We start from the raw sequence: 288,358 nt of genomic DNA on the forward strand, positions 1-288,358 counted from the left end.
CAATAACATACAACACAATCCATCTCAACGGCGTTCAATCTGCTAATGTTACGGTAGAGACGTAATGCCGTTGCCAGAGGAATTTTAAGAATTCTCTTAAAAGAAATACGTGAAGTAGTTTCAGCAGCCCTGTTTTGATGCTGCAGAAAAAATCTTTAATGACTAAAACCCATTTCAGGGTGTCCTCCCTATTTCTTATCTTCTATATTGCTTCGCATTTTATGGAAGATCCACTATAGTATCTTGGCCGAGAGAGTTATCTGGGAAAGTTATCTGTTAAGAGATAATTGAATGAAATTAAAAAAAATGATTGTAAAAAATGTGTGGAATTGAACCGTGATCATAATAAAAGACTAAAACTCTTCTTTTACATAATTCCGGTCGTATTTCTCAGCTAGATCCTAACCGATGGTCATTCTTGAACGAACAAACTCATAACTAACATTGATCTTTAAATCCCAATTTATACACACAATTACCTTATTGCGATATAGCCCGTGTTTTATCACAGTTTGTGAAGCCTGACCGATTGACATTTTTCACACGTTCTTGTCGCACGTGATCAACTTTTAATTATCAATCAAACTCTGCAAAAGGGACTGCTTTCATTGCGTTCCTATGAATAATAACATAGAAGAGTATGGTTCGTTAGGTTTCTTCCAACGAGCTGGCGTGGTACCTAAATGTCGAGCTTTTTATGTAGGCAGCTTTTATCAAATTGGTTTTCGGTTATGTTGTAACTAATGATATGCTGACCTTGTACTACTTTCGCAAAAATGGCTCCCATTTTATCTGTAAATACTAGGTACATCTTTGACCACAATATTCCTGGATTGAAAATTGAAAACGTTTAAGTAAACTTTGAACTCCCTTAAACGATATTGCATCAGGGCCATAAATGTCCTGAATTATTGGCGGTATTTATATACTTCTCTCAGGTACAAAAACAATCCATTTAATTATATAGTTTCATTTGTTGACGGTGAAAAAATAAAATTACCCAAAAATTTTATACATTTTTTATTTTAGTGAATAATAATCATTATTTTAAATAATAAATAAATAACTTTAATTTTGTAAATAACAACTTATTATAGATACATTTAAATAAACAACGACCAGAATTCGAAAATCTTGTGAACTGAATTCAAGGCCATTGCAGCTTATTAAAAGAGAAATGACAGGTAACTGGCCATCGATCTAAAACGCTCAGTTAAATGGAACTTTCGAAAAAAGAATCTTTGAGAATTGACCAAAACAGATGGATCTCTTGGTTGGTATATAAGCGCTTAAAATACGGAGAACTGCCTGCGGCTATCAGTCATAAATATGTCTCTTTCTAAGTTGGTTACTTTCATCATTGACCAAAGATCGCTTGGACATGCCACTGGAACATCTTATACTGTATAGTGTGGAGATACGACTTAAATTTAAATACAATACTGAATTATAACTTAAAATGTAAATTTGTTTATTTATACTCGCTTCATAGGGTAATCATACCGATGCTGCGTTCCACTTTTCACGGTCAAGATTAAAAGTGTTGCCAGTGTAACTGTTTTACCATATAATCGGCTAAAAATTATAAAAACTACAACAATATTATTATTTCATAGAGATAGTGTCAATAACAAACAAATATTTTTTGATAATAATAATAATTTTTTTTATTAATTTTTTTTTATAATCTTAAGTTAAAGTAACTTAAGGTTATAAAAAAATAATCAATAACATTTAAATTAAAATTTTTGGTGCTAATGTTAAATTACTCTGCGTATTTTATAAACATAAATTAAGGCATGATAATACATTGGATTAGTGGAATAGATATATTCAATCGAATTCGTTGTTAATTAAATGACCTAATTGATTAAGCCTAAACTGCCAGTTTTAATAAAAAAATGTGTTTACCACTGTATGTATTGATGTGTATAGTATAGTAAAAAGTTGCCAACTATCCAAAAAATAACGGGACAATCAACAATTGTTACCTTAGAAGGCATTACTTTAATATTTTAAGAATTTTAAATATTTTACCTCAAATTATGTCAAACCAGTTGACAACACTAAATTTTACCGGCACATTTAACTGCTCACTACACGCACAGCCGACCGTTTCTCAGCCATAGTCAATAGAAGGAAATAAAGTGCTATGGCTGTCTCCTACACCGTGTCCCGCGTTTTAAAACGGGCGTCTTCGTTCTTTTTTCAAAAAAGATACGAATCGACGATGGCCAGTTTAACGAAGGACGAAATTTTAATTTTACTACGACCACCTTTTACCAACTGGAGCAATATAATACGTGAAGCGGAGAAAGTGGTCGGATATTCCACTTCGTTTATGAATTTAAGATGTTTACTTAGCGATGAATTTGCTAATTTAGCGCTATATTTGCGGAAATTGGTAAGTTTTCTTTAATATCACATTTCTGTGCACCACACAAATATTTTAATCACTGCTTTATATTTGATATTTATTTGTTTATTTTTTATTAAAAATATTGAGTTTTCCGTGTCTACTGTCATAAGATAGAGTATAATTAGAAGGAGTGATAACTTTGTGATCAAAGATAATTTATTATTCCGCGAGATAATTTAAAATGAAATAAACCGCATTGGGTTTAGAAAAGTGACGAGGCAATCAAAGTGTGGTGATAAAAAAACGATGATACGGACACTTCTTTTTATAGATATTTGTTGCCGGAGACTCGTAATACCTATTTTATAAATTTTTAAGACACTAACATTTAATATGAAAATACTGTTTTTTGTTTTAATTACACAAATTTCGAAGCAGTCGTTGTTTCGAAATTTGTGTAATTAAATAACTGGTTACTCTAACTTTCCCTAATTTGGATTAGTTTGGTTGAAATTAAGTGAAAGAAACGAATCTGTTAACTCGAAATCTACATGGTACTAGTATGTCGCGCACTAGAGTGTTCAATTCCGGAGACAAATAGAGCATATAGTTAGGCATGCATATAGCAATAGTTAAGGCATGTCAAACTTCATTGATTACCACGTATTCTAAACTGGATCATAGTTAATTGAGAGAAATAAACAGTGTAATCGCATCTGTCTTTGCGCCCTAATTCTAGTCCTAGACAATAGACTACTTACCGAAACTTGTAGTTTTGGCATTTATAAACGCAAACGAAACACAGCGTAGAAAATTTTATTTCGTAACCTTCAGTAGCAACCTGTGCTATATGAGAAAGCTCTTTGTTTCGTCAATTTATGTTCTAATTAACTTATATTCGTTAGTGGCATATGTAGGTTATTAACAAACATATGCCACAGTCGAAGAATGTCCTGTGCTCTGTTGGGCATCTCCATAGATTTCCAATAGGACCAGTAGGAAGCGACCTTCACCCAGAGTCTTTCAACGATCTTAACAAGGTCGTTTGTTGATCTTGCCGGTGGACGTTCTAGGTCGAGTGCTGGTGCTTACTCTTTTCTTCAAAACTTTTAATCCCCAATGGTCATCCATTTTGTGCGTTGTATTGCCTGCCAATTTCAACTGGGCGATTGGAAGGGACACGGTTCGCTTGTGTTTGTCTATGAATCTATTCATATCTGATTACATTTCGTAGAGAGACACCGAACATAGCCCTCTCTATTGCTCCTTGAGCAACTGTGAGTTTGCCAATAAGGCCTGAATTGAAAGACCACGTATGAATATAAAATATTATTATTTTATTTTTTGGTCTACAAAACTTATGACCTAGTTAGCATAAAAGTAATGTTCGATAAATTATCACTGTTTATTGTTCATAACCTGGATATGTAAATTATGAATAAAGCGTAACATTTTCAATATGATTGGCCTAATTGTTTTTTATGGCTTATCTTCTACGGTATTTTGGAATGCAAAAAGGTTCTTAAGATTTTAATGTAATATTTAAAAAATATATGGATAAATATTATCCAAAAATATTTTACCAACAATAAATTTTCCATTTTCTCCCCCTATAAAAACAAAATCTAAAGAATTGCTTGTGTATAATTAGAGTTATTTATTATTTAATGTCATGAACTGAAAATGAAAATAGAAAGTTTTGTCTTAGTATCGACTGAAAACATATGCTTAAACATACTTTCACGCCATTTGTACCAGTCAGAGCGTTAACGGTGACATCGATATTGAACATAGAAACGGTGTTTATAAAGATAAAAAATATTATTTATATCCGACATAATATACGGCCCGCCGTGACTGTAGGCTTTCAAATGTATTTTTCTATTCTTATAGCTGCATCCTAAATACACACATAAATCAATTATTAACATTCAGGGTTTCTATTTACGTGTAAGAAAGTATTATTTGTGTATTGGATTTTTTTTATAATATACCGCATTTATTTAAATTTGTCATGCATTTCGTTGTACATACTTTTTTCTGACAAATTTTATTTTAACATGTATCTTTATTAAATATCATAAGGTGTAGTATTAGAGTCGTAAAAATATCTAGCACAACATTGATTTGGTGTATAAAAATAGATTTTCCATGAAAAGTTTGTAATAGAAATAAGTAAAGAGTAATATTTATGATGAATTGAGTCGTCCTACGTCTCAACCTTTACGATGAGATTTTGCGTGGGAGAGCTGTCGTGTTATAAGATTCTTATTAGCATTAGAAAGTGTCAAGATACAGGGCGTTTAGTAAATGTTTAGAGGACCCGAGAATCACAGTATACAGAATTTTATAATACTAAATGTTATCTAATATATACCTGAGCACTTTACATAAAAAGGTATGTAATATTAGCCTGGTGTTTTTCTTATACAAACTTTTTAGCATCCGTTTTAAGTCTTGCTGTGGGTACAACCTATAAAGACGGACTAGTGATCCACTGATATACAAAGAAATTGCTGCATACATAATCCATTATTTTTTTTCTGGTTTTAGAACAAGGTTACAGTACCTAGCTCACCTGTTATATCTAATGCTTAAAAAGTTATAATAACTTTATTCAATGCATGTAGCATATTATAGCTTAAAATAAGTTACTTATATTTTTCATTTAATCACTTAATTGCTACATATTTGCAGTATATAATTAACATATCTACACATTTTTCATAGCTTTTTAGTTTGTGTATGTTTGTCTCATTTATACCTACCTTTAATCCTGTTTGTAAATCATTTCTTATTCTACTATCAATAAGATATTCGGTCATTATGTAGATTATACTTTGACTTGTTGCCGAGTCACAGGGATGCGCAGGAGAATGACATTTATATTCATATAAATACTCAGAAAATCCGCCGCGAACCACGAGCACCTCAGTAAACACTGTTTCTTACTCTAGTTTTAAAAGTGTAAAGCGACCGTAGATGACAAAATAAAATATTTTTTTGTCAATGTCAAACTTAAAAGTCATTATGACAAAGAACCAGCAAATATGACAGGCAAAACATTTTTTTTGTAACAATACCAACATGTACAATATTGTACACTTGTAGAAAAATCGGACGCAATCGTAGATTATAGGCGACTTATTGCAAAAAAAATTGCTACTATAAAAAAATTAAATCAAGATAACTTACTTGAATGCAACCAACATTTACATGTTGATTGGTAGTAGATGTAAAAGCTTTAAAGGCGTGAATATTTAGCTCATGAGCTTTCAACTAATGTACAGTACCCTATCCAAATAAATATAATTTAATATCTGTACCTACAAGCTGAACCGCCTTAAATAATTTGTCTGTCGCATTACAATGGAAAAAAAAAATGTTACATATTTAAGAGTTCTATATATCAGACTTTGTACACGGTATAAACCGTGCTATAAAGCAGTATGTACAGTTCATTTGTCAGCAAATGAGCGTTACATTGACTTCAATCCTAAATGACTATAACGATTTTATATAATAATGCTATTTCTGCTTTGACTTTGACATTTGTTTCTTAAAACATATTACTACTTATTTACAATCATTCTGTGTATGTGTGGAAAATCATAATAAAATCCTCGTATATAAAATGCAATATGTGAAAATTATAAGTAAATTATTGCTGCATTTTAGTAAAAAAGATACCGAAACAACAATTAACTGAAAGTTTCTATTAAATTCAATGGAATGTTTTAGTTGGCAACAAATCTTAATATTACCTTAATGAATTTTGGTCTCATTATAAATATTGGAACAATCATATTATAAATCGTTTTATTTCAGGTCGGCAGCAATCACCTGGTCATGCAGACTGCAAAAAATGTACTATACGGGGATTCCAAGAATTTGCAACCGTGGGGTCTAATTATACTACTCTTATCAAAATCTGTCAAAACCTATGGCCCTCCTACACAAATCAAAGCGATAGATGAACATCAAAGGGTTTTAGCTGAGCTAATTGAATTAATGAGAACAGGACATTTGATTCATCGCGGTATCGTTAACGTCCCATTCGCGAAACGTTCAAAGAGCACGGAATCTACGATTTTTGGTAACAAAATTGCTATTCTTCTTGGAGACTACCTTTTGGTTACAGCTAATACAATGCTAGCAGGACTTAAGAACGCTGAAGTTCTTTATACTGTATCCTCGGGATTGAAAGATTTATCACAAGGAGAATTTTTCGGAGATAGAGACGAACAAAATATGCCTTTACCTGGAAAGCCCAAAGTTGCTAATGATGACTTTATTACTTTTGATACTACAACAATAGCTGCAGACGATGTACTAGGAAAATCGAGAAAAGAATGGACCGCCAGAACTATTTTCAATGGCGTGAGTTTGCTAGGAAGAGCTTGTCAATCAGCGATGCTCCTAGCTAATCAGACACGTGAGACTCAGACTTACGCTTATCATTTTGGATGCCACGTTGGTTTGGCGTGGCAAGCGGCCACTGAGTTACAAACATTGATGTCCGATAGTAAAGACCGATTTTGTCTAGCCAGTGCTCCTGTGCTCTTTGGTTTAGAAGACAATCCAGATTTGTACAAAGTAATAGATCAGGCAAAAAATGATGTCAACGATGTGGATTATGAAGACTTGAAGTTTAATATATTAAAAACGGACGCAGTCAACAAAACTAAAGTTTTGTACCAGGATCATGCAAAGAAAGCTACAGGTTATATTGAAAGTATTGGACAAAATGATTCTGTTGAAATGATAAAGAAATTGATAAACACGTTTTAAAATTTTTATATTTACAAATCAGTAAATTTTTGGGACGTACGTATATAATAAATTACACTATTTTTGACTTTGAATACATTATAATAAGGAATGTAGTTAAACAATATCTTAAATATTTAAGATATCTTTATACTTTTGTTTTAAGGAATCGTATGTACGCGTCGTGTTTATAATACTATATGTAACAATGTTATTTTAAGTAGCTCTAGTTTCTTATCATAACTGAAAAAAAATATTATAAGACTGAGATGTGAGCTTTGCATTGAAAGAATAAATACGCAGAATTTATTTATTAACGTTATAGTTTTATAATTTTAATTGAATAATTATTGTTCAATAAACATTTATTTAATGACTAATAGTTTTATTGATAAAGCTATTAGTAAATTTACTACATAAATTGAATGAGTACATATTATTATCATTAAATCCTCATAGACCTCACCCAAACATCGCAACGAAAACCGCTACCTAAACTCGCCACAATAATAATCCACGCCACCTCTATCAGTCTGTGGCCGCCACTTGAGAACCTTCCTGTTCCAACGTCAATCAGTTGCACGTGCGATGTACCACGCCCACTGCACACGAAGAATTCTTCGAGCTACGTTGGTGACCATAGTTTTTCTACGGATCTACTTATTTCTGATTCGATCTCGCAGCGAAGCTCCGAGAATAGTATACATCTCATAATATCCCTGAAATATTAAATTTGATAAAATTATACACAGTAGTTTTATTTGCAAGAATATATATTCGAACAAAAATGTTATTAGGAATCACAAAAATTCCTTGCGTTTGCGGCTAATACGGTTTCGTGTTTTTCGACTACTTTTCCTGATACAAAACCAGTTAAAACTGTTATTAATAAAATGTGCAATATTATATACTAATGACGTAAACATACAGACATCTATTTAAAAAAAAGAATCGAAACATACACAGTGTGGCATATCTAAGCGGTGATAGCAATTGAAATAAATATACCTACAGGTTCCAAAGAAAATATCGCTTCTATCAATGAACAGCAATCGTGTTGATGTGCAAGTAAAATAAGATGTGGTGTAACCTTTTGCAGCGCATATGCACTCTCTTTTATTTTATTTTACCTGCTCTTTCATATGCAATACTTAGCATTATATCTTTAAAATAAAATTACATTTACTATTAGCCTATTAGGAATTTCTTAAATAATAAATCGAATAAGCGCCATCTAGTATAAAGTAACAAAACGTTATGAACAAAAATAAATATACACATAGATGTCGCAAAAAATTATTAGAAATATTTTATCTAGTTAATATTTTTAGTCACTTCTCAGATAGTTAAAAAAAATTAAAAAAATAATGTTTTTCATAATAATTTTTAATTAACCTTCATAGAGTTTATTGCTACTTTTGCCACTCATCATAATCCTAATTTCAGCCGTAGGATGCCCACCGCTGGACATAGTTCTCCCCCGTAGATTTCCAATAGGACCGGCTGGAATCGGCATCCTGCCTCTTCCAACGATCTTAACAAGCCCATCTGGCCATCTAGTGGTTGGACGTCCTACGCTACGCTTACCGGTTCCTCGACTCTTTGCCATTTGCTTTCTGAAATTCCTGGAAGACAATTGTTGATCACACGAGCTCAAATTGAATTATTCTCGTTAATTTGTTTATTATTAAGTAGGTTTTTTTATAAAGGTTAAGTAATTTACATATCGCCTAAAGTTTGTAGTCCTAATTACAATAGATAGATGATACAATAGATGATAGATTACATATTATTTAATAGGAACGGATATTTAACATTTGGTTCAAAACTTACTCCTATTTTTTCTGATCTTTATGGCCAAAACGGCCAATAAGTTGAAATAATAATCTGTATTAGAAGCTGATTAATAATAATTATAAGCATTGAAATAATAAGTAAGTAATATTTTTTCTAAGTATCTAAAAATGAAATAAAATTTTAATTAATAAGTTATTAATAATTATTATAGTTATGCAATTTTAAATAAATAAAGAAGTATAAAATAAAAATCATCACCATTAATTCTACGAGCATTTTAATTTAAGCTTATGGAAATTAAGAATTTACTATTTTGCTCAATATTTTATACTATGTTATTATTTTCTACTTCGTGTAGTATATAAAATAAAATATTTTGGTCTTAAATTAATAATATTGTTTTATTTATATTAACCATTATTTGCTTCCGGTTTATTATTGTAGTGAGAACTTGTTAAAAAAACAACGATTAGGCAAATGATTTTAAATAAATTATGTTAAAAATAATTAAAAAGGCAGTAAATTTATTTATGTTATTTATAGCAGCTGACCGCTATTCGATGATTTTTTCAAATTTTATGAGTTTTTGGTTTTTATTTCCATGATACGATCATGGAAAATTATTTAAAAAACCATTAGTAGTGTAACCTTTGTATTTTTCAATCTATCTCGAATTTTTCCTTAAAATCGTAATATAGATATATTACGATTTTTATGACTCACATGAATATTCAGGAAAATTTCATTGAAATGTGCTTAATCGGCGTAGCAGTTTTCATGTTATGACTTATTAATAAAAATCGATAGTCTATTTATAAGACGTGTAATCGATATCTGAGAAGGGTGATAATAAAATAATATTAAAATTATTTGAATTAAATTGTTTTTATTTCAGGAAGCTTCACATTTTTGTGATATAATTGTCATCCATATTATTATCTAAATTATTATCAGAATTATAATTATTATTAAAATAAAAAAGATCTACGTCTACTTAAAACTAAATATAACAAAATATGATACGTCATTGAATAAATAAATAACATAAATAGGCGTGGTTATTTACCATTCACACTCTTGTGTAGGTGTATCCAGTGAAGATTACACTTTCATACAGATCACGCGCGACCACCTAGGCAATATTTAAATGCTTATTCTCCTATCATCATTTTATTATCCGCTAGACGTCCACTGGTGCACTATAGATTCCCAATATAACCAGATATAGTATAATGTAGTCTACATGGTCGACTTGCTTCTGTCCACTTTGTCCATGTCTCCAATGCATGCCCACAGAACTTAAGGCCTCTGCGGCTATTTGTTCTGCACTCTATGTGGTCTCATCATTCTTGCCGTAGAACATTCACAACTGGGTTTAGGCGTCACGTTTGTATTTCCAATAAGATCGATTAGAACCGATTCGAAACGGTTATCTGTACGTCTTATGGTTAGAGATCCTATATAGCGTTCTCCTGTCAGTAGTCTCTACTTCAGAATCTCAAAGATCTAGCTGATCTGTTCTGCGCGATATGTGCCTGCCCACTGATACATCAACTTGTCAATTCGCTGGGTTCGGCCGGTTACTTTCGTTTGTTTACGGATCTTTACAATTCCCGAATTGATTATAACGTATAATTGTAATTATTTTAATGTAGTGTTTGTAAATTCTGTTATTGAATTTATATTAAACAAACTTTAAGTAATTTTCCAAAAATAAATATATCAAATTATCATGGTCAAAACTAGACACGTATACAATATGAGTATGCTCGTGATCTGTATTTGTCAACACATATTAAATCTCCTAAAATATTTCAAAACAATTTCAAAATAGACACATTAATATTAAGAATGACACGACACTGTGTGTTGGTAGAAACTCTGTAATCTAAACATCTGTTATGTTATCTATACATAATCTACATCGTTTGAAAATCTGTGTCAAATAATCAAAGAGAATATTTTAATTAATATGTTTATTCACTAATTAATTTATAAATTATTAAAACTTAGTCGTAATCTAAACAGGCATCTATGTACTACGGTATAAATGTTTTGTTTAAAATATCAACAATATTTGATTTTATAAATGATATTATGTATTATTATGCAATAGAACGTAACAGGCCCCTCTCACAGATTTACAATAGGAACGCTTTAAAGCGGCCTGAGTGCAGCATCCTCCGATGACCTTAACATATTTTAAAGTTTAGTCCACCTTGAAGGGACATTTTATGCTGCGTTTGTCAGTCCGGGGTCTCTACTTCATAACCTTACGCGCTGCTTAGCCCGCCCACTGGTTCTTCAACAAGTCAATTCAGGCTTCGTCGGATAGTTTCATTTGCCAACGAATCTCTGGATACCTTTTGTCCTCGTAGGAAAATCCCGAGCACAGCGATCAACACGGTTCTACGAGTAACCGTGAGCCAATGAGATCCTGTACAGAGAAAACTTATGATCGTTGAAATATATTATTCCTTATAAATTGATTCACCAATAAAATTGTCCGATGCAAATGTATATAAAATGATTTTAATGTATTCATCAGGTTTATCCGCTTAGCGAGAAAGTAAAGTAGGGTTATAGTATGAAGATCAGTATATCAATATTTTTAAGGCTTCATCTTTCTTGGAAATGTAACTGTTTTATTTGTCACGGGATTTATTTTATTAAATGTAAATAAGGTAACCATTAGAAATATTTTTATTGAATATCTGTTATATAATAGACACGATAAAATTAACTAAATGATACTCGTGTGTTAAATAGTATAAAAAAATATTATTTTGGACTAACTGCGCGTTTTCTTTTACTAATGATTTTTTGAAGATTTTATCTTGAAATCGACCGGTAATCATCAGGTTTTAAACCTTAAAATATTTACGGAGAGTAATGTTTGGATAGCGACTTCGTGTTAAAATAAAAGAAACATTGTATAGAATTTAGTAATAGTGATATATATAAAAATATGTTAAAAATAAAAAATTGTCTCCAATAAAGGGCTGTCGCGTGACTCGCCGCTAGAAGAAAAGAATGAAGATCCGTATCAAAAATCGTCAATCCCTGTTCGCTTGGAACCTGCCTGAACACAGTAAACGCAAGAAAAATATCTGGTGGAACAGAAGTTCTTAACAATTTTATGTTGCTCGCTGTAATAAAAGTGAATAAAAAAGCGCGATTAAAATTAAAGACAGAAATGGCTCTGCCTTAGTATGTTCATAATGATTAGTCAATAAAGATGCTTTAAAGATTATTAAAAGCTAGTTTTTTTTTAAATTATTTTATCATTGTCATGGAAAATTATACCTGATCTTATTCTATATTTTCGTATGAATATTACGATAGTTTACGTCCATTTTACGTATATTTTCGTAAGTTTTTTGCTTTTTCATATCCCATCTAAAAATAGTTTTAACGGGTTACTTACCATTTAGCTGAAAAAAGAGAATATTCACTAAAATAAGTAATATTAATTATCGTCTTTTGTTATTAAATTTGTGGTGATTTTTTTAGTAATGCAGTCTTGTTTTATTTTTTTAATGTTTAAAATATGTTTCATTGATCGAAAATGCTTTTTAATAATCATTACGTAAAGTTGGCAAAAACATATCGTTAATTTCTTTGTATACAAGTTAACTTGCGCGGATCAATGGGAAGAATTGTTTAGATAGAAGCATTGATATACGCTACCTTAAAAATAAAAATAGATAAGAACTTGCGTAATAGTTCATTCAAATAAAAATATTACAAAATAGATACCAAATAGATAAAAAATTAAATAAACATTACGTTGTTTTAATATGTGTTATCAAATATGTGAGATAATGATCTACAATCTTTTGAAGTTCACCCGGAAAATCTATTAAAAGTATTTACGGCGAACATTTTTCTAGTTTGGTGTCCTCCAGCGATTTGTTTGCGCTTAGTACATAAGCGGAGCGGGTGCGGTACTTTGTTATATCGACTCTATATTTGGAATATAGGTTGGTCTTATTATCTTCCTCGGCTACTTTTTCTATTTCCTTTACTCTCTTTGTGGTAAGGGTCATACACAATGCTGCATATACAAACATTAATTGTATTTGGTTACAGAAATGCGTTACATCACCCAGTACAGCTTTTTTATTTAATATTTATAATCAGATTTGTTAATAAAACGTTGTTAATTCTGGAGCCACTGATTTTAGATAGGGTGTACAATATCTTAATTGACAGAAAACGATGTTTACATTCACCTTTTAAAGCTTTTATGCCTATAACCAATCACCCTTTATAGGTTTTTGTTAAAAGTTGGTGCCTTTAAGTGTTTCATACTTCAAGTAGATATTGTTCCAACAAACTTAACTTACATTACATGATATCCATTAAAATAAGCGAGGTAAAGTAATAATTTCTTTTTTGCTCATGTAAAATGTGAGGATTAGTATAATTCTTCTGGTTAATTTATTTACAAATCTATATTTATAATATGATAATTCATTTGTCATTGGGTAAATTTACGCTATACCCGCTTCAGCGCAGCAATGGAACCGAGGCCTGCTTGGTCCAACGACTAGTCTATTTATCTGTCGCGCACCAGCAACCCCTATATAAGCGTTACTCTACGCAACCGACTTCCAGTGTTAACCGAACGTCCTATATCTAAAGAATATATAAATCGAATATATAACTTCGAAAAATACCTCTTAATTATTTTTCCGCGAGTTTTGAAGATATTGAAGTACAGTAAGTTATTTTTTACTTAACCAACTTAATTTTTTTTCTTAACATACTTTGAATATTGCACAAGAAGAAAAAGAAATGAAAATCATTTTATATTTACTACTACAATCTAAAATTTAATTGTAAGAACAAATATTTTTTATTGTAAAATGAACTTAGTATGCGATTTCAATGTATTTACTTTTTTATTTGTATTAGCAAGTTTAAATAGGTACGATCTTCTTAAAAAAAAAACAAAAAATAAATTTAAAAAACTCAAGTTTTATTGACACACGGGAAATGTTTTATATATTAGCTAGTATAAATGTTTCAAATAACTGGGTACTAAAAATAAAACCTTCTTTTGGAATAATTAGGACTGCTTGATTCAAATTTTTAGACATTAAGCAAATTAGTTAACTTCACACTATGTAACACAATTTATTAACCTTTTTGCTAATAATTTATCGATGCTTTGTTAAAATGCATAAAGGGTAAATGGACGAACAGCCGAATAAATAGTTTGTCACTTAAAACAAAAAAAAATATTACTTTTTACTTTAGTGGTGTGAACGCCCTACTTGTGTTGATAGTTAGAAGAGTTGAAAGAATAAAAACTGAGCTTCGAAAAATCTTGACCTATATAACTGAATAAATACGGAAATGTTTTTTATATATTTATTGATAAAAAACATTGTTTTAATATTTATTTAAATAGATTTACATTTGTGCTACCTGGGAATATCATTAATAAATCACTATTATTTTATTAGTTTGGTGTTATATATGTAATAGTAAAGCAATAAAATAAATAATACATGTTAACTGTAGAAAAATTCCTAAACCAACTTACGTAAAGTCAACCTGAAGGACGATAAATCACAATATGTCAACGCACGGAACAAATTCAATTTATTTTTACAGATTAATCTGAAAGATTTGTCATTTTCTTTGATTTCTTATTGCTTCAATCAAAGATTATCTTCATTTACTTAATGTATTGAAGTATTTTTCACCTAATGTTTAAATTGCAATTATTAAATATAATTAATTTTTCTTTTACTTTGGATTGCTCAAGAAAGGATTTTGAATACTTTTTAAATTACACTTGAAGAAATACTTATATACGTTTGGAAATAGGGAAAAAAGCTTTGAAGCGGTGAACATATAAGTCATTTGCTGTCAATTAATATGAGGTAAACATTATATTTCAGAAATAGTAACTATCGTAATAATATAGTAAGAAAAATCTATTTTAAAATTCGGACATGCATATTAAAATTATTTAATGTTTACTATCCGTCCGCGCAAACTGTACAGCTGCAAGATCTTGACCAGTCGTGTTACAATAGAATAAATAAATTAATTTAATTTTTAGAGTCACTGCATCTTCATACATGGTGATTGGAAATAGGTGTAAAGTAGGTTTTTGTTAACAAATGAGGTACACATTTAACGCTTTTACATCTGTTTTTCTATTACCATGTATAGTACAATACTTGTTAAACAACCGCCTAATGTAAAAAAAAGAATATTTAGAAATTAAAACGTTAAAGATAGATTCCTCTACGTATTAATAATTATTTTACAGTACAGTGATTTTCGCGTATTTTAGGCGATATAGGGATATCAACTGTAAGTTTTTTTTTAACATATTGTGTGAATCATAGACAAAGTAAATGAATTTTAACGCAATTTTTGTTTATTTTTCATTCTATTTTACTCTTGTTTTTTGTTATATGTTTTAAGTTCGGTAAGCTTTTTTAAACTATTGAAGCCTCACAAAAACGTTTTTGTTTGTTAAATCGGTTACTGTATTTAATTAAAAATTTTCAAAAGACTACTTATCAAAAAATCTTGTCAGTGTCGCTTTATTTCGAATATTGATAGATGAAAACATAATTATGTTAACAAAGTTTTCTGTAATGTTATAATATTTCTTTAAGAAATATCATACTTTTTAACAATAGATGCGATAGACGCAAGTTTAATTAGTCATTGTAGATGAAATTAAATTAATTAATTTAAATACATATTAGTTAAAAGTTAAGCGTAAAACGGATCATAAATTTTGGTACGTTAAATATATTTAATAAATTGGGTCCAACTTGATACTCTAGTAGCACATACTACTCTAATCTATTGTAACTACGCAGCGTAAAGGAAGCCATAGAAGGTATGTCGATATGACTTAAGCATCGTTGTGTGAAATGTATTTGTATACGCACCACATTTCTAATAGTCGAAACACAGTCCACGGTAGCGGTTATCCAGGCTTAATATTTGATTAAGTTAAGATTTAGAATTGTTTTAGAGCGGCAGAGTAAAGTTTATCAATAAATGGTGTTAAAGGTCAGTATAGTAGTTAAAATATTTCGTAATGTGAACTAAATTAAAAACTTCATTCTATTTTATTATATTTTACTTGATAGTATAATCATTGCATAAAAATTGTTTCTAACTTAATTTGAATTAGTTATTTGCTTAAGTATATCGTTATAATTTTAATACGTTATTGACGAAAGATAATTCTTTCTTCTATAATCAATCGTTCTTCTTTCTTAATAAGTTTCTTCTATCAAGTTGCGATAAATTTGAAAGGCTATAAGATTATCAATTTTGAAAACCCGCTGAAAATATTAATTTGATTCTACCTGGAAAAAAGTAGGTTAAAATAATTTATTTGAAATTGGTATTTGTAATACTTTTCATTACACATCAGAAAATCCCTGTATTTTTCCTCAGTTAATTAGAAAGAATCACAAACAATGTTAGAAACGCATTTCTTATATATGTCAGTTAACATTTGCGCGTAAGAAAAATAATTAATAAAATATCTAATTTAACATGTTCTGTTTGGTTTTAGATAAACTAGTCGTTATCATCAGATAGTATGGATCACAAGGAGTTTCGTGTCAAAGGTAAGTACGATTAGTTCAGATAATAGTAGCTTTGTCATTTCATCATCATTTCAGCCGTAAGACATCCATTACTAGATATAGATAATAGATTTGCAATCGTACCGGTAAGAAGCGCCCAGCATTCAGTGTCTTCAGATAATTAAAAAAAGGCCGCTTGCTGGTAGACGTTTTGCACTATGCTTATCGATCTGTTCTTCCACCCCTGAATCTTAAGGCTACAACGGCTATCCGTTCTGCGCGCTATGTGGCCTGCACACTTTAACATGCCAAGCTGCTGGATTATATGAACCACCATCCTTTAACCCAGAGTATTTCTTATCACTTTTTTGTGGGGAAATCACGAGCAACCCGCTACATGGTTCGTAGAGCAACTATGAGCTTGCCAATGAGGCCCAAAGATTGAAACCATGCTTCAGTGTTGTAAGAGATAACTCGTATTTCACCATTTTTAAATCTAGAAAGCTAATAACATGATTATAACTAAATGAAATATCATCATCTTCGGCGCCTCCTGTAGACCGTCCACTGCAGGGCATTGGTCTACCCAAAAGATCGTTACGATGAACTGTACCTTGTGCTGCACGTATTCAGCGACTTTTAGCGACCTTGACTAAGTCATTGGGTCACCTAGCGGGAGGCCTAGCCACGCCGCATCCACATGCGTATGGTCGCTCATCTAGACACTTTCGTCCCCGACGGTCGTCATTTACACGAGCGATGTATTTCGTCCACTCCCACTCCAGACGACCAATTCTTCAAGCTAAGTCAGTGACTTTGGTTCTTTTGCGGATATCCCCAGTTATAACTCGATTTCGCTGCGAAATTTCGAGCATAGCCCTGTCCATTTCTTTAATTATTACAAAGTACACTATTCAATCTCTGTCGCATTTTCATGTATTCATTTCATTTTAGTTTATTTATCTGTATCAAGTTGAACAGTAACTGATATGATTATAAGTCTAAGTTTATTATATCGTTAGGTAGGGTAAATTCAATGTTGAGAATAATACACTTCAGAACAGTGCAATCAGTTATTCCTGGAGCTTCAACAAATATAGAAAACTATATTATTTAAGTTTTAAAACAACAATCAGCAATAGGCAAGCATTACAGTGACCGTGACAACTCTGTGACATAAAAACAAATAATTATAAGAAATTGTCGCCTCGTGTTCTATAATTTGATTATCTAAAGCTGTCATTATATGAATGATTAGTAAGAATCGAAGCACCAGTAGTATTGGCCTAATTACTGTTGATACGTTGATAGAATATTTAATGAATATGAAGTTGTTGCTATTGATATGTTGCAGATGGCTGATAAAAAATCAAAAGAGCTGAAAAAAATCTTTATGCATTACAAAATTATTCAAATTATTGATAAAAAATGTAGTACAAGAGAAAAGTAAACGCCTGTTTTATTTATTTAGTGAATTGAAAATCGTAAACGATTCTGTATTACAATTTCTGTTGGGCACGGTGACCTATAGCGATTGGTTCTTGTACGAAGTTGTCGAAAGATGGATTAGATTTTTGTGTGCTGTGCGTTCGAAGGAGGATTTAAAATTTTATTCTCTCTTTAGAATTTCAAAAACTGTTCTGGAAACAACTACCAACTTTAAGAAATTATTTCCAAAGATCAATGCACTTCTAACTTTGAGCTAGTAAGCCAGTTTTTGCCCCAGTGTGAGATTTTCACAATGCACCTGAAGTTTATTCATCGGCGTCTGTACCATGTCGGACGCTATTACAAGCACAAGTATCCGCAGGCTACTTTAATCTTTTTCTAAAAGGCAGGTTGTCAGTGTGTATAAAAATGATTTTTTATGTGTTCATGTCTGAAAAAGAAAATTAACTAAAAAGGTTTCTACTAAGAAAGTGATGGTTCTTGCGGATTTGAAACTAATTCTCAGTTTGTTTATCGAAATTAAAATTATTTATTTTCTATGTTAGACAAAAATGTGATACGTATGATATGATATGTTTGACGGCAAGGTATTAAAAAAAAAACAACTACGTCAAATAAGAAATATATTAGATACAGATTTCTTCATTTAACAGACAGTAAATTACGTATTGGTATATCTAACACAAACTTGTTGGAAATAGAACTGATACGACAGTCAATATACTACATAATAAAATGAAACGGCGTTCGATTGATCCCCGCACATTCGCTCCCGGTTAAAATGTTCACTTATTGAGCAGTTTGTCAGTTAACGCTAAACCTCCTTTATGGGTAAAAGGTTCAGACTGTTTTCATTTGAACAGATTTAAGACGACATGATACTAAATTTTCTTAGACTTTTTTTTATTAAAATAGTGTTTGTTACACTCAAACATCACTGTAGATTTATCGAATTAGATAGTTTTAACAAAATTTTGTAGAAAAATAATTTACGAAATAACTATTATAAATATTTCTTAAAGTAAAAGTCTGACAATCATTTCTTGAATATATGGGTATCAAGGGGAAAGTTCACTGAATTAACGTAGACTTGAAGAGTGGTACGCCTCTTTTGCGTTAAATAAGGAAGTTCTGTTTTAGGTAGGTACGGCTTATTCCAGCCGTTTAACATTGGTGCATAAGCATTTGAGTTCCAAATTTAAATGTAACGGCTAAGAGAAAGATTAAAAACTCTTTTTATTAAAAATGCTTAATTACTTTATTTAAGACTTTTACCTAATTTTATGTTAAAATACCACATTAAGTTGTGATTGTCCGAAAACGGCCAGCCATTAGTATCTTATATCCGTTTATTTTATTACTTATATGCAGGGTTATTTTTAATTATACATATATTCATAAGTTTAGTGTACTTGAATAAGTAAAAGAAAGTCATTAATACTGTCCTTAATTAGCGCTGTGTGCTCTGGATCCGGTTATTGCCGCGTATCGCTAAAATTTGCTTTGTAGTTGGGGTTAGGCTTTACTGATGTACGTAGCCGAGAAAAAGCTCTCATTGTTAATGCGCTAATAATATCTTTTACTTTTTTTTATCAGCTATGCTGCATATAGAATTTTAGGTTTAGGACAGTTCTAAGATAGGTGATATAATTTTTAATTATATCCGAGTGAACTAAAATAACTCTAATTAATGATTTACTTCGTCGTTGTGTACTACTAGATAACTATATATAATTTATATAACGATCTTTTCAAGTAAGATAATACGTATAATTAATTACTGGAGATGTTTCAATTATTTACTTTCAAAGGACAGTGCAAATAAAGTTTGAAAAAGAAGTATATACGATTGAAAACAATAAAATATTTTACTTGTACAAGGGCGTGGAATCCAATTTACAATCGTATTTTTCCTAGATTGTGCGGTCCTACAAGATACGTGAGTGTAAAAAAGTTCAACAAAGCTCTGTACAACTGAGTCAGTGAAGCAGTTTCTTTGTGTTTGACGATCATTGGATGCCATTTGTGTACAGTCCATTCGATTATTTTTCATTCATTTTATTTCTTTGTTCTTTATGGATTGTTAATTAGGTTAGACAAAATGCATTTGAGAATGTGTGCGGTACATTTTGAAAATACACTTCATGATTTCCGAATCGTATCTATATTCACAAATTCAGTTAAAAATGTTCATTCGGGCTTTCCAATATCTTATACGTCTTATCATACATGACGTCTTGCTTTCGGTATATTTATAACCGTTTTATCGAGTTGTTAATGCTATATTTTTGTTAACGATGTCAATATTACCCACAAGTAACCCATCAACAATAATAACATAGTTCTATCTCTACTCTTAAATGCAAAATTTTTAATAAATCTTATTTGTTAAAATTAGCCAAGGAGATGGTGGACTACATTGCGGACTATTTAGAGAACATCAGAGATCGTCGCGTATACCCCAGCGTTCAACCAGGATATCTGCACAAGCGTCTACCTAACGAAGCCCCACATCTACCCGAGAAATGGGATGACATTTTCCGCGATGTAGAAGATCATATTATGCCCGGGGTATATACAAACTTATACAATAGATTGTAAACATTTACACCTATTAAAAGTTATTTATACAAAGTGAAAATTGATCAATATAAATATATTTCCTTTGCAGATTGTTCACTGGCAGAGCCCGCATATGCATGCTTACTTTCCAGCACTAACTTGTTATCCTTCTATAATGGGAGAAATGTTATCGAGCGCTCTGAATGTACTCTGCTTTACCTGGGTAAGTGAAAATTTTAATAAGAATATTTTTTTAAACATTTTATTCTATTTTATTAAAAAAAAAGTTTTGTTTGTATTGTTTTACTAAATATTTACACGCACGTGTAACACTATGTTAGGGATTTTCCTACGTGATCACTTCAGGAATGAAGATATTCGTAGATGAACGAAAGAAAACGACATAGCACAACGAAGTAGCACTAAGCAGGTCACAGAACATATGACCGCGGGGGTATTAAGGTTATAGAGTGGAGACCATGGGCATGGTTATGGAGAGACAGGTTACCTTGTTAACGTGGTGGAAAAACGCTTACAGCAGGCCGCTTTCTACATGTTATATTGATAGAAGAGCAATAAAAGTAACAGAATAAGTTAATAAAGTAAAAATGTAAATAAAAACATTGAAATAAAGTAAATCAAAGAACCATTAACTATGATAAATATACATCTAAAATACAAATAAATAACTTAAGGTCTAATAAAATAAGAATAGTCTGTGAAACATTGTTATGGATAGACCTAGACTGTTATAATTGAGGAGAGGGTGAAAGGCAATACAAAGACGGGAATTTAGAATGAATGGGAATACTAGATTAGAAAAAGAGAGCGAAAATAACAGACAGGTGAAAAATTTATTATATATGTAAAAGTCCCTTTTCCACAATAAGCTAGGGGTTTATGAGAGGCCTACAAAAACGTGTTTGCGATCTACGAGGAGGTCTTTTTCCAGCAGTTTTAGAATTATAACAATTATGACGATGACATTAAACCCGGTTAAAAAATCATATAACCTTTTCACTGGCTCATGTACTTAATGAAGACGAGAAAAATAAGTTCTTTTCTAAGGAAACGCAGCTAATCCAAATTTGAATAATGTTCCAGCAGCCAAAAAGCTAGAAATTTAGTTTCAAAAGAAAAAAATGTTTTGAATATTTTGACTTAAAAGCAAATTATCGTGACAACAGTACAAAGCTTCAACAATGTGGGAATTAATTGATCTGTTTGTGGAAACAAAAACGTACTTTTTATATATTATTACATATATTGTTGCTTTGAAAACATCAAATTGCACGACTTGTAACTATGTTACCTTGTGCATCGTTACTCGGAAATCGAACCCATGAACCACGAAAATATGTCTACTAAGCTAATACTATACCTGGGTTTTGATATTATCGTGGTTATTTATTATATAATACTTATGTGTTGTATTCGATTTTTAAAAAATATCAACTTTATTTCTCGTCACCAAAGGCTTCATCTCCTGCTGGGACCGAGCTCGAGACCATTGCTATGAACTGGCTGGGGAAGGTGATCGGGCTTCCTGAATCTTTTCTTAATGAGAAAAACGATAGTCCTGGAGGCGGTGTTATTCAGGTATTGTTTATTAAATGTTACTTTATACGTACATTCATATCGCCAATATAATGTAGAATACTATGTAAAAATAATGTAGAGAATGTCTCTAGGAATGACATCTGTCCTAGTAAAGTCTTTAGGCAAGAACTTTAAAAAAGTTAACACTTAATGTATTTTTTAAAAATAATAATTTCCTATTTTACATAGACTACAGCAAGTGAAGCTACACTTGTAAGCCTTCTGGCAGCCCGGACCAGAGCTTTGATGGAGCTCTCTAAATTGAACCCGGATCTTCAATCATCGGAGTTGCTTGGGCATCTGATCTGTTATTGTTCTGATCAAGCTCACTCATCGGTTGAGAAAGCTGGATTAATTGGTATGTTTCTGAAGTCTGTTATAAAAATTGTTAAAAATCATACATTTTTCCTTATTACAAATATGTAATAAGAAACATCTTCATGAAAATTTACTGGAAATATTTCTGAATAAATAGATTATTTTTCGAAGGAAATAGATTACAAATGATTTGTTAAAAGTGCAATAATAGACAAAAGTCGGTGCGGGACAGTCTAAGTGAACACTTAGATTGTCCCGCACCGACTTTTGTGTAAGTAATTTAAAAAAAAATCCATTTTGGTAATTTATCTCGGTCCAAAAATATTAAGTTGTATTATAAGACCTATACTTTGAAAATATGGATTTGTTAAAGCAAATGAACATATTTCATGTCTCTATAGTTATCGTGATGAGTTTTTTTCGAGACGAGAGATTTCCACCTGTGTCAGTACACAATACTAATGTATAAATACATCAAACATTAGACATAACAACCGAATTTTTTTTTCATATTATGTTGCATAGAAAAACTCAGTTTGTGATTGTACCATGAAGATCAGTTTTACTTGTGACTCATTCGATTTGAAAATAAACAAAAGAAAGTAAATAATAGTCTTACTCATTAATAAATGTAGATCTGATCTGTCGTGAAATTTAAGATAAATGCATTATATTTAACGAAAACATTCTTAGGTCTAGTACGGATGCGGTACATAGAGTCGGATGAAAATCAAAGCATGCGCGGAGACAAGCTCGAAGAAGCTATTCAGAATGACAAGAGCAAGGGGCTTGTGCCTTTTTGGGTAAGCGCTATTCATATTTGGTCGGTCGGTAACATTTGTTATTCTGGTATATATATTAATTATAAGTGTTAGCATTCCTTAATATTACGCGGAAAAATATTCTAAACGGTAGTCTATATAACGAGTATAAGGTGTTAGACGTGTGGGTTTTCTTAGAAATGATTGTAAGAAATTAATGGGAATCTTGGAAAGTAGTATTGGAGACATCACATATTAAAAGCGAGTATTTGTGTCAGATACATGTCGATTAATAAGGTTGTGAGGCGCGCTACTTTATATTAATATTATTATTAAGAACATGTACAATGAGTTTGTTTTAATAATATCTTCATCTCATTCTACGCTTCATAGCTGATGGTTTTACCCTTTCTCCAGGTCGAGGATTATCAGTTTGTCGTTACCATTTTATTGCCTCTATGCTATGTAGTCTAATCTCTGAATTCTTTTTTAGTAGATGTTGGAAAATCTAGTCTTTAGACGGAATTGATCGAGACCAGATTTGTTAGCATCAAATAGTTTATTTCATAAATAAAGGAGCGGCAAATATTTGTGGAAACCCTAGAACTTTAAATAAATAATAAGTAAAATATTAAAAGAAAACTTAAGAATACGGCATTACTACGACTAATTTAGATTTTCCTGTATAAATCGTAATAAAAACTATTAGAGTATTATTAGGTAGTATTATTATTAGCTTAAATTTATACACAAATGCAGTCTAACTGTGGCCTTATTAGCAAGTTTAGTCGTTTAATGAGCTATGGGAAGGACTATACTCTGGATTTCTCTGCGATATCGAACCAGGAAAGAGGAGACCCGTAGATAAAAGAAAGTATCCAACCCAGCAAATTGCCAACTAGAAGTAGTAGTGGGCAAGCCAGAAAATGAGTGGAATAGATGGCTGCTGGTGCTTTGAGTCTTTGGAGTATAGATCACTGACGAGCAAGCACAGCGTAAAATGTCTAGATTACCTCGTTAAGGTCTTTGAAATACTTTGTACATAGGCCGCTTCTAATCGGTCTTCATAGAGAAAGCCTATATCCAATAGTGGATGTCCTGCCGCTGAAATGATGAAAACCATTATTTTATTCCATCAATAGCAGAACAGAGTAATATTTTTCTCCGAAATAATTGACGTAAAATAAATTTGTTTCTATTTATAAAAATGAATGAAACCTCTCAGGAGGCAACTACTGTAAAATTCTCATCTTAGGCTCGCAAATGAAAGCTACCATTATAGGGAGATTAAGTGTTTTCATTTTAATATAACTCGAACTAGAAGCAGTGTTCCCATTGGGGCCAATTTATATTGCAGAGATTATGGTAGGAAGTTATTAGCGAGACGAGTAATAAGTGAACAGTGGAAATATGACTAAGGGGATTTGCTTGAAGCTTTCATTATATCTGCTTAGAATAAATGTTGACTACAACAAATTTAAATGAAAAATTAAAAAGAAAAAGATTTGATAAAAATATATATGGGTAACCTAGTAGCGTCGAAATGTAAACTAATAGTAATGGTATCAAAGAATAAAATATAATTAAAAAAATAAAATAATGACTGTCGTGATGATCGTCATCTGTGCAATTTTCATACACTTGCCAGTTGCCAAATGCCACATGCCAGTTGCCAGTTGCAAAATATACACGTCCAAATAAAAAATTGTTAATACTGCTTAATAGCAGTGTTAACAATACGTAATTTGGACGAATTTGAAAAAAAAAGTATTTAAATATATTATATATATCCAATATATTATATATATCCCTTTGATGAAATTTTCATATATAATTACATATAACGATATATGCTTCGCTACGAAGAACCACTTCGTTCCACTTTGCTATAATTTTGAAATGAGTATTTATACAACGCAGAAGATTTAAGTTCGTTACTGTCACGTGCTAATAGCGACGCGATGACATTATTTAAGATTTCCTGCTCATTTTGTTAAGCGTATATCGTTATTACCTTCCTTATTAAAGGGCGTCGCGAATAATAAGCTCTAACAGCGATAAATCTATACACAGGTGAAGAATAACGAAAGACAATATAAATTTTTGACATTATATTTTTTTAATTTTATCTAAAATTTCTTTATAAATAGATTTGTTAGCTTAGTGAACCCTAAATAAGTGAAGGTTTTCTGATAAATAATATTACGAATTAAATAATAATTTTATTAAGTTTTTGTATACAGATAGAAAAGAATTATTTCGTCACCCTCAAATATCTCGAAGTTTTAGTTAACTTCTCTTTCGGTGTAAATTCAAATTAACGTTAAAAAATTTCTGTTGAGATGTCATTTGATTAAACATTACGTTTCTAGGTGTGTGCTACGTTGGGTACCACTGGTTCCGTAGCTTTCGACAACCTTCGCGAAGTTGGACAGGTCTGCGAAAAACACTCTGCTTGGCTTCACGTCGACGCCGCATATGCGGGGAGCGCTTTTGTATGCCCTGAGTACAGGTGAATTTTTGTATTAAAACATATGCCTTTATAACACAAAAATTAATAAAATTTAAATCACTTTCAGTAGTCAGTATTAAAAGATTAAGGTGTTTTAATCTATTGTTAATTCATAGCTCCATTGATTCATTACGTTGTATTAGTTTGATTTACGTTTTTTTTACTCTTATATCTATCTGTACATTAACTATCTTTTTTTGTACAGGCATTGGCTTGACGGCATAGAGTTAGCAGATTCCTTCGCCTTTAATCCTTCTAAATGGTTGATGGTGAATTTTGATTGTACTGCGATGTGGTAAGAACGAACATAAAAGTTATAATAAAATAGTACTATAGTTTAGATTTACATATAAAATCTATTTATTACTTATATACTTATTTAAAGTTAATGAAAAATATATTTATTTGTCAATCTATTAGTACGCAGCAGTTGATAATAGTTTTAAATAATTTCATTTTGATCGCGTACAAAATTCTTAACACTAATAATAATAAACATATTAGAGACATTATACTTATTGTTACAATACTTTTTAATTATTACAATGTTTAAAATAAAATTTGCTACTATACATTGAATTAGAGACTGAACTTAAATTCCATAAAACTAGATATATTAAAAACTTTTTTGTATCTACTTTAGGGTCAAAGACAGTACGGCACTGCATAAAACTTTCAACGTTAACCCCATCTACTTACGTCACGAGAATTCTGGTGAGTTGTCGCTCAAAAATAAACAATTTCAAATAATGCATTAATGCATTTTAATTAATTAACCAAAAACAAATTAACGGGTTGGATTTCTTGTTACAGGAAAAGCTATTGATTATATGGTAAGTTGTTAAATTTGTCACGGTCTTTTTAAAACGTCTATGAATAATAACATCAATGGAATGTCTTGACATACAAGCACAGCTAAGTTCAAGACTTATAGAATGATGTCAACGTTGTCTATCATACGTGGTATCATCGTAATGTGTTTAGGTTCTTGTTAATATTATTATGTTTAAATTTATAAAAATGTAATAATAATATATTAATAATTTGAGTATTTTTTTAGTTATTTTTAAAAAGAGAACGATTTTTTATACTAACTCGAATTTCACTATTTCCTTATTATAAATACGAGGAGAACAATTTTTTTTAACTAAAAACTGATACGGAGATATTTCAAGGTTTTTATTACACTAATAGGTTGGAACACAAAAGTCGAATACAAGGAAAAAGCTAATAGGGATTCAGACAAAAGATACACAAACAAATGGCGATGTACATCGTGTCAATGGTGATAATAACGTTAACGGTGACAATATACTCGATGAAGATGTTGACGAGTCAAGGAATCTCCACGGCTATAATAAAATATCGCCAGGATGCGGTGCCAATATCCAACTTGAGAATCCGGATAAGAAAGAACCACTCGTACGATTTTATCTTTAAATTATTTGGTGGTGGTGTTGGTGGTGGTATTGGTGGTGGATTACAGTTTTGGAGATGGTTATTTTGTTTTAAAATGTAAATTCACACGATTTATACGGTATACTTATGATAAGTCGAATATTTTGATATGTTTTTTAAACTGTAGGTGAAAAGAAATCTACTGGGAAATGACAAATATCTTAATATAATTTCCAACCTTTTTGAACTATCGTATTACGAATATTTATTACCTATGCTTTAATATATATAGTTTAACCTTTTTCCCAGAATATATTAATACACATTCCGGCAGAAATGCTTGTGGATAACTTCAATTTATATATACAATTCTTATACATCTTGTTGACAGCATTGGCAGATACCATTGAGTCGCCGTTTCAGAGCTTTGAAACTTTGGTTCGTGCTGCGAAATTATGGAGTTATTGGACTGCAAAAACATATACGCGAGGTGAAAAGTTTTTTTTTTGGATTCAATTAAGTCTTCTTGCAGTTGTTACAATTTAATGCGATATTAAGCGTACATGTCAATTTATACAAAAGCCGTCAGTAAAACACAAATAAGAAACAGGATAAACATAGATAATGCAAAAATTATGGTATTCCAAAGGGTTACTATGTATTGGTATATGGAGAAAATTTACTCAGGTAGACTATTTATAACATTGCTACGAAAACGAAAATATCTTAGTGTTACTAGCATTCGCTCCATAATTTGTACATTCGAAGTATTGGAGAATAAGAGCCAAACAAGGATTTTCTGCGAGGAGGCAAAAACAAGTAATAGGGGCACATTTATATCTAGCTAACCCTAATCCTTTATAATAATTTACGACAATATATATTTCCACTAAGAACATATTTAAAATTACTCCAAGAACAGTCTGATGCTAAGTGAATGAATTTTGAAAAACGAATGTCCAAAACGATAAGATTTAATTTCTTAATTAAACCATCTGAATATAAGTGCAATATAAATCTTTATCCAGTCATGAATTAATAATGCGTGTAGGTATGAACTAATAATAAACTATTTGAAACTTAACAATGTATCGATGTTTTTGGGACTTCATTGTTGAGACAATAATCCACAAAGAAATGACGTTTTCGATCTTGGGATGCGGACTTTACTAATCAACAGAACATATTTAGTTGTTTATCCTGGTCGTAGATATAGGTGCCAAACAATTGTCTAAATTTGTATTCCAGTTTGTAGGTTATTTAATCGCCTCATATTGTTCTCGTCGTTTTGTTGTTTCTAGACTTAAACGCTCACTGCAAGGCATAGACCACCCCCAAAGATATTTATAGGGAGATGTACTATAATCGCCACACTTGGCAGGTAGGTTGGCGGTCACAGTGTGCTATTATGATACGCAGAGAATGCTGCTATTTATCACTAGCTAGAAACTTGTTAGTAATGGCAATCACATATAATTAAGGCACAAATGGTGAATTAAAGTATCGCGGAAATTGAATCCGCAATCTACGAGCACGAGTTTCCGTCTTCTACTGCTGGGTTACCACTGCTCATTTCATATAACATAAAAAAAAATCTTGGATTTTTGTTCATAGACCAAACCAGTGCCTTATTCTCGTATACTGTAGAGTATAAAGATACATTAAACAAACTTTATATTCATTAAATAGATTTAATTGATTGTAGATGACAGTGTTAAATTGTGTTCCTCCAATTTAATAATTTTATTTATATCTTTAATTTTCGCATAAAAACGAAAAAATACCTCTTAAAATAGTTTGTTAGTGTGTCTAGAAACTATAGGTTTGTATATAAAACAATAGTGTTAAATATCTAAATACATTAACAGATCCGTTGACTAAAATTTAAAATATACAGATAAAAATTCTCATTATCATTCTTTAACATACAGATAAAATTATATCGGCTACATAAATATTTATATAAGTAAACTTTTTTCCAGAGTGTGCGTTTAGCGCAGAAATTTGAGGCTCTCGTGCTGGCTGATCAACGTTTTGAGATACCGCAAGCTAGAAACCTTGGTGAGTTTTTTTATTAGTTATTAATTTAATTTGTTATATATTGTTAATATTATTATAATTTTTTTTTTACACAGGTATGGTTGCATTTCGTCTCAAAGGGGATAATGCTTTAACAGAACGCCTTTTAAAGCGTTTGAACGCTCGTGGCTACATTCACGCCGTTCCTGCTTGCTTCAAAAGCGTCTATGTAATTCGTTTCACAGTGACTTCACAGCGAACCACGAATCAAGATATTCTTGGTAAGTAATACGTATTTTTTTTTCTAATTTATTTAAGTGAAATACATTGCAACAAAGTGACTGCGTAAAATATATCGGTTTATGCTAAAAACTACATAAAAGCGAATTAAATACAAATTCAGAACCTACTATTTGCTAATCGCTAGAAGCTCATTACTTACTGTGGACGACTAGCTCCTAATATATAAGCCATTATGAAGCCTATAAAGCTTTTATCCCAAATCTGGATGTCATAGGTTTGTTAAGTCGCCAGCGCAAGCAATGTTGCGTATTTGCAAAGGTTCATACTATCATCCTCAGGCACATTGCAAACGCTACATGGTATACGAAGAGCAACTAAATACTTAAGAACTTGAATATAACAGCAGTGACCGAATTAAACTCTATAAACAAAAGCAAATCAAGTGTCGCGCATCATTCTAATCTTTTTTAACTTACACTTGAGTGTAATTCTATGATTACATTGTACTATAGGGACACTATTTACTAAATTAAAAAAAAACTATTCTATTCAGTTGTTATTAATTTTTTATTATTTATCTAGAAGTTTATTTATATTTGATTTAATTACAGATGATTGGAATGAGATAAAGACAGTTGCTGCAGAAATTTTAACGGATGTGTTTGGGTCCGAATATGGTAATGTCGTTGTGCCAAAAAAGCCAAGAATCTCCCTTAAAGGTAACTTAAATTCTTTTTTTAAATATATGTAAAGTATTTTTTAACATTTTTTACTTCCGTAATAAATACTTTTGCATATATTAACCAAGCTCTTATTATTCCTTATTATATCCCCCTACATTATATCTGTATCATTGTTATATCAATATGTAATAATTTTTTTCATCAAATTAATGTAATACTTTTTTTAATTTAAACTTTTGATGATATTAGAAACACGCGAACTGAATGCTACCTTCGGAACCAGTCTACTTCTTGCCAATAGTCCTATGAGTCCAAAAATTGTTAATGGAACTCATGTCGCTATATGCGACTATGAACAAGTCCTGAATTCGTGTGCGCAGACTTTTGCTCAGCTAAAAATGGAACCTAAAGATAGCCCTGGTGAGTTTTCAGGTATTTTAAAATGTTTTAAGAGAATTAATTAAACTGAAAGATATATTTGAAATCGCAGATTTTCTTTAAAAAAAAAGTTATTTAACTAAAACGGTTTTTGTTGTTTTAAAAAAATATATATATGTATATATATATATAAAGTACATGTATCCATTGCAATTCCTTGAACAATAAGTTATGTACTAAAACGGCAAAAAAAGAATGAAATAATGCAGCTATAAAAATAATTGTTTGAGAAAATATTTCATAATTATCTAATAATGTCAGAGATGCGTCGTCGCATCCGCGGTATCAAGATGTGCGGTAAGAAATTTTCGCTGGACTCTTGCATGGATATGGTGCAGGGTCTCATGATGGAGCAATCGCTTCCTCAATGTTCCGAAGAAGAAAGAGAAGAGGCTTCGGCCGGTACGTCCAGCTTTAAATGCGTGTTGTAGACGTGATCATTTTAAATATTTTATAATGAAAGCTAGTAATGTTGGATGTATTCACGTAATATATAACTTAGTTTCGGTAGTAAATTATTGTCGCTCGAAAACTTCAAAACATTCTCTAAATTATTCTTAGATAGTGACGTTATAATTTGCTCATTTTTAAGCTTCCTTAACGTACTTTTGACCGTTTTAAAAATTATAATTATTTTGCTGCTTAATGATCTCATGTTTAATTTATTTTTTGTATACTTTGCTTTTATTAATTTATACTATGTGCAAGTAGAAGTTTGCTGAGAAACGTTGTACTGTTACTTTTTGTATTTAAATCTATTATTTAATAGCAAAGTTTGTAAATAATTATGCTCTATTTTAGGATCAGTAAGTGAGCCAATTGGAGCGAATTTTTAAGGTAATAGATACATTTTAAAGGTGGCGGGTTATTATGTTAATACTATAGAATCTTTATAATTAAATAATTTATTGACATTTCTATTATTATTGTCAAATAGATTGTGGTTGTATTTTTAAAACACACCTACCACGTTAACTCCTTCTTGATTTCTGTACTGAATTTTTTCCTTTTTTTTTAAAGAACGATGTCCGTGTCAACATTATAAATAGATTATTTAATAATGAGGTAATTTTTAATTACATTGAGTAAATATTCTTTTCTTTTTACAAAGATCATTAAAAATTCAGGATCAAGTCCCGGTGAAAAGTCATCATCTCCAGTCACATCTAGCGGTACAAAGCCCGATGTAGTTTTAGATATGAACCAACTGCAAGTACCGCTTGCACCAAAACCACATAGATCTAAATCTATGGATGTCTCACTCATGGGCCTGAGTCTTGATGACGCTAAAATAACTATAGATATGAAAAACAGCGAAATCACAATAACTCCAACTGGATCTAAAAGCTTTGATGATGATCAAAAGGATAATATATCTCGCAAGTCTGTTCATTTTGATGCTATTCAAGAAAAACTTAACATTGGAGATCGGATCACACAGGCCTTTGAAAATTTTCAAGATGGATTAGAAATGTTAAGCGAATTACATCAACGAGATCCAAATAATAAAGTAGAAAATAAAACTGATGAGTGCAGTTCTAAACTTACGATTAAAGGTCCTGGTAATTACATAAGGAAACTAATTCAACAATTTAGCGAAGGGCCCTTTGAAGCAGAAGATTTAAAAGCAGAACCGGAAAAAGCAACATCGACACCTTCAATAAGAGATAGGGCGGACGCTATTTGTAAAAAATGCCTTCATTATAAAGGTAAAATTGGGAAGTAAACGAAAAATTAACATGAGATAACTAGCTTTACCTAATATCTTAATTTTCTTTTCTAAAATGTATTATATTGTGTATTGTGTTTTGTTAAACGTATTTTAAGAATCGTAGCTTGAATTAGATTTAAGATATTTTATTTGCACAATTATTTTACTTTAATTTTATAAGCAGTATTCATATGAACGCATTCATTATTTTTAAAACTGTTCTTGAACGTTGTCTCTTTTCTCGATTGTTTCAAGTAAACAAATTTCTTTAATTGTTTTATTCCATTAATTATTAATTCTTTAAATATATAAACCTATTCATGCCTACATTATTAAATGAGTATTAATTGTAGTATGTCATACATAAAACTTATATTTAATCAACAATTAGGTAGTGTTAGATTAGATGGTTAAAATATAGAATGAATTCAAATTATACTGCTGTGCAATATCAATAAATACTCTACGATGTTCATACAAATGGTTTGTCTAGATTTTATTGTTACCTTTATTAATCACATGTAATCATAATATATAAAATGTTTAAAAAATGTTGTATTGACGACTCAAATTTAATGTTACACTTTAGCTGTTTTAAAAGTGTAAATTGATTGAAATTAGTAAAGCTGTTTATATTCATAGATATTCGTATATCTGCAATACTATATTGGAATAAATGTTTATGAAGCAAGAAATCACGTTTATGTCTTTATTTCCCATTGTACTATAAACTGACATATTTTTAGACTTCAATTACCAGTAATAAATGCATGTACTCGTATATATAAATATTATACATCTTTGATAGATATGCCTCTGTTGTATATTTAGAAAAAAGATTACTAAGAAGTATTAAAAAGAATCCCAGTAATTGATAAATATTATAACAACCTAAAAAACACAAATAACAATATAAAACACAAATACAAATAATTGTTATATGAAATCTAAAATTAAAAAACAATTTATTAACTACTTAAATATTTATTAAATGCATAACAGTCATTTTAAAAATTAACATTTCCTATTTACATCAATTGTGCCATTATAAAATTCACAATATTAACGTCTATATTGCTAAAGTACATTTACATTCGTTAATTTTTTTATAAACTGACTATCAAAACCGTCGTTGTTAAAAACTTTAACAACATTTTGTATTAATCTTACATATTTTATCAATATATTTCATATGAATATTCGTCTTCATATAGCGGTCATCAAAACTATTTTTATAAAAAGTTACTACCGAAAGATAGCACTATATGAAAGCGTTCAATATTAAGTAATATGAACATACTTCTTATTTAAATAAATTATACTGTCATCTGGTAGCTTTTGGTTATGCCAGTAACAGTGTAATTCTTAATTTTAAACCACGGATATTATTACTTTTATAGCAGATGAAAAATTGCATTAAGTAAGTAACAATTTCGATTGTTAATTACTAATGATGAAGAACATAGTTATTGTCACATTTACTAACCCAAATCTTAAACTCTTTATACGCTATAATTAGTACTAAATAAATAAATATTATTAATGTACAAACTTTTATACTAGAGGGAATTATTGTAATTTTAATTGTGTAATGTTATGTCAATATTGAACAGCTAATATTTGTTATCGAAATAAATTTTTATTTCAATAAATATTAAGTAGAGAGCTTTACATAACTGTAATTTAAGATATTTTTAAAACATTATTTTAGGAAATCATGACATAAAAATTATTTATTCTAAAAAAATAAACTTTTTTTGAACCTTATGTTCAAAAGGGTGAAATTTCGTTTTAGGTAGGAATGTGTTATAAATGTAGGTTATTTTTAATGTTATACTTATGATGTTTATTTCGTAATTTTGAGCAAAACATCTACCACTGATATTTTTAGATGAAATATTTCTTATGTCAGTGGCATAATTTTTTTGAAGGTCATTAAAGCAAAAGGCCTTGGTTATGCCAAATTTGACTCATTTCACTCCCGTAATGCTTCTGAACCATGGTTTATAATACGTAGTCCTCATATAAACGCCAGGCAGAAAGCGCGCAGCACATTTGATACCGTGAGATACTGTTCCCACAAGCACCCATCGGCCTTCTTCGTTTCTCACCACTAACGGACCTCCACTGTCACCCTGGAAATTAAATTAATATCGACTATTTATAAAATAATTTGTAAGTTTAGAAAGCTTTATATTATTTTGGATTACGTTACACGTTACTGCGGTATAGTCTTGAACGGAAATATAATAAGAAAATTTTTAGTAGATTGTTTTCAAAAGTTGGCTACAATGTGCCTTTCGTAGCCAATTGCCGCCCACTATAAGGCATTGGTCCCCCCAGAGTTTGCTATGATGACCCGTCTATCGGCGCCCGCTTCCAGCGACATTCGTCGTCCTGAACTATGTCGTCGGTTCATCTAGTGGGGACCCATCAGTTGCAAGAGAGATGCGCACAATGCCACTGCAGACGAACAATACTTCGAGTTACGCTGGTGACCTCCTCATTTCTGATGCGAACTTCGAGCATAGCCCTCTCCATTGCTCTCTCTCTCTCTCTCTTTCTCTCAATGTGCCTTTATTAAACGAATATGTTCAAGAATACGCACAAATTTGAAAGTATTACGTGCTCTAAATATCATTATGATTAAATTTATAAAAATCGGATTTTTACTATTATCTGAGAAATTTGTGCCTACTTTTTGTTTTTGTATTATGTAATAGATATTAAAATGGTACAGTTTTATATTATAATCAAAACATTGTTAGGATCATCGAGACGGTGGATGCAGGTTGCTATCAAAGTTTTTTTGAAAAGCTATAGGGGTGGCCTGTGTCCTATATATGTAGATGTGCTACGGCTGAAATTATGATGATAATCATAATTAAAACATAATGTTATAAAATAATAATCCTCGAGTTACTCGATTACCTCACAAGAATCCTTTTTCCCGTTGGAATAGCCTGCACATATAAAAGAATCAAGAATTTTCTTTGCATGTCCAGCTGTTTGGAACATGTATTGACAATGACTGTTTTCCATAACTGGAACCTGAAAAGAACGAATATACTCTTAAAAATGATTTCTTCCCATTTTTCACTATTAATCAATCTTAAGTTCAATATGTTAGATTATTTATTCAAAATAATTTTATGTTCTTTTAAGTGTATACTGATGCCCTCATAACGTGGCCATAATGGCAGATTTAAATGAATAGCCAGATGTATGTAAAAATCTTGCGATGGGGTAAGAGTTAATATACACCCATTTTATACTAACGAGTGAGAAGTGCCGTTGAAACTATGTTATTGTGAGAAAACAAGTATGATTTCGACATTAAGCGGCAAATAAGACCATCGGCGTATCTGATAGAAGTCCGGTATAACTAGTAGTTTGTATCTTTGTAATAGTTTTTGGTACCATCGTGTCTTTTTTTATATTGTTCCTATGATATGTATTGCTGCCTTTGAAGCGATGTTCTTGCGTTGCAAATTATTTCGAACTAGCTTTTAACTATATTTCCTTGCAGAACTAGGTATAGAACCAATTGCAACTATTATATCCATCACAGTGCTACCTACAAAGGCTGCGAGCGTAAATGGCAGTTTGACAAAACGGTAGTGGGTACTCCGCTTCATCTTCCAGTAAACGCATACCTTCAACGCGGTTTAACAGCTTCAACAGCATTATACTTAAAAAAATCAAAGCTTTCTGTTCTATCCTTTGCATGAACCATCTACATAATGTTATTACCCTTGTTTCTCTTATGTGGATATTCGAGACATTCCTTCATACACAAACTGTTGTTGAATTAAATTTCTTTGCAGAACTAGCTTAAAATATTACTTGGAATGAACATCATATTGATAAGAGTAATATATTACTTTTTTAAAATAAATCATGTGACAATTAACACAATATTTATTACAGATTGGCAGTCTAAGGGTAGCAGTGGTTCTTGACCCGTATATTGAAAGACACATCATAAATACTACGAATTCGATGTAGTTGACAGCGAAATAAAGTTGTCTCGACATTTTATAAAAAATAACTATGCTTGAGATAAATTGAAAATTTTATACGTATAATAAATTATTAAGTTTATGTTCGTTTGTAGAGTTTAACGCGTAATATTTAAGACCAAATTTACCTGTACTTCTTGTAGTATGGCGGGAACGCCCCCTCCGTATTTTAGTCTTCCCCAACCTGTTACGGTTGCCATGCGATTTGTGAAATCGGCATCATCGGGTGGCATACATATTGGCACTGAAATTAAGTCACATAAATATTTTTAAATTATTCACGAATTACGGACGAGTGTAAAAAAATATACATATACTTATTTTCTCCTTTACTATTAGTATTACTCTCTTATACAACTACATTTGACAAACGGTGATTAGGTATACGTGTAAAAGCTTTAAACGTAAACGTACAGCATAAGCTAATAATAAATAATTGTAAAAAAAAATATTTAATGATCACTTATTTAGGCTCATTATGTATAAAGTGATCACTTTGAAATATGTTTAATTTTTTTCCTATTGGAAAGCAACTTCTGGCAGTACAATCCTGCAAGTACACATAGTAATCAATAACTCATTTTTAAAATGTAGTTAATTTAAATTATTTTTTTTAAGCTCTGTTTCTTTTAATATTATTATTACGTTATTTTTTATTTCTGAAACTATTGATTTTTGATCGGTACTATAAATTTATTGTCAGCAAATAAGTTTTACATTTAACTGTTCAAAAATTTTACACGTATATATTACCAATCAACATGTATATACGTAAGTGTGTCGCTTACCAATATGAGGCTCGTATTTAATCGGTGATTCCAGTTCAAGTAAAGCCAAGTCGTTTTCGAACGTCGCAGCGTCGTATTTTGGATGCGGTATGACTCTTCTTACATTCTTTGCCACCGGTCGTCTCGGCTCCAAGTTAGTCGATATATCGTTTTCACCAAATACAGCTACCAATGAACCCATGAAGCTGCTAAATGAAATTTGGTTTTAGTGATGTTAACGCAGTTGTTAACGGTATAATTGTTTTTTTTTATTTATTTATTTAAACTTTAATTAATTTAATCATCATCTCAAAAAGCAGACGCTGTTCCCAAATAATTCAATACGACAGGTTGGAAGCGACAAGTACCCAGCTTTTTTTGATAACCTTGACAAGGTCGTCAGTCCACCTTGTAGGTGGACTCCAGAACCTTGTGGTCCCGGTAGCTTAATTTACTACTTTAAATAAATACCTTTATTAGGTTTACATATTTATGTACATCGTAGTGTTTAAAATTTTCTACAATGTATAGTATTTTGACCTTAAAAAAATAATGCCGCGTTTTAGTCAATCAGCAATAACCAATACACAAGTAATTAATTATTAAAATCGACTAAAGAGGACATCCGTGTTCCTGTTTTTCAAAGGGCTTACTTGAATTATAAAGTGAACAGTAAGGAATACAGCGTTCTTATTTCCTGTAATCTAATTGATCAAAATACGTAGCTATGCTGAATAGTGGTGTATATAGGGCCTATCTATCCCACTAGGAGGACCGACGACATAGAGGTTGCGAAAAGTCGCTGCATGTGGGCAGCGCAAGACTGGCCTTCGTCGGTTACTTTCGTTCTACTACGGATCTCCTCATTACAGATTCTATATCGTAAATTCCGAGCATAGACCTCTCCATGGTTCGTTGACTGTCTGTCAGCTTGCCAATGAGTCCCGATGTGTGAGACCACGTTTCGCAATTTTTAGATGTAATATATCGAATTAATTTTTATATTCATTTTGAATGTTAAAAAAGAATTTGAAAAGGAAAAAAATTGGAAAACCAGGAATTAATACTACAACTTACCCTGGTTGGCAATGGGCTGCTGTGGTAACAAAGCGATTAGTAATTAGAACGCCACCGCATTTGTTCTTGGTGAAAAGACCTAACCAAGAGGATTCTCTAATGAGCACTTGCCATGGCCAGTCGCCAAAGGAAGCGTTCTTCCCGCCCACGATGCGACCAGACTTTACGAGCGGCCGTACGCCGCACACTAGAATTTACAAACATTTTCGCATAATTTCTTAATATAAACAGTTCTAATAACAATTACAAACATACTTATAACTTTAATTTTGACTAAGCAAAACTACTAAAAGTTTGTAATTAATCGGCTTAAAAATTTTGAACATTAATGAAATTTTAAATTTATTGATGTTCTTATAAAGAAAGTATTAAAATTTTTAAAGAAGTACAAATATTTATATTACATCATTAATATGGTAAATGCATATAGAATGGCTTACATTTTCTATCTTCATAGTTGATGACTTGTTCCACGAAATTTTCCGTTGTTATTTCATCATACAGTTCAGTCGTTGTACTGGGAGTTACCGTCGTTGTTGTCGCCTTTTTAGTTGGTCTGGGCTTTTTGGTAGTTGTTACCTAAAAAAACATTTATCACAGGCCCAGTGCAAGCCCACGTTGTATTGACCAAATACTTTGTAGTAATAAGACATAATAATTTAATCTGGCTTTAGATCAAGCTGTTATAATAGAAAAATCGGTGCAAATGTTCTTACATTCACTTAATTTAAAATTCACTTATATTAATCATTAGTATTAAGTTTTTGTTTTATCCACCATTAACTTATAACTGAATAATGTTTTTACTATCCTACTTAATAACAGAGATATTGTTATCTGTATATTGAATGATTGTATGTATATCCTCACAAGATTGGCTTGTAAGTTTTTCTTACCGATTTTTTCGTAGTAGTTGGAACAGTGGGAGTTGTTGTGGGTCTTCTAACAACTGTTGTTAGTTTTGTAGGTTTTTTTGTGGTCTTTATCGGAGTTCTTCTGGTAGTTGTAATTCGGGAAGGTTTTTTAGTTGTAGTTACTGGTTTTCGTGTTGTTGCTGGCGTTTTACGTGTCGGTTTCAATGTAGTTGTTTTAGTATCTTTGATTATTGTTGCGTTAGGTTTTTTATCTAGTATTACAATATCATGCAACTCTTGGAATGTTCCTTGAAGACTTCCCACAATCTTATTGACAAATAGGTTCATTTTCTCATTCAATTTATCATCTTCATGCCAGGATGGTGTGGTAAATTCTAGTTCTTGCAACGTATCTAGCTCGCTATCTGCTAGGCTTGTATTATATATAACAATATTTGATCCAGTAACATTGAGCATAGGATTCCTCACTGGAGGAAAGTTTATTGAATCATCCGGAGACGTTTGAAGTTCCGGTTTATATGTAGAAGGAGAGTAAATTTCTGTATAAGTGTCGAAACTTGATACGTCAGGTATTGAAATGGGAACCGGTTTTGTAGAAGATTTTATCGGATATGGGGTAGTACTTGGTGATGGCTTAGGTGTTATAACAACAGTAGGTGATGCCGGTCGCTCAAATGTCTGTGGCGGTTTTCCAACAAAAATATTATTTGTAGATTCTATATGATTATTAACCGTTATTTGATTCACTGGTTTCTTGAAAGGTTCTTGTGATATTTCAACAAATTCCGGTTCTTTGTTTCCAGGTTCTGGTTTGCTTGTTTGTAAATTATTTAATACAATAACGGTTGGCGTTGCACTTGAAAAAGTATCAGGAGCTATACCAACATCATACTCAGAAACTATATTTGAAGAAGCTGTAACAGGTTTTCTGGCAGGCTTGGAACCAGTTACATAACTCGTTGATGGTGGCCGTCGAGTTGTAGGTGTTGCATTGATTGTAGTTGAACTTACATAACTAAAAGTAGTCACAGTTTGACCAAATTCACTTGGATCAGTAGGATATCTATTAAATGCCTCAATCGCTTGACTAGTGGACTGACTAGGTTTAGGGGAAGATAAAAAGGGCTGTACAGATGCAGGTTTCTTATCAAATGATATAATATTTGGAGTAGTGTAAGTGCCGTGAGAGGGTTTACTGCTTGTCAAAGTCGGGGGCCTCTTTGTCATACTTGCACTTGATATATACCCATTACTGGGGTATGTCGATGGTTTCATCGTAACGTAATGACCTGTAGTAATATGATGTGTAGAATACATGTCATTATATGCAGAAGTTGATGAAGGTACTGGCGAGGATTTGGTTTCTAACGTGTCGAAAGTTGCAGAAGAGCTCAAATCTTCTTTCATACTCGGCGTGCTCTCATTTAACATTTGAATTATACTGTCTATTGACGAAAGTTCAGTTATTTTTTGGCTTTCCTTTGTTACCGTTGGTACCATTACGTAATTTTCTGTAGAAGGATTTGCTGTTGTAATTTTAGTACTTGTTGGTTTCGGCCTAAATGCAGGTTTAAATATCGGTCGATGTGTTGATAAAGTTAATGATGGAGATGACTGCGAAGTCGTAGATGGTGATACAGTGGGTTTTGTTTGTATTGAAGAAATTTGTATATTAAAATCTGAAGGCCTTGCAATATCTTTCACTGCAGATCCGTTTTGATGTATGAGTATCGTATCAGCACCACCATGATCTATCGTACTATGAGTATAGATGCTATCTGGTTTTGCCGGCTTAACATAGGCAAAGGTATTGTCTTTAGGCGGAGTGTTTAATAACGTATTAGTAATATGGCTTAGTCCTTCAGACAGTATCTCACTTTCAGTGCTGAAATTTGGTTCAGTTGCAGGTGTCGTTGGTCGATAGCCCGGTGTTACCACAGGTTTAAAGCTGTTGTGCCATGTATCAAGTTGATCCAAGTTGTCATAATCCTCACCTCCATTTTCCATCTCAGAATAATCCGTATAACCAGGTACAACTACCCCAGGGCCTTTAGGAATGTGTGACTGGCTATCGGATTTAAGTTGACAACAAGCTCCGAAAAGAAAACCATCCATACAAGCACCAACAACTTCGCCATCTCTTTGAGCACATTCGTGATTAAACATGCAAATTGTGTTCCCTCTATTATACCTGGCGGCTCTTGATGCTTTGCAATACGTTGGTGTTATTCTATAACCTCCAAATAGTCTCCTTGCATCTGAAAATAAATAATAGTACTATTTAGAGAGATACATGTAAATATAAAGTTGTTTATTTTAATGAATAATATACGTTGTTTATAAAATAGTTATTAAATATAAAGATAAATTCATTTATTCAACATCAGAACTAATAACAGGAATTATTGAATTATTGACTTTTTTAATTTTTGACTGCACTTTGCAATGTTATAGTATAATGAAAAGACAGAAAGAAATTCCACAAAGAAAAGTATTTTAAAAAAGTTTCACAATACCGATTTATGTACATAAATCTGGTACATATAGCCTAAATGAAATCAAAATAATCAAGCGACATCATTGCCAATTCTTATCATTTACCTATTCATTTATTGAACAGTATGCCTTTTCTCTCAATCTACTTTTACTTTGCGTTTTGAATTTTAAAAATTGCATACTCCATTAACTTCTATTATTTTTATTCGCAAATATCAATAAAATAAAAAAATAATTTTCATTAAAAGATTTACTTTACATAGTCTTAGTGAAATATATAAGCCGCTAAAAATTATTTTACGTCATTTTTGGTTAAAACGTTAATTTTATCAACAACAATTTAACTAAAACTGAGTTTTTTAAGAGTCAAAGAAATTTAATAATATGTTTAATTAGAACCTATGAATAAACTGGTTATTGACGGATGTGAAAGCTCTATCGATGACAAATGTACGGTTTTGTAGTAATTGAGGAAATTTAGACCTCAATTCTTCCTAATAGATTTCTAAACAGCATTTCTACTTTGTGCATAACCATGAAACCGCCGCATATTTATTCTGGTCCATTATTTTTGATTGTCTATGTGCCGGATGTAGCAATCCGAATATCGATGCAGTTTCTTGTATCGTTTTTTTTTAGATCTAATATTTATAAAATACGACTTAAAAAGGTATAGCAGTATCGTATTAATTTATTGTTTAATTAAAAATTGATGCCTGAAAAATAGCGTAAATTCAATAAGATAACACCGTTCATACCGCATCATAAATATAGTGTTAATACATTTTTTTAAAACTTAAGAACACATTGCTATCACATATACGATTGAATAACATTTTTTCAATAATGAAATAGGTATTTGTTTTCTGACATGTGTGCACCGAATCTTTCTGCGCATTCGAATTTTTCACTATTCCCACACATTAGTTAACTATTAAAATCGTGAGGTAAAAAAATTACAAGAATGTACATAATTTAGAGCCAATTCAGTTCAATCGCGTAATGAAGAAGTGTGCTTTCTTTTGCAGCCGATAGACGATCACTGTCTCCCCCAAATATCCTGCATCCAGCGCCTTTCTGCAACCCTAACCCCTTCCCTACATATGTGGTCGGATCTTCTAGTGTGGGGCATACGTCGCATCTTCCGAAAATATTCGTGCTACGTCGGTTACTTTGCTTCTTTTGCGGATGTTATTATTTCTGATTCGATCTCGCAACGAAACTCTAAGGGGTCTCTCCATTGCTCTCTGGGTGACCTTATGCCTTCTTATAAGGCTCGACGTAAGCAACCATGTCTCGGTTCCGTAAATTAACACCGGCATAGTGATGTAAAATTCACAAGAAAATATAAGTTACTGCATAATTTCAATGTTGTTCAATATAATAATTTTGGTTAGCAAAATACAAGCATATTATTGCTTCTAATTCATAATTAAAGTTTTCTACAGAATAAATCAATTTCAAAGATCGAAATTAAAACGAAATTATAAAATCTATCAAAATAAACTTTCGATTATTTTTAAACAATGTTTATTCTTGTAGAGTGATTGCATACATTCTGTAATATACTATTTATTACTATGAATACAAATCTTTACTATCAACTCATGTTACCGAGAGTAGTCACTCTGAAAACAACAAACTAAGAATATTACTGCAATGCCACGATTTAAAAAAAATTGTACTGTCTGTGAAACCCTGTTCAAGAAAAAAAATAATTCCGTTTTATTTTAACCAAATTGTTATAGAAAAATGATTAGTATAAACTTTTTAATTAATTTACTAATACATTTCGTTTTCGGTTTATGGTTAATAAATTTTTATTTTGTATTTCGGATGTAATTTCTAGATGAACACACCTTGTAATGAGAGTTATTAGCCTACAAACTCGACAAAACGATGCTACCGGAAGAAGTTTACTATTGGTAAACAGGATGCGAACTTCACCTACATAGTAGCGATGCGTACCGAATAATGAATAAACCATATGTGAATTGATTCGAAAACATTAAATCGTGATCAACTTTCTTTTTGAAATTAAGTGTTCCATTTAAAAAGTGAATTTTGTCACGACATAAAGTTAGCAGAAAAGTTATTTTCTACTTTGTTATAAATACATACATATTATAAATAAGTAACATCACTTATTTTAAACATAAATAATTAATTTATCTATTTTTATTATTTTTACATTGATCAAAGCAATTTTTATAATGTAAATAGATAAGTAACTTGAAAACTATAGGTATATTTAAAATATAGTGTTGGAAAGTTGAATTGGCAATGGTCAGACCTCATAATACGTAGAAAAGTTGGCTGTTGGCGCTTTATGGTTCTGAAGTGGACACCGACAAACGCGGTCTACCGTTAACCCACAACGCAAGAAGACGACCTTGTTAAGGTTGTCTTTCCACCTTGATGGATGAAGGCCGCTTCCAAATAATTTTATTGAAAATGTATGGAGGGAGCATGATAAATATAATTATGATTTTTCAAGTTTTTATGATATATGAAGGGAGACATTGTTTCAAGAATAACCAAATCAATTGTGGACTTCGCACAAATTTGTCCTACAGAGAAGCTTAGTCGGATACTTATGGTCTAAATAGAACAAAGGCGATAAATTCAAATTTTTATCAGCCTATGCCTTCATTCATTTTATTTTGATTAAATCCTCAATTGCGATATGATTAAATCTCAATTTTAATTATATTCCTATCATTTTTATATATATTTCTATTGAATTATGTATATAATATTTATTTAAAAAGATATAGTTTATTACTGTTTGCGGAGATATTTTTCCTAATTTCCTTGAATTTTAGTTTTAAAATCTAACGATATTATTTATATTAACGAAGTAAAAAAAGGAATGAAAAAATATATCTAAGTGCTTATTTATACATACATTAATGCGGTAAGGTTGTCAGATGTCACCGAAACATTAATGAGTGAAAGGATTTTGCTTAAACAAATATATAATGCAACATGAATGTGCTACCATTCACTTTCTCGGGTTGACGTTAAATTTTATCGTTTAAAAAAAAATTCTGAAAATTCCTGACAAATGACGACTGCCGCGTAATCGGTTAGAAATGTTGCACGGATGTTATGATGTCATACATTTCTCTGCTGGATAGTGAAAGTTACTTTTGTTTCATTTTTATTGAAAACAATTTGCGATACCTTTTACTCGGCGGCGTGATGGAAAGTTATGCGAAGTGACTACGACACGAACGTCGATGCTTTAGAGCACATAGTAACCAGGTTCAATATCCAATACGTGATCGTAATACAATTTACGATTAAATTTTTAATGAAAATCTTCAATTCTTTTTATCACATGTTATATATTTTTCAAAAAAAAATCTTTAAGCACTTATTTCCAATCAACACATATTAAGTACTCTGAAATAGGTTACAATAAATGATTCTTTGTATGTTTATTACTTCGGAAGCCTTTGATTTTTGAGAGGTATTTCAATTTCAATTAATAATAAATTAATTGAAAGCCAATAAGCTATACATATACTCCATTGAAGCTCTAAAACCTATAACCAGTAATTTTGTATAACTCTTGCATTTTTGATAAATTGTAAATTTAATATAATTATATAGATGAAATATTACTAAGTAATAGTTGTATATACATTAAAAAGACTATTAAGATATATTGTCGTCAGAGACCTAGACCCGTTATCGCTATATTGTTACGCACATTTTTATCACCACAGTTCCCACATAACGTTCACCGATATCGACAATGTCTTTAATTCGATGTTTCACTTTATGTTTTATGCAAACCTTCCATTGAACACAATGTGTCTAGAAGATCATTAAGCTTTTCTAGAGATTTATGAGAATTACAAATCAATAGCGCCATAAATAATTATATTCCCATCATGACAACAAAGAAGTGAATGTTATCGCCATTTATGAACACGTTTACGATTTTTGGTCTTGAGAAAGTAACCGCCTGTCTGATTTTATTATGGACTCTTTAAAGAGGCTCTTCAGGATACGCTCGGAACCTTCATAGCTTTAAGTTCAAGAGGCCATTAGAGAGAAGCAATCTGATTCTAGTTTCTATCAAAATGGGCTCCCCTGGTGTTCTTCTTATGACGTAAATAAATGGTAAGTAGCATATATTACCTCATGTAAGTCATATTAAGAATAAATTAATTAAAGATATATAATAAAAAGTAAATAGCTTTGCTAGCCGCATTATTAATTCACAACTTTATTCACGTCATGAATAACTTTTGTAGCCTATGAATAACTTTGTTAGTACAGACTGACAACTTGATTAAGATTCTTAACATATCAAAAATGTTATAAAGTTATTTATAATATTTTGTTCCATAGCATGTAACTGAGATAAATAAACTAGAAATTAACTAGAAAACTTCTAATTTACACGTAAGATAAAGAAGTAAGATTTGTAGTGATAGCATCACTTTAATGCTGACATGAAGTTTTAATGAAAACACATACAGTCATTAAACTAACATAAGCATATTAATCGTTATACAATTATATTATAAACAGTGCATCTATTCACCCGCAATAGTCACGGAAGCTCACCTAGTTGGCAAACAGAGCATGATAGAAACGCATACCGGTCGCTAACAGCTCACGCTTACTGTCTCACGCTGTGCTGTGCTTGAGATTACCGACTAGAAAGACGTGGCAGTGAAAACGGGATCTTTTCCTATTACTTATTGTTAATGGCAATTAGTAATAGAAAAACGATCGATCTATTTTTAAATGTTAATTTAGAAGATATTGTCTATCCTTGTATTTCGTAAATATGCTCCTATTGATATGGCTGCATTGGGTTTTATGTTCTTGAATATTTGAAATTCTAAGTATTTGAATGCTAAGGTGCTTAGCTCAAACATGTTTACATCAAATAAGCCCGAGAACCTTAAGGAGCTCCGTTTTTTTAAAAAAATTGCTGCCTAATCGGGATTTGTGATATCCGCGGATTCGAGGGAGTGGGGCGCAGATGGCATTTAGTTTTAATCACTGTTAAAGGAAGTAAAACTTGAGAACTCCTTTGGAAATCTCGACTAGAAGCACCACATTCTACTGTTTTACAAGATTGGGAGGCAGCCAAGCGATCTAAGCGCTTAACTGGGCTCCGTGGAGCAATCAAACGTAAGGATATTCGCGAGAGCCGTACTTCGGTTTGGTCGGATGGTATTACTTAGCTAACGTTACAACCACTTCGAAAGGTGTTAGCGCAAAGAGAAGTGGCGAAAGAAACTCCAGGAACGGCTCTGTATGCGAACAATATGATCCCGTGTTGGCGACCCCTTTAAAATACAAGCCGATTTGTTTCCGACGAGGTCGGTTTGGTTTGAAGCCGTTTGACATGCTCTCAGGCTACAGAGAGTGACGTCAAGGTTTACAATAAATGGTTCATCTGAGTTAATTTATGGACAATCGCCCCAAAATCGTCTCCTTAAATATACCATGGATATTATTAAAAACCATTTTCTACATATTGCGTTTTTTAATTAAAATTTAAAGTGGAAAATATAACTTTGTTCATATTTTTGACACAAAAGAACCAATTTTAATTCAATTAACTTGGTTCTTAATATAAGAAAATATCACATTTTAGTTAATAAATGATATACATATATAATTCGGACAAAGGATCAAAATAATTTTAATCGAATAACGTAATATGTTTAAATGAATTCTTTGCAATTTGATTTTTTTATATAAAAGCGCGTCCTGGTTTTCGTTTACTAAAACAGATGGAATTTTGTTAGTTTCATATTCATCATAAAGGATATTACGTAAAATTCTTTAAAAAAACGATCAATTTTAAACCGTATAAGCATTTTCTAAAGTTGCTTACGGTCTACTTCCTGCTGTCAAGAAAATATTATTCAATAAAAACAATGAAAACGATCATATCAACGTATAAACATCTTCATAATACTTGTCCACAAATTTAAATTGCAGTAAATATTTACTTTTACTAAAACTTTATTGAGGAGAATGAAAATATTTATAAATATTTTATTACTTAATTATTATAAATATTAACTAAACTTTGTCATAGTTAAGCTAATAGTAAACTCTCAATAATATCAGTTTGTACTAAGTTGCATTGTTTAATAATGAAAGTGGTTGCAATGTCTGATCTCTCGAGTCGTAACAGCGTAAACACAAATCGAGTCTATTTACTAGAAATTTATCGTAATAGTGAGAAAACAACGAGAAAGTTGTTGTGACGAATGGACATTAGACCGCTTAGAATAGATTTCGCATTCAACTTAAAGCTAAACCTCATAGAAATTTCTAGACTCAAACTGTAGCTTAGATCAAGGAGAATCACGACGGGAAAAGACAGCACAACATTTTATTTCATCAACTGTATAAATTACGTTACTAAACACTGGTAGCTCAGTGGTAGAGAAGAAGTAGTAAGTCACAAATTCGATTCCTGGGATACGATCTTATATAATTCACACGCTTTAATTATATAGGATTGCCACTGCACACAAACAATTATAATATAACTAATATTATAGAATAATTCCTAGAATCCTCCAAAAAAGGAGCATATTGTACAATTATATTAACAAAGATTCAAAATTACGTGAAAAAGGGTCGAACAAGATCCCAAGCTAGTCATGAATAAAGCAATATAGGTTTATAAATAAGAGATAGTAAAACTGCTTAATTGATCGTGATAGTGAATTTGCATAAAGATCGTATTGTTAACGGCAGATGAGGTTAAAAAGGCCTAGACAGCAAGCCTCTTTCGACATGGGCAATGCTGTTTGTGCCTTTGGAATTTACAACTACATCGGGTTGTCATGCCATAGCACCAGATGCACTTAACTTGATAATCTTTACATTAACCGAGCTGGCGCGCTCACTCAGCAACTAAAGGGGTTATGTTATTTATTTTACTGAACGAGAAGGCCAACGAGCTCTTGTGTTTATAAGCAGGTGCTCCATAGAATAACAGGATACAAGAGCCCTCGAAAAGAAATTGGTGGTTTAAAGGAAGAGGAGTTATGAGACGCTCTCCAACATTTTCGACGAACGGCGATCTCAACCGGTCTTAACAGTAAGTGATTTATTTGGTTTGAAAGGTTCTCGAGTAGAGACTACAAGTCAGTAAAGTGGGTAAGCCCTCCACTGGGAAACCGACGACATATTTAAGGCGATAAAATGCGACCAGCGCAGGAACGGTCATCGTGGCCATCTTTGGGGAGGTATATGCCTTACAGTGAGTGTATATCAGCTGAAAAGAAGAAGTGCAATACCATATGATCCAATTAAAATTAAAAATGCCAGTGAACTATTTGACCGCTTCACTCTAGTTCTTAACACTGAAATATCTATTCGTGCGTGAGCAGTACGGTATTATGTGTGCAGAGTGATCATTAACATTTCTTTGCGCCGTTATTTAGACCATAAATAATATGTATGTAATACGGTGATTAAATTTATGCGGTTTTCTCCCACTCTTTTGAAGTTTCTAAATAATATGAATGCTGTAAATTGGCAGTCGCGAAGAGATATATTTGCCATAATATTATTATAAATTTCACAAAAAAATCACTACGTAAAATGATGTCCTATAGTACTTAGTCGTATTAATTTATTATGGCCCTAAAACATGGTTTTACCGTCCACATGTATTACCAGTGATGAACTTCGTTACTGGAACGTGGTCTCTCACTTCGAACCTCATTGGCAAGCTTACATACGCCCTACGATTTGTATGCAGGATTAGGGTCGGCATTTCTCTACGAGACCGAATAGAGAATGATGAAAGTAAATTACATAGTACCATATGACGCAAGCTGAAGAAGCAGTAACAAATACGTGCAGATCAAATGACTATTGGCTTAATTTTCCAGAGTAGAGACAAAAGACTGACCAGCGAAATAAAGGATGTCTGCCCACAAGAAATACAGACGATCTTGTTAAGGTTGTTAGAAGACTGAATGCAAGCAACTTCCAACAGGTCTTGTTAAAACATATGAGGGAGACCTATTTCCGGCAGTGGGCATCTCACGCATGAAATAGTGATTAAGGCACGCTATATAAATAAATACTGTCCTATTCAATAAATCCTTAACCAAAATATTAAGTGAATCATTAAAATAATAAAAAAATATTTTTTTACCTAATATAACAATAATTGTTCTTTGTTAAAGCCAAACTGATAATGGTAAATATATTTTAATGAAATAATAATATCTCTTTTTAAATTACTTATATATACGAATTTGCACAATAGCCCTAATCATAGGAGTAATCGTAAAAAGAATGTTCTGAACAAAAGAAAAGCATTTGATCTTGACAAAGACCTGCCATTGAAACTTCTAATCCAAGCGCTCGAATCAAAATACTGTATACAATGCTTCTTCGATTACACTTCTAATGCAATTTCAATTGTAGTATCAATTCGTCCGGCCAATGTACGACGCACGATTCGGAAAAGTCGTTGTTCGCTGGGCGTTTAATAAGGCACGATAGAAAGTAAACGTAGAGTCTAGTATGAGTCGGGTCAAAGAAAGTGAAAATTATGTTACAATAGAAAAGAGGTTATGCAGCGGTATGCCAACCTTTAGGTTCTTTGTATAGGAGACAGATGATGGCGTAACTTTGCACTGTCATCTTATTTTAGTATGAATGTTCGTTTTATACATCGTCATATGAATTTAAAAAAATCAACCTGACATTTTTAACAGTTATTTAGGTAACGGTATTTAAAATTCATTCAGAAAAATTTAATAATCTCACCTAAATTTTTTTTAAAGTTTATAGGGAATTTATTTTTACGACTTGATTCTACATATTTTTAAAAAGATTTGAAAATGGCATCCTATTTAAACTCTTTTTGTTCTTTATTAATTTTCAGGCTTATATATGTAACTGAGATTACATGATATGACTGGACGATCCTACAGCGTTGGTAGTCCATTCCTTTAAATTTAAAAACAGCACTTAAAAGCGAACAAAAGCTTCGCATCTTTAAAATCGCACGGAAACGAGTTCAGTGGTTGAGAGAAAAAAAAACACCGGTTCATAAATTTTTATATCTTTAAAATAATATTAACTTATTGTGTAATTTATTTACACGAAAATAGTCACAAATATAAAAGAAATAGACTGGTGATCGAAGGTAGCAATCATGCGAAATCATTGCCATAAACTTTCGCTCCGAATGTCTGCCAAAACCATGGAAACATCCAATATGCACAATTCGTGCACGTGTACAGTTTCATTCTTTTATAAGATTTTTACGAACTAGTCGCCGGAGCCTAATTTTAAGCATAAAAAACTCCACTAGAAAACTCGCTCTTCTAAAAGTAAGACTTATTTTTAGATTCTGTTTTAAACATTAAATATTAATAAATTGATAATTCATTTATATATATTAACAGTTATTAACAATATATTTCAGGAAATGGAAACAATTTAAAAAAGAGAACAATTTGTATAATAAAAGTTTTTATTTTTATTTTTACACGTAATAACGCAAATTCAGTATTAAGTATAACTTTATGGTAAATATAAAACCATCATAAATACACAATTATATATTCATAATGAATTCGTTGTATCTTAAAGATGTATAAAAAATATCTTTAGAAAATCCTCGCGCCTTATAATGACTTACTTAAATTTACTTAGTTTAAATAAAATTAATTTTTATAATATTTTATATAATATCTATCCACCAAAGTTATTTTTATAGTTTTCGCTCTGAATGTGGTTTAGGTATTAGTGCTTATATTGCCTTTATGTATAGAATTTAGTTTTGTTGCAAAATCTTTTTTTATATTTTATCATTAATATTATTGTTGTGCATTTCTATTGTTCCATTCCTTGTATGCTTCAACTTATTAAAAGAAGTATCTTTGTTAATATATTTAATACGTCATTAAGGTAAAAGAAATTAAAGATTCTTGAAGAGTCTGTTTACCTAATTGCAAGTACGCAGACTGAATTTACCTAAATGCAAGAACTGCAAGGCGTAGGCCTTCCCCCAAAAAATATCTATGGAGGGATATACCATAATCGCCACGCTTGGCAGGTTGGCTATCGCACTGAGGTATTATGGTACTTAGAGGATGCTGCCAATCCGCTGAAAACTTATTTGCAGTGGCAACCATATATAATCAATGGACAAAGTGTGAATTGTAAATATTCCGATCGCAACGCTGAGCTACGACTGCTCAATTGGTCTGTGCTTTGTTAAAGTAAAATGACTAAAATTAAATATTATTGTTCATGTAATATATTGAAAAAATACCAAATATGTAATAAACAACGTTGTCCATATTTTAAAGAAAATTACATTATTTAGGACAATATTATAAGTTTTAAGATACGCCTGGCCACAAAAGTAGAGTTAATTGTAAATTCACATTAATTAGACAAAGGAAGTAAAAACAGATTTTTAACTAAAATTCATAAAGAAAATATACATGGTTTAGTGGTAATCGGGCAAATATGTCGAAACCAAAAGAAATTTTGTCGAAAGCGTTAACAACATCCTTACAATCGTGAATTCCTCAGTTGGGCGCACGTAAAAAATATCTTAACCCCATTAGCGAGACGCCCGAGACCGGTCCGTCTACCAAACGATACGAGGTCCCGCCCTGGAACTGTGGCCCCGTTCAAAGCATTTGGAACGTCTGAACTGACTATTACCGTAATTATTTAATTTTAATGTGCTGGCCAGTAACAACTGTTTCAAGTGTTGGCAAGAATTTATAAAAAAAAGATTTTATGTGTAAGTATTATGTAAGTTTTTTTTCAATTTATATTTTTCCAGGGGTTATTTTATCGGACTTTATCATAAAATAAACAATCCGGTATCTTTGCTTTAGACATAAAAATACGTACGTAAAGTTCGGAGGAGTTGTTGGATTTTTAATTGAATTATTCAAAATTTAATGAAAATATACAAAAAGATTTACTAGACAATTAAAATACATTTCGGCAATTACAATCCCGGCAACTTATTACAAAAGAATAGATTTTAGGAAAGACAATTAAATGGACAACTTCTACTAACTGTCGTAACAATATCATGATACGGGATTGTTAAGCCTAAAAAATTACCTTATGTAATATGTATATAGCTTTTCTTTGTAAAATTTAACCTGTTTCATAATTAATACCTCATATCTAAGACTTTAGGTAAATAACTCTTTTTTCTGGTTCAGCAACATTGGTACGATGTTCCAAATCGATTGACATTTTACTTAACCGTTACTTACGGAGTTAGTTACTTGGCACGAATCGAATTAAAGAGAATTCATCTCATTGATCTATGAATAATTTTATATATTTTATCACTCGGAATCCTTAATTTGTGTGTAAACTTCATCGGTGCGTTTTATGTTAACAAGTTTTTTTTTTTTATAAAAACTATAAAAAAGATTTCAAGAAATAAAAATATCTTTCGAAATTGTATTTGAAGAATATTTGATGATTTGTTAAAATTTATACTTAATATAAAGCGAACATTTGACTTACATTTTGTGCCCTTTTCTGAAACTTTTATTACTATTCATGTATATAACCATGCTAATATAACTGTATTATGTTAAAGCTTCGTTAACATCGTAAACATATTTATTGGTTTTTATACTTGTTTTTATTATTGTTTTGTAACTTGTTCATTTCTTCAAACTGGGAGAATATTGTTTATAAGACTTAAGCAAAAGTCTTTAACGAATGTCATTGATAAAAGAAAATTTTAATTTAGAAAGTCATAAATTAATATAAATTAAACGGATTATGGAGCTAAGTTAAAACTATAGGATATAAATTAAGAGATTATTTAAAATGTTACCTCTGTCAAATTCTTGTCCTTTACAACTTAGGGGGTAATAGTCCAAAAAAGCTAATAACACTACAATAAATAACATTTGTTTCACTTCACTGCGACATAATTTTCCAAACTGACACCTGTGGTCAGTCATTTTAAAGTATTTCTTCCCGCGCAAATTAAAATTCTTAAATAAAAAAATAATAAATATGTTTATTGCATTAAGCGCATTTCACATTTTATTTTATTTTAATTTTGTTAAATTTTTTATCAATTATTGGCGGCACCGAAACGGTTTTCTCGACATTTTATTTAATGGTTTAAATTTTCGAACTGACTTTTTATTCAGACAGCTCCGTGTTATAGAAGCGTGCGTCTTGTATAACGTTGAAGAACCCACTAGCCGACTGACCAACTTAACATTGTAAAATAAGAAACACACATATCACCCCCGCTCTCTTACTTTGATAAAGTTTCATAATAAATAAGCTTTCAAACAGAACTAGTCTTTATACGTTTAAACATAAAGCCTTCAAACTAAATATTTGATTGGAGTTGGAACTCGGTCACTGTTAATAACAACTTGCTAAACAAGTGAACGGTGAAATGAGAAATTGTGAGAGATGGACATATACTAGAAAGAGAGGGATCAATATTACTAAGACCTAAGACTTAAAGATAGCGTTATCATAAATTATGACAATTATTATAAATATTTTCTATTTTATATAAAATGGTCGTGTATCGTTTGATTCTTTTTGAAAATAAAAATTTAGGCCTTTAATAATTTTGAATTTAGAATATTTCTTTTTTTATTTAGTTTGGAATTTTATTATTTTTCAAAAATCGTTTCATATCTAATACATGTATTTCTTTTTATAATAGTAACTAATAGCAGTAGGTTAATGAAGTCAAGTAGGCCGAATAGACTCACGCGCACGCCGTCAGTTGAATATTGAGAATTAATTAACTTAGTGTTATAACAACGGTAAATTAATCTAGGGTTATTGAAGTATCAATTTACACTTTATGTAGTTTATTTAAATAAATATTATACTTTTCAGATATTTATTGAATATATAGCTTATTAGTTTACAACATTGCACAGTAATATGCGTAAACTACACAATTTTGCTACACATTCAGTAATCTAAATTGTTTAAATTAAAACGGTAACAAAAAAAATAACCCTCAAAAAGACGATAATGCTAATCTTTTGGTATTCAAAAGAAAGGTAGAAAAAATATGGCCCGATTCATGATAAAAGGTCATCGTAGATTCCAGTCGCGTGCAATAATAAAGCTGTTTTATAAGCCGATTTTACTATTATAAAGCATTGTAATATTATATGAACAGAAAAGTGTGAGCCATCAGTAACGAACTTTGCTCATCTTCGTGTAGTGACTTTCCCTTAGGTGCATCAAAGACTAGTGACGTGACAACGCGTTACAATATCGATACTCGTTGATAAAACTTTAATTTTTTTTTTAATTTTCTGAAACTAATAATACAAATTGTTTGGAAATAATGAATATTTTCTATTCACTAGAAACGCGATTATATTACAACACCACTTATAAATATAGTGGTTAGTTTTGATATAAAATTATTAATTTTCATTATCTAAACACACAAAAGCTATTCTTTTTGTGCTTTTCAGATGATGACGCCAACTACGAGACCTCCTCCATAAATCGCCATGATCTCTCATCGCCTTGCGCTGCTCGTATCCAGCGACCTCTCACGAATTCATCTTCTATGTCGTTGGTCTACCTAGTGGGGAACTACCCACGCCGCAAACTACAGCAACTTTTAATTAAATGCTTTCAAAAAACTTCGATTTTGATAATCTAGTGTCAAAGCTTTAAAATTTATTTTTATTATACGTTGGAAAAAATCATTTCTCTTCGAATAGGTGACATTAAAAAAAATAACAGAAAACTTTTTACAAAAAAAAATTGTCAAAATATATCATCACTAAAAGACGTAATATTTTGGATCGTACTGCAATTAAATCAAGAATTATTGATGATTTTAGATTAATATATTTTTTTAAATGTTAAACTATGTAAATTTGAAGAAAACGCAAGATCAATTTGAAGAAAAAATCTTTATAATGTTGTGTGCAAAATATAAAAAAAGATAAATGTTTTTTTATGGTATTCAGCTTTATTAGCTAAGAAATTATGGAGGCCCATTTAACGAGTTATTGGTATATATTTTTTAATTACAATTATAACAAAAACATATATTCTCAAAGTCTACTGAGATATAGATAGTCATTTCACTTGCACAAACATGTATAGATCTATCCCTCTGGCTCAATTGGCGATAATTTAGGGTACAAAAGTGCTTTTCATGATAAGATAACACAACTTTTTACAAATAGTTAAAAGATATTACATGTACGTGAAGATATATTAAATATAGTCAGAAAGTTTCACTCAAAACAAACGAGTCGTAAATAATGTCCATCGATATTTATAAATGATAGACACTAAGCTGTAGTTATTGTCCCACGGTCCATTATTGATAAAGTATTCCGACAAGACACAATAGAAAGTTTATTTGAACTGCTGACTTGTAACGTTAGCAAAGAAATCATCTTTTTCTAATTTAGATAGTGTGTATTTATAATTTACAAACATAACGTAATCACGGTTTAACTATTTTGTTTATGTAGCACATTTAAATGTATCAGTTAATTATTTCGCTATTTAAGGAGAATCAGAAAAACAGCTGTGACAATGTTTGTAACTAGGCTGCGGCCAACGACCTACTAGATTTAAATAATCTGTAATTTCAAAAGAATAAATAAAATTTGTAAATATTTTTAGGAGTAATTATGCCATAATTAAATAATAATAGCTGTCAAATTTAAATTATACAAATTTTGTGAAATAATCTTTGTTAAAACTATAAAAAATATATACAAATAAATATTAAAAACTCCGTTATATTCATTTTACTACTACTATGTTTGTTATATAACTAGAAAATAAATATTAAACACGAACTTCATTTGATAATTAGAAATAAATAAATCCACAAAAATTGCAAATGTTTTGCTGATAGTACTATTGTATAAATACAAGTGAACAGGTATCAGAGGTCGTACTCAAAATTACCAGCACAAGTGCAAAAAAATTAAGATGCTAATACTAAGATAGTTAAAATGTGATTCGGTTAAATGATTATATAATCTGTAGTTGTTTTTTTTATAATATATTTCATAAATTTGACTTTTAAAAAGTTGTTAATGTAATTAAGTTTTACAATAATTTACATTATAACTGTACTGTTCTTGATTTTGATATTATATTATTAATAAATATAATTTCTATGTTATATTAAGAAACTTAAATAAAAGTCACTGAAAAGAACGTACGGAAAACCCACCGCATTTTACGGCGTCCAACTAAGAATTGCATAAAAAAACAAAAATTCGATTAAGCAGCAATAATGCACATTTGAACAAGATTTTAAAACAACCACACCGTCTTCATAGAATCTTAGAAGTACGTATATGCGAATTTCTTCCCTTATACATGATGGGTTTACAGTGTTAGGTTAGTCCATATAGGAGACCTTAAGATTTAAGAATGAAGACCAGATATTCGAAGCAACAAATAACTTAGTTAAAGTCATTGGAGGACACAGGGTACAGGTCGCTTCGAACCGGCCTTATTTGAAAATTTATACGAAGACCTGTATCCGGTAATGTCTGTCGTACTACTCAAATAATAATCATTACAACCTGATTTATAACACAGACTTTCAAGTGATGTACTCATTTATACTTGCCTAATAATTCGTAGAACAAAACTCATAGCTTTATAAAGAGATTTATTTACTTTGTCCTTTCGATAATCTTATAATAGACCGGTCGACCTGAGGTCCTCTCATAGGCCTTTATCCCCAGTGTCCTGGAACCGTTGGTGTAATAAGGCGCTGTTACCCGCCGGTTCCGGCGGAAAATTTTGATATTTAAATTACTGATCACGCGGAAAAGAAAAAGTATTACAGTTAAGTACGATGAAAATACGTCTATCTACAAAAAATAACCTTTTTTCCTTAGATCATGTAAAAATTTCAGAACAACATTATGCAGTTTATCACAATTTATTATTTATTTCCTAATAATAATTTATTTTATAAAAGGTTCTTATGGAGCAAAAACATAGAAAATTGCGCAGAAATTTGAAAGAATCTGCAATGATTACTAGGTACATGGAACCTACACAGATGCCATAGTCGAATGAGATAAAAGAAAATAATCAAATGACATGCAAAACAGTGCTTCTTTTCGAACATATTTCATTTTTAATTTAATTCAACATAAAAAATATGATTATGACCAATATTTGATATACATCCGAGCTGTTTAAAAACTATTGCAAGAAAAACTTTATATATATCCGCAACCTAACCTCACACATACTGAAAAAATTTCAAGAACCATCACCGAGAACAGAAAAACAAGATCCAAGTTCTGTAACCAAATGTTAATAATGCTGTGTTTGTGTTGAAAAACCATGACTTCACTATATATTGTGCCATCATATTTATTCAACTCAGACGACCGCGACGCATCCTTCTGTATGAGTTTTACGTTAAAAAGGTTGCTCTTTCTTTTATTAATTTTTTTTTGAATAAAAAGCCGGAAAATTTGTGTGTCCCAGGGGAAAAAATTTACTTCAAGAAATTGCAGTAAGAGTCTTGCAATAGCGTTCTCAAAAGCTATAAGCTCCAACGTGGTAATTGCGAGGTATTCGAATTTGAAAAACTGCATTTTTTTCAGGCTTTCCTTGGGGGCCCCAGAAGGGTGCTTTCGGAGGAACGAAAAATATCAATAAAGGTAGGTAAAGTTTTGAATATTTGAGAAAATAAAAAGCTAATATTTGCTAGTATTTTACAATACCGACGTCGCCCAACCGCGACGCAAACACTCGACTACTACTATTCTCAAGTATATTAATAAGTTAATAATAAAATAAAAAAATGTTAATACATAATATATATTTTTAATACTTATTTAGACTAAACTAAAATATATAGTACTTTAATTAAAACAGTCTATGTGAGTTTATGATAATTACATTGTCTACAACTTATCTTGCATACTTCTTTCTACCAACCGACGTCATCTTATTCGTACGTGTAAATTATGATGCCCTCTGATTAAAATTTCATATTTTATTATATTTCACTATATTTATTGTAGGTAAACATTGAGCCAAAAAGACCAGAAGTAAAGCCGTCTCCAAGTAAACATCCGTATAATCCGTAGAAAACTCATTCATTGTGTCGATAAATTTGCAACGATTGCAAAATGAGGGTTATTTCTTCATTAAAAGAAGTTTGTAGTTGCGTTTCGTACGGGAATAAGGCGATTTCACATGTTTTAATAATGCATTAAACGCAAAGAGAAATTGCCAAGAGTCTCGCATAGTTTGACCCCGAAGTGTCGCCTTACACATTCACGATGCGTATATATTGTAAGGAAATAGGTACTTAACTTGGACAGCAACGAAGTGTCTAACATAATATTTATGCTTGACAAAGATTTATATGATTCAATAACGTTTAATGCTAATTTAAACGCATATAAAACAACAGCATGGTGTGAGCACTTCAAGCTTAGATATTAAGAGGAATATTTTTTTTTATATTAAGCATAGGTTCATCGTGCAATGCAATGCATTGCCTAAATCTGTATAAATATTGGAATTGTCTAAATACAAAAGTATGAAAACGTAAGGAGAACATGCCCTACATTCGCAAGACTAGTTTTTGAATATGATTCATCTACATAAAGAACCAGGCCTCTTATACTTGATTAACAACAATCAAAAGCACAGTTATAACCTACCTAGAGAAAAACTAACGTCGCCATGAAGTTGCATACAACCACTTATTAACCTAAAAGTAAGTTAATAAAATAATAAAAATGAAAATAATTTTGTATATAGATTTTTATTTAAATAACTTCGATTAGATATGCTATTATAACAAGGAAATTAATAATGTTTTAACATTAATTGTCACGCCTTATGTAATACTAATATTATTTTCATTTGGGATATTGTTTAAAAACGTTCTTCTCCAGAATTTGCCACTTTTTGTTTCTTCAATTTCGGTGTTAACAAAAAAATATAATGTTTATTATTAGACAAGTGAAGACTGAAATGGACATTATCGAATAGAAATGCAATAATAATGTGCAGAAAATTTTCTTTTAGTTAATGTTACGTAACTCTATGAAAAATTGACGTCTATTTAAAAAAAATACGCAAGATGGACTAAAAATAAAAATCAGCTTTAGTGAAAGATATTAGAGATGTATAAATAGAAACGAACTTATAACAAATTTCGACACTTAAATAAACTTGGGTTTTAGTGCTATAGAAACTCATCGTTATTTAAACTAATTTCTTCTAACAATTTTACGATGTTGCTAAGTTTACCAATTTGAAAATAGCTATAATAAAACAAGCCAAAACGGTAACGACAAGGCCTTTATGCTTCCGACATGAGAGTCAAGTGCAAAGTTCATTGAACTCATCGAAGAAAGTGCCACGAAGTTTGTAATAACATCTATAAGATTGTTCAAATAACACTTTTACCCGACGGATTACAAGTGAAAGCAAACTTTCGCCAGGGTCAACGCTGTCTGTAGTTTTGACTCAGCTTTTTTAAGACCTCTGTTGATATGAATGGAAACGGTAATGAAATCAGATTGTTACGTATGTTACGTTCGAACAACATCATTGCTAATGAATAAACAATAAAATTAAAATGTGATATTTATAAATCGATTACACAAGGAATTTGTAATTATCATGTTTTTCATGTTGTTTGATCTTTGGCATTTGCAGCTTCTTCGAGACAACAACTAAAGTAGACCCTCGGGAATCTCGTCTCGCAATTACCGATATATTACCAGTTTCGGAGGTCTTATAATCTTAATGTCTATGTATGAACGGGCCTCAGACAAGGCTTCGGTTTTAGGTATTACTCGAAGCGCGTTTAACAGTTTATTGTTTTCCAAAGGCTCGGTACTTGGGGGTGATGACAAAAGTAAATGTAAAAGTAAAAAAAAAATACTCATAACCAACTGATCATAATATTATAAAAATGAATCCATGCATCGCTTATGACGATCATACGTTAGATATCATGCTATAACAATGAGTATCAATCGTTAAACACATGGTGATTAGTTATAGGTGTAAAAGCTATAAAGCGGTTGTATAACTTAATATTCAGCAAAAAGCTATTTCCAATCACTATGTATTAAGTGAACTTTCTGAAATATGTTATGATAATTTATTTTTTCTATTGAAATTCGTTTTTTTCTATTGAAAATCACTTCTGGCTGTACAAAGTCTGCAAAAATAGAGAGTTAAGAATAACTGATTTTAATACGTCCTAATCGGAATTTTTAAAAACGCTTTTACTTAATATCATTACGTTAATTGACAGCGAATAAGTTGTATTTTCCTTTTTAAACCTCTTACACCTATAATCAATCAGCCTGTATAATTTTAAGTCATGATAATCTACGTTGCCTTTTATTCACAAATTAAAAATAAATATATAATATATAACTACTCAGCTTATAGAGAACATCATATAATTTATATACGTATGATATTTGTCTTATTAGATTTAATTTAACGCGTGTAAACGAAAATTAGGAAAAAATGTGCCAATATGGAAAAAAAACCAGTTTACTTCGACCTAGATCATGACTGTGTCAAGAATGCGTGTGAGTGTTACGATAATGATTATAGAGACGTTTTGACGATGATTACGACAGAGAGGATGTGTAGGTAGTTAAAAAAGGTTTAACATTTCCGCGCCGTGTAAACTTATATTTTCTAACGGAATTTCATAAAAAAAGTCAAGAAAAATTCTTACTTATATGTGATACTTACAACTTCCTAGATATTCGTAATTTCATTTATTTTTATATTGTGCAATAAATAAAAAAAAATTGATTATATTTCAATGTTATTTCGTCAGTGTAATATTTATTTGGATTCATAAGAATGGAATCAATGTCCAGAAAACAGTTCCAATAACTCACAAGAATTAATGAAAATTATGAAGAGATTGGCAGAAAAATTAAGGTCACCGACGTCAAAAGACAGCAGTCTGGTGTTTGACCAAATTACAATCATAAATATTTATTGCAAATTTGTCAAAAAGAAAAACTCGTATTTTACTATACCGCTTCCCGAAAAGTGTCGATACCTATTTCTATTACGTGAGAAGAGACAACTGGTTGGCTTATTGGCATTTAGAGTTTAAGAGTAATCCTCTTACGTACTCTTAGCAACAACATCAAGTTTCCTCTCGGGAACTTCGGCTTAGGCTTTGACTTAGTTACAACACGGGATATAACACCGACCTTCCACCGCCGAAATACATGGGTGGATGATTCAGGGGGTGACCTCGCATAATAGCCTCTGAAAATGAACGATGAAGTGTCCGTGATTGATGAACCTTCGTTATTCCCCGAGTTCTTAAGATCTCTAAACTTTCTTAGGCGTCTTTAAGACGCTGTATTTGCTATTGTGCCAAATAATTTAGAATTACATATAAAACAGTCGGTTTGCAACAAATATACTTGTGATCGTACAAGTGAAATAATTCCAGAGAGATACCAATTCTAATAGCGACAAGTGGAACAGCCGTCTACAAATACTCGAACAAAATTTTCACGTTAAAAATTCTTAATTTAATCGATTAAACGTAGAGAGTTTTTGTATACCTCGTCATGTCAAACGTAGACTAGGCAGGATCTAAAAGAAAAGAGTTAAACGCTTAAATTGTCTAAACCGATAGCTGTTTGATTAAGATGATCGTGAAAGTCATTAAAGTTACCCAGTAACTATATCTGCTATAAAAATAATGCATAAATTTAATTTTTAAATCAACATATCAATTTCGAAAACTGAACGGTTAACTTTTTAATACTGCTATCATTGTTATTTACTTTCTCTTATTAAAAAATAAACAACATAAATTACATAAAATTATCTTGTTTACAAATGCACTCGGTGGAAAGGAATTATACGGCAAATTAAATCAACATTGTAAACAACGCTCACTCGTATTTATCTGAAATATTAAAATAATTTATTACTATTTTATAGTTTCACCTTATACCATATGTATTTTTTCTATGAAATTTTATCATTGGAATATTAAAGCAACGTTCTCTGTTTTGAGTTTGATTATTTTCCTTTCCAATAGGTTTTGCTAAGTATTTTCATATCGTTACAACATACGCTTAGTTCAGTATCTTGATTCAATGTAACACTCGTGAAAGAAAAATCTGATAAAAAGTTTTTCTTGGTTACACCGTAGACTTATTGAAAGACATATTATTATATCACAAGTACGTCTTTAATTCGGTATTGTATCTAAAATAGTGTTCGTAGTTACACGTGTTGTTATAATTCTAATATATTTAACTAGAAACCGTTATTGTAAATTTATAGAAAAAAACATTTTGCTATAATTAGGCTATTTGTAATGTTAACGCTTATGTACAAATTTAAATTTTAAATGCTCTATAAAACTTTTTTTTTCTATTAAAAACAACTATTAAATAATTTATTAAAAGTATTAATTATTATTTCAGCCGTAAGACATTTATAGTTGGACACAGGCCTCTCTCGCAATTTCCAATTCGACCGGTTGGAAGCGGCCTGCATCCAGTGGTTTTCTGACGACCTATAAAGGATATCATATTAAATTCATAGCAGTAGAACAAAACAGAGGTCAACCCCCTTGACCGTTATCACTAAAACATCTGCAAAGGTTCTGAACACGAAAATCAAGACACATAGTAATGTCTCCGCATGTCACGTCTCGGATATTGGTTGAATGCACTTTCACAAGTGAAATGTGTTAACTGCACATAACATGCGAGTGCTTGCCACCAGTCCTACGGCGTGCGTAAGTTGCAAGCTGAGTCATTGCATCGTTTACTTTCTATTGTATTTAAATTATAATGTTACACTGTTTTAAAATATTTGTTCAAACTTTACACGCGATGTTTTTAAGAAAATTTGTTCCGGTTATCTTCTGGCACTCCGAGGTTCAACTAGGAATATGTTGTCGCTTCGCAATGGGGAAATAAAACTTCATTGTATGTTGCATGCATTCATTTATCATTTCTTATTCTAACGAAACAACTCATGTGAAATTTATTTAACATGATAAGACTAAGATTCTTTTGTTTAATAGATTCTTTGTACGAGTCAATAAACATTACGTTTTGAGTTATCATTATATTTTATTTATTTTATTACGAAATGTAATTTTAGTATGTCGATGGAAGCTATGGCAGTTGTTAACTAAAGTTGTTACCAGCCGTCAGCGGCCTTCTCCTTAAGTATCTAAGTAGTTAAATAATTCAAATGTACTTAACAACTAAAAATTTAAACTTAAGTTTCAAATTGTATTATAACATTGCATAAGTTTTGCGTATGTTTTGGAACTATTATTTATTTATTCGTTAATGTGTTTTTGTCCATGTGTGACGTTTGTTTGTCTGTGAGTGTGCTTAAAGGTATAAGGAATTTGATCAGTGTCATCATAATTCTTTTCAAGAGCTAGTTATACATTTTTTACTTACACTTATTTACGATATGTAAATATTGATTTCATTATTTGTATCTTTAGATATTAATTTTTCAATAATGTAATATTGGCTATATTTAATTGGTACTGGACGCTGTTAGCTTTTCTGACATGTCGGCGGGCCCGAGATGAAAAAGGCAAGGATTGGTTGAAAAACTTTTATTCTTGTTACGCTTTACTAGAAGTTTAAACTCGATGTTTTTGTCTTTACGAAGTATAATATTATAAGATAAACAATTCCCCTTTCGAGAAGTAAATATCGTTTAGACATAGTAAAAGTGGTTTTTCATGGTAAACGTGATTTAGTTTCGTAATTTTAAAAGGTTTAAATAGATTATATGAGAAGAAAAATTAATTAGTACAAAAAAATATTTTCTACAATATAGTTCACGACAAATCTAAACACTTAAAAATATTTTTTTTAAAATTGATAACTATTGATTTATTTTATGAATAAAAAAATATTATTCAAGATTGTAAAGCGAAACTACATCACTCTTATTCGATTTCATTGCTCAGTATAACCACTCGCGTAGCATAAATAAGTGGCCACGACCGGGAAAGACAACCGTCGCTTTCACGGAATACCACCGTAAAATCGCAGCTCTCCGGTCTCGTATAATTTAAAACAACTTTCGCACTAGTATCAAATCCAAAATTTAAGAAATCTTAAATATTAAGATAAAAATTTGTTTTTTTGAAGTCAAGTCCACGACACTGGACGCGAAGATAAAATGATAACTTAAATACTAAACTTCAGTATAAAAAGATTATTACCAGTACCGAAAGCCCAAATTTTTAAACCAAGCGTTTCTACTAACAAACAAACACGAAGCAAAGCAGATGCACTCACTTTATTATTCGAATACAATAGAATAATCATACATTATGAAACTAAATTAATAACATCGTCAATTCAACTCACAAAATAGTATTATTTGAGTCAAACTGACAATTATAAGCACCATATCATAATTCGATAATATCTAACAAATTTTAAAACCTCTTAATTTAAATCTTAATTAGACATTACACCGAAGCATTATTTATTATGAAATTAAGCATTATCTATTGGTCATACTGTATAAGAATTATATAGAAAAAAATTAAGAAACGAAGATGTTAAAAAAATTTAAATATTTAATTTCCTTAGTTTAATGGTAACCGCAAAAATATTCAATCTCAATTATAACCTACTGCTTTAAATAATTTTCATAAATATTATTAATCAAGTATTATGTTGTAGACTGCTTTAATGCTTTTTCTCTATCTAACAGTCTCTTTCTTACTTCTTCTGGGTTAAATTTTTTCCTGTATACTCTTCTAACTCTTCTAATTGGATTTGTGTTTCTCGGCTGAAGTGATCTTCTTTTACTGTTAGTACTATTAGAAATTACTGACGGACCTCTAGATTCTTCTAATTTGAGACTTTTAGATTTCCTAGTGATATTAGAGAAAAGGTCCCTTTGTTCTCTTAGTGTTGCATCATAAAACACTTTTCCGTTAACAATTGCCCTGCGTATGTTTTCGGTTGTACTAAGAATTCTAGGTGGTGGTCGTATATACGTTGTTTCACTTACCTCTAAGCTTTTGTCATTAGCATGTCTTTCTTTTTCTATATCCTCTTTACTAACTCTTTGAACAAAGCCCCTTCTACCCACTGTTGGAAATTTGTTACCGAAATTTAACTGCAAGAAATCTTTATCGACCGCAATGTTTTTGGTTTCCAAATCTTTTTGAGAACGCTTCTCAAGAATAAGTTTTCCTCCACGCCTCGATGCTACAAGTCTTCCGATCGCTTCTATTTGTTTTTCTTCCGCCTCCAAAGTTTTTAAATCGGTATTTTTGTCACATTTACTTTTTTCTTCTAATTCAAAAACTTCTAACGATTTCGAAAAATCTTCTAATTTTCCATCTATACCTTTAATACCATCAAATTCTTCTGTGAGAATATTTTCGGGTTTACCTAATTCACCTTCTGTTGTATTGGCCATTGTCTGATTGGTAACAACTTCACTTGGATTCAAAACTTCATGAACTACAGTTTTCGGAGTTGTATTCGTTGACGTTGTAGTGGTTGTTGTTGTTATTGGTGTAGTAGCAGTTGTAGTACTAGTAGTTGTATCAGTATCAAGTTTTAAATCATTACTTTCAATGTCAGTTTTGTTATTTATAGCTTGATCTTTTATTTTTCTTCCTTCGATTTCAGTTACTTTAGGTTTGATAACCTCTCCCCTTTTAGATTCATTGTTTAGTTGTTCTGGAAGTAGATCTAAAAAATCATCATTTTTTCGTGCTTGTGCTCTACTATGCAATGAATTATCAGTTTCGTTATATTTGAAGTATGTCATATTCGGAGGAGGTCCCTTATGAAGATAAGCCACCGGCCAATACCTAAAAAAGTGGAATAATTATAGAAAAAAGTATTTGCTTTAAATTAACTGCATTCTGCATAGCATCATATAATATTATTGCATTACAAACACACAGATCAATGGCAATGAAGACTGAATAATACTTAAAAATATATCAAAATCTCAAAAGTATGAAAAATGAAAGCTTTTATTTTTAACATAATTATCCTTTAATAACACAAAAAATTATAAATACTGACTTTATTACTGATTTCATCTTTTTAAACATCGATTCAATCTTTTTCCGCATTAAACTGAAATATATATATATCAGTTAAAAAAGTTCTCATCGATCTCTATTTATTTAAAGTTCTGATACCATGGCAAAAAGATTTATTTACATATGGAAGCAAATCTTTAGATTTTATTACCTGGGAGCTCCAAGCGGTTCAGGAACAATGTGGTCAAAATCATAGCCGTTTAATTCGGATACTGGTACCCATGTGCCACTGCCTGGTTGAGGAGGGTTATGTTGATATTTAACTCTGGGTCTCTCCTCCGTTTGCACGCGGATGTACCCTAGAAAAGTAAATATTAATAAAGCTTACTTAGCAATTTAGAAAATAATTCCTAATTACAAAAAAATTAATGTTTAAAAATCGAATTACTAATAGTTTTCCATTGATTAATAAATTAAAACACATGACAATCTTTTAGTCTAGATTTACTGTAAAATATTCCTTAACAATTTTACTATTGTAAAACTGAAGCCTAGATAAATACCTGGCAAAGGATTTCCATGCTTATCGTAATAATTTTGTGGTCCATTTTTGTACAATTCATCCCAATATTTTCTATCAGCGTGTGCTAGGTAAGATCCAGGAGTTTTTTCTTCTTTTGTATGTACATTTCCTAATTTGTCGCGCCATTGTCCGGTGGGTCGCGTAGGGCTAGGTTCTGAAATAAATTTATGTACTTATTAGGAACATGATACTTAAATACAATTATTTAAAAAAAAAGTTTGGTGAAAATTTATTCAAAAAATGATTTTACCTCTGTGTCCTTGTGAAGGATGCGGCACTTTGTGTTTATAGTAAGGATAATATTTCTCACTGCATGGACGCCATTGCTCGTGACTTGGACCGACGTAGCACCTTTTAAAAGATAATGAATAAGTAAGTTAATGAATATTTAATTACGTCATCATTCCATCCATAGGACGTCCACGGCTGGACATAGGTCTTCCTGTTTGCAATAGGAGCGGTTTGAAGTGAGCTGCGTCAACGTGTACCGACGCCCTTAACATAATTATCTTTCAATTTGTGGTGGATGTTTTAGCTGTTCTTGCTTTTCCGTGGTCCTCAACATCGAAGGTCTAGCAGCGTTATATTATGCGCGCCATTAGGCATACCCACAGCCGCTTCAACTTGCCAGTTCGGTGGACTGCGTCAATTAATTTCGTTGGTCTTTCGTGGATCTCCAAATTCCTAAATCCACTTCGTAGAAGAGTTCTTAGAAAATCCTCCCAAGCGACTCTGAGCTTGCCAATGAGGCCGTTCAAAAACTTATAGTAAAAAATATAACGCGAAAATTAACATGATAGCAAAATTATTTTTGAGTTCCCTTTAAATTATTTTAAGATGTTCAGTTTTATATTTTATTATTTACTAACCAAGGCTTCCGGAATCCTTCACTGTATCCACATCGGTGCGTAGGAGCACAACAATAGTCCCAAGAACCTGAAAATAAAAAAAAATGTTTGTATTTTAATATAGTTCTTCGTGTGAAAGATTACAAGTCTCTTACGCTATCTTTAGAAATTAATAGGTTTTTTATAAGCCTATTAAACAACAACAAAAATTGTAAATGTTAATTAAACTTGCTAATCATTTGCTTGAATTTTTTTTTTCCTACCAATTTCACCGCCTTCGGGTTCACAAGCCCAGTGTCCGGCGACGTGGTTTTGAGCGCATGTTGTACCTCTACGACAGGGGAATCCCGACACTGTGTAGTGACTCCATGACATCATTACTGAAAAAAAAAAGTTTAGTAAATTTTGAGCTTGTACAATTTTTTAATAATTGTTTTTCTTATGGATTATAACCATTTGTAAGAAGAATGGCGTTCCTCTGCCTGAAACGGGCCGTCGGAGTCGCGAGGCTTAAGCTCCCACTAGCTTCTGCGGCTCTGAGGTGGACGATGGATTGATGTGGTCTCGAACCATTGAAATATCATCATGAGGGTTGGTAGGGTAGTGTGGACTATGCACAACTCGGGACAGGCCATATATAAAGATCTAATGAAAGATCTTGTGTTGATGTCGGACCGGGGGATACCGCAGTCCTTCACATCGCGCAGGGGGCGATCACCGGGGGGATTTTAACGGATAGGAATCCCACATAACCCAGCCCTCTCCCCAGAGACAGGGTATCTTGAACACCCGAAATGTTCCCCCAAAACCAAAAAAAAAGTTATTTCAACGTATGAAGAGGCCACCAAGATTTAAAGTCGCTCAGGCTGCAAACCCATATGAATCCACAGGATCTCCGGAACCTTGGTATTCATTTAATACATAAAATTTAGATTCTAGAGTGCCCTAAAAATTCGGGAAACGGCTTGATCAGTAATTATTATTATATTACGACTAATTTAAAAGTAATCGTAAATAATGATGACATAAGATAAACAAGATGATAAAATTCATCATTAGCATTTCAGTCGTAGAATGCCCACAGGTAGACATAGACTTTCCAACAGGTGATCCAAAAGGAAGCGGCCTCCAACCCAGTCGACGTCATCCGTCCACTTTGTGCGTGGACGTCCTGAGCGTCATTAGCTGATCCGTAATCCAGACCGTAGCCCCTGCAGTCGTCTGTTTTACGCGTTGTATGACGTATCTACTGCCACTTCAAGATACTAATCCGTATAAAAAAATTAAATTAATGGATATTTGTTTCAATCAATTATACATACATGATCCATTGTCATCTTGATAACCTGGTCTATAAACTGGTTTTTGTGGTAATGGAGGGTACGAATGGCTTGGTTCGATCGGTGGATATCCAGGTTTATAGCTGTGGCTGCTTGACGATAAAGATGCATACCCGGAAGAGTAATCAAATTCGCTTGAAGTAGAGAATGTATACCCTGGTTTGTGAGGCGGCAAAGGTATAACAGGTTGATATGAATGAGGTAAATTACTCGGTTTGTAAGTAGGGGCAGGGTTATCAGGTTTAATGTAACCAGTGCCAGTAGGACTGTATTCTGGTTTATAACCGGAGCTACCCAGTCCTGAAGGAGCAGTGTCGGGTACATATTCTGGTGGGTAGTCAGGTTTGAATTCAGGACCGGACACTACTGTATACGGAGGTTTGTTTAGCGATACTTCGGGTGCAGAAGGGTATCCAAGTCCGCTCGGACCTGAAGGCACTGGATAAATTGCGTCTGGAAAGGAAAAAAAATCAACATCAAAGGATATCATTGGTGACTTTCAATTCCTTTTAACATAATAATTGTAATAATGTGAAAAAAATTAGATATACTACCACTTCTTTGCCTTTTATGGGTATAGTTTCAATTAAAACATGTTTCGTTATTTGAAAAGTATTTTACAAATTTTTATGAGAGCTATATTTTTAAAATTTCCTGTTTTTCACTCTCTCTCACTTGTGGGTGAAATTTCGAAAGCCCTATTTTTAGCTGTAATCTACTCAGCGTATGCAATATTCTAATCTAATTGCATGTCGTTGTGCCTATTACTTAAAATAATAATATTTTTTTTTTAAAACAAATTTGTTTACAAGAACCTTGTAAAATATAATCATGAATCAGTATATACTACGAGTATGTAGGTAAAAATCGCGTGTAGGTATGTATGTTCAAAATTCGTACATTTATTTATCTTTAAGAGTATTTTTTTCTAGATATATTAAGCCATTATAATAAATTTTGACCCAGCTTTAAGGTTGCAGTGCTGAAAACTCTGAATCATCTACAGAAATTCTGGCTAGAAACATTACATGTGATCCGAATCAGGGATTATCTCAAACGTAGTAAACAAAGTTAATGATATCGCAGTATTAATATTACCTGATGGAGCGGTGTGATCTAGACCACTTGGACCGGACGCTGGATACTCTATTACTGACGGAGGAAAAGGATGAGGTACTTCATAACTAGGAAAGCTGAAAGTTATTACATAAATTATTACAATTTTTTACAGCTAAAATTCTTGGAGAAAGATTACATATAATGGTTTGAAAATTTAGGATCATCATCGTATAAGCCCATAGACGCCCACTGCAAGGCATACGTCTCTTTCAAAGACCGCTAGGGTGACCGGTCTTAGGCTGACCGCGTTCAGCAACTTCCCACGAACTTTACTATATCGTCGGCCCACCCAGTGACAGGCCTGCCGACACCGTCTACTATAATTTTAATGTAGAATGGGAGATGTAATTTGTCATTTATTACATTATATGTTATTAAACACTTGGTATTTTATTTTGTTATTCTTCCGCAATTTATAAACTAGTCGAATCCACAACAATACTTGACTGACGGGATGTAAACCATATATATACTATACAGATTTCTTTAGCATCATGATACTATGCTATAATTGAAACTTTATTAAAACTTTAAAAAACTTGATTAATTGAAACTTGATTTTCTACTAGATTTTGAATGTAGTATGCCGTGTAATATGGATAAATTACTCGTATTATTTTAACTACTGCAACTTAGTATGATAAGTTCTATATTACTTATCTAGTTAGTGTAAAATGAATCTTATATTTCTTAAAATCATTGAGCTTATAGCTCAATGATTTTAAGAAATATAAGTAAGACGCAAGACTACACGACCTTTGCCGGACGAAGACTGTACAACTTTTTCAACAGCACTTATTTTAGCAACGAGATTGAAGATTCTAGCGGGTGTTAACAACTGTATAATAATTCAAAATATAATTACACACCTTTCAAAACAACTGTTTTGAAAGGTGAAAATGTAGTAATTAATTTTTATGAAACAAAAAAATATTCTAAATTTGAATCATCCGTTTTTTACATTATAAATAATAAGACGTCCATTGTTTCTGTGTCCATGTTAATAATTTTTTGGTTAAGCGACTTCCACCACATATTTCGAACACAGTTTAAATAGAAATCAGCCCAAAAATTGTCGTAAGTTAAGCAATAACTGTAAAAATTGACTTTTGTCCAACGTAAATGTAAATGCTTTCCTAGCCGTTAGTACTAGCCATGTATATAACTTGTGCATCATCTGATATTAACTTATCTGACAAATATAGTATAGTCTCACGTCTTACCTTAGTTCTAGTTCTCAGTAGTAAATTACATAAAAAATAGTTTGATATTCACTAAATACATAACTAATATAGATGACATCTAAACACGCCAAGTTGGAAAATAAAACAAGCATTTACCTATTATTAACACTAAGCATACTTTAGATATGCAGGCGCCCACAATACTTACTCATATTCTTGTTTTCCATGAACTTTTTTCCAGCACTCAGAATTAAACAGATCGAAAGCGAATAACCAGTCATCGACAGAATGTTCATAGTCTACTTCACGCTGCAAATCGAAGAGTCGAATCTCCGACAGCATACAATTGTCTGAACTCGGACCCGCGTTAGTGCTAAAGAAAATTTAAAATGCATTAAATCAAATAATATTTCAAAATCAATTACATTGTAAGTATGAAGTACATGGTTAATGTTTTTATCTATTTTTTTTATTATTTTGTGAAATTTCTTTGTAATACTATTCCCATGACAAAATAAAAAAGGTATTACATGTTTATATTATAATCCTACTTTTTAATTACAAATTCATGGGAGACGCCATTCTATGATCTCATTCTATATATCCATGGCAGTGGACGTTCTGCGGCCGAATCAAAGAAAAAGAAAAGAAATCCGTATTAAACTTAAAGACAAAACACTTTTCTGTTAGATTTAGAATTGATTAAAAATCTGATTAGTTATTACATAAATTGTTTTGTGACGAACATTTTTATTCGCTATCATTTTAATGTCAACCGATAGATGCCCACTGTCGGTTTTGCGCTGTTCACATCTAGCGCCTCGTGGTCGTCACTCGAGGACCTTTCGGACCCAACAGTTTTCGTTTGAGTTTTATTTACTTATAATTAATATAAATCATACATTTATATTTTCTATCAATTTTCAACCTGGGGTACCAATTACAATGTAGATCACGGGAAATTAAATCGGGATTTTTGGTTTGCAATCAATTTATTGTTTCATTGGCTTTTTGGCTTATGCTACCGTTCTTTTTAAATCAAATGTCAATGATAACCATATTAATTTAAAAAGAGGTCTTGTTATAAGCCATTTTATGATACTTACTTAAACGAAAAACTAAGGCATTTGAAAGGAGCAGCAGTGCAGACGCGACCGCATTCTTGTTCATCTTTGACCCGCGCTTGGCCACGCACGGCAAAACCTTTCAGCTTGGCTGCACTATCGTACCGTAAATAACATTCTGTAATAAATATTAACCATAACCTCTTATTATTTTTTTAACCTTTCTCTTCTTAATTAGTTTTCATCGATGTTGCTAACGCCCTTAACCTATAGTGTTTTTATTAATTTATGGTATAGGAAGACATAATAAATTAAGCTTTCTTTTTTAGACACTTTCCGTTTATTTATCATTCTGTGGTATTTCTTATATATAAGTATCGTTAACCTCCTTCTGGTTATTAAAGTTTTTAGTGGGCGTAATGCAGATACAAAAATAATTAACAGCGTATTCGCTTATTGACTAAAATTTAGAGATTCTTTACTTACGAATACATGAACCTCTAATTAAGTCAATATTGGTTTCAATCCAAACAAATAAATATTGCTTATGTACTATAATTTTCTTTATAAAAAAAGCAAAAACAATAACAGAATTATAATTCCTAATTTTATTACAAGAAAAAGTTTAAGTATTTCCTCAATATACATATGTTTTATTTCAGTCTATTTATGTATTACGTATATGTTGCATTTATCTTTACTTCGCGTAAATGTAACTCGCTATAATAACATAAAAAAATAAATAACAAAACTTTTTTGAAGACATACTACATAAGTCTGTATTTAAATGCTATGTCGTTTCGTTCCTTTTACTTATTTAAAAGGTAAATAATCCTTTTTTCAAACATTTTTATCAAGGAATCAATATTGTCGCGTAATACGTTGTGGAGGTGTTAATATCTACGGACATAGATTTTAAAATGTTTGATATGCTGGTATTCCTCCGACGTTATTACTCTGTGATATTATCCAGTTTAACGTATTGTTCATATTTTTCTTTCGTACAACCTTAACTGCGACACAGTTTTAAACTAATGGAAAGATAAGATAGTAAACATATATGTTATATAGTATTGTATTGTAACGAATTTTTTACTTTGTTAATAAAAAACTTACGTCTATTACCTGTTTCTTTATGTTGTACATCATCATACAATGCCGGTTCACAGCCTCGCCCGTAGTTTCCACGGGCGTAGAGTTCGTGCCCACTGGTAACACGAAGTCCTCTTCCGATTTCGAGTGAAGTGGGAGGAGAAGATGTGAGTATGCAATTCTCCAAGTCATCGCCTATGGTCGGCGAATCGAACCTGAAGTTGTACATTTAATACAATTCACAAAATAAAGACAAATAAAATTTTCACAAATCGGTTTCACAATTTAAAAATATTTTTAATGCGAAACTCTTTTTTCGTACCTTAGGCCATTAGTAAAACAAGTTTTATGTTTACACTACATTTTTCGTGGCAGGTGGTTATTATTGCTCTATTAGCATTAAAATATTTAGCAGGATAAAGGTAGTAGAGCGCTAAAACTACTTAACTTAGAGCTCTACAGAATAACTAAGCACGAGGGCTTTTTCAGGAACTTCGATAAGAACCGTGACTATTTTCTTTCAAATTGGAGGCCATCGCTTAATCTTTTTATAACGTCATTAATTTATTTAGCAATACTTAGAAAAGGCTACATATATTTTAACGCAAACATGATATAATATAATGTAGGTGTACCTGAAACTAAATCCGCGACAGAAGAAAGCATGCGCCCGTATACATTCTGCCTCGCAAGCGCCCAGCCCCGTCACTGTGAGCGAGGCACGCGCCGCAACGCCGCCCACCGCCGCGTCCGATCGTACGTGCCAAAAGCACTCTATACAATCACCATTATTAACAAACATTTAAATTTACGTAAGCTCTGTACAATATCTAATATGATGGATAAAATATGGAAGATATTGAACGGGAAGGAAATAATAGTAATTGGTTATGTCGAAGCGAAAAAAGTATTGCTGTTCTAAGATATTTTGTAGGTAGCCAATCAGAATTTTCACTACTTGAACACAAAATCTGTACCCCAGGAGCTACGTGGGATTTTTAATTTAATTTTAATTTGTATTGCCAGGGTGTTTTGTTTACTATTTTTTTTTTTTTGCTGAGCGCAGACAGTTGGATTGCCGTTATTTGATACAGATCTTTCTTCTGTTAACCACAACAGCCTTCTATTATTATTTCCAATTTTTCTTAAAGGTAAATGATAAATGTCAAATAGGTTTCAAAATTTTGGATGTTTCAAAATGTACACAGTGTGCTTACTCCGGGATGCATATGCCAAATACGAACGCGTGTTTCTTTAGTGTCCGTATCACTTTCAGTTAGTAAATGCCCAGAAAAATGTATGTATTTTTTAAGTTTTCGTAAAGTTGTTTTAAAATTTGTTAAAAGAATAAAAACAAATGAAATTTATTAATGATATTAATATTTAACCTACGTTAGGGACAAAAGTAATTTTGTTAAAGTAAATTTCATTATATCTTACCGCTTTCCACCCATGGCTTTCTATTGATAGTTGTACAGCCTTGATCTTGTGGCATTGCATAGACGTCGGAGTCGCTATCAGCTGACATGTCCAAACCACGGTACGGTCTCTCGCTAAGGAAGCAATTGTCTGTACCATGCGAGCTAGAGTATCTTTAAACAAATAACACTAATTAAAAATATTTGAAGATAAATTATACATAACAATATTCAATATATTTTAATATTAATATTCAATTTATTAAACAAAACAAAGAAAAATTATTAGTATAATGTAACGGAGAGTAATATCGCAACTTTACATCTTTCATATCATAAGAAAGAAGTAAGTTATTATAAGTAAAATAATCATATGTAATATGATTAATGCTTCGAACACACCGCTATCAAAATAATTTAAAAAATTATGTAAATAATAAGTCACAAAGTAAATACAAAGTGCAGACTTAAAAATTAAAATTACAGTTATGTTCTAAAATAAAACGATTGTTATAAATAACGAATACATCTTATAATTTAAACATACTTGTAGCTGTAAGACACGCATTTGAATTCCTTTTCACCAAAACAAGCAGCCTCACATTCGACGACATTCTGTGCGAACAATGATCTTCTTATTGCTCCAGAGCCCAGCGACATACCGGCACGTCGTCGCGATGAACAATCTATTTAAATCGCAATATTTATTTGATTATTGCAATAAATTCAGTTTGAAATATATACTCTGTCGTCATATTTAAAATAATGCAAATATTTTTACCTTTAATCGGCGGACTATCTATCCTATCTTTGAAGTCGTAATAAAAAGATGGTTCATTGTATTTAAAATGATCTGCTACGACATAATCATATCCATTCCAAGAGCTATTCCATTTGCCTCTCTTCCATGCTCCGTAACCGTATCCATAATTTTCCCAATCGCTGTTTTTACCTAAACTATTATAATTGAAATCTGAGTTTAGGTTATGACCCTTTATACCATAGTAATCAGATCGGTGTGCTTCGTCTGATATTTGCCAATGGTTGAAAGATTTTCGGTAATCTGTTTTGTCTTTGTAATAATTGTGGCCACCATACGATCCACTATATTGTCCCCCAGTTCCCTGGTCTTCATCACTGCGGCTTACTCCTTAAAAAGTGAATTAAGTACATATTATATCGTTATTATACCTATTCTTTGTTGAATTTATTAAACAAAGAAACAACGTCTTTTCTAATGAATATATAATATAAGCGAAATATATATACATTCAACGTTAACGAGATATTTATAAAAAGCTGTGTGTATCTTTACAAATATAATTCGGGACCATGTTTGTTCTAAACCCAAATATTTTTAAATAGCAAACTTTTACATAACTTATGTTGATACACATAAAATTTCAAAGCTATGATCAGAGTTTCGCTGCCTGATCGAATCAGAAATTTAAGGTGATCCGCAGAACCAAGGTCGCGTCGCTCAAAGAATTGCTCGTTAAGTGGCAGTGGGCAGGGCACATCGCTCGTGCAACCGATGGCCATTTGGCCCGTTCAGAGTCGGACGTTTTCAAAAGGCATCAAAGAATATGTAGACGCGGCGCGGGTACACCCTCACTAGGTGGATCGACATCTAACTGTAGCAGACGCGGGATCGCTTGATCCAGGCAGCGCGTGAGAGGTCATCGTGGCGATTTTTGAGGGACGCCTATGCCCTGCATTTTCAGTGGGCGTATATCGCCTGAAAAAGTAGTTGGAATTTAAACATACCTATTTGATACGGCACATAAGCTTCACTTTGATATCTTCTATTTGAATTATACACTCTCCTCCTTTCATTGTAGTATCTTTCATATTCAGTTTGAGAGGTCCGATCGTACCAGTCTATTCTATCTTTCCATCGATCTACTTCCTGAGGCCTCTTATTGGATAAAAAACCCGAATGTAACAAACCGGGTCCTCTAAGAGTGTCTGGACAATTTGGTTCCAAACTATTTCGATCAAGTTCATAAAAGTCATAATCTTTGTCGTCGACAAAATCTCTTCGAAGATCAAAAGCTTCGATTGGTTTTGTCATAAGCTCGCATAGACCTTTACCACGAAAGGATGGGTCCAATCTATAAAAAAAATATAATTAAGTTGAAACACTCAATAAAATGATACCTTCGTCTTCAGTCATTGTGGTATTTCAGATGAGAAGATTTTCGGAGCTCCCCGAACTCTAGCCATCCGAGACAGATCCGGCGGGAGATCTCTTTCTCCGAGTTGGACGTTGGTCGATTTTTAAATGAATTAAATGCCATTCACTATATATGACAATATCCATTCAATGTTTATTAAAAAATGTTTTGTTAAAATATACTAAATAATAACTATACAAAACCTTGAATACGACCCAAACCCCACTTATACGTATTTAGGCCACTGCTACGCTGTACGTAGAGATTTATCTCATCTTCATGCAAATTTTTGTTTGCATGTGGTTAACTAGCTACCTCACAGGGATGAACTAAGATAAAATGATAATCATGAATTGCCAGCAAGCTTAGCTAACAATAGCATTAGTTGTAGTGATTAGCTAAGCATAAGATTTTTATAAAAGATGTAATTATTAATAAAAGATAAGAGTTAATTTTATAATAAGTCCTAAGTAATAAATCGAGTATTAACTATGTCGCAGACAGCGGTCATATTACGAAATGTAAAATAATGCATCGCTTCTTCTATTTCATAAGTAAGCTTTTCTTACATTCCTTTTATTCAGTGATAAAAAGATTCAGCTTCGATAGTTAACACCAGCATACCTAGGTACTGGCTGCAAATATATACCAAAGAATGAAACCAAAATCTTAATTGGATTATTATACATAAATGTTTTATTCATCACCCTCCTCATAGGTAAGACCATCGACCCATTTTCCATTAAGATTTAGATAAAATTGTATTATACAATAGATTAGATTTCAATTTAGGTTCTAGTCATGACAGAATACCATATTGTGACTCTTGCACACAGTGCCGTTTTAAATTGTCTATCAAACCTGGATACAAACTGAGTTCAAACTGATATATAAATTACTGTAATAAGACATGCTAGTTTTCTCGCCATTTTATCATCATAGTCATAATTTTAGCCATAAGTCGTCCACTGATATGGACCACTCCCATTTCCAATAAGACCGGTAGGAATTGGTGGACATCCAGCGTTTTACTAAACCTCTGAAACCTTAGTTTTTCCACCATGTCGGCGGACGATCTATGCTTCCCTTGCCGGTCCGTGATGTATATTCTAGGACCTTAGGACTACAGCGGCTCTAATTTAACTTAACGTAACTTGCACAGCCTCTTCAACTAGCCAATCGGTTAGACTATTTCAGATTATTTCGTTCGTCTACAGATCTCATTTCTGATTCAATGATCGTACAAAACTCCACTACATGATCCTCTCCATAGCTTATTGGGTGACCATAAATTTGCCAATGAGGCCAGAGTGAGAATTCGAACGTGTTTCAGTGCCGTAAATGGTTGTTCATCAACACTTATTAATACAAAAAATATTAGATATCTGATGGTTTCTTTGGTAATTGATTATGATGTGCAAGAAAAAATCTATAATAATATTGGCGGTATTTGATTAACGGTTAAACCTAATCCGTCCCTTGCGAAGCAGCAAACGCAAGGTGACGCGGTACCCGGCAGGTAGGTACGACAACAATGCAGATGTTTAGTGCTGATTGCGATTGTGGCGAGGCCGTCAGCCACAGCACAGGTACATCTCTTTTGGTTTCAAACGTCACGCTTTGTACACCGTGTACACCGGAATAATATTTTTATTAATAAAACAATTTATTTATTAATGTTGCTACACATATCTATAAATAAAAATGAATTGCCAAATTTGTTGCCAATCGTAAATTTTAAGAAATATATCGAAAGTTTGGCTATTTATTTATTTATGTTTATTGTGTACAAGTTTTTATGAAAGAAAAAATTGAAAAATTAAATACAAAAACTTTTCAAAAATTCTATCACAACTTTTGACTTTTTAAGTGATAATTTAGCACAAAAATAAATAGCTATGCTATTGAAGATAGTAATGTAAAAGCGACATTAAAACCATCTAAGTTTTTCGCGCTCTTTACGATTCAGGACTCGACAGAAACTGCTCAATCTGATACCAATTGTGTTCTATATGAATATAAGATGACTGACAATACAAAGTCCGTTAGGGCAGCTTGTTATGCTTTTGTGAATGGTAATTACAATTGATATTATAAATAATTGGAATCACTTCTTATCGTAAACTGGGAGTACAATAACCACTACTTTCACGTAATACAGTTCACTACTCAATCTAATGTTAATTAATTGATTGTAACAAGGTGTTCCTTGGTAAACCAAATAATCTTTCTAAAGTAATTAGTAGCTCTAGTAAGGGTCAATTAAAACCATTTTACACAAAATTAAGGTCGTCGAAAAGCCTCCAGATCAGGAAACTGACAACAATTGTGCGAACACGTCGTGGGAGTGTTACCACATAAAAATATGACCATAAAAGTGTTTTATTGTTCATACCAATTGACAGTAGCATGAACAGTGCACATACATTAAGTCGGTTCGAAATATACAAGAGTATTAATTTATTTTAGTAATAAAAATAAAACATATGCGTAATTATGCAAAATATACTATCAAGTGAACGTAAATCGCCTTATCAATTTTCGCGAAAAGGAGCTTTTTGTGAAAGCACTCAACGTGAGAAAACACGCAAAATTAAAGACAAAAAAGAACAAAATTTGTATGTCGTCTCACAGCATATCACGCACACTAACGACCCACACTCACACACATACAATTTATAATTTTATAATGTAGACGTCTTTTTTCTTTTTTACTTTTTATTTCTCATCTTTATACCTATAATCTTCTTAACAACACATCAAATTTTTTAGGAAAATATAAGTAAGAAAAGAATTAATATGCCTTGACTGATGGCAGATCTCTCGGCGCCCTTGATCAAAAAAATACTGAGCTGTAAACTGGACTATATTTAGCACGTCATATACCGGGTACAAAACCGTTTTATGTCTAATATAATTTTATCTAGTAATGAGCGCCGTTGTTTTATTATGCAGTACTTTTTATTTTGACAATCATGTGAATGTGTTACTTTTAATCACCGGACTATTGCTGGAGATTCTGTGATTTAAAATACCGTTGGATGCTATACACGTATCTTGTGGAAACCAAGACCCTCTCTCCGGATTCCCTGTACTAAATCATTGCATAGAGCGTCTGTCTAAGGAACCTGTCTATCCGGTTAAATGACTAATGTACCAAGCAGAGGCTAATGAGGAAGCATAGTTACTGCAAAGAGGTTTATGCTACGGGTTTTCATCACTCAATTACCTTAAGCCCGGTAAAACTATAAATGCCAATGCGAAAAATTCAGTATCGCACCACGCTGTTATGGGTAGGTCATATAATTTATAACCACCCTTGTTAATGTCGATTTATAACAAAAAAGGTATGTTACTACGAATCAATTCGCACAAAACTAGGAAAAAAAAACACGTCTGAAGCCAAATAATTAAAACATTACAAACCTGTAATTAAAGCTTTCGCAATGGAAACGTCTTTCTGTCGCGCATTCCCTTTGGCAGTCCTCCAAACGTTCGCAGTTTATTACTCTTCTCACGTGGCTTCTCAAAGTGCGCTTTCCGGCCAGGACGCGTCGAAAACATGCTGTCAAAATACACTTCATTAATAGGCGCAATGGTCATATAAACTTTATTCGATATATTGTTGGAATTTTATTATTACAATTATAAACAAAGAAAAGGTTTAGGCCGTATTCAATCAATGCTCGGCAATCTATGGGGGTGGCATATGTTCAGTAGTGGATGTCCTATGATTGCAATAATGCCAAATAAAATTGACCTAACGCAGTAAAACTTATAAATATGTATGACTTATCGTTGGCAAGCAGTCTGTACCTAGTAACTAAGAACGAATTACTATTGCAGAAAAGCTTTTGTCTGTAAGTACAAATTATATGATGATAATAACAGTACTTAAATAATAACAGTATTTATTACTTGTTTGCCTAAAAAATACATATACATGTAATAATTATTTGTTTACTATTCATTTATTTACACTTCATTGTACACTAAAGGAAAACACAAAGAGAAATGTATGAGAATAATACAAATAATAACTGAACAAAAAATAATTTACATAGAGGTACAAAAGGCGGCCTTATCGCTCGGGGTGATCTCTACCAGACCAACCTGTAACTAACCTCACAAAAAAGAGGTATTGCTTAAAATATTAATAAGGAGAGAGAAGTCATCCTCGGAACATATAAAATAGGATGACAACTACATTTTACATTTTGTTATTTCCCAATTCGTTATAAATTTTTAGTAATATATATTATACGATGTATTTATACAACAGTGATCTAAAAACTATTTGTACGTAATAGCTGCGAATAGTAAGAAGATCGATTCTAGTAGACTAATTACTAAGAATCACGTCTTTCTCACTGGCGAGGATGGCTGTAAGCGTCCGGGGATACGCCACGTTACAGTCCTGTTATTCTAACCATATAGAAATGTTGCTGGAGTTTCTTTCGCTACTTCTCTCTATGCTAACGTTGCCCAAAGTGTAGAAATGGTAGAAAGTAACCGAGCAAATCGAGATATCCCCTCGCGAATTGAGTAACAGCCACGGTCCCTTCTCGGGGGTCCTTGCGCCTGGTCGGTCTATGAAACAAATAAAGTAATGTTTCTACGTACCGAACTGAGCCCAGGCTCAAAAAGATGCACTCTAGCTATTGAAAACGAGGTTTAGGCCTTAGTCTTCCGCACTTTGCGCTCAATTCTATCCGCGTAAAATATGCATGCCAATAAAGCAACAATAACCGTCCGTCACAACAAAAAAACATTGCAGTTTCCTAAGTTATTTAAAATGTGTTGTTTGATACGACTATCTTATTCATTGATTAAGTAAAAAAAGTGTTAATTTTTATCATGGTAAGTATCCCTTGAAAGTATCTGTCTAAATATGAACTGCCGCATCATGTAAATTGAGAAGAATAAATGCCTGCTAACCTTAAACAGAAGTCGGAAATTACGATGTCTACTTCTTTTAAATAATACGTAAGAATTAGCTGAATTTGCTTTTTCTCGAGAATAACATTAATAGATTATTTCATGAAGATAATTTAATAATAAATTACCAATTTGCATATCTCTCCCTATCAAATTATTTTACGAGGGGTGAGTGCCGATTCTAGCCACGCTTTGCGTGGCAATCAAGAGGAGCAGTTCTTTTTTCAAATATGTTCGAGAGCTGTTGCTGCTCATCGACTCTAAATATTTTTAATGAGGAGAATGTGGGTACTATTCTATACACTGATACTACCACGGCTGGATGCTGACCATCTCTATCGGTCTTATGAAGGAGGCCTGCAGTTCCAGGGTTTAAACAATGATTTTAATATATGTTTATATGTATAGTTTCGACCGCAAATGCATGCTATTAAGCAAAAATTAAAATTGTTTTCCATGTTGCAAAATTTATCACTTGTAAGTTAAGACATTCATTTTTATACACCCAAAACAAAGCTTAGATATAATATGCACGTAAGAAGATTATCATAAAAAAAAAAAAAACTAACGGATAAAATCGCGGTTAATTTTTATTTTGTATTCCCGTTGCTTCGAGTTCTATGAATCACACATTATTTATTATCGATTCTATTACTAATATTTAATATTCATATATTATTGTTGATACTATGTAGGAACTGATATTTTAAATGAATGTCATAGGAATTTTTGTTTCAAATTATTAAGTATTGTCGTTGTTCGGCAACTTTTTTTCCGTTCTTTAGGTAAGATAACCAATTAAATGAATAACCCTACGGAAATCTAATAAAATATTATAAGGTTTTCAAGTAATATTTCGAATTTCTTGGATAAATAATTAATTAAAAATCTTATTGAAAAAAGCGTGTACATACTTGGCGCATTTTCCACAAGAATCAACCGCGAACCGACAGTATTTTGTGCACACAACGTTATCAATAAAAATACATAAAACTTCATTTTCACTGCACTTCGAGATCATAATCCAACAAATCCTTACACAAATACATCACTTTATATATATATGTTTTATTATAATTAATCTATAAAAAATCTATTATTGAAAATGCCTATTTCAACGTCGGCATTTTTAAGAAAAAAACTATTTTTTTACTAATTATTATACTTTTGTTCGTAATTTTAGTACGATTATGTGGGTCAGTGAGATTACAGCGCGTAACATTTCGCGACTGAACAGGAGTATTGTCTGACATTAACTTATATGCGAATGGAACGCGGCAGAAAATATAATATGGATAATCCCTATATAACTTCCGCACAAATCAATGGAAGGTTAATCAAATCTTATGTTCGCTGCATTATTTGAGTTAATACACAATATTTCTTTTAATTATTGGTACACGAAGTAAATTACGTAAATAAGAAGAAAAAAAAAACAAGAAAAAAATCGTACCTATAAATAAAATATTACATAATCCATTTTCTTAAAGAAACATTACAATACTAACAACACTATAAATATGGCAAATAAGTTGAACAAAACGACTAAATTTGAAATAAATTATAATGGTAGATCCACGTTCTTTCAACGTCACATTGATTACACCTGATAACCCCAGTATTCGCCCTATTGTCTGTTAAAAAAATAGATTTATTCGCTGCAAAACCTCAATATATCCGACCATAGTAGCTGCCATGAGAAAATATAATGTATACGCACTTTACCTCTTGTAACAAATGCTTATATAATCATAATTTTTAATTTTTATCATAAATAGTTGGAATGAAATGTAGTCCAATTTAAAGGTCAGTAAATCGCCTATATAAATTATGCGTAAGCTAGCTTGAATAGTAGTATTTATTGGATCTTACCAACAACGCTCTTGTGTTATGACCGTTTACATGAAAATGAAAATTTAGCACTAATCGTCAATTATAATATATTCTTCCCAACACTCTGTACATTTTACACAAGTGTAATAAAAATGTTCATAATAATTATGAGAATTAATAAAAATTAATTAATTTTAGTGAGTAATATAATATTTAAGTAACCAAAAGCGAAAATAAATTTTATACAATATAAAATTATACATTATGAAAAATCCATATAAACATATAATATAAAAATGTATACTATTTATACTTACTATACACGTATATTTTTTATACTATATGTTAGCAAATCTTTCCAAGGACAATTTATACGCTTTTTCAATATAGTCCAATGTTCTTAAAGGTTCTATTGCTAGATTTAAAAAAAAGTCTTTTGGTACACTAACGTACTTTTAGTACACTAATGCATTCAATGTAATTAAAAATATTTAAGTGTAAATGTAATTCATAGAAGATTGTGGTGAAAGTACGCGAATGATACCCAGCGAAACTAAGTCCCAGAGGGGTTAGTTTCTTTCGAGTTCTCAGGTTTAAGGCATTTATCATCCGAATAGATGGTCGCCTTCAAGTTTTTGAAGTTGTAGATAAGCAAATGTGATTTGTATACAAATAAAACAATGTAGTCAAAAATTTGGTCGTGTTTCATTGGATATGAGTTAAACAGCCGTACCAAGCGGAATATCCCACTCATTACAACGTATTTTAAAGTGTAATCAAGGGCCTCAAAAACAAAGCTGTTTTAAAATAATAAAATAAAAATGAAAAAAATATTTAATATAATAGTGTTAAAAAGAAACCAAAAGTGTTACAAGTACCTACAAAGTATATAGCCTTGGTTCATCCTAAAACAATCTGGCGATGATTATGTGCAGGAAATAATTACCATTTACCACGACACGGTTGAAAAATATTTCTTATTTTTTCTCAATGAATTCTTAACGTTTACGTTGCTTTGTTCTTATTCAACAACGACGTTAATTAAGATTTACGGTTAAATTTGATTACTTTTTAATCTCGATTATAAATTAACTTAAATAACCAAGTATTTTCGTCCCTTCAACTAATATGTTGTTCAACTTTTAGTGTTTAGCGGTTTAATTTCGTACGATGACAAAAATATGGAAATATAAATGTTAATATTTCTTTACATATATAAAAATATATATAAGTGTTACTATATAAAAAATTTAAATACTAAGTAACGCCTGTTTTTTAAACATATACTTAGAAAAGCTCACCAAAAGCTGGCGCGTTAAAATGTTTATGTACTTTAAACTGATCAAGCTCCGGGAAGTTTTTGTTAAAGTCATAAATAAACATATTCTTTATAAATCGTTAATCCAAACTTCGTATGGTAGAATGAAGCAAATAAAACTAAGTGGAATTGTAGAATGCGTAGTTTAATAGAAGGGACACGCTTCCTAAACCCATCAGAGCATTGTTTCGAGAACCAAGGCTGTCCACACAATGGCTCTCAAAGATTTATCTTTTTATTTTTCATAAGGGGAATCAATGTATAAAATGACATCACTATGCAAAAAATCGCGTCAGCTAGTAATTCGAATCTAGATAAAAAGTGATTTATTAGATAGTGGCGATTTCACGGAAAACTTAGTTTTATTTATAAGCAAAACACCGATCCGTTTACAAACGAGAGCCACAGACAAAGAAGATAAAAACAAATATTATAATAATTTCAAACACTTTAAATGTTATCTAGAAATATTCACATATTTACAGAAAACATCTCTTTTTATACATTTTTTTCGGAAATTAAAATATAAATTCATTTCATAATCTTATTCTTGAATGCTCTCTGTTCAATTAAATACAGCAGTGAATTCATTATCATTTAACTGTTTATTTATACAAAAAAAAAATATTTTTGCACCACCTTCTTTAAAAAGGCAAGATGACAATTCAGTTCCGTCGATGCTTTGAAAAGAGAATTATTTAACATTTTCCTTAAATTTGCTGTTGAATCAATATTTAATAAAGCCTGATTAAAATTCCGGGAATAAGAAAAACTAATTTGTCTTGAAACATTATTAATAGATAGTCAATAGTACATACGTTCTTTACAAAGCGATCTTTAAGAATTAACCCAACTTCAGTGAAACATAATGCATAATAGCGAAGGTCGCCAACAAACAGCAACATGGTTATGATATAACTCCAACAATAAGTTTCGTTCACAATGATTTAAAGATTCATAGATACCAGATCAGTATCTTAATGGAATGTCTTAAGTTATAAGAACACAGCTTTACATGTTTTTCACGAAATATTAAAAAAAATACCTTTATCGATCGATTCGTTGATTTACCAAGAAGAATATTTTTTCTTAATATCTCTCCCTAAAGTTAGTTTTAAATTAAAAAAAAAATCTATGCTGCGAATACGTAAAAGAAAGCGTAAACTAGGTATTTAAAGTTTTATTTGAAAATACATAATTAATAATTGGCGTTTTGTCGTGTTTGTATTAATTCCCGAATTAAAACTCGATATCGTCTAATCCACACATCTGCTACAAGCAGTTTCTGGGCTACTTCGGGTAAGCCAGTTGTAGTAGGAAAAATAGCAGAAAAAAGCCCGAGACGGCGATCACCGACTCGGTGGACGGACTCTGCCTGGATGGTGACGAGTCCCACAACAAAAGAAGCACTCAGAAAAGATCAAAGAGACCTATGGAAGTAACTAGTCGAATCCTCGATCAAGGATTTCTAGAAAGGGCGCACCGCTAGCAATGAAGATCATCGACCAAGAAAAAGAAGAATCGTACCACGAAGACTAAACAAAGATTCTGACTAAATGAATAAAAAAGTAATCCTTACTATTTTGGTTTTGAGAATCTTATTTATTTAGATGTTTAAAGAATGCTCAAATACTGCTTATGTATTTCACACTTATGTCCGTTGAAAAAAAGGCCATCCACGCTTACTAGCTTTTTTAAAAGTAAATGTTATCTTACTATCTATTACATAATACAAAATTAATAACCTTTTCACACATTGCTTTATTTAAATTAAATTGGTATTATATTTTATGTAACTTAGACCAACCATAGTTTAACAACCAACAAATTGTAAACGGTAGGCTCGTACTAAATTGTTTGGACCTTCTGTTATGTCCTCGTTACATTGAGTAAAAACTTTTCAACCACCGGATTCATTGTAAATTGTTACACAAGGAAACTGTCGGCTGCTCTCCGATAGTATCGCGTGGCCCCCACTTTCTTGTGGGTGTAATTTCATAAAATCCATTCATAAATTACCTATTTTTTTAATAAACAACAATATTGTAACTTCGCAAAATACTCAGCTAATCTCTATTTGACGAAAGGAATATTCCTACCAAATATCAAGTCCCTAATCCTTGCGGGATTGGCCGTGGAGGGCGTATTCTGGTCATCAGATCTCAGATGAAAATTTCATAAAAAGATGTAGCTCGTAAAACACATTATTGTGAACTTATTTAATTAAAACAGAATACTGTCCTTGTTCTTTCCTTATTATTTTGATTTTCAGTTTCAGCATCATCAGGTAATTATTTAAACAAGAAACTTTTAAAAAGGCAATTCGCTTAATAAAAATATTGAAACATCGCCGCTCCTTCAAAATAACCTTTTTAACTTTTTTTTAGAATTGACAATCAAATGAATTTTTTAATTAGTTTACATGAACTCTAGTACTTTTTAAGATATGTTGGAGAAAAGTATGATTTTTTTTGTTTCAATATTAAAGGAATCTGATATTTTAAATAAAATCTCCAAGTTCTCAAAAACTTATGGGTGTGAATTGAATTTGTATTGTGGTCATCTGTCTTTAGGCCAAGCTTAACCCACTGGTAACATTACACTCTGTATAAAATTTACCAATTCATTATCTGGATATTATTTTTATCATATATCCCTAAAAATATTTTGCACATATACATAAACACGTTTGTGTTACACACAAACACGTTAAACACGTTGTGTTTGAAACGGATACCTTGTAGTAAAGTAGTACGTAGATTTCATTTAATCATTAACGATAGAAACTATAATACACAGGCTTCAAATCAGGACAAAGGGGATAGTAAGGACAGAAGCAGCTCGATTGTGACCATCACGCCTAGTGGTTGCGGCTTTGAACGGAACAATTTTCGTTGTAATCGCTGTAAAATGACTTCCTATATTTTGTTACATGAACCAAGTTTATTATAATACTTAGATTAAAACCATTGATCTAAACAGTTAACTCTGGGTGCTAAATGATGTTAATTTTAAACAGTACGTGGAGCCATTGAAGCATTTTTAAATGGCAATAGTATGACATTTTCGTTGTTGTTGACGTGACAAGTACTATGGTGTGATTTTGAAAATGTTAAGAATCTCACCAATTATTACTCGATCAATACAACAGATAAGAGGAGATCTAACAACCACGACAAGATCACGTTATAATATATACTTAATATAGTTTAAATAACCACAAAACAACTTCTCTGGTCAGTGTGTACTGTCGGTCTGAGACAATATAACTAAAGCTATTTTTCAATCCGTAATTTATAACATAACTTTATAAACAACTATGCTTCTTCTTCTTCTTTATCATCTTTTAAGTTGATAAACGCCCACTGCAAGGCATAGGCCTCCCCCCAAAGATCACGACGATCCATTCCACGAACTTAACTATGTAGTCGATTTAGGTGAGTGCCTAACCACACCGTGTTTACCGGTTCGTGGTCGCGAATCGGCAACCTTTTGGTCCCAACGGAAATCAGTTGCACGAGGAATATGCCCCGCTCACTGCTTCGGTGATCTTGGTTCTGAATTGACGTCGCAGCAAAAATCGGGGTAAAGCTCTATTATTAATTTTCTCTGACTAGATATTAGTTAAGAAAAAATATTTATATAAAATTTGTAGGTAGTTTTTCGAGTTGCGGGCTCGAAATCCTCCAATTTGATGTGCCTGTACTTTATATTTATACTAGGTTATTTTTTTTTGTTATGAGATTTTGGAAATTATAAAAATGCATGGATCGTGGTATTTTCCGTACATTTGATGATAAAAATAGAAATAGTTTTGTCCCACTAGGCTATTTATATTATAGACAATGAAATATAAATTAATAATTTCTTAATTATCTGTGACATCAACTGGGATTAAAAATTAAGTATGTAAAGACTACTTCTTCAAATAATAACTACGACAGCAGCAGCAAATTAAAAATAAATTACTAGAGAATCAAGAATTTACTGTCGTCTTAAAATTATATGCCCTTTGTTTAACATTTCAATTTATAAAATGCACCCGTAGTAACAAAAATTTTAAAATTCACGGAAAAATAAAGTTAGCGCTTAGCGATTGTGATCGTAAATTCAACAACCTCACCTTTTTGTTTCCGAATTCAACCCAACATTATCATTTGTGTGAAATGACAATTAATTTGCATCACAATATGGTCGTCTGCTGACCGCAGGGCATGACCTTACATCATCCATTATAGCTTAACTTGAACGCGGTAATTAAATGAGAAGGTTATATAGTCGATCAATGTATAATCTAGTTCAAAACCTATACCAATAACCAATAGTATAGTCGAATTGGTACACGCAAAGTTGAATTAAATAAGTTAATGTCCCCGTGATTGGAAGATATGTTACAATGACGTAATTTTTTACTTTAGCGTACGTAACGCGTAATATTAAAAAGATGGGTTGAAGAAAAATTATGAAACACCTAACTTTCGTATTATTTTTCAATTATTTTTGTTGTTGTCGAAATGAGTAAATCCACGGAAGAAATTCGACGCATTTTTAATTTTTACTACATATAAGGAAAAAATCCAAAGCAAGCTACGAAAAAACATTGTGATATTTATGGACCTAATACAGTATGAGTAGTAATACAAATTTGGTGTTTGCGTGTACAATTTGGGAATTTGGATGACAAAAATGTATCTGACTGGTCGCCCAGTTACTGATTTTTAAAAAAGTGTTCTTACGACGTAAGTGTCGAATTGAAAATTCATTACAAATATTAAATCTTGACGTACCTTTATAAGATGGATCATGGGGATTACGTCTATGTCCCGAGTTTTCTCCGTAGTCACCAACAGCCACAGGTCGTGAAGTAATAACATTTCCATTAGCTTGCCCGTTGTAGTTAGTCGCATCACCGGATCGATCAGCTTCATAATCGTAAACTGGTTTAACATCTGGTCTAAGAGGATTATATTCAGGGCCATAACTTGACTGATTCACTGGTTTTTGATAACCGTCATTATCACTTGGTCTTTTATAGCTAGAACTGGATTCGAATGAGCTTTGAGATGAGGACTGGGAGCCATGCTGACTATTGTAAGAAGACTGACTACTTGATGGTCTATTACTGTAATCATTGTATCCAGAGTTCTGTGGCATTCCTCCGTAGCCTTCCGAATTTCCTGAACCTGTATTAATATTTTCATTGCCACCATACCCAGGTCGTTCATCATATCCCCCGTTATTACTATGAGGTTTATCAGGAGAATGATTACTGCCATAAGGCTTGTTAGAAGTATGTACGCTACCTCCATTAGAATTAATATTGCTACCACCAAATTTCTGCCCTGTGTACCCTTCGCTATTACCATAAGGTCGATTATTAGGCGAATGACTGCTGCCATAGATATTGCTACCATAAGAAACTTGATTACTGTGGTATCCAGCGGAACTTTGATATCTGTCTGCATAAGAGATACTGCTGAAGCTTTCTTGTGGCTTACCGGAACCATATGGCCCATAGCTGCTACTCATACCACCAGAACCATAACTTTCGCCGTAAGGCTTGTTATTTGATTGACTTTCGCTATGTACACCTTGGTTACTCTGACTATTACTTGCATAACCCGCGTTTGTAGTATAAGGTTTATCATTGGGATAGCCATTGCTATAACTAGGTCTATTTTGATTGCCACTTACATATCCTTGACTGTTTTCATATGGTTTATTACCAATGCCGTAAGAGCCATATTCTTGACTTCCCCCGTAAGGCTTACTTTCTGACTGTGAGCTTCCATATCCTCCATTGCTCACGGGAAGTTTTGCATTAAGACCGTACAAACTTTGTTCTTGTCCGTAATAGTTCTGACTTGATGTCTCTTGCCCTTGAACACCATTAGGTTTATTGCTTGACGATTGACTATTTCCAAAGTTATGTAATGGATTATAATTAACAGGTTTATTGCTAGTTACATGATTATTACTGTAATAATTTTGGCTACTACTTTCATAATTACCATACGATTGACTGTTACTGTAATAATTGCTACCACCATAACCAGAACCAATATTGCCAGAATTCCCGTAGTTATCAAAGTTACCTCCCGAAATATAGCCATTTCCATATGTTGGTTTTTTGATCGGTTTTGATGGTCTTTGTGTTGATTGCAATCCATACCCGTTATCGTTGTCTTGATTACTAGTAGATTGAGATCCGTAACTAGAATCTTGATTACTGTGGGGCGGCTTATGACCAGATTGTTGAACAGGTCTATAACCATTTTGTGTTAAAATTCCAGACCCATAATGTTGTGATTGACTGCTTTGAGAATGAGAATATGAGTTTTGACTAGAAAAAGTATCGTATCCATATCCCAGATGTCCATATTCATAATCTCCTTGATCGGCTCCATAAGTGGGCCTATTCTGGTTACTCTGGGGTTTGTATGGACGTGGTGGATCATTTATTTCTAAGTAAATAGAGTTATCGTATTGGCTACCATGATTACTCGCGTGCTGATTATTATAATTGCCGTTTGGTTTTCCGTACGAACTCGAAGGATAGTTATTTCCAGAGGATTGAGGTAAGTTTTGAGTAGTTTGGGGACCATATGTATTAGAGATCGGTTTACTGGGATAATAAGGTTTATTACTATACCTATCATCTAAATCTGGTCTCGTTTCGTGCGTATAATGGGGTTTCCTATTAGGTCTGATTATATATTGATATTGTGGAATTTCAGGTTGATATGAATTCACACCGTAGTCAGAATTCACTGGTCTTTGACCATACATTTCTTCCGGCCTCCATGGACCATGAGCCGAAGGTCTTCCATAAGAATTTTGTAAATGTAGAACGTCATTAGGATCAGGTTTTGTGCTAGAAATATTATTTGGTGGTTTCCCGAAGCTGTATGGAATATCTTGAGGCTTATGTACTCCATAACTAGGAGGAAGATTGTAATCCGGTTTTGAATTGTCATAAGCATCAGGTCTTTCATTATTATATGATGGTTTATTGTCTGGTTTGCTACCACCATAAAATCCTCCTAAATCATCAGGTAATTCATCTGACAGTGGCTTCTTTGAATCCTTTGACGGTTTAAATGTAGGCCGGTGTAATAATCCATCAGGATCATCAAATTCAGCTTGTATAGGCGTTGGAGGAGACTGTTCGCACTGGAAGCGTCGTACATACACATCGTAATCTGCATTTCGTTGAGGGATATTTTTATCTTTTATTTCCTTTTCATTCAACATGCTGAGGCTACAAGTGGTGTTGCCTTTTGCTCCGACACTAAAATCATAAAACATCTTTTTTAAAAACTGCAAAATTAATAACATTAAAAATTCTATAACTACAGTATTCTGTAGTTCGTTAAGGTTTAACATTAATCATATAAATAATTTTAAGGTCCCCCTGACAATCCGTTACCTTATTTTTTTTAATTTAGCTAAAAAGAGCAAGAGCGTTCTTTCGATGGGCGTACATGTAGATGTAAAAAAGCCGATTTAAATCGTTTAAAACCAAAAGTGGCGGTTTAAAACCCCAAATAAATCTTTTTAAACGGTTTAAAACTCGCCTACTAAAATATAAGAACAGTGTTTTTACACATCATTATCGACAATACTTGGTCTTGTGTTAGTTACCTATGCAGTTTATACCTATGTAGGTAAGTATATTACATATAAAGTACTATAATTATAAAGAAACAATATTACATACAATAGATTAAAATGTGTACCTAAATCATAAAGAAATTGTGGATAGGAGTTTTGACCTTTATTTCCAAGTAGTTAAGGTCTACTCAAAGGTCCACTCCTCAATTTCTGTTCAAAGAGTTTGCCACACACACACACACACAGTGAATGCCCTGTTTTACTTGCACATGAAAGAGACAACGTTAGGTATGGTATGAGTTTGGTTTTAAACCGAATGAAACTGATTGATAAATCTTTTCAAAATAACCAATATAGTTAATTAGGTAATAGTCTTCAACTTAGCCAGGTAATGTCTACGCTTGGAATAGATAATGTGTTTATATTTAAGAAAAACATAGTCGTCAACACTAAACGTTTAAAATCGAAAAAAATGGGTTTTTTCGGTTTTAAACGGTTTTTTTCGTTTTAAACCGATTGGTTTAATTCGTTTTAAACCGGCCTTACATCTATAGGCGTACACCATATTATAGTAAGACACACCTTACAACCAGTAAAAATCTACTGGACTAAACGACTGTTACGGTCGTAAATCGCGGATTTGATACCCAAGTAAACTCAGTGAACGTCTTACATAAATCCAAGAGTCGGAAGGCATGTAACCATACTAGGTCCGCTTCGCACATCAGGGATGAATTTTTGATGCAGAAAGTGTATTACAAAGCTATGTCATCATGAAGTAGAGTGCCGTTTTTGCGATTTCCTAATTAAATGAACTAACACTGTAACACAGAGAGAGAGAGATTTTGTGATTTACTACTTGCGGATATCTTCGACACCATCTAGCACATTTAAAAGTATTTTTGCAGGTATGATCTGACCATAGGATCCCACCGCAAAGCCCAAGATTTTTTTCAATTTTTTTTTGTAATTGATTTTTATGGTTTGTTATAGTTTTAATTAGCATAATATTTCGTAGTTAGATGTTGCGCTTACATCTGTTGTTAACGTGTGCACTACTTTTAAGATTTCCTGTTTTGCTGCAATATTTTTATATAAATTGTGTTTACGTTTTTGATGTGTTGTAAAAATATTGACGCTAAAATGATCCTATATTAAGCACGAAATATAAAGTACTCATTACCTTCTAGCGGTGGGAACGTAAACTACTCACCCATAGTCGTAAGATTGGCATTGCTTGTCTTGCTTGCATATTTGCTCACATTCTTTACTTGTTAATTTCGATATATTACGGTAGATGGCATCACTTGGCAACTGTTCGCCGATTGAGATGCGCTCGAAACAGTCTGAAAATGTAAAATAAAAATCGTAAACCATAAAAGCAATACAAAAATCGTTCAGGTACATTATTTTCATGAAATGATTTAGCTTGATAAGGGGCAAAAGTATATCATCAAAATCTCTGTATAACTTGCTGAAGGATTTAGGTCTATCAAGAAAGAACATTTATGGAAGAAGCTTCTAAAGTAGCTGTAAGGGTTATCGGCCCCGAGCACACTACCTAGTCTCTGCACCCGACACCCACACGGTTATTCCATAGAATGCTGAGAATTTGCGACTCCCGCTTTATTAACCGATAATATTATATAGGTCATAAGTTAAATTATAGGTTAGAAGGAGTCTTTTATAGGAGATAAGAATTTTGTAATGTTAATCTGATATCACAATTCGAGTTGTTCGGTCCGAAACGTTCATGGAATGTTACGTTTGGCAATTCAAATGTAATTAATTAATAAAAAAAACATCCGTTATTTTTCGACATCGGCACCTACATACAAAACAGGTTTTGATATCGAATTTAATCCATTTAATATAAATTTATAGAATTATATTAAAAAGTACTTCTGAGCAGATTAAATATATGTACAAGTTTCTTAATTAGTTTACTAGTTAAGTTCTAACCACAGTATTTTGACGCTCAATCAAGCTATTGTTAAATATGATATAACTAAATATTCCCGATTATTTTTACACTCAAAACTACTTTACTACTAATTCGTTAGCTTATACATCTTCATCAAGTTTGCGATAGTAGAGTACTTAAGCCTTAACCTTTTTTATTTTAATTAAGCTCAAGATCTTGTGGAATTTTCACTTTAGTCGATACATTATTTATTTCAACAAATAGGTATACCGCCAAGCTTGTTTAGGCGGAACGACCAAAGAGCCCCGAGTACCTTGGCTTGAGTAGACTCTAATTGTATTTAGAATTCTTTATACGAAGTTGCCGGAGAAGGTCGGTCATCGTTTGGTCGATATTAGATCAATGTCTAGTAAAGACATCAAAACTAGAGTAAGCAAAATTTTCAAAAACTTGAAATTATTTTCGAAACATCCGAACAAATTCTGCTAAGTAAATTTAATTTTGTATTATTCACGGGGAAATGACATCATTCGTCTTAGTCAGACCCAACTTTAATTACAAGTACGGTTGTCTGTGAAAATAAAAAAGATGTAGCATACTTGTCACAATATTTAAGATTTTAATATCACTTAAGCTTACATTTGCAGTTAAAAAACTACTTCTTTAAATAAATTAAATGTGAGGTACTGACTACCACATTTTATTGTTGTCTATAATACTCTTGGTACGTTTCACATACTCGTACGTACGTGAAATCTCATATTATTTTTCCATGGTCTGTTGATTGACTACTCATTTACATATGAAAACGTTTTAGATCTAAACAATTCGATTCAATTAAAAATATAAACTCTATTAACCATTTTTAATTGTATTAAAATATACATCCTTTTAATTACATTTTTACATTGATTTTTTTTCTTTTCCTAGTCGCCAATTAATAGGTATTTTTAAAGACATTTCATTCCAATTGAGAAAATAAGAGAGAATCCCCATTTCATAATTAATTTTAGAGACCAAACAAAATATCAATAATGAATGCTAAATCTTTTGACCCATCTTAAATGATAATATTATATTCCCAACAGCTTATGTATATATATAAGCTTTATGCCGAGTGATTTGTTATACGTTGAAATGTACGCCACATTTAAAAGCAAAATCTTTGAAACTTTAACGGTAACCATTACGTTATTAATTATATTTGAAATAATTTATTTTGGATAGCGTGTACCATATATTCATTAACTGCAAATGTGCTACACGTTCTCCCGTAATGTAAAAATGTACAAATGTACATGTAAAAATATAAATTTATTGTAAAAAGGCTCTAATTTTTTAATTAAATTAAACTTTGTTGCAAAATGTTAATTAAAACAATTATTATGTGGATAACACATTTGTGTGGTATTTCAAAGAACAGATTGAAATGTAAAAGAGATTAAATATATATTACCTTCAACAGAGGTTCCAAGCTGAGAGTCGATAGTTAAAGTAAGCACTGCAGATACGAACAGTACAGGACCCACAGAAAAGATGTACAACGTTTTAACGGACATTTCAATCGTCATACTAGAATATTTATATAAATAGATCAAATCATTTTCAGCATAGTTTCAGCTTTTATATACAATGAAAAGTTATTTTCAGTATTTTTTGTAATTATCAATTTTAATATTCAACACAAAGCCACATAAACGTCAAAATTTTCCCGCCACAACTCTCAAAGCACGCCAATGTCAAGGCGGCAAAAGCACAAGTCAATGAACTTTTTTCAAGGATCAAGGAAGACGTCCACTCAGTTTTGAATTTGCGAATGTTGTGACCGAGAGCTTGCAAATCTTCGTTGGGTGTGACCACACGTTTCGCTCCGATGAACAGAGAACATTTCCTTGCAACTCATGTGAACCTGTAAGCTGGTTATTCAAACAATACCTACAGATAGTAAATTTCATTCTTGTGTCTAATGCAAATTTTATTAAAGTGATAAAATCGATAAAACTGTGCTTAAAACTCTTTGAGATCTTGCTAATGCAAAAGCTCTAATGGGTTATATATATGCTGTATCTCTGATACGAGTTTTTCCTTCTAATTTTGACTTTCAGCCAAATCTTTTATATATTTTTTCTATAAAGTTTTAATAAATTATTGTAATTAATAAAAGTTTATTACAATTTTTTATGAAAAGTGAGAAATTGCTTACCTATCTAATAACAATATTTGAGCTAAAGCCGCGTGGGTAATTTGGTTTAATTCTTTTATTTTATTCGACGTACAGGTTTCTTTGAGATGATTTCCTGCACTTATACGCAAACAGTAAAACAATTTAATGTTGCAATTATCAACTTCATTACAGCCTTGCTCCCTCCCATACCATTAAACCTTAAGCACGCACCTGGATACATATGTACCTTTAGTTTATTAAAGTTCTAGAGTTATTTTTAACATTAACTATTTAAATACTTATGTATTTTATATGACTTCGATCCAGTCTTTATCTTTTTGTCTTAGCTTACCACTTTTTTCATAGTTATTGGATCATTGAATGTATTTTGAAAATGGTTAGCAATGTAAATACACACACAAATAAACCTAACACACACAAAAGCACACACCCATATATCAATATAACACCCACGTATAAATAAAGATTACTTGTGAATTGTAACAGAATTTTTACCTTGTTTGAATGATTTTGGTCTATATAGTACATAAAACGCATAGCAATTAAATGTTAAATCCAAATACAACTAATTCAGTTACCAAAACGCTCTAGAAATAAACTGAAATTTAAAATAAATAAAAAGGCATATTTGAATGACCAGAATGAAGTTGCTGTTCTACAGCAAAACAGAATATAACAAAAAACCAAATTAAACATAAATTCATAATTTAAAGTTATATTCCTTATAATTCAAAAATTTTAAGCCAGCGGTCTTTAATGAGGTCAAAGTACAGCGTATGACGCATTTATCATACGTCTTACGTTGCATTTTCAAAAATCTGTATTCCATAAATGTAATTTAAATTTAACTATGAAGTGATGTAGACATGTACACATATTTATAGGTGTACATTATGTATTTATATATATACCGAGATTACTTAATATATATATTCTTTCAAGTTTTATTAATAATAAAGTTAATAATAATTAGTGATTAAGATAGTAAGAAGTTATTTTAGTTATTGACATTTCGAAACTTGAGTTAGGTTATCTGTGACGTGGTATAAGCTTTTGCGAAAAAGTTGCAGGAGAAAAAAGAAAGAAAGAACATCTAACATTTTCATTTGCAATCAGAAACTTGAACGTTGGAGGGGCACATACCACATCCTCTTCCAACCTTCATAAGAAGCCTTTGGTTACAAATTAGAGATAATCCGCCGCACATATGTCCTGGCTCATCATCAGCTCATGCTAAATCTGCACGCGTTTTTATAATATATAGGGTAGGGTGCTGCAACTCTACCCTGAGACACCGAGGCACTAGCCTACCGCTGTTGAAACTATGGTATGAGTACGTGAAGGCGTTCCTGTAATTTTATTAAAGGCGTTAAAGAAGTCCATAGGGTTGTAGTCGGTAGGAATCTGGCATAACCCGTCGTTGCCCAAGCAGCGGAGTGATATCCCATGCAGTATCTCCCGCGAGAAAAAAAAAGTTCTCGCAGGCACCGCTTTAATAATGAAGAAGGTTAGTCGTACATTAATGTAAATTGAAAGCAGATAAATAATTAAAAGGCCTCATAATTTATCTGAGTCCTTCATTAAGTTTAAAGACCTCATAATTAGACATGATTCATAAACGTTTTTATTGGAAACTCATAAGATAGTCATCGCGCATAATTAAGATACTCTTGGGAATATTCTTATTGTCTTTTATTAAGTTTTTCTTATTGTCATTAGTTTTATAACAATTCGTCAAGCGGACGTTAAAACATACAAATTAACAAATACTCGTATCCCAAAGCTTAAACATACGAATGTTATATTTTCAACCTAATTTAATAATTATCTGTAAAAATAAAAAACTGTATGTAAAATTGCATAAATAAATTGAAATAGTAGTAAATATAATTATTTTAACGTTACAAGATATGACAAACATAGATAACAAAACGTTATTCGTTTGTCTAACTATCGGCAACATAATTTGCGATATATTAGCTATTGTTAGGATTGTCTTGACATTCGACACTGCAGCTCAAAATGCACTCTCTCACTCACTCTCCTTTATTATTTGGTCAACCTAATTAATCAAGACTACAGGAAAATACTTATGTAATTACTAAAACATAGTGGTCACAATATGCATTATCAAATTTGAGCACGGGACAATCCTTTAGAACCATGTCATGGAGGTGTTAAAGAAAGAGGTATGTTCTGCCTAATTTTCAGCCTCTGGAGTTTACCATGCTTTATTTAAGAGAGCTTCTCCTTTTTAAGACTACGTACAGTGAAAAAATAAAATTAGGTACGAGTATAACATTTTATCTTTATCGAAGTAGTTTAAATGACAAACATTTACAGCTTTACATTTACTGTATAATGTGCTAAGGATTTCTACAAGAATAATCGTTCTTATACTATACGGCAGACATATTAATGCTCATCATTAATATGTCCGATGCAGTTACGAACTAAAGCATATATTAATGAATATTTGCAATGTATACTTATGGATTATACTGTACTGTTTTAGTTATATCTAATGTAATCTATTGAATATTTAAATAAAACAAAATGAGGTGTGATGTACACTGTGATGGACACGGAATATCAGTTAAGTCTCATAAATGAATGGTGTAAAGGTTATTAAAAGTATTAAAAGTGTCAATGTGTTCTTAATTGATATCAATTATCATTGACACTAGATATATAGTACACGAGAAAAAACGAAATATGTACCTAAATTGTCTTTGATATATTTTAGCAATTTATGAATGCGAAACAACTATTAAACTCAGAAACTTTCTCACGATCTTTTGGAAAGGCGCTAGAACTGCAGATTGTGAAATTTCTTTAAATAACTAAACCACGAAATCGAAAATAAAATAAAGCATCAAAAACTTGTGGATATAGCCTTTATAAATAACAGTAAATAGTTCTGTCAGCTTAAAGAATACAAAATATCTACTTTTTTCTTTTTATTATAACTCATACTTTATAAAAATTATAAGTAATTACAAAAGTCGATATTTTCGGCGGCTGCCAATGTTTATTAATTTTGGTTTTTGTTTTACATTTGACATTTAATACGTTTTTGTATATTCCAGTGTGACGATTTTATTAAGAGATAATTAAGCTTGGAAATGAATCCCACTATTACTGTATTAAGGATATTATGAAAATTATCACTAAAACAAAACTTTCTATGTTTTCTGCTGTATATTCTCACTTGAGCGCGCGTTTAGAACCCACGTTAGGTTTAAGTTAAAGAATGTCATTATATGAAATCTTAACTTAATTCCCGTTTCTCACAAATTATCCTCTTTTGACATAAATTATCATAAGTAAAAATAAATTGAATAAATTAAAGCGTCTCTTATTAGGCCTCTCTTATTTATGTCGGGCGCTAAAACTACCCCAAACAAATAAATGGACCCGTAGCTTGTGAAATTATCGTGCTAATAAAACTCATGACCATTTGTCTAAGCATAACATATAGTACATGTATACTGCTGACGAACTTTTATTTCAAAATTTTGCATAATGTAATGATAATTCCTTAGAAAACAACTTTGTGTCACGGTATAATGACCAGGTTGTATTGCTAACCATCATATTTACGCTTGGTTAATGGCAGAAATTAATTTCTATTTTTTTAAGTCTATTTATACCCAGTTGCTTTACCTGGCAACAGATCAAATCGGCATAGTATTATGGAATATACCAATATTATCCTTAATAGTTGGCTAAGTGGCACTGACTCCGGTTTAATGTAAATTTATCTTATTTGGAAATTTATCTATAGTCATGTTCCATGTTATTCTTTCCGCCCAGTGCTTGAAAGAGTAAGAAGTTGAATGAGATAATTACACACCGTGTACGATTTTGTTTATCGTCCAATCAGTAGACTTCAGGCACCGCAGAGAATTTTTTATTAATTTAACAATGAATTTTTTATTAATTGAACAAAAAAGTGAGAGGCGATATGCTGTAATATCGATATCTACATATAGCGGATGAACTTTAAAATACATTTCTTTGTTCAAAGTTTGACATGTGTGTGCTGGAAACGTCGTCTTTTACTTCGAGTCTCATTGCTCAGGAATTATGTACGTGAACAGAAGTCAGGCAACGTAGACAGGCGACCTTGATTAAATGTCCAGAAGACCAAGAGAAAACCAATGTCAGGCAGTAGTCCTACGGCTGAAAAATACCGCGCTCGAAGAAGTTTAAGTTTGCAGCTGTTAAAAATAAACAAACACAAAATGAACGGTTTACTAACTTGTACGGTAAGGTTACTTGAATGATGCGGCTTATCAATAAAAACAGGAATTAGAAGTAACTGTACATTAGTATAAAACATCAACATAAACTTTAGCTTAATGAATTTATCTCGGAAAAGATGTTTATATACAGATTCAAGATAATTTTATTACGGTTTATTTGCATTTGATTACTATACACATGCAATTGAGGTCTACATCGTATTACTATGCTGTCGTATGGACCACCCCGTGCCTTATAATCATGATAATCATGTCTGATAGATTGGGAAATATCTATCATTTATAATAGATATTTCCCAATCTAACTCTGTCAATATTGAATGGCAGAATTTATGTGTAATCTACAGTCATCTTAGTAAAAAAGTAATTTCTGTTGATCCATTTCAACTTATTTTTCTCTATTATTATTATCAATCACATATGCAATTAGCGGTAGGGTAGTGTCTTCGTGTTTTATGATGAATTTGTAAGGCACACAAATATCAATTTTTAATAATATATGTACCGTTTCAAATAAGCCAAAATTTGTTTTATTATCATCAAACCGTTTTTCGTCAGCAACGCCGTAAAAGCTAATAAAAATATCTCAACTTGAATGACATAAACTTTGAGCATAATTGGTCGGAAGCGGAAAAGAAACAGAAACTTGTAGGAGTGTTCACTTTTTTTGTTTTTAAAAATTTCGTGTGTAAAAACCAGTCGCATATTCACAACTCTACAACTACATGACGTTTTATATTTTTTTTTTTTTGGCTTGTGGATTTTCGTATATTCTCATTCTAAAGAAAATAATATTATTTTACACATATGTATACAGCTATTTTCTACACCGTTGACCCGCAACGCCGATAGCTCTCTAGAACGTTGGAATGTCAATTATTGTAGAGTACCTAGAATCGCTTAACCGGGTATATCTTTACAGGTTTTTATGAAGCAATAACATTATCTGATCATCAAATGCATTAAAATTTATTATTACATTTGCATCTATTGAGGCGGATCATGAGAGTCAATTTATGGGTTAATACAAAGCTGTGGACCATTTTTTCCGTATTAATTAATTTAGTTTTTTGAGGAATAAGATAAAATAGGCAAAAAATATGTACAATAGGCGCCCTAATCGCAAACGGCGATTTTTTTCAAACAACCACTGGATGGGCTTGATAAAAAAAAATGGAGCAGGCTATCATCGAGTGATAAAAGGCGTTGAAAATAGGTGTACATTTATGTTTCTCTTAATATACAATACTTGTTAAATATATGTCCGGTGGTTAGCCGAAGTATACAACACTACTTGACAAATGGTGATACTTTGGAAGCCTTTTGATAACTATTTTTTACCATGGTTCTTAGACAAACGTCATGTTTTATCCAACAACAATGTCTTTCGTTACATTGCATCTGAACTTCAACGGAATTTGGTATTCTATCTTATACCAGTAATTTCAAGGATGTAACAAATAATACGATGATATTTTTAACAGTTCTTGCGATAATTATTTACGTTGATAAACTATACCCTATATTGATATTTTTCTTATTGAATTTTACATTTCCAGGTTTTATAATGCCTTTGTAGCTGCCATTTGAACCTTTATATTTTATAGCCCGCTTGCTAACCCGCAAGTCCCAAACGCCCTCAGATTAATCGTTTCGTTGACAGGATGAAGTGCGAGCAACCGTTAAAGTGCAACAGAACTATGACTCATGCGTGACTGCGGGAATCTTTATGATATCATTCTTATATACTGAACCTTAATCCCTCTTGCTTGCAATTAAATATTCAAGACACTAATCGATATATCAGGAACATCACTAATGCAGCTGTTATTAGAGCTACACTGACCCGTAAACTTTGACCGGAGATGCTCTTGATAAAGTCTAACTTCGGACACGTTTGAGGATAACGCTGCTTATTGTTGTAACACCTTTACTTATTTCAGTTAGAATTAATTTACACAAGGGGTAATGACCGCGAGGCGGCTCGCTAGAATTTAACGTTTTTTAGCTGTAGGAAATTCTTTAATTGCTAATGTCAGGGATGGTGTGGTTTTTAGCTGTAAAAACCGTAGTTAACGTAACTGTTAATACACTTTTAGAGAACATGAACACAAAAAACTTTTTTTTTTTTCACACAATTTTCACACTATTTTTGAATATATAGGATGTAATCGTAGCCAAGTTCCCAGAGTTTAGTGTCGAGATTCAAATTGCATTGACATTTGTTATCTGTTATTTTTGACAGAAAAGTTGGGTTCATAGAGAAATCCCTACCACGAGAAGGACTAAAAGAGGAAAAAGAGCATCCTTTATAAATGCTACCATAGGTATGAACTATATTGAGCTAAATATCAAAATTGTAAGAGTAAATTTGATAATACTGGCTTAGATAACACAACCTACACAGCCTTGGTAGTTACGGTAATCGGAATGATTGAATAATGAAATTTATATTTATGTTAATAAAACAGCATCATCAATAACTTTTTTAACCGTTTTAATTACCGTGTCATATCTCAGACTAATTTATATTTTGTTAGTACGGATTATTAATAAAAAACGATTATTAATAAAAAGAACGCCAGACCTAAACATTGTTCCAAATATAATACAAACACACAAATAACGATATTATATTTTTATATATTATATGAATATATAATGTAAATGTTTTAATATTAAAACGAAATGACATTGCCACAAAAACAGCGTCCAATAAAACAAAAAAAAAATTAAACAATCATTTATTTCTTCGTCTTTTTATCAGATTTTTCTCTCTTCCTCTTATTAAGAGGGTTTCTTGGATCGTAGATATCGAACCAGTCGTCGCCTTTTGTAGACGCGTCTTTTGCCAGCACAGCTCCTTTGTCTTCAAACCGCAGGGTATGTCCCATCCTGACGATAAATTAATTCCATTGTTAACGCTAACGACGTGAAATCATCGCATCTCTAACAATACAGACGCCCAAGAAGTGTTTTTATACTTATAATTATGTTGAAAAATGCAATTCATTGAAACAAATTTTAATGTTACCTCTTTATTTAAATGCATTAGCAGGTATTAATAATAATCATTTGCATTGGCCTTAAATTTAAAGATACACGTATTTTAAAAGAATTTGTGTCTCATTTAAAGTTCTGAAATTTCATTTTGTAACGTTGCTTCCGCCATTAAATAAACTCAAACAAAAATGTTTACAAGAGAAACAAAAAAGAACGTCATCGACATTATCATCATCTTGTATTTTAGCAGTGAGACGTTCATTGGATGATAGATATAAATTTCCAAAAAAACCGTTTGGAAACGGCTTGCATCCAGTGTATTTCGAAAATCTAAACAATATCATCTATACAACGTGTGGGTAGGACGTTCTAAGCTGCGTTCTTTGGTCCGTGGTCTCCAGTACTTTGAGGCCCCTGCAGCCATTTGTTCTGCAAGCTTTGTTCTGTGACCATGTTGCCTGTCCACAACCACTTCAATTCGAATTCGTAGGAAGGTAAGTTCCATTAATAACCGTTTTTGAACATTACAGATTGTTTTTATTTGGCGAGGACGTTTAAGTGTGATGTCCCACTAAATTGGAGTAACATAACGAAGGATTTTTTAACGGAATGTTACTTAGATTTTTTTTGGACTGAATGATTCTCCAGATTGGAAATCGCACTAATACTCCCAAAGGAAATCGAGGCTTGGGCCGTGACTTATTTATTTGGACGGATGCACCCATTGAGTATTTGTCCACTCAAAGGTTTCTTAGAGGACATCACGGCAAGGATTCTCTCAGTCGTAACGCGTTACTATCTAGGAATGCCCCGAGAGGTCCGGGCTTCAACTTGATTGGTTACTGTTGGCTGGTTCACATCACTGCAACTTGGAAATCATAAGAGCTAAGAGAAGACATTAACAAACGCAGAAGGGGAAAACTACTACGGTACGTGGCGATACCTCGAGTCCCTACGGTTGCAACAATCGAGGCGTGATCTACTTTTGCTGCGCTTTGTATTAGTTTTACTTTGAGTCGTTGTCGATACGTCGTTCGAAAAGTCGGTAACGGTGCAACGTTTCAATGTCCCAAGATTGCTATATAAGTTGCCGCACACACAATTCACGGATTTGAAACAGAGGAAGAAATAACATTGAAAAGAAATCTTTCTGTCAACATTGTAAAATCAAACAGCAATTTTCTGTCATATAAAACTAAGTGTACTATTTGATAAAAATAACAATTCTTACCAATCTGGTTCATTAAAATTTTCGTCTTCTTCTTTAACAGGTTCATCCGTAGTTTGTGATTTCTCTTTGATCGCGTGCAATTTGTTCTTAAATTTCGCTAATAGCTGCAATGTAAAATCTTCCCTGAAACAAATATTTATTTAATAACAACCGAAATGGTTTTTGAAAAGTTTAAATTGTAAACAGATAAATAGCTTCATAAACATTGCATAAAATATACATATATACCCAAATTTCGCCTTACTGTGAGAAAACATTAGCTAAGTGAAATCACATTATCATTCTTTCTAACAGACCATAAATAATTTCTTTGTACCAAAAAACGTCAGCAAGCAGTTTTCCTTATAAAATTCAAGTGATACAACCAATTTAATAACTAATAGCACAAAGCTATCTAGAAAATGGAGCCCTAATTGACAGAAACTGGAATCAAATTGAACCATTGAATCTCTAATTATATCCTTCAAGAGTTCCAATGACACGAAAGGACCCTGATCTGAAAAAAACTTACTCAGTTTTCCTTTATGATCCAATTTTTTTTAATACAGTATTTAGGGCAATTTTTTACCAAATAGTATCACTAAATAATCCTTTACACTGTGGGTTATTTTATTAATTTTTATTTGTTAATTTTAAGGCTATAGAATGCAGTTTATTGTAAATGAACAGTAGCCAAGGTTTATAAAACTTTATGGACTCATCTTGAAACAAGAAATTGTATGTTTTATAATTCGAAGAGATGTTGAGATAAAAAAAAACAGATAAAACCTTTTTAGAGATTTTTGTAATGATGTAAAGTATAAAAATATTACGATGTCTATATCATTGGTCTCAATTTTGTTTCTGGAATAACAAACTTATTTTTCTTTAATGATGAGAATCTTATTTTACCCACTCCATGCATATGCAGGAGTATATATACTGTATATATACTCAGGACTTCATTCCAGGGCACCTTCGAATCAGAATTCTAAACGCGAATGGAGTAATATCTAAAAACCGAAGCCAAAGAGGGCTAGTTAGCATTTGAAAGTTATAATAAACACAGTTGAGTAATTTTCATTTAATATTTTTCGCCCGTATATTTATGCGGTACGTGACTGTTCTATGAGGATTAGAAGAGGAATAAAAAACTTATTTTTTCACTTTGTTTTAATAACAGTATGCAGTAAAAATCCTTACAACTACTAACATAAAAATCCTATTTAAAACTACTTCTTTTTAAATTTGGCATTCATTATGAATGTGACTAAATATTCTTGGTACATTCATGGGACAATGGTGGGAAATAAATTTGTTCTACTCGTTTCTCGAGTTTTAACGTACATTCTTTAATTAACTTAATTTATGATACTAATTATAGTATGAAGTCAAATGAAAATGACCAAAACTAACGAATTAATCGAAAGCGAAAAACTTTTCACTTCTGTAAAACCCGTTTAAGAAAAATAGATATGACAACAAGATTTATTTGAATAAAATTTTTAGCAACATTATGGCTATAAAATGAATATTTTCTTTCGATTCTTTTTTTAGGAAGTGCATTTCAGAAATAAGTTGATCGTTATAGATTTTGCTTATATCGCTCACTCCTACCTACACCGCATAGAAATAATAATACACCCGAAAATTTCCTGTAACTAATTATTCCGCATGCGGCTCGTAAATATAAAACAAATTTTTGTATAGATCTAATCTGATTGTACACATCATATAAACACAATATTATAAAATTCCAAAAACATATTTTTTTGCTAAAACTATTTTTGTTTAAAAACGGTGACAATTATAACTTTTTAATATTTGTAAAATTATCCTACAGAGTTCTAAAATTTTAATTAAGTTCTATTAACTAAAATATCGTGTTGGTAAGGAAATTAATGCAAATATGCTTTCATGTCGTTAAGATAATGTTGGTTTCCTGCATTTCTGTAAAACACTTGCAAACATATCTAGATTTTGCCCTTAAACAAGGGAAGACTTTGTAAAACGGTCAAACCACTATGTCATGGCTATTTTCATACTCTTCGCAATAACTTATGTATATGTGTACATATATATATATATATATATATATATATATATATACATAAATATAAACATAAGTTAAAAAAGAGAGAGAGCATTTAAACAGTGGAAGAAGAAATACAGTTAAGACCTCCTTAAAGAAAATAATAGCTTTACATACATAGTATATATGACTACAATGTTTTGGTATTTTTGTACATTTTTGTATACTTTACACACTAATATTTGTATACTTTTCATTCTCTTTTGCACCTACATAAAGCGAAAAAAAACATGCAGTGACTGCATAAAAAATTTTCATCGCACTCTTGCTTTAAAAAAGGTTGACAGCCGCTGATTTAAAGCTTCTTAAAAGTTTATTCGTGACTTATATTTAATATCTGTTTAAACATGTCGCCTAATAAATAATCCATTTTCTTGTTATTAAATCTAATAGGAATGGGTAATTCTGTTGCAACAGACATGGAAGTCAATATTTTCTTAGTGAAAATATTTTTACCGTATTTTTGTATTTTGGATTAAACTATGAATCGTCTAAATCATCACAATCATCAATAACAGCTTCATCCCAAGGACCATATTTGTTATCCTTGTATCCCTGCCATCTAACAAACGCCATTGGACAGTAAACGGTAATAACTATTACAATCAAAATGAAATAAAACAATAAAGTAATTGACACTGTATACAAGCCTAATATTGTAAATAATAAAACTATGAAAAACAATACTAAAAACAGTCTCGTGTATAATAATACTTGAAATAACTGGGGACTTAATACAAAAAATATCACAGACACTGTTAATAATATGAATGCATCGAATGGTGTTGATAATCTAGATACGAGACACACTGAGGCGAATATTGCAGCGTTAATCGATAAAGACTTAGAAACAATGGCAGCAGGTACATCATAGTCAAAAAAAATTAAATGTATCAATAACATTATAACAGCCCAAGCATATATTGTATCTGTACTAACTGTATCAGTCAGAGTGTGTAAAATTGGAGACAATAGATACCCTATCACTAAGTAAACAAGAACAGTTTTTAAATGTCTCATTAATGCACTCTCTTCAAAGCACACATATAAAACATAACACACACTGGAAACAAATGTTGAACCCTTTATCACTGTTTGCGTGTGTATCCAATTATTGTACATATATACATACAATAACGCGTATAACACACACAAACACAATCGTAACACAACGCGAAATGAACCTTGTACAGCTTGTTTTAACGTCACTTTTTCCACATACAAATTTTTTCTTAAGTCTTCTAAAAACTTGCGATTGGTGTAATTATCGGGATAGTCACGATTTTCGTATAAATTCTTCACCCAAGGTTTTTTTCGCGTAACTTTTCGAGCGAATTTCGTACGTCTGCTTCTGAAAAGACGTACGCATCATTTCTTGAATAGCTTTTTACGATGTTTCCTTTTCCTTTAACCTTTATCACCCGCAGTTTATATTGAGGTCTTATCACAGTTTCACCAGTTTATAATTGCATAATAAAAGTTAATAGATCCAAATCTACTTATCTCAGAAAACACACAAAATTTTAGTTTACAAAAGATTACCTAGGAAAGGGAGAAAAATATAAATGCACATACCTTGCAGCACCTTTCTTGGGTAACTTCTCTTTCATTTTCTTGTATTTTTCTTGTTCTTCCACAAATTCTTTGTACATTTCATTGTTTTCTAGAGGATTTACAATAGTTTCTTCCTTAGTATCTTCCACTTTATTTTTTTCCTCTTTTGATCCTTTCATTTCCTTTTTCAATTGCCTTATTTCATTTCTAATGCGATCTCTGAAAAATATTGCAAAAATATCTGTTAGTAACATTTTAATTTATTCATATCATCACCTATTTTGGATAACACATTAAAAATTATGAGAATAATGCGAGAAAATGTTATTTCATGAAGTGAAACAAATTCAGCTCTCTTGTATTCTGTTGCAGTGGGGGTTCCAAGTGCGCGCACATTGTAGTAGGGCCCACAACAAACTCGATTGGATTTTTTTGTTATCACTTTCACAAATATCCTGAATGCAGTAATTTTATTCCGAAGCTTTACTATAGCTTAAAACTATGAACTGGTAATAGATTTAATGAGTTTTGTAAAAAATGCTTTTTAAATTTACTACACAATAAAATGATAAAACAAGTTTCTCTTTATTTCTAGTGCTTAAATATTTTTAACACTATTTCTCATTTTAATTACTATCCCTTTACACATATATTAGATATTTGCATGTATTACTAATCCAAAATCACGAAATACACTTAATAATCTGTACCTTTCTTTTAGCCTTTCCATATCTCTTTCTTTTCCCAAATAATATTCTTCTTCAGAACTACTCTCTTTATCATCATTATCTTCTTTTCTTCTTTTATTATTTTCAATATCTGGACTTTTTTCCCTTTTCTTGCTGCTTAGTTTATCTCTTATATTATTAACGGCAGCAACTGTTTCTTCCTTCTTTTTCTCTATTTCTTTGTTGGATAGTTCTTCTTTCATATTTTGCTCTTCCAGCTCTAGTTCTGAAATGAGATTTAAATTACGCTTTTTAACAGTTTTCACAATTTTTTTGTCTTTCTAAGAACCCAAAAATGCATGACCAGCCACTGGTCTGCTGTGAAGTTTGATATGTCATAACTGTGGCAGCTAAAAGTTATCACATGTTACAAACACATAAATAATAATGAGGGTCTGGCGTTCATGTGCTCTATAGTCCTTCTCTCATACAATACATTGTAATGAATAAACAAAGAGTTGCTATTTCATTGAGGACTCACCAGCAGCTGTCTTCTTGCTAAGCTTGGGGTCTTCAAGCAAATCATGAGTAGATTTTGGTTTGCCTCTGAATTCTTCAGCCTCATCTTCATCTTGTTCAGCTTCATCGCCAAATGACAATAGACCAAAATTTCTAAAACAGATTTCTACTTAATTTTACATACCTTAACCAGTATTGAAGTAAAATTAGAAATTCATTAACTTTACCATCTGATTTTATGAACAGGGTTTGTTCTAGAGTTAAATATTTAGAAAACTTGTAAATAATTTTGTCACATTGTATTTATCAAAAATGTTATAATAAGCACCGAGTATGTTATTAATTATCATTGTAAGATTTTGAGTATGTTACAAATATTGTTATGTTATGAATGTGTTGGGTGTCCTATAAATCAATGCTGTCAAAATTAAGTAACAAGGCAGAAAGAACCTTATGAAATAATATTAAAAATTAATGCTCCGACACAAATAGAGTGCAGTGCAACTCGATACCAGCCTATAGGGACAATACAATAAAAAATGTGCTAACTATTCATATATTTTTACAATATTGCATGATAAAATTCTTTTCAACTCGATCAATCAATTAAAGTGTAGTAAAAAATAAGTTATTTTCTTGAAAACATGCCTTTGCATTTTTGTTTGTTGTTTACAGGAGTCAACTTAAGTAAAAATAAAGTATAAATAATTATGAAGTTAGTAGTAGATTTGTAGCTACTAAAATAAAATCAACATTACATGGTATATAAATCTAACTTATTTTTTGAAATAATTATATGTTTAAAAATATAGCTAAATGCTATCTGAAATGTTATCAAAATGTATTATATATGACAGTTACTTTATGCCTATTCGTTCTTTTTTCTTCTTTTTTGGTGCCTCATCTTCTTTGACCGCACTGACTCTTGGTACTATATCAGTAAATGGATTGATTAACACCACTGTACTTGTTATCTTGTGTGGATGCTCTGGTCTTTCATCAGGCCCTATGAGACCTTCAGCCAATTTTAGCATATTGTATATTGTTTCACCTGTAATAATAGTTTTTTATGATTTACTTTATGGTTTTACATAGAGTTATAACACCTAAAAAATAATTCAGATCAATGTGTATAGCTAAATTTTAATACAAAGTGGCAGGCTGTTTTAACTTCATTATTTTTTGACAAATAATTTTTAAGGCTCAAATATAATTATCTTCACCACAAAATATTTAATGTTTTTGTACCTACCAGTAACCTTTCCAAATATAGTATGCTTATTCTGTAATTCTGGTGTTGCAGCAAGAGTGAAAAAGAACTGTGATGCATTGTCATCTTTTCCAGCATTAGCCATAGCAACCAATCCTCGCCGATTGAAACGCAACCGTGAATGAAACTCATCCTGACAAAACAAAATTACTACAATGAATATGTGCAACTAAATACAAAATATATTCAGCATATAACACTACCCAGAAACATAAGTTACTTGTTAAGAGCAGGATTTCATAACAGGACAAAATCAGTTTCCATGGGATAAACAAAAACTTGATTTAGGGAACTGCATTAGTTAACATAAGTTAATCATAACTTATGTGACTTGTAGTGTCTTGTACCAACTTGTTACAAATATGACCAATACTTTTAATAAGAAGCATTATTATAATTTTAAAACAGTTGTTTTGAGATAATAATGCCCAGTTTATTCACTTAACTAAAAACAATTTTGAAATTGGTATGTATTTTATATGAATACATAGAAAAGTAGAAATATGATTTCTAAAGTTATTTGGTCATAGGGACATGAGGTATCAATTCAATTTAAAAAAAGGGTGCCCTAGGTCAAAATATTTAAGAAATCATACTTTTAGACCATTTTCAACAAAATAATTATGAAGTTTTCATAGTAACTTCTGTGCATGACATTTTAGTTGCCTATTTGGTGTTGCAAGATGCAATCTCAATGGACACTTGTTGGCATTTACTGAAAACTCTTTCCATGATACCATTTAACCGCTTGAGATACATTAAAATGTACATTGACACATCCTACCCTATGCTCAAACTTACTTTGCTGTATAAAATTTAGTAGTGTTCATGTGTCATATTGCTAATTTACAATAAAAGTCTACAACGGCTCATGAAATGCTCAGAGTCAGAGCTGTCATTATATGTCAAGCGGTTAAAAAAAATATTCAATAGACACATAAATTTACCTTAAAGGGTTCACCATAAACAGATTCACCACCAGTTCCATCACCATTTGGGTCTCCGCCTTGCACTATAAATCCTGGCACTACTCTATGAAATATTGTTCCTGAAAATTGAAATGTTACTATAAAAATGTGTTCATGTTATGGTAAAAGAAAACAATAAGATTTTTAAAATCTAGTGCATTTATAATGACAAAATACTAAATATTCTTACATATATAGTAATATGCTCATATGATTACTGACTTCAATAGTATTTCCACTTACAAGTAAGTTCTTTATCATTAAAATTTTGTCTTATATTATATGTATATTTATGGTCAATAACACAATATAATTAAAATGTTGCTTTTAAAATAACTTTACTACAAAAATGAAAAATATACTAACTACTGTTACAGATAATCAAAAACCTTATAGAAAAAACTTAGTATGTGAATATCATTTTTAACATTACTGTAACAAAAATTATAAATGAAAATCAACATCACCATTGTAATAGCCTTCCATACACAATTGAATAAAATTGCGACATGCTTTCGGTGCCTCTTTTGTCCATAACTCTACATCGATTTCGCCCACAGAAGTCTTTAACAAGACCTAAAAGGTTAAAGAATGGAAAAATTAAATGTTATCCAAACATATAAAACACATAAATAAGTTAATAATCGCATCCATAAAAAATCAAACCAATCGTGATTTATATTTTTATAGCTGACACATAAACTCGTAACCACAAACTGATATAAAAAATTTAAAATTAATAATGACATAAATATGTAGTAAAATTACTAACCTTCCCTAATGCAGGAGGTTCTTGTATGTAAATATTACTCATGATTCAAATATTAATACGTGAATTGTATTGTAATAATTACAGCAATATACTTTTGCACTTTTTATTTCGGGTGACTACGACATCTAGATTAATACATACAAAATACGACGTCCTGAATCAAAATAATTACAACTTCTAACCAAAACTAAAACAAATTTGACTTATGTCATTTATTTTCTAAGTGACATTTGAGTGAATTCCATGATACGCACTAGTTTGTAAACTTTGTTAACTTATTCGAAAAATAATCGGAAATTAAGCCCTAATTTAAATTTATTATAAACATAAACAAATAATAATACATAACAGTCCTTGGATATTTAGCGTATGTTTTAGGTAATATTTTAAAAAGAATTTTAATTTTTTTAATAAGTTGTAACTATAATTAGTTGCTATAGTTTTTTTTTTAATTTAAATACAAAATGCCTATTGTTTTGATCTTCAACATCTCCATAATCGATCTTAGACTCGTGAATAATGCATTTAGTTGATAATTGGTCCTCAAAAGATAGAAGTCATTCAAAAGCAAATGAATTATTTGTGTAATTAACATTACAAAGCTACACAGCTATAAATACAGTCTTAACATGAACACGTTTCTTTGGTCATCTTGAAACCTGATTTTACGTACTTCTTAAAGCCTAGTAGAATAACTAACTATATTTTCCTTGGTCTACGATAGAATAGTACAGTATTGCTCAACGACAGAAATACCTACCGCAGTGGTATATACATAGCATCTGTTTAAATTAAGTTTAATAACTTGATTATTTTTTTTATTTCCAACACTAAAATGCCTCACGTCAATTTCAAATTTATAAATAATAAGCTTATCCAATCTTAATCTTAGCTATATAACATTATGTACAGTAGCAGCCTATAAAATGAAATTTCAATTTCATTCAGTCAAGGAATTTTTAATAACGTACGATTCTGCATCTAACATGCATATCTGGCAAAAGTTCGTGAATGTGTGTCAATATCATTTAAAAAGCTACTATAATATGAAGCATACTGGAATACTGGTTATACTATAATTTTAGATCTATTTCAATAACAATATATGGTGTTATAATAACATAATACTCGAAAGAATAGGGCCATCAATCTCGCCAAAACTTTTATTCATATTTCCGTTGAAAAGTAATTGAGAATTGTTTAATACTATAAAAAAGTTTTCATTTATATTTTAAAACAATAATATTTCGCTCAAAATCAAATAATTACCTTAACATTTTATGTATAAAAACTTTAACAGATTGACTTTTGATCTGCAAGATTGTAAATGGTTCATGCATTCAACACAGCACTCAGACCAAAATAGATACAACTTTTGTATTCAGGTTCATTGTCCAAAAACAAAATGTCAAGTAATAAAATTGGAAAACTGAAGTCCAACGGTGTTTGTTTAATGCCATTTCGATTAAGATGGACTGATATTGTCTTGCCACCCTCGGCGAAGATTTACATCGCTTATTTGTTACCTTTTAGGAAGGTGAAACATGCTAGGATTTTTTTTTACATAATAATATATTTTCATCTTAATCAACATGAAAAACCAGTGATGTTTCTATGATAATTACACTGTTGCTCGGGTTTGTATCGTGCGGTGCCATGTTTTCATTAAAAAAATGTGTAGTGACTTATTAGTAGTAGACTTCTTATACTATAGACCGTTTTGAATCACTTTTATTCAAAAAAATAACTTTGTAGCCATTAAAAAGTATTGCACATATATTTTAAATATTGGAGTAATGATATTTTGTATGTTATCTTTCAATAGCGCTCGAATGTAGTGCTGTATTTTATTATTCAAAATCCAGGGTTTTCTCCAATGCTGTACGTTACGCTTGAAGGGTATAAATTAAAATAATTTTAATAATTTGGTACGCCAACGGCAAAATATAATATTCATTTTCGTACTTTTTCATATAACATTGGGCAAATTTTAATGTTTGCATATTTTTTGAGTAGACATCCATAGCCTTATTATTATATGCTTGCTTTTTAAATAACTACACGATACTAATACATAGTAATAAATATTAAAAAAAAAACTAATAACAAGATTCTCTAAATAGTTTCAAGTTACAAATGATCGATATCAGTCACAATAAATAATAAGGCAATAGAATAATTTACACATATATGTGTTATTTAATATCGTTATTAGATTTAATATTGTAATTCATAAATTATCTATAGGTCAGAGTAAAATATAAAGGTCAAAGTTATCGTAAATCTTGAAATAAGAGATATAATCAAAAAATCAGAGCTAAAAAATTTGTTTCAGAATATTTAATTACCACCCCCTGAATGTCATAGCGCATGAAAGTTATGGCATCGCCCACACTCTGGTGTACAAACCTAAACGGTACGAATAAAATCCCTCACTTATAGATCACCGACTCGGAATTTAGATTTCAGTAGAGTTGCAAGCAACATCTCGTCAATACGTCCCTTGTATTTATTTGAAAAGTGCTCCGAAATATTACCAAACTTGTTTGTGTTATTTATATAACACTCGCGAATTTTATATAATAGGTAAGTATTTAAATAAAACCGAATTATGTTTTAAATTTAGTAGTTTATCATCTTAACTGAAAAATATGTTAGTAATAACAAATTAATGATTAATATTTTATTACATTAATAACATTTTTTAAATGAACTTTAATTTAAAACATTATAAGGTGAATCTTTAAGCAGTATAACTTCTATTAGATAGTTCTAAAAATGGATATTCGGAAGTTCACATGGTTCAATGTAATTTAATTTTATTATTTTTTTTAATGATATACGTAATCAACAACACTATTTCAGCAGCAGAACGTTCACTGCTAGATATAGACCTTCTCAATAAATTTCCAATAGGACCAGTTAGCAGCCTACATCCAGCGCCTTCTTATCTTAACAATGTCGTTTTAACACCTTGTTAATAAACGTCTTAAGTTTTGCTTGCCAGTCCGTGGTTGCTTGCAACTCCAGAACCTTAAAGCATGGCATGCCCACGCTACTTCGACCTGCATAATATCGAAGTATATTTATAACAAAAAATCACCCTCATGAGTGTGTAAAACCTATTAATAGTACAGTTTTTAGAGACCCGAAACTACCACCACCTTACCTTGACGATGAAGTTTTCATTGTAAACCTTTATTTCTTACTCATTTTAAACTAAATAAACCCACAGACGTCGTCCTGTTTCAGCTATGAATAATTAATTCGCAACTTAATAAATAAATAAATAAATAAAAAAGTGTGAAAAATATGATGTTCATAGTTCATAAAGCTTTTTTATATATGTCCTTATTTGTTTTAATTTTGATACGTGAATAAAGTTAATGCTATTCTATGGGAGATGGGCAACATACAATTGGCCACGAGAGACACATGGATTTTCAAGACTGATTTAACACCATTTACATTTAACAACAAAATATTTCGAAATTTTTAAGAAAAAGCTGGACGAAATCGGTGTTTCTCCAGTTCTCGCCCGACCAAAGGAAACATTGATTAATTTATACAGAATGATGACTAAACCTTTACACCTTTACATATTTCCGATCAATCTATGTAAAGTGGTTACTCTCAGTCTATTAAATGCGACGGGCCGATAATTTCTGGCCGTACAAAAATCTACAGGGACAGATATTAAATAATATCTGGTTCAAATGCATAAGTATTAAAAAGCATTCTCTTCAGTCTTTAAATATATTCTATCGGCAGACAATTAGAATAATCGTTTATTTATTTTGCCCTCTTATATTTATTACTCAAAAAGATATATACGTTATAGCAGCTTCACAACTTATAAAGCGTAACAAGTAATGTGGTAAACTTTCTGTTGGAACCCTAATAAATTATCGATACCGTTATCATTTATCAACACGGTGTCAAGTGTCAGTGATTTCATGTGCTCTCGGCTTTCATTAAAACTCTTCGTTGGCGGGTGTTTTATCGCACAACTTGATATTACACTTAATTTTCCTGATTAACTTTTGATTAACATATTGATTTCGGAAACTTAAAACAGCTTTATTATACAAAAGGTGCAACTATGAATAATATTAATCTACAGGGTGGTTATAATTGTAAAAACTTTATAGGGGTAAATGCATGGATAATTTACTGTCAACAAATATATGGTACATTATAATTATCCTAAAATTAATGTTTTCAGAAACAATAATAACGTAATGATAATATAGTAGAAAAAAGTATTTTCAAACTTCGGATTACTATGTGTAAAAATAACTATATTTTTATCATAGGTCTCTGCAAATTTTTACTGCCAGAAATTATTGGCATGAAAAATCGTAATACAAAAAATAAGTTATTATACATAATTCGCAGTGATCTTCTTATAGTGGATATTGGTGCGAAAGCTTTAGTTTTTTGTTACATTTGGTAACAGAGCTATAAGCATAACCCATTTCAAGCTGTTATAAATATCTGTGTATTTATATATATATATATAGAAGCCTGTATATTCTCTATGTACAGTATTCATTAAATAAAAAATTTACATTGTTTTCAACATTTCAGTAACACAAGAAAAGAATTATCATGCATCGATTTCTCTTCTTAATTTATATTTTAAAAATATGCAATTGCAATATCGACGTGAATAATTATTTTGATGAAATCGACAAGGAAGTTATAAAATTTAATTCTTTGGGAGCTTCGATTGAATGGAGTCTTTCCACAAATCCTTCTAATATGAAAGCGGATAAAAGATATATTGCATATTTGAAAAAGAGAATAACATGGCAACAGAAAACTTGCGACAAACTATCTGTACTTCGTAATACTCTAATGTTAAATGAAACGCAGCAAAGACAGGCTTATATTTTATGTAGAGGACCCGCATACAACTTCGAAGAAGCAAGGTCAATGAAATATCAATATACGAGTAGTTAATTAAAATATTTACTTTAAAACAAAATTCATTAAGGTTTTTTTAATTTTCTTTTATTGGATACAATTATCTGATTTTCTTTGTTAAACTTTATTTTATGAGTAATTTGTGATTAATCTTTTAGCTATGTGTACAGTTTAAATAAAAAAATAGGGGAAATATTTAACAAAGCCGAAGTTTGTTTTTCACATGATGTATTGCACCAGAAATTTAATTCTAAAAGTAATCTAACAGATATTGAAGATAGAATTAATAAATATTTATTTCAAATTGAAAGCGGAGACTTCACAATAAACATTTATGAAAAAAGAAAATACGCTAACAAAGATTGTTTAAATCAAAATAATTTGGAGAAAATAATTAGGTATTCGAGGAACGAAAATGTTTTAAAATGGGTTTGGCTAAAATGGCGAGAAGTGACTGGCCCTTTGATTAAAGACCTATACAGAAATTTAGTCGATGTGGAAAATCGAGCCGCAAGAAGGAATGGTAATCCCGAGTTCATAAATCAAACATCAAACATTTTTATAATTTTAAAGTAAGGCTATAACAACCATATATTTACAGGTTATACAAATATTGGAGAATTCTGGCGAGAGGAACTTGAAATACCAAATTTAAGACGTGTGTGCCATAAACTTTACAAATCTGTACAACCACTGTACATGCTGCTTCACGGTGTTGTTCGATATTTTCTTAGAAAAAAATACGGTAACGTCGTCCCTGAACGAGGGGCTATTCCTTCTCATTTACTGGGTATGTTATTTCTGTATTTTTATCATTTACTACAATTTTATAAACTTACTAGTAGCACTCGTCCTAGTAGTTTTCGACAAGCCAAACAATGTTATGGCCAAGTATTATACTTATAAGAGTTACTTTTTAAATATGTTATTCGCTTGATGAACGCAAACTCAAACCCTCTTGCAGGAGAAATTTCATGAAATCAATTAACTGACTTTTACTTTGCGAAAGTAATATTCCTACCAAATATCAAGACTGTTAAGCCTTATGGTCTCAGAGATATCGTGTTTAGTCAGTACATAGGACAAAATCTTGTGATAAGTTTAAAGGATTATTTTGAATTTCGCTTGTTGATTACGATATTAGTATAAATCAACTAAAATAAAAATACTAGAATGGTTTAGTATCACAATGTTTTTTTTTTTCTCTCAGGAAATCTGTGGACGCATAACTGGGAATCACTTTCAGATATAATAGTACCGAACTCATTAAATTTAGATGACGCAATGAGAAATAAAAATTGGACCGTTAAACATATAGTATGTGACCGTTTTCAATATGTTTAATAAATTTTAAATTCAGCGCTTATTCACAATTACTTAAAGTAAATTATATTCGTAGACTAAAACAGCAGAAGACTTTTACATTTCATTGGGCTTACCACCGATGACTAATACTTTTTGGCTTAAATCTGTGTTTACTGGAGATGCACGTAAATCAAATTGCCATGGCACTGCCGCAGACATGTTTAAAAAAGATGATTACAGGTTTGTTTGCTAGATCGTTTTTGAAAAGATAATAATATTTTTTTATCTTTTGCAAATAAAATATAATGATAATTACAATGTATTACAGAATGCTTTATTGTTCTGGCATTTCTTTACAAGACTTCAATGTACTACACCATGAGATGGGACATATTCATTACTACATGGCTTATGCGGACCAACCAGGTTTATTTCGGGTAAGAGTAGAAAAACACTTTTATTGTAACATTTACGAACCGGTGCTTAATTTTCATACAGAATATAACTCGCCTATTATATCGTCGATAAATATACCACAAACACTTAACCTGGTATCATTATCATTACAGTCTTAGGACCTCCAGTATTGGCATTGGGGACCAATTCATCATTTTTGAATAAAACCGACTGAAAGCTATATTCAGCGTTTTCAAAGTCATAACATCGAAAGACATTTGGCCGATAGATACGTTACTACAATTATATTTTGTCGCAAAAAGTCGCAATTTTTTTGCGTTAAGTTAAATTATTTAATCAAATATTGATATTTATTGGTTTCATTAATTTTAGAAGAAATATCATACAAAGTGTCATCTCATTTTTATGTCTTTCGACGAAATGATGTCAGTATTGTCTTTCTTATCTAACGCTTCGATACTTGCATGCTTACATATTATTAACAAAATAAAACTATTCATGATTTGACAGCAAGCAAATTCAGCACTTCACGAAAGCGTTGGAGAAGCAATCACGATTGGAGCCATGACACCGCAACACTTAAATCGACTTGGATTGATAGATGATTCAACTCTATATTCTACAGGATTGAAACAAACAGTTTCGCTTTTAGAAACAAGTAAAAACAATTTTGAAACTGGTTTGTTCATATTAGGACAAGAAAATATCATGGCAAATATTACCACAGATGAAATTCTTTTATTAAAACGTGCCCTAAATAAACTGCCACAAATACCGTTTTCGTTGGCCATCGATGAATATCGTTGGAAATATTTCGAAGGACGCATTGATGATAAATTATTAAATGAAGAATTTTGGTCACTAAGCCTGGCATTACAAGGCATATCTGTGCCCGAAAATAGACAGAATGGTCTTTTTGATGTTGGTGCTATTTACCACGTCGCCGACAATACACCTTTCATTCGGTAAGATCAACTTATTTATATTTCACAATAAAAAACTTTATATCATCAAACCATAGTAAATTTATCATCAGTATCATCATGTCAACCGACAGACTCTCTACAAGGCATAGGTCTGCTCCAAAGGATCGTCTTCATGGCCCGCCTTGCGCCGCTCGCATCGAGTGATTTCCCCGAGTGACGTTGACTATGCCGTTGGTCAATCTAGTGGCAGGCTTAACCATGCCGCGTGTACCAGCTCATGCTCACCATAATCTTTCGGCCTCACCAACCGACGGTTGCGTGAATAATTGAATAATGCCGACTATCAAATGTTTAATTAAAGCTAAGTTTTAAGTTATCGATATTAAATAGACCAAAAATGTTTGCGAGCGTGAGGACTGTGTATAAATGATGATGGTACTGTAGTTATAATTTTAAAAGCTAGGTAACAGTAAAATAATACTTAACAGTAGACTGACAGAACTAAAGAACAAACAAAACTGCATAGTGACACAAACTGTCAATATAAAAAGTATAAAAAACAAATGAAAATATAAAGTGATTCTAAATGACCCAGTTCGTCGACAACATTATGTAATAGAAATTATATATTAAAAAATAGTACTTATTTTCTATCGTAAGATTTTTTTTCTTCTCAGATACTTTCTCAGTAATTTTTTACAACATAATTTATTTGAGCAGTTTTGTAAAAATGCTGTTTTTAATAATCAACGAAATAAAGAAGATCTGCCCAGAAGTATAACTATGAATCGATGTGACATATACGGAGCCAAACCTATTGGAAAAAACTTGAAGTAAGAATTTTTTCAATATCAGTTAGGAAAATTTATATGAGTTATTTGAAACATTATGTAGTTTAAAAAACTTGATACCTATCCGTTGAGTGTAGTAATTTTAGTAAAGTTTAACGAAAAAAAAATGATTGACATAGGCCAGCGAATTGGCAAGTTGAAGTAGCAGTGGGTAAACTACATAGCGCGCACCTGTTTTGCGCGCTGGAATAAAGATTCTGTTGTAGACACCACAGACTAGCAAACGGAGAGTACGTTTGCCCTTAAGGTAGATAGATGTCCTTGTTATGGTTGCCGGAAGACGCTGGACACTAGCCGCTTCTTACCGGTCTTATTGAAAATTTATAGTGGTAACAATGTCCAAATGCGAGCTTCAGGGTAAAATTATTACGATCATGATAATTTAAGCAAATTCCAATAAAAATATTATTGTTTCTAAACTCTATGGTTAACGTAGTGAGTTACTTTAATTCCGTTAATTGTTCTGTTCGATTTTTGACTACTGTGATTGTAAAACTCAAGTATGCGAGGATAACTTTGAACTCTCAGAACCACAAACATACTACTCAGCAATTTATTTGCCACTTAATTGCATCTGATGAAATGTTTACCGTATTAAGTATTTGTTATTATTATAGAAACTTCATGAAACTTGGAAACTCTCTGCACTGGAAAAAAATACTGAACGAGACAGTGAACGAAGATGCCTTTTCTCCCGAAGCTCTTTTGCGTTACTACCAACCTCTGCAAGACTATTTGACTAATATAGTTAAAGTGTATAATATACCGATTGGTTGGTAATTAAAACGTCGTCTCTTAAAAATATTTAAATAAGTTATAATTTTTAAGTGATAGTAAATCTTCGCTTCTTACTATTCTTTATCCATATTTAATCATTATTGTTATGTACTTACTAATAAAGTATAAAACTCTTATGAAATTCTAATTACGTAAATAGTATGTCGAATCAGTTATAACAGACAGGATGATTGGAGTGAAGTGGTGAAAGTATAGCTCATTTGCTGTCAATTAATGTATGGTACACCCTGTCAAAAATCCATAGTTTTAAAGACAATACGTAACGTTAAAATAATTTAAAAAATAACAATTATTTATTACTAGCCCCTGCAAACTTTATACTGTTTGCCTATAACCAATTACCTTGTACACATTTAGCACAAACTTAAAATCGTCCAATCTAAAATCTTCTGTGTAGAACAGGAAAATAAAATTAATGTGTAAATTTACAATAAATACCATTTATTAACTTAAAAAATAGTTCTTAAAGTTAATTTAAATTAAGTAAGAAAAGATAACTTAAAAACTCTAAAAAAGAGCATCATAGTAAAAAAAAAACATCACAACAATAAATAGCAAAGCTTTTAAAATAATTTATGTCAAGCGGCACCAGCGAATTTTTCCAAAGGAAAAATATTTACAGTTAAGTATAAATAATCTTACTGTCAGTGTATTTTATGGTAATTACATTTAGAGTTTAATGATATTATATTTACATTAATATATTTTTTTTATTTACAAAATGCTATAAAGGCACTTATGAATAATTTTTATCATTATTGCAATTTCGGCCAGTAGATGTCTATCACAATCTTTTTATTAAATAGAAAACTTAAAACTTTTACAAAATTCTTTTAGCTAGTATTTTATTCTGGTAATAAATTATAACAAGAGTAATAGCAGGGTTATTAGCGACATTATACCATCCTCGAAAACGCACATAAACTTTCTTCTCCTTCTTTTTCTTCACATTTGAGCTTGAATTACTTTCTTACAATAAGAGTTACACTTCTAGACAAAACATATTTCTTAAAAATAAGTCTTTATAACCCTGGAAACGATAAACTTAAATAAGCTATAACTTTTTGGTGGTAACATTAATGAAGTAGAAGATTTGATCTTAAGCCAGTGACAATGCAAACGTATTCCATTATATTTAAATGTTATGACAAAGAACTTTAATGTTAAGTATTTGGACTACGAATTGTACAAAACTATCACTGGCATAGTATGGTAAAAATCTCACCGCATTATGTTTCGTGATATTCTGTGTTATTTTTACTAAAGCAAACCTAGGTTGAATGATTATTTACGCTATGAAAGCGTAGTAGCATGCGATATCCAGTCCACAGTGTGTGCGACACGGTGGTAGATGCCTGGTTGGCCTCGACTAGCACACGAGTATCCTGCAGATACAACGCCGATAAGGTACCATCGCCCAGCCCTCTCCAGCATCAACGGCCCTCCGCTATCTCCTTGGCAGCTATCTTTTCCACCACCTCGGTAACCGGCACAGAGCATCTCGGGATATATGACTACGTTGATGCCTGAAATGAAATTTCACACTACGTTCAGATAGATAAATCATCAAAAACTAAAACTTTGAAGAAAGAAATCATCGTTTTAGCCCATAAAAGCTCACTGCAAGACATAGGCCTCGTCCAAAGATACTTATGGGGAGACGCACTACAGTCGCCACGCCTGGCAGGCGAGGTAGTATCCAAAAACATATAATTTTTTAAAAAATAAAATAACTTAAATAAACTTGATTAGGCAATTTTTGTGTTGTTTGCAATAAATTTTTTTTGATAAATTCATATAGATAAAAAAAAACTTACACACATGAGCTATATATATACATTTAGTAAAATCACGTACAATTCAATAGTTTAAAAGTTTTAAAAGCGTGAATATATAGCTCATTTGTTGAAATATGTTCAAAAAGCTTTTACATCTATTTCTAATGTCCTAACATAAAATGATTATTATGAAAAAAGTTACATCAGGTTATTTAATACTGAAACGCGACAGGCCAATGACTTAAAAAATAATTCAAAGTCTACTGGGCAAATAGTAATGGTTCATTAATAATAATTTAAATTCCGAAATTTCCTAAATAATCCGAATTTTGAAGACGCGCCCGAAATTTTTTTTTCAGGTGTGAATAATTGCATGCAGTTAATTTAGTTAAGTAACTGTACCAAAAAACCTTAAACTCCTGAATTTTAATGCAATTAGCAAAATTCTCGTGATTTCCTACAACAGGTATTGTATTATGTAATGAGTAAAAACTCGTGATATAATTTCAATATATTTTTAACTTTCTCTATCATAAGGCGCAAGTGCTAACAATGGAAACATTGACAATACAGTTGCGATAATGAAACTTTACAAGTATTTCTAAAACAATGCACTGACAACAGATCTTACCATTAGCTCGATGCCATCGCTCACATACTCTATTATCTAACACGGGCACGTCAACTGCCTGCAGTGTTCGTGGTCTTAACCTCGAGCCTGGGCTCAAGGCACCCCAGCCAGCCGCCCAGCCGTACTGCCCCAGGAAGTCCGATCCTCTTTCCGGTAAGCAAATTGGGGCTGAAAATTTTTAAAAACAAATTTTTAACATATATTTAACTATAATTTCTCAACTGAGGTGGAAGTTTCCACATACGCGGGCTAGTGCCTTTCACAGAGCTAATAGCGGTACCGAAGGCAAATTGAGAGATAAGACATACATTTATTTTTGTTATAAAAAATATCGTTACGCCTGAAATCTTTATCTTATTTATCAACATCAGACACAGGATATCCACCGCATCTAGGCCTTCCCTATAAATTTCCTATAGGACCTGTTGAAATAAGTGTCTTCCGGAAACCTTCATAAAGTTGTATGTTTACTTTATCCATCAATTATGCGCTGGCCGGGTAGTAGTCTCCACGTCGGAGCTTTAAAACGCGAAAAATGTATAAGCACCCCATTCGATAGGTATCTATAAAATATTGGAAACCTTTTTCTACAGTGACATGTAAAACTTAATCTATGTGGCTTACTGTCAATTAGTATGGTACAATAGCTAAACTAAGATAAAAAGTACTGACCTATATGCGGCATGTAATGAACATTTCGATCGAGTGTTAGAACAGCGACATCGAACCGATCCGCTTGCGGAGTAAATTTGAACAGCGGATGAACTTTAATCGTTCGGACACCAAATGTATACGCGGGAAGCGGTTCTGCCGCAGAGTTGATGACGTAATCACCAAGAGTCACTCGTACGTGGCGTGGCTGAGCACGCGCCACGCAATGACCTGCAGTCACTACGTGGCGCCGGGAGATCAGAGAACCGCCACATCTGAAATTTTGATAAAAAATAATTGAATTCATCTTACCCTTTATGTTATTAGCTTTAATAATTGTTAATTAAAACTGATAAGTGATGTCATCTGTTTTCATTCAATTAGAAGAAAGGTATGGTCGTTGGCGTACTAAGCAACGATAATATTTGTGAAAAAATTTCCGCTGTGATTTGAACAGAAAAGTTATTTAAAACCTTTACAGTACTTTATTTATTATTTAAGTAATTATATTGGCACGATCACTATAAGACGATATTATCTACATACATGTAAATATAAAATATATAAAGGTAAGAGTATATACATATTTATTTACAAGGCTACATAAGCACATTTCACAAGATTTTGAAGAATAAATAAAGAATTTATATTATATTAACAAATTCACCTTACTTTTTGATCACAGTATTATATCGCTAATGTTATATTTTGAAAATTTCGCTCTTATTGGTAAATTGTCCAAATTCATCATCATCATTATCGTCCACTTTAGGACGCAAGCCTCGCACATACATTTCCAATAGGACTGCATGGTAGCGGCCCGCCTACAGCGTCTTCCAACGACCTTAACAGGGTCGTCTGTCGTCCTTGTGGGCGGACGTCTTACTTTTCGCTTGCCCTTCCATAGTCTCCACTACAAAACCTTATTGCCCCAACAGCCATCTGTTCTGTGTGCTATGTGACCTGCTCACCATCCCTTCAACTAGCCAATCTTCTTGTTTTTATCGGTTATTTTGTTTCGTTTGTAGATCTTTTCATTTCTGATTCTATTTCGTAAAGAAACCCTAGGCATAGCTGTGCCATGCAGCCCCTGGCTCGTTAACCAACTGATAACATTGTTAACGAGTTCATAGTTATAGACACGTTTCTATGTTGTTAAATTATCCGAAGTACTCTAGACTAAATAATAACTCTTTTACCCAGTTTCTCGACTCTTACAACATGCTTCAATACAAAAGTTTTATTCAATTTCAAAACAATAGCATAATATAACGAAATATACATCTCGAATTCGTGGTATTGTGATTATATAAGAGCAAAAGCTGGTTGGCTGTTGCGTAAATTGTACGCCCGTAATTATATCGGTAACATGTTTTTTTCATGAATGCATACTTTTGTAATTAAGTGAAATGTACGCAACAATTGAACAAACGTTTACCAACTTCTGGTCGATTTTACTTTATTTTATTTTATTTCCGGATGCACTAAAAATTATTATGTACGCGCATCTTTATATAACTTGTTTCCTTATAAAAGTTTTAAAGGTACGCATATTAAATATATAACTTATTTATTAGAAAAAACTTTATAGCTTTTACACCCATAACCAATTATCATGTATAAACATGTTACATTACTTAATTTTTTCTTTTGAAATTCGACAGGCAAATTAACTCTGGCAGTAAATATAATAAATTAATTTTTATATGTATCTGAATATTAAAACTACTTTAGCAACTTTTTTATCATTATGTTATTTATTATTTCTGGTTTCATTGAGTATTGGATAGAAAAAAAACATACGTTAAAATCGAATATGCTATACGTTCACCCCTTCAAAACTATTACATTTATATAACAGGAATGATTAGACTATTCTTAAGTACGAAAAGATGATGTATGTAGATAGCATTAAAAATGAATTAGGTAAATATCAAGGTATGAAATCTCATACATATTTTCTAAATCGTACAAAATACCGATACACATTATGCGTTTTAACACAGAAATAATAGTGCACTTTTCCAAGACATCGTTTAATAAGTTCTTTTAGTTGCATCAACATATTTGAAGAAATTAAGACAATTAGTTTTTTTAAAGGAACGCACCTTAAATAAATACAAAGTTCTACTATTTACGTAACTATTCTTTTATAATGTATGTTTTTGTGTTATTATTAAAAGTAAGCTCGATTAACGAAAATTGCTGACATAATCTCTCTATTGCTAACGTACGTACTTGCCATCGCTGACCAAAAATACACCAGGTCATAGATTGGTACAAATAAAAACAATCAGAAATATGTAACATTTAAAATCAAGCCATGAATACGCCGAATCACATTCACAATAGAAAATGTCAATAATCAGGAAATATTAAAATAAGAAGAAGACAACGCATACGCACCATGACATTATAGATGTAAACCATATTTAGGTCGTTACATCAAAGCAATGTAATATGTTGTATATTTTCTTTATTCAGGATTAAAAGCGAATATGGGAGGATTTTAAAATACTATAACGAAATATGTACACGTAAAGTAGGTTTAAAATTTATGAAGTCCATTAAAATACCTCTAAAACATTATAAATACATACATGTACATAATACGTACAAATTACAACATAAATATGATTAAAGAAAAGCAATCAATGTTGAAATTATTGTCTTAGATAAAGCAATTTTAATATACGTGAAAATGTAGTTTGTCCCAAAACCTTCACCAATAAAGAGCTACTATGTTAAAAAGCAAAGTAAAGTTAAAAATAATGCATCAATTTATTTACAGCTTACGAACTTTACATTTACACTCTGTTTACATACTTTACTAAGCATTGTTTATGGAACAAAATGTGAAGAGGAATGTGCGAAAAAGTTTCGTGTTTTGTTTTGTAAATAATACGCCAGCTTAATATTTTAAATTTTACAGCCTGCGTAAGCTTTATTTAAACGCTTATAGCTAATAGCATTTCTGCGAATAAATTAAGTCACAATTAGCGAAATAGCTACATTACTTTTAAGACAAGGTAATAACCGAAGCCAAAAGATTTTTACAGAAATCATAGATTATACAATAGTTGGCGTTTTAAAAGGGATAGTAGACGGACGTCATATCTACGTTATCTCTAACAGGGTCTATCGTCTAAGTTCTTCATGCATATCTCTTTCGCACATTTACCTCTCTATCCAACACTGCTTCCAACCAATAAGCTCGAAAATCGACATGAGCATGTTGCACCTGGAAAATTAATTTATTAGTTTCATAATTAGTTTTTATGTTAGTGACATACCACTTCCCGTTGCATTTATGTGTGATTTTTTTTTATATATGAAAGTCATATGTGGATTATTTAAATATTATTATTCTTACACCTAAACGCATCGGCCCATTATTAACTGTTAAGCTTTTCTATAGGGTTATAATCAAAGTATTTATTTACCATAATTGTTGTACTTTAAAGGTTGTAGCAAAAACTTGTAAAAGCATTACTATTACAAAATTATTTTAAACATATATACACAATGATGTGTAATGATTTTAGTAAACGTTTAAAATATGATTAGATTTGTGATACTATGAATGATAGCATGCTTATACGAGTAAATAAGAGCCATATCATTGATATAACTGTGAAGGGCACTTATTTTTTAAGACTTGGTACGAATTAAAGTTAAATTTTTTGATTTTCGTTTTAATGCGATTCCCAAAACGACACGTACAATACCCGGCGATAAATATTGCACGACTGACAAAACGTCACATAGGTAGTGTGGGACAGAAATAACGCTCTACGAAGCCGAAATTAGCCGATTGTCTTTTTCCAAAGGTCGATGTGCAATGTTTATCGCCGGGTACTGTACGAGTCTTTTATTATAAACTATTGAAATTGTGTACTTGTTGATATTGTGCAGAGATTCAGATCAATTCTTAAAATCTAATATCAATTAAAATATTATTCTTATAATTGTCGTAAAACTGTATTGCAGTAACTAATGTTTTTACATTGTACATATTGCGCATTGTTCCAGTGCAATATAAATTAAAGTGACATTATCATAGAATCTACGCAGCATCCACCTACATAGCAAACCAGGCATGAGTTTACTGTGCTTGCAATTCTAGTTACTCGAAGGCTCGTTTTTGTTTTATTTTGTTCAGAATTTATTAGATCGGCTAAGTCTGTATGATTACAATATTCTGTAAAACTTTACGTTTACTCTATTTATTTACTTTTTATTGTATATCAACAAATGACGGGAAATAGGCCCCTCTTTCTATTTAGAAAAAAGTTGAAGTAAAAAAGGGGCGGTCATATTATTAACGATGATTTCCTCCAAACAAACGTTGGGTGTACTTGGTTAATAAGATAAAATCGAGCAAGCGCTCGCCGAGTGATAGAAGGGGTTGGAAATGGATATATATAAAACTAATAATATTACACTACTATATTACAATATTTATTTAATAATTTAGAGCTACTTTTTCTGCTGCAAAATTATTGTATTCATTTATAATATTATATTCGAGCAGTGGGAGATCAGCTTTAGAGGATTTAGACATGTCATCGTAGGTCCCGGGTTCGATTCCCCACAGGCAATCTTATTTAATTCACACTTTGTACATTAAAATTACTACTGCTCACAAACAAGTTTCCATAGAATGGATAGTAGCGTCTTCAGCATACCACAATACTATACTGCGATCGCCAACCTGCCTGCCAAGCGTGGCGATTATTGTACATAAATGTCTTTGGGGTAAGCATTTTTGAAGGTATGAATCAATATTGATCTCAAAATACCAGTACTAGCTAATTTTTGTTATAATAAATTATAACTTAAACTTTTTTAGTGGTGCCCAAGGCTTTAATGAAAAACAAATTTTCTAGACAACAACTATTTGAAACCTTCTTTGAGCAAAATATTATTGTAATAATTAAATAAGTATTTTAAATGGACACGAAATTAGAGACATACAGATATATCGTTGTTATAGTTTTATCCCTTAAAAGACTTAATTAAAGCTATATGGATTTAAAGGAAGATAACCTGGAAGAGCCGATTCGGATGTATGCTTGCCAGGGGAAGGTGCCAAATCCTGCGTCATCTCCACCCACTATCCGCCGTTGAGCGGTCTGTTTGTTCACTGCTATGCCACAACCTGAAAGAAACAAAAAAAAAGTTACTAAGATGTCGTTAAACTATATATATTAAATCGTTTATGACACATTGATTCTTTCAAATATAAAGATTAAAAATAAAGATAAAATACGTTTTATTCAAAATCGTCACCTTCTTTTTTTATTTCATATTTTTTTTTATTTCTGTACGACTTTTATTGCAAATTAATATACGAATTTTAATATGTTTGGTGGCTATTTGTTTTTATTTTGAACCAATTATTATATTTAAAGGATGAATTCAACAATTATTTAACGGATTTTATTTCGCTGACAATTTTATACCAAAATTGTTGTTAAATACAATTGTTGTATTTGGATTATGTACCCAAGTTTACCAATGAGAAACTGAACTTTAATGACAAATTTAACCACGAGCGTGTCCATAACCGAAAGTGAAGCTTGAATAAATTTTATTGGTTCTAAACCAACTAAAGATTGTTCATTAACACTATAAGTACGTACATATAAAGAGTATGAATATCAATTATTTATAAAACTGTATAGAGTAAACGACTTAAGAGAAAAAACTACGAAGGTATCCACCTATCTGCGTTGATGAATATGCACTACGATTGTAACCCTTTTCCAATAAGACGTACTCCATAACTATTATCTTTAAAAAAGGTGCTTAGAAATTATATACATATAAACTTCTTATATATATATAAGAAGTTTATATGTATATAATTTCTATTATATGTATTAGAAAAATCTCTAAAGTCAAAATCAAAATCAAGGCAAAATAGCTTTGTTATAAAAGGTCATCTATAATTGTCAGCTTAAAATTAAGTTTACTTTACTAGTAGTTTACTTTACTACTAGTTTAGTGTACTTTACACACTAGTCCTTAACGCGCCACTTTAATGTTTTTTTGGCAGAGCTTTGCTTAATAAATTTCATGAATTTACTATAACAAAAAATTACTTCGTCGCTTCCAACTGAGTGAGACACCTTATATAAGTTTGTTTTTTTTTCCTTTGATTACATTGCTGGAGATCACTATTTGTCTTAAATTTACTATTTATTTTTATGTACAGATATTAGATTAACGTAAATATAATGCGACTGTATTCAAAACTATCAAAGATGATGATACATAATCTGTTTAAAAAATTTTCATTGGTGAACACCAACATTTTAAATTCTTATTTATTCAATGTTAAATAACAGGGGCAATTAATTACCTTCAAAAACCTTCTCTTTCAAATTCTGTCGAGGACTTATTAGCTTTGGGAGCTTTCGTAACCAAGACAATAATTTATTTTCAGAAGATGTTTTCGTAAACAAAAATATTAACACACATAATGTCCATTTCATAATGATTCACTTTGATAGGCTCTTGCAGGAAACTCTGTCTTAACTTTCACAATATTATCACTTACGTATTAAGTTAAGAAGTAGAATTCGTTCAAGTGGTCACTTTATAATTATAAAGTTTCTCTAGGAAACAGTTAATTTATGTTCCTAGATTTTATGCTAATAGAAACCTATTACATCTAGAAATAAAATGTGTTAGTATGAAAGACACTTCTATAAATTGATCCCATTAAAAGACTAGTGCCAACTTATTTAAGCTTTGCGCAGTTAATTCATGTATGCATTCACGGAAACCATAAAGTTGAATCCAAGCAGTAGAATCATTTATTGCATTAATCTTTTATTCTTATTAAAGAAACAAAATTGTTCAAAAACAGAGAAGAGAGTAGCTGCTATAAATGGAACATGAGGGAAAGCTTAATTCTCTCATAAATCTTTGCGCAAGAAATGAATTTATTCTTAGCATACTAAATTTATTATCGACGCATTTAAAGAAAACTGAATATTATTTAAGCCTTAAAAATAATTTCAAATGCGTTTTATGAGTGCAGCTGATTGTTTTGATTGAAAAGCTAAATTAAATAACTTTTTGATAAATCTGTGGTCATAGGTACATAAACTAAGTACAGATTACTGTTATTCTTAAGGTATTAAATTTTTAATATTCATCTCAAATATATTTTTATCCGTGTATCAAAAAATACACCAAATATTGGACATAATTAAAAATCAGAATTTTCACTGTGAATTTGATGCTTTAATCGAATAAATATCATTTAATATTTTAATTACCTAATAACTTCATTTATTAATGCTTCGCGGATAACGATAAAGATTTTCCGTACAATGTCAAACATTGTTAATATAAAAGTTCAAAAAACTTTAACGGCTCAAACGAAATTTTACCAGTATATTATCTCGTATTTAGACTTACTTAACCCCCATCAAGTATTTAATATAATATAAAGTTATTCGCGGATTTATAAATTAAAATAAATGAAACCAACTTAGGTTTTACTTTTATACAATTCTGCGGTAAAATTCAAAAATAATCAGTAAAGGGCACTATGGTTTATTTTTAGATCTAAAGAAGAATATTCATGGATATAAACAACACAAGCACTTAGCGCACTAGTTCACAAAACTTTTAGTATTACGCGCACCAAAAATGTCCGACCGACTCAAAACCGTATTCGATACAAACTAAAATTTTCGTTATGTTTCAATAACATGACATAACCTATTTACGCAACTTAAGTCGAGCATGCTTATCATGTGCACATAATATGAATTCAAGTATTTCCTAATACTATTACGAAACGTAATTAAGAAAACAAATTTTAATTATGCAAATTATATTACAATAATATAATACACGTCCTCTATTCTAATAGAGGAAATAATAAATTAAGATTTGTGTAGCTTTGTTGCGTATTTCAGGTTTTTCTTACTATGTCTTGCAAATAAATCAAACTACATGAAAATATAATAAGGCATGTTCAATTTTACAGTAATTATTACAAAACGTCGTTATTTGTAAAACCCGGAAATAATTTTTAAAGCCTTACATATTTATGCAGATAGATCCATTAATATTCTTTCAATAATAATGTTTACGTAGCAAATGTTACACGTATGAGAATAAAAATCGTAGCTTAGTTAATATCGTTTACAAAACCTAGGTTGGAACCCAGATGGAAGCTTACAGTAAATGAAAATCAAATGAATGCCTCTTATAAATATACATTGAAATCTTTCTTGCGCACAACACCTTGTATCTTTAAGGCAAAGCCAAAGACTAAGCCATAGTAGGAACTTTAATATTAAGATGAAAAAATAATTCCTCTTCCTCTTTTAACCTGATAGATGCGCACAAGGCATAAGTCTCCCTAAAAATCACCACGATTACCGCTTGCGGTCATCTTTGACTCTCCAATAAAGTTGTCTCAAGTCTCTACTTGAGCGCTACTCGCATCCAGCGACTTCTCGTGATCTTAACTATGTCTTCAATCGGACTACGTTCCCGCATTAAATAATAATTAAATAAGGGATATTAATATAGTTCCATAAATCAAATTCAAAGTAAGATCAGGAGATATGACGTGGCTAACCAGAAAATAAATAAAAAACTGCATTATATACTTTTGGAAATTTTAAAAGTAGTTTAAAAAATAATCTTAAGTGCATAGTTTGACAAAGAGTGCAATTTTTCTTTTTTAAATAAGGCCGTTGAAGATAAATTTTTGTCTATAATTTACAGAAGCGTTACTCACGAAACTGAATGAAATTGAAAGAAAAGAAATTGTACTCATAGAAAGATTTAAATAAGAGGAAAAAATGTACTCTGTGATGCAGTGTGCATAAAATTCACGTAATGTTGATTTATTTTAATAAATTTCCTCGAGTTTGCCCTAGGGATTAGGGACAGCAATGTATGGAACCTCCTTTATATTAAAACCATCAACTTTAAAACTATATTTCCACCAGAACCTACATCATTTAACTTGAAATGTTCTGTTTAATCTTAAATCTGTGAACATTGAATCATGTCAATCATAATGGTTATATAAATTGATCTCTGCATATCAATATGAGTAAACGATTTTATTTATTTTAATACAATCAAGATTCATGCGCATGATAAAGAATCACAAATTGAGAAAGTCTATATGTCTATTGATAATTAAATGATGTGTGAAACTACGGTCTGCAATGGATTATTGGTGAATGACTGGCGTTATCTATTTGTTATGCACAATGACAATGCAAAGAACATTACAAAAGGAAATACATAACCCTGTATACCATCGCTTGTGCGTTTATCATCTGAGGGTAGATATAAGATGATGAATTTCTTCGGTTAACTCATTAATGAAATTACTTTACGCTTTGTTAAAACAAATTACATTATTCCCCGAACAGTATAAGCTTTAAAGGGATAGGGGTAAGGCGTACCATATATTATAGAAACAGCACAAAATTAATATAAAGGGTGTCAATAAATAGTGTTTACACAAAGATACATTTATGAAAAGTGTTTGCGAGTAACAATTATTTTATCCAGTGTTATATCGATGTTATGAATTGTGCGTTTTCTGGTTTTAACTAAAACATGTATATAGTAAAAATATAATACCTAATAATATCCATACACTAATACTTTTATAATATAAATTAAATAACATGAACCACCACATAATTTGTGAAATTTTATTTTATTTTATGAGTTATATTCATGTAAATTTAAAAGTCAAAATACTGAATAAAAATAAATTATCAAAATATGCACGGCTAATTAATTGTCAAAACATTGTATTTCAAAAGGACCGTGCAAAAAAAAAGTCCTAGACAACCAAACTCAAACAATCGTTGTTAAACAACTTAATTATGTAACTATATATATATATACATATATATATATACATATATATATACATATATATATACATATATATATACATATACATATACATATCTATATATATATATAATCGTATATTACAGTAACAAGGATCCACCCTAACCATTATTAAATCTCTTCGAGAGCTTGTTGTGATTTTCGTCAATTATTATAAGTTGGATAGGTACGAATTATATACTCGCAATTATTTTAAAACTACAAACTAATGTTCGTGCCCGCCGATTCAATACTAGAAAGCCTACCTTTACAGAACATTATGATTTAAATCTTTTAACGAGTTAAGGCAGCATACGTTTCTAATGATTTAAGATAACTCTTCGCTAACGACCCGTGAACTCTAGTCCATGTATTAAATAAAAAATGATTTATTCAGATTGTTGTTTATAATAAGTAAATGAACGTTTGCAAAAAAAGATGATTAAATATTACAAATTTAGGCCCAAATGTTATAGAATACTTCGATGTGTATGGTTCTGTATTTCAGTCAGTCATCTATGTCTTTCGAAATCTATTACTGTTACTGTAATACAGAATAAATAATTAAAAAAAAACATGTTTTTATTTAAAAATTATTTGCGAAATTTAAAAAATACGAAACGGCACATCTAATTCGACTTATTAATTCTTTTTTCGTTAATGCACGAAGAGGATCCATAGAGAAACAAAAATAATTAATTGCGAGGAAATTAATACAAACAGCGTTTTTCTCTTAGCTTATCACTAGCTAACGAACATTTGACATCAATCAAAACCAAAAGAAGCATAAAGAATTTGGTCAAATGCAAAATACCTTGTACTAAAGATAGCATGTAGAAATTAATCATATCACTACTAAGGACATGTAGCACATATAATAAAATACATGTTTTACAAATAATCATTAGGTATCGCAAAGAAATTAATTCATAATATAATTATCTCTGAACGGATATGAAATAGGTTCGAATGTGAAAATTACTGTGGACAGAACGTCGCACTAATTTGTCTATACCCAAAGGACTCAAAATCGGACCAGTCTATTCAGTTTGCCCAAATAGAATCCTCGAGTAAGTCGATCGCGTTACACGGAGAAGCTCACAGAATGGACAGGCTTACGGTTGTTGGTTATGGTAAAGGTAAGACAGCTAGAAGAAGGTCACCTATTCGGTGGACTGTCACTGTTACTAAATCTTGCAACACCCTCGTGCACGACTCCATAAAACTTTCAGAAAACAGCCTGGAGAAAAATTATAGCGGACACTAATTTTTTTGGCAAAGAACCTCAGTAACAGGGAAACGACTAAAGAACAGCAGATAATAAATAACACTCATTTCTTAATTTTTTCTATTCGATTGCGAAAAGCCAAACTTTTATCATTACTACGTCTGATAGAGAAACAAGGTATAAATAAAAAATCACATATATGCAACCATGGCCCATATAAAAGCTTTTGTAATAACATTGAGAGCAATAAATACTGTAAGCTATTTGATTTCTAATCTTTTTTACCCATCATAAAGGCAAAACTAAAGCTAAATTCAGTATTCAGATTATTTCCTGTATATAAAATCCGCACCGCAATCTAGATTTTGAAATTGAAACGTCGATTTCAACATTTACCGCAGAAAGATAATCACGACATTGTGTAATTAGAACATATGTATAATTAGTGTTTTCATTTCTTTGAACAATACCTTTTTGATCAATTTTAAATATATATAATCTAAAGTACCGAAGTAGTTTGCAAAAAAATGACATTTCCTTATTTATTACATTACGCAAGGAGTACATGAAAGATGATCCAAGTGCAAGTTACGTTAACTTGAACTTTCACGGCGCGCGGCACACGGCTGCAGTTGCAAATTACTTGAGTGAAGTTTGCAAAACACAGATATAATATCGATGTTCTTGGCATTATCGATACTTCTGTAATATTTTGGGAAATGTATTTTTTTTACATTCGTTGTATTATTACTCATTTTATATTTTATTTATTTAATATACATAAAAAAACTGACAAATTCAAATGATTATGATTAGATAAAACGAAAAAACTATAAAACTAAAATATTGTTATCAGAGTCCACAGCATAAGGGGTAAACAAAAATAACTTTTCTAAATTATTATAAAAATAATAATTTTCTAAATTATTGTAAATATAAATGTAAAAAGAACATCTATTATCATTGTAAAAAATATAAAAAAACTCATATACAAAATATTTGTTAGAAACTAAAATAATTCTTTATTATAGAAAGTACTTTTTTTATTAACTGGCCAGACGAAACCTTACTTTCAATCGATCTGGCTAGCACCGACGTTAGACTGATCTCAAAACCGACTTCGAAACCTGATTAAAAGTCATTCTAAACAAAGATAATTCAGTAGCCATCGGTAATACACTACTAAGAGTCTTCGATTACCTTTCATATCTCCGCTAATATAAAATCTAAATATAAAGTAATAAAAGTACTAATGCGGTTGTTGCGTGTGTGTAAAATTGAGTGAATATAAAATTTAAAATAGTCGACTGTATAATACAAATATCGATAACTCGTTCCAAGATGGAAAGTTCCCTCTCTAGCCAAACCGTAGTGACAAGGAAGACATTCATTTTCCTCTATATGGGTTCAAGTCTCAAACGGCATGTTGTTAATGGCCAGCTCGTTACGTGGGCCCGAGAAAGTGTTTGACCAGCGAGCGCAAACTATAAGTAACTATTAAGATCGTTTACTTTTTGACCAAAACATGATGTTCTAAATTGACTGTACCATAAGAAAGGCTACTCGAAAGTCAGTAATGTCGATCTTTGTAATAAAATTTAGAGATGGCGTCATTAGGCTGTCACACGCTTTTGTTGTTTTTTACATAAGGAATAAAAACGTAATTGCGTAAGTAATCATGTGATTTAGGGCAATGACGTGAGTAAAAAAAGAAAATATACAGTAAATAATAAATTTGATGTTCTCATGATCTTAAAATAATTCTTTGTAGGCTTTCTTGTAACTGAAACTAATTTTAGTTAAATACACAATAGCTAACAAGCCTTTCGTTGATCTCTTATTTTAGAATACAGAAACTTATTACGCTACGCCTTTAATAACGTAAGAATATGACATATAAATGTTCTATTTCAGTTACTATATGTAAATAAAAAAATAACAAATAAATACAAAACATGAACAAGTAAAAAAAAAGAACACCTGAATAGAAAAAATTAAGAAAAATCAATGTTAAGCAAAACAATATTTCACGCATATTTTAAAGTAATGTGAAATAAAGTGAGATTGTGATCGCATTCAAAGTTTCACCGTCGCTGGGAGAATAAGTGTCCACGGGTGGTTTGGGTCGGTCGCAAACATGTAATCTCGTAGGATATTGCGCAAACGTTCACCCGTCGACGATAATTTCACGCTAGCTTAGCATCGGTTACAATGCTATACCCGCTCGCGACGCTAACGTGGTAGTTATGTCTTCGCGAATTACTTCTCGGAGATATGCGTGGACGACAGAACGACAAATGCATTTTTAGTTATAGACCTGATCCAAATGTAACTATAGCAAACAATGCCTTAAGATGATGAAGAAGATATAATGGATTTCAAACGTACACGATAAAATAACCATTAAGATATTTCAAATCAATATATTATCCCAAGCTATGAATAGGTGAATTTATATATTTATTGGCTGTAAATTAATGTATGATACACTCTATCCCAAAATCGATGTTTTCAGAAATAATAAATAACGTTTTGATAATATAGCAAGAAAAGCGTTTTCAAATTCAGATTGCTAAATTTTAAAACTAATACTGTCTATTGTCTATACCTACAGATTATACTGCCAGACCTTAGTGGCCTTCCAAAAGAAAAAATAAATAAATGAAAGACATTTTTATAATGAGTGGCCACTTTTTGATAACAAATGAGTTAGACATTCGATCATTATAAGCTGTTACTTTATCTCTATCTAGAACCCTTATTGCCCTTATATCACCATTTAAAGGCCTGTTCTTTTTGTTAAATGGGGTTATTCGAAAAACAAAATTTGTGTGCAAAAATCGAACGGATAACAATAAAATCTGACAACGTGCATTAAATTTGGTTTGCGCAAGCATACATCCGTGTTGCGCTTTCACTTCGACACGAGGATCAAAGGAGGGCACGAGGGAACGTTTAGACTTCTTATTGCCCAAAAGGAACTTAAACAATGCTTTTTTAATACGAGCCTGCTTTAAAAGGTTAAAAGCAGTAAAAATCTCCTAAATATTAATGTTTATGATAACAATATATCTAAGTATTTATTTATGTATACATATATAAAAACCAGCTGTCCCCCGCCCGCTTCCTATGATACGTACTTGCTTATGTGGGTATAAAATGAACAAATCCTGTTTGACATACCAAAAAAAAATATTCTGGCTATAAGAGCTTTAATTTCAAAATATGCATTTTTTTAACAAACCGTTGGTTCCTTTTAAGGGGCTTACCCATTTGCGGGTAAAGTTTCGTAAAATTTATAATCATCTGAACTATACTCGGCGAAAGAAATTTATTCATACCAATTTCAAGTCTCATGGTTCCAAAGATATCGTGTTGAGTCAGTACGTAGGTGGAATTCTATGTTGCATACATAGATAGTTGTTAAATAACTAAATTTGTAGTACTTGCAATTTATTTATTCTAGTTAGTCATGCAAGCTGCGTTCAAAATCTTCATCAATAACCTGCGTAAAATAGGTATTAGCATATTTAGCTTATAAGCCTATAACAATAAAATATTGTATTTTGAAATTTTACATAAGGATACTAATTAGATAGTAATTTTGTTCCTCGAATAGGTATTCTAGGACTGATACCAATAAAGCATTATTTAATTTTTACTCTATTGCTTCACATTACATGAATTTTTTACCATTTGGTTTTTATGCCTTACATTGTTCTTTAATAATGCCTTATGACCCGTCTCTATTTTTTAATTTAAAATAGCCCTTGTTATGGTAGAGGTTATATGGGGAAAATTTTTGTTACTCTTATTATATTAAAATTATGAATTACATTTTACGCTATTCATTCTATTGCTAAGAACTATTCAAACCGTCCACAAATTTCTCCTGAAATATTCCTGACATTCCTTAAAAAAATATTGATTCAGAAACCTAATACTGGCTGTTGTCCAATAAAGACGATAAGAAAGCGACTGTCGAAATGAATATAAATATGCAGTCTTGTGTAACGTAAATTTTACATAATCTGTGACTCAGTATCAATAAAATTTTGCAATGTACCTAAAAGGCTGAAAATACTTAATCACTGGCAATCTGATCGTCACACTAACGTCATCATTAACTTGGTTAATTTATATATTTGCCGGGTCCTTAATAATTCTGTTATATTAATCTTAATCTACCCTTATTTATATTTAAAGATATCTTGGACCTGTCAGCGAACCGACGTTTAACTTAAGAATGAAATAAGACGATAATGAGATACTTCTATTCTTAAAGTTTCCTCGTACTGAAAATTAAAAAAAAAAAGATGAATGAACCCTTTCTAACCTCATTTAACTATAATGAATGAATATTATATTAATAAAAACTTAACTATTCTATTTCATCATTATCGTTTCTACCACAGGACTTCCACTGCTATAGGCCTTCCTATTTTATTTAAAGGGTAATATTGTTAAAATTTAATAAGAATATTTTTCAGACTTTTGAAAATATTTATCATGGTATCTATTATTATTATAAATTCCCAGTTTTTTATCCGTTTTACAAAAACTAAAATCGGAAAAATTAGACATAATTTGGTCTTTATAAGGCTTGCCTAAGGTAGTCTACGAAAATAGCAATCTAAATTTTTTTAAACATAAGACAGCACCTGCTGTCAACACATGATGTGAGACTTGTTGTAAAATACAATATAAAATGTCTCCCGCAATCTTATATGATAAGTTTAAGGAAAAACTATACAGTATATATTATTTTGTAAAAGATTTAAACAAAAAATATTCATATAAATGCGAGTTTAAAGTAATTATGTAATAAGTAGCCTGAGAGCTAAAAATACTTTGCCACAGAACCTAATAGTACATTATGATTACATTGCATGGGGTCTCATAAATTGTAACCGATATACTGTTGTAACTATGGTAATGATGTGTTATAACATATATAAAGTGCAAGGTCATTTAATAATTATTCTCAAGGACACAAAAAATCCATTCGGAATATATAAATATTGAACGCGGGTACGACCCAGATTGCTTTCATTTGAATTCAGCTACACCAGCTTCCTATTCTGTCATACCGCTTACGCAACACGTGGCTTCGTACAATTAAAGTAACACACGCGTGAGGATCAATGATTAATTCATTTTAATTTAAACAATGCTCTGGAAATTAATGTTTCTATTTCAAGTTTCTTAATATTAAAGCTCACTTGTTGTTATTTTTATTACTGTTTATTTTATAAAGAAATAACTTTCTGTGACTTACATACTTAATTTTAACGGAATACATGAAGCTTCACATTATGTAACCAACGAGTCATGTGTTATTTGGCCAACATCTCTCGCAGAGAACATAGCTGGCTTCGATAAACCATTTTTGACTTTTTTACCATTAGTCGTAGGGAAAGCAAGCGGTCAAAACCACGGCGATAATCATCAATTCGCTGGTCTTGTTTAAATCATCAATAACTAAACTCTCTTATCTTATATCTAGAGGAAAACCGAAGACAGGATGGTTTGGAAATAGTTTGACATTCAGTCAAGGAGTTTCAATACGGAGAAGACTTTTAGATATAAAGAAACAACAGAAGAAGAAATATGAGGTGTAAACATTGCATCACTTAAAGCTAATAATAAAATAAAGGATGATTATACTCGTAACCCCATCTTTTCGGTCTTTATGCTTTCGAGCTTTTGAAATTTCCGTGGAAGTTTATAGGAATGGCGAGTTCGCGATATGAGTATTAAATTATGTTATTTATATAAAATGAAATTGTTGATATACTCGGAAACAGATATTTATTGAATAATTCTTTTTGTATTTTCTCTACTATTTTAAAATATTATCTAGTACAGGGTATAACGGTACAGTGAATATTATCACAGACGTCGTTTTTTTTTTTATTATAAACACTAAAACTCGTTGAACTCTTGCTAAGATCAGCGACGAAGATGAGTTATTATTATTATGTGTTAATAAATAAAGTTAATAAGGCACAATCCACCTATACATTTAAACTTCAAGAAATAAAAATATACGGAATATACAAATACCTGGATGTAGATAAACATACGTTTTAATTAATATGTTTTCAATTCAGAGCATACAGGATCGAACAGGTTACTATTATTCACACTCCAAAAGCAACATGTTGATAAATCACTTTTTGCAGCTCCTGCAGCTATCAATGTAAGGAAATGTATTACAAAAATCGATAAATCGGATGTAAATAAATTCCATTAATCAGGCATGGAATCTCTAAAACCTTATTAATAAGTCATATATTTTCCATACATAATTATTTATTGCTAATAATCTGAACTATTGTGCAATTATTAAATTAGGACGTCCGCAATCGGAGTCGGTTAACCAACTTATCGACACAGTGAGCTATGTTTGTGTACGAGGTAACGTATTATGTCATGTTTTGAGAGAAAGTTGGTTAACTGAGCAGCGCATTTGTTTGGCCAACTTTTGGCTAATTGTCATTAGCACGTACCGGTTGGGCTACACCATCGTTGTTTGCTGTTATACCAGTTTAGTGGGTTATGGTATGGCGCCTAAGTTACGTAATAAGTGCCGGATGCCCAGAGTATTAAAATTAGTCAAGTTCATCAGAAATTATACAATAAATTAATAAAAAAAATGGTATAAACCCTTCTCCATAAAGGTAATCAATGACCTGTACGAAATTTTAAATAAAATCTTGTATGGTTGATGTCATCCAAGATTTTTACAAAAAGGAAAATTACTTAACAAAGTGTCAATATCCTTAATAACATTGTAGAGAAAGAACGAACAATTATAAAGGGTAATATTAAACTTACTTTAAAAATATATATATACATTTAAATACTTCTATAATTCACAAAGTACATTGCACTCAATTAAAAGAAAAACCAACAAAATAAAATGATCAATACACTTCAATTCTAAACGTTCATTTTACGCCAACTTAACGACTTATAAATGTATAACAGCGTACGTAACCGTATTAAAAAGTGAACCAAAAAGTTTGTATCAATTTTTCTATTACCGCAGAATTAGATTAGTGGAGAACAATGGAATGAGCGAAAGCGAAAATTTCGAACATTACGAACATCTGTAATACATGGCTAGTGGGTGGATATTATATAGGAGAAAGTTGGAATTTAAATCATTCGGAAAAATCACTTCCACTGCAAAAATAGCAAAGAGGGTGTGTCGTAAAGTTATTTGTTTTCCAATAACAATAAGATTTAAAGATAACTAAACATATAATTAATTGCGATCACATCTTGTTTAAAGAATTTAGATTGAAGAATATAGATAAAAATATTTATCACATTGTGTTTGTCGACACATTGAGGAGTAGTTGTTATCATAGTTGTACTTATAAATTTCTACTTCTGTCTATTAATAAGAATTGCCTTTTGGGAAAAGCCTTAAAATACAAGAGCTCAATCAAAAGAATCGTGTCTGCCAAAATATATACTAATTAAAATTATTGCAGTGTTATTCGGTTCACGTATTTCTAATAGCTAAAATTTTACTTAAATTCGACTTTAGTAGAAAAAATATCGGATATGAACCTCGAAAGCTTTGTCTAAACTTATTTTATACCTTTTTTCTGTTACATATTTTCTAAGAGAAATTATTGTTGTATTTATATTTTCTGTTTCGTGTCTATCATTTTTAGTCAGACAAATACAAAATATAAACATTGATCATTATTCTAGTACCAGAATAGTACAGAATTAGGAATATACCTCAGAATCTCTTACTTCTGTTTGAAATTTCGCGCAAAGGTTTTCAAGAGTAGTGAATACCTTTAAAGTTTAATTTACTACAATGGCCTAACTGAATTCCATTACCAAATTGGATAAGTGTTTACGGACATAACAGATATCAACTGGACGTAAGAATTTTACTAATTAAAATATTTATTTTAGATAAAGTATTTTAATTTAGCAATAATAAATTATTATCTAATAAAATGTAAGTAGATTACAATTCGAAAAGTGATCATCAAGCTGTAGATATTTTAACCTCACCAGATACGTTTTCATATATCTCTACCATATTCGCTGCCACTTTTAAATTGAGCCACACATAAATAGGCGGTACCAATCACGGTCGCTGACGCGTGGTTTCCTCTATTTCCTGAAAGTACCTTTCACCGTTTAATTGTACATTTATAACAGTTGCAAAGAATAATTTGTTTACATTCATACTCGTGACTTTACAAAGATAACGTAAAAAAATAATATTGCCCACAATTTTTATTTTCTATGTGACATTGGTATTTTTCAATATTCCAAGTTAATTCTGTGGTTAAAATAATTAATAACGTAATATTTTTGTACATCAGTATAAGCTTTTCTATTAATTTAAATGTTTGCTAGTACCTAGCAAGGTATTCGTTAAGTGTTAGAATTCTTATGACACCTGTTTTCCTGTTTTTAAACAAGGGTATTTAAAGCTAACCTCAAGACCTCAAACGTGTGGATGTCTTTAAGATATGACATTGGGATAAAATATTGTGTATCTCCTGGTCCATATAGCAAAGGGACTAATCAATACTCAACAAGCTCAAACAAACAAACGAATGTAGTTATCATTATATTATTTATTTTGTTCTCATCGCTTGAAAACATTGGGTGAACAAAGTGAATTCTGTTTCTCTATTTTGTTGTGACATGTAAGATTGTAGGAAAAAAAACTATTAAGTCCTACCCCGTAAAGAAAAGTTTACAACAAAAAAGATTACAAGACAAAATAACTTGTGAAGGGGTCGCGGTCAGGGCCGCTAATAGTGATAAATTTCTCTGACATTTATTTATTTTCTAAATTGAAAACGAGTTTCAATATAAAACTGTTATGAATTAATAATTATCGTTAAAACTTAATACTGCGAAAGAATGTATATCCGATATCAAATCAGGGTACTACACATGTGAGTGTAGACACACACTCAACATACATCCGTTCACTCTGTCATAAGACATTATCCTCTGTTTCGCTTTTCTTTTTGCCTTCTTTTTATTTTCATTTTAAATTAAAAATGATGTGTACTTCGTTATTGACGGAGTGTATATATAAATGTTTATGACAGCTGTGGAGGACTTTAAAATAAATAAATAAGGTAGTACTCAAGTAACGATGGTGATAAGTGACGAATTATCACTTAGTCCACAAATCATTAGTAGGTTTTAGGTCTGTCTAAAAACAAGGGGTCCTTCCACGGGATGTGGGCTTCTTCTCGCCGATCTTATTGGAAATCTATGGTTGAGGCCTTTAGCAGTGAACGTCTTACCGCTGAAATTATGGCAGTGAAAAAGGGCTACTTCAGGAGCTTCGGCTAAAGGCTATTATAGAGATTTTGCAATAGTTCGGAATATCGCCGAGGGCGGACGTTACATTGTGTAGTCAGGCGCATCATTTACGGTTTGGGCCATCGTTCGTGCCGTTTAGCATTTGACTAAAGTCAAACTTCCGCTTAAACGGATGCTATTATCGGGCTATATGTCGTCATTAATTACTACTTTCTGTAACACTCCGTATAGGAATTAAATTGTGAGGGAAATGTGCGGCTTTCGATAAGAACTCTTAAATAAAAGTAGATTTATACGATCGCATGTTAATAATAACCTGCCTGTAGTTCTCTTCTAGGAGAACTTGCATAGACCCATGTGTCAGTCGTTATTCGTGTTCTCCGTGTCTATGTCAGTTATAATTTGATACGCGCTGTGTATGCGCTTTCTATACGATCGATGATCGTAATGCATCAGTTCACTAGAAAATTATACTCCAATCTATCATCCTATGCACTATTATTTATTTGAAAGCTGTATGCTGCTACTATAAAGTACTAAGAACGCCGGTATTCTAGACATTCTTTCATATGAGGCTCTGAAACGTGGTCTCGCAACGTTCGAGAAAAATGTAGCGCATACATAAGTAAGGCCGTCATCGATCAGCCCAAGATTAAGACCAGGCTTACTACCAACGAGTCCTGAGTTATTTTGGCCGCATTTTACTTTACTTAAACGAACTACCAGTTGTAGAGAAAGTATATAGTTAAAGATCATGTGAACGATCATCTTCCCGCTTTTCTTATCAAGTCACATGAATGACTAGACTCTCTATTATTACTACTCTAAAGAAAGTAGGTTCATGTGTATGGAAGAACTTATTGTCGTTTCCGTAAATGATGAGCACAACCTCCAGAAATGAGATTGACTGAGAAGAACTTCAAATGTGTTTCTCATTAATATTATTACTGTATGTAATGTTCATCGAAGAAAAAAACGATTCATCATCATTGACAAATTGCATTAAAAGACTTATCGAATTAAATACTTAGTAGACCCTTCGTCCGTCTAGTCTCTTTTTGTCTCTCTGTTCTCACAGTAATTTACTTCCATAGGATGCTAGGGTCATGCAGTTGTTTTCTTAATTTCACAAGATTGTCAGTGCGTTGATCTTTTAGGTGGTTGGGCAGAAGCTCCATGAAGACTAGGATGTACTACTCTACATGCACACTGTATGGTCCCGCATTCAAGAGGGAATCTGTAATGTCCATCTTTTATGTTATATTACCCGGTTTCTTAGCATTCTGTTCATAAATATAACAAAACAGCGATTTGAAATTTTTTGCATTTCAGTGCAACATATCGAAACTTTCTCCATTCTCTTGCATTCCTTTGTAGAAAAGGAAAGTTTTAATCATATTATTTATTTCAGTCTCACAAACTTCTCAATTCAAAATTTTTATAACAGTTCCTTTCAGCCGCAAGTCGTATATTGTTAAACATAGAGCTCTCCCATAGGTTTCCAATGATACCAATTGGAAGCGGTCTGTATCCATCGTTTTCCGGTTACTATAACAAGGTCGCTAGTCCACGCTTGTCGGTATACTATCCAACTACCTGTTCTGCGTGCTTTGTAGCCTGCACATTGCCTCCTCAACTTCAACATACTTATTAAAATATTATTAAAATATTATTGCTGTGCTGGCTCACCGATGTGATTTAAGAAAATGGCAGCCATGCTAGTCCCCGTTGACTCACTCAATCCCGCCGCTAGTATAAAACTGGACACCCACATCTTAACAATATTTTTCAATAGAGAAATAAACCTGCTGTTTATCTCGATAAATAATGAATTTAGTGAGTTAAAATGCCACAAACGCAATAAATAGGTCGTTGAGACGCTTAATCTATAATGCAGTTTTATATTAGAATATAAATGATTAAAATTTATATTTAGCCTAACGTTAAAAAGTTCCTATTTAGCATTGAAAATAAATTTTATTTCACGGCTATTAACAGAATATGACTTAATTATAATGTAGTATCACGGAAGATGAAGTACAAACAATTATACTATAATAACCAATGCATTGTTTGAGCAATTCATTTAATTACCAAGGTTTTATTAAGAAAAGATAAATACGTTATAAAAGTTGACAGTTTGGCAAATGTGGCGTACGTTATGGCGGATATTGTTCAAGGCGGCCTTATTTGAAATATCGCTATTCGCAATTCTTCGTTCTTAATCATCATATTTTGTAACTATAATTTGGAAAATCCAACTCAAATTGATCTGAAATGCATTACACAATAAGCCTTTTACAACTGAGTTTTAGGAATATCCCTCTTGTGACACGTATAGCATTTAAAATTTACATACAATTTTAATCTTTATCTTAATGTGAAAAAGTATATTTTAGTAAGTAATCATTCAACTTACTTTGTATGGTAAATCAAGTATTAGGACATCGCTTCTATATCGAGAAAGTTTCTAGTGCGTCTTATTGCAACGGGGTCAATATAATATTAAAAAGTTAGAATTTAAGCATTAAAATTAATAATCAAACATTATAACTTTCTTAATATCAATGAGTTGGAATGTATAAAAAGGAAAAAAATAGCCATATACATAAGTTCATTTTACGTTTCTTCTAACTTCATAGAATTAGTAACAGTTTTGTAGGCAGCTGTTTACGGTATTACAATACAACAACGTGTAATGTCTCTCAATTATGATTTAAAAAAATTAAGTTCATTATATTAAAACTTGTTTAAAATATTAGTATAGTGTGAAAATTTTTTTAATAATAATAATGCAGCAGTAAATAATTAATTTTCCTACAACTGTATTAAGGAATGTTGCAAAGACAACCACAAAAAACTCATCTGAGTTGTGCTTTTGAAACACTGCTTTAACAGCCTTAAGTTGAGGGATGCCGCTATAGGGGAAGCCAATCAGATTCTAGTTTCTATCAAATTGGGCCTTTCTAGCATTCTGAATTACTCAAATCTTCACTGTAAGTGATCCTATGTAGATAATAATAAAATAAATAAATTATATTTTTGCCCCATAAGCGTTTCAAAACGTAGGAGTATTTTTTAACGTTTTAAAATTTGACCGCTATTTGTACCACTAAGCACAGAATCTTACTCAACGTCCCATTTGTGATCGTTACTTTAAAACAGAGGATGGTACGTCACAAAAGTCCAATATTTTTAATAGCTACATCATTTTTAATACCGAAAGTTTTAAGCTGATACCGTCGATTGCTGTACCGTTACTTAGGTAGGTTCGCGGCGTGACGGAGGTGATAGTTGACCGCTCCTTTCAGTCAGTCCACCATCAACGTTTGCAACAACAGCGCTCTTGTTCTTTTAACCTCAGCTTTTACCTAGTCGCGCTTTCCTGAGGCGCGGAACAGCGTTCTATAGCCACATAACACAACAATCATGGCACCTAGAGGTAACAGAGTGTTGCAGGCGCTTACATAGCTTAAATCTGTTAATTAGTAGATAAGCTCGAAGACTTTATGAAGGCCTGGAAGGCGCCGTTTGAAACGCGTAGGCAGACAGACGCCATACAAAAGAAATAAATTAATGCTTATATAATATTACTTGCTTGCTGCTTGGAACTGCCTGAATAATCTGGTAAAACTAATATTACAATTTGTAATTGCTTATAATTTTTAAAATAAAATCTAATGTATCTGACGTAAACCTGACATCGTGAATTTATGGATACGGAAACTGTTTTGCTCGTAATAATTTATGAGGCTGTATTCATTATTTCATGTCATAATGATGATTTTTTTAAAAGAGTTTTTTGGTTTAAGTTTTCCAAATAGTTTTTTAAATTTCCCTGATTAATAAAATAAAATGATTTTAAAGATTCATGTCATTTTTTTTATTTGGATATGCTTGAAATATACCCTTTCTTCCTGTACCAACTAAATTACAGTAGAAGAGACTTGGCTAATTTTTAAAAATTAATGAACACATCATACATTAATAATTCTAACTATTTAATAAATAAGACAATGCAATCCACGATTTTGTCATTTTGTTCCATAACGTTAAAGTATTTGTATCATATATTTAGCTAACTACTTACAATCTTACACTTTAGTTTATCCTAAGACTTGTAGTTGTACCAACATTAATTCATCATCAAAGTTATCACGCCAGTCATATTTTTAATTAGCTTATACTGTTGCCTAAGTGACATTTACATATTTTACGAGTGCGTGGGGACTGCGCACAGAGAACGCTTAGACTTATACCTCTTTTAAAGTAAGCGAAGCTCGGAAGGTCCCAAAGGAGCCTTAGCTCGGTCCGTTGAAAGCCCACTACGAGACACAGGACTCCAAGAATTCGCTCCCATAACTGGTCTTACGCTTATCTTGTCAACATTGATTCGAAATAATTGAAAGCTGCAATAATTTATGATATATTTGCTAATAATATTGAGAAATTATCAGTTTATCACTTCTTAAATTTGACATTTAATAAACAATGTCATTTGTCGGAGATTGTACTGGTTTTACAACACAAGCGTACCATCTCAGCTGATAATTATGTAACTTGACTTTCACCGTCCGGCGCCGGCGCATGACGATCAATTTAGCCGCACAAACGTAAGAACACGGGGCCGTTCTGTTGATAAATATATGTATATACAGCTTAATACCCGTGCAGGTGAGAAGTCAAATGATTTTTTAAGTGTTACAGCCGGTTTTTAGATGGTATTTAAAATTTTACAGACCGTTTCGTTTTTAATTACTATTCTAACCACGTAAAATAATCTAAACGTTCAAGTTTAAACACTCTAGTATATGCTTTTTTTGGAGTGAATGAAGTATTGAAAAGTATCTCTATAAAATCTATAATATAATATATATACATAATATACACTTACCTTCAATTAAACTGGCTGACTGGTTAAGAAAGCTTTTTTGCTGACAAATAAGTTATACATTCAACCCTTTAAAGCTTTTATGCATATTCCCGGTAAACCTGTATAATTATTTTAATATTTTCTGCTAAGCAAAGTTTTGATAGTGCCTCTACTTTACTAATAATTTAGTTCTTTAATATACGCTTACCTTGAAACATATACTACAGTAAAATGAATCAAACTTTAGAGTTTAGTGCGTTAATAAGTATATACATATATTATATAGTCCATGTAAAGATGTAAGAAAGCAAGACATAGTTAGAATAGAGCGAAAAAGAAATACGATGAGAATATATATACATATTTACAATTTATATATGCTTCAAAACAATACCTGATTTTGTCGCTCGTCGCTATAGAAAAAAGATAAAGAAAAATCTTGAACATTCTATCTATGTCTTGCCGAATGACCACATCTGAGCTCTGTTAGTGATGAGATTATTGAGTGTCGATACATTGCAATGGCCGCCTGTCACACTAATAACATATTTATAACTATTAAAAGTAATAAATATTATTTTTTACATAATGAAAGTTATTAATCTTTAGTGGACAGTGCACCATCGCTTCAAACTCAAACTATAACCCGCATATATGTTCACTTACTTTCATCATTTATAACGGGACCATAGCTTAGTCCCTCATTTGATGCATAATCTAAGCTGTTTGAATCTTGAACACCCAATATTCCGGCTTTAGAATTCCTATGGCAGCATCCATTCAGTAAGCCTCCGCAAGAACCATCCAACAATCCGCCGACCATCCAACAGTACATAAAGAATTCGCATGTGCCACCCTGAAAGCATTTTTTATCATCTTGTCTGTCCAAATCTAATTCTAGGTTTTTTTCTGTGTTTGCTTCCTGTATGGTACTCGCTTGCACAGTACTGTCTAATAAACGCCCTTTTCTTAATCTATTTGCACTGTGTATATTTGTACTATCTGTTATCTCTCTTAAAATCTCACTAATTCTCATCATCTGGGCGTCCGAAATCGGTTTGAACTTTGGTAACACAGCCTTGTCTGTTTCGTTAGGATATAAGAATATATCGTGTCTTTTTACATATTGAAGGTTTTTCGTCGTTGCAGTTTGTATGAACATAGGTTTCTCCAGTTTCAACGGTGTTTCCGATTTTTTTATTATAAATTCATTTCCATTTTCGTCGTTTCGAGCTCGATGTGGATCATTGGCATCTGTTTGAAATTGAAAAATATTATTGAGTATAGTTTGTACAAAGCATAAATATTAAGTTAGATATTTGTAAAAATAAATAAATATATATAAAAAAATTAGTTACAAAATAAGCCATTCCAATGAATTATTTCGTTATTTAGATTGGGAGTAAATTAGAATTAACAGACACAAACCTCTTATCTAAATATTGTACAAGTACTAAAAGTAAATAATAAGATCGTTAAACCGTTTAATAAAACATATTTTTTCTTATTTTTTCGGGCTACTTTCTGCTAGTTATCACTTCCCTTATCGGTTAAAATTACATTCATTCAGAATTAGTAATAATTGTAAAGGTATATTTGTTAATTGTTATTTAATTTATCGTCATCTTTAAGGTATAGGATTCCCTCAAAGATTTTTATGGGACATATCATAATCGCTACGATTAGCAGGCGTGTTGGCGGTCGCAGTGCGGTATTATAATACACAGATAACGCTACTGTCAATCTAATGGAAAGTTGATATTGAGCAGCGGCAAACCTATATAATTAATGCCCAAAGTATAAAATATATATGGTTGTATCCCGGGATCAACCCTGCAACTTACGATAGCAAGTCTCAGTTCTCTACCGTTGGGCTACCACTGTTAGCAATAATTTAATTATATATACCTAGTTGTTTGGAATCCTCTAGATTAAAGTCACTTAATTAAAAGTAACCCCTTTCTTTTTTATAAAAATAATTATATAATAACAATATAGTTACACTAATGCTAAACGATTGGTTTTGATATAACTTTACACAGAAAGGTCCACACCACACACATCCTCGGGAATATTTTATTCAAAAAATTATATAATTAATACAGATTTATACCTAATAGCTGTTTTATTTTTAAAGATAACATAAACACAATAATTTCTGTATATATTATCTATGTAATATAACAAAGCAAACTACGAAATATCTTGTCGTCCAATATCCCAGAGTGCCTAATGACGTACGTCCCCTACAAATAACGAGGTTTACCAGTGATGACTTATGACTCAGGAACGTGGTCGCTTACTTTTGAATTCCTTGGTAAGCTCACAATCACTAAGCGAACTCGGGGGAATTCCATTTAAAATCTTTGAAGGAGGCAAATATCTGGCAGTGGATTACTGAAATGTTGATGATGAAATTAACCAAATGTTTCTGATAAAGTTTTTCACTAAGATATATTTTTGATTGTAAAAAAGAAGACGTGCTTTCTAAAAACGTCGGATTTGACATTAAAACCTTAAAGAGGCGTCTACAAGTAAACAGCTTATGCAACCGTCCAATATTTTTCTCGAGCTTTAAGAGCTTGTAGGGTCACCAAAAAGCTGGATCATAAATCGTGGTAGCTTCTATCAAATTTTGAATTATATGGTATATGTAAATATGTACAATTTAAATAAACTTTATTCCCTTATTTTATTTTTTTTATCAGTAACTATATGACAAATATAGTATTTAACTTGTGTATATAGTATTATATAATTAAATATTTTTCTGTAACATTTACACACCTGCCTACTAGTTATCTCTGGACCACCTCCGCCATTACATAAGTTGTAAAAAGTACAAATAAATAGATAAAAGGTGCCTTTACTTCATAAAACACAGTCATCATCAGCAGAATATAATTTTAAATATGTATTAGTATATATTCACAATAATTAACAGAGAAGATATTTAGCCTCAACAATAAATCAACCATAAAGAAGTTTAATTCTTACTACTTCTTTGTAATTGGCGTGTACTAGTTACAAACAAGCACTTGTTGAAATTAGATATATTTTGTGTTAGTCTGGTAACGGTACTTGACAGTGTTTCACTTTCACGATTTCCTGTACATTACGGACTGTCCGATCGCGTAATACATGCTATTATAAGTATTATACAATTTAATTTTTTTTCCGGTGTAGTGAGTGAATGACATCGGACATGCGGATGGCCAGTCCCAAGACAACAACATCTGTGTTATTTAAATTTCATTTTTATTATGAATTAGGTATGTATTTTAATATAATCATTTTTTCAACTTTCAGGCCACAAACGACGTAGATGGTTTTAAGGCCTTTTTTTGAACGGAGACCACGGAACGGCAAGCAATTGACCGGTTCCAACGGATTTTATAAAAAATTTATGATATAAGCCTATGTTCCATGTTCTATGTTACTGTTGAGATGTTTATGATGATGATTTTTTCCTTTATTAGAATATAGATTTTATTTCAAGAATACTATTCCTTTTTCTTTAAACTTATATCATAACTGAAAAACTATAACACAGTGTGAAATGTGGAGTTTACAAAGTCATTGATCTTGTCGGAATGAAACAGAATATGTGAATTTATTGTAAATATACGAGATAAGCGCGTGTTTACGTGCGCCAAAGCACGCCACCTCGCGTGCTAGTGAAACCTCGGTTATTTTTACTGGCATATTGTTTCCTGAAAACTAGATGGCGGTATTACAAAGACCAAGTTGATGAGAACAAAATCCAATGCTATACACATAGCATCTTTTAAAAAAAAGAAAACATGACGTAAGCAGGATAATTTACACTCAGATGAACAGCCTTCCAATCACGTCATGTTATGGTAAAAATTAATTAAAAAGCTGTAAAAGCAACGTAAATAATATGTTATCCAACTTAATAACGTAAATAAACATTTAGTCGAATAAGAAAATCCAAAAATAACGATCAGGTGCAGCTTACTTATATAAAAGTATTTGTTCTATTCTAATAAGTAACAAAACCAATAATTTCTTATATTTTATTAGTATTATAAAAAGATACGTGTAGTAGTAGTAGTAGTATCAGTGTAAGTTTATGTATATAAATGACCAAATCTATTATTACAATAAAACAGCATAAATTCATCGTTAATTTTAAGTAAAAATAATAATTACCAGCAACCTGAATGCAAAATAATTAAGGCAAAGTGGTGTTTACAAAAGGCATTAGACCATGAGAATACCATATTTTTCATTATCCCCTATAAAATCGAAAGATAAATCAAAAAGCAAGCAAAACACATCATGACCATTTTGATCAAAAGAATAGAAAATGGAAGACTAACTTCGATATAAATGTCAAAGTAATCGATGAGATTTGACATCTAGTATTTGTTAGATATTTTCAACTTGTATCAATTTACGTCCGAAATCATATATTACTAGATTTTTAAAACCGGAATTTGTCATAATGCATGGTCAAGGAACTCTGTTAATGCAGTTTAACGGTACCTATGGAATATATATTACGTCTTGACAAACAAAATTACGCAACAAAAGACCAGTCTTGGCGTTTTTACAGTTAGAAACGAATGTTAAATAGACGCATGGATGCATACTTTAACCAATTCCCGCCTACGCCTGGGTATTTTAACTTTTATAAATACACGTTACATATTTATATTATTATTTATTTATTTGTCATCATTACTAATATAGTTCTTTTTTAAATTAATACGTAAACAGCATTCCACAAATTAAAAATTAATTAAACGAAAAAATTCTCACATTATTTTTCGGCTTTAAGCTCCTACACATCAAAGGCAACTAAAACACTACTGGTATTTATAATTACAAATGCCCCGTGGTTGACTATCGAACAACTACACACACTAACGAACAACCTACAAATTTGTATAGTAAAAAATAAAATAATCAAACATGTAAAGTCGTATAAAGACTGAATCGTAAACTTACACGCTACTAATCAGCCATGATACAACTTTCACACCACCCAATGTCCCACAATGGCGACAGATAACAGTATATGTATAAAAAAATAATATTGAAAATTTCTTTAGAAATCTATGACTTCAAAAATAGCTGAAAGAAGCGTCGCACTAAAATTGGCACATGGCATTTTGATATTTAAACGTAAAATTCTAATAGAGAATGTATGTAACCTCTCCTTAGATATATAAAAATGCAACAACAATGGATAACTCGCGTATTTCAATTTTTATGCAATCTGTTATTTTAAACTATTTAAAGCCTCTAATTTTAGCACCATTCCACCTTGTGGGCGGACAGATGAACTTGTTCAGGTTGTCGGAAGACGCTGTATGCGTGCCACTTCCAACCAGTCCTACCAGTCCCTAATCAATGGCGAAAGCCTATTTCTAGATGTGGACATCCTTGGGCTGAAATCATATCTAAAAACTAATTTAATATTCATGAAAGCATTTATGCATCAAAATTAGTACGAATTTAATAATTACCTTATTTGAAATCACGTAAAAAAAAACTTTACGAAAGGGTGATAAATACCTACCGGAAGTGTAAGAGCGTAGTTGCACAACATGAAAATCTTGACATTTCCTGCATCAATATGACATAATATTGTGATAAGATCTTTCGTAACTATTCTTACGCAAGCGGTCAATTAAGACAACACGGTTTATTCCGACCTCACCACTAACCTCCCTGAATTATAAGAACTTGTTATTGTGACCTCTTACTTAACTACATTACCGTTTACTTACATTGCTGAAAATTTTAACGTTTCTTTCCCAGGATTGTACTATATTACTTTTTTAAGTCGTACATCTAATAATATTATTGATAAACTACGCATAATAAAATTGTTTATATAAAATTTATTTGAGGCTCTATAATATCAAAGTTATAAAATCTATATTAATCCATCTAACGTAAATAGCGTCTGCAAATACAATAAGTTATTGGATTGATAACTATCTTTGAAATGTCTTTTATTATTGACTACTTTATAGTAGTTGTAGCCTGAAGGCCTCCGATTTTTGATTACAAGTTTAATTTTATGTAATGGTATGCTATATAAATTTTTGACACATTTGTACTAAGATATAAACGCGCAAAGGTATCTTGTGGTTTTTAAACTAGTCCACGGGTTTAGTCAACAACCCGCACATCATACATTTACTATTTTATAATATAACGACTGTTGGGTGAAAACAATATTAACCCCAAAACATCGACAGCCAGTTCATTATTCAACAAAAATATCATAGAATAAGATGTTTACTAATTCATATATTTCTGCCTTATTGAAATACGACCAGTACAATTTCTTTAAAAGGCGGCCTGTAGCCTAATAGAAAGAACTTTACAAAAGTAAAATAACATGACATTCACATTATTTAATTTTTATTTCATTTAATCGACATTCATAACAACCACTACCTGACCCGACAAACATCATTCTGAATCAGATTTGAATATTCGATATGAAAAAAATTTATTTTCAAAGATATGGAACACAATTATCAATGCGTATTGATATGTCATACATCATTGTTAATTCTAGTGTTTAAATAAATGCTTTGCAAATACACGCCACATTGGAAATTTGAGTATCCATAAGAATCTTCGACGAAATAAAAAAATCACTATTGTGCTCTGTATTGTCTAAATACAAACCATATTTTGATATATTATATTTCATGTTTGAAAAATAGTAGGTATGTTAACTGAATTCAAGTAAAGATTGTAAAAGAGGAAAACCCATACGGAGGTGGTTCAAAACAAACAAAAAAAATAACAACATGCTATATTTTCTACATCTCAAGATCGTGAGAACGGACGAGACCGGTGAAAAGTTAGGTTTCACTGATCGCTATGACAAAAAGTAGATAATACCTGGGAACGCGGCATTGTGCTAGTCACGAAAGTGTTGTTTGTTTAGGTGAGAAAAATATTTATTATTACATTTAAATCCTCTCTAAATTTGTTGTGGCTTCTATTAAAACATTAATGTTATGAGAAATATTCAATGATAATAACAGAGGTCTAATTAATTTCCCTTGTTATATTATCATAGATATTGTTATGAGCAGCAATAGCCCAGCGGCAAAGGACTGAGACTTGCGATCATAGGTCGCAAGTTCGATTCCCTGGATAAAATCGTATGTTATCCACACTTTGTGCATTAATTATATAGGATTGTCTTTGACATAAGACAATAGAGTCTAGCTTCAGCAAACTGCTACGGTATTTAACATGTGAAAGTGAAAAAGGCAACGGAACAATAAAATATTTTTAAATCAACTATAGATGTCATATTATCATGTTACTTTTTTCATTAAAATTGCTCATTCACATAAGATGAAGACAAACATAGAAAATGAAAAATAATATTTAAGAAGAACTGTGGTTAAGAAAGGAGAAATTGAGAATAAAGTAATAATACGGTCACAAAATATTTACCGAAATCAAAAATGCGCTAATGGAAAAATTAAATGAAATAAATACAAAAAACTTTGTGTACATTTTTTCCTTTAGAGTATAAAATGCCTGACTTTGTATCAAATCTTCCAAAAACTAATTTTTTTAATAACTACTGCTTATTTTTTAATAAAATATTACATTTTAAAGTAATAAATAATTCGATATTTAACTCATTTTTTTCTTTAAAACATTCGCAAATAAAATATATATCTAGTCTATAATAATTAGATTTCGTCGTTATTCATAAGTGTGGACAGCTTTTGCAATCTCATTATACTTCGAAAAAAAATTAAATAAAATTCCTGTTTGATGTATATACATCAGTTGTTTAAGAAAAGCCTTTAACAAAACTTAGTGTCGTCGCTCATTTTCTAGCCTCGCTTTCGAGCGTAGCTTGCGCAACGTAACAAAGATGCTTTCCTTGTCAAAAACGGCAACTGATGTAATAGTTGACGTAATGGCGGCCGAGTTAGCCTCCTTTACCGATTTGATCGGCTCCGAAACTATGTCTGACCCGGCGTAATTAATTTTTTTTTTCTTCTAATATTTCTTTGTATATCTTAATTTCTTAACTACATCCGTTTGCAATTTAATTTTAGTTATTTTTACTCAAAAAAGCAATGATGACTTACACATAAAGAAAAAAAATAATTTTAATTTTTTTTTTCTTTTGCAGCCTTCTTCAATTGCCAGTTTAGTAGCATTCGTTTCTCTACTGCATTTTTCTATTTTGCGCAGTGATGAAATTGCAATCCGTAGCCATTCTCGTGATTTTTTCTTATCACATAGCCTCCGTTACAGACAATACTTGCACCAGAATTTTGTTTTCTGAGGGCTAATTTTCATTTGGGTTCTTGCTGCTTCCTTGTTTTTATATCCAATAGAGTGACACCCAGTAGCTTCCTTTTTAATTCAATTTGCGCCAGCCATGTTTTATATAAAAAACATGAAATAGAAAAATACATTGTGAAACATAGTGTTTAATACTAATCATTTACAATAATTAAATTATTTTTTATAAAATGATAAGATTTGATAAAGCCTTCGTCAACAGACATTTAAATCATTGACTAAAATGTTTATTCTAATTAAAGTTTTCCTAAATAGACTTCAATTACTTTAAAAGATTATTTCAGTATTGTAATCATATAGTTAGCCAAAGCTCAACTCTACCGCCGTTAGCCACAAGTATTTATAAATAAGCTTGGTGTTTACACTACATTTCTTATTTTTGTAACGAATGGTCATTGTCACCCTATTGGCATTAACTGGCTTCGTGGGTTTAAAAAAGCATAGCGCTTATGCTACATAATCCATGTTTTAGATAGCTAAGCTCGAAAACTCGTGCATAGCCACATACTACCTTATTACAGACTGCTACAATATTTTAAGAAAAAAAAAACAGCTTAGCGTTTTTTTAATGAGTTTTTGTTTTAAATAGACGAAAATGTATAAAAATAATGAGCAGTGATATCAAATGATAACGAAGTATAATTTCTCAAAGTTGGGGGTTCACTCACAGGAGCACGCTATAGTAGAATATTAACAAAATTCGTACCTGTGTTTGAAAGTATCGTTAACCAATTAGCATATATTTGGAATGAAAGCTTAAAGACTTACAAAAAAGAGTGATAACATCAAACGTAACAAAAATGTAATAAATAGGCTGTAATTGAATATCGTACAAAATTATCAAGATATTTTATAATATTCAGGTGTAATAAAACAATCACATATCAGTAAAAATAATCTACTTTAATTGTCTCTATTGCTACCGAGAGGCGTAGACTGCTTTAAATCGGGAAAAGAATTCACGATCGTAAAACTTCAATTTTATTACAAAAAAACACAAGCAAATAACGGTCTTAACGTAAATGATTTAAAAAGTTATATTGCTTGAATGTTTGATGCACTCTCGATTTTTAGCGTTGCGTGATGAAATGTGGCGTGTATTTAAATGAAGGGAACAATCGACGCGTGGCAACTGTAGTCTTGGTAATATAAAATAACCGCGAACTTGTTTTATAAATTTATTAAAAAATACTACATGGTTATTTGCATAACATATTGCAACCAATATCCGATACTGACTTACAGGTAAATAATTCTACCAACTTGAAACGTTGGAACCACGTTCGGTTATATGCTCGCGATTTGTTTACAAAATGTAATCAGGGACGAGAATATCAGTAGACGAACGAAAGTAACCAATACCGTACAGTAGATTGACAACATGAAGTAGGCAATGCGTAGACCACTTTGTGTGCAAAAAAGACAGCAGCTGGGGTCTTAAAAATCTAGAGTAGAGGTCACAAAACGTATAGCAACGCGTTGAAAGTATGTCCATTTTAAGGTAGAAGATGATAAGCCCTGGCCGCTTCCAACTGGCCCAATTAAGAATCTATTAGATATCTTACGTCTGGAGATATAAATTAATGAATGATTTTATACTCTAGCAATACAATAAGCGATGACAATCGCCTCCAATCCAATATTTAAAATTTTAATATGATTAACAATAATAAATTATATTTACGATTTAAAAATAATTAAATAATGAATAACTTCACAATTCATGAAACCAGTGACTCTTTTTGTACATAAAACTATTCGTTGATACATACCAAAAAAATTTACTACCACCACTCTAACAGCTATCTTGTAATCAAGTATGTGCGCTTGCAAAAACAAACATTACAACTATCACTAAAAGCAAATGAAATATGGTTGATTTAATAGTCGTTACTAAAAAAAAATGTATGTAATAAGGTTTATTATTAAATACAAGGAAGAAAAACAGATTACTCATAAAGTTAAAATTTTAATTAAAAAAACACGGTAAAAAAATAATACTTCATGTTCATTATTTTATTTATATTGATAAAAATAGAAGAATTTATCTAAGTTATCCTTAAATAAAATCTCTCAAAAAAATTTTGTCCTTTAATATATATTTCTAATGTGACAAATCGCAGTACACAAAATAGCTTTTGCTCTTATGAGGATTTGTTGTAATGCTTGCGTTAAGCTTTCTTTTAATTTGTTCCTATAGTATCTTTATTAATTTTAATGTATTCATAATCCGGTAAATAAATGGCGAAGAAACTGAATTTCTGTCGTCTGTTTTATCAGGTTTGAGAAATTGGTTATGGATAGGATCTATCGTATGTTGAATAAAAAAATGAAAATTACATAATGATAACGTTTATGATAGCTACCATAAAGCAATAAATTTACAACGTTTTCTAAAACGTTTCTGAAAATTCATAATTTCATAACCATACATAGTCGCAGTAGTACATCGAAAGTTTGCAAAAGAATTAATTATTAATGGTTACAGTTGAATTAACTGTCGACAAGGAAAGATACCGGCTGTCCACGATGTAAGGAAAATTGCGCGAATATGCCTAAGGACCAATTTGCTAATACTGCGTTACGTTAATTACTATTTACGATAAAATTGTGAAAAACTTGAAGATTTTTAGTCAATATTTTTATTAAAAAAATAATTAGTAAACTTTTGATTATACACAAAATTTAATATTTATGATAGTATTATACTCATGTATTTAATAGATAAATTATCAGATTTAATATTTACAAAAGAAGATTCTATACACAAGCTGTAATCTAAGCTTTCAAAACTATCCCAAAGATTGATTTTTTAAATAAAAAAATCTTGCGGCCGTCTCTCATCGTGATATACTTTCGAGGAAAAAAATCAGTTATCTGCCTCCTCACATTGTCATTCATAATAATGCAAAAATTTAGTTTTATGTACAAGTTTATACCTTATCTGAAACCCGAATTGAGTTCTCCCATAAAACTTTTCAAATCGTGTTGTTGAGCGACTAAGCAAGTCTAAGATATTTTTGCAGTCTATCTATTATTCGCCTTTCAAATGTCTACTGAAAATGAATATGGTCATAGTTTTGATTATAGTAGGTTCAGGTTATTTAACTACTTGAATGTGTACTGAATGATGTCCAATAAACTGATATCATTTCGAAACCCAATTATAAATCTCGCCTTTCAATCCAAAGTGCCTCATTACAACAATAGCTATGGTTATTTTGTAAAAAAATCACCTTCTGTAACTTTGGTACATTCTAAAATATAAAAATATTTTAACATAAATAAAATAAAAATAGAACACTTGTTTAATATAATTATAACTCTGTTGTATCAAAGCATACTATAGTTTAAAAGATACCTTAATAGGTCTCAATCTGACTCTGTTTTAAAAAAAAATGGAATCTTTTACAACGATACAAAGTGGAAAATAATAATAACAAATAAATATGTATATAATACCTAAATGCATGCACTTTCCGTAAAAGTTATTAGTATACTTTACATGTAACAGAGTAGAATTAAAACTTACGTAAATATCTAATATTTGTTATTAAATTACAAAATTAGTGGAACCGCAAAAGAAACTTTAACATACTTACTCTTTCTAATATTATATGACTTGTATACGTATGCGAAACATATTTAAAAAGTTTTCATTGTTATAAAAGAGGAAGTGATTTTTTTTCTTTAAAACATTTTCTTTAATAGTAAAAACCACAACAAATATTAGCGCTCTACCGCCCACCGTTAACCACGAAATTGAATTACATAATGCTCACCTCTCTCCGCGAAAGCATCGGCACTCCCCGTACCGATGTCCTGCAGACTTTGTTCCTCAGCACCGATGTCATTGATACCAAAACTTTGATCACGGAACACAACGTTGTCGTTGAAACTCGGACCTGCGTGCGAGTTCGTTTGCACTGAGTTTACATTGTCTGACGCGTAAGGAAACACTACACGGGGACTGCGCGCTTTCCATCCAATATTAGGACTATAAAATCCATTTCGCACTGCCGGAGCAAACGTGTATGGATCAAATCCGTAACTAGGCGCGTAAGGACGCCCAAATCGTCCTTGATAATATTTAGGAAACACTTGAACTGAAGGAGCTCTATACCTCGGCAGTGGCTCATAAAACCTTTCATTACCAGACGGAGCTTCTTCTATAGATTTAGTAGAAGTAGTTCCATCATCAGGCGATGTAAACTCGTAATCCGACACATCATCAAACTTGATCTTCGAACTATATTTATCCTTAGTTAAATCAATCTCACCGCGTCCCAATTGTTGGCGGTTTTCGTCCTCGTCCAAGAACAACACTCTAGACTGTTTCGCGCGCCGATAAAAATGTTTTGGTACGAACATGGGAGTATTTCTAGGTTTTTGATATACTATGCTCAGCGCACGGCTTGCCTCTACCGCTGCGACGGACGCAGCTACAAGCAGTATCACTTTCCATCTATTTTCGCTCAACATGTTGCGTCGGTCACTGCTCTGTTGATTTCACTTTCATTTTATGCGATACGTTATATATTTTAAGTATAGATTATAATCCCTCTTAAGAGATTTTTAAAACATTTTTAAAACCAAAAAAATGCGGAACTTATACGTGAAATTTCATGGTGTTTTTGTGAGCAGAGGTGCGTGCGCGACGGACGGATCACAGGCGCGGACTGGGTGTTAGCGGGGCCCGATCCGACGCTCGACTGGGGGTTATATAAAATGATGCACTCGTGACGGCGCTTGTTTATGTAATGCTTTAGACTGTTTGATTCGTGATAGCGTTGCTCAGCTGCAGGAACGCCTTATCAATACGTTTTTGAAAAGACAGCACTAATGAGTAAACCATTTTTTTGACATGGCCAAATATCATTTGCAGATTCCGCGGATGCGAGGGAGAAGAGCGCAGGCTTAGTTTAAAACCCCTTTTAAGATACCAAAAGCAAGGGAAGCATCGGTTTGGGCCGCAACATACTCCAACTTGAGTGAATTGCGAAACCGCCTACCTCTTATATCGCTTACGCGTACGTTTTATGTGAGCAGTATTATACCACACATTTACCACTAAACACACCATTATACCCACAAACCTAATGTTCATAAAAAGGTAAACATATTTTCTTCCAATTTTTTACTTATTTTTGTACACTAAAATACTAGTACTTTCATAAATACATAGTATCATTACAAATTTACTTTTAATAATCACATTACATAAAGTATTCAAAACGTGGAAATAAAACATCATATCTTCAATCAAAATTACTCGTTTGCATAAATTTATAATCGAATTGTATACCATCGTAGAAAGTGGGTTAAATGGTAATTGAGGATATGAACCGTGCCAGATCTTATTTTATATCCGGTTGCTTGTTGACGCATGATTGGATAACAAACAAACTAGTTACTTTTTGTAATAACCTTTTGTATGTATCATAATTTATACTTTAAAATTTTCGGAAGATTTTTACATTGGCATCAATTTTTTTAATTAACAATATTATATTTCTTTTTAGACTATGCATCTCTTAATCGTCATAAATTTCTCAATAAGAATTTTCGATACTTTGAATGCCTATTGTTTCCAAAGCGAAAGAAATTTAGTTTAATTGGTCATGGAGCTTTTGAAACAATTATAATTAAAAGAAATAAACGTATAGTATTATGAATCAACAGAAGAAAGTTTTATAAAGTACTAAAGGAAGACAATTATAATTGTTCCAAACTACGTAGAATAATATAAAAAATATTGCATGTAATAAAAATTTATATATATTAAAAATTCTCATAAACGTAGTAGAGGATATCACGAAGCCAACTTTACATTTTATATACATATACACTTTTTTATTATTGATTCACAAAGCACATAAGATATTGAAATAACAGATAATTCTCTAAGTAATTAATATAATTATTATCTAGGCTTGTATTTTTTTAAATAAAAAATCTACCTCAGCTTAGATTCTTATTTTATCGATATAGTATCGTTTTGTACCTTGTATATATCAAGCAAAGCAGCTAAGGGAGTCAGTTTATATAACTTGATGTTTCAAATATGACTTATTATATATATTACTCGGCCAAGCTCGTCTATCTATCTTTCAGTATTACCAATAAATATCACGTGGAAGCCTTCAAATAATAATATATTAGATGAATAAAAAAATTATTTACATTTTGAAAATATATTTTTAATGAAAACATTAATATTATATACTATTTGACTTCATAGACTTTGTACATTTAATATTTATTGGCTTATAGCTGTTACGAGAAAAAAAAATAAAACCGTTTTATAGTGAACATGCGGTATATTGACTTAAGATCTTAATAAAACTTCAGTTAAAGATAATTTGATTCTATTTTCGTATCTATTTGTAAAGTTTTAATTTGCTCTATTTGTATGGGAAAATTTTCTCACCATAACCATTATTACCACCTCTACAAAAATATATCGAACTAATTTTCGAGGTATGTGCTCAGTAACACATTATAATATATAATCCATTTTTATTTATTTCGATACAGTTACGACTTATAACCATCTCTTTTAAAGCTATTTCTTAAAGTTAAAAGTGGACACCTAAAAAAAAACTTGAGATATATTCATCATCATTTCGGATATTGAATGCTACGCAAAAGCCTCCTCAATTTAATTTACTTCTAAGCAGTTTGTAATTTTTTAATACAATGAGAAGTAAACGCGTTGATGTCTTTTATATTGAGTAAAACTTTCGAAGAACCTTTCATAGATTTATTTTGATCGTTAGTTTAAGACAATTTAATAACCCAAATATATTACATATATATATATATATATATATATATATAAATTATATGTAAAAAATATACCATTATTTATTAGGTATTATTTCCATTTTAACGCATTAATTTAATTTAATAATAATTGTTTGTTACTTAAAAAGTTGCGGATATATTGAACAAATATGATTGAGAATTAATTTTTTTATTCGCTATAATTAAAATAAGAGCTTTTTCTTTATGTATCATCTTATGAAAAAACAATTGTCTAAAAAAAATAAAGCAAACTCTAATTAGCGCCATCTATGTTGAGAGAAATAGACCTCTACTAGAAGGAAAATTCGAATTTCTTACACAAGACGCCTCAGGGTCAATTAATGTATCAGAGAGGTTAATAATGAACCAAAAAAATATTTTATACTTACTTGTGTTAGTAAGGTCGTAGGTATAAAAAAAAGTAAGAGAATTGCCCTGGATACTGAAAAAATAAATATTATTAATTAAAAAGTATGATTATAATAATAAACATCAATTTTCAAAATTTAATTAAACTTAATACATACGCTTATTCCGCATTCAAGTAAAAATATTCAATGGAATTTTTATAACAATAGGTACATAGCAAGGAAAAGAATATTCTGTATATTGCTCGTAAGTTTTATACAGGAGCATCAAAGTATACGCATTATTTTGAATTATTACAATTTTATTATCGCAATAATATCGAGCAAGGACCCGACTTTTTAAGGATGACCTTTAATACGGGAAGCTAAACACGTTACGCGTGATCGCACAAGACTGACATGCCTTCTTGGATGTTACTGCACCCAATCAGTCAATATACCGTCTACTTAAGTAATCTAAAAACTGACTGCCTTCCAATCCAGCGAAATAAATAATGAAACGAATAAATAATAAGAAATAAATCAGCCGAGACGACTTGTTTAGTTATTATAAAAAAATGTGTCATCTAAACGCCTTCAGTACTGTCACCTTAAATCCATTAAAGCTATCAATACAAATATTAAGCTATTAATGTAAATAGGAATTGTTAATTACGAAATTTTTTTTTGACAAAACCTCACTTTACTCTAGTTATCGCCTTTCTTTCATGTTCATGAGAAAAAAAAAATATATATATTTATTTATATATATATATATATATACACATATATACTAGCTGATCCCGCAAACGTAGTTTTCCAAAAAAATAAAGTTTTTAATTTACAAATAAAAAATAAGGGTTGATCGTAGTAGGGCGAAAAATTACGGTTTTATGTATTTTTGTATGCTGTATCATAATAAATAAAACAACAAATTTTGTCATAAAAATTAAAAAAAATTAGGGGTGGGCCACCCTTAACATTTAGGAGGATGACAAATAGATGCTGTAAATTTTTATTTATGCTTCTAAGTCTATTTCATCCCCTTCAAAGTAATTCCCGTCCGATAAAACCCACTTTTTCCAACGCTTTTTCCAGTCCTCGAAACAGTCGGAATAGTCCTTTTTCTACTACAGCCTTGTTAAACCTTTTTCGATTCGGTTTTTTATATTCTCAATCGTGTCAAAACAGCGTCCCGCGTTAGTTTTTTTCACGGGGCCAAATCAGGCGATTACGGCGGAACGATAAGAGTCAGTTTTTACACACTTCTAAAAATTATCCATCCATCCCAGTATAGATTACAATATTTTAAATTACATTTTTAATTTAATGCGCGTGTGTTATTATTATTATATATATATAGTTATATTATTGTTCTTATTTAGAATCCGTTTATTTAAAACAAAAGTTTCAAGAAACTTAAATAACTATCTAATCTCTAATAGAAATCATTACTTTTTTCGTAAAAAAAACATAGTGTAATCAATGTATGATAAAAGCGTGGTTCTCAGTTAGTTATAAAACAAACTCATTACTTATTAATAATGAAATAAAAATAAAAAATAATAATACGGAAACACCTGTATTATTACGATAACGTGTACTTTTGTAACCACAAATATATAATAACAGTAATGTGCAGACAGGAAAATACTTTTTCTCCTTGGAAAAATAGCTCATCGGGAATTCTGTGTTACTGTTTTAGGATACTATTTTAACTACTAACGCGTATCCCTGTTAAGATACCTTATGTTACAGTATGCTATTTTTATATTTATTATACAAGTTGATAAATATACATGTATAATAATAAATATAGATATTATACTTATTATATAGGAATTATAATGTAATACGTGTGTACACTACGAATATTAAAAATTTCTGCATAGTAATTTAAAGTATTGTTCTTTAAGTTTTTCAACAACGCAGAAATTAATATTTACATTATTTAATTTAATATTTCAAATCTTATTTTTCAATACCAATGATTACTATCAGAAGGAATTTAACATTTTGTACTTAAAAATTACTTTTATTAATAGAATTCGTAAAAAATATGTATTGACTACAATTACAGGTATTTAAAGAAAGCCATTGCTTTTTACTTACGGCATGTTTTTTATAATAAGTATACTGATATGTGTATATGGGAAGTCAATCTGGTTTCAGTTTCTATAGAATTGATCCTCTAGTATTATTCTCACGATGTGCATATATGCTGACTGTAAATGATCCTTTGAGGATAATAATATTCATATATTATATATATTATGAGATATGATTTATTTTTAGTTACTGTTTAAAATAAAGTGCTCGCGAAGGGAAAGTAATATTACACTTGAAATATTTAAATTGTATATAGAAATAACGAACATTAGGAAAATCCAAATATTTTTAATCGAACCTTAAGAAACGATAGGAGCTCATCCGTATATACAAATTAATTGTTATTTCCCTAACGTGGTAACTTGAGAATGACTTTACTAATTTCGTTTACATTTTTTAAGAATCTCCTAATATGCCCTAGAAAGTTTATATGGAATACATATAATTATCAATGCGACTTGCTTTTGCATTGTCGATGTAAACATCGCGAGAGCTGTCGTCGAGTTGTTGTCAACGATCAGCGTTCCGAGCCGATGATAGCTTAGTTATTAAATTGTTAAAATAATCGACCATTCAAAGGCGCATGTAAATGCCTACTTAAATAAAGAATTACAAAATAATGCTATAGAATACTAGGGAATAATCCTTTTCAATTCTATCTTAAAATACCAAGCGCTAATTATAGTTAGTCTATAACAATCCCAGGGTTAGAAACGTATAATTATTATAATATCTTACTTAAATTAATATCCTACAATACGTTAGTAAAAAGTATTTGTCGGGGAAGTACCTTCCGTCGGAATATTTTTATAAATATTTAAGGATAGAGTTAAAATCGAAATCTAATCCCGTATGTTAAATCGCCAGTACGGAAAAATATTATTAAGGTATATTTATCTTCATAATTATTTTCAAATTATTTACAATTCTTAACCTTATGGGAAATATTACTTTCAATGTTGAAAAAAATTATAAAAGCTTCTTTAAATATTTTTAAAAATTTTTTTAGGATTATACGTGTTTAAATATTAAATACCAAACAAACACTAAATAAATATATCCACCTATTGTTGATTTTTCTTCCTAATTATATATTTATAAAAATAATTAAAGAAATGTTCACTATTGTCATCCAAAAATCACTCCACTTAGAAATACACCGACCAGTGACTCAGTAAATCGTCACCTATGTATAGTTACCGGCGAATATAATATATAACGTTCTGTGACGTCTGAATTGTTTCTCCGTGCATCTTGTACATGCGCGGGTTAAACTCAGTCGTCGGGATTCCCGCAACGGAGACCGACGTTTTGTATATATACATATTGATTTGATGTTTACGTTGCTCAGTTTGAATCTAAAACCCGTGGTACAGGTTCGACAGGACACCCGGTGAAAGAAATAAAAGGTACGATTTCATTTTATACTTTATTTAATAACTACATTCATCAACGTAAATGTTTTTAAGATTAATCCACAAGGTCACTTTAGTAAATAAATGTAACGTAGATAGGTAAAGTAATAATCTACTCTAGCTGTAATATCAACAACAATATTTTAAATAAAAAAAGGATTATGGTTTTATTTTATTTTATTAATTAATGAATTTTGATTCTTTTATAAAGATAGATTTTAAAATAAAAGTTTTTAATAGAATGGATCGACCCCAAGGCAGCTATTGTTCATATAAACTATTGGAACCTGATCAGCGTAGGCAAACATATAACTAAGTAAAAACCAGAATGTTAGGCAGAGGTAACGAACCTTAGCGTTGAGTTTCGCGTCGATCTTACTCGTTTTTTTCCTTGTATTGCCGCTTTTTCGTATAACATGTTTATTTGTTTAACATAAATTTTAAACTTATTTTTATATACATATAATCGGTAGAGTTCTTGAGATTTAATTGGAAAATAGTTTTCATTCCAGTTAACCGAAACGAAAGAATAATAATTTATAATATTCATGATTTCCTTCTTTTATATAACGAATTTTACTTGTTTGTAATTATATTGACACTTTAAAATAAAGTAATATTGAACGATAACCTTTAAAGATAACCCTAGAACTCGTGTCAGATCTATGAGATCATAAAAACAAGAAGTACATGTAAACAAATAAAGTAATTAATTACGCACTTTGACTGCTCAAATTTAGTATCTCATATCAATTAACCAAATAACCGTCTAGACAAAAAATAAATAATGGTAAAATATTATTACTAGCTGTCTCCCGGCCGCTTTGCGGCGCCGGCGCTGTCTTTTATAAGTGTAATTTCATTAAATTTATTCTCGGCATTTGTAACATACAAAAATAAACTAACTTAAAAATATTCTAGCTAACTTTTATACCTATAACAGCTTTAGGTTGAAAACATTCGTTTTTTATTTAACCTCTTTCTGATGGAATTTCATAAAGCTTAGCTGACCTCTACTAGACAAATAGAATATTCCTACCAAATGTTAAATATCTATGCCTTATGATGAGTTGATACTTGGGTGGAAATCTCTTAAATATATATGTGACATACGAAGACAGACTCGTGAGCAGACTAATAATAATGAAATTTAATAGGAATAATCTTCTTACAAAGTTCATTTAAATTATTTGAAGCAACATATTTTTTTATGAAATCTGAGTTTATACGATTATTGACGATTTATACTGGTAACTCTCTCTTAATGGTGTTTATGTGGCATCTTTACTTTAATCTCATGGTTAACACGCAGGGATATTAGTTAATTAACAACGAATATTATAACATTCTTCGGAGATCTTTAAGATTTATAAAATTTTGTTAGTCACGCCCCGTCATAATTAACAACACACAAAATATAAGATATAAAAGATATAAATGATAATATATTAATTATGACTAAAAATAACTTTAAAAAATATATTTCGTCTTTTCGCTTATGTAAGATTTGCTTCGTATTTTATCCAAGTTAACAAGTTAACTTTCATAATTTTATATTTACAGAGCAAACAACAAAAAGAAATAACAAAAAGGATTTATTTAGCAAGATGGGAATAAAAGATTTATCCTTGCCTTTAATTTTGGCAACAATGTCCTATGTTTTAAAAGGACAAATACAATCGGGTAAGTTATTATTTTAAATAATGTATTTGCTAAATAATTTACTTTCATATGAAAGTAATCTTTGGAATAAAACTAACAATTCTTTATTATGCTTTTTAAACACGCAGCGTATCGATTTGTCTTAGTTTTACTAGTTTTTTGATAATAATCGTATACAAACGTACAAAAACCTGTACGAACACCTCCTGCAGATGAGGCGAAACCTGTTAGAAACAAATAACAATTTCAGAGATTCCGATTTGTGGCAATAAAATTAAAAAAATTGACTTTAGCTACATATGATGTCAGGTCAACCGTGTCCACCAACAGGACAAACGCCTCATTTCGTTACTGACTTGATTGACTTTTAAAACTTTTATAACTTGTTATAGACATTATTATTAATAACATCAACTAATATTCCCTAATTACATAAGTTCAAAATGATAATCGATAAAAGAATAATGAAAAGTATTTCAAATTCGTCTTTCGTCGGAGCAGAGAATCCGTGAACTAAAAATAAAATTCGTACCCTAAAGATCTGGATTACGGAAATGTTTTTCTTATTTTCGTATAAAAACTATCTCTTAGGGAGTAGAGAGGAATAATCTCCTCTGAATCTTCTTGTTATATTATACGTATATATTAAAGTTTCAAATTTTAAAATATTTATGTACGTAGTTACGTATATATATATATATATATATATATATATATATATATATATATATATATATATATATACATAATATCTTTTTTTAAACTTTTAAATAACATAAAATATTTAATATCTTTTAGGTCCGACACACGGTAAAGTAGTCGTGTGCTACCTTTCGACATGGTCAATATACCGGGAAGGTTCTGGCAAATTCAAGGTAACTGACGTCGATCCATCGCTTTGCACGCACGTCGTTTACGCGTTCGCTGGTCTTGACGAGAACTCCATGACGGTCAAAGCTCTCGGTAAGTTACAAATTTGTCTCACATCCAACATTTTGGACGCCGTATAATATTTTTAATTAATCAACTTTTAATTACAGATCCTGGTTTAGACATTCATGGAAAATATGAAAATGCTGGTTACGCAGGACTTGTAGCCTTAAAAAAAAATTATCCACATTTGAAAGCCTTATTATCTATCGGAGGCTGGAACGAGGGCTCTTTGAAGTTTTCCAACTTAGCAGCATCCCCGAGTTCGAGAGAAACTTTCATTAAAAGCGTGCTCGAGTTTATTGAGTTAGTAAAATTTTATTTTTTCATTTAACTATGAAATATTCTGTTTAAAAAACTTAATTAATGCCAAATAACATACGATAGCAGTCTTCACGTGTTTGTTGATTAAGTTAAAGAACTTCATTTAACAAAAAATAAATCTTTGGAATGAATTGCTTTACGCTATCTATTAAGAATATGGAGCAGTGGTAATCCAGCAGTAAAGATTTATACTTCCGATCGTAGGTCGCGAGTTCGATTTCCGGGAAAAAATCATATATTATTCACACTTTGTGCATTCATTATATAAGATAACCACTGTTCCGAAACAAGTTTTCAGAGGATGGGCAGTACCATCCTTTACGTACCATAATACTATAGCGCTATCGCCAACTCGCCTACTAAGGTATATACTACATAGTATATACCCACATAGTGATATCTATTCATAGGGCGTCTATGGGCTGAAACATCAAGGTGATATATATTGTGATCAAAAAGCAAGGTGAAATTGTCATTTAAAATTCCCGCATTAAGTTTTTTTTTTCCTAGGTTTTTTTAAAAGTTTTAAATATCTTAGGCCCACATCTGTTTTAGTCAAAATTCATTTCATTGACGCGTCAAATCTTGATTGGTGCCAAAATTGATAAATTTTTCAGAGAAACAGCGTCAACTCGATTCAAATCATTCCGTAACCACCGAATGCGCCTGATTTATCTCCGTACAACTTTTACTATTCAGTAGTTAGCTTAGTAGCTATTCAGCAAACTCAATAAATCAATGCGAAGACGCCCTTTTTTGACCGATTGAGGAGATAAAAACTAAATCAAAAAATTTGAAGGCTGTACCGTAAAAAGGCAATTCCGAAAAAAAACCGTTAGCAAAAGTGCGTTTCATCGGACTGCGATTACTTTTAAGGGGGTAGAACTGGTTCGGAAAAGCAAAGAAAATATACATTTTACGAACAAATACACTTTAATTTTTGATCACTGTTTAGTAATACAGATGGTCACTGTAAATTATCATACGTGGATAATAAAATAATTTAAGGGCATTGATTTCGCAGTACATCTCATCCGATGTCATTTGACATACAATATACTTACGTATGTAAACAGATATTTTTACGTTCTACGCTTCGTATATTATTCCCATAATGCGCAAGCTTGTTGACAAGTATACTATATCATCTAGGCATTAAACAAAAACTTAGTACAAGACGGTACAGTGATGCTATTTTTTTCGATTTTAATCAGATTTATCGATTGCTATTCATATTTTTTATAAAAATCGTTACTAAGTGAACTTTCTTCACGGTGAAGTGAAATAGCACCCACAGACTAGCTTAGTTTAGCTAATCTAAGCATGCATAATTACCAAAAACCGTGAAATAAAATTAAAAAACGTACATTTATTATAAATTGCTGAAATAGAGTGTTATTGGACGAACTTGTAATGTAAATGAATTTTTAACGCCGTTTTCCTTATATTAGTTAAATGTCGTTTTTTTTCCAGCACCTACAAATTTGATGGAATAGACATGCATTGGAAATTTCCTAACGTAAGGGACGGCAAACGTGAAGATAAAGCTAACTTCGTGACTTTAATGAAAGTAAGTACTCGGTTTATTTAATGATTTTCAAAAGTATTTATTATTATTATTTTAAAATAATGACGATTAACTGCCGACGAGATATTTCACAGTTTGAGTCATGGATGCAACATTATCATCATATCAACCTATCTAGGTCCACTGCAAGGCATAGGCTTTCCTTTAACATCGCCACGATTACCGGTCTGCCATAGAAACATACAGAGCCTTAAACAATATAAGTCGTATTTACAGTTTCTGGAATATGTTATTTTGTCTTGTTAGTAAATTACTAATTGATGCTTAAATGATTATCACTAATTATAAACACATAGTTTACATAACAAAGAAACATTTTTATAATTTACAATCTTCTTTGTAACTGAAAATTCAACTACATTTTGACCAAAACGAATAATTGCTAAATCACTTCAGTGAACGGTTAACGAAAGCTCAATAATAATTAAAAAAATATTTCGGCCGTACAAGGTTCTCAGCTGGACATAGGACTTCCCATACATTTCTTATAGGACTGGTTGAAAGCGCCAACAAAGCCGACCTTGTGAGTGGCTGTACTATATTGTGCTTGTTAGTCTGTTGATTAATAATACGCAACAAACAAAACCAGTTAGCACATAACGTATTCAATATTTGACAAAGTTTTCACTTTTAGGAAATAAAAGAAGCCTTTATGCCTAATGGTTACATTCTTACAACTGCTATCGGGGCACCTAAATATGTAATGGAGGCTGCATACGAACTACCACAGTTAAATAAGTACGTTGATCTGATGATCGTGTTGGCTTACGATTACCACGGCACATGGGACGGCGTGGTCGGACCCAATGCTCCTCTCAAAGGCTACAGCAAGGATGACGTATTCAACGTGGTAAGAATCAAATTAAAATTAAAATTCAATTCACATATTGACCAAGAGTTTATGAAAACTTATTGGTTTCACTTTATTTATGTTTTGTACTAATTTCAGGATTACACGCTGAAGTATCTTTTATCTCACGGAGTTAGTCCTAACAAAATTGTACTCGGCGTGCCCTTGTTTGGGCGTACTTTTGTTCTTGAGAAACCTGAAACTGAAATCATCGAATTTGGACAAACCCCTGCAAAGAGTGAAGGATTTCAAGGACCGTTAACAAAGGAAAACGGTTTTATGGGTTATAATGAGGTATATAATTTACCAAGAAAATTTAATTGCAATCTAAGTAAATCTAATAAGCGGGATTTAAATTAAAATTATTATGAAAATAGAATTAATATGCTTTTATATAATTAACAACAAATTCGCGTTAAGTATATAAATTCGTGGTTAGACATGAGTGTTTTGTGAAAAACCATTTAAATGTAATACACGAAACAAATGAGTGACTCAATGATCGTTTGTTACAGGATGATGATATGAATAAGTATCCAGTGAATATACCGTTAAAGTTTTATTTGTCAATTAAAATTACAGATCTGTGCGGAACTGACTACGAATGATGATAAGTGGACTCGACACTGGCACGAACAGTCCTCGACACCTTACCTTCGAAATGGAGATCGAATCATAACATACGACAACTCCAGATCTTTAGCTGTTAAAGTAAAGTAAGTTTAACGCTTATTTAATTATTTTCATCTTAGATGTCAGGAACATTAGAAGTAGAAGAAATAAATGTACTATAGTCGATTTTAATTATAATACTATAACACCGAAATGAAAATTATTATAAAATTACAGAAAAGCCATGGAGTACAACCTCGCCGGTATAATGGCGTACTCCATAGATAACGACGACTTTAGCGGCAAGTGCGATAGGGAGCCTGACTATGTATCAGTATCGTTTTCTGGTTTACATAACTTTGTGGAAAAATTTAATAGAATTGCCAGAAATCCAACCTTACAACGTCTTCTTACAAATCTGAATCTTCCGGAAGGTAAGTTTTTTTATATAGATTGTTTGATGTATTATTTTTAATTACCAGCGTGAAAGTTTTAAGCTAAATGATTTAACGAATCGGAACATTAAACATCGGAACTTATCAAAGCCCCCGAGGAAGCTCTGCTACTCATTTATTAACAGAGGTTTACACTAAACACCATTAACGCTCTTTTCGCTTAAATCCAATGAAATTATGAATACCAACAAACATGGATCTGATAAGAAAAAAACGTTATATTCTTTGAGGTTATGAATGATAAACATGAGAAGTTAATAAACCTACAACTTGCAATTTAAAATATTTATTGTATATTGTTACAGCGCAAAAACTTAGCACTTTAAGCAAATCATCAGAAATTGCCCATAAGAACCATCTATGGACAACAGAATCCAAACCTTCTTATCCGTTACTGCGAGCCATCGATGAATCAATAACTCTCGCTATAGAAGAGAAGATAATCATGACGGATATGGTCAGCATCACGAACGATAAGCCCGCTGGAGGAAATACAGGAGTTTCAACTAATAGTATATTCACAGTCGTTTGCTATTTCTGTTTCCTGTAAGATTTAATTTCGGCTGGTATGTTCGACCACCACTATACAACGACACTTACATCCATTGCCATACGGTGCGTAAGCATTAATGTTTTCTAGTTTAAGTGAAATTACTGGGCTAATGAAATTCATGGTAATTTTTATTAACCAAGTATTTTTCGTGTGTAAAGATGATTAGCACAAATGTAATGCAAAGTTTATTACTGTGAAATCTTCTTTTACAACACACTCTTGAGGGCAGTAAGAGATTGCTCTTGTCATCTAATGAAGACCTCAACCTTTTTTTATAAAACTTTATTAAATTTATGTAACTTGACCATCAACACTTGTTTTTTTTTTTTTCATTTACTACAATTTGATTGTCATTGTTAGGTTTTGACTAAATTTTTCTAAAGAAGTTGCGATGCATTATTTTTTTTTTCAATGACCTCGCCAATATAAATATTCTTAAAAAATACATGTAACGTCAATTTAATATTATTGAAATTGTATTTCTTACAATATTTTGTTTCCAGTTCTTTAGATAAGAATACTTATGCAAGGACAGAAGAAATTTTATGACAATAAACAATTTCTAAGCTTTAAAAGAGTGGTTTAATTATTGAACCTTTTGGAAAAAAATATTTATAATATCTCGTTTCGATCCTTCATTTACTTTTATGAATATTTTTTCTTTCCTGATATTATTCCTTTCGTGATAAAATTAGTAATTCATAACTGTGACGTAACAAAAGTTATTCAAAATTGTCACTCAAAAAAAAGAATCTAGACAGATTTAACCTTTCCGTTTTTCTTAATTTAATGCCAAATACATATTGGGTCTATGTGACACAAAAGTTAACAATTATTGCATAAACGATAATAATTAAATTATGCTTAAACAATTTCAAATTCTGTTATTGTATATGTAAATAATAAGAGTTTAATACATTTTCATCGACAATTTATGCAGGTTTACTAGTCGTCTTTTAGTATTCGATTTATGAATATACCTACAATTGATGTAAATAAATTTTAATTCACGTAAATACGCCCACCGAGAATTCCTTTGGTTTTTACCATATGACTTCTAAGTGGAATTGATCCTCATAATAGAATAATTCAAAACGTTTCCTTAAACGCATACTCATCCCTCTTTTTCAAGTAAACTCAACTATTAATAAAACCAGTAACCGACAAGAAATACCGATTTGTACCGTCTAAATACCCACTTTATATGTATAACGTGTTCAATTTGTTTAAATTATACTAGAAATTGTAATTATAATATTACAATAAATGTATTTTCTTCGTGATATAAAATTTGATGGAAATATTAAACATGCTTCCAATATTTTATTAACAGACGTTAAAATAGGAAACTTTAACACATAATATTCTGCTTGAATAAAGTCTCCTTAATGAATACATCTTAAAACTTATATTTTTTGTACCTTTATATTTTTTTGCAAAGTTATCAATTTAATTCTATTCTTTTTAAAGTCATTTTCGTAGTTAAATGTACATCAATATTAAAATAAATATCAAGGGACATATTTGTTTCAAAATAGAACGATGTTCCATTTGGAATTTAAATCTAGTATTTCACTACGTCATTTGATTACAAAACATTGAATTGTATACAGATTGTTTGAAAATAGATCTAAAAGCTTTAAAGATGTGACTTATAACTCATTTGCATTAATGTATGTTCACTCTATTCAAAATCAACGGTTTATTATTACGTAGGCTTTATTATTAAACAGTGTAAAATATCATAAATAGTAATAAAGTAATTTACATATTAAATTTATGATATGCGGTCTTCTACATAATGATAAATAATGCAGATACTACGAAAAAGCAGTTAATATCTGTTGAACAATTTCTGTAACCTACAACACAGACGACTAATTCAAACTAGGAATGTATTAAATAAAATAAATGCACAATTGAAGAGGATGCATAAGATGCTTCATATTACGGTTAAGCTAAAAACAATAACACATTATTGATAATAATATTTACTTTGCATTAATTATATTGATTTTAATTATGTGTACGCTACAACGTACAACGTGAACAACAACATGTAGCTTTAACACGTTCACTGCGGGCCCAATTTTGAAGAACTTTCAGCTGGTGCGGCTGAGGTCGAATCAGCCTCAAGCTAAACTTCCTAGTAGTGCGGTTGAGGCCTTTTCTGCCTCATGTTCATCAATATTTTTTTACAATATTGAGTCAATGCTTCGCAGACATAAAGAAAGCTATATTTGTCTTTGTCATACCTCATACGGTTGAGTGTAAACAGCCGCCGCACTAGAGAGAAAACACGAGTTTTATGCGCCGCACCAGTGCAAAGTTTACCATGAGGCTGAATCGACCTCAAGCCGCAGTGAACGTGTTAAATAACAACGTGAGATATGTTCAAATGCAATCGTTATGTGACACAAATTACAACGTGGTTTAAATATACTAAGCGAGGCAGTCCATATTTAACTTTTTAAAGAACCAAAATTATTATCAAACGTTAAATGCTTTGATTAAATTAGAACTAAGATTTTAGTTAAAAAATGTAGTAGTTATAATACTGGTGTAGAGTTCACGTAAGAACATTTCGTATTTCTGGCTACTGCATTACTTTTTATGTTAACCCATTTTGCGCGTTCGAATTAAAATTCGAATGCGGGTATAAATTCGGGCGCTGTCAGTGAAGTGACCGCTATCATTGCATTTGGGTTTTTTTTAAGAACACATACATGCTCGTGTGGTAATTTAACTCCACCCACTAAACTTGTGAACCACAATAATATTAGAATAAATAGACCGCGGTCTTTTACCAATTGGTCCTATTTGAAATTAGTATAAGCATCAATATATCTTTATATTATAATATGCATTATTTGTGATAGAATACTTTTTCTAAAATTAATTAACCAATGAAGGTTAAAACTTTTTAATTTTTATGTAACTGTGTATTATGTATGTATATGTATATTATATATATATATTTAATAGCAACCATGTTGTCCTGTCATGCTTATAACTAATTTTCAATCAAATCTTTTGTAGATTCGATAGACACATATTTATATAAAATATAAAAATTAAATTAACTATTCCATGGCACGTCGAACCCACAACATTATTATGCGTACTTTGAAAATGTTATGCATGAATATTAAAAACAAGTATTAATTACATTACATTTCTAAAACAGTATCAATATTAACAAAGATGTAGCAAAATACTCATGAAACAATAAATTAAATTGTCATAATCAGGAGTGTACATATTTTGTTACATTAAGTATCTTACTCACACCACATATTATTATAACTGGCATATGGTATACTTCCATGCTCAATTTTGAAAGATAAACGCTAATAATACACTTATTAATACACTCAAAGCTTCTTTTATGTAGCTGACGACCTAGTAGACATCGGAGGAGATTATATCACAAACTCCGCTAACCCCCATAAAATAGCTAATAAGAGTCCATTATAATCTTTTCGCTGTCCCCGCAGTGAACAGGAATCTTTAGTAGGATTTCCCCACGGGAGAAAAACAATGAGAGACCTGTGAAGGAGACTGCGCCTAGTTTCATATTAGTCAACATTTAAGAACTATTTCTTAAGATATTGTAGTTATATGTATACACGAAATACGTTTTTCTTGTTACGAATAAAGTTCCAAGATAATTCTTAATGTCGTCGGAAGATGTCGGATGCTAGCCGCTTTCAACGGGCCCTATAAGAAATAAAGTTGAGAGGCCGGTTTCCAGTAGTGGCCCTTCTACGACTGGAATGATAATGATTGTTCAATAAATAATAATCAAAATTACAAGTTTTAATAAAACCTCCTTATGTATATATCAATTGATATCATTTTATTTTTTTTTGATATTATTAATTTGTATTGTAATTTCATTTGTCATAATTATTAAAGACAATTATTGATAATAATACATGAAATTTCTTTGAAAATTGTAACTCTAAACTATATAAACTAACAATATATAATAAAAAATCTATTTTAAATATGTTGACTTAAATGACATAATCCAGAATGTGAGCACTCGTTTAACCATAACTTAAGATGAAGTTTTAACTGTAAACATAAGACGGGCTGAAAATAAGGAAAACTTCTATACTAACACTAATTACTAGGAAATCAACAAGTGTAAAGAAATGTTTCAATGTTATTGTCAAAAAATGTTTACACGACACGAATACAAACATACAGTTTAAAAAAATGTTTCCTACGTCACACAAATTGTTGAATTGTTTTAAGATTAGTTGTGGGAGTATCAACGCACGGTTACTAGATAGTAAAAATTGGTCAATAGAAATATTATCAATAAAAGTACATTCCTGATCTAACACGAAGACAAATTATGAAATACATATTCAAAGATCCTGAGAAAAATAAAAGAGAAACAAGGGTTGTTAGCTATATGTATTCATATTTAATCTTTACATTAAATAAAACAAAGAGAAATAACAAAGTGAATCTGGTCAATCCCTTTGTCTTCTCCATATTCAACTCTGAGTAAGAAATGTAGACTGATAGAAATCATGCAGATGCTTACAAGATGTGTTGCTGGAGGGTCAAGCTACAAATCTTGCGTAATAGATTCTGCACCAACATGTTTAATTTATGCGATCTTAGTATAGAAACCAGGATTTCTACAGAAACGAACAACCAAAACCTCGATCAACTGATGGTGACAAGAAAAATCGAAAGTATGCTTCCAAGAGATAGCAGTATCACCAGGTCGAAATTCATTTGTCTCAATACCAGTCTTCATGCTATGCATGGTATTGAATGAAAATTGACATTACTCCGTGTCCATCACGACTCCCAACAAATAAATACATCTATTGATATTGGGATATAAATGAACCACTAATAATAAAACCTTTCAACTGTAAAGATTCAATAATCTATCATTGGTCATAACCTGTATAAATAGGACGTAAAACTGATAAGAAAACATGCTATATCTAATACTGTTTCGCAAACAGTAATTAGAAAACCGAAATCCTCGCACTACAAATATAAACAACACATTGCTAAAAGCATATTTGTGGTGAATAAAAAATCATCTTCTGTGACGAGAAAAATAATTATACATTCAGGGATTCGAATCGTCGTATAAAAACATCACGTAAGCACAATATGTAACCAGACGAGATATCACACATCTTTACATGCGAATAAAATAGTATATGTTTGACTCGCGATGGGGACCGACGTCAAGGTCGTGATACTATATTAATTAATTAGCTATTTCAAATGGTTTAAATAAGAACATATCTATGAAAATAAAGAATAAACATCCAATCAATTAGCCCTTGAGGGACTATACGTATAGGTACGTTTTGTTTTTTCTTTTTTGTAGTAAACAAAAATTTTTTAATAGTGTTTTGTGTATATGAATTATAAATTGTGTATAAAACAGTTTTAGTTATCCATTTGTTGTAAAAACTTCAAGATCGAATGTTAAACAGACGTTATTAATGTACGTGACATATCAAAGAATAAAGTTATAAAATATATATATATATATAATTTTATAACTATATATATATAAATATAAAGATAGATATATATATATTTATATATATACACACACGCGTGTGGATGTTAGGGTGTATGTGTAAACAGGATAATTGGTTATGAGTAAAAAAATAAATTAGATGTAATGATATGAATTAAAGTAATGATAACATTACGTTACTTTTATAAAAAAACCAGTACATAAAACATGCTATCTGTAGACTTCTGTTTGCATATTTTCAGGTCGAGATCGCAGTTTTAAAACTTGATGCTGATAGAGAAGCAAATCTAGTCTATTAATATTTAAAAATGATGAATAAAATTCTGTTCCCGTTTATGGTGTTCGTGATATGTTTTCTAAAATGCAATGCAACGGGTAAGTGCTGGTCTCTACTATAAATAGTCACTTATAACATATTCAACACTTACACATATAGGTAAATTAATATATGTCTATTCAAAAATGTAGCTAACAATTTTACTAGTTTAGTTGGATGTTATTTAAAATATTACTTCACATAGATATTTTCGTTTCAGTCAATAGCGTTCATAATTAAAAACAAGTTAGTTAATACTTCTAACAAACATCGTTGTATTCTTGAGACCTCTGTATAATATTTCTTCAACAAAGCAGAAATAAACTAACAACAAGTGCATATGTAAATTGATGCGAATAGGCAATATGGTTCAAAATATTTTTTTTTCTATCAAAGACGAAATAAGTCATAGTCAAACATATAGTATCTCCATAGGCTCTTTCTCCACATTGATTATTATCAGGAAATCTTACAAAAAATTACCGAAGATTAACGTTAAATTGCTTTGATGTGAGGAAACATTCGTGTCAGATATATTTTATGAGAATTATTATTTTTGACGTGCTTTACTTTTAGCAATCATAACTTGGCTTATAGAGTTCCCCTTTTGTGAAATATATAAAATTGGTACAACTGAATATTTTTTCTATAATAAATCATTAAAATATTCGTGATTTTTTACATAATTTACATAATATCACGATTCCGCAAATATGAAATCTGGTATATATAATTAAAACGTTTACCTTGAGTCTTCCTTGTCTTTTAAATTATTTTCTTCTTTTACATACAAATACGATAAAATAACTGCATACAAAGCTTCTGATTTAATCAATTTGAAAACTCGTTCTAAGATATGAATATATTTATAATAAAAATTTAATTACCTCGATTTTTATGATTTATCTATGTTATTTACGTCAATACGGATAACACCTGTTAAAGTTATAATTTTATAAAGATATTGGCCCTTGCCCGCTTCACAAACTAATGAACGCTTCCTCAACTCACCTTACGGATGGAATTTAGTTAAATTCGTTATTAGCAGAACTCTAATCGGCAAAACTCCAACCAAGTCCAAATTTCAGGTTTCTGGGCCATATTATTTTAGAGATACACAGGTGAAAATCTATTTGTAACCTCGTCGTTTCAGATCATAGACGCTCACTGCAAGTCATAGGGCGCCCTCAAAGATATTCAGGGGGATATACCATAGCCACGCTTGGCAGGCGGGTCGGCGATCGTAGTGTGGTTTTGCGGTACTCTGAAGACGCTGTTTTCCATCCTCTTGAATTTTGTTTGTGAACAGTGGCAATCCTATAGTGTTAACGCTCGATATGTGAATTACATATAAAACAGTATCCCTGGAATCGAACCGCAAATCTTAGTCTTCTACTACTGTTCGGCTACTGCTGCTATTTTTTTACATGTATATAGACATGCATAAATAGATGCTCTCACTGTGTATGCAAGTACAAATATGTTATTAATATTTTAAATTATAGACATATTTTTAAATACAATAGAATGCCGACTGATTTAGTTCTAAAACAGAATCAAAAACTAACTGCCACTATTTTTCGTTTTATGAAAGATAATTAACGTTTTATTGTACCCCTTTTACAGTTAACTTTATACATAGTTTAGCAAAAGCTTAGCGAACAGAACAGATAATCACAATCAGAAGATGAATTATAATTCCATTTAGAGGACTACATTATGCACGATATGATCATTCATTTTTTACAATTCGTGGAACTGACAGCGACTTAGTTTTTATTTTTTCCCCGCTAACTGGTTTTTCCACACCTATATTTACCCTTTTAACCGCGCAATGATATCGATATTAATGATTAAATTGATTATAACATTTTTATTAGTTAGTATTACTTAATTTATAGATGTAATAAATATTAATTTTTAAATTACCGTTCATATGTTAAAGTACAATGAACAAAACATGCGATTTTGCTGCTACTTTTTAAGAAAATTATTGGACAATATTTTATGTATTGACCATTAATTATTTATGTATAAAACCGTTTTCTTTTATTTCTCAAACACGTGTGAAACTATACAAATTAATTTAATACTTCTACCTATTGTGTTATTTTAATAATAACATATTGGAATTAATTTATTATTAGTATATAAATGCATACATTCGTTGCTGAAAGTCGCGCCCTCGGATATATATATTTATAGATGTCTGTATATACACGTTGACCTACTTTTTGTCCTTCCCTTATTTCGATATCTATGGTTGTCTGTAACAATTGTCTTAAGTGATAACAGCGCCTAACATACTTTCTTATTTATTGTGCATCTATTAATATTTTTCTAACGTATACAATAAATGAAAAAACCTAACATTTACGAAAAATGCTATAACCCCAAAATCATCCACAAACTGACACGTAGCCTTCTGTCTATAAAAATAAGTTACGGACTTTCTATTATTCTTTATATCTATTTATTTACAATTCTATTCACAGGGCCAACCCATGGCAAAGTTGTGATGTGTTACCTAGCAACGTGGGCCACTTACCGCACCGGAGATGGAAAATTTGATCTCACCGATCTGGATCCCTCATTATGCACTCACATCGTTTATATATTCGCCGGTCTTGATGAAAATTCGATGACTATTAAAAGTATCGGTAAGAAATTATTTTTTAATCAACTGTTTATGAAGAGACCAATTCTGTACAAAACAGGAAGCTGTTATCACAGCCTGGCTAACGTAGTCACGGTCATCATTAGCGATGTTTCCTCGTCTAATACACAATCAAAAATTATTGTTTCCTCTATTTGTGAGAATTCACATTGTATTATTATATGTTCAATATTTAGGAATGAATTTTGGGCCAAGCAGATGTACAAATTACGGAGTCTGACTTGATTAAAAAACCTGTATTATTTTATACTGTTATATAGAAAAATAACGAATTATAAAATATTTGTTCTTCTTACATAAAGCATGTATCATTTTTCATACATATTACTAGTAGTCTATCATTTAAGTAAGTTAATCTTTACAGAAATAATTACTTTTATCTCTTCAAATTGTAAAATAAACCAACAAGAAAATTCTCGTTATTATCAATAACAGGAATATGAAAAATAATTAAAGGCAACGTCTCACTTAGCTCAATGGCTCACATTTTCATTTTTACTACACCTTAAAACAGAATCATATTAACGTGACGTCTTGGACAGGGAAATTCGACCCTATCAAGTTGTGATAAAATTCAAAACGTTCTATTTCCTTATTAGCTGCACTGGAGTAATTGGTTTCATACTGTAATATTACAAGACGGCACAATTAAAATCATATAAAATGTCACATATTATTAAATGCATGAATTCTTTGTCAAGGTGAGCTTTGTCGCAGCGTGTAATGTTATATTATCTGACAGTTGATTCACTTGACGCGGGATGTTCAGGGATAATGCTGCATACGCAAACTATTACTCTATTATATTTGATTGCAAAACTACATACATTACAGGACCAAATTCCGCTATAACAGCTAATAAATAGATAATAAAAACTTTGTTAACTCTCCAAGAAATGTAGCATATATTTGATTTAATTCTTGTTAGTATTAAATTGGGCTCTTCTATCCTTCTTCTCGTGACAAACACAAGTGATATCCGAAAAATTTTTGTAAGTGAATAACAGTATGAATAAATTTGTTTTAATTTGGTTTACCATTTATTGGGTGGCGATCGCAGTGTTATGGTTTGTTAAAGACGCTTCTGCCTATACACTAGAATATAGATCCCTCTGTCGACTCGTACCATACCCGTCTGCTCGAGGTCACGAAAAGAGCAATGGAGAGACCTATGCTCGGTGCTTTGCTGAAAGATCGAATGAACAAAACCGAGGTTACTGACGTAGCTCGAATAATTGCTCTTCTGTAGTAGCAGTATGCGGAGCTCGTCGCTCATGCAACCGATGGCCGTTGGGTGCGAAAGGTTCTCGGGTGGTGTCCACGAACCGGAAGACACAGTGTTGGTAGGCCCTCCACTAAGTGGACGGACAACATAGTATAGGTTGAAGTCGCTGAATACGGGCAGCGCAATACCGCGCAAGGTGAAATGAAGAAGTATTTGTTTAGTTTAATGTGTTATATTATATGATAATAATTCTCTTTTAGTGAGTAAAATTGTATAAAAAAATAATAAAAAGGTTACAACTTACATGAAATTACTTAATTGTTTATCTTAATTACTTTGCTTGCATGTAGCACTGTAGCACACGGCATTTAAAACAAATTGAGGCACTTACAGTGTGTGTTAAATCTAATTATACTTTTTTCATTGCCAATTAGTTTGTGTACCAATTAGTTGTTAGTTTGTGTGTTTGTTTTACTTACGTTTATTTTTCATCCATATCATAATAATATCTTACTGTACTAGACACAGGGCACTTAAATATTATAAGGAATGTACTTTGATTTTCCTCCCGAACATTGACATATGCCGAATTATTCTTAAAAGCCTAAAACCTGTATCCGTAATTCATATATATTTAAAAGAGAATTAAAAACACTCTTTGATATTTCTAAGAAATTTGTCAAAATAAATCATATGTTACAATAGGCGAATAATGTTTTATCTTCATATTTTGGACAATGTGATTAATATATAGGAACTCCAGAATTAGGTATTATTTTACAGACAGTTCTTTGGAAAAGGGGTACACTAACGCAGGCTATCAGGGTCTCTCGAACCTCAAAGAAAGATATCCACATCTGAAAAATATATTATCTGTCGGAGGCTGGAATGAAGGGACTGCGAAGTACTCAAAGATGGCCGCTGATTCAGCTAACAGGGCCAAATTCATACAAAGTGTAGTTGAGTTTTTAAAGTAAGTTCAATTTTTATGCATTTTTTAAAAAAGGTTACAAGTAATACAAGAATTATTAATGTTCATTTTAGACTACACCAATTTGATGGATTAGAAATGCACTGGAAGTATCCCGTTGTAAGAGACGATAAACCCGAGGACAGACCGAATTTCGTATCTTTAGTGAAAGTAAGTAAATTTTTTTAATACAAATATCGAGTTTTAAATCCTTGTCTAGAGTTGAATGTAGATTTTCGTGGTACGTTTAACTGAATAAACTTTGTTTTGCGTTTAGGAGTTGAAAGAGGCATTTACTCCTCATTCCCTTATCCTAGCAGCAGCACTGGGCGCCACCAAATACACGCTGGACTTATCCTACGACTTGCCGCAATTGGACAAATATCTAGATTACATGAACGTGCTTTCCTACGACTATCACGGCACATGGGAAGGAGTAATTGGTGCAAACGCAGGGCTCTATGGCGCCAATAATGAAGATGTTGTCAATGTTGTAAGTGAATAATATTTTAATAATAACATAAATACATAAGCACCTATCAGATACCCCCTGGGGTATTAAGATTCTGGTATAGAGATCACGGGCCGGTAAGAGCAGCAACGAACGTCCACCCGTCCAAAAGGTAAACAGACAACCTTGCTAAGGTCGTCGTAAAACGTCAAATGCACATTGCTTCAAACCGATCCTTTTTGACGTCTATGTGGAGGGCCTATGTGCAGCAGTGGATGACCTACCGCTGAAATGATTATATTGAACCACTTATCAAATGAAACATAATTTCTGAAAATTAACTACATACGATCAAAACTAACTGCCTTCTCTTTACCGATGTCAGCTATTTTTTTAACTGCCTATTGACGAAACTAGAACTTGGATTTTACTATACATTATTAACTACAGAATGTATTAACTTTTATAATTGTATTAATTAACTTCATGTAGAAATATAAAGAGGTATTTACATTCAATCTTAAATGTAAATGATACGTGATGATTGGAATGCCCTCATATTTGTTTTAGTCGCTAAATTATATATTTTCATTCACAGGACTACACCCTGAAATACTTGTTATCTCACCGCGTTACACCGTCGAAGATAATCGTCGGCCTGCCGTTTTTCGGACATGGATACATTCTCAAGGATCCTTCAACTCCGAAGATAGAGTTTGGGGTCACACCTATAACCACTAAATCATTCGAAGGACCTTATAGCAAAGAATCTGGTTTCATGGGATATAACGAGGTACGTGATGTTTTGCCTTTGTAACATCACATAACTTATTTTTGTGCCTATATGTTGTGAAATATTTAGTGATATTAAAATGGATTGAAATGATAAAGAGAACCGAATGGCTGTGATTGCATTACATAAAATAATTTGATGGCATGCTTGGTATTGCTCCTCATTGAAACCTAATCTGTTTGTGACTTGTTAAATAGGTGACAAAGACAGTAAGGGAAATAATTTTAAAAAAAACCTGTCCGAAAGCAAAAGTTTTTATCTCTGGAGATGAAGATACCAACTAGACCTTTATACATTTTAATATGTATTAATCTGATTTTTAAACGCTGGTTCTTACAACATTATCATAAGGCTATTTATTGTTTTTGAAACCATTAATTTGTGAGCCGGGTCAGCGCATTAACTGACAGCAAACGACCTGTACTTTCAACCTTAGAAAACTGTTACACCTATAAACAATCACCTTGTATTCATAAATTAAATTCTTTGCTATAAATATCGTTTTGAAATATTATGATTCTCTATTCAGATCTGCGAGGAATTGAGCAACCCATCTTCTAAATGGACAAGCTATTGGGACGACAAAACGCAAACGCCTTACCTCCGCGATGGCGAACGAGTTATAACTTATGATAATCCAAGATCCATTGCTTTAAAAGTGAAGTATGTTGAATTTTTAATATTTAGATTATTATTATTAATAGTAATTTTACTGCAAGATTTAGCACCTTAACGACTCATATGTACACCTTTATTTTAATCTAATGTCTGCGTACACTTCACTGTATGTGCACTCCATATCTTCCTGTACCTGTTTCTACAAATAATCAACGTTTGTCTTAGCTAGAAGTAATAATGCTCGGACCAAATATTATAAGTAAACATTGTACCTTGGCTATAACGAAAATAAATAAGCAAAATTTATACAGAACTTATAAATCTTAGCCCGCGTAGATGGGCGCGTATAATGAACACAAACCAAAATAATTTCGCCTCTGATCTCTTGTTATTTATTACTTAGACGGAGCTAATACCAGAAAATACTCAACTTATCTCTTCATCCCCTCCATGAATCGATAAGCGATTGTGAGTTTGACTAAACATCTTAACTAGCAACGGGCGTCTCCAACATTTCCTCCAGCATGTCATAAAATTCGGAGCTATATCTGCAATGCAGAAATTTATACGTAAATATCTTCACAGGAAAGCTATTGAATACAACCTTGGCGGCGTGATGGCGTGGTCTGTGGACACTGACGACTTCAAGGGTGTTTGCGAGAAAGAGGCAGACTACGTATCGGTTTCGTACTCTACACTTCGCGACTTCGCACATAAGTACAATCGCATCGCTAACAACCCAGTATTAGAGAACATTCTTAAAAACAAGAATCTACCGACTGGTAAAATTCAATAATATTTTTAAACATACCACTTTTATCGTATTTTTTAATCTGAGCATCATCTCATCATCATTACCATTTCAGCTGTAAAACATCTATGCTTGAACATAGGACTCTACACAGGTTTCCAATAGAAGTCTTCCGACGACCTTAACAATGTCATCTATTTACCTTGTGGTAATGGAAGAAACTAAAAAAAAATTATAACACTACAATACGAAAAAAAAACTTCGTAAACGACAACGATTTCTACGCGTGTGTTTTAAAGAGGCCTAGAAAAACCTCCCTTAACAACTCCTCCTAACTCTTTATCGATGAAGAAAGCCAGGTAAAATATATAGCGTCCGTATGTTGAAGCAAGAGTAAAGGAATATTGCTGAATATAATCTCTGGCATAAAAATTATGGTAGTAACAATTTATCTGCCAGTTCCTGAATTTAAACATTCCAATTTAATGAGTATAATAAATTTCGTGTCAGAAAGGGTATATGAATATTTATAAAGAGCGTTCTCACTTGAATGCTACATAACTTCCTACTAAGAGATGAAACTGTCTTTAATGTTATGAGGGAAGGAACTAAAAATTACACGTACAGTATTTCACACTTTTGTAGACGATCTAGGTGCGTCCAATATTACTGCAGCTGTGAAGTTGACACGTTTTTCGACTGTCTAGTTTAACGCCCAGTATATTCAGTTAAATTTTATTGTTGTTTCAGCTTCACAACTGGATAAGCTAACAGATATACCGTCAAGCCCAATGGATGTCGTTACACGAAGCAAAAATCGCATCTGGCTTGCGGAGTCCGAATCTTCAAACTACGCTTTATTACACACAATTGACGACGTGATACACCTCGCTATAGAGGAAAAGGGAATAAGCGATGAAATAATTCGACAACTCACTGATAAAGCGTCTGGACAAAGCAATGAAAGCATGTACACAATGGTTTGTTACTTCTGTTTTATTTAAAAATACAGAGATGAGAAACTGTATTAGTAAAATATTTTTGAAATGTATCATCGTAGTAAAATTAGTGGTTTACAAAATTATATATATATTTTAGATAAAAGACTAAACATTGAGGACTTTGATAATAATTTTTTTTAATAAAAACACTGAAACACAAATTATTTCGTATTGTAACTTTGCGCTAATTCCCTTACGTACATTTTATTTTCCTATAATTTTTTAACGCAAGGGATATAAAGAATTTACACATGGTGATTTGCCGTCAATGAATTTGAAGTACGGTACACCTCTCCAAAATCACTAGTTTTAGAAATAATAAACCACATTTGTATATATTATCTTAACAGTACGAAAAAGTGGTCGCAAAATTCGGATTACTCTATATTGAAATAAATTGCTGTTTACTATCTGTTGCTACAAACTTTATACTGCCAGAAGTTGGCCTGTCGCACACCAATTGAAAAATATCTATCAATATAACATATATCAGGGTGATTACTTTATGTAAGATAATTGGATATACCTTAAAAAATTTTATGACAAATGTTCTATACATTTACGATTTTAAAGCCTGTAACCAGATATAGTATATAGAGTAAAACAATACTGGAATAAGATATTAAATTTAATATATATTTATTTTTATTGTTGTTTAAAGTAAACCATGGAAAAGTTGGTATTAATGTTGTTAACATTAATGTCACCTCTATTTTATTATAAAAACCGAAAACTTTTAACTTTATATATCATACTAGAGAATTAAAAACTTTAAGATGTTTGTAATCAAATTAATAATATTAGAATCATCTTATGAACGTACAGAAGAACAGTTATTATTGAAAATGAATTTTATACTGCATTCAGTTATTAAATGCTGTTAAAAATATTAAACTGTGTTTTTTTTTCTAAATAACCATCTAATTATCTAGCACGATATGAAGCGACTATCATTATCAGTACTAATAAATTTGTACACCGTTATATCTTGAAAAGGTGACACATGCGAGCAAGCTTTTTTTCAATTTAGGTTAAGCGGCTAATTGAAATTAAAAGAGATTTGGTATGGAAGTTAACTGCTTATAATCAATTAATTTTTAATTGAATGACTTCTTTTGTAAAATAAAAAACTCTTAACTTTGTAAAATCATTCCACTATAACGTATTTTAATCCTAGAAAAATTCCAAATAAACTCCCCAAGCAAATTAATTTTTCATATATAAAAAGGTTCCACCCTATCCAGATTTTTAATTAAACGTCACAATGTTATGATGTAAGTAATATGTAATTCATATTACTTACCTCATTTTTAAATATATCCTTCAGTGTATACGCTCATGTGGTGTCAAGGTGGACGGACAGACGACCTTGTTAAAGTTGTCGGAAAACGATTAACGATTTTCAAATAAGAATTGATCTGGAAAAGGCACTGGGTGTAGGCCTCTTCCAAACAGTCCATTTTTAATCTAAAGGAGACATCTGTCTTTAACAATGAGCACCCTACGGCTAAAATGATCAATATACTTCATATAAAGGGATATTATCGCTATCTGAAAATTCATAGAATAATACATATTTTCAACAACTGTAAATATTTAACTGTTATGATATCTTCCAGTAAACTCGAAAATAGTAACCGTACGATCGGTTACTATTTTCGGTTCAATTCTCTTGGGCACCCTCGAAAAGTATAGGAAAACGCAACAACGACAACCTAAACCGAGGTACCGAAGGCCCTTAAGCCTTGTGAAGCATATACCTAAGCGCCTTTGAAATTTATACACCTTCTAATTTTGTGAAATAAATATTCGATGAACTAAGAGCAGTACCCTAGGTTCCTCAGGGAGCCCAATGAGTATATTTCCTATAGAGAGGTATGTATAAGTGCCTTTAGCGCTATGCCGTCATAAACCTGATGAAACTGTAAGTGCAAAGCAATGAGCATTTAGCAATGGCAATTAAGAAACTTGTAATAGTGATGGTTTTACTTATCTTTTTACTTAGATTTTTTTATACTGCTACCGCCACCTCCGTACCTCCCATTAGGCATACGAGCGGCAGGACGAGACTGTAATATGGACTGCTTTGTTCCATCAGTCCGACCTCAACGCTCGCGACAGCAATGCTTTTGTTTTTTTTCCTATATCCTCACTTCTTCCCGCTTACCTAAGGCGCGGTACAGCGGTTTCGGTATCAATATAATTATGTTTCTCGATCTAATAATAGCACTTTCGACGTTAACTAGAGTAAGTAATATTACACCTGAGTAAAATGAAACCATGAGATTTTCACAGCCTTAATATCAAGATAAGCGCATTGCGTTCCAGTCTATAAATAAACATTTTTTCATTTTACATTCTAACAACTCACTTTACAAGATTAACAATTTTTTATAGAGAAATTCGATTTTAGAGCTCCTTATTTATATTACTTCTTCATTTAGGCCAAATTTTTCGTGATTCTGTCTACTGGGGACTAAACTTAAACAGTAAGGTGATTGAGAAATGAAATCGAAATTTCCTTAGCTGTAGCTATCATCGCTTTCTGACGGACGGCATTATTCTAGTTAACTGCATATTATTAACTGTGGTAAAATTTTGTTAGAGGATGAGCCACGACACCGTTATAAATCAGGAATATAGTTAGAGATTTGTTGACCCGTAATGGTTAAACGGGAACTCATTTTATTATATTGTTTATAAATATGAATTGGTTGAAAATGATATCTAAAAATATGTAAAAGCGCGTTAGTGGCTATTGTTGATAAGCTATAGTAAAAATACGTTATAGATAGTGTATCTCATCTTGGCGCATAGCGCTTTATGTAGATTAGGCTTCTACAGATACGGTAAATGTCTGCATGACAGAAGATTGAAAAAAGAGAAAGGAATTAGAAGGACAGTCCCAGTTCTAAATTTACAGTGATACAACGACTTAACTAAGTAAATGTGTATTTTATTGTATCACTACAATGATATTATTAATGTTATTAATAATCTAGTCACCTACTTGGGGTCTCCAGCTCAATGTACGAACCATGGAGACTACGGCTATACCCGTGATTTTTCTACGAGATCGGTTCTGGAATGAGTGTCCGTATGCGAACGAAAATAACCAAGCTAGCCCTGCAAATTTGCAAGTTGCAAGTTAAATGGCATGAAGCGCGCAGAATTTATAGCCACCGGGGGTTCTGAAGAAGAGTTCAAGAACCGGCAAGCGCGGTATAGAACATCCACCCGCATGGAAGCCATACGACCTTATTAAAGTCGTAGGAAGACGTTGAATGCAGGCCGCTTCTGACCAGCTCTATTGGAAATCTTTGGGGAAGCTTATGTCAAACAGTGGAATTTTAATAGCTAAAATTATGGTAAGTATTATTAAAGCAAAATATTTAGATTACTCGATTATTAAAAAAATTTATTAATATTTTTAAAGTAATAACAATGGAAAAATTATATGATTCTTTGATCTTTTTCTTCCTTAAGAAGTAGGGAGAGTAGTCATTTTAATATTGACCTGCATAGGCATATTAACAAAACGGCTGTACAAGAGAGTCTGTATTTTAAAATATGGATGGCGCCAAATGAATAAGCAAATGTTACTTACAATCAAAAATGCGTTCGAATATAATGATATAAAAACTTTCTCTTACATATTAGTGGCTACAGAATGACACTTTATGACTAATAATGTAGGTCATAGCAGTTAATGACTGTTTTCGAGTCCTGTTGCTACCAAGTTTTAAATAAAAGCAACCTCGAATTACGGATTTCGATAATATATCCTGCCCTATAAGCTTAAAAATATACGCAATTCCAAAAATATTTATTAAGCTTATAGGACGTTTAAGGATGAAAGTCTAAAATAAAGTTATCACATGAAGATTCTTAATATTGAAAAATAAGTACTCTTTATAAACATATACATAGGTTAGTTTAGTATTATTATTAATGTCACAGAGCTTTGACCAAGTCTTTGCATGAATAGTTTTATTCTTTTAATTCATTCAATTACTCATCCATAAAGCGGACATTAGATATTTTGAAGAGCTTATAATTACTTTGTTATTTAAATAAATAATAATTTATAAATTTTCGAGCAACTTAATGCGGAAGGCGTTTTCTTCCGCTTAACTAATTGGGTGCAGAGATAAAAAAATTAATAATGATAGGTGAAGCAAGGAAAAATTATAAAAAGGGAAAAATAAGTTAAAAAACCTGATTTCGTATATTATAATGACTGCTAACTCTTACATGATATGATTATATTAAAATCATATTGTACTTGAACAAAATATGATTTCTCCTAATACTACAAGATTTTCAATACATTCAAATTCAACACATTTCTGATATTTAAAAATTTGATACAATATTATAACGAATAGCTACCAATGTTATATTAATATCTTTAAAAATTTCGTATCTATAGAAAAAACCGTGTATATGAAAAAAGCAAAATAGAACTATCTACAACTTACCGCGGAGGCTGTCTGTTAAATCTAAAGCCGGTGACACACTTTTCTTATGTAATATATATACTAATAGTTATAAATGCGTTATTACTAAAAATATTATAAGAACAGTGTTCCTAAATAAAGTTAAAAGTTCTTTCTGCTGTTTCAAGAGTTATTTTAAATACATAAAAATTATATTCCAATTTAGTTTTTGTGACTAGTTATTGCTAAAAAAATTCCATGATTCGACTTAAAATGGTGAAGGGGAAAATAAAATTTCTTTGTAAGATGAATCACTTTAAATCTTAAATCGGATCACGTAAACGCATCTTTCAAATATATTTTTTTTACAATTCTGTGCGTTACTTCAAAATAAGACGTACGGTACATCGTTGGATATTTAGATGAAGTGCTGTTGTTATGGAATGTAAATTAATAACAAAGGTGAGCCAACAAAAGAAACTAACTAAAGGTTAATTAATATCCTTTCTCTCGATTTCTGTTACGCGCTGAAAGGATGCAATAAAATATAGTGCCTATAAAATAGAAGCTATAATAATCATGACAGCGCATCAGTGTAAAACCAGCCTTACAGCGACTGGTTTTGAGAAATCCAGTGACAGTCAAGCTGTGATCGCAGCAGTAGGCTGACGCATATTTAAACTCAAACTTTTACATTTCGCGGTAAATCATAAATTGAAACGTCTCGAATTGTATTTAAAATTTGAATTTAAAACTGGTATGATTTAAAAAACGGTTTCCGATAACAGTTTATTTATAAAAAATTTAAAAAAATATTATTATTGCTCTTTATTAGTATTTAATAAGAAAATAATTGCATGATTTGTTTCTTGTGAGATTTGCGGAGTGAAAGTGTTTCTAGATCTAAAAGTGAAAGGCGCTGATCTTGTCAACGAGTGAGTATACTATAATGTGGTCCTAAAAAGCCTGTTTTGATTGGTTCAATCGGGTTAGGTGCAGAGAAAAGTAGGATGATGGCAAAGTCGACACAGTTATACATAATATCAAAACTTTCGTTATTAAATTGTGTTTACTTCGGATTTCGTATTACAAATTTTGTCTGCCGAATAAAATAATAAAAATATAATGTAGTAAAGTTATACATCCATGTATATATATATATATATATGTGTACATATAGGTATATATATATTAATATAAATACAATGAATTTGCATACGAAATTTCCACCCATATATTGACTTATCACGATATCTCTAGAACCGTGTAAGGCTTATAAATGTCAAATTTGGTTGGAATATTTGTTTTGGTGAATTCTTACCAAATGGGGGCGTTAATTATGTTTGTGGAGCAGGCGGGAGACAGTAACTCGTATATATAACTTGTGAATAACTAAAATCTTTTTGTTTGGCTTCGAAAATAAGTTATGGCACTTGTATTAAAAATACATGGTGTTTATATAACATGCCTATATGAGGTACATAGACACTTTTTATATAGTTGTCAAAGTCGTGTCTTAATTTTGCTAGTAGTTTTAGAAATATACACCTATATTTCTAAAACTTAAATGACAGATGAACAATCTAAAAATTGCTGAGTTCAAAACTCATACAGCTCTTTGATATTCTTAAATGATAGGAAAAGTGAGGCAATCATCGATTGTAAGTAATACATACCTTCAATTACAATGTGGCGCTTATTTCTAACATCATTTGTAGTATGTTCATGATTTTATTCCGACTGAAATTTTGGCGACATAACGATTACTCCAAGAAGAATTTTGATGACATTTCAAATTTTATGTATGTGTATGTATATTATGTGTGTATATATATATATATATATGTATATATATATATATATATATATATATATATATATATATATATATATATCGAGAAATTTGATAGAAATATTCCCTTGCTCAGTAACCATCCAGCAATTTTTTTTGGAGCAGAGTTTCACTGTGGACATGAAGGTATTTTCAGATGGCAGGATGCCCGAGGGAGCCGAATCTAGGCTTGATAAATTGCTATTGCCTGGCTAGTAGTAATCCTAGTAAAATTAAATTCCTCTCGTAAGTGTGGTTGAGAGAACATTCATTAAGCAAAGATATTTTCGAACTATAGGTCCTTTAGGTATAAAACTTACCAGAATATATTTTTGACATGTTAATTATTTTCTACAATAAATTGGAAATTATACTTACTAAAGAAGGGACCTCGCGTAACGAGCAGGGCAGGGCTAAGCTCTTTGTACAGTGTTTTATATTACGTTATTGCTACAAAAATAATACAAAACAAAGATGCCAAATACAAAATTTTTGTAGCGAAAATATTTTGAATACGAAATGAAAAAGCATATTAAAAGGTAAAAAGCATATTTTACTTGCTGATTGGCGCCTGTCAACTATCGACCAAATATTATTTGTCATTATGTCGGAAATTCATGCACAATAACAATTCATGCATTATATTAAAAGATCTTTTTCGGGACGGACTAGTACTGTTAGCCTATCCGTATTCACATTTTCACCGAACTCAAGGTGGACTAACACTTGATCTTTATAATGATAAAGCTTTTCACTCAAAAATTACAGAATAAAAAGAGGCGTTTACTTGAAAATAATATATCAAGGATATTATATATATTAGCCGATGTTGTATCGAAAGCAGTTTTAATGCTAATGGCTCCAGAGTGAAAAGCATTATTAAGAGCGTAAACAAAAAAAAACTTTCTTATTTAGACTGTTATATTTATTTGCCTTCGTTACTACAATAATAATTAAAAAAAGAAATGAAAGGAGCTGGTACTTATCTAATTTTTCTCTCAAATAAACAGTCACGATTAATTGAACACATTATATTTGCAAATATTGAGGATACAATTAGTGGTAAATTTTAAATTCAAGATCGCAACTCATAGGTTATAATAAACAGGACAACATTCTAGTTAAGTACTGGATTCTCATTACATATAAATATGACAGTTGAATATTTGATGGCTTTTTCGTATTAATATGCATTTAGATAAACGTTTCATTGTTATCTAAAAATGTCTAAAAAACTAGAAACTTCGTCATCATCGTCGTCATTTCAGCCCTTAGACGCCCACTGCAAGGCATGGGCCTACCCCAAAGATATCTATGGGGGGATATGCCATAATCGTTACGCTTGGTAAGCAGAATGGCGAACGTAGTGTGATACTATGGTACACAGACTCATCGCCTTATATTCTAGAAACTTATTTATGAACATTGGCAATCTCATATAAATTAGTGCACAAATTATGAATTACATAAGATTGTATCCTGGAAATCAACCCGCGATCTACAATCGAAAATCTCCGCCTGTAAAAGACTATCACTTCTCTTTAAATAGATTTATTAACCAACAAAATGAATTTATATGCAATGCTTTGATAATGAAAAATTTGGTCTTTTGTATACTTTAAAATTGACCTATGTAAGAAACAATCAAGGAATATGTAAAAAACGTTAATAATATTTGAAAAAATCGGCTACATATTTTTAATGTGATTCATTTGATTTCAGTGGTATGTATTGTATTGAAACGGATTTATATCTGTATTACTTTCATTATAACAATTTTTGTGCACAACCTTTCGTAAAAAGTATGAATAATTTCAAGCAAATAGCGGTTAACTGTAAATTTAATGCTTCTTCAAAGAAAGTAGGTCAAACACAAAGCGCTTTTTGTTTTAAGTTTGAAACTCCAACTTTTTCTTTTTGAGCAGATCTTCAGTGACTCGAAACAAAAAAATTCTTTGGATTTGAATTTAAACTCAATGACGAAATCTATGTAACTTAATAATAAAACGTTCTTATGAATATATTTATTGCTAGCTTTCACTCGCCCGCTTCACAAACTTAATAAACGCCCCTTGCGGGTAGAATTTCATAAAATTCATTCTTAGCTGACATCTACCAGACGAATGAAATATTCCTACTCAATTTGAAATTTAAAAGTTTTATAGTTACGGAGATATCATGATGGATTTGTATGCACAAAAACAGAAACTTCTCATATATTATATATATTTAACTTGTTACAATAATTATGCTAATACATTCTCAGTAATTTCTTACTTTTCGCCGATTATATTGCTCTTTATTTTCTTTTATTATTACATCCATTGTATTTTAACTCTCACTTGACTACCTCCCGTCGGACAGTAGCAGCCTGTGTGCAGAGATAGTAATAAAGACTGTAGCACTTCCAAAGTACCAATTAACAGAGGGAAAGCGGTAAACGCACCACCGCGCTTCTAGGTAATGGTCTTATATTAAAAACATTATATTTAAAGAAGGCTGTCAATTGTTGATAGCTAGTACATGTATTATTAGATGACAATAACCTTCTTAATTATAGTGATAAAAAATTAAAAATCTTTTTGAAATTATAAATGTTATAGCTATTAAATGAGTATTGTCTTAAATATACAGTGTGATTGGTTACAGACGTAAAAGCTTTAAAGGGCGAATAGCTCGTTTATCAATACAAACCCTTTTACAAACAACACAAACCCTTTCACAAACAAGCTTTTACACCATCCAATTATTTCCAATTATCCTGTATGTAGCGATCGCTCTAAAATATATGACATTAATATTTTTACTATTCGAATGCGACAGGCCAACTTATTATATATAATTAAACTTCATGTTTTGTGCGAATTTTGAAATCACTTTTCCCCACTACAGTATCATAAAGTTATTGAATATTTTTAAAACCATTCTTTTTGGACAAGGTATACCATACATTATTTTGCATAAAATGAGCTATACATTAACTGTTCCAAAGCTTTTACGCCTGTAGTCAATCACCCTATATAAATTTCACAACGACAATAAACAGAAGGATGGACAAAAAAGGTAGGATCGATTATCATAAACAAATTCATATTCGTCCATTGTTTTAGACTTGGATGGTGATAATGGAATAACAAAAGTTTTCTTAGAGTGATATTTTATGACGGTTTGCTTTATCTTTTACATAATCTATAGTCCTATTAAAAAAATCCAATAAAAGAAATTTTCTTTCTAGCCTCTTTTCTGAATAAAACACGTGATACGCTAACTAACGATATGTCCGAACTATACAACTTTATAAAAGCGCCATGTCAAGGGTGAATAACGATAATAGAAAATGTATTTGTATAAAACATTCAGAACATACAAAAACTTCCAAAGTTATATGTTTGGAAAAACCTTCCCACGCCAAAGTCACAAGATGGCGCCTGAAAAGGATGACAAAATGGCGGATGAGCACAAAAGTTCTTATCCCTTTAATGATTTTGAATGTAACTGGTCAAACTGGAGCTGTAGAAGGTAAAGTAAATTTTGATTATTAAATTTCTAAAAAAAATATTATAAATCACTTAAAATTTATGTATAATATTTGCAAACTTTTAGAGTTAAATTTCTACTTGAATTGCTTATTATTAAATAAGTTAAAGTAACTAATGATTGTAGTGGTTGTCAACACTTTATAAAAATTTAAAGGGTTTACATGCAATTACTTTTTTTAAAGATGTGCACATAATACATATGCTCATATATTTATTTATCATTTTGCTAATTTTCCAATAAACTATTCGCGACGCACATACTAAGTGAAATATTGAACAGAAATCAATGCAAAAACACGCTGAACCACAAGTTAAATAGAAATCAACCAAAACACAGGAGCAATTAACACAAGAACAAAAGAACGCGTTCGCACTGTGCAAACAATATATGAGACAAATTGTACATTGTCTGGTATTAATTCTGTCGGACGAAAATAGCATTGAGTTAAGTGATTTAGTTAGGATAAATTATAGGTATTTTTTATTAATTAATAGGTATGAATGAATTCGATTTAAACTTTCAGCTCTGACCAGTCGCATGATAGCTTCCTTCTTCGGTTATCCAACGACATGCAGCATAGGATCTGAAGTTAAACCTTGTACTCTGTCAGTGAGTTGCTGGTTACGAGGAGGCACAAGGCTTAAAGGCTGTGGCAGCAGTTGGTTATTCTCCTGCTGTGGCCCGGCAGAGCCTGTTAGAAACAACGACGTATTCGATAATGTGTAAGATTTGACAGTTATTTTGACCTATATGACAACTTATTTCACTAAAATAGATTACTGGTATATGCGGTATGTAGGTGCCAGTGAGAGTGACTCTTAGAGTGAAATGAGAGCCAGTCTACTATATATAATCGTAATTGACCCAAAAACAACGACAGCTATTATTTGAGTCTCTACATCCGTATTCAAGACGGCGTTCTAATTTAAATTCGAATGAGCAATAATTGTTTACTCTAAGGTATTGATGACAGTACTGACAAGTAATATAATCAATTCACATTTACCCGAGTGTTGCATTCACATGAATGCAACACTCGGGTTATAGTTGTTTATGTAATAAACTGGCAAACAATTTATCCTTCAGTTAAACTTTACAGATATTGGTTAACCAAAGGTTTTTACAATCTTTAAAAATCATTTAAATTTATAATATCATGATTTTATATCATTTATGATTTTTCATATGAGATTAGCGACTTTCGTGTACTAATTTAATAGTTATCGCACTGCTCTCTCCGTGATGTGAACCTGTATTGTCCGTTTTTAACTTTGGTCGTTCCCATTGTATTAGCACTGTTTACATTTTGTGTTAAGTTATACTAAACGTATGTATGTGTCATATTATTATTGTAAAATTGTAACAACTTTAAACTTTAAATATGTTTATATTTAAATAAGCAATATGCGGAAATTTACAACACGATTTCAAAATATTAAAGTGATCTGTAATAACACCTTATCATCATTCAGCCATAGTAAGTTATCTACTGGAAATAGCCTTCTCCTAAAGATTTCCGATAAGACCCATAGGAAACTTTCTGCATCCAACATCTTCCACTGGCCTTATTCAACTGGCCAACCCGCTAAGCTTTGTCGATATCTTCCATTCGTCTACATATCTCTACGTTACTCGTAAAGAATTTCAGAACATAGCCCTCTCTATTGCTCATTGAGTGACTATGTGCTTGCAAATGTGATCTGATTGAGCTACCTTACACATTTTTCTTAGACTTACTCTTTAGGCCCTAAAGGATACTGGAAGTTTACTTAATTCTAAATATGTATATATTTTACAGTATATCATCATCGGAGTGGAAATACAAAGTAGCTCCACCGAAGCTGCGTTTAGTTCCTCAGAGAAATGTAGTTCCAGCTAACGTATTTCGGCGACGGGCTGATGATGATCTTACGCAGGTACAAAATAAAATATTGTCACTGAAATCACAAACATTAAAAGTTAGAGTGAATGTTTATAAACATTTAAAAAATCACTTTGGATATTTTTCATCGCTGTTTCTTTATTTGCCCCATTTGTCTAGCCGCCGACAACCCTTTAAGAATCAATCAAATTCTTATGTTTTACTTCATTCATGTTTCTCATCTTCTTTCACATCAGTTTGTATAATCACAATAACTCTTTGCTCACTTTCAAAATAGAATTCATTAAATGGTATATATCTCTTCGCACAGCGATATTTAGTTCATTAGTTTTTTAATAAATACCGTTTTGATTCAGTGTCTAAGTTTTTTATCTACACTGAGACAGACAAATGGTATAAACGCATTTTCCTCAGATATATTAATTTAAATAATGTTTATGATATTTTCAGATTGATTGCGGATTGCCATCGAATAGGATATTACAAAAAAGAATCATTGGAGGTAGAGAAGCTCGATTCGCTGAATTCCCTTGGCAAGCACATGTCAGAATATCAGAATTTCAATGTGGAGGTGTATTAGGTAATCTAAATTTTATGTATATGTTTATGATGCTTTATAAAGAACATCCATATCCATATTGTACTACAGAAAGCCCCTGTCTTATGCGCGGCAAAACGGGAGAATATCAGCCGCTCCGTTTCGACAGCACGCTATCATCACCCATGGTATATATAGATATAGATATAGATGAATATTCACGAAAATAGCCATAAGGCAAACCAAAAATTAAAATTTCTTCAGATAAAAATAATTGTTACTTTATGAAAGAATTGCTACATTAAACATTAAAGATACTAATTATTAATTTAAATTGAAACATAGACTATTTTCTCTTTTAACAGTTAAAATAAAAAACATATTTATTTGTAAATTATAAATCTTACTCTGCAATACAAACGAAGTATGCAGTAAAAGTTTTCCTGTAATGAATAAGCGGTAACACCTGGCTATTGACGAATTAAAATAACAATTCTTTGATTTTACTCCATCAACAATGACCTGTTTAAATATTTTTAGCCAAACGCGGCGTTAAATTAACATTAAAGAGACACTTGTCACGCACCAGTACCATTTTGAGGTCAATGATGTTTAATTAATATTTTCTCTCCAAACATTGAATTCAACAATGTGAATTTAGATCAGTGATTTTTGTTACATTATGTTGCGATGACCTCCAAATTATATATATTTATATATACCTGTTTATTGTTTCAAAGGAAACTGGCTTTCTTAGACAAATAATATTTATTCAGCTGCACCGATTGCGTAAAAAATTAAAGTGAAAATTAATTTTAAAGAATTGGTTAAATTAAACATAATCGAGAACTAGTATAATAGCCGCAGAATGACGTACTTATTTCTATAACTATATGTAAATAATAAATGGTTCTTAATTTCAAATTGAACTTATAAAGATACAGCCAAATCTTAATATACTGTCGATTAGGTGGACTCTGAAATTTATCTATATTAGCAAACTCATCACAACATAACGATTTAGGTAATGAATTAAATACATAGGCAATACGCAACTGCATAACAATTGAATCGTCGAAGCAAGGAGATAGAAGAGTTGCTGGCTCCCTAGAATGGTATCGCATATATAATTTTTCTCTGCTAATTAATTTTTATTATCGTAGGTAAGTTTTGGTGAATCAAACTTTATAAAATAATGCCAATTTTATAGGCTCTAATTTTATCAAATCATATTACTTGATCAATGACGAGTACTAATACGCCTTAAAATAAACAGCATAAAAATAGTGCAGCGAAAACTTTTACAATTACATTTCAATTCCGGAGAGCTTCGCATTATGCGATGGTGAAGCATTATATAAGATTATCTTGTCAGTTGGTTGATAATTTTTAACAAATTTTTCTTGAACAGTCTCGCGGTGGTTTGTCGCGACGGCGGCTCACTGCGTCTCTCGTGCTCGACCACGTGACATCGCAGTCTGGTTGGGAGCCCTCGATACAACGGCCGGGGCACACACAGCCCGAAAACTTGGGTACATTAGCAATTATTTAATTTAATCAGTGGGGCCTTAAGGTTATGGAGTGGAGACCACAAACTGACAAGTGTAGCACAGAACGCCCGCTTACAAGGTGAACAGAAAACCTTCTTAAGGGCGTTGGAAGACGCTAGATGCATCCCGCTTTCAACAGGTCCTATTTTAAATCTACGAAAGAGACCTTTAGCCAACTGTGGAAATTCTTTGGCTAAAATGATAATGATTATTATTTATATTATTTTACCTTTTTTATTTACTCTATCGACTTTTTTAATTTATTTATATTCTTTTTCTTCAGGAATATGTATACTATTTCTCACGGAGACAAGAACAGGATCCGTTCTCCTACAGCTTCTAAAATTCCTACGATGTTACTTCTCCTTATTACTTTCTTGCTAACGTAAACTTAGGAGATAAAAATCTCCCCTTTTCAACCAGTCGTATTGTAAATCGAACTTTTAACTCACCTTCCCTATCTCGGTCATCGAGAGTTCCAGGATATCAAAATGGCTTGATGAATGCCGATAAATTGCTACATTGCTATTCATTAGCCGTAGGGCGATCGTTGCTGGACATAGGTCTAAAGATTTCTGCATCCAGTATCTTCCAACATCCCTAACAATCTGTTACAATCCATATTATTCAACGCTTTATGCTTGTAAACGACCACCTTCAGGATGAACTTCACACGAGCTCTGTGACCTTCCACTGCCACTTCTACTTGCTAATCCGCCAGACTATGCCTTCTTCTATCTCATAGAGAAACTAAGCATAACCCTTTAGTCCGTGGCTCGTTGAGCTTGCCCATGGTGTGAATCCACGTTCACCAACTTCACTTACTTTTGTAGAGTAATTTAGTCCCATAACACGTAGTGTTCATAAAAATAAAATGGTTTTGCCTTACTAATAAATATAAAGATTAATAACAAAAGAAAACTTTTATTTACTTCACAGGGTCGTACAAAAAATTCTTCACCCATTGTTTCAATTCCGCATGACACAACCGGATCGGTATGATATTGCGCTTTTAAAACTTTCTCGACCTATAACATACACGGGGCACATTTTGCCCATATGTCTACCAGAGTTGGATTTGGAATTAAGAGGGAAGTCCGGCGTCATAGCCGGTTGGGGCAAAACTGATGCTAGCAATGGACATACTGGCACTAATTTACTTCGATCGGCCACCGTTCCCATTCTCAGTAAGTTTATTACTACAAATTGTACATATTAACTATTAATGTATTAACTCATTAGATGTTAGGTATTAGTCTAAGAAATAATATACCAGCATTTATTTTTAACCTCATTCAAATTCGTATTAGATAACTTACATACCATGATCAGATAATAAAACGCCTAAAATTAAATTTTATTATTAGGACCTTGAATAAGTTTTCGCTGTTTTTTGAAAGATGGCGTTGCGGCACTCTGTGCCTGAAATTTCGTACGGTAACAAATCACCAAAGTAGTGCTATATGTAACCTCAAATTATAGTAGAATAGAGTTTACCACAGTGTCAACGACATATTTATTTGCCTTTTGTGAAAATGTGTACTTTTGTGCCAAATAAAGTGTTTTTGTGGGGAATTTTATTGCACTGCTTTATTCAGAAAAAATCTGCAGCAGAAGCACACAGAATTCTCGTTGAGACATATGGTGACAGGGCTTTGTCGAATACAGCGTGCAGAGACTGGTTTAGGCGCTTCAAAAATAATGATTTTGACCTTGAAGACAAAGAGCGTTCTGGAGCACCGACAAAATTTGAAGACTAAGAATTGGAGGCATTGCTTGAAGAAGATCCATGTCAGACGTTAGTAGAGCTTGGGAAAACGTTACAAGTAGATGCGTCAACAGTTTCAAAACGTTTAAAAGCGTTAGGAATGATCCAAAAGCAAGAACATTGGGTGCCGTATGAGTTGAAGCCGAGAGACGTAGAGCGACGTTTTCTCATGTGTGAATTGTTGCTTCAACGACAAATATGAAAAGGTTTTCTGCACCGTATCGTCACTGGGGATGAAAAGTGGATTCACTACGACAATCCAAAGCGAAAAAAATCGTGGGGTATGCCGGGTCACGCATCAACATCGTCGCCTATACCAAATATCCATGGTTCTAAGCTTCTTCTCTGCATTTGGTGTGATCTAGGTGATTATGAGCTGCTTAAACCTAATGAAACTATCACGGGAGCTCGCTATCGACTTCAGTTGATGCGTTTGAGTCGCGCTCTGAAAGAAAAACGGCCACTATACGAGCAGGGACACGACAAAGTGATTTTATTACATGATAATGCTCGGCCACATGTGGCAAAAACAGTCAAAACTTACCTGGAAACACTTCAATGGGAAATTCTACCCCACCCGCCGTATTCACCGGACATAGCCCCCTCCGATTACCACTTGTTTCGGTCGATGGCGCACGGTTCAAGCGAGCAGCGCTTCCATTTTTTTGAAGAAGCCGAAAAACGGCTTGATTCATGGATTGCCTCGAAAGATGAGTCACTTTTCCGACGGGGGATTCAATTGCTACCAGAGAGATGGGAGAAAGTGGTCTCTAATGATGGACAATACTTTGAGTAATGTCATTGTAAGCATTGTATTTTAAATAAAAAATTTGTGAAAAAAAAAACAGCGAGAACTTATTCAAGGTCCTAATATCTTAATTCCGAAATTCGATAAAATTGTAAATTAACTACTAATCAAACCTACGGTGTAAAATCTGTTATTAAATATTAGTAGTATTATTTATTTATAAAGGGCGGTTGGTTAAAGGTGTATTTTGAAGCATTTATCAGCAAAATGCTTCAAAGCTTATACTCTTATTTCCAATCACCTCTATAAAATGATTATTCCAAAATAATAAATAATTACTTCAGAGTCATTTTATAATACTCTTAAATAATAAAAATTATGAAAATTAACAATTGGAATTAATTTACTACTTCATTATTTTGTAATTTGTGGCCCGTCTGGCACAAGCAGCTATGGTCGTCCTGGAATATTTCGGTACAAAAATGTATTCCATAATAGCCACCATTTGTATGTTATTTAAAAATAAATTAAATTCTGTAAAAAGAACATTTTTCACTTCTTTTTCATTCACAATTCGGATATATGTGCGACTAAGCCAACACTAACTTCAGATCATAACGTACCCAATTAATTAATCTCTGCCTATTTATTAATTCTTCCAACATACTTAAAGTTTCAAAAATGTAGATCTTGTAATATCTTATATTTTAAAGCACAAATATAACATTTGCTCTCCTTTAAAAATGATTATTTTATTACTTTGGTATTTTTTAACAGGCACCGAACAGTGTATCAATTGGCACCAAAGTAAACAAATCTCCGTAGAGATACATTCAGAGATGATCTGCGCTGGACATTCGGATGGCCATCAAGATGCATGTTTAGGTATAAACAAAAATAGATACTTTATTAAAAATCCGCCTTTATTAAAAAAAGCGGCCTGCACTCAACATCCTTCGTTAACCTTAAGGTTATTCCTACACTTTGTAGCTGGGTACTTTTGCGCTTGCCGGTATCTATTTCAGACTCTTAAAGCCTCTACAGTACACATCTCTTCATTCTTGATTCCATCCCGCAGAGAATAGCATAGTTTTTGCCGTGACAACTACTGCGAGCGTGCCAATGAGGGCCGAAGTGATAGATCACGACGTATGTTACCAGTGATGCTAAAAGTCATTAACACAGTATAAAGTAACACACATCATAACAAATCTTAATTATATCATAATTAAATCGAAAACCAAGCATATCCATGCAAAACCTCAAGATACTTTGAATTCATTTTACTTAGATCTAACCAACAACAATAATTTACAAATTTGTAAATTAGTAAATGTTCAACACGTGATCATAGATACCACAAAGGATTCGAAACATAAGGTTACAAAAGATTGTCGAGTCGCGCCCACGACGAGACGTGAAGGGGGTCGGGGGAACTCGCTGGACACGAACGGCGCAAGATTGTTCATCGTGACGATCTTTTGAAGAGGCTTGGGCCTATCTGCTGAAATGTTGATGACTCGAAACATCGCGAACAAAATTACAATAAACATCGTTATATGCCGTGAGTGACCTAATGTCTTTTTGTTTAGGTGACTCCGGTGGACCGCTGATAGTTTTAGATAGTGGACGTTACTACCTAGTCGGTATCACCTCAGCGGGATTTGGGTGCGGTGTTGACCATCAGCCCGGCATCTATCACAACGTTAAGGTTACCGCTGGTTGGATCAAAGGCGTTATTTCACCGTCTATCAATTACATTGACTTTTAATTATGTTTTAAATATCACAAATAAAGTACCATTCTTGTTGTAACAATACAGTTAAGTCTACCAAACAGGCAAAGTACGTTGTATAATGACATTTGAGAAATAAGTATGAAATGAAAAGCTAGAATTTTTTATGAATGTTTGTTATATTATTTTTATTACAGTCTACCATTTTTATGGAAAACAAAACAACAAAGATTAGTTAAAAGCTATACGTAACTCACAACAGTTCATTATGATATTATTATATTATTCGTTAAATCGAAATAAAGTATAATTATTGTATCCTCCAAAACATTGCAATGTTTTGATATTAAGAAAGCAGTATTATTTTACAATCTCTGTCACTAAGATATTTTAAAGAAAATATCGCCATTATAACGATTACGCTAAAATTTCTGTACTCATAATTAATAATTTAGATATTTTTTTGGATGTAATGACTCAGGTGAACAATGTTGGTTGAATCAGCGAATAACACAGCATGAACCAGATCAGGTAAACTAATTGATAAGTTTCTATTTACATTTATCATATAAATAATAAATGTGAAGAATGACGAAACAAAAAAATACAATACGATATTAAGAAAAGGTTTTAATTGTAAATCTTTGAATGTAATTATTGCTTTATATAAATAAATATTTATTTATCATGTATAATAAAGGAAAAAAATAAATATAAAAAAAGTATCGAGAATAAAACACATATACGTGATTTCATTCCCTTTTGACTATTTATTTAATTACTTCGTAGTGTTTAGAAAAGGAACGGCTTTGAATATTAGTTAGAAAAAATTGTTCCTTGATAAAGAATTCTGTTTAAATTTGATCTCTGTTAATTAAATTATTACTGTTATTAATATACAATTATTACAAAATAAATAATTAAAATTAGCTGTTATTTTCTTTACATTGACAATTATCGTAATTACCGTTAATTATTAATATAGCTAGTGATTACTTTTACCACATAGTAACAAAATTACATTTAATTTTTTACGTTGATGAGTCATCTAAATTTTGTTTGTGCCTGCCTCAGACAGGAAAAAATCACTTTCAATACGAAATGGACTTGGTTCCCCTACAGCCAAACCTGTTCTTTGCTAATCAAATACAGCTTTAAACCTTATGCGTGTTCTTTACGATTCAAATTACATTGAAGCACTGTCCAGAACGATTTACCAACCACGTAAGTTGCATAATAATTGAATTTATACCGTATATTTAGTAAATAAAGTTCATTTTTACTTAACAATGATGCAACGGTTTCCAAGCGAAACGATCACAAAATATCAAATAGTCACAGTCGCTGAGAATGTCGCCGCAAAGCGACGTCAACTTTTGAAATAATTGTTTAAAACTACTACTTTTGTTTTATATAAATTACGAGTTACACTTTTTTTCATTATAAAAATGTTAAAAACGGTGAACGTTCTGTGGGTTTTTTCTCTAATAGGAATGGTATCCGTTTTGGAGGGACAGACCTTGGGTGGTAAGTGAAAGGCATATTTTGAGAACACGTATTACAGATATTATGTATTTATAAATATCACTAGTTTTTTTTGCGAAGAGAAAGTAGAAAGTAAGTTTACACGATCTAGTGAACACAAGAAGTTACTATGCTGCGCTTAGACATAACATATTTTACAGTTTGTCACAGTATCCTAAGATTATTATTTAAATGAACACTTCGAGCCTGGTCGCCATATATTAGTTAATATACTTTACTTTTGTTGAGTCATTCAAAATTTTTACATTCTTTACTTTTACTAGTTATTCATAAATTCCCTTGTCTTTATTATAAATATTTTTCGATTTACCTGAAGGCACCAATTACTTGTATTTTAATCAATGAAATAACGTTGATTAAAGAACAAATTCAATGGAATAATTCAAAATATTCCATTGAATAATTAATAATTATTATTTTAATATTCGACTTTTTTATTTAAAAAAAACCTTCACCGCGATAAAATAACAATTTTTTGCACAATCTTATATCAGCTAAAAGAAGACTTTTACAACTTATATTAAGTCGTATAGTAACTTAAATAAATAAAATACAAATGATATAAACAAAAAGCGGCTAATCAAAGCCATAATTTATTAATTATAACATTTAAAATATATACATTGGCATCTAGGTATACATCCAAATTCCTCACCAATTTTCGTACTCATATATATAAAAATAAAGATTATTATTGCATGCATTCAATCACTTTGTAAAAATACTGTAGTAAACTTACTTACAAAGAACTCTTTGTTTACATCTTATACTTCATTAAAACTTTACATCACACAGACAACTTTCCAAAGTTACATGTATGGACCTAGATGGTTTTACGCAAAGTGGTTTGAACTGCGGTAAATATTAACCAAGGCCTAATGAACGTATGCGTCTGCGGCTTGTACAGTTTTTCTTATTAATAACAAACCAACATCAACGAGATTTAAAAAATAAAAACATTGAAAAAAATATTTCATCATCATCATCATAAACCGATAGATGTCCACTGAGATTATTAATGGAAACAAAATAATAAGTAATTTTGAAAAGAGGACATTTAAAAAAAGATAATTAATTAAAAAAGCGAAAAATTGTGTCATTCCTTTAGTATGACAAATAACAAATATTTCAAAAATATAAACAAAAATGAGTTCATATGTATTAATAGCTAATCTCCATAAAAGATTATGTTTCATTGTCATTATTTCAGTCATAGGATGTCCACAGCTGGACATAGGCCTCCCCAACAGATTCCTGTTAAAACCGGCCTGCATCCAGTGTCATTACTCTCTATTCACTACCTACACAATTGACAAAAAGCAATAAATTTTCACCATTCTTAAATTAGGTGTTACGATTTTCGACACACATATTTTAACACTTGTTGTAATAACGATTTTCCACAAAGTGGAATTTAATTAATAAAAAATAAGACGCACAATTTGATGATAACAATTTTTCTTTGTTTTTATGCCCTTTAATTTGACTTTATACATATTATAAAGTCAAATTAAAACAAGAATTCTTCCTGTGTACGTAATTAAATAGTAACAGTTACAATAATCCGCTTAATTGATGTGTTTATTCATTATCAGCGTGGCAGCCATATTTACATATTGAAAAAATAAACATTTATATTAATACGACATTAATAATTACTTTGTAAAAATAAACGGAATTTTGTATAATATTATTAATGTAGGACAGAGAAACTTGAATCATAATAATAACTTTTTGTGATTTACAATTACCTCATATTTTCAACAAAAGTCATAAAGACAGACAGTTCTAGAGACATAGTTTCCTTTAGTATATAACAATGTAACTCGTGATAAAACTGTGTCAATACGACAAATGTCGTGAAGTGAATTTTATCAACATACATTAAGTTATTCACTTTAAAATAAAATATACATAATCCCTTAAAATTAATTAAAATTGCTGTTAAATATAGAATAATGAAACAGATATAATAATAAATATGCACTAGGTGTCCTTTGGCCGCTTTGCGTGGACAATATAGAGAATGAGAATGGAGAAATGATATTTTATTATCAGGTTGCTTAATTATCTGATTCCTCAACACCTGTAAGTGTAATTTTGTAAAATGCTTTATATAATATATACGTATATATATAGTCTAACTAGCTGATCCCGCAAACGTTGTTTAGCAAAAAAAATATTTTTAATTATCAATTTAAAAATAAGGGTTGATCGTAGAGGAGTGAAAATTTAGGGTTGTATGTATTTTTGTATGTTGTATCAAATAAAAACAAAAAATTTCGTCAAAGAAATAAAAAAAAATTTTAAGGGTGAACAACCCTTATCACTTAGGGGTATGAAAAATAGATAGTAGCCGATTCTCAGACCTACTAAATACGCATATAAAATTTGGTAAAAATCGGTCAAGCTGTTTCAGAGGAGTTCAAGTTCGAACACCGTGACACGAGAATTTTATATATTAGATTATACGTGTCAAAAATTAAAATTATTCTGAACAATTCTTTCATTCGTTTAATGATGTCATTCCTAAACATTTATTACATAATCTATAATATATAATAAATAATAAAATAATATTATATAATTACAATTTATATACTATCCCCCTATAGATATCTCCCTAAGATTTGCAGTGAGCGTCTTTGGGCTGAAATAACGATCTCATATAATATCAATAACAAGGACTATTCTTGTAATTTCTCTATGCGATCGAATTATAAATGAGGAGGCCTATAAATGAATGAAAGTAACCAACTGGCGGGTGGCATTGGGCAGACCACATTGCGAGCAAAACTAATGTCTGCTGGCGTCTCAAGTTTCTGGTGTGGAGTACCGCGTAGGACATCCACCCACAAGACTACATGACTCATGTAACACCTAATAAAGATCGTCGAAAGAAGTTGTACACAGACAGTTTCTTCCCGGTGTTAATAAAAATCTTCGAAAGAGACCCATTTTCTACAGCGGAAATATGTTGATGATATGATAGTGTTTATTTCTAATTTGTTTTATATTTTTATTGTTGTCAAAGTATTTTTTTTACAAAATAAAGAAGTTTTAACTACATACTTAACTTGCGAAATATTTTAACTGCGACGTTTTACTTAGTGTCATGATACTTCATGGTAGCGAAATTCAAATTACATATTTGTTTAAATCTAATCTTCAAGGACAACTAGAACCAACGAGTTTTATCGAATTAGTGTAATAAAAATGCTTCAAACGTCCTAAATTTAAAAGGATTTACATGTATTATATTACTGGTTTATAAAATCTAACGACATAATACTTTTCCACTAAACTTTTCGTAACTTTTATGCTTTAAAAACAATTATATTAATTCAATATTCAGTTCAGATTGCGTTAAATAACTCTTTATGAAAAGGGAAAATATCTAGTCTTATAAATCGGTTGATGTTTTCATACCTTCGTCTATGTATTATATGACTTACTGTTATATAATATACAGACTTAAATGCATGACCATAACATCAATACCATAACCTTGCTAAATAATTAAAATCATAAAAATTGTAGTGATAACGAAAATATGCATTACTAAAATAAAACGATTGTTTATGTTTATCATACAAAAAACTAGGGTAACACTTTAACGATATTTTCTTTTCCTATAAGCAAAAACTTATAAAAGATTATTCTCAAGGAAATGTTACTATCATGATTATTTAGTTTTATATATAAGCGATTTACATTATTAAAAAGGTATCAAAACAATAGCTATAATTTTAAAAACAAGTCGGCGCAATATAGCCTTTTGCTTAAGTTATTGGTTAGGTTAAATAAACACTAAATTTTTTTACTACCTTCATCATGATACTTATAAATAATTATAAAATATTATTATTGGATTATATAAAAATAATGATCTCCTATTTGTGCCACCGAAAACTAGTTTACAAAATCTATAAAATCCCAAGTATTCGATATTTTATAATTCAAAAACTGGCAGGGTACCAGTTTTGATATGCACCATAACAAAAGCCTCAAGTATATATCGTGCTGTCGTTGAAATATGTTAATAGTGTAAAAAGCGTTATTATACTTAACATATAAAGTAAAATGCTGCTATTTGTATCAAGCCATGCCAACAATAGAACTATATGATCTCTGACTTAACGTTCCTTTATAAAAATTTGTGCGGAAAATTCAAATGTTAATTAATTACTCCCGTCGTCCAATAACAAGTTTTTAATGTGTAATATAGTATATGTGTTAATTTATCGTTTTAATTATATGTAAACCGCAAAAAAAAAAACATTTCCACGTGTAATTTTAATATCCAAAACGTATTAGGAACAGACAACTTTCAGCTTCACGTCGAGCGCTGTTGAAATGCAACAAAACTTACTAAACATTTTAGAGTATTAGCTTGTTATACTTATAAATAACATAAGATAGTCATTATTTGCTTTATTCGCTTGACATTAAATACAACTCTTTCTATCTCACTTTCATAGCAAGTGAAAGGAGCAGATAATCGCAGTGAAAAAAGAAATTTGAAAAGACATTAACATTTACATCTGCCTACTCGTTAGATTGCAAAGGCAATACCCTGGGTTATCTGGTAGAGAATACTTATAAGGCATTAAGTCTGCATAAAATGTGAAAACACATGCGCCTGGTTTTTAAAAAAATGCAAGTAATGATTTATTTCTTCCCAATTTACAAAAATGCTGCCCCATATCTTTACTTCTTTATTTTCCGATGTACTTATCATCATTGTATGACTAACATACATTAAATAAATAAATATAAACCAGTTTAGTGCCTTTTTATAATATACTAATAACAGGGGATTATTATGCATACAATAAATATATTGAGCAGTACTGGTTTCCAGCCCCTCTCTTCCCATTAAAAAGAATCAATACAGTAACACGCTAAATAAAAAATAATCCTTTAAAAAACACAAAACTGTGATAAGTAATATATATATATAAAAATATATATGTGTGAGTGTGTGTGTGTGTGTATGTATATAAGATTATATCATTTGTTTACAGGTCCAATGCACGGTAAAGTCGTGGTTTGCTACATCGGCACTTGGGCCACTTACCGGCCAAAAGATGGTCAATTCGACATTAGCCACTTGGAGCCGTCATTGTGCACCCACATCGTCTATTCCTTCGCTGGTCTCGATGAAACAACAATGGGCATTAAGAGTCTAGGTAAGCATTCGTTTTATTATTGCATCAATTGCCATACTCATAAGCAATAACGGATAAAAAACAAACCATAATTCTAGATTTAAAATGGTAATTTGTCATTCCTATATAAATAATTAGTGTTTTCTCATTTACAATCCATTCCTCGTTAATTACTTTATTTTAATGACATTAATATAAAGTGAGGTGATAAAAAGATCTGAATTGCTGTATTGAATTGCATAATTGAATAACATTCCAAAAAAAGGTATAGAGCCAGAACCAAGTTTTAAAACATTTTTCCAGAAATTGTTCAGGTTTTTTTTTCCCTCTATACTGAGCAGAAGATACTTCCCACCTTCTGAATAGAATCGCGCAACCGGGGTAATGCAAAAAAAATAGAAAATTATGTAATTCGGAACGACGTTAGAATTTTGTTTCGTTTAATCACTTCAAATTAATAGAAAGAAATTATTTTATTTTATGCAGTTACAGTTTTACGACAGAAATAAATCGAAATAGTTTTCAAAAAAGGTCTTTCCCCAAAGATAGTCATAATGACCGGTCTTGCAATGTCCGCGTACAGCAACTTCACGTTACTTCACACGACCTTGACTACGTCGTCGTTAAACTAGGTGGGGTGGGCTTATCTAGACCCCGTATAATTACATAATAATAATTTATAATCAATTTTTTAATAATTTTGATATTATTTATTAAAAGGCATTTACAATATAATATTAATAAATAAAAAATGCTCCCAGATTGCTACAACAGTGGACGATCTCTCTTCGCGCGATATCTCTTCCTTCACTTTTAATCAAACCTAGCCTAAATTTTTCTATTAGCAAATATAATTATTGATTACATTATGATTTCAGATTCTTGGAATGATATAGAAAAGGACAACGGCAATTTTGGCTACAAAGGTATCGTGGCTTTAAAGAGTCGCTATCCCCATCTCAAGGTAACGATTGCGATCGGAGGCTGGAATGAAGGTTCCAGCAAGTATTCTGCGATGGCAGAAACACCTGAGAACAGAGCAAAATTCATTAACAGTGTCCTTGTTTTTCTTAAGTGAGTGTTACCATTTACTATAAATATTTCTTTATCGTCATCATTTCACCCATAGGATGTCCACTGCTCGATATAGACCGCCCAAAGATTTTTAATTGGACCAGTTAGAAGTAGTATGCATGCAGCATCGACGGCTTTAACAAGGTCGTATGTCCACTTGTACGTAGACACGCGTTTTACTTACCGGTCTTCTTCCTTCTTGACATAAAAACCCTAAGGCCTTTGTTGCCATCTGTTCTACATCTCTATATAACTGCGTTATGGTGCAACGTCATCCGGCAACCTTAACAAAGTCGTCAGTCCGTCTTGTGGGTGGACCTTCTACACACTATGTCGACTCCCATTGCCGCTTAAACTTGCTTATCCGCAGGGCAATATCATTTAATATATAGTTCCCTAAATCGATCACGTGGACAAATCTCGGGCATAGCCTTCTCCGTGGCTCGTTGAGCGGCAGTGAGCGGCAGTCTTTCACATCATGTTTCATTTTCAATTTGGTAAAAAAAACCCACGAACTTACCATACTTTTAAAGTAGACGAATATCCTAAAATGTCAAGTAAATTATGGATAATTTTACAACCACAAGTATTGGAATAAAACGTAAATATACGTAGGAAAAGCAAATATATAATTTTTTAACTAAAAATATATGTAATATCTAATATTAAAAAAAATAATCTGCTTACTAATGATTAGTAACATTATGAAATTAAAAAATTTCCAGTTTATACAAGTTTGATGGGCTTGACTTGGATTGGGAATATCCCGCAAAAAGAGACGGCAGACCTATTGACAAAGCTAACTTCGTTTCACTTGTGAAGGTAAAATATAGTATTATATTACTTTCTTACATAAGTACCATTCTTTACTTTTCGGTTTTTACAACTTCTCAAATTTTAATCCACATTGAATATTGAAATGAGAAACTAAAATTTTAATAAAAATCATCAATAAAAGTGTGTTTAATGCCTAGAATTACAAATATTGTGTAAACAAAATCGGTCTCCACTTTCCATATATATAGTACTGTGGCGGTTTGGTGTCACGATAATATTTTTGTTTACAAAATATCATACTTAAAAAACGAGTTTATCATATATGGTAATTGCTCGACTTCGACAGCTTGATCTCCGATCGGACGTATCAAATAAAATGCTGGTGACTATGTTATGTGATGCCTAATTAATGACACAACTTGTACCAATATAGTTTTATAAGTAATATTTATTTTTGTTTCAAATGAATATTTTCTTTGATAGGAACTCAAAGAAGCATTCGAACCGAAAGGATATCTCCTAACGGCGGCATTCGGAGCTGGTAAAGAAACTATGGAAGCGGCTTACGACATGCATAAGCTTAGCCGGTACCTCGATTATATCCATATGATGTGTTATGACTACCACGGGACATGGGACGGTGTAGTTGGCGCGAACGCTCCACTCAGAGGCACAAGCGAAGATGACGTACTGAGCGTGGTAAGTAAACGTAGTAAAAGTAAAGAGACACTAATTCTTCATCAACAACATCACTTTCAATTTCACGTTCAAATAAGTAAGCTGTATACGTATGGTATGTAGTTTTTACACTATTCTTCAACAAAAAATTCCAAGAAAGGAAGCAAAGTATAGAGCAAAAAGCATAAATACATGTATATGTATACATATATACATACATATATATAAATATATATATATATATATATATATATAAAATCTTATTACTAAAGTAAAGGTTAGCTTGCCTTTTCATAGACTTAAAAATTAGTAATTCTGTTACAAGCAACTGTGTACGGTTTTAAAATACAAGTCCATGTAATATCTCTGATTTGCCACGTAATAAATTTAAAAAAAAATCCTGTTTGTAGTATTACTAAGTGATAATAAAGCTTGGGACTGTATTTCTGTTCTACCGTATTAGGAATATTGTGAAGATGATCACATAAAACCCGTCCGTTAGCTAGTTAGATGTCAGATCACGGCGTGTTTGGAAATCTCGTAGCATTAAATTGAAGAATAACATTATAGGAGCTAAATTTGTTCTAGTTTCTATCAAGTTGGGTTCATATGACTCATTCTTCTCATAATTTACATGCATACGTTTGAATAAATGAATATAAATAAATTATAATTTGTTTCTATTAAACATTCGAAAAACTTACTTTCTTATTATATAATTATAGGAGTACTCGATCAAATATTTCCTGGCTAATGGAGTTAGCCCTTATAAAATGGTGCTCGGCATACCTTTGTACGGTCGTACATTTATTCTTAAAGAGGACGTACAAGATATTGAATTTGGAAGAACAGCTGTGGAGCAAACTGGTTTTAAGGGCCCATTCACAAAAGAAGCTGGATTTATGGGATATAACGAGGTAAGTATTTGTATACATATAATTATAAAATACATTTTAACCTTTAATGGATAATTTTAAACAATAATCACTGATCTTAGCAATTCCAGACAGTATTAAAAAGAACTTTATTTACATGTTTTAATGTTACGCAATTTTTTAAGAAATCAATGGTGTTTTTTTTATTTTCATTTTTGTATATTGATCTGCTTAAACGTATTGGTACAGTGCAAGATTTTGAAAATTCATTCTACTTGACCTATTCAGTTTATAATGAATACAATAATAAATATATGATCATCTAAAATGTTATTAACAATAAAATTCCTTAATAATAGTCTAGTCGTTTTTAAATAGAATGATAAATAATAATCATCAACGTCATTTCAGCCGCAGGTCGTCTACTGCTGCACATAGGCCTCCCTCATAGATTTCCAATAGCATCGGTGATAAATAATATTAACGTATTATTATAACGCTTCAGTGAGAACGCTTTAATTATAATCTAACGACATCCAACGATATTATGTTGTAAGATTGAATTATTTTCTTATGTGAAGCACATTCGCTTCTAGTTACTTCCATTCATGGTTGCGGCTTACATTGTTTTGTGAAATATTATTCTGTATACACTCTCCACGATACAGACAAATTATACATTATAACTTTCATTATATCTCAAAGAAAACACGAGCACATGGTTTCCCATAGCCACGTCAAAGGATAAACATACCATTACTAGTTTAGCCATGTGTTTATAGATATACTAGTCGATAAAAACTAAGATATAATATCCTCATTACAGCTAATTAGTCGAATTTATAAAATTATTAAATGAAGTCATGTATTTTCATTCAATCGTTTAAATCTATTTTATTTTATTGAATTGATTAATAAAAAAAACTTTTTCGCAGATATGTATGGAGACCACAAACAAATCATCGAAATGGACACATTTTTGGCACGACCAATCAGCGACACCATACTTACGAGACGGCAAGCGAATCATTTCCTACGACAATCCAAGGTCTATCGCCGTTAAAGTCAGGTAAATACGTCATTACTTTTTTGACATACAGATTCCGTAATTTTATCATATTTATGGGGTTATAACACCGCGGAGCTTCTAGGTGAGACCTCGGCTTGGGCTGTCACTCATTACACTGTAGCATTCTAATTTTTCAATTCTTGGTCGGTCGATATTAACCGACTACCATTACTAACACTGCGGAATTGCGTGAAAAAGTGGCGGAAAAAAGTCCCACAACGATAGATAGAAGATCGAAAAGGCCTACTCAATAAATGGTGGTTTCTCCTTTACATTTGTGGCTCGCTAAACGAGAAGCGAGGAAGTCTCTAGCTGCGAATTGTATTAATTTTCACACAGGTTATGACGAAGTATTTATTTACTGTATCGTGTTACATAAGCTTTTGCAATAAAATATTCACATCTCATTTCCCGTCATTTTGAAATATAAAATTGAATAACTGGGTATCTGAAAAAATTACTATTTTATGTTTATACAATTTGCGTTAATAATGTATACGAAAATAACTCTGTGATGAAGTCGCTATTCTTGTTTTAATTTATTTATTTATTGTCGTTCTTAACAGAACAGCCATAAAATACAATTTGGGCGGTCTCATGGTATGGAGTATTGATACTGACGACTTCAGAGGCTTATGCGACAAGGAAGAGCCAAGTGAAACTTATCATGACTTCTTGCAACACTACAATCATATAGTTGAAGACCCCATAATGAGAAAAGTGTTAAAATCTCTTCATCTTCCCGATGGTAAGAAATTCGTTCGTAATGTTTGTTAATCTTCATCATGATTTTAGCCACAGAACGTTCACTCCAACATAAGCTTCAAAAAGGACTGCACAGAACTGTCTAAGCGAGAACTTAACAAGGTCGACCCACCTTGTTGGTAAACGTTTTACGTTAATGTTACTGGCTAAACATCTAATTTCTAATAGATAGAACAAACAGTAGTAGCCCAGTGGTAGATTGATACTTGCGAATGTTGGTACAGGGTTCGATTCTCGGAATATAGTGTTATATATAATTCACACTTTTTGCATTAATTATGTGGGATTGACACTACTCAGAAACGAGTTTCCAAATGATAAGCAGAGCAGCTTAATATCAAAATGCGATCGCTAACCTGCCTGCTGAGCGTGGCGATTGTGTTATATCTACCCATAGACATCTTGGGGAGACCTTTGCCTTGTAATAAGCCTCTATGAGCTGAAACGACGACGACGAATTATTAAAAGTTAAAAAGAAATTAGATGATTACAGAAAATCATAGTTTAATTATAATCGCGTTAATTTTTTTACAGCTGGTCGTATTGAGAACTTAAGTCGACGAACAGCTTACGTTGTAGCGAACAGTAAGCTTTATCTCAGACTGCCTGAACCTCAATACTCAAACTACGCTCTCATGCACACTATTAATGAGGCAGCTACACTCGCTCTGGAAGAGAAGAGAATCCTGGACGAAATGGAGAGAGTAACGAAGCAGAATGAGATAGGCAACGATCCAAATGTGGCCACTACATTTAGTGTTAGTTTAATTCTTTCTGTGATATGTTCTTTTATAATAATTCTGTTTAGATAGTACTCACAGATATGTTGGTTTTACATTATTTCATAATAAAAATATTCTTAATAAATATTATATTTCGCTAACCTATTACATATAAAATCCATCTAAGCTGTGTACATTACAGGTGAATTATTATTTAAAATGAATAAATGAAAATTTAAAATGAATGAAAAAAATTACTTCATAAATCGGTGTAAATAATCAGGCATAAAGTCTTGTAAAAGTAGAACAGTTTAATAAAATTTAAGCAAAAATTTTATTAAACTTTTTATGTAATTAATTTACACAATAAAAATTCTGAGTTGTAATTCCAAGATGAAGGAATTTAAAAATTTCAGTTCAAATTAGATTTTTAAGTTAATATTAATTATATAATTTTTTACTCGATCACATGATTTATTACATAATTTGTAACTAAAAACTCAAGTTTAATACGTGTTTTTGACATTGGAATTTGAAACATTTTATTTTATTTTATACATAAACCGACTCTAATTCTATTTCTTAAAAAAAAACCGTGATTTTTTAAGAATTAGAAAAATCACGATATTTGGTTTTGATAATTATCAATAATTATCACAGAATTCATGCAAGTACTTAAGAATTCAGCATTATTTATTCTTATTACACAAATTCTTGTATTAACATGACATAAAACTGACAGCTGAAATAAGAAAAAATACAAAAATAACAGGCACGAATTAAATACTCGATATTGTGATATTTTTTTAATAAATTACTGGACAAAACCTTTTTCTTTAATTTAAAATTAAATATTACAAATAAACATTTTATAATTTAAAAAACTAGAATGCTTTTCTCCAGTCTCGTTCGCGTTTTTTTCTTTCAAATTATACATTCTACAAGTCCTCATATGGAGAGCCGCAGCGTACATTGTAGAAGTGATCACACACCTAAAACAATTGAACATAAATTTACTATAAAAACTTTAACACCGAAGGCCAACCATTTAATAGAATTTTTATGATTCGTTTCCAAACGGCGACTATTTTTAAAGGCTTATTAGTTTAGTCACAATTTATTTTATTTAATATAATTCAAAATTTCTCATTATCTGTGGCGCTTTAACTTTCTTACATACCTAACCTAAGTCCCTTACATAATAATAAAATTTACACATGTCGTATGCATGTTGTAGTCTGTGGCATTTATTGTAGATCTACTGCCTCTACAATATTATCAAATTAAATAGAAATCAGCCCAAAGATCGTCAAGAAGTAAGGTTAACAGCAACAGTCAGTGTATGATGCGTCCTCTGATCAAAATTAACATCAAGCTAGCAGAGAAATTTTCGAGTCCACATTTTAGCCTCTTCTTCCACTACAACATTTTGTTATAATTTGAACGATAAAGTATAAAAGTCAACTAGCTATGAACTATAACAATTGACAGTAGTTTTTTGATATCAATATCAAAATAATTGAATAGCAAAAAGTGATCTCGACTTTTCATATCAAATTTGATATCAACACTATGTAACCAAAAATTAAATTAACAAATCTTTTAAAAAAGATAATTTACAATGCATACAAGGTGACCTTCAAACATAACTACGTATTACACCTTTCCTTCTTCCCAATAACTAAGCGAAAAGTAATTATACCACTTTTCATAACAACCCTGCAACTTACCTGAAACTGTTCATTAAAAAGAGTACCATTCGTACAAAGCTCCGTGCTAATTATGCGCTGGTGCCAGCAGAAGTGAAAAGCCTAAAAAATAAGAAGAGACTAAATATATTAGTAATTAAAACCAGTGGCGTACCTAGAACTTTTGCCGCCCGGGGCGATCTCCAGTTTGCCGCCCTTTCTATTATATGTCAATCAAATAGTGGTTTTTGATTTAAAAAATATTGATGTATCACTTCAAAGTAATCATATAAACTTCTCAAAAGAAATGACATTTATAAACTGACATCCAAAAATTTTGGTTAGGAAAAATTGCCGAACAAAGTCGTAAAGATCCTTTTACGAATTCAACGAATTTTAATGAATACAATAAAATAAAATTATTATCTTGTTCTTGAATTAGAATCCAAAATTTACACTAAAATGCATTTATATACACCGAGGAATAATATTCGAAATCATAAAGTTAATAATAATTTATATAAATCAAATATTAAACTTATAATAATCATTTATTATTCAAGAAAGAAAATAAATTTGAAATGAAAATTTTGTTTTTTACAACTATAAAATTGCCGCCCCAAGGTAAGTGCCGCCCGGTGCGGACCGCACCCACCGCCCCCCCCTAGGTACGCCACTGATTAAAACGAATAATAAAGTTTGTTAAAAAATCTGAAATTATTTTTAGTTACAATATTCTATTCAATTATTTTAACTCTTCTTTAAAAAATCAAGTCGATGACTGATTTTCTAATAAACACTATTTTAATGTTAAAAGATTGGAAGTAACTAAATATAGTTCAGATTTTTTAACAAACTTTATAAAGAAAAAAATACTGAATTTAATAAAATTCAGTATTTTTTTCTTCAACTCGATATAGTGGTTGAAGTAGAAAAGAAAGTTGATTAGAATGCACACCGAAGAATTCAAAACGATATACGAACATGCAACACATTAATCAAATTATTATACAACGTTATATGTTGTAAGTATATCATTTAGCACTTTTTTAAATACATAGCACGTACTGATATAAACGATACATTATGTTAATCTGAGACACGCAAACAAATTATTATTAAAAAAGGATGAAAAATAATATGAAGCTTTTAATAATTACCTGACACCCGGACTGGATATCTGCATAATAACCAATTTTCCTGCCAGAGCAACTAAACTGAGTCGATGGAGCTCGATGAAAGACGGGATACAATGGGGGATCGTGAGGCAAGTGCAGATCATGGTAATAATCCGGTTGTTGACTATGAGATGTCGCAAGTAATGCTGAAAATTTAAATACGTCAAAATCAATTCAATCGTAGGAAATCCACTGCTAATGAAAAGCCCCTTATCTCCACAATAGAACCGACTACAATGTGAACCAACGACCTCAACAAGGTCGTTGGTTCATATTGTGGGTTATCCATGGTTTCACGTTAGAACCTTAAGGCCGCAGCAGCTATATTTTTTGCACACTATATGACCTGCCCTCTTCTACTTCAACTTGACAATCTGCTAAGATTTGTCAGTTCGTTTACGGATCTGCCCAATCCTGATTCAATCTCATAGAGATCCTGAGCAAAGCCAAAGCTTGTTAAGCGACTGTGGCCTTGCCAATGAGCTCCGATGTGAGCAAGCAACGCTATTTAAAAAAAAATAAGTATTTAGAGCGTACGTAAAGGAGTTAATCAAATAATTTGAAGACTTTTGTCTTTAGTAACGATTCCCTATATAAAATAACAATAAAACTTTGCATATTAAAAAGTTTCACGTTAATCATAAAATACTTGAATCTCAGAATTTCAACCACGCATTTTAATTAAAATTAGTACATGTTATGAGATTGTATTATATCCTATGATCTAAATATATTTTTATCTACCTTTAATAGTGCAAGGTTTAATTATTCCTACTTCTTTATCGATACTAATTTAAGTCTTTTAAATTTTAATATCAAATGCTTATAATTTTAAGTTTACTGGTAAGACGATTTTTGTAGATTTTAATTTTAATAAGACCACTAACATTTAATTCAATTGAATAATAAATACATTAACGGTTTTCTTGAGGAATAATTTTTAATGAATGCGTAAATATACTAATAATACTTAAAAAATTGTAATAAACTAATAATTATTTACTATTGATTATCGGACTTATAAACGACCATAAATTTTGAAATTTGTTGCTATTAAAATGTTTAAAACTATAAAAATTAATAATGATTTGTATTTAGTAACTTTATTATAATTTCAACACTTACCTAAAAAGATTATTACAAAACACTTAAACATTTTGATTCTATTTATTATTAGTATTATATATTAAATTTTAAAAAAATGCTCACGCGCTACCCGTCAGGCAGCGCAATCGACACAGGCGCAAGTTAACTTTAGTAACTAGTTATTACCATTACAGTTTGGAGTCCTCGAATAGTGAACAGGTAAAGAAAAAGGTACGCTGATGTTGCTATGAACTTAATTAATTCCAATAAATCTTGAGATTTAATAGAAACACTAACCTCAGAACTTTACAAATTAATGACACTAGTTAATCGCATTTTGCCGATGATCTTTTTTTATTCTACATTATATTTTTATTTACATTCTATATTTATTCTCTGTGAGTAGTAAACCTTTTCTTTGTAAACTGAAATGTGATATTAATTGGGATTATAAAAAAAATAATATGGTCTCCTTACTGTACCCGCAAATACTGTTACTAGTGGCCAGTCTTCCGATGATCGTTACATTTTAATGAATGTTGTGATCAGGAATCTGAAATTGGTTTTCAAATTTCTCTCTTTGTCACCAAGCGTAAGATGCGCAAGGCAAGCTTTTATGCACATTCATCGTGTTCTACTGTTCTCAAAGCATACGACAAAGAAGTGAAATAGATTATCATTACCCTTATTTCTGTCAAAATCAGTATTAAAAGAATACAGAGTTTTTCTTCGGCTGCATCGCCACGTAATAAGTACAGAGTACAAGAGCGTGCGAATATTACCTGGAGATAAGGTCGACATCAGGGGCTTCTAGTTGCCCACTGTTTTTAAACTCAATAGTTATCTATGTTAATACCATAAAAATATCAAAAATGGTTAAAAATATAAGAGAAAAATATTTTTTTTCTAGGTAGTTTTTTCAATAAAACTTCGAATATATAAACACCAAGTGAAACAATTCGAGACGTTTTCAAAATTTTGGGACATTTTTTATATTTCGTATTGTAAAGAATCGCCTCTAAAATTATTTGAACAATAACGTATACTAATTACATTATAATTGTTATAAAACTTTTTTTAAAACTTTTTTATTTTACTCTTTCGAAAAAGAAATTCATGAGTTCGTCTGAAGACTGACGAATATTTAATAAGAATTTTATTACTGTCCATCAAAATAAATCAATGTTTATTTAAAGTCTATAAAAATGAAATAACAACATGATTTGTATTTATAACAGTTTCATTTTAAATTTGTTAGACACAATCAATTAGACAAATCAATTTTTCTTATAGCAAAGTATTTAATTGTAATTATTAAATGATTAATACAGGAATTAAGTTTTTTAAAAAATTTTAAATTTGAATAAATGCAAGTATTCAAATTTCAACTATCGAAGTTGCTCATAATTCTCGTGATAAACTGCGGCTTATATTATTCAGAAAAGTCTACAACAGAAAACATCTTTATTCTACTTTTTGAAAATTCAATGAGTCTTAATTTATTTATAATTCTAATGTCAGGATAAAGTGAAATCTTGAAGGTTTCGGGAACTAACTAAAAGGTGAAGGATTATTTGTCACGATGCTACAAAACTATATCACGAATCGTGTAAAAATATGTTACAAAAAATCATTATGCGTTAATATTAAGGTTATCTTTTCAATAAATATTTGCCGATAAAATTTTGTGAAGTAATACTGATATTAAACAATTCTTCCAATAAAATACGACAATTTTAAATTAAGTGACATGAAGGTGAATAAAATTCTAAGCTCTTATACACGCTACAATAATAATAGAATCGTTGAGATAATGGACATTATATGTTTTACAAAATAAGTGTTTATTAAAAGTCAGTGCAAGAAATTTGTCTACATAAATAAAATAAATACGTCGTCAAATGACCTCAAAAATCTCTTTCGTTACAAAACTTGACAGCTGAAGTGTAAAATTAAAAAACTTAGATTTAGAACATTGGAATTTGACCTCGATCAATCACGGGTAGCATGGTACATGTTTTCTTGGTTTAATTCTCTATTACTTTTACCTAGACAAATACGTGTTTTTTTTTTATTTGAAACAAGCATCTAGTACATTTATAAACATAATTAACAGCAGACCCCATTTTTGTTTAAATTTTACGCCTTCTTAAACAAAAAGTAAATGAATCATAGCTACTTTATTTAAAATCCTTTACGGTAACAAAACGTATCAAGTTACGACCTTATTGTAAGAGTTTAGTTATAACAATGCAGCGTTATCCAAAATTTTGTTTTACAAAATCTGGTTACCATACACAATACAATTTAAAACTGAATAATCTATATGTGAGAGCAAAAAGAAAAAGCAACCGACTGTGCCGTCGTGATCGAATCACCTTTTCAGGATTTTTCGTATCGAAACATTAAAGACGTATTAAGTGCATAATAAGTACATTCCATGTAAAGTGCACCTAAACTGTCAATTCTCGATTATTCTAGATAACAAAGAGGCGTAGCCAGAGTCTCTTTCGTTACTTCTCTCCGTGCTAACGATTTCAGAAGAACAATATAAAGCTTTAATTGTTTTACCTACTTAAATTCAAATGATAGATTTTTCCTTTAGATACTATAAAATCTATGTATTTTTCAAATACAAATTTATCATCGTAGCTTACGCCAAATCTCCAGTGACATTAATTACCTTTATTAAATTACTAATTACTTGGTCATTAATTAAATAGTTACCTTTTAGTGGTAATGACATAACACAACAGTTTGCAATGTTTAAATCAAGTTTATTGACTTCAAAATAGTCAACTGAACGGTTAATATCAGACGACAACATCTGCATTGGTTACTATTTCCTTGGCAATTTTCACGTTATCTGCAAAAAGAAATATTTTAGAGTTTCAATGCGCTTACAATGTGTCTGAATATCAATTATAAATATAATAAAGAGCAAGTATTAATAAAAGCCCTAACAAAGATTCTTGAGGTACTCTTGACGAAATTAGTTGACATCTGGATGTAATAAACTTTGACGAAAAACGCTTGTTACTTTATACTGATATACGAAGAGAACTATCTATACAAGTCACCGTGGGTACCACCTTAATACGGTTTCCTCAGAAGAACAACATAGTCAATTCGATCAAAGGTTTGCTTTTATCAATATAGACACAGTCGGCCTTATCCTCGTCTATGCATACACTTAAAAACGAATTAATTAAAAATACCAAGATTTAATATTGTTAACCTAACTTTTAGGAATCCATGCTATTCCTCAGAGAAATATGGCGATAAGGCAGAGAGCATATGATTGTAGCTAATTCGTTCGAAAAACTTCGCATATATGCTCAACTTTGATATTAGCCGATATTCTTCAACTACGTTTACGCTACAATAGGATATACATCAGTACTACTATTCGCATCGATAGCGGTCAGGAACTGAGAATAGAAGTAGTCGGAGAAGCAGTTGCATTATCTTAACCAGAATTAGCAGTTACACCGCCGTATCTCATTGTAGATGGAAGCATTATTTTTGGTTTATAAATAAGATTGATTGAGAGATTTTGAATCAGATGATAGCATTTTCAATTTTATTTAAGTAATCATAATAGGAAAGAACCTAGAGTTTTTTTTATTCTTTTTGATAAGAATTTAAAAGTTTCCCAATCCGATAAATTACCATATATTCTGTTTTTGCTTTTAAGCAAGTTTAGCTGTTTCCTTTACTATTTATTTCATATTGTACGCGTACCAGGCAGGTGACTTATTATTACCTACTATTTTAGACGGGCTATGTTCAGAAATGACACTATTTAATTTAGTTACACATTTAGGCACAGACTCGACTAAACCGTAGTTTCCAATGGACTATCAAGATAAATTGTCGATAAATAAACAAAATACACTATAATGCTCTCGAACTGAAATAGTAATACAATACTGTTTGGCTACATAAATGATGCGTTTTTTTAAATATAACCCTTGGCTATAATTAACCTACTTATATATTAAAAATTTGATTAACTGAGTTCGGATATCATATTAAGCTCGTCCCTTAAGACCTGTGATAATAGGTCTCTTGCTCAATGACCCCAAGGAACAGTATCATTTACGCTTCACAGCTTTGTGGTACAAAACAAGCGTAATCGATAAGTACCCACACACCTTTCAAGATATTAATTTCCATAAAGAGGTTGACAGTTTTCCTTCGACTAGCAAAACAATGATATTTGATTTACATTGCATGAATGCAAATTACGAAAACAAAAGTCGTACTGTAACAAAGTATTACATTATTCGTTTCGGACACAAAAAATGGGTTCGAAGGTAAACAAAATACAGTTCTTGAATATTCTACTTTAATATTTGTAATCATAACTCATATATACTAGTTTGACTTTGATAACTACAACCTTATGTACTCTTCTATATATATATATACAGTATATTCCTTTATCTAGATAAAAAATGTAATTTACTGAAACTCGGGATTGAACCAGACAACTTTAGATCATCAATTTTACCCTCTCCTAAATGACCTATTTCGGCTTGCTTGATGTAATTCAATTAAAATATTAGTAACTATGAATATTAAAAATTAAACTTTTATTAAAAAAAAGTAATGAACATGGCAACTAAACAACATGCAAGCCTAAAACACAAAAGCTGTGTGACTTGCTTCAATGTCAACTTACTATTGTTATGTATACAATAATGATTGATTATACTCTCCTTTAATATTTAATGATACATGTGTTAGTTGTTTAAAAGATCTATATCAAGTAACGCTAATTAATACACGTCAAGTTTTCGACGTTTTTATATAGCTATGTATATTGATATTTATATATTAAATATCAATATACATAGCTTGTCAAAAAGAAAATTTATAAAAGTTAGCATGAATTACGTCTAAACTGAGAAAAAAATTGTTATTTAAAATAAATACATAACCTAAATACTGAAAAAAGAAATGCCATCGATTTTCAACCTCTGTATAAAATTATATATTTAAAAGAAATATTTTATTTTCTTTTTAATTTGTATTTTTTATTTTTTTCAAAGATACAGCTATTACCCCATCATTTAAATAAGAAACACTGGCTACAGCACTTGGACTGGTACTTTCGTTAATTTTAGTATAAATTTCCCGTTTAACTTACGAGTGTGTATTGATGTATATTTATAGTAATACAAAAAGTATTACTATAAATATAATATAAAGTATAATAAAGACACTTATTTGTGCTATCAAAACTTATTTTTTCATAACCATAATCAAATAAATTATTTAGAGTCATTATAGGGTCAAATAGGGCTGAATTAATAACAAATGAATAAAACACGTATACTTCAAAAAAAGGAGAATACAAAAGATACTACCTTCTGAACATAGGTTAAGAATATTTACTACTTCCTCTTAATGTTCTATGGCAACTACATCCAGATATGTCATTGTGTTCAAATAACATGTATTGTATAGAAAAAAACAACATAACCTTTAACGAAGTGGACATATGTTCTTTTAAATTACTGTTAATTATTAAGAACCGTAAGCCAAACTTTTAAGTTTACAATATATTGGATGATGAAATTAAAATCTAAACAAACAGCAAAATAATGTTTACTTTATTCAAAATTATGTTAATTGTAATATAAACTATAGTTAATAAAAATTTAGAAATCGCCATAATAAGCGAAATGTATACAAATGTATAATTAATGTATTTAAAATGTAATTAATTTTAATCAATTAACAACATAGGCTTTAGCTCAAAATAAAGACGATGTGCAATTTTTTGTCACGTTATATCGTAAGAAATAAAAACGAAATCGAGAGCAAGTGATCGATCAAAAGGCAATGCAACCTCCACTGGACAAGTCAATGTCGTAGCTATGCGGTATCAAATGTCACTATCAACCCGTGCCGCCTGCGCTTGTGATCTAAGAAATAATAGAATCGTGGTAAATCGATAATCAAATTACAGACTTACTAGACCATTGCAAATAGTCGAAGGTTAATAAATTGAATATAAAATGTAGTTATAAAACAAAAATATCTTCTATTTAATTAAAATGAACTAAATATTTAAAATTGTAACATTACTCACTTATTATAAAATTAAGTATTAAATAAATTCCAGTTTATTACTTTGTAATAATGATTAAAACAATAAATCCAGAACAGTTAGTAAAATATTACAAGCAATGAGTAATAAAATGACTAACCAGATAAATCTATAGCATGAAACCAGTTTATTTAGTTGCCAGTGACCCGCGTAGGTGCACAAAAAATTACATTCCAAGTGTGATGAAACCAGAACACATATCAAGTACGACCTTTAGGTCATGGACTTATACAAAAAATATTTGCTAACAGAAACTAATAGCCAGTCAAATACGACATAGTAAACGGTTTAATAACGGTTTCCTATGTTATTAATGCACTTGTTACGCTAATAATAACCAAAGTAAAATAAGTACAGGCAATTGAATCAAAAGACGTCTATTGGAATAGAACAAGATCTTTCGGTTAATAAATATATTCTTAACAAACCTTTCTTTGCCCAATTCCGGTCTTTGGTTTGCCACCTACCATAATTCGACTGTGTATTGCTGTGTACTATCAAATCCTTACATATCAACAACCGCCTCATCTACGAAGTAGCCCATTTAGTCGCGAAGAAAAAACGACAACATTTACTCCCCCCAAATATGTTTTTTTACGACAGGGTATAGAGGGCACTCAGCTTGAAACCTCTTTCAAAAAAACTCTCGGCTTAAAACGAAGGTCGCGGGTTCTCTGGTAAGTCTCGACTCCCTTTGACGGACGCTCCATAGAACGGCTCTATGGCTTGGGCTGTCACACGTCGATAATACCCGTTTAACATTCCAATTCAAGGGCGCCCGAAAAGCGACTTGGTCGGTTGTTATCACGTGGCTATTCCTTTAAAGAGCGTTAGTGCTGAAAGAAGTTGCATAAGAAACTCCAAAAACGCTTCTATTTAGACTAATATCAAAATGCTTGTTTGGAACGATTTGAATGATGTTTGTATTACGGTTGTCATATTGTTCTAAGACTTGAGTACAAGTCTCCATCTCAAGATAGCGCGGAGTCAGGTTGTACCAGGTTTGATTGTAATGTAGAAGCAGTCGCTCCTATCAACAATTTGTATATTGAGTGGCAGAGTCAAAACAATAATCGATGCTCGTTTTAAGAACTGGACGATCTTTGGCAGTTTCAAGTTTCAGCAATAAATTCGCTAGTAAAGTTTAGTTTGTCACCCAAGATTACACCTTGTTAACGAACTTATTTGGTTCATGACACTATATACGCAAAATGGAATTCGAAAAGTGCGGTCGTGCTTCGAGAAGAGAATTGCTGCACTTATGCTGGGATTATTTCCATTCTCCTTTTCCAGAACTATTGTCGTAAAACGTTGGCTACGGTGTAGAGGTGATTGGTGATGGTGTCGATAGTGCCGCCCGAAGTGTAAATGCAGGTGTGATCTGTGTGCGATGCGGTGTCGTCTAAAAATAAAATTCAAAAGTGCGCTATCTAAAGCTACTCGACATCTGTTTTAACCGCCCAGAAATAAAAAATGTAGAATTAGAATTTATCAACATTTTTTAAGTTCCATGTTCCACTTAGTCTTTCGAATATAAATGCGTTCCATACGTTTAAAAAAAGTAATATTTTTTCTAAGCTAATTTGTATCTTAACAAATACGTATTAATTTTAAACAGCATGTTTAAAACTTTGTTTCTAAAAATTCCAAACTTGCTTTTTGAGAAAAAAACGTCAGGTAATGTAGGGCATATAAATAAATAAACAAGCGCTTAAGATACAACACTAAAAAAATCATTTGTTCTATTTTCTTTAATCAAAAGCTGACAAAATTACGGTCATTTAAGAACATACGTAATAAAATTGTGTATCATATAAAATAATGGGGAAATATATAATATGTAAATAAGTATTCGTCTCTAATTGTAATTGTATGATTTTCATACTACTTTATTTCTTCACTTTAAACACGCTTTATGCGCTAATTGAAACGTGCCTGTCATTATATTATTAAATATCAAAACAGGTTGAGGTTATTTTGTTAAAAAAATTACGGTACAATGCCATTGATAATAATATGTGGTACTCCTGTAAGTGGAAAAACTACTAGAACAAATGAACTAAAACATTTTTTCGAAAAAAAACATGGAAAGTGTGTTGAAGTAATATCTGAAGAAGAAGCTATTAAAAAATTAGGTTACGAAAAGAATTCCACATATTTAGACTCACAGAAAGAGAAACGAGTCAGAGGATATTTAAAGTCAGAGGTCATAAGATTAATAGGCAAAGATAATGTGGTAATCTTGGATGGTAGTAATTACATCAAAGGTAATATTGTTTTCAGTAGAGTTATAAAAAATTATTATTAAAATATTAATGTACTTGTTATTTATGGCTTAGGTTACCGTTATGAACTCTATTGTGCATCAAAAGCATGTAAATCAACTCAATGCACTGTATACACCATCAGAAACCATGATGAAGCATGGGAAGATAATAAGAAATGGTTGAATGAAATCTCAGTGAACAAAAATGATTTTAACACAAATGCTTCATCAGAAGATAAAATCATTTCACAAGTACAAGAAATTATACCATACACAGAAGAGGTTTTTAATGCCCTAACAAAATTAAGGTAAGCTTTATTTTGTTGGTTGCTGTAAAATGTGTTATGCCTCTTTATTGTCCAATAAAAATTTACAATGAATCCTTCTGAAAAACTGCATTTCAAACATCTATTCTGTATCTAACAAAAATGTTATTTATAAAGCCTATTATGTACTACCACGAAATTATGAAATGGCACAGAAAAAATGTTAAAAAGTAATAGAATTAAGCACATATTTTTTTGAATTTTTATTTTTGAACTGTAAAACTGTGTTCAGATAATCAAACTTATAATATTTACAAGATCTAATAAAATATACAACATATACAGGAAATTATAAAGTAAATTGTTATTACAAAATATACTATAATTTCTTCCTAGATTTGAAGAACCAAATTCTAACCATAGATGGGATAGTCCACTTTTTACAGTCCAACTCTCGGACAAACTAGATCTGGAAGCAATTTATAGTGCTTTATTTGAGAAGAAACCACCACCTCCTAATATGAGCACTCAAAATGTAAGCACTTTTTATTTTTATTTTTTATATTCCTAAAACAACACATACTGAGGATCTTGTCTATTGTTTATTTAAAAATTACAATTTGAAGCAATGATACTACAATGCCATTATATATAATATGCCAATATGACATTAGAGACAAAATTTCATTTTAAGTTATTAAATCCCCAATGCAAAATTAGTGCAGTGCCACTTGGTTGTGGAAATTAGCATGCAGAGACAAGACAGCTTAATCAATTTCTAATGATGAATAATGACCCCAATGGTGTGAATATTGCTGTTTGTACAATGTCAGTCACTGGTGTCAGAGCTGGGTTTGTATTGTCATTAAGTATACATCAGAGATCTTAGAACTTCATTCTAAAGCAATTGTCAAATGCTTTGTGGTTTCTAACAATATCAGAACTTGCAAACAGCATACACACTTCAAGATTAACACAGAGCAACAGAAAATTAATGCCTGTAGCAAGAAACATGAAGCAAGTACTCATACATGACTAACCATGCAACTAATAATTCCCAGACAGACAAAGCTTTGACTGAAGTAAAAAGAAATTGTTGGCATTGAAAGCACCAATTAAAAGTAGAGATTCCCAGTGATGAATCCATTCTTATTTTCCATTAACTTCCAACACATCTGCACGTAGTCTGTCAACTGATCTCATGATGTAGAGAATAAAAAGTACATGTGTATATAGTACAAGAATATGAGTACATATTAAGTTCATGCAGTTAATTTATTTCTATTTTTTTATAAATAATCTAACAAGAAAACAATAAAAGATTTGGACATACAAATCTTAATTTTTTTTTTATGAAACATAAAAATTAACTGCAATTTTCCAACCATTTAATGCCAACATAATACTGTTTGATAGCTTATAGTGCTATTATATTCTTAGGATTTGTACATGGGAACAGCTACATTAGTACAAACACCTCATCACCACCATGTCAGCTGATAGACACCTAGTGCAAGACAGGCCTCCCCCAAAGATCGCCTAATAAATGACTTCCTGTTCCCTCTGTCATCCGTCCACCAGTAGCAATGTCATGTTTACCTATATGTGTAGCTTAACACCACAAACTTGAAATAAAAAAGGCATGTGTTTTGTTTTAGTTGTCAACAACTCTTTAAAGGCTAACACCAGTGATGACACAGTATAAAAATGTACAGCTATTAAAAATAAGTCTTCTGATATATATTTATTGTAACATATAAAGGGATATAATATATTTTAAAATCATTTCTACTTTTAGGCACCACTAAGCTCTACCAATTTCTTATATGAATTGGATAAAGTCACACAATCAATATCAAATCAAATCCTGGACGCCAAAAAATTGAATATGGACGAAATAAAATTCCCTGATTATCCTGGCTGCACCTTGGAAACTGGATTTGTTCAAAATGTTAACCCCCAAAATCTTCTCAGATTAAGAAGACAGTTTTTGATCTATGCCAAAATGAATCATTCTAACGAGGATGCAAATAAAATTGGAAGGTATTTTATACAGTATTTGAATAAAACGCTTATGGATTAATGTTTTTTTGTCGTAGTTATTCCCCAAAGCCATTAACAGTTTAAACCAAATCTCTCCCAATGGAGCGGAACAGCCATGCTGTAGCTTTCCATGGAGGTAACATGTCCAAGGTCAAATTAAGGAGAGAAAACGAAGACTTTTATTACTGCTTAGGTCGCAATTGCAGATTCCGCGGCTTTAAGGTGCCAAGTCGAGGAGGCTGGCTAATCTAAGATTTCTTTTAAGGTAGCAAAGTTCAAAATTTCCTTGGTGGAGCCTCAACAGCCGCTGCATACTACTTATTATTTTACCGAAATGGGAGACCGTCGTGCTTTAGATTGTTTTAGCGGTCTCTTTTCCACGGAGGGACTGGGCTCAAGGGCCCCACATTGAGACATCAACTTGGCGATGAAACCCTCATAGCATTCCGACACAAGGGAAGTCAAAAACTGTTGAACCTCTATGTAGTCGGTTGTTATTGCCGGGCTAATAACATTACTACCACTTCGGAAAGCATTAGCGCTTAGAGAAATGTGGCGTAAGAAACTTTAGCAACATTTCGATGTCTATTTTATTCTCCTAAGTTACCTATTTATCTTAACATTAAAGAACATTTTGTCGTAAAATGCACTATAACAATATTTTTCTGTTTAAAAATTGTTATACAGATTTAATGTGTAAGGGGCTTGGTAAAAATAAAGAAAAAGAGAAGTACAAGTAAATCAATTTAATCTCAATGTTTCTTTTAATTAAAAGATAGGTATTTGAAAATAATATGCAGTACTTGCCATTTACCTGATAAATTGTTACTACAACTTGCTCCACTTCATTTTTATGATTGTCATTATTTTAAAAATGATTGTTTATGTTAAGTCAAAGGTCAGTTTCATATATATATCAAATATATAATTATGTGTGGAGAATTCAACAATGTATATTACTAACTTAACCATTTAAAAGTACACTATAAAACCTGAAAAAGACTACAGAATGGCTCTTTCTTTGTTGAACAAATATTTTTCCATTTTTAATTTTATTTGCAGCTTTTTTTATCCATTTTAGAATTATCAATTGATATTTGTCTAAAATTGTTGTGAACTTAAAGCTTAAAATTACAAAAATATTTAAAATAAACAAATTAAAGGAAGCAGTTGTGCTTTTCATATTTGATAGTATACTTAGGGCCAGTCAATCTAGTCTAAATCTAACATGCATAAATTTTGATATTGCGAGAGGACTACCTCCACAGAATGCTTATAAACTCAATTGCCAATAACAAATTATAAGACCTTACTTCTCAGAAATAAATGTGACTTCAAATCATCTTAGAAATACTTATGTCACTTGCCTTCTAGTTTTATAAACTGTGAAATCATTAACATATTCAAAATACTTTTGCATTTAAAATCTGATAACAGTTGTTTTTTACTGACATGTTTCATTATGCTTATATTTATCAATCAAAGAGTTACAATAGGATTAAATGCTTTTACTCTTTTACTTTTCAGAAAAAAATATATACAGGATTACCAAGATGAATTAACTATAACCAATATAAAATCCTTTATTAATTTGGAAAAATTAACAAACTATGGTTTACAACGAATCACAAAATTATTAATGCATGACTTAGTTCTTTTTTTAAATAGCACCATAACAATTTACCACTTTCTTTTAATTGCGGTAATAGAAATGATGAAACAAATTTCGGTAAATTTTACTTAATGTAATATTATTTAAAGTTAATTACAATCTCAGATATTGTCTTGTTAAATATAGAAAATATATCTCTAAAATATTTAAATGAAATTACTTTATTAAACCATAAAAAGTTTTTGGCACTAAATGTGTAAACGTCACAAATAATATTCATGTTCTTAGATTTCGAACAACCCTTTATGTATTACATGGCCTTTTATTGGTATATGTATATTTATAAATATAAACGCTTCTAGATTTGCCCTTGGTAATACTCATGTTATTTAACTAATATTATTAATCAAATTTTAGCTCCGAGGCCGACGTTGCTGTAATAGCCCCACAGCGTCGACATTAAACCGAAAAACTTTTGCGATTTTGTTAATTCAAGATAAGTAGCTATTTTACTAAAATTGGGCAGTTCAAGTACATAGCTTTTTATTTGTCCCATCAGAAAAAAATTAAGATTTACAGCAATGATTTCGCTTTGAAAGTCTTTAGGTCGAGCTCAATTAAAACTGTATATACTATATTAAAGATTACGCCGTTACTACGTGAATTACGAAAAATAAATTCTTGGATAACAGAAATCTTTACATATTTCACGTAAATTGCGTCTAACGATACATAGAGCCTCTAATTTCGCAATATACCCGTTTATTGAATATTTTAACACAAAATTCTTTTTTTATTGTTTGTACCAGTATTATCTAATATACAAGAGAATTATTTCAAAGTTAAGGACTAAATATTAAAAGGCTCCGAGACTTTATCATATCATAAATTAATAATTGAAACCGTAAATTGCAAGGATAATTTTCATCACATATTCTACTTTAGGCAACCAATATAAATTAATGCCAAGTTTTAATTTAATACTTATTTTTTTAAATTAGTTAATTAAATATCAAAGTTATTTTAGTAAATCACAAATTAAAATTTAAGTAAAGGTTTTTTTTAGTCATTATGCTTATAAGATCTTTTTCTGGGTATAATCTGCCTGAGATGGTAATTGATTCTTATTTAAAACAATTTGTGTATGTGCCCACTGTAAGAAGAGGTAATTGAAATGAAATAGATTAATTTTAGTAACCATCTTAATAATGCACGTAGTTGAATAGCGTGAGGTTCATAGAACAATAACAAAAATTGTTACGAAAAAAAAATATTCCACTTGGGAATATTTAATTCACTGCACTTTATTAATAAAATAATTTATCAATCGCACTCTTATTATGAAATGAAATAGATAAGTTGCCGTTAAGACATATAAGATGCTTTTTATTTAGAAGCATATTTAGAGGTTTTGGACACTAAAACAATGGTAATGAAAAATGTTTCTCGTGAAAGGTTGTTATAGAATAGTTGTTATCTATATATATAAACCAATCACTATGGAATACATACCCACGGATATTTCTTAACACAATAAACTAACACATTTAATATCTTCATGTATTGTGCAATTAGAGAGGTATGAACTGTTAGGTTGTGCCAATTGACTAAACTAATCATTATGTGTCATTTATACTTGTAATTACAAAATATCAATGTTTACATACCATGAAATACTCTTCCAATACTACAACAATACTGCTTTTATCTCGCCTGATGGTGTACTTCTTTACAAATATTACAAAAATTTATTTATAAGTAAACTTAATCTCGACAAAAAGGTCTTATTACAACAGTCACAAAGGGCATATTTTTCTGTAACACTACACTTTGATTAACTGAAATACTGTATTTATCCTTATTTGAACATATATAATTATTAGGCTAAATGTCTATGCACAGTAAGGTTTTCTGCAGACGAAGAACACGGAGTCGTATTCATGCTGCATCATTGAATTAGGGTTCTGCGCGTACTTTGTTTTCACTCCAGTGCGTTCGTGCTGCAATATACAAATACATTATTAATATCTTAATTATGTTAGTTCGTTATATATGTTAATAATAATCAGTAGTACAAATTACCACAGTAATCGTACACATTAGTTATATTGTATAATATAATGTAATAAATCATTATTAATTGTCCCCAATCCCCTTCGCATTCCCCGCACTGCCTTTTGTGGGCAAGATTTCGTTCCATACGTTTAAGCTGACGTCTACTACGGCAGAAGAAATATTTCTAGGCACCTAGCCTGTATGTGTGTGGGCTTATATATATATAGCGAATAATGGTAGTTCAGAGTAAAGGAGTGAGACTTGCGATTGTAGATCGCGGGTGCAGTTTCCAGGATACAATCTTATATAATTCACACTGTTCCTTAATTACATAGGACTGCCCACAAACAAGTTCCAAGAGGATTGTCAACAGCGTCCTTTGTGTACCGTAATACTACATTGCGATCGCCAACCCGCTAAACAAACGTAGCGATTATGGTATGTTTCCCATTGACATATTTGGGGAAGGCCTATTGCCTTGCAGTGGGCGTCTACAGGCTGAAACGACGATATGTATTTATAAATACGTATAAAAACATATATAAATATTAAGACAGTATACATATATATAAATAATAACATGTGTAAAAATATGTAATAATACTAAAATATAATCTTACCAATATATCAAATCCAACATCCCTAATAATATCTAAAAGAATGTCATAAGGTGGCTCTATACTATTTTCTGTAGGCATATCACTGAAAAAAAAATTTATAGCAATTTAAATTTATTTATTTATTTAACATAGCAACAATCACCAACAATAAATTAATAAAACCAAATGTAACTATTCACTGTTATTAATATGATATCATATTAATAAAAAAATAAAATAAATAAATAAAAAAAAATAAAGTTTTAAATATTTTCTACTTTCGTTTGTTACAAATATGGATCAGATTGGAATGGATATGAGCCTAGTGCTAATTATTTTAATAAGAAATAATGGAAAACCATCTTCAATTCTCCGATATCTGCCAGCCTTAGAAAGAATCCCACATATATATATATTAATAACAAAAGGAACTATTTTAAGGGACCGCCTGCACATAAGCGTATGAAATTTATCGTATCACTAGCCCATTTGTATCTCTTAATTTTTTGATACAAAAGTGCTTTCCATAATTAGCCAACACATCACTTCTAAATAAATCTGCATCAAAACATTCAATCTATGGTTATGAAGTAATGCCTTTACATTTCTAATTTTTTACATTTGGTATGCTAAGCATATTACTAAGGCAGTTGACATAATGGCTTTTATCGCTTAATAAAAATCTTTCATGGATATGTCTGAGTTAAAAACTTTGCTTGTTAGTTTGATCTTACTTACCTATAGTGATAAAGTAGAGGTCCCAAATTGATCCAGTAACCGCCAGGCATTAAAATTGCATATATTCTCTCAATGAACTCAATAACATTTGGTGCGCAATCTATGAAAAAGCATGTCGCTACACAATGCCATTCATCTGCTTCTGTGTAAACCTACGGAAAATAATGAGACATTTCTATAAGTAAGCATTGATAACTTATAATTCAATGTCATTATCGTCATGGGACTGACCCATCCCAACACTTCCAATAAAACTGCTTAGAAGTATCCTGCAGTAGATTTTTAACGAAACATCAAAAGTTAAGGCGATTTGGTATAAGGCATTACAACCAGCCTCTTTGTATACCGTGGTAAATATAAAGTAAAAGGCTATAAACATTAAGTAAAACTTATTTTAAGGCTAAGATCTGGACACATTACTACAAACAATTTTTCTTATTTGATATGCAAAAATCTGAATCTCCTAATGTAGTATTATTTATTTATTTAAAAACTTCTTACACAATGTATGTATAACTCAATGCCGATGGCATTTTACACCAGTTAACCGTTTGAGCGGTGCAGAGATAAATTAATAAAGGAATTAATTAAATATTATAAAATAATGAAAACAAAACAGCCTTTCAGTCAGCTTGACAAGCAACAACTTTCGTCCCTTCGCTTTAAATACGCTAAAATTCCTGATCATCCTAATATCAAGAGGGACCGCGTTTCGGATAAGAATAGATTGTGTTGCAAAGGAGTGAATAAAATCTATGGTTTGTGTAGTGTGGAAACAAAGTAGAGAGAATTACTGTTGAGTCAACTGAAATTTAGTTAGTATTGCGTCGCGTGTTATATTTTATCGGAACCGCGTTTTGCCTTCATAATGATTTTTGTGGCGAATTTTTACGTTAGTCACAATGGGGTGGACACATTTAAATATGAATAGAATTAAAAAATATAATAAAATTGTGTGAATTAGTGTTGTCCTTTATTACATACAATACTAACCATAGCTGCTAATACTTTGTATATATTGTATATAATAATTGGCATATCGGAAACAAGTGTTTACCTTGAGAAAGTCTCCTGCAGTCATAGAAAAGTTATAATTTGGTTTATCAACAGAGGGCTTGACATCTGGAAAGGTAGCTGGACGGAGCTGATGTTCACATGTAATATTGTTTACATATTGATGTAACCATGGATGAACAGTGTGCATGTTCACCTGTAAAACATTGTTCATACCTTTTAAGGTTCAACAACTAGACATAAAAAATTAAAAGGTTCAAAGAACAAATGAACAAAAAACAATGGAACAAAAAACAAAAAGTTAAGATCTAACCTAAAACATCAAAAATGTAGTTTGAAATTTAACCAGTTTGAGTTATGAGATGAGAATATAAGCCAATTTGATGTGGTTACTTTTCATAAATAGAGCCCAATCGTTAAAAATTGGAAGACTAAGATTTTTATATATAAATTATAGGAGATATTTATGAATGCAACATACTCAAGCTTTAACACATTTTTTACACAAAAAAATACTTAATTCAGTTTTAATGCTTGATCCATATCTTATAGTTCATTTATAAGATTTAAATTGTATTGTACCATGCAGAAGTTTAGAAATACCCCTATTTTTAACACAATAATGGGCACAATAATTTCATTTATTACAACTTTTCCCAACCTACAAGATATTGTGTCCATATCCATTCTATCTCTTTAAAAGAAACAAAGACAATTTTCAATTATTTTAAGACATACAATGAATGTACAACAATGTAGAAGGAACAGAAACAAAACACAAATAAGTGCCCTTGTACTTTTAAAAACATTAAGTATATAAAAAATATTTGTTAATGATAAAGTTTTATTTATGTTTTAAGTGTATTATAGCAAAGTCCATAATAATAAAAATAACTAACTTATCTCATTTTATTAACTTTAGAAATTAATAAGATTAAATTTGTGTTCTATAAACTCATCATTAGCATATTCAGCTCCTCTAACTACAAACAACTCAGGTGTTATAAATTAAACTTACATCAGGGCATCTATTGAGTACAAAATTACTGGCAATTAACATAAATAATGAAAATTCATTTCCTTGGCATGTATAACCCCTATTTGCAACTTCCCAAGCAAGTCGTCCGAGCCCTGCTCCTGGGACTAATATCTTTATTCTTGATCGGTCACTGGAAAGACAATTAAAAATAAATAAAAGCTTAAAATTTAGGCATAAATTAACATTTTTAACATGGATAGTTGTACACAACATTGATATGGACAATGAGAACATACAAAGCCAGTTTGATTAATAAAGATGGTATTATGTTAAGCACAATTCACTTGTATTATACCCAGTATTTGATTTGACACATTAGAAATATCTTAATATCTCAAAGATATTATTTTTTTTATAACACAATCTGTTTAATGTTGTTCTAGAATAGTGTCACTTAATTGCGAAAACCTGCTTGCTGAGACTAGACTAGACACAACTCTAATAACTATGAATAAGAATACAACTAAGTATACCTAAATTCTTCAAGAGGGAATCGTGATTCCAATTCATCCAATATTGGCCTATAGCACTGTTCTCTCTCAGGTGCACCAACTTCACTCCAATCTCTTACTATATTTTTTAGCACTGACTGTACCTAAAAAGAAGCAAAAATATATAAGATACATGTTTTAGATTAAAAATTTATTCTATGAAAATATAATATAAATACATGTTATATAATGTAGCAAAAGTTAACTTTAACATTTGTATTTAACATATGTCACAGACAGTGTACAGTGCACATCAAAATTTAAACTTCATCAGATAAATTGACTTAAAAAGGTATTAAAGTATTTGGAAATGAGTGAAAGAAACTGAATACATAAGGTTCTATTTATCAAACATCACATAAAAATAATTTAAATTTGAACATACCACTTGACATGTTGATTGTAAAAGTGATTCCAAAAAAATAAGTAACTGAATTTGTTTTGTGCTTAGTTCAAGAATGCCTTTATAGCTTAATCAAACCTATTTCTACTTTCTATAAAATTAGGCTTTACTGGCGTTTTTTTCATGACATACAAAGCAGAGAATGATAATTAAATTAACAAAATTGACTTTAATGGAATAATTTAAATTAAAAAAGAGACTTATAAACTCCTTTTTTTCTTGAGAAAATGGCAAGCAATAAAGCCGTACATGTCTCATATATTCTAAGAAGCATTTATATAAAAGGACAAGCTGTCTCCCATCTGCATTGTATGGCCGACACTGCCTTTTATGAGTTTAATTTCATAAAATTCATTCTTAGTAATTATAACATGCCAAAAAATATTGAAGTAAAGTCACACCTAAAAGATCTTTAGTTAGAAATTGTCCCCTGATCCCTCCTTGTGGGTGGAATATTTTTTCTTGCCAATTTCTACTTGGAGAAAAAAAATATTCATAATTTCAAGCCTCTAAGCCTTATAGTTCCAGGAGAAATAGTCATGAAAAAGTGGAAAAAACATAGGTAAAACTCTTTATATAAACCTATACAGTACATGTAAATTATATATAATAAATATACATGCATAAAGATTATGAAATTTATTGTAATAAAAACAAATTTACCTTTTCAACATCATGTTGCATTTTGTGTTGTTTCAAAGACGTTATTTCACAATTATTATAATTACAACCAAAACTCTCTGTACCATTTGTACCAGACAAATCTGTTGTACTGTGATCTACATTTTCAAACATAGTGTCAACATCCCTGATTATTAGATGAACTACACTGTTATTAACATCAAGACACTTTTTAAATTTAGATAGATATGCAAAATATTTTTCTAAACGTCTTTGATGAGTATTTGGAAGCTTGGATATAATTTTTTCAGATTTAAGTATCCTTTCTAATCCACATAGCCTAAAACAAAAAAAAACTTTATGTAAATGCATATACTTCACATGATAAATATAACAAAAACAAACATAGTAAGTTTTCAAATAGAAGTCAAGAGAGAACCCTGCACTTGAAATTACCTTAACAGACTTCCACAGTAAAATGCAATTTGAAGAAATTATGGCTATAGTTGGAAATCTCTGAGGAGGCCTATGTCCAACAATAGATGTGTTGAGATGGAAATGACAATGAATAATGTAATATAATGAATATATAATCATCTCCTTTTTTAGCACAGGTTCATTTGTAATGAAATAAATTAGGATATATTTGATATTTTACAATACAGTGTAGGTTGCAGTTGCATAATGCACAAGTCTATTTAGTGACAAAGTCGTACTGTTATAAAGAATAACTTTAATTACAAGTAACAGAACATTTCTAGTCTTATACAATTAAGTAAATACCAATTTTTCAAGAGAATAAGAGTGTATTAGATGGAGGATTTAAAGATGCACAGAATTTAAAAAATACAGAGATAATTGTCATGTAACAGCAGAAATGATTGTATTGATAAATGTGAATATTTTATACTGACATTATTATAATTCTTTAATTAACAGCAAAGTTGATTGACCAATATAAATATAAAAAAATACAATACATCTTTAATGAACGTATTTTATCGCCGGTTGTTTACATTTCCTTGTATTTATATTAGATTATTCAGACTTTTGGTGTAAAATGTAAACAACAAATATTCTTTGGAAGAATAATTCATTGGTAGTTGTAAAATCAATCAAAACACTAATGACATTAGGGTCAAATTAATGCACGTGTACCGGATATAAACAAAGCTCATTGTTGTATCTAAATAGGTTAATTGCTTAGTCGGATTCTAAAATGACAAAGGATAGTTGCTATGCAAAAATTCCTATGTAATAACATAGGAAAAGTAATTACATAGGAAAAGTAACTGTAAAGCATTTATATTCAATAATAATTAAATATCTCTCGTTAAGTAATAATAAAGACTTACTTATAATATTTAAAAGCGGTGACAACGGCTTTAAAATGGGCACGCTCTTTTGCTTCGTCGATTTCGTCAGTGTTTGATGGAGAAAACATTTTTTAAGAAGATTATATGGAATATGTTATTACAAAGTTTACATAAAATATCTAAATAGACTTCGGGAAAAAAAAAAGTTTTAAAAAATCAATTATAATTGCCGGACTTGTATGACAGGTCGTTTTTGAAGGTTCATACTTGTCAATTGCAGCGAATGATTGTAACACACTAATATTTGGCTTGATTTTTATGGCATACAATATGCAAAAACGGGACATTAAATTTAAAACTTTTGTTTAAATATATTATGCCATTTTAATTGTAACAGTATTGAAAAAAATTGACCTGAAATTTTAATGGTGTTAGTAATAAAATTGAAGTAAAGAAAATTGTGTTAGTTAGATGCTAAATACTCGTAAACATTTAAGATAAAACAAAGTAGTAACTGCTACCGCAAATTGTCTTCAAGGTGTTGTCTAGTGAAGCGCACGACTTTTTACACCAAAAATTGAAACTATTCACTCTTACTATACCAGTTTTATAAATGCCAACACTTAAACACAGTCAATATGTCGGTCGGTGATGAAATGTGTTTGTCAACATCCTATCGATCTTTTGGAATAAAATAAATTTCATTTTCTTAATTATAAATTGCTTAAAAACTTAATTCCGCAAAGTATTGTATTACTTACTTGAAATCTCGGTAATAACTTAAATAACTGTTAAGTAAATAAAAATTGTTTTAAGAAAACAAACAATTTTCATTTTAAATAATGTTTTTTTAATGCTTCGCCGGTAACGTGAGGATGTAAAAGTATAATATTAGTGTATGAAATTCGCTGAAACGGAGGAAAAAGAATTGTTACAAAATTCGAATGCGTTGACGAAAATCAATAAATTCTGCAGTGCCGTTGCTAAGTTGCAATTACGTACCTATGCATTTGCTTAGATTCATTTTAAAATGAATCATAACGTTTAAACCGCCACCGAAAAGATGATGGAAGGAATGTTGACCCAAAGAATAACACCGCTGTTGAAATGCGTTGTGCTATTTTTGTTCATATTCACCGCGAAAGTTTTAACGTCTCGACCTCAAGAATCTCAAGATACAAAAAATAATATACATCATTTAAAACCCGCTCACTACGTAAGAACATTTACCAAATACCATCATAGGCGGACTATACAATGGAACAATTTGCAAGACCTAGCTGATTACTGGCCAACACAAGACCAACCAAAAGTAATAGGTAAAAGAAGTGTAGAAGCCATAAGTACAAATGACTTTGTAAGCAACTCTAATGATGATAATATAAATCATTTGGTGTCTAATTCTGTAAGAAGTAATTTTGTTGGATCATTTGAAAAAAATGCTGTAAGTCCTGGGAGAGGAGATTCCAATAATCATAATGTTGTAACAAATGAAGTCAAACAGTACAAGGTTAAAGCAGCCATTATAGTGACAGATGCTCCTACTACAGTAGGACCAACAATCACTTGTTTATACAAGATGCACAGTGTAGCTATAAGTGTTACTCCATCTTATGATGAGGACAGAAATGCTCAATTAATGGTTGAAAATGTTAGATTTGGTAAGAGCTTATTCCTTTTTCAATTTCCACATATTAATGTATCTGAATGGTAGCCACATATAAATAAAAGCTAGTACTTAAAATAACTCCCATATTAATTTTCAAGTGTTTTGCCAGTGCCGTTGTTCGGTTTTTTAATGAAAATTTAAGCATATTCTCACTGTATATATTCTTCTATATGCTAAATCAGTCTCAATAAGAGACATACCTAAATACCATAACAAATGTATATTACACTTATAAAATAATGAAACATAATTTTCAGACACTGGCTCTCTCTCTGAAACAACATTACCAAATGGTGAAGTAGTCGAAGTTGAACAGTGTACTGATCCTCGTGCCTATTGCTACACTTTGTGGCATCAAGATCAGGAAGGCAACATTACAGTGCTGGGTCAAGGTTGGTTAATATGTTTTTATACTAAAAGTCTGCCACATAGTTGCTAATGGGCCAAGAGCATGAGTATTAGGGCGGCTGACAACCCAATCTTAAAATAGAGACATCCTTTTTTATTATTAGAAAAATAAATTTCAATCTTTCTGTATTAAAGTTACTATACCACCAAATTATATTAATTAAAATTACATATATAATAATAGATTCAAATAGATGTGGAAAATTGTTGTGATATATCTATAGAATTGTGGGAGTATACCTTATGGTCTATTTTCAATTTGTTAGTGCAAAAAGAATTCAATAGATAGTGGTGCATGTTTGTCCACAAAAATGGTATTCTATCAAAACAAATTGTACCTCTACTTTCAGATACTTGATGACCCATGCACAAGGTATTATTCACTAACAACTTAAATTTTACATCAACATTTGATCGGTTAGGTTGTCCCCAAGACATAAACCACTTCCAAACATCCCACTCTTATCTATCTTTACAAACATAAATCCTTTATTATACAATAAATGTCTGTTTCAGGTTGTTGGCGTTCTTCACAAGGAGATGGTAGTAATGGTTGTGACAAATGTACGCAAGTCACGGCACGTTTGCCTAGCAGCAAATTCTGTTGTTGCACAAAAAGCTTTTGTAATGCAGATTTCAGTAAGTATTTTAAGTATTAATTTTTTACTATGTTTTATAAACCTATGTAACTTTTTATCCTGTATTTTTTATTGTTATGTATTGTTAATTATTCTACTTTTATAACTTTTGTGTTGTAATACAACTCATTCATTGGAGTCAATTAGGCAAAGATGTTTTTAAATAGTGGCAAATCATCAGTTAACATCTGTTGTTCACATGTTTCAGGCTACATATGACTTTATCATTGTTTTGGATTTATTTCTATTTGGCTTGTAATTTGAAACTCAAGTTTCCTTTTTTTTAAATTAAATGTGTACATTATAATATCAACCATGTTAAATTTCAATAATTTGATAATGCTTAAATTTAATTATATTGTTTCCTAATAAACAGTTAACTGTTTGATCAATAAGTCGTATATTATTTAATGCAGCATCTTTCAAAGAAGAAGTGACGGTTAAAGCTGAATCCACTATGAGCAGTTCCTCACAACCTCCAAATTATCCAAGCATTATTGCATCAGGCATCCTGGCATTGGTCTCTGTATTAGTAATAGCAATAATGTGCAGAAATATGTACTGCAGAAAAATGACACTGGTGAAGGAAGATTTAAGTGATGTAGCAGATGTAGAGAAAGGTAAGTATTTGTTAAAGCTTTTGAAATTATCCATATATGTATACAAAAACTCAAGTTTAAGACCAGGTACTCCACAATATGTTATCAACCAGTAAGGTATTTTAACCACATTGCCCACAGACAACCAGATAAATTTCACAAACTCCTGGTTGTAGGGAAAGTAGATGGTAAAAGACCATATAGATCACCTACCCACTGATCTGACCAAGTCAAGTCAATATTGAAACTTTCTTACTACTGCCGTTAGGAATGCAAAGGATAGGATGCTAAGCAAAGAGCTTGACATCAACTTCACCAAGGTGTTTCAAGATGGAAATTATTTAAGAAAATGAACAAAAATCTAAGAATAGATTTATAAACTTTAATTATTATAATGATCTTAATAATATTAAAATATAATAATAAGAAATACACCTTAACCTATGATTTAGATTCGAAGATATTAGGCCGTAACCATATACAAGCTCGCACAGCGTTCGTGTCATTCGCACAATCACTACGCGAGCGATGTCCGTAATATTTATTTACGTTTGATCCGACCACCGCACGCGGGCTGTGACCGTCATAGTAGGTTAAGGGGTTAAATGAAATTTTAAATCTTCAGTTACAATGATTATACTAATCTTGATTGGGTACAAAATATACATATAGATACAATTTACGGTTGCTTGCTGAAGTAGTTTATTTATCTAACTGTTCACAGTTAATGTCTACCCAGGTGTGTAGGTAATTACCAAAAAATACAATTAATTTTTTAATTTAAGAACAAATAGAGGTTAAAACAAAAAATAACATAAAAGCTACATGTATGTTTGAGTGCATAAGTCATTTCATATTTGAGTTTATTTTTATTTTTCTATGATTTTATTATAGATAAACATAGATTATTAGATGATTTTTATAGTCTTTCTAATTTTAACTTCTCAAATGTTTTCCGGTTTTCATTTTCTAGAGGCTCAAAAATGTATTGTGTGTGTACTTGGGTAATGTGCTTGCATAATATGGGTAAAAGAAATGGTATGAGGTATTTCAATGAATAAATAAAACAATTAAACTTGTCTTAAACTCTTGGACAATCAATATTACCCATTATTAACTATCAATAATAAGTTAAATTTAAGCCAAGTGCTATTATTTAGAAAGCCTAATTTAACCTTTTGTCTTCAGGAGACATCATGGGTAGTGGACCTGATGCATTGGCAACTGGACTACTCTGCGTGGACAATCTAACACTTATAGAACATATAGGTTTGCTAATTATTTAAGGCAGCCTGCCTGCTTGTACATTAATAATATAATAATTAAGTTAAGAGAAAGACACTACAAAATTTGTTTTACTTCTATGACATTATAGGCAGAAGTTTTTGAGTAATTGTTTATATATATATATATATATAGATATATATATATGTGTGTGTATATATATTCATGTGTATATATATATAACCTAGGAGAACTAAGTGGTATATGTTACATTATACTGTACTTTTCACAACTTATCATTAGAGGTACGGAATTTTCGCAAAAAAAAAATCACCAATTTCGCATTTAAATTTTTCAAACATTGCAAATTTCGCATTAATTTCGCATTTATACTTTAAAACTTATTAAATTTGGGGTAATAGGCATTTTTCGACAAAAATTTTTCAAAATTAAAGGTTAAACATTTGACAAGTTTAGTTAATTAAAAAATTGTAAAAAAATTAATATTCGCAACCTTAAGCGTTCTTTTTTAGTTTGTTACGACGACATTGTACATTTTAAAGATGAGTTAAGCGTCCACTATGTAAAGTTGGATGTCAAATACTCTGTATTAGATTCTGCTCCATCAAAGGACGAAAAGTTGCATTTGACGGCCAACAATTGTCATGCATATTATGATTTATATTTTTATTAATGAGTTCATGGATTAGCCCATTAATGGCAGAGTTCGAAAAAAAGATAAGGCGTTTTTCTAAAAATTAGGGATTTTCAACTGACCAGAGGTCTTTTACACAAAACAAAGAGCTTCTTAACTGATAAGTAAGCCAAGAAATATATCCCGTAGGCCTTAGGGGTCTATGATACGGGGTTGACATCACTGAATTTACCTATGAAAGTGTGTATATTCATCAATTAACTCATTTAAAAATGATCTTGAAAAACAGAAAAATTGCATACATTTCGCATTTATTCGCATTTATAAGAAATTTTCGCATTTATTCGCATCTATTTCGTAAATACGAAATTTCCGTACCCCTACTTATCATATTGATTAGTGATTATTAGCTAAGTATGTGTTTACATGTGGACATATTCTCTTACTTGATTGTTTTAACATATCCCAGAAGCCAGTGAATTTTCGATTGGTATATAGCGTATTTGGTCTATGGAAAAGACTATGGTTAATAATAATTAAAAAAATGTTACATCTTTTTTTTACATTTGTTGCCATTGATGAGAATAAAACGATCTTTCTCCTAAATTCCCTTACAACAACTGCATTAGAAGGAGTGATATGTTAACTGTTTGGTGTATAAAGTTTAGCATTTCCTACTGGAATTTGTCTAACTGTGGCCACTAATATAATTACAATAACATAAATCACATTCAAATTTGAAATGTATCTTTTCCTTATGAATATTTATAGTTTTAGAGAGCTATGTCTTTGCAGCGGGCGTCTTTCTGTTAAAAAGAAGAAGATTAAATACTAAATTTTTATGTATTCTTTGTACAGGCCAAGGCAAGTTTGGTTCGGTTTGGCGAGGTACATTAGGTGCCACTCCAGTAGCGGTGAAGCTGTGCAGCAATGCGACTGCCTGGCAAAAGGAGGCAACTATTTATGGACTGCCACATCTCGCTCATCCCAACTTACTGCGTTACTATGGTTAATGTCAATACATTTTCGCTTCCAATGTTTTTTAATAATGTTTGTGTATTTAACCCCTTGGCTTACACGATCTCCAAAGTTTTAAAAAAATCCAACCCTATTTCTCTAATTCTTGTGTACGGTCTTTCACTAACGGGGTAGTGATTAGTTATGATACATTTAATACCGATAAAAGGGAACCAGATAATATTTTTTTTCTTTTCAGGCAGCGACACGCGCTCAACTATGACGGAAGGCGCTCCACGTGAACATCTGCTCGTGCTGGAACTGTGCGTGTGTACATTGCGCTCGCGCTTGGAACGTGAAACGATCACGTGGCTGGAATTCGCAACTCTCGCGCACGGACTGGCGTCGGCGCTCGCTCATCTTCATACTCCTAGTAAAACTAACTTTTTTAAATGATTGTCATAGGTTCTCATAGGCGGTGCTACCTCAAAGTTGGCGATCAAGGCTTATATTGGCACGTAGAAAAGCTTTCTATAATACTAAAAAAAAAGTTTAAATAAGTAGAATATCAATATTTCTGAAATTAAAAAGCAAATAATTTCCTTATTGTTTAGTTATCTAAGAGTTTCTTAATTATTCTGAGATATTTGTAATAGGCCTAAAATGTTATCATCAAGTTTTTATAAAGGACCCCCTCCCTGTCCCCGTGTCCCATCTTGTCACGTAAGCGATTACCATTATAATCACGATGTGAGAACATGGTCTTCCTCCTCGTAGTTATATTGCTGAAGAGTCGTGATCCCAAAGAAAGATCATGTAGTATTCTTCATCTTCATCTTTCAGCATAATCTTCACCACCTGTTGTTTATCAACAATACGGAGAGTTTTGTCCAAATAAAATTATTTCTTTGAATTTATTTGTTTATTTTATTGTAGCGGGGAACAAGCCTTGTGTTGTGCACCGCGACGTGAATAGTAGTAACGTGCTGGTGGCGGCAGACGGACGCGCTCGCCTTGCGGACTTGGGCCTGGCGCAGCCACTGCCACCACGCCGAGACCGCACTGCTCCCAGCAGGATTACAGAGGTGAACTATATATATATACATGCATACATGTGTACATATAGGTACATACATATATACATATATAATATCAATTCGACTATACTTATATTAAATTCGAGAAATAAAAGAAAGCGGAGGTCAATTAATATTAGTTGTTTTTTGAATAAAAACTGTTTTCTGTGCCAAATGGTAATGGTTTTAATTTTTGTACTTACTGAACGACAGACTTTCTGTCTGTTAATAACGTATATAGTATTTTATTTCTCTTATTCTAACAGATCTCGAACTATGACCATTATGAGTGGGTTAATTGACAGGCTGGAACGCTTCGGTACTTATCTCCCGAAGCATTAGAGGGGGCGTTGGACTTGAGTGGAGCGAGGGCGGCGTTATGTGCTGTGGATGTGTTCGCCCTGGCGTTGGTGCTGTGGGAGATGCTTTGGCGCTGTACTGGTGCACATCCTCGGCCTCCGCCACCGTACGCACCACCCTACCATCACCTAGGACTTCCACCGCAGCCCACTCTGGCGCAAATGCAGGTGAATTCAATATTATCTAATTATTCCATTTTCATTTATTTAAAAATAAATAAAATAAACTAGTCAGGCGTTCATAAAATATTTTCGCTCTGAGAGAAGGGAAAGTGACTGTTTTACGAAGAGTGACGAAAGGGGAGAAGAGTTTTAAGAAAAGTGACGTTAATCGTTAAGATATTTAAATGTAAATAATAGATATCTCAGAATATTCACGAAACCCTTAGACGTCGAAAAGCGGAAGGACGGACTTTATCGTAAAAGTTGTAACGTGATGTGACAACGAGGAGGGGGTAGGGCATATAGGTTAGATATCTGATATGTCAGATGTCGGTAAAATTTGGTTTTTAAAAGTTAATATTACATAAATATCCTTTATCTTGAAGGTGGTCTAGCTTTTGTGATGTAATATTTCAAGAGGCGCTGCTGAAAGTATAACGTAGTGTGAAGAGAGAAGGGGGGTTTGGAAAAGTGAAACAGGTAACATGTTTTATGAAAGACACCAGACATAAAAGTATATTGAAAAACAATGATTACCTATTTATACATTTGTTTAATTTTCAATTTGAATCATTTGCAATTATTACTTGTGTATGTCAAGGAAAGGATGCGTAATTAAATTTTAAATAATATCAGTAATTTCAGCAACTATATCCAATGCTGAAAAATCACATGACAACTATTTACACTATTATGGTTTTTTATATTAATAATTCAAGTGGCATTACAAAAGAGTGTTCTAAAACGCTATAATGGAACCTAGAGGAACGTATGATACTTGATCAATTGTAGTAAGCTCAGCGGTAGAGGACTAAAACTTCCGATCGTGGGTCGCGGGTTTGAATCCCGGTATAAAATATTTTATATTTTAATTCACAATCTGTGCAAAATTATAGTAAGATTACCACCGCTCACAAGATACCAGAGAATGTGCAGCAGCGGCCTCTGCGTATCATAATACTACACCGCCTACGAAGCGTGGCGATTATGGCATATCTCCCATAGGTATCTTTGGCGATTGTCTTTACATCTGCCGCTAACCTTCTGTAAGGTACCCGGTGATAAATATTGCATATTGAACTTTGGAAAAAGATAATCGGCTAATTTCGGCTTGGTAGAGCATTACCTCTATCCCTCAATACCTATGTGATATTTTGTCAGTCGTGCTAAATTCACTTCCATTATTCAGTCGATGTGCAGTATTAATCGCCGGATATTGTACATTGATTTTATATTTGTCTCTATTGTTATATACAAAGATATTATTTTCATACATAAATTGACTATGTATTATCATAACTTAATAAAACTTTTAGGTATTCTTTGTCTAAAATTATATAGGATGATTCGTAGGTTACCTACACGATTATTTTCACAGTTTATTTCTCATATTATAGATTGCTCTCTCGGCAAAAGGAATAAATATTTTAAAATTTTTGTTTTCAACAGAGTCTCGTTTCCCGCAATAAGGCGAGGCCGCCACTTCCAAAAGGCCCTGTCTCTGAAGCTCGTGCTTTAAAAATTGCGACGGACACATGCGATGAATGTTGGGATCACGACGCCGAAGCGAGGTATGTTTTAGGGTTAAGGTTGACTATAAAAGAAACGTTATTGCCAAGGTACAGTTACCGATTGATTTATATGTAATTTTAATTCAAATTGTCTTAAGTATTTTAATTTAGAATTAGGAATGAATAGATACCTAGACAAACGAAAGTAACCGTCTTAGACAAACGGATTGGCAAGTTGGAGTGACATTACGCAGGACACGTGGTGCGCAAAACCTCTGGTCGCTGGATCCTTAAGGTCCTAGACTGAAGACTGGATTGGCAAACGCAGCGTGCTACGTCCGCCCACAAGGATGAGCGACAACCTTGTTAAAGTCATCGGAAGATGCTGAAATTAAGGCGCTTCCAACCATTCTTGTAGGAAATGTGTGGTAAAGTCCTATGTCCAGAATTGGACAACCTATGGCTGAAATGATGACGACGAGAAATTAATGAAGACTACTCAAATGTCTTCGCATACTATCATAGTTTAAACAGCGTTAACCCAATGCCTTAATATCTTAGGGTAGAGTCCTACGTGCTTTAAAGACGCTAGTAGTATTAGCTCACGTGATGGTGCGGAGTCAGGACATACGTGCGGCAGATCACCACGAATTTATTGAGGCTATATTATGAAGATTGGAGGAGCGTGTTTTATATATTCTCCCGACGTCCAGGTCTTCGACCTCGAATGAGGACCTCGTGTTTTCTCTCTCTCTTTCTCTCACTCACTCTTTCTCTCTTTCCGCGGTCTCCTTCTGCTACATTACTTTCTCACAGAAGGTTATCGTTTTCATAGCACATGTCCAAACAGCGCCGTGCAAAAATCAGCACAATGTTTTTGCATCACATTATAGCATAATGTAATGCGAAATTAATTTATCTTAATTTCAGCCGATAGACGCCCACTGCAAAGTAATGGCCTGCCTTAAAGATCGCCTCGATGACCGGTCTGGCGCTGCTAGCATCCAGCGACTTATCGCGACCTACACTATGTCGTCAGTCCACCTAGTGAAATGCCTATTCGTGCCGCGTCTATCGGCTCGCAGGGCCCATTGCAAACGACCATGTCTCAGATTCACTTGTCATCTTCAGCAACACATTCTGGTTAAAGACATTTGTCTTCAGACATAGGGATATTTTAGAAGAGATGTTTATGTTAATTGATTTATCTTATTAAAATATAATAAAATGCATTATTAAAATAAAATACTTTTAACAGATTAACAGCAGTGTGCGTAGAGGAACGTATGGCGGAACTAAAAATGATGTTGCTTGTGCAAGGACCAATAATACACGACAATAATTTACATCCTCATCCACCTGGTGAGTACTTCGTTTTAAAGGTTGAACTTTGTGATAATACTCAAAGTTTTGATGAAAATAGATATCACCTCAATGGGTTTGTTTACAAAATATGTCACCAAATTACACTTTCTGAACCCCCATCTATCACACGTTGTCACACTGCGTTACATTTTTTGTGAAACCCCTAGAAATATTAAGTCACAAAAGAAAATAATGTAGAATCACACTTAATTTTTTATAATAAAATCCTGGATTTTGTTAAATATTCTGAGATATCTATAACTGGCATTAATTACAGTATCTTAACGGAGATCATTTTTCTTAAATCCGTTCCCTCATGGTCACCTCTTGTTACACTATGCGATTCGCGATCTTTCTCCTCACCTCCCCTTCCCCATTCCGCTTAAAAGTGAACTGTTTTATGGACGGCGTCAATTAAAAATAATACTTTTATTTTTTAAATAATCTACAGAACCATATAATTTATTTAGCAGATGCAAGCATCCCGTCGCCACCGGAGATTGATAAGAATTGGAATTGCACAGCGCCGCAAATGGGCGACGCGAGCACGCCGCTGCTGTTCCCGCAACCGCACATTGGACGCAACGCGTGCATCGAGCGCAACACACACACCAACGTGCACACGCACACCGTCGAGCTCATACACAAAAGCCTCAAAGACATCACCGCCCCAGAGCCAGCGCCAAGAGTACAAAATGTTGAAGAAAACTGTTTGTCCGTAGCTAGAATAACTCAGACACGTGCACTACTCCAAGAAAATTCAGACAGGTTTAATGAAATACGCTCCTACCAGCGACCTCTTGACTATATCCCCAACGATGTCAGTTCCCACGACGCAGACCGCGCCCCCAAGCAAACTAATCTATTACACGATTTAAAAACAGAAAAGCCAAGGTGGGGAATACGAAAATTTTTTGAACGAAAATTGGGCAAAACTTCAAAGCCTCTCGAAACTGAAGTTAAGCTGATTGCTGAAGGATCGTCAAACGCCTTACAAAATGGCAGAATTAAAACTTCTTTAATTGATAAACCCAGTAACGTCACCTTCGATAGACCTACTAATCTAGTCTTAAGCCAAGGCAGCTCATACAATTTTGAAGGGCCATGCACTTTATCTCCCCCAAATCGCACCCTGTCCCCTACCATGATGATGGAATCTGAAAATAGATCTGATAGCGTCTTTAAAGAACTCCCGTCTAGAGACGAGAAGGAAGCTAGGAATCAAATCTTCGCAGTCATAGTCCCGAAAGCTAAACCAGCTGACTTTGCGAACAGCAGCAAAACATCACGCGGAAGTTCGGAAAGTTTAAACAAAAACTCCATACGTGCCTCCATGTCTTCTCAGAGCAATTTCAAAGCAGGTCATTCAGAATCGGAAGATTCTACCGCAAAGAAACGGCTCAGCAGCGACCACAGAATAATATCTAACTCATCCAATAGTGGAAGATCTTCTAGAGCAAGTATAAACTTAGAACTTCAATACATCGATACTAACAACACGGAACAAAACGACAGCCCCTTCGATTTACATTCCGAATGTTCGAGTAGCGAGGACGAACATCTTATGTTGCTTTCAGAAAACGGAGGCTCGAAAATTACAATGCAAACCATTCCAAAAATAGATGCGGACAAGAAACGGCTGCAGAATGAAGTTCTGAAAGAGGCCAGTCAAACAAAAACCGATTTCGGATTTAACAAATATCACAATAAATATGCTAACTTTGATAATGAATTTAGCGATCCTAATGACAAGGAGAACGCTCTGAACGGATACAGTGGTGACAATCCAGTGTATTTAGCCGCTTTAAATGGCGAAATCGACACAACAGATCTGAAATTCCTAACACCTGCTACAAACGAACCTGAACGCAGCCCAAAATCCCCTAAACCGCCTTTAAAGTCTTTATCAATAAAACGACAACATTCCTTGGAGCATGTTAGTGAAATATTTTCCTCGTCTGGTAGTGTAAACTTACAAAATCCTGCAGGTAGAGTCAAAACTCCCGGAGACCTACCTGTAGCAGTGAGAAGAGCTAGAAGAGACAGAGCTCTGCAAAAAGGCAGAGCTAGTGAATGCAACAGACTGAGTCTGTATGATGACAGAATGATGTTCGGTAATAGTTTGTAAGAGTGACCTTCTGTGTATCTTAACTTATAGCTATTGTCAATGTGATAATTATTTGTTTAAAGTTTCTCTATTCAATTGCTAAAATTTGTTCTGCGATTGAATCTTTATTAACCCACAACGCAAGTAACGCAACAAATTTATCAGCGCTCGAAGATTTGCTTTCATACAATTGCCTTTAACGATATTCACATAGAAGCATGTTCGCATTTATTTAAAGTATATTTCTAAGCTATGACAACTGTCAATTTAATCGCAGAACCTTTTTATCGGCGTTTCATTACATTGCATTTATTGTAGTTAGTTACATGCTTTGTCTTATAGTTATATGTATATAGGAAACGGCAACTAAAATACAAAATAAATACATACACCCAGCTCTTTTTTTACACGGTAAATATTTTCTTAAAAACCGTGCAAAAAAATTAAAAGTGGAGTCCATATTACATAAGTATCTATGAAAAAAAAATCATTTTTATCACCAAAAAATATGTATGTGTACAGTTAAAATTATTCCATTAGCAAGAAAAATTTAAAACACAAATAAATATTAAATTCGAAACTATTCCTCGCTATTTAATAAATAAGACAAACTCCAAGATATAACAAGCGTGCACGTTTGTTACTGACTGCACCATAAATGCTATCATATCTATATGCAGATGTTCAGTGCAACTATTGGGTTTGAAAAACTTTATATCGCCCTAATTGTATTTCGTTACGGTTTATATAATCTATGCGTGTAGTTTCGCTGAGAGATCGAATCAGAAATATAGATTCGCAGAAGAACTAAGGTCATCGTCGTAGCTCCAAGAATTGCTCGTCTAAAGTGGCAGGAGGGGCCGAAAAGTCCTCAAGGGGCAACCACGAGCCGGTAGCAGCGGCTTGGGTAAGCCCCCACTAGATGGACCGACGTAGTTAATATGCGGGGAGTGCAAGACCGGCCATCGTGACGATCTTTGGGGGAGGCGTATGCCTTTGCAGATGGCGTCTATATACAATAAAAAAATATATAAGTTTCTTTCTTATGTACTGTTAAAATTTTAAAGAAAAATAAGTTGAAGGCTTCATACTAGAACCAAAAAATTCATGTGAAATATTGTATTTTTACCGGTTAACTGCATTATTCCAAAATCAAAAAAAAATCGTGTATAAAAGAGTTTGGTGTATACAAGTCGTTACCTCTCGTAAAGATATTAAAAGAAACAGCAGTTGTGTTAATTAGTATTATTAATTTTATTCTCTTATCACAGTAATTAGTCACGAGGATGCAGCTAGATGAAAACCGTAATTTAAAATAGAAAAATATCGAATAACGTAGATACCGTAACATAGAATTATGATAAACAGATATTATGGCAGTTATTGTTTTTAAATTTTTGTACTTTTTGATTTTGTTAATTTTTATTGACACGTTTTCTCCGCAAGTACAAAAACTTGTTGTATTTTAATTTTATTGTTAATTCTCGATATTAAATTGTGATTTTATTATGTATATAGTTAAGTTCCTAACGAGCCATGTTAGTTTTTTACTCCATTGTTAAGTTTACTTTTATTTCAATGATGTTTTAGTTTGATCACATTTTGTACTCATTTATTTGAAAAAAATATTTTGTTTGTACACTACTTATTAAGTAATTTAACAAATAGTTTACCACTAAGTTTTAAAACAACAAATTGAATTTAATACCTAATGTGACGAAAGTACAGAACACGAACAGAATTATTATTGTTTCGAATAAACCATATGAAAGAATTTTTATATTTGTTACCAAATGCATTACAATTAAAGATAAATTATGAATGTTAGCTAACCATGCTTATCTGAAATTTTAAAAATGTGTGTCTTGTAATATGTAATGTCCATTTCAAAGACTAGTTGCTGTTAGGTGTTAAGTTGTGTATTATTATGATTTCAATCTAAGAAAAAAACTTTCTTAAAAATTTCTTCATTCTCATCTCATTGGATTTATGATAAAAATTTATACAAAAAAAAATAATAATTTTACTTTATTCAACTCTCAGATTTTTCCGCTTTGGGTCATGAATTATAAAAATATTATAATAACTTCACAAAAGAAACGGGCAAATGTTTATTTAGTTCTTGCGTAGACAGACGCCTATAATAAATCCTTAATACGAATAAGTGCAAATTGTTCATTTTGAAGTTAACTTTCGAGATTTAATATTAATGTAATAATACTGAGTAATAGTCTGTTCAAATATTTTATTATGATAAAAAATTAATTCATCTGATCATTTGAGTCGTCAAAATAATTATTCTGGGAAACTAAAGGAGATAGATGTAATATTTACTTATGTACACTGAAAAGAATCTTACGTGTTATTATTGTTCACCGTACGTTTTAAAAAATTGAATTAAAGTATTATAAGTATACATAATCTTTTTTTTGTGCCAAATTATTTTAAATTCCCATTATTCATTCACCAAAATTAGAAAATATTAGAATAAAGACAACTAACAACTCATATCTTAGCGATTTCTAGAAATTTTATGGCAATAGTGTGAATTCGACCAGTCTTAATCCAATATAGCTTTAGATGTACCCTACTAAGAACACTTTCTATATGAAAAAATAGAGTTTAAATGTAACATGCATTAAAAATATATAGTTAAAATATATATATTTATTGTAAGTCCAAAATAAATAGGAAATATATTACATGGTAGAGAATGATTTTAAGACGACATTCTTTGAACAAAAATCGCTGATTATCTCGTGTATCTTATACATATGCCTTTGGGTTGTGTTCGTTCTTTAGCAATTTCAAAAAGGAGGTTGCTTCATTCGTCTCACTCGTAATTTTTAAACTAACTTAATAATTCCAATTCAAAAAACGTTTCTGGTACGAGTACAAAAATGTTCTTTTAAAATATAAATCGATACGTTCATCAAAAGATTCCAGGACTGATAAAATTAATAATTATCAAGGGGTGTATCAATATAAAAACGGTTTTAATTTTATGAAAATGTACTCGGTGAAACATACCCAAACAAAAAATATGTGACAGACCACTTAATAGTAGAAATAATGTTTAACTATTTATTTTAATATGCTTTATTAAAATAAGTGGACACACTCCTGTTTGAGGCTGTTTTCCATGCAGTTACAAAAAACACCCACTGTAAAAATTATCTATAGATTTCGGGGTCATAATAGGAAATCAGGATTTTTTTATTAATTAAGAAAATAAAGGTCAAGACAATCTTCATATCCACACGTCTTTATTACCTAAATATCACATAAAATTACGAAAATAACCAACGTAAAACTAAAATAACAGAAACTTAATATCCATACAAATATAAATGTCAATAATATGAGTACTTCAAATTAAAAAACTAGAAATCCTTTTCACAGATTGGATGAAAGCTTAAACGTTAGTTTAAAATAAAACGACCGTTCTTTTTTTTTAGATAAATCTGATACGTCAATAATTGAGGGGACAAAATTTTAAAAACAGTCGTTAAAAGGATTAACTTTATTTTGTCCTACATGTTACTAAACATTGGTTAAAAAAATTCCAAGTGTAACATATTAAATCAAAAATTATCAATTAAAAGAGGAACAAATTCATTAAAAATATATCCCTTGAAACCTCTACCATTTTTACAGAAATAAAGTAGTCTATTCAATCTTATGAGAAAGTCCTTTTCAAACAATGTAATTTATTACATCAATAAATTCAAAACGAAATTAAGAAAAAGTTAAAAAAGGAGGAAAAAAAAGTTACACATGCTTAATTGAATTCGTCCTTTTCTTGTAATAAAAACATGTTAAAAATAACAATCGGTAATAGTACACATAACATAGAATTCAGAATTCTTGTTTAAAAATATTAATTGCACATAGATTTTTAACCATTTAGATTAAAATGTAGTTTCATTGAAAATAATCTAGTTATTTTTAAACAATATAAAAAGTGAAAACGTTTCTTATAATAAAAAAACCAATTCATAAAAAGGTATATTAAGAATTTATCACCTACCTAGAACCAGAAAACCCACAACACATTATAAATTGAGACCCACATAACATATCACACACTATAGTCTTGCATTATGTTTTATCTGTCACAAGGCAACGGCATTACTTCCTTATTTGTATGTAACTCGGCAAAATTACACATATGGCCTATTTAAGTTATAAAAGTTTATCATTGACAAACGGCATTCCAATTAATCATTTTAATGTTATTTTGCAATAAATATCCTTCGATTTTTGTATTACTTTCTTGTCAAACAATACAATTAACGCTTTAAAAGGATATTATTAGACATTTTGTTGCATATTTACTCAAAGTATAGAGTAAGAAATGATGGAGGCAGCAACAATAAGTCACAAATCGATAAATTAATAAAAATAGTTTCAAAATATTTTTACTTGCACATGCAGGTCTCTTTAGCCGATTCTCACTCCGGAGTTTTTGCGACTCAAAAGTGCTTTCCGTAATAAGTCAACACTTCAACTGTAGGTAAATATGCATCAGAACATCCGTTTTGAGATCATGACCTAAGAAAGTAACTAGCATGATAAAATAGGGCCGCTCATAATATACGTACGCTCTGAAGATGGAAGGGTGTTAAGTACAATAGGGGATTAGTATGTAGAAGTGACACGGGGGAAGTGTTTAAGATAACATAATGATCACCGTTAAGATCACAATGCCAATTATAATTATATCACAATATTTAAGACACCCTTGGACTTCTGGACAATAAAGAAATTATTAAATAATTATTTATTTTTAATAATTTATTCTAATTTCGTTGTAACCAATATTGTGACGTAATATGTACAGTTCACAGAGCGGGGGATTATAGAAATATGAAATTTGGTGACTTATTTTATGAACGGCCCTAAAGCAGGGGGTCAGATAGTATGTTTAATTTTTCGACACGAATTCCGACACTTCACAGTATCGGATACAGGATATCCGAAGTGTAGTGATCGTTGTGACAGTTTACTTCAGTCTACATCGCCAATTGGTTGCAACCTGGAAAGTACAAAAGTTTAAAAAAATATACGTTTACCTTAAAGAGAAATATTTAGCAATCGTACGGCGCCCAATGGCGACCACAGGGGGACTGGTTGCCACTCGGATACTTTCGGACCTCGGATAAGAGCGATGTGCCTTTGTAACTGCCACTTCAGACGAGGAATTCTTAGAGATACATCGATGCCTTTCTTCTACGAATCTCATTTCTGATTCAATCTCGACGTTTTCAGAGCATAGCCGTCTTCATTGCTTTTTGGGTGACCAGGTGGCCTTCTTATAAAGTCCATCATAAACTTAATTTACAAAAATAAAATAGAAATATTAGTTACGTTGTTACGTATGCCTGCGCTGGAATCGCGCGACAAGCCGGTACGCGACGAATGGCCAGAGCGCAAGCACCAACAAGGTGGGCGGGCTCAACTCCTGCCACGGCCACCGCCAACCTGCATCACATCGGGACACTTGCTGCAATGAACATATGTTTATTGAATTACTAAACAACAACCAACTGTAACTAAAATATAACCGAAGTCGTTTTATTCTTATTTTAGACTCCCGAAATCAGACTCCTTGCTGTATACACTCAAAGCGGTTTTTTGTTGTCTTTTATAGGCCGAAGTTATCAATAAAAAAATAGTAAGTGGGACCTTGGCTACCAAGACTAATGAAACGATAGTCGTCGCAAAAGCTGATCACTAAACGTTACTGAAAAAAAGGACCTATAAGTAGTGCAAATCAGTATCTTTAAGTGACAAACGCTATTTTGAACTAATTTATCACACGAAATCTTCGCGTATTGTCAGACTACGAAGGGTCAGCCAGAAATTATTAAAACATAAATATTTATGTTTTAATAATTTCTGGTTATTTCCTAATATTTTATGTTATATCATTACAGATACTTGTCCCTATTTACCGTATTAATTGCAATTGTAAGTAGTAGTAATTTTTAGACTTTAATATATATATATTGTTATAGTTACTCCTACGTTTTTCCTCAAAGTGTGATATACATTGTAAGTACCTTTCTTTTAGCAATGCGTCCGCTTTCAATGAGATTTTGGATAAAGTTCAATAAGCTCCCATTGCTAATTAAAAAAAAAAGATCAATAAACCTTTTCTATGGGTTACTTACACAGTAAATGACTTCATAGAACAGCACATCTTGGGAGTGATGAGTTCGCCTAAAAGCTTTTTCAAAGTGAAGCATTATGAAATGGTGATTTGGTTATAACAAATAGATTATGCCATATAATATTACCCTAATGGAAGCGCATACTAGAGCTTAGAGTTGGTAGCGGGTCCAAAGGCAATTAGTACTTTTTATGAAATATCTTTATTTTTGCGAATAAACATTTTGTTTAACCGTCTTAAATATCTATCGTATTATCACAGACCATTGAATTTTTTTGTTAAGGAGCGGTGGAACAAGGGCGGGAGAGAACCCATACTTTAGGCGAATGAATGAGGAACGTATACTGACGTTAATATTGATGATATCAATAGCTAATCTGCTAATTCACCTGTCCATTATAATGGAAATGAGCTTCGAACATATGATGTTGGTAAATATTTAAAACCACACAACTGCCTGACTTACGAACTGAAGCCACTTACTACCTGATTGTATCTAACATAAAATATATAAAACCGGCTTTTTGTGCATTATACGACCACCTATTACACCGTACAGTAAAATATCTGATCTATTTTATGGTATTTCACCGTCATTTCAACCGTATGACATTCTCTGCTGGACGTAATCCACCACCAAAGTTTTCTAATAAGGCTGATTGGAAGCAGCCTGCATCCAGCATTTTTTGACAATCTTAATCAGATTATCTGTTCACCTTGTGCGCGGACGTTCTACAATACGCATGCCAGTCCGGTCATTTTTATTTACAAAATATTATTTAATAAAAAGTTTCGCTTACATTGAGGAGCCTGCGGTCTCCTTCGACGGCCTTCCTCAGAGCTGCCACGTCGGCCTCAAGCCGCGCAAGCGCACCCGGTAACTGTTCTAGCACCTTCAAATCTGAATAAACGGGAAACCAAAATCACATTAAACTATTTTTGTACATAAAATATTTTTTTCCTTTTTTTAATATGGTCTAGGTCCCATACATATGGCATTGTTAGTTAATTTAGATTTGTTTAAGTAGTTCAAAAAGTACTTTACAAATTTTACTTAACGTAACTTGTGAAATAACCCTGTTTAGATAGAAATAGATCATGCAACACAAATGGTAATTACTGATATACTTACGCGTTAACTGTGACGTGATTTGATAAGCGTGTCCGTTGCTGAGTTGCGGCGCCACTTCCGGATCACTCTACAATCAACACATTTCATGATTTTACATATACAGGTTTTCCCAAAAATCAACGTCAAGCTAATATTAAAAAAAAAAAACAGAAATTAATTAAAAACTCAAGTCTATGTATTTTTTAAATTGTCAAAGATAGATATAGATATAAGTTTACATATATACAGTACATAGTTTGATTGAAAGTACTATTTTTTTTCACTTCCGATCGGGTTATGACGTAAAATCAACATTTTTTATGGCGAAACGTTATAATACGTACCATAAGTGTCATCTTTTTAATTCTCGAATTATATATTTGTTAATATTTTGTCAGATACATCACCGAGTGACTTTTTGACCACGGTTCACAGTTCGAATCCCTTTTTCACAGAAAATATTTTTATAGGTGATGACTGTTCAACTACATTAACTGATTCTTATTAAATCAAAATAAATAAATTGTAGTAATGTTAGAAAAAGTATATAATATCGATAAAAAATATCGATTTATTGTTGACCAAATGTCAATTCAGCCTTGTCTCTGTAGGTCAAATCGTAGTCGTTTATTCATTTATTTATTAATTCCTAGATATATTGAAAATTTATATACATATTTAATTTAATTTCTAGAGATAATAATTCTTTTTAAGTAACCACTTGTGTACGTCATGAGAAGACTCAAGTGAAAAGTGTTGTTATCAGAGTAACGTAAGCAAGTGGTACGTGCTGTACTAACATCGACAGTGTCTATAAACTCGTCGTCTGAGTCGTGACGTGTCCTCGAGACCGAAGTGTCTTGCACTGGCGACGACGCGCCGCTCGCTGAACGGGAACCTACGGACCAATTGAAAGCTTAAAACATATTTTCATAACCATCATCATGTCAGCCTATAGACCCCCACTGCAAGTCAAAGGAATCCCTCAAAGATCGCCACAATGAAAGGACTTAATCCTTCCTCCTAACTGTGAAATATAATTTCAAAACTATTTATATACAAAAAGGGATCAAAACGTAATATATCCGACGAACCCGATCAAATGTCGGACTACGACTTACTCACTACTTACTTAAACAGCATCCACATTTTATTCGTCGGACAGTTAATAGCACTATTTCACCCGTACTTTTGTGGCTGAAAGTGAAAAAGCGTTAACAGTTGTGATGAAATTAAAAGATGCGTTTACATGCCACTATTTTAAAATGTACTCAAGTAAAAATTCCAATATTATTTTCTGTGTAAATTTACCTTTGTTTCTTTTTTGATGATAAAATACAGCAGTTGTAGTTTTCTCCTCGACAAATAAATTATCACCAATGTAAACACATGCTTACTTATTTGTGTTTTTTATAGGTCAATGTAGTGTTAAAATAGTGATAATAACTTTTTTATAGATTAGCACGATAAAGATACATAAACTCAAAGACATTACTACAAGTAAAGTAAATAATGCAATACGAGTATAGACAAGATAACATTAAGATATAACGAGTATAGAACCAGTAATTAGGACTGACGTCGTTGTAAATCAATAAAACACAACTCACTCGAGTCAGCTGGGGTCGTTCACACATTTATAATGTTCACGCATACATCCAACATGGATATAATATTTTATAAAATAATTGCACATAAAGATGTTAGTTTCAAATTATTGTTTTGTATAATAGAACAAATTTCTTCTGTGTTTAGGCAGTCCAATCTATGGGATGAATTTAATAAATGCAAAATGATTACTATTGGGACTGGCCAAAAATATATTTACGTAGCCTAATTATTTTTCATAAATAAAACCTCTTAATTCAAACCTGTCTCAAGTATGGAAAGTAGCTATAAGTTTCGTTTAATATACATATGTAAAAGAAGTCAACTGACACCATCAGACTTGGCACAGTCTTCCGCCTCTGGTATTTCTTGTGGTTGAACCCAGTGTTTCCTTGCTCAAATTGCTTGATTTTGTAAAACATTTTAATACATTTTCGGCAATATACACATGCGCCTACCCAGAATCATACGTTCTGTAAGAAAATCTGATCCACGGGGTTAACTCGGCTATATTTTAAAAACTTTTTAAAAGATCTTTTGTTGCATTTAAATATTCGTGTCTAAAAAAGCTAAAACGCTAATAACGTTTTTAAATAACAAAACCAGATCTAAATCGATCCTATTTGTAAATACTGAAAAAACGGTTGACAGTAATTATGTCATAGAATACTTACATATTGGGGTATTGTGTTCTGAGCGCACGCGTGCGAGCACATCCCCGGCGACCAGCTCGAGGTCGTTGCTGGGAAAACCCTGGTCATCATCGTCAACCGATAGGAACGACGCTACGTCCGAGTTATAAGACATTGTTTCCACTATCTGTGAGTAAAAAGGTTTACGGATAAAATTTAAAAAACTAAGGTAATTCAATTAGGTATCTGTCGTGTGTAGCAAATATATACAATTTTTACAAATGTATGTAACAGTGTTTATATTCATTATTGCGCATAACTTTATTCATTATTATCTGTTTACTGAAATAATATAGATAATGGGCCAGAAATGCGTGTGAATACAAAAATCTAATCAAGGCACAGCAATGTTATGTAAACTTTTCTTTTCACAATTGCTTAATTTTGAAGCCTAAATTAGGAAGACCTGGTTCCAACAAGATGTCACGACATCCTATACATCCAAAAAGTTTTAGCAGTATAACTGATGTTTCTTAGAGCGGACGTTCCGTGGCCTCTCCGCAGCCACTCTCACGCCACGGAATTTTTCTCCAGAACGTACATTTACAACACCCAACACAGAGCATCGTACATCGTACAGCAAATAAACCGACGACGATTGCTCATTCCAAAAACAACATTCGCAAAGAAATGTCTTCTTTCAATACCACGAACGATGTATAAGCTCGTTTTCACAAATTAAGGTCTATATGGCATATACATCAGTTATGTTATTTTTAAAAATTAAATTCATGTCTCCTATCATATTTTACATAAATATAGATTTTCTTTACTTTGCTTTGTATTTTTTATTTTATTTAAAATTCCTTAATGGCCCGTTCTTTTTAATATCTTTTAATAATAATAATTTTGAATCAAAAAACCCTGATTTTGCTTGAAAAGACGTAGCTGTGTTTAAAAAGGGAAAGGCTTCGCTGATAGTCACCACCATCACGTCACACAAATTATCCGCATGCAAACCGTAGATTGATCATAGATTGGCGCAGAGGGAAAAAAAATTTCTTCACTTCAGTGCCGTCTTCTATTGAAGGTTGGCTGTCACTACGGCTATATTACACTTTGACGCTACAGATCTGAACAGCGTCCGCGTCCAGCCATAAAGCGCCTTGTGGATTTTGCCCTAGTTATTAACTGTAGAACATGACTTACGCATTACGCATTTTTAATACTGACATTTTAAAGGTTTTCAGCCGTTAGTTTATTGTTGTGAGCAGTGATCGTCTATACACCACAGCTCTTTAGGTAAAAGGGTTTTCTTGAATTGTTGTCTTGATGAATGCATGTCATGATTACTCTAATGCTATATTTATTACTAGCACCTGTCCCCCAAACGCGCAAACTAAACGAACGCCCCCACAACCACCATTCGACGTGAAATTACATAAAAATCCGTTTCTAGCTGATAAATACTCGGTAAAGACAATATTCCTATCAAATTTCAGATCTTTAAGCCTTATGGTTCCAGATATATGATGATGAATTAAACAGAGGTGATCACGTATATAAGATAGGATTCAAATTAATTTTATGCAGTGCTTTCCAGAGTTTTTCTATACAAAATCTTTGATAACAGTTTGCTTAGGGCCATGCGCTTGGAATACAAGATAGCACATTTGATTAGCCTAGAATTACATATCGTTTCTTTAGCTTACCTTGTGTAACTCGTCCACATAAGCTTGCATCGCTTCCTCTTTTGTCATATTGCCTAATTTGTTCCATGATTCCCACTTTGCCCTAAAATAGGTATAAATATTCACATATTTTAGCAAAGGTTCTACAAAGACTTAAATTTTTTTTATACCAAAGTTTCCAAAAAAATACTTAATATCTAGATCACAAAAACATTGCAACACACCTGCTCACCACGTCCCAAAAGCCTGGTTTTGGCTTGTCACATGGGCCTTCAGTCGCTTGCTTGAAATAACTGTAGAACCTTAGCATCAACTCATTGCTTGGTTGATATGAACCTGTTGACAATATGATTATTACGAGAATCATTTTCATTTAATAATAGAAAGTGCTCTTATGGGATACCGTAACAGTAATTGTTCTTTATTTTTATTGTTCTATGCAAATTTAAAATGTTAAGATTATTTTTTTTTATATAAATATATATATTTACATAAAAAGTAGCAACATTTTGGATATATTAATAGAATTAGGCACAGAGAATAAAATATTTTAGATAAAACTATACACGGTAGGCTAAAGAGAAAAATCTCAAAACTTATCCGTTAGTTATTAGTAAAATAAAGTATGTATATTTATAATATTAACAGATTTTATTCAGTATTTCTAGGAATCGAACTATTCATTAAAAACAAACGATAAATAAATTTAATTGGCAATTCCCTTCAATTCGTTATGCAATAAGAGCGCGGCGCATCAATAGTCTGACTATTGTGTAATGGCTAGAAATGAAAATATATTTTAAAATTCAATCAAACCTCGGTGATAAATGTACAATATATAAATTGAATTAATTTTATTTCTCATGTGTAAACTGTTTTAATAACACGTTTGTAAGAAAAATGTAAGTGAATTGTTGCATTTTGCAGTGTGCACTAGAATTACTATTTAATTCAAAGTTTTCCTTTTTATATAAGGATTTTCGGACGCAAGGAATTCGCCTTTTTGTAAAAATAGTCCTTGCGCCCAAAAACTGCACCCGCGTTATATATTTTCTTATATATGACTGAATTGTCAGTATTTCTGTTTTAATATGCTCTAAACCGAAAGATTTTTTTTTATTTTTCGTGTTGGATGGTCATAACATTTTTAAGTTCACATGTCAATGTTATGTTACTTACAGTTTCAGAGAATTGAAAGAGGACGTTTCTCCTTCATTAACTTACAGCTTAACCTGTCAATAATTAAGCTCGAATGCTTCCAACAGAAAATTCGGTTCAGCCTAATACATGTTTTACCAGATTTGAAACTTACGTCGCTTGGGCTAACAGTCTATGGAGGAATCAAGTACAACAACCTCAAGAGGAGACCCCGGCTTGCACTGTCTTTCAATGCTGCCCCAAAAGGCTTGACTTCGTTTCAAACGATAACTAATTGATACACTAAGAAGTATGAAAAGGTTCCAAGACAAATTAGTTATATACTCGTACAAAGGAAGAATTTCTTCTTCAAATTCCGATTACAATGAAGTAATCAAATTTTTCTTATAATTTAAAAAACGTAAAATTCAATGATATATAAAGTATTTATTACAGATATTCTGGTGTGGTTAAATGTCCAAGTGGTTTGGCGCAATAATAACGACAAAAATATTCCACTGTAAGCAGAAGAGATCCGAATCGATGTTTTTCCCTAGTTGTCAGAACATATAATGAACTATGGCTTTCCAATCCCACCATACAAACAACAACTTATTGAGAGTTAATACCGGATTCATTATGGTCTTCAGAACTTGTCTACCCCTCATCATGACCATTTCCGAAGTTCTTGTTCAAGGTAATCCACTTTTAATCAACAGAGACCCGTTTCTAGTTTCAATATGTTTCAGCTGAGAATCTCATATATCGTATCTTAAAGTTATTTTCGTATGGTACTCAAAATATTATCCCTTTTCTTACGTCCAGATGTTTTTAAACGAACCAAAACTATTTTGTGATCAATACATAAAGTTTTGTCATCGACAAAAATAATACACCTAGTTTAGCCCTTGCAAAATTGGAACAGTAAGAATAAGGCTAGAGCGAACTTTAAAATCAAGTTTTCCGGAATAAAAATGCTTAAACATTGTGTTAATCTAAGTGAGACTACGTTAATACCACGAGTCGTTTTCCACCTTGTGTTGCATTATGCTTCTGTCTTGTAACAGCTCTTCAAAATTGGGTTCAGTCTTTGTAAGATTATGGCGCGCATAATATGATAGAAAATAGAGAAAAACCATTTAAACATAATTTTATTTTTTAACGCCATCTACTCAATGACATTAATGAACATTTACACCTTCGTTAGGCGACATAACTTCATGGTATTGTGTCGAATGATTTTACCAATATTTTTTTTCACACAAAGTGGAATTATCATATTTTGTTGTCCCTCGTCATATGTGTTAAAAAGTATAAAATTTCATAAAAGTTTATATATATTAGCTGGGTTATTGACGATAGTTTACACTTTGTCATGGAATAAGTTGATATAATTGTTTATAGCATTCTATAAAACACAGGATTTTTTTGCTAAATTACCCTCGTAAACAATGAATTCCTCCTAAAAATAAATATTCATTCGAATATAATTGAAATACTCAATATTCACCTACTCCGCAAAACCTGCATCGATGAATAGACTAAAGATAATGATAACGATAGATTGGCCTAAACATAAGTAGATATTTGTATCCTGATTCAATCTCAAGGATTATTTTTCGTGCATTAATCGCCATCCACTTATCACATTGATAAACGTGATATTTATAACACAAACATTCAAAACACGTCTCCAAATTTATCGATTATATTGTTACTTTATTCATAATGTCTTACTCTATAATATGCTCGTCGAGAATTGGAACTTAGCCAACAGAGGTTATCAGAAAGCACTGACGTATGATAGTCACACTCAAAGAGTGCAATGCGATATTTATAATAATATAATTTCCGAATTACTCGATTTTATATCTTCACCAGAAATGACCCACTTAGCCGAACAGTTTTGTTTTTTATTCATGATTGCATCCGACGTAATCATAGTACCGTCTGAATAGAAGGGAACGCCAAATCTTTTATTTCTTAAGTGCCGCGTAAGTTGCAATAGAAAAGGGAAAGTATCTTTAGTGAGGTAAGCGTTGGAGTCGGTAGCTAATTTTGACTACCGCGCAACTCCAACTGTATGACAATCACATACCATTTATTGTGATCGTTTCACATCCGTATGATAAATGAAAAGTTATTTATTTATATTTATTCTGTACTATATTACTACAAAAGCAAATTTAATGCCCAAGGGGTAACTTTAACCATTTAGGGAGAGAAGACATAAATTAATGAGGTAGATGAAATAGATCACATATAATATGATAAAAGTAACTTTAAAAGAACCTGACATTAATATACTTACGATTATTCTGACTATACTAACTTTAATAATATGACAGCAAGCAAGATCGGTCATCATGACTATCTTTAGGCAAGACCGATGCCCTACAGTAGTCTTCTATCGACTGGTATGACCTTAAAAATGTTTGAAATACTCAATGTTATAATAACATATAATACGTATGCTTTTTTAAGTGGCTTTAATATTTATTAACTTGCAGAGAAACGAAAGCAACCGTTTTATTACCTGTACGACGACAGGCTGTGTGTAGTGTTTTTCTAATCCGAAAGATTTATTGTAATTCTGATGTTACAGAAATAAAAATAAATATTTTATGTCTTATTTCATAACAAAATTGATAAACAATACATTTGATAAGGTACAAAAATTACAAATGGAAAAATCTAAACAAACTAGCAACTGTTATTTTAATAACTTGAAAGTTTGAAGTGAAAGGCTGAATAATTAATATCGTACTATTACACAGGAGAAAGTATATGGTAGTGGATGAACTTTTATGGCGCCCGGTAACCACTAAACGTATAACTATTCAATGAAAACGATATATGAATATTGACATCATCTTTTTATGTACAAATGTTCTGTGTTTTACACCTTCACAATATAATTTTCCATAGCGAAACACTTTGAACATATATACAATTGTTCTAAATAAGAAAAACCGCCTCTTGTACTATATGAATTCTTTTTTTTTGTTCTATTTATTGTCTATGGTGTACAAAAAAGTGTTATTAATAAATTAAAAAAAAATTCTTGTAAGGTACTGAAGATAGTTTCATAGTCAATCTCTACCAATCACAAAGACACGTTACAAAAATTTAACTATGATGTCTCGATTGATTTTAATGCGTTTGATTTGAATACAGACCAGTCGGATTGTTCAACTCTTCGTTTCTACGCGACCAACCATTATTATGGACGATTAAGCATTATTTGGATATATGTACTTTGTACGATAGCATCTGACAGTCGGGACGATCGTTATGACAATAGTGCGAACATCTGGCATTCAAACAATAGAATTCTTAATAAAACATTTTTTTCGTATTTATTCTAATAACGAATCTTTTACATAACACGGTGAATGTAAACTGTAAGACTACCGCGAACCGCCTAGAAGACAATATCCGTTAAATAAACAGGTAGTGAAATAATAAAAACTGATAAATGCAACGTCTACTTAAACATTAATAACTTCATACTGTAATATGAATAATTTACATGCTAATTTATTTAAAAAAATTCCAATTACAGAGTCCATATGTTAGAAAAAAAAAAACCAACCGCATGAAAACAACATTATCATTTTTAATTTTAAGTTACTGTATTAAACAACTCTTATTTTATTAAAATGATTACGTGAAACACTAATAGAAGTGTATTCATGTATCAAAAATCTACTTAAAATTTTGGTGAATATCATACACTTAAAAATTCTAATTACAAAACCACGAGACCAGAAGTTTTGTAATGAATATAATTGAGCAATTTATTATTTTTTACACTAATATCCGTTAACACACTGCACCATTTTACAATCTACTTTCTCGAACACCTGTCTTAAGTTGTATTAGGGGGACCGTAAAGTAATGCCGTTTCTGTCGACATATTTTACAAAAAAAAAACCGATTGATTTTTACTGTTCCGGCATTGAAAATTTGTATACAAATTATCGTTGGTAGGTTGTTGATAGCTAAGGTGAATATATTGTTGATTAGAAATAAAAACTTGATAAAAATGTAGTCGTGTGAATTTAACTTAAGAAAGAGACGTTACTTTCCCGTTCCCCTAATATAAACGAACTGCTATGTTCTTAATTTGGTTTGCGCTTCACACCGTTCGAAAATAAATTCATAAACATTATACTGATTTCATTAAAACCTCTTAATAACGACGTACGATAAAATGATTTTCTTGAACTTCCTGCACAAAAGTTTCTGACGATTAATCACGTTATTTGAATATCAAGATAAGTCAATAAGTCTTGTTATGTTAGCGAAGAATAATATTGACGCCTCCGTGAAGTATAATACAAGAAATAAAATCCATTTCATAAAAAAAAAATTACAGCATTTCATATACGACGTTCGTTCGTTTTTATTATACGAAATGATAGGTATTCATTTATATAAACAGTACGAAACATTTCGTCCAATATCCCGCAGTGCCTTAATGCAAATTTCTGAAACAAATGTGTGTGACAGTGAAACTTTTCTCAATTCAAATCTCTTTCGCAAGCTAATGGTTGATCAACGAGCTAAAGAAAGGACTATGCATTTCTCTGTGCGATCTAATAAGAAGCGAGGTGATCCGATGAAGTCATTGACAAGTTAAATAGACAGTGGACCACATAACTGTCCGTCCACCGTCTGTTTGTAGATTATACTTTTAATATTTAAAGATAAGTTTATTTAAAACTAGTAGAGTACATTTTACGAAAGATTGGACATAAAATAAAATTATCCAAAAGATATTTGGCTCTTTTGAACAAGTGGGAGTATATACCATTGGTAATTTATTTAAGATACACATCGTAAGTTATCTAAAATAAAGCACATAGACGACGATAAAGTTGTCACGCTGTCGAGAACAAGTAGAATTAAGTAATACTTGTACAGGATAATGGTGCACATATTAATACAATTTATATTACAAAATAGAGCTGTTCATGCAATCTATGATATGAGATCTAGAAACTAAAGTTTTAGTGAAGAAAATATAATGACGGTATATAGGCGATATATACATATGACAATTTATATAATATCTTACAAACAGGTTAAAGATAAAAGCCTGTTATACCCTTTCTTTCATAAAATTAGCACCTCTATGAGGGCAAGATTACACGGTATTACATATACATAATAATCAATTTAAAAAATTAATTAACCAAAAACTTGTTAAAAAAAAGTCATATATATGCAATATTTACGTGATAATAAAGCTCGAGAATGATTTTTTATATGTACTACAAATACAGTAGTAGAATACTGTATTTGTGGTACACATAAAAACTTGTCTTTGATTGTTGTGGATTCTTCTCCAATCAGGGCGCTTTCGGAACTCTCGTAACTTTAATTGAACTGGTGTTTGTTCATAATATGTAATTTATTTATTTATTCTTACAAATCAATGTCATCGCCCTCAAAGTAATCCCCGTCTGATAAAACGCACTTTCGCCAACGTTTTTTTCCAGTCCTAGAAACAGTCGAAATAGTCTTTCCCAGTATAGACTTCAAGACCTTCGTCGGTTCGGTTTTTATCTTCTCAATCGTATCAAAACTGCATCCCCGCATCGGCATTTTGAGTTTGCTGAATAGCCAAAAATCGCACGGAGCCAAATCAGGTCCTGAATTCCCGATTGCTCGCGTAGGTAGATACACGAAGCTTCCAGAGTCTTATGCGCGGTATAACCGCAGCGACCGACAGTTCGGTTTTAATTTGAGTGAAAGTTTACAGTTTACCAAGTTTACAGGCGAATTAAGAAAGCAAAAAATGTTGTCTTTAAAACTGGAGCTTATTGGTCAGCAAGCTATGTTTACAAAATTTCTCATTCAATATTCAGAAACAACTACAGAAGTTAGTTATGAAATTTCTTGAATGATGGCAAAGCGAAGTCGGGGCGACTTTGACTTTTCAAGACAGATTTTCGGAGTTTAAAAAGTAAAATCTCTGTTGGACATATTCAGCAATCCTTTCACGATTTCAGTTGAAAATGCGCCAGAGTCAATGCAGTTAGAAATTATCGACATTCAAAACGACCAAGATTTCCGCAACAAATTCAACGAAGGAGACTTGCTGAACTTTTACCGTTGCACTGATAAAAATATGTACGAAGAGTTGCGCGTAAACCCTCTGAAATGTGCCAGCTTATTTAGTTCTACCTATATATGTGAACAAACTTTTTCAATACTAAATATTAATAAAACAAAAAATCGAAACCGCTTTGCAAATGAAAGTTTTGAAGGAGTTTTACGGGTTGCTACAAGTAAATTTGAGGCAAATATAAAAAAGATTGTAGCACTATGCAGTGCCACGCTTCAAATTAATAAATTCCTTTTCAATTTTAATAAATTGTTATCAATTCTTTATTGTCTTTAATTACCTATACTTCTGGCGGCCGGTCCGCCATCAGTTCATGATTTGCCCGAGTGGCCCCTAGTCTTAATAAGTCTGTGCAACCATGATTTAAATACAATGTAACATTTATTTGATGAATATAACTTTAAAAGGCTTAATAAGCAATACATAGGAATGTATAGCTTATTAAATTTATCTCAGCAAAAAGCTTTAAAACTTGATATACCTGTTTCCAAATCAGTCTGTATAAAGTGATTACTGTGAAATATTTTACATTAATTTATTTTTTTCTCTTGGAATGCGACAGGAGGACTTCTGGTGGCACAAAGTCTACAGGGACAGATAATAAACAATAATTAATTTTATTACGATATTTATTATTTCTGAAACGATAGATTTTTGGTTAGGCTGTACCATGCATTAATTCAGTAAAGATTAAAGTAACAAACGAATAATACATTCAACCCCTTAAAGTTTTAACACTTATTATTAAACAACCTGTATACTGTCTATCCAAATAGCACGTGAAGAAAGTCCCATGCAATAACTCCCATAAAAATTTCCCGCATTGATGTTAAATTTCGTTGCCCATTTATTTAAGTGCCCAAAAATTTACCTTCGTATACGTTCAGTACATATAAAGAAATAAGAATGTTTAAGCGAAAAAGCCAAAGTTTATTCGTTTTACGGCGAAGAAAATTGTTTTAACTGTACAATTTATATATGGTGTAAGTGAACTTAACATTGGAATGTCCCTGAAGCTCCTCAAATTGATCACAGGAATTGCGATGATGGCGTGCGAGACATTATTTAACCATTTATTGTTTGCAGGTTGCCATTTATATCTTTACAATGTTTATGAGAGCAGCCCACTAAAGACGTTAGACCTGTTTGCAATAACTAAACTTGTGGGTATCCACGAAAAGCCTCGATTTGGGCCGTTACATTGTTTATAAAATAACTTTCCGTAACACAATCTTTTATCACCAAAGGTAAATAATTTTATAACTTAAAAAATAAAAGCTTTTTTCTTTTACTTTAAGCTTAGTTAATTTTGGCTTCATGCTTGTTAATTAGTAATATGTTCGATGCTATAAAAACACGATACTATGTACCTTTACGTGATACACATTTTTGCTGCTAGTTAAAAAACTGTGCTGGAAGTTTCTTCATTGAATACATACCGTTACTTTGTTCCTGACCAAAACCGCAACAAAATTCATAAAAAATGTATTATTTTGTTCTGATTATCATGGGGTCAGTAGGTCTGATGGTCTGGGCCGACTGTTGACCCATAGATCGCTGGTTCACATCCCGTTTGAAGGACTATATATTGAATTGTAATTTATATATTTATAATTGTAATGTATTTTGTCGTTAATAAAAGCGCGAACCGAATATTTTAATTTTGAACATAAGGAATATAAGGTGAAATATCTGAAGAATATATCGAACTTTTGTATTATTAAAAGTTACGTTGGAGTTGCCAACAGATCAAGAAAAAATTTGTGAAATCAAACAGTTTTATTTCTTTGCAGTAAAAAGGCCTAAACTGAAGCTTGCGGAAACCTCGAGTTTAGTTATCAAAAACGAGAAATAAATGCAATCTACGCGCCGGCCACTCAAATCTGAGGAATATGTAAATACTAATAAGGCAGTAGTGACATATCGTCAAAGAATAAAAATCGTGTACATTTAAATTCCTATGCCATTGACACCGTCCTTATATCACTAACTTCATGACCCTGTTTTGGTCGGCATACAGTAAAATCATTCAGCCATTACAAAAATGGACACCCAACATCGTAAGCCTAATGAATGATAAAATAAAAACTTCGTTCACAACGAGCGTGCGGATGGAGTTGAACGATGACAAGCGATCTGTATAGGAGTTAACCAAGATTCAAGAAAAGTCGGACAATGGGTGGTTCTATTGGTTCACAAAAACATTTGAGTCTGGTTTTTACATAGAAGATTTTTGTATTACAGATTGATTCTATTACATAGTCGCTATTGAAAAAGATTTTTAGAATTGTTAAAAAAATTAGAACAAAGATGGGATAGAATCATGTTTAAGATATACATACATTTATTATTTATTTACAATTACATGAATAGTCAAATAAAATAAATAAGGTCATTATCCAACATCGCCGGCAGGAAGTCTACGAAAGTCCTAGGATAGAATGAAAAACATTAAGTATTGTAAACGTTCTGTATATAGGAATTCACTAGGATATTCTTTGTGATTAACTGAATTAAATAAAAATAAACCCACGTGCCTCAACTGAACTCGACCGGTTGTCACGCGACATTCACTCGAAACATCAATGGCCCCTGCTAACCGGGTGAAGGTAATTTTGTCCGCAAAAGGAAAGCAAAAGTGGTGTTGTAATAACGCTTTTAACGATTCTGGTCAGTTTTTGCCCAAGTTTACATACTGGAGACTTCAATGTGCTTTACTTACACTAAATACTTTTTGATTACTTTGACCGCATAACCACGATATTCTCTTTATATGAGAAGCAAAAAGTGTTTTATCACATTTATCTTTGCTTAACATAAAAATGTGTAATTAAAATAAAAATATAGTCATCTAACTATATTCACAGAAATTGTTATAGTTATTATAATAACGGCAACTCATTAATATTTTTATTTAATTTTAATATGAATAGTAGGCGCTAATTTTTATTTAATAATACTTTAATTCTTTCCATGACAGTTGAAAACTTGTAGTATATTTTTTTGCAAATGTAGGTGTAAGTATACTACAGTGCTACCGAGACCGACTGTACCGCGCCTTACGTATGTGTGCGGTGAGTCGGTGCTCCGCTAGCATTATACCTACTTACTAGCCAAAGACGCCTTAGTGAATCTTGGCTTGGACTATTCAGGTTGTTTACGAGAAGAACGTTTGCCGAGAGGAAACCTAAGCTTGGTTACGCATCTAGCATTCTTCAAAGTGCTTGAGATGCTGATTCAGTACATAAAATTACTTGTACTAAAGCAGTCCCATGTATCGGTTTTTCTTCAACTTAATAATATTTGCCAACTATACTGCTACAGCAGTAATCAGTGGTAAAGGACAGGGACCTACAAAAATATGTCGCAAATTTGTTCATCAGTTACCTGCTTAACAATGTCATTACTAACAACGAAGAAAAACATCACAGGAAAACTGGCATATCTTTAGAATATTTAACATTTAGTACCTTTTTCTTTTTATTATTATAATATAATTTTGCTGTCGATAAGTTTTTCTAGTAACGACATATCATGTAAATTGTGCTCAACAAACTTATTTTGGTGCTCTTATAGCTAAGGACCTTTTTCTTTCCTTTTCTAATATATAAAATTCTCGTGTCACGGTGTTCGAACTTGAACTCCTCCGAAACTGCTTGACCGATTTTTACCAAATTTTAAATGCGTATTCAGTATGTCTGAGAATCGGCTACTATCTATTTTCCATACCCCTAAGTGATAAGGGTGGTCCACCCCTAAATTTTATTTTAAATTTTTTAGACAATTTTTTTGGTTTTTATTTTATTATGATACAGCATACAAATATACATACAAACCTAAATTTTCACCCCTCTACGATCAACCCTTATCTTACATTTGTTAATTAAAAACTTTAATTTTTTTTTGCAAAACAACATTTGCGGGATCAGCTAGTTTTTCTATAATTGTACTGGTGTTTTTTTAGCAACTTTTTGTTTATCCTTTAAAGCCATCGGCCATCATATTCCAGAGGTATTGCCATCTTGAGATTGTACTCAATTGTATTGTCAGTCTAGTGTGGTAGAAAATAGCAGCTATGGCAGACTGAATGCTATTATGGAATAAATTTTGTAAGTTAACAATGTTGAATTTCAACCCACCCACTCTCTTCTTGGGATATGCCTTGGCATTTGGAATATTACAATTATATATATAATCTTGTAAAATGATAATATTAGGGATTGAGATTCCTGGTTCTTTTATTTATCAGATAAAACTGTGCAGTGATTCTTATTATAGAGATTATGGATATACTCATGCTGGTGTATTAGATTATCATGAATTATTTTGTGATGTCACATAAAAAATGTTATGATGTAACACTTTTGTTTACAACAAATTCAAACAAATGTTGATATAGGTATAATATATAACTTCCTTCCTCTGCTCTTCAGAAAAGATATTAATATCCTCCAAAATATGAGAGACATAAGTAGACTAATACAGGCAGTGTTAATAAAAGCAGCAGACATGGGCCCACTTATTTTTTCATTTTTTGTGATCTAAGCTTTAAAGAAAATTAAAACTCTTATTTTCCTTAACCATTTAAAAACTGGATTTAAATCTGGAGTTTAGCTGAAATATGCATAATGAAGATACAATAAATTACTAAAATTTTATTCCAGTTGAACTAAACAAAATTATTAAAATACCACAGTGAAAATGGTGACAAGATATTCTTGAGTACTGGCTTAATACATTTCAACAATATTAATACATGGAAATGTAAAACATATTCAAATGTACAAGGTATGATTCAAAAATATGGTGCCTAATTTTATTAGAAACAAAGTATTAATTTACTTCAAATTTAAACTATTTTTTTTTCAAAGTACTTCCCTTAGCTAACAATCACTTATCCCAACATTGATTCCACAATTACAAGCACTTTTGAAATGCTTGCAGAAGGCCCGTATGCTGCTCTATCATGGCTCATTCAAAGTTGAGAACTGTGTCAAAACAGTTTCTTTCAAGCTTGGTTTTTTTTGTTATATGATGCTAAATCTGGAGAGTGAGGTAAATTTGGATAGACAGTCATATTTTTTGTAAAATGCAAAACAGTATTAATTTGTGGCACATCACAATGTTATGATGGTGAAGGATACCCTTGAACCAGTTAAAATGCTTTGCTTGTATTAATACAAGATGGTCAGTTTCTATGTAATCTCATGATTTGTCAAAAACCTGTTTGTCAAACCATTTTTGCTAGTCTGCACATTTGCAAATCCCCAACTGATTCATTCCCACTATTGAATAGCTCATACCACTTGTAAACAGTCTTGACAAAGTCACCAAACTATCATCATTAACTCATTTAAACATTTCATGAATTTCTCTATCACTTTTTGCAACTTGAAACAAAATTATGTATTTGTTCAAAATGTGTGAAAGATAAAACCTGACTTCACTCCTCTAACTGTGGAAGCTGGTGGACAAGTTGCAACTTGTTTGAATTTGCTACAAATTGTATCAATAAATCACACTAATGAATGTAAGTAATTCTTGGTATAAAAATATGTATGTAGGGTACAACAATTAGTTCTCATCTTTAACCTTAGTAGCACATTTTTGGTAAAAACATATTTTATTACTTTATTGAATGTTCCATTATCAAAAGCGTTAATCATGCCACCACGAATTAATTGTTAAAAAAACATTAATTAATTTTAACAATATCTCAAAAACATCTACAAAGTACATTTTTAATACATTTTAACGTTTTTTTGGGCGTAGATGTTAATAATACAAAACACGGTGATGTCATTTATTTACACACACAAAATCTAAATATTGGAAGATTATCCATTGTTTTGATAGCTAGCAGTAAAGTGATCTTTTGTTATTGCAAATATATTTATTTTAATAGCATTAAATTAACAAGTACCATTAGAATACATCATCAAGGCAAGGAATTTATTTTACACTTCTATTAAATATTTATTATCCCGAGCTTACCACTTTTTGGAAGGCTCCTGATAACATTAACAGCAGCGTTAAACTTCTCCTCCAAAGACATTTTGACACAATCACTAAAACCACAATATTACTCAAGTTAACACGCACTTTGGACTTGGAATAATCACTAAACGAATTATCAGTGACCAACAATTGACATGTTTACAATACAATCGCAGATAAACTAAAGGAACAGCGGCTTGCATATATCCTTCCTTATTCGTTTATAAAAATCGAGAAAATATACCCAAAATATTTATTATATACTATTCTTTTATCTATAGCTTTGCATTAATGTAATAATAGAGATGTCGATCAAAGCTTTATCAATTCAATGTAAAAAACTTAGTGCTACATTCTCTATGGAGGATATATAATAATTTAAGTATCAGGTTATTGTTACTGTGTATATCGATACAAAAATCGATTATTTAAAATGCTTTTCTTTAACATTACCTATATTATACCAAGTCACTCGGAAAATAACCATGTAACTGATATAGCAGGTTTAGTTACTCTTAAGTTCCTTTAATTTAAAGAATTAAAAAGTCATGGTCAATTTTCCGTTGCTGTTACAGAAGAAAACGTTTTTAACGCAAAAGGGCCAACTCAACAAAACTAGTAAAAAATATAAAACGGAATCAACACAAGCAGTTGATTTGACGATGTTCAAAGTATTTTTAACAACCACGTTCGCGTTAGGAGAATTACCCGCTCAGGCCCATTAAACTTCGGTGAAAATTAAAAAAAATCTAATAAAACTGGAATTTTTTTATTAATTAGAGCAAATGCTCAGAATTATGGAAGAAAATTTGGTAACATGTATAAAATAATATTATACATTGGTACTTTTTTTTAAGTGTAGAAAGTTCAATGAACTTAATTTATTTCTAAAATTTCAGTTTCCACAGATAGAGTTTAACTTATTCCAGTTAATATTTTATCTACACTTCTGAAATAGCTATTTTTAGTCTACAAAGTATCCTTTCTGTCAAATCGATTAGAATTGACGGCTCTTTTCCAAATACTGTTCCGACTAAACAAGGTATAAAATCTGGTAATTCAAGTGAAATCCTAGTCTAATTGTGTGCATAGTGATTGGATTCCAAGTTAACGTTTGTTAATTTAGTTATTTTTCAGTTAATTTTCGTGTATAAATAGTGGTTAACACTGACCATCTTCTCCGGCTAACCTTTGCGAAAATACCTATATACCAAAGTGTATAATGTAATGTTCTTTGACTCCCTAATTTATTTTAAAACGTTTGGATTTTTTACCAACATTGTTTACTTTTATTTATAACCACTTGTGCAACACAGTATCTCTGTGTTAATTCCCTAGCATTACGAATAGCTACTTTAAATATGATGATAAACAAGCAATAGAAAAAATTTACTATCGATATTCATACTGCAAAATACAGCTTTATCATTTTTAAATCAAATCTTAACATGGTCCTCCAAAACATTTTAACGTGGTATTTATCATTAATAAATTGGTAACTTTTAGATTACCAAGAAAATCAAATTCACAAAATGCCGGAACTCACTGAATTGGATAAAGCCACAGCCTCTATGACTGAAAAACGTAAAGAAGAAACTGCTTCCTCAGACAGTGATTCTGATGACACTATCCCTGAACTTGAAGACGCTGGTAATTTTATTTTTTATATTCATATTACATATTGAAATAATTTCTTAAATTTGCTGGTAGTTTTCTAATAACGAATTTTGCGAACCTAAAATAGTCATGATAATTTTTTTAAACATGTGGTTTTATTGATAATGTACTTTTTTATTTTTCTTTCTTATATTACTTATTAAATATTTGTCTAATATATTATAATATCGATGATTAAACTACTTATTAATTGCAAAGATTGTTTTTTAAAAAAATCATCAATCTAGGTGCACCAGGGGCTGGAGGCATTACCAATCCCATTGCAGGTATTGACATTGTTTCCAAGGCTAAGCAATCACGCGGAGAAAAGAAAGCACGGAAGATCATGAGCAAACTAGGTTTGAAGCCAGTGAGTGGTATATTTATTTCAAATTTTTGAATTTATTATAGTACCAGATTTTAATTTCTTTAATCCAGTTATAATTGTGTCATGACAGAAATGATAAATTTGTTATAGGTGCAAGGTGTCAACAGAGTGACAATCAGAAAATCAAAGAATATCCTCTTTGTTATCAACTCACCAGATGTTTATAAAAATCCACACTCTGACACTTATATTGTGTTTGGAGAGGCCAAAATTGAAGATTTATCACAACAGGCCACTATGGCTGCTGCAGAACGCTTTAAGGCTCCTGAGAGTGCTGCTTCAGGCAATGATGCTACTGCTGCAGGCACTGTATGTATACACTTTATTAAAAAAATACAATTCCCTGAAACAGTAATGATTATAGATGAGTTACAATTATTATTGGTATTTTTAACTACGGCTATTAAATAATATTTTACAACTATTAGCTATGTATATTGTGCATAAATTTCTTTCTATTTCTACCCACCATTTGATTTGACATGTTAGGCAAAAGTGTTTGAGATTAAAACCAAAGATCAACAGAGTTAGGTAAATATAGATAATTAGATAAAGACAATACAAAACAGCCTAGCCAAATATCTTGTTCTTGTTCCTGACATGCTGTTTTGTTGTTTTGTTACTGACTTTAAAATTGACAAATTTATTAATTTTGTTTCCCACATTATCATTGGATTTGTTTGCAATGATTTCAGACAGTAGCACCTATAGCAGAAGAGGAGGATGAAGAGGGTGTGGATGAGTCAGGAGTTGATGAAAAGGATGTGGAGATAGTAATGACTCAAGCAAATGTCTCACGGGCACGGGCTGTCCGTGCATTGCGCAATAATCAATCAGACATTGTCAATGCTATTATGGTTAGTACCTTATTCATTGTAGAGCAATTATTAGTGTTACAATATTACTATTTCATTTTTGTATGCAAATACTGATAATTATATAGTAATATCATGTTTGTTGGTTTCTACATGTTGACTAACCGCTACTTATTTTTCTACTAATTCCATACTATTACTGTCCTTTGTACTTTTTTCTTAATTGATATTTAACTATGTATTTCTTTCTAACAATAGAGTATAGATGCTTTATTACCTTGTTAGAACATAAGGTAAAAAGCAATGATTAATTTTGTTAATATCAGTTGTGGTTATTTGGTATGAGTAGAATATTGTTGTATGGTACATTATTGTTAAATATTTCTCACTATGATTTTTTTTTAATTTCCAGGAGCTGACAATGTAATGTGGTGTCACAAGAATTATTTTTAATATTCCTAGTTTTAAGGCTTTGTTATGTAACTGGTCAGAAGTAAATAATTTTATTATAAACATGTTCAATGCATTTGTTATTAGTAATCAGTAAAACAATCCAAAATTGGAAAAATCTCACACCATTGCCTTCAAAAATTATCGAGTTATAAGTAGACATGAAGATGTAAATAGTTATTTACTTCAAAATACATTATACCAATGTAATGCTTTTTTATTATTTTCCACTCTAAAATTGGTTAAAGGTTTTTACAAAAGATGTGTATAAATAATCTTCTATCTAATCAGGTCAGCTAATAGCCACAAGGCAGTCTCCCATAAATATGATCACAATAAATGGTCTTGCAATTGCAATTTTCCTTAACCTTATCAGGACCATAAGGTTACAGTACCTTATTAAGTCAATTTAGCTAGATGTAATGAATTAATAGTCACTCTAAAATATAATTTATACTAAAAATTAGAAATTAGGAATTTATGGGACAAATATGTTCGTCCCTATGGTCGCTAAGGGTTACTTTCTAATTAAACATCTAAATTTTGGTTCACTTGTTGGTAAGGGTTGTTTTGTTGTAAATAATGTACATTTGTTACTTAGTATCCTTTTATTTACTTATTTATATATAAATATAATAGGGCAAGTTGTTTGTGGTACTCGGTGAAACAATTCCTGTTAGTGTAGCAAAGGTGCACTTGTATTATTTGTGCGGTTTTCTTTTTTGTACTTGGCACAATGTATGCACCTCTTTCTGGCATTCGACTTTTCCATTGGCTGCAATAGTAATTGTCGTTTCACTGCTTTGCGCACACTATTTCTTGCAGTTGGAAGGCCTCTTTGCCTGTTGGTAAAACCATTTATCAAACTCCAAGCAACAAATTGTCTGAATTGCGAGGTCGACAACAGAGATCCTTTAATTTTTTTTTGTTCATGAAGCTTAGTGTAGACGATATGTGCATTATTGATCGATATATCTAACATATTAAAAAATAGTCGAAGATAATACTTTATTTTTGATCTCCGATCTACTTCATTCACACTTTTAGTTGGTCCATTAGGTCCATTCCGCCCATATTTTTGTTATAGTGTGACACAATTTTAGGACATCTCACGTCAATTTTATTTGCTGAGCCAGCCTGCCGCCGTTTTTCGGTATCAGTTTCTACAGGTGACAGACAGTTGATCAACAAATGTAT

The 288,358-nt window shown here is 31.5% G+C and overlaps 17 protein-coding genes across 23 annotated transcripts; 10 read left to right on the forward strand and 7 right to left on the reverse strand.

The window, feature by feature from the left end:
• The first annotated feature begins 2,152 nt into the window (after positions 1–2,152).
• LOC137923081 (all trans-polyprenyl-diphosphate synthase PDSS2-like) lies at positions 2,153–7,150 on the forward strand. The gene is made up of 2 exons (XM_068766212.1): positions 2,153–2,404; positions 6,188–7,150. Exons 1-2 carry the CDS (start codon positions 2,153–2,155, stop codon positions 7,148–7,150), a joined length of 1,215 nt encoding a protein of 404 aa, XP_068622313.1.
• Positions 7,151–16,492: 9,342 nt separating this feature from the next.
• On the forward strand, positions 16,493–32,214 carry Hdc (histidine decarboxylase). The gene is made up of 17 exons (XM_068765859.1): positions 16,493–16,548; positions 20,354–20,526; positions 20,627–20,740; positions 21,994–22,116; positions 22,306–22,474; positions 23,128–23,237; positions 25,568–25,707; positions 25,913–26,002; positions 26,351–26,421; positions 26,521–26,540; positions 27,497–27,595; positions 29,088–29,166; positions 29,241–29,405; positions 29,979–30,086; positions 30,300–30,470; positions 30,750–30,890; positions 31,616–32,214. Exons 1-17 carry the CDS (start codon positions 16,521–16,523, stop codon positions 32,212–32,214), a joined length of 2,400 nt encoding a protein of 799 aa, XP_068621960.1. The 5' UTR covers positions 16,493–16,520.
• A 1,771-nt stretch (positions 32,215–33,985) lies between these two features.
• flz (filzig) lies at positions 33,986–53,417 on the reverse strand. 2 transcript variants are annotated; one of them, XM_068765725.1, is made up of 8 exons: positions 53,288–53,417; positions 38,962–41,198; positions 38,506–38,644; positions 38,066–38,252; positions 37,010–37,197; positions 36,350–36,465; positions 35,131–35,250; positions 33,986–34,334 (listed from the first exon to the last, which is right to left on the reverse strand). In XM_068765725.1, exons 1-8 carry the CDS (start codon positions 53,415–53,417, stop codon positions 34,170–34,172), a joined length of 3,282 nt encoding a protein of 1,093 aa, XP_068621826.1. In that variant the 3' UTR covers positions 33,986–34,169. The 2 variants fall into 2 exon arrangements, with proteins under 2 accessions (XP_068621826.1, XP_068621827.1); XM_068765726.1 differs by having other exon boundaries at positions 37,010–37,194; positions 53,288–53,369.
• A 10,998-nt stretch (positions 53,418–64,415) lies between these two features.
• LOC137922859 (uncharacterized) lies at positions 64,416–96,519 on the reverse strand. The gene is made up of 20 exons (XM_068765950.1): positions 96,405–96,519; positions 94,238–94,370; positions 90,198–92,701; positions 80,748–80,886; positions 76,912–77,258; positions 75,926–76,294; positions 75,692–75,830; positions 75,167–75,318; positions 74,362–74,500; positions 73,760–73,941; positions 72,677–72,812; positions 71,779–71,943; positions 70,366–70,460; positions 69,250–69,720; positions 68,191–68,307; positions 67,949–68,015; positions 67,330–67,430; positions 67,060–67,233; positions 66,708–66,855; positions 64,416–66,316 (listed from the first exon to the last, which is right to left on the reverse strand). Exons 1-20 carry the CDS (start codon positions 96,517–96,519, stop codon positions 65,158–65,160), a joined length of 6,852 nt encoding a protein of 2,283 aa, XP_068622051.1. The 3' UTR covers positions 64,416–65,157.
• A 7,626-nt stretch (positions 96,520–104,145) lies between these two features.
• LOC137923108 (spliceosome-associated protein CWC27 homolog) lies at positions 104,146–113,633 on the reverse strand. Of its 2 annotated transcripts, XM_068766259.1 has the most exons (10): positions 113,458–113,633; positions 113,153–113,261; positions 112,665–112,765; positions 111,700–111,850; positions 111,309–111,498; positions 110,470–110,600; positions 109,971–110,214; positions 109,282–109,479; positions 105,636–105,758; positions 104,146–104,296 (listed from the first exon to the last, which is right to left on the reverse strand). In XM_068766259.1, the coding sequence occupies exons 1-10, from the start codon at positions 113,497–113,499 to the stop codon at positions 104,146–104,148; spliced, it is 1,440 nt and encodes a 479-aa protein (XP_068622360.1). In that variant the 5' UTR covers positions 113,500–113,633. The 2 variants fall into 2 exon arrangements, with proteins under 2 accessions (XP_068622360.1, XP_068622359.1); XM_068766258.1 differs by lacking the exons at positions 104,146–104,296; positions 105,636–105,758 and adding an exon at positions 108,159–109,057.
• Positions 113,634–118,068: 4,435 nt separating this feature from the next.
• LOC137922966 (angiotensin-converting enzyme-like) lies at positions 118,069–122,665 on the forward strand. The gene is made up of 9 exons (XM_068766082.1): positions 118,069–118,391; positions 118,545–118,909; positions 118,988–119,176; positions 119,597–119,703; positions 119,786–119,931; positions 120,020–120,128; positions 120,619–121,073; positions 121,712–121,867; positions 122,503–122,665. Exons 1-9 carry the CDS (start codon positions 118,069–118,071, stop codon positions 122,663–122,665), a joined length of 2,013 nt encoding a protein of 670 aa, XP_068622183.1.
• Positions 122,666–123,976: 1,311 nt separating this feature from the next.
• Positions 123,977–163,887, reverse strand: LOC137923109 (uncharacterized). Its single transcript, XM_068766260.1, has 7 exons — positions 163,188–163,887; positions 151,735–152,322; positions 130,793–130,904; positions 128,925–128,984; positions 125,765–126,018; positions 125,093–125,260; positions 123,977–124,209 (listed from the first exon to the last, which is right to left on the reverse strand). Exons 1-7 carry the CDS (start codon positions 163,885–163,887, stop codon positions 123,977–123,979), a joined length of 2,115 nt encoding a protein of 704 aa, XP_068622361.1.
• A 6,055-nt stretch (positions 163,888–169,942) lies between these two features.
• LOC137923084 (probable chitinase 2) lies at positions 169,943–177,614 on the forward strand. Its single transcript, XM_068766218.1, has 10 exons — positions 169,943–170,077; positions 171,647–171,766; positions 172,544–172,708; positions 172,786–172,981; positions 174,473–174,569; positions 175,222–175,437; positions 175,537–175,731; positions 176,020–176,153; positions 176,287–176,483; positions 176,810–177,614. Exons 2-10 carry the CDS (start codon positions 171,691–171,693, stop codon positions 177,052–177,054), a joined length of 1,521 nt encoding a protein of 506 aa, XP_068622319.1. The 5' UTR covers positions 169,943–170,077; positions 171,647–171,690; the 3' UTR covers positions 177,055–177,614.
• A 7,789-nt stretch (positions 177,615–185,403) lies between these two features.
• Positions 185,404–192,145, forward strand: LOC137923085 (probable chitinase 2). Its single transcript, XM_068766219.1, has 8 exons — positions 185,404–185,566; positions 187,592–187,781; positions 187,853–187,949; positions 188,056–188,271; positions 188,828–189,022; positions 189,552–189,685; positions 190,226–190,422; positions 191,142–192,145. Exons 1-8 carry the CDS (start codon positions 185,425–185,427, stop codon positions 191,393–191,395), a joined length of 1,425 nt encoding a protein of 474 aa, XP_068622320.1. The 5' UTR covers positions 185,404–185,424; the 3' UTR covers positions 191,396–192,145.
• An 8,938-nt stretch (positions 192,146–201,083) lies between these two features.
• On the forward strand, positions 201,084–209,633 carry LOC137922968 (trypsin-4). The gene is made up of 8 exons (XM_068766083.1): positions 201,084–201,153; positions 201,726–201,924; positions 203,001–203,118; positions 203,535–203,664; positions 205,034–205,154; positions 206,112–206,359; positions 208,466–208,573; positions 209,281–209,633. The coding sequence occupies exons 1-8, from the start codon at positions 201,084–201,086 to the stop codon at positions 209,457–209,459; spliced, it is 1,173 nt and encodes a 390-aa protein (XP_068622184.1). The 3' UTR covers positions 209,460–209,633.
• Positions 209,634–210,776: 1,143 nt separating this feature from the next.
• LOC137923083 (probable chitinase 2) lies at positions 210,777–222,392 on the forward strand. The gene is made up of 9 exons (XM_068766217.1): positions 210,777–210,950; positions 215,996–216,160; positions 217,018–217,213; positions 217,939–218,035; positions 218,474–218,689; positions 219,394–219,585; positions 220,479–220,612; positions 221,179–221,360; positions 221,912–222,392. Exons 1-9 carry the CDS (start codon positions 210,872–210,874, stop codon positions 222,187–222,189), a joined length of 1,539 nt encoding a protein of 512 aa, XP_068622318.1. The 5' UTR covers positions 210,777–210,871; the 3' UTR covers positions 222,190–222,392.
• A 542-nt stretch (positions 222,393–222,934) lies between these two features.
• LOC137922969 (U-scoloptoxin(01)-Cw1a-like) lies at positions 222,935–225,118 on the reverse strand (the record flags this gene model as incomplete). Its single annotated transcript, XM_068766084.1, has 3 exons — positions 222,935–223,091; positions 223,830–223,910; positions 224,948–225,118. Coding segments are annotated over 3 exons (306 nt in total), but the record flags the coding sequence as incomplete, so codon positions are not given.
• An 8,998-nt stretch (positions 225,119–234,116) lies between these two features.
• Positions 234,117–237,385, forward strand: LOC137922837 (protein KTI12 homolog). 2 transcript variants are annotated; one of them, XM_068765926.1, is made up of 5 exons: positions 234,117–234,439; positions 234,512–234,746; positions 235,101–235,239; positions 236,503–236,747; positions 237,013–237,385. In XM_068765926.1, the coding sequence occupies exons 1-5, from the start codon at positions 234,172–234,174 to the stop codon at positions 237,014–237,016; spliced, it is 891 nt and encodes a 296-aa protein (XP_068622027.1). In that variant the 5' UTR covers positions 234,117–234,171; the 3' UTR covers positions 237,017–237,385. The 2 variants fall into 2 exon arrangements, with proteins under 2 accessions (XP_068622027.1, XP_068622026.1); XM_068765925.1 differs by lacking the exon at positions 237,013–237,385 and having other exon boundaries at positions 236,503–236,834.
• Positions 237,386–237,531: 146 nt separating this feature from the next.
• Positions 237,532–246,886, reverse strand: LOC137922677 (carnosine N-methyltransferase). Its single transcript, XM_068765702.1, has 8 exons — positions 246,675–246,886; positions 245,362–245,659; positions 244,278–244,399; positions 243,784–243,934; positions 242,809–242,961; positions 241,752–241,903; positions 241,035–241,116; positions 237,532–240,359 (listed from the first exon to the last, which is right to left on the reverse strand). The coding sequence occupies exons 1-8, from the start codon at positions 246,761–246,763 to the stop codon at positions 240,252–240,254; spliced, it is 1,155 nt and encodes a 384-aa protein (XP_068621803.1). The 5' UTR covers positions 246,764–246,886; the 3' UTR covers positions 237,532–240,251.
• Positions 246,887–247,313: 427 nt separating this feature from the next.
• On the forward strand, positions 247,314–261,741 carry LOC137922795 (uncharacterized). 3 transcript variants are annotated; one of them, XM_068765863.1, is made up of 12 exons: positions 247,314–248,296; positions 248,562–248,696; positions 249,229–249,351; positions 249,767–249,970; positions 251,138–251,218; positions 252,687–252,836; positions 253,045–253,218; positions 253,722–253,870; positions 254,167–254,388; positions 255,832–255,953; positions 257,152–257,255; positions 257,729–261,741. In XM_068765863.1, the coding sequence occupies exons 1-12, from the start codon at positions 247,699–247,701 to the stop codon at positions 259,384–259,386; spliced, it is 3,720 nt and encodes a 1,239-aa protein (XP_068621964.1). In that variant the 5' UTR covers positions 247,314–247,698; the 3' UTR covers positions 259,387–261,741. The 3 variants fall into 3 exon arrangements, with proteins under 3 accessions (XP_068621964.1, XP_068621965.1, XP_068621966.1); XM_068765864.1 differs by having other exon boundaries at positions 257,732–261,741; XM_068765865.1 differs by lacking the exon at positions 251,138–251,218.
• Positions 261,742–262,636: 895 nt separating this feature from the next.
• On the reverse strand, positions 262,637–284,060 carry LOC137922737 (acyl-CoA-binding domain-containing protein 5). Its single transcript, XM_068765785.1, has 9 exons — positions 283,850–284,060; positions 270,807–270,918; positions 270,604–270,685; positions 268,934–269,078; positions 267,452–267,549; positions 266,673–266,739; positions 266,341–266,441; positions 264,736–264,871; positions 262,637–264,403 (listed from the first exon to the last, which is right to left on the reverse strand). Exons 1-8 carry the CDS (start codon positions 283,908–283,910, stop codon positions 264,740–264,742), a joined length of 798 nt encoding a protein of 265 aa, XP_068621886.1. The 5' UTR covers positions 283,911–284,060; the 3' UTR covers positions 262,637–264,403; positions 264,736–264,739.
• A 755-nt stretch (positions 284,061–284,815) lies between these two features.
• Positions 284,816–287,371, forward strand: Nacalpha (nascent polypeptide associated complex protein alpha subunit). 2 transcript variants are annotated; one of them, XM_068765722.1, is made up of 6 exons: positions 284,816–284,894; positions 285,359–285,502; positions 285,757–285,878; positions 285,987–286,205; positions 286,592–286,753; positions 287,124–287,371. In XM_068765722.1, the coding sequence occupies exons 2-6, from the start codon at positions 285,385–285,387 to the stop codon at positions 287,136–287,138; spliced, it is 636 nt and encodes a 211-aa protein (XP_068621823.1). In that variant the 5' UTR covers positions 284,816–284,894; positions 285,359–285,384; the 3' UTR covers positions 287,139–287,371. The 2 variants fall into 2 exon arrangements, with proteins under 2 accessions (XP_068621823.1, XP_068621824.1); XM_068765723.1 differs by lacking the exon at positions 284,816–284,894 and adding an exon at positions 284,938–285,076.
• The last annotated feature ends 987 nt before the right edge of the window (positions 287,372–288,358 follow it).

Source organism: Battus philenor, unplaced genomic scaffold (genome assembly GCF_028537555.1).
Source record: "Battus philenor isolate CCGP_79_NKW_IND1 unplaced genomic scaffold, ilBatPhil1.0.hap1 SCAF_20, whole genome shotgun sequence".
Classification (NCBI taxonomy): domain Eukaryota; kingdom Metazoa; phylum Arthropoda; class Insecta; order Lepidoptera; family Papilionidae; genus Battus; species Battus philenor.

What these genes read in the sequence shown, in the direction of transcription:
- LOC137922795 (XM_068765863.1), top strand. Translation starts at nt 247,699, where the DNA reads ATGATGGAAGGAATGTTGACCCAAAGAATAACACCGCTGTTGAAATGC. An exon ending in TGTAGCAGATGTAGAGAAAG is followed by an intron (nt 249,971 to 251,137) that starts GTAAGTATTTGT and finishes TTTTGTCTTCAG; the next exon opens with GAGACATCATGGGTAGTGGA. An exon ending in AACACTTATAGAACATATAG is followed by an intron (nt 251,219 to 252,686) that starts GTTTGCTAATTA and finishes TTCTTTGTACAG; the next exon opens with GCCAAGGCAAGTTTGGTTCG.
- LOC137923108 (XM_068766258.1), bottom strand. Translation starts at nt 113,499, where the DNA reads ATGAGTAATATTTACATACAAGAACCTCCTGCATTAGGGAAG. An exon ending in AACCTCCTGCATTAGGGAAG is followed by an intron (nt 113,262 to 113,457) that starts GTTAGTAATTTT and finishes TTAACCTTTTAG; the next exon opens with GTCTTGTTAAAGACTTCTGT. An exon ending in TAGCAAGAAGACAGCTGCTG is followed by an intron (nt 110,215 to 110,469) that starts GTGAGTCCTCAA and finishes ATCTCATTTCAG; the next exon opens with AACTAGAGCTGGAAGAGCAA.
- Nacalpha (XM_068765722.1), top strand. Translation starts at nt 285,385, where the DNA reads ATGCCGGAACTCACTGAATTGGATAAAGCCACAGCCTCTATGACTGAA. An exon ending in GCAAACTAGGTTTGAAGCCA is followed by an intron (nt 285,879 to 285,986) that starts GTGAGTGGTATA and finishes AATTTGTTATAG; the next exon opens with GTGCAAGGTGTCAACAGAGT. An exon ending in ATGCTACTGCTGCAGGCACT is followed by an intron (nt 286,206 to 286,591) that starts GTATGTATACAC and finishes CAATGATTTCAG; the next exon opens with ACAGTAGCACCTATAGCAGA.
- LOC137923085 (XM_068766219.1), top strand. Translation starts at nt 185,425, where the DNA reads ATGTGTTACCTAGCAACGTGGGCCACTTACCGCACCGGAGATGGAAAA. An exon ending in AGTGTAGTTGAGTTTTTAAA is followed by an intron (nt 187,782 to 187,852) that starts GTAAGTTCAATT and finishes TGTTCATTTTAG; the next exon opens with ACTACACCAATTTGATGGAT. An exon ending in ATGAAGATGTTGTCAATGTT is followed by an intron (nt 188,272 to 188,827) that starts GTAAGTGAATAA and finishes TTTCATTCACAG; the next exon opens with GACTACACCCTGAAATACTT.
- LOC137922737 (XM_068765785.1), bottom strand. Translation starts at nt 283,910, where the DNA reads ATGTCTTTGGAGGAGAAGTTTAACGCTGCTGTTAATGTTATCAGGAGC. An exon ending in TTTTGGGACGTGGTGAGCAG is followed by an intron (nt 270,686 to 270,806) that starts GTGTGTTGCAAT and finishes TACCTATTTTAG; the next exon opens with GGCAAAGTGGGAATCATGGA. An exon ending in ATGTGGACGAGTTACACAAG is followed by an intron (nt 269,079 to 270,603) that starts GTAAGCTAAAGA and finishes TTTTACTCACAG; the next exon opens with ATAGTGGAAACAATGTCTTA.
- LOC137922677 (XM_068765702.1), bottom strand. Translation starts at nt 246,763, where the DNA reads ATGTTTTCTCCATCAAACACTGACGAAATCGACGAAGCAAAAGAGCGT. An exon ending in CTGCAGGAGACTTTCTCAAG is followed by an intron (nt 241,904 to 242,808) that starts GTAAACACTTGT and finishes TATTTTCCGTAG; the next exon opens with GTTTACACAGAAGCAGATGA. An exon ending in CCTCTACTTTATCACTATAG is followed by an intron (nt 241,117 to 241,751) that starts GTAAGTAAGATC and finishes TTTTTTTTTCAG; the next exon opens with TGATATGCCTACAGAAAATA.
- LOC137922837 (XM_068765925.1), top strand. Translation starts at nt 234,172, where the DNA reads ATGCCATTGATAATAATATGTGGTACTCCTGTAAGTGGAAAAACTACT. An exon ending in AATGCCCTAACAAAATTAAG is followed by an intron (nt 234,747 to 235,100) that starts GTAAGCTTTATT and finishes ATTTCTTCCTAG; the next exon opens with ATTTGAAGAACCAAATTCTA. An exon ending in CTAATATGAGCACTCAAAAT is followed by an intron (nt 235,240 to 236,502) that starts GTAAGCACTTTT and finishes TTCTACTTTTAG; the next exon opens with GCACCACTAAGCTCTACCAA.
- LOC137923109 (XM_068766260.1), bottom strand. Translation starts at nt 163,887, where the DNA reads ATGTTGAGCGAAAATAGATGGAAAGTGATACTGCTTGTAGCTGCGTCC. An exon ending in ATCCGAATCGGCTCTTCCAG is followed by an intron (nt 128,985 to 130,792) that starts GTTATCTTCCTT and finishes TTAATTTTCCAG; the next exon opens with GTGCAACATGCTCATGTCGA. An exon ending in TCATTACATGCCGCATATAG is followed by an intron (nt 125,261 to 125,764) that starts GTCAGTACTTTT and finishes AAAAATTTTCAG; the next exon opens with CCCCAATTTGCTTACCGGAA.
- LOC137923083 (XM_068766217.1), top strand. Translation starts at nt 210,872, where the DNA reads ATGTTAAAAACGGTGAACGTTCTGTGGGTTTTTTCTCTAATAGGAATG. An exon ending in GGAGGGACAGACCTTGGGTG is followed by an intron (nt 210,951 to 215,995) that starts GTAAGTGAAAGG and finishes ATTTGTTTACAG; the next exon opens with GTCCAATGCACGGTAAAGTC. An exon ending in ACTTCGTTTCACTTGTGAAG is followed by an intron (nt 218,036 to 218,473) that starts GTAAAATATAGT and finishes TTTCTTTGATAG; the next exon opens with GAACTCAAAGAAGCATTCGA.
- flz (XM_068765725.1), bottom strand. Translation starts at nt 53,417, where the DNA reads ATGACTGACCACAGGTGTCAGTTTGGAAAATTATGTCGCAGTGAAGTG. An exon ending in CCATACTACAAGAAGTACAG is followed by an intron (nt 35,251 to 36,349) that starts GTAAATTTGGTC and finishes CGTTCTTTTCAG; the next exon opens with GTTCCAGTTATGGAAAACAG. An exon ending in GGAAAAAGGATTCTTGTGAG is followed by an intron (nt 34,335 to 35,130) that starts GTAATCGAGTAA and finishes TTTAATTTCCAG; the next exon opens with GGTGACAGTGGAGGTCCGTT.
- LOC137922859 (XM_068765950.1), bottom strand. Translation starts at nt 96,519, where the DNA reads ATGACGATTGAAATGTCCGTTAAAACGTTGTACATCTTTTCTGTGGGT. An exon ending in ACCCGAAGGCGGTGAAATTG is followed by an intron (nt 68,016 to 68,190) that starts GTAGGAAAAAAA and finishes TTTTATTTTCAG; the next exon opens with GTTCTTGGGACTATTGTTGT. An exon ending in GAAGGATTCCGGAAGCCTTG is followed by an intron (nt 67,431 to 67,948) that starts GTTAGTAAATAA and finishes ATCTTTTAAAAG; the next exon opens with GTGCTACGTCGGTCCAAGTC.
- LOC137922966 (XM_068766082.1), top strand. Translation starts at nt 118,069, where the DNA reads ATGCATCGATTTCTCTTCTTAATTTATATTTTAAAAATATGCAATTGC. An exon ending in ATTGGACCGTTAAACATATA is followed by an intron (nt 119,704 to 119,785) that starts GTATGTGACCGT and finishes TTATATTCGTAG; the next exon opens with ACTAAAACAGCAGAAGACTT. An exon ending in GACAATACACCTTTCATTCG is followed by an intron (nt 121,074 to 121,711) that starts GTAAGATCAACT and finishes TTTTCTTCTCAG; the next exon opens with ATACTTTCTCAGTAATTTTT.
- LOC137922968 (XM_068766083.1), top strand. Translation starts at nt 201,084, where the DNA reads ATGGCGCCTGAAAAGGATGACAAAATGGCGGATGAGCACAAAAGTTCT. An exon ending in TCCCTTTAATGATTTTGAAT is followed by an intron (nt 201,154 to 201,725) that starts GTAACTGGTCAA and finishes TTAAACTTTCAG; the next exon opens with CTCTGACCAGTCGCATGATA. An exon ending in TCAATGTGGAGGTGTATTAG is followed by an intron (nt 203,665 to 205,033) that starts GTAATCTAAATT and finishes TTTCTTGAACAG; the next exon opens with TCTCGCGGTGGTTTGTCGCG.
- Hdc (XM_068765859.1), top strand. Translation starts at nt 16,521, where the DNA reads ATGGATCACAAGGAGTTTCGTGTCAAAG. An exon ending in CTTACGTCACGAGAATTCTG is followed by an intron (nt 26,422 to 26,520) that starts GTGAGTTGTCGC and finishes TTCTTGTTACAG; the next exon opens with GAAAAGCTATTGATTATATG. An exon ending in AAGAGAAGAGGCTTCGGCCG is followed by an intron (nt 30,891 to 31,615) that starts GTACGTCCAGCT and finishes TTAAAAATTCAG; the next exon opens with GATCAAGTCCCGGTGAAAAG.
- LOC137923081 (XM_068766212.1), top strand. Translation starts at nt 2,153, where the DNA reads ATGGCTGTCTCCTACACCGTGTCCCGCGTTTTAAAACGGGCGTCTTCG. An exon ending in CGCTATATTTGCGGAAATTG is followed by an intron (nt 2,405 to 6,187) that starts GTAAGTTTTCTT and finishes GTTTTATTTCAG; the next exon opens with GTCGGCAGCAATCACCTGGT.
- LOC137923084 (XM_068766218.1), top strand. Translation starts at nt 171,691, where the DNA reads ATGGGAATAAAAGATTTATCCTTGCCTTTAATTTTGGCAACAATGTCC. An exon ending in GTTTTATGGGTTATAATGAG is followed by an intron (nt 175,732 to 176,019) that starts GTATATAATTTA and finishes TTAAAATTACAG; the next exon opens with ATCTGTGCGGAACTGACTAC. An exon ending in TCTTTAGCTGTTAAAGTAAA is followed by an intron (nt 176,154 to 176,286) that starts GTAAGTTTAACG and finishes ATAAAATTACAG; the next exon opens with AAAAGCCATGGAGTACAACC.